We start from the raw sequence: 288358 nt of genomic DNA on the forward strand, positions 1-288358 counted from the left end.
TTTATACAAGAAGTTTGTGTGGTATCCATCTTCCAGTTCTCTTGGTAGTATCAGCCATTTGGTTGCTTATTTTTAAGTTTTGAGAACAAATATCGCAGTAAGTTGAAGCAAATACTGCTAACAGAACTTGTTAAATTCAGCTTGGGGGGTGGTTCCTGAAAAGAGTCAAAGTAACAACCACCTACAGGTACAGTCATGAACCAGGAAAGTGCAATCCAAATGAAAAAGTTCATGCTTTGCAAAAGCCAAAAATGAGGCCACTGGTGTTTTCAGAATAACACCAGTGCTTTGATGCTGACTTGCAGTAAAATCCTCCCTTTGGGTCCCGCAGCTTGGTGGCTCAGGCCGGCCACAGTCTCCACATTAGCACCCACATTGTATATGTACAGGGACATATATATTATATATATTCATATTTATAAAAAAGAAAACAAAAACAAACACCTGTCCTGATTGGTTTTTGTTAAAACATGAAAAAAAATTTTATTGTTTTAGACAAAGAGGCCACTTTTGGAAAATAATACTTTTTTTTTTAGTTGAATTAGGTGAAGACAGAGTTAAAATCACATAGGATTTGCATTTTTAAAAAAGGAAAGCACTAGGATTGTTGGCACTGGAGTAACTATTTACACTGAACAGAGGTTTGGCCTTTTACATAACATCGATACAATGCATTTTCCAAAGTCTGAGAAATAACAAGGTTCTGTCTCGAATGCTTCACAGAGGAGATTCGGATTTGGGGACAAGTGTCATTAATGAGGGCCATGGAAGTTCGTCAGCTTCAGAGTCACATGCAATCTGATCCTGGGCGGTTCCGCTGCTGGGGAGCAGCTGGCTACGGAATTGAAAGCTAACGGGGAGGGGTGGGGCAGCCTCTGGGACAAGGCCTCTCTCCGCAGACCCGGGCCTTACAGGTTTTCACCAGGTTGGTACTGGGGCTCTGTCGCGGTAAAGTAGTCTTCCAGGAAGCTCTGCAAGTACTCAAAAGTGGGGCGCTCTTCAGGGTCCTTTTTCCAGCAGTGGATCATGAGCTCATGCAGAGAGATGGGGCAGTCCTGCGGGCAGGGCATCCTGTAGCCTCGCTCCACCTGCTCCAGCACCTCCCGGTTGTTCATGCCTGCGAAGACAAGTGCAGTGAGAGTGGGCACCCCGGGGCTCCAGGCCCTGACCGCCGCACTTGCAGATCCCCCTTCTTCTTCTTTGCATCTGCATGTGGTTAAAACATGTGGAGTGCCCCCATCCCCCCAGGGGTCAAACCCTGCCATGCTACTCAGAAGTAAAGAAGGAGCGCAGAACTGAGACACGAAAAATTCAGAATGACTCTCAAAAGCATGGTAAGTGAAGGAAGCCAGACACAACAGGCAACATACGGTATGATTTCATTCATGCGAAATGCTAGAAAAGGCGCAACTACATCTATAGAAAGCAGATCAGTGGTTGCCTGGGGGAGGGGAGGAATCCCTGCCAAGGGGCCAGAGGGAACTCCAAGTAGGATGGGAATGTTCTGTGTCAGGGTCAACGGGTCAACAAACTTTTCCTGTAAAAGGCCAGACGGTAAATATTTTTGGCTTCGCGGGTCACATATGATACCTGTCTTCTTTTTAACAACCCTTTAAAAACGTACAAAACAAACACAGGTTGGGAGCCAGATCTGCCAACCCCTGTTCTATATTATGTATGGGGTGGTGTGACTGTTTATGTTTGTCAAAACTCAATAAACTGCATTCTTAAAATTGTTGAATTTTATTGTGTGTAAATTATACTTCAATTAAACTGACAAAAATATATGAATAAAGCAGAAAAAAAAATCCACACAGAATGAAAGCATGCTGCCCCTTGTTTATAGCATTTATAAACTCCATTTATGAACTTCATAAATTCGTTTTCTTCATGCCTGGGCAAACTCTTAGTTCCCCACTTTCGGAGATCTGCCATCATGCCAGCATGGCTGGGCACCGTCTGGTCCTGCGACCCCACAGTGCCCTGAGGTTTGGTGAATTTGATGGGGAGACAGACCATGTCCGGGGCCTATCTTTACTGATGACTTCAGCCAGGCCATCCATCATTTGAGGTTTTCCTGACTCTGGGAAAGCTGTTGAAACACCGGGCTGCATAGTACTAACAGAAGACAGATCGCTAACTCCTTAGAGAGTGCGGCCTCCTGCACACTGGCCGCCTTAACACTACAGGAACTACCATGCTTAGGGGGTGGCCAATGTCCTGACCTTTTCCCAACTGCTGCCAGCCACTATTCTCTAGTTTTGCTTCCCTTTTTCATTGTATCACCTTCTGCCAGCTCCCTGTCAAGCTGGGCTATGCTTTGGTTGCTTCCTGGCCGGTGAGGCTGTCATCTGGAATCCTCCCCAATATCTGACCCGGTTAATTTGCAGGAGCAAGAACCCGATGTCAAGCCATATAGAAACCAAGATTTCTTCCCCTATTTCCCAGGGATACAGCCAGCAGGAGCACACACCATATGCATGGAGCTCCCTTTACTTCTGGGGGAGGTGGTGACCCGTTAGCTAGAAACTTGTCAGCACAGCCAGAGGCGCTGGGCCAGAGCACAGCCTGTCCCCCTGGGCAGGGAACACTCGGACTTCGGGGTCTGTTGCCAGTCCTCTTGGTTGTGTTGCTACTTGTGGAGCTGAGTGTATCCTGGCTCCTCCTGGCTGTCAGCCACAGCCTGTCAGTCACATGTCTCTCCAGACCTTTTCAGGATGCTTTCTTATTCTCTGCCATTATCATTTCTTGAGGTAATAAAAATTCATATATTATTTCTGCTGTACTGAAGCAGGCCTTCAATGCAATTATTGTAAAATAACCTCACTCACGTGTCAGGGCGACTCCTTATTTTAGGGAGAGAGGTTTGGTGAAGGAGTCAGGGTCCCTGCCTCTGTGCCATGCATGCCTTTACCAGTGACTTCCTCAGTTGCATGGGCGGAGGGAGAGGCAGCGCTGTGGCTAATTAGCCTACATCCTCCTCCAATGGCTGAAAATGGGGGATGGGGGCGGGGAGCTGGAAGCAAGGAAGGAACTGGAGCATGCTCAGGAATGAAAGGCAGCCTTCTCCTCGGGCTCTAGACAAACGCGGACAGAGGCCAGCATTTCCTTCTCCACAATTCCACGATCCAACAAGCTCTGAACACCATCAAGTTTTTGTAACTCACTTGACTACAGAACTGATCTGAACTGACCTCATTTGGCCACAAAACCTGAACTGATTACAAGGCTATTTACTGTTTTTATTTCTTCATACATATTGCCCAGAAAGATTAGGAAGAGGTGTAATCACGTAGCAGAACTGGCAATCTCCAAAGCATTTGCCTTGCTGCATCTTTTAGTACAGTCCTTGGTTTCATATTTCAGCAACGACAGACCTGCAGAAATCTCCCGTGTCTCTGTCCCTGACAGGAGTCCACAGGAACTGGAGGGGAAACAGGCAGAAGGGCCTGACAGATCCTTCTGGGGGTGGTTACAGCCCCTGAAACGCCTCCTAATGCTTGACTCTGGCTCTGAGTGCCTCCCTCCAAAATGGCAGCACAGAGTTTAATTAATCACTCTCCTATTGCTCCACAGAGCGCATGTCAGTACATGTTTCATTTCATTAAAAAACAAACTACTCAAATGGAAAGATTTCACTTAAAAAAAAAGGTTTCATCCAATGTCTGCCAATGGAAAGTTTAATTGGCCACTGGGTCATTTTTCCAGTGCTCGGTCCAAGCCTTGGACACAGCAGACTTGGTGATGTGAACCTCAACATGTAGCATCTCCCGAGGCAGTCTGTTTCCTGAGCATTTGGACAGGGCACAGGGTATAAGCTGGCCCATGCAGGGCCCTGGCAGACCCACATGGTCAGGCTCCTTCTCGCTCTCCCCCGTTTCCTGTCTGCACCCCTCCACTCTTCCCCACTCCTCTTCTTCTCATGTTTTCTTCTGCCCAGACCTCTCAAAGCATGGGGAGTATATGAAAATAATTCCACGCACTGGGCCAAGTGGAAACATACCAATGAGAGCTTTGCCAGGAAAGTGGGATATTTCGACAATGCACTTGGCTGACAATGACAACTGGAATGGGACTAGCTCTTTTCCAACCATCCATAAACCAGGACCTGCACGGGCTGACCTGCAGACCTGGCATCTTCACAATGTACCTCTCCAACAATAACTGTGGCAATCAAGATATGCCCACTCAGCAAGGCTTGGGCTAGTTTTTGTTTTATGAACAATAGCTAGCTAAATTGAATGGATTGTGTCAATTCAGGGTGAGTATCCCTTCTCTGAAATGCTTATGATCAGGAGTGTTTTAAATTTCAGATTTTTTAGGATTTTGAAATATTTGCATTATAGGGCTGCTCAACCAGTAAGTTGAACATTCCCTTTGCCTGTTATATCAGTGCTCAAGAAGCTCCAGATTTTGGTGCATTTTGGATTTCATATTTTTGGATTAGGGATACTCAACCTGTATTTAAAATATAGTATTCTCAGCTATATGAATTTTGAAAATCATGTTTTAAAGATTTTTTTTTAAATGGCTTTTACTCTGCACACTACCAAAAAGATGGGTCTATTTCATTTTTTTCTTCTTAGATGATTTCGCATTTTTGTTAGAAAGAAAACTGTCATTTCCTCTTTTTAGCCACTTTTCCCCAAGACATTGGCTTTACCTAATACCTAAGAGGTGAAGGGTAGTGAATAGGAAGGGAATAAACACGAGTTTGGGCACCAGGGCAGTTGGGAGAGTGTCTTGAGAAACATGGGGACACTAGAGAGAAGAATCCTTTTATTTTTTATTTTATTTTAGTTTTTTTGAGACGAAGCGTGGCTCTGTCATCCGGGGTGGAGTGCAGTGGTGTGATCTCGGCTCACTGCAGCCTCCACCTCCCAGGTTCAAGCAATTCTCCTGCCTCAGCCTCCTGAGTAGCTGGGACTACAGGTGCACACCACTACACCTGGCTAATTTTTTATATTTTTAGTAGAGATGGGGTTTCACCATGTTGGCCAGGCTGGTCTTGAATTCTTGGCCTCAAGTGATCCGCCCGCCTCGGCCTCCCAAAGTGCTGGGATTACAGGTGTGAGCCACCATGCCCAGCCAGAAGAATCTTTTTATTGCACTTCCAACTGAGGAGGTGCACAAGAGTGCTGGGAATGTTTTTCCTTTTTCTCCTTTTTCTTTTTTTTTTTTGAGACAGAGTCTCGCTCCATTGCCCAGGCTGGAGTGCAGTGGCACGATCTCGGCTCACTGCAACCTCCACCTCCCTGGTTCAAGCAATTCTCCTGCCTCAGCCTCCTGAGTAGCTGGGATCCTTTTTCTCCTTTCTTAACAGAAAGAAGAAGAGACAGAAACTTTATAAAACATGGTGTCTGAGCACATTTTAGGGAAACAACATCATAAACAGTTTGGCCTTCCAGGTTTCCTAGTGGGAGCTGCAAGGGAGAGCATTTTTCAACAGGAGGGGAGATCCCAGCTGGCCAGTGGTGTCTGACTGTGGGAAGAGTCACGTTCGAGCAGTATGAATGTCCCCTGGTTCCCACAGAGAGGCGGCTTGGGGCTGGAGAGCCAGCAAGCACAGAGGCCACTGCCCAATTTTGTTCCAACCCTCTCCTCCTCTGCCCTTCTGCTCTTCTAGCCCCATGGGAGCCACCAGCTCCTCCTGCTGTCTCTCTAGAATTGCTCAGGAAAACAGGCCATTGTGGTGGGTCACTTTCATAGGGTACAACTGAACAGTACTCAATCCATAAAACACCTCCAGCACTTTGGGAAGCTGAGGCAGGCAGACTGCTTGAGCTTAGGAGTTCGAGACCAGCCTGGGCAACATGTTAAAACCCTGTCTATACAAAAAGTACGAAAATTAGCCGGGCATGGTGGCATGTACCTGTGGTCCCAGCTGTTCAGGAGGCTGAGGTGGAAGGATTGCTTGAGCCCAGGAGGTTGAGGCTGCAGTGAGCTGAGATGGTGCCACTGCACTCCAGCCTGGGTGACAGAGCGAGACCTTCCTAGTTTGCTGTGTGGGGGTCTGCCTTCGAGCCCCTCTTTCCCAGAGCCTCCATGGAAACACCTCCTGTCAACTCAGATTTTAGGCTTTCACATCATTTCCAGTCGGTCTGCCCCAAACACTGCAACTGAGATTCTCCAGCCAAGACGACTATGCTCACTTCCTGCCATTATGATTATATTATCCTTTCTAAATCATTTTGCTGGCTTCCTCCAGCGAGCTCAGAGGTCAAGTTTCCAACTCTCGCTTTCAAACTCTGACTGTGTAGGGTTGCCAACAGTGTCTATTCTTGTGTGTGTGTTTTCTTTCCCTTTTCTTTTAAACTTCCCTATTCCACTTCTTTGAGCTGTACATGAACTCAGTAGTCTCCCCTTTTTCCTTTTAGATTCTTTGAAAAAAATTTTTTTTAAGGGACAAGGTCTTGCTCTGTCACCCAGCCTGGAGTGCAGTGGCATGATCATGGCTCACTGCAGCCTTGAACTCCTGGGCTCAAGCGATACTCCTCACACTTCAGTCTCCCAAGTAGCTAGGACTATAGGTATGCACCACCATGCCTGGCTGACTTTTATTTTTATTTTTTTGTAGAGATAGCATCTTGCTATGTTGCCCAGGCTGATCTTGAACTTCTGGCCTCAAGCGATCCTCCCTGCTTCAGCCTCCCAAAGCACTGGAATTATGGCTGTGAGCCACTATACCTGGTCTTCTTTTAGATTCTATAGGGAAGGAATAAAAATCACTTTCACTGGCAGAGCACCGAAATAGATGTCACTTCTTGACTTCTAACTTTGCATCTTTTAGCAAGTGACTTGACTTCCCTTGAACTTGGCTTCTCCATTCGTTAACAAAATACCTCAACATTCATTGTGCTTTCAGCTATTTGAAAAAATGTCTTTTATGAAAGAAGAGTGTTTGTGTTTTATAGCTTTCCATTTGTGCAGCTTCCCAATATGGATCTCAGATGGGCCATATCTGTACAATCAGGGATTTTAACTGTTACCTGTCCATGTTTGCATCTGGATTTGACTATGGGTTGCAAAACCTGGGTTTTTGTGCCATGTGAATAATTAAGCACTTTAACAATGGGAATGATGTTTAGATTATCAGATATCCAAATTCCTTTTGATAACTGAGCTTTCCGTTCAAAGGGAATCACACAACGTTGTGCATAAGGCCTAGGGTCTGAGGCTTCCCTTGCTTCTGTGCATAAAAGGCCCGGTGTTGACACGTCTGTTGAGCAGTGCTGTGCTGGCACTGGGAAGGAGGAGGGGTGTTAATGGTGCTTGCTCAGCATGAGCCTGCGCCATTGCATGTGCTTGTATTAACAGATTCTCATGTGTCCTTGCTATCGTACTGGTTAATAACCGTGACACTGAGTTAGGTTTTAGTATAGGATCATTGTGAAAATTCTGGGCAGAGAGATGCTGATGGAAGAGTGCGGATGAGAATAAAGAACTTATTTTGAGAAGGTACAATAATGACTTGTTTTGTTTCTCTTTCCCCATCTTGCCAGATAACCTCAGGACAGCTGTTTTTATTCAGCCCATTGTATTAATAAACACAGAAAGACAGCTACTCATGTAACTGAATACACAGGTATTTCTGTATTTGAAGTTGATAATATAGTATCACAGAGAACTCCTTTGTCCCGGAAAAAAAAAAAAAGGAGTGAAAAAGAGAGGCAGGGTGCCCATGAGGAAGGCCCTGGAACTGCGCCCCTGAGAACAAGGAGCACATGGGGCTGGAACACAGGACTGGGGGCCGAAAGTCCCTCTCTGGCCGCCCTCTTCACACGCATTCTCCCCTGGTCTCCCTCCTCCTCTCACTAGACATGCTGGCCAAGAGAAATCTTGTAGGAGGAGGTGACAGCATGACCTCTGGGCATTCCAGGCAGGGTTCCCTCTCTGAGGGGACATCATGAGCTGCAGGAAAAACCCCAGGGACTGTGGACGAGCCAGGGAGAGACACGCACCCTCGGCTAAGATGAGAACTTTCATTCGGCTTCCCAGTCTCCTCCTGGTTGGAGAGTCCTAACCCTTTCTTCTCCCATGAAAAACCTGCTCCTGTTGTTATGTTGAACACAAAGAAAAATGTATCTACGGTTCAGCGCTCTAAGGCAGAGGGAGGACCAGAGTGGCACTTGGAATCCTTTAAGGAAAAAGCCACCAGTTTCATTAACTTCCCTTATTTCTTCAGGTCAGTATCAAGCAACTAGATGTATTCAAGAAAGTCACCTGTTGAATGATTTGAAAGTGCTTCCAATGAATGAGTAAGTGTGGTTTGCTTAAGAAAGTGATCCTGGCTAGGCGTGGCGGCTCACACCTGTAATCCCAGCACTTTGGGAGGCCAAGGAGAGTGGATCACCTGAGGTCAGGAGTTTGAGACCAGCCTGGCCAACATGGCGAAACCCTGGCTCTACTAAAAATGCAAAAATTAGCCGGGCATGGTGGCGGGTGCCTGTAATCCCAGCTTTCTGGGAGGCTGAGGCAGGAGAATCGCTTGAACCCAGGAGGCAGAGGTTGCAGTGAACCGAGATCATGCCACTGCACTCCCATCTGGGTAACAGAGCAAGATTCCATCCATCTCAAAAAGAAAAAAAAAAAAAAGTGTTCCTGTTCTACCAGGTCCTGCCAAATCCACAAAACAGGTGTTCAGTTAAGAGCCAGGGCATAGAACGGCCAGGACACTCTGCCTAGAATAGTGTTGGAACATGATGTTTGAAATGATTACAGGGTCAACTTTCCAGAAGAACTTTGAGGACAGAGGCTACCTTGTGGCTAGGAAAATATATATCTATGTGTGAAGATGATGGAATGCAGTTAAAAGGCTTTGCAGGCTATGGGCTAAATTTAAAAACCTTGTTTCAAAAACCTCATAGGTGAGTTCTTTTTTTTCTGTTTCATTCACTCATTGATTTGCTTATATTTACCGAGAGTCTACTATGGGGTGGACCCTGTGCTGGGCCTTGGGAATCCATCAAAGGGACTCCCTTCTCTGAAGCTGCTGAGAAATACAGACACACAAACAGGGGGCCCAACAGAAATATGCTAGGTGTCATGGATGCAAGCAGAAGGAGCGCCCCATTTGGTCTGGACATGGGGAAGGCTTTCCAAAGCAGATGATGTTCAGTTGGGCTTTGAAGGGTTCTCAGGCAGACAGGGGAGCCACAAAGAGAGACTTGCATGTTCAAGAGAGATCTCTTGATGTGTCTTGGGTAACGTGTGAAGGATGGAAGAGAGCAAGAGAGAAATCATGTCACTCTCCCACTCAAATCCCCTCACTTCCCAACTCACTAAGAGTAAAAGCAAAAGTTCCAACCATGAGCTAGAAAGGCCTTATCTGATTTGCCCCTGGGGCCTCTGGGACCTCCTGCTCCCTCTGCTCCAGCCATGCTGGCCTCCTTTGATTCTGGAGGGTCTCTGCACTCTCCCTTCCCCTGATGGAAGGCTGTGCTCCCAGATACCCACCTGGCTGGATTCTTGCTTCCTTCAGGTCTTTACTCACCAGTGAGGTGCTCCTTTGCCACTCTCCCCTCTCTCCCCTTCCCTGTTTTATTTTTCTCCCTAGCTGTTACTAGCAGCAAACATTCAATATATTTTGCTTATTTATCTTTGTTTATTGTTTGTCTCCTCAAAGAAGAATGGAAGTCTATGAGGGCAGCAGCATTTGTCGGTTGCTTCACTGCTGTATTCTTGGTGCTTGCAACAGTACCTGGCATATAGTAGGTGCACAATAAATATTTGTGGAATGACTGCAGAAAAAGAGTTATGAAGAACTATGTAGAATTATGGTTTCTAGGATTTATCTGGAAGGCAAAGGGAAGCCGTGGATGTTTTTTAACTAGCAGGGTGAGATAACCAGGTCTGTGTTTTCTAGGATACTAACTCTGTTGGCAACAATGATAGAATGGGGGGTGGGTGGGTGGTGGGGAGGCGGGGAGAAACTGGAAGCTGAGGGGAAAAGAAGGGTTTGAGAAAGGTTTTAAAGGTGAAACGACAGGTAAAAATGCATAACTCTGATTTTATGCATCAACCCCAGAAAACTGCTTTTACTTAAGTGTTTTTATTTCTCACATACAACAATCCATCAGTATGAAATCAGTTCTAATCTTGAGGTAAAGAATGCTTCTGAACCCTTGCTTGCAGAAAAAGCAAGCTAGACTGCAATGCAGAGAATGCATTCAGCTCAGGCTGCTAGCAGGGAACTGATGGAGCTCTTCTTTGGAACTGCATCCATACTTGTTACACATCTCGAAAGCGACCTTCCTCATCTGGTAAGGTGATGTAACTTTTCTCTAACACCCCCCTGTTAATCTCAGCATCGTATTTCAGTATTTTTTTCCCTTTGGCTTCCAGATTCTCATTCAGTTTGAGATTGTCATCTTCCCTTCCTTTTTGTCCACTCCTCTTACACAACTTGCCAATGTTCTATCATTTCCGCCTCCCTTTGCCCTTTATTTGGTCACACCTCACATACTCCACTCTAAGTTCCTTCTGGGATTGTCACTTCTGGACCTTCTTTCACACTGGGAAAAGATGCCTGGAAAGCTTTTATAAAACCAATTTATATGTCACCCCCTCCTCCCGCACTTCCATCTTCACCTACCAGCCAAAGGAGCTTTCTTACGTGTCAAGGAAACAGCAGGCTATTCTCAGGTATGGAAGACTCAGAAAAATGTACCACCATGTACTGTTCTCCAAAAAAGAATTACTTCAAAATATACTCTAGCCAACTGAGACATGAGACATGACTACATCAAAATGCAGAATGGAAATCATGACTGACCGGGACTGGGAGACTGTACTGAGGTACCAGCAACAGGCACAAAGACGCAACGTGGGAAGCTGAGAAGGACCCCTTAGCGCACACTGACTGACTTGCCACACCAACAAATAGCAAGAATGCAGAGAGGAAAGTCCTTCTTTGCTTTCACAGTGACGTCTGAAGGAAGCTTCATGAAACCTCTTGTTCCTTAGGAATTATTATCCTTCGTTAGGGTAATAATCCTATAATTGGAATTCCTCTGTAAAAGCTTCCCCCTCAAGAAGAGTTTTCTGTTGGATTCACAAACCCAATTAAATAGGATTATAGCTATGTTAAAAAGCAAAACCCAGAAAGAACCCATGGCTAGGAACAGGCCTGGGAACAATTTTTTGTGGCTTTCTTTGAAAGAGGACCAGCTCACAATACCCCCAATGAGGACACAGTTCCCTGGTTGCCACTGCCAACCAGCGAGGCCCCAACGCAGGCTCTCGGCCACCTTTCCAGTCACATCTCCAGGTGTGCCCCTGCACATGGCATCTTCTCAGATTCATCCTGTGGTCCCTGGAACTATCCTCCCAGGCCTACATGCCTTCCCACGTGCCAGACCTTGGGATGCTCTTCCCACCTTCTGGGCTTGAGGAAACCCTACTTGGCTTCCAAGGTCTGGCTTACTTGCCTTCCAAGGTCTGGCTTACTTGCCTTCCAAGGTCTGGCTTACTTGCCTTCCTTACACAGCCCCCTCTCTCCAGCACTCCTCCACAGCTACAGGCAGTTATCACAGCCCACTGCAGACCAGCACTTGCTCACAGCTCTCTCTGCAGGAGCCGCTGGAGTTAGTTCTCACTTCAAACTCATCTGCCATCCTCACAGGACTCGGCATGAAGAGTCCCTCTCAGGACCTGCTGTGTGTGGATACCTGGATCAAGTGTCCCTGACCCCATTATCAGAATGAAGATCTGGGCCCCACAGTAGGTAAAGCCAAGTAATCCATCCCTTCAGGATGACTCCCTCTAATAATAAACAAGGAATAAAGAAGGCTGGTTTCTGCCTGGATTTGATGCATATTTTATCTATCTGACTGTAATGTCCACGAACATAGGGACTAAATTTATTTACTTGCCCACTGCGCTAACAATGCCTAGCCTGAGGCAGGTACTAATCAAGGCTTGTTGAGAGTATGAGGGTCTTATTTGCACTATCTCCCCGATAGAGGAAAATGCCTGGCACAGTTCACAGTGACTGAAGCTACGCTGAATGAATGAATCCTGGTCTAAGTGGTAAAATAAGGCCATTTTCTTTATGCTAAAACCAAACCTGACAAAAGACTCCCTCAGAAACGCGCACCTGCCTTCCTTCTCCGAGGCCCCCACCTCCACCCCTTTGTCTTGGTTTCTGTGTGAGACCCTGAGAAACAAAAAGCTGCTTTGTATTACTAGAAGGGAAGGCTTCACAGAAGCGCAAAACAACATTAACCTTTTCTCCCCAACTGCATTTAACACACAGGGTGATTATAAACCTGGGGGAATCAGGATGAAATCAGTTCAAAATTCAGACAATAAATAAATAAGAGATGCCTTCACATCTTCGCCCTCCCGAGACCCGCACATTTCCCCCCTTGAGAAGTGATTCAGAAACACCCACGCTGTGCTCCATCCCCCAGGGCGGCCCTTTCTTCTGTGCTGGTTGGCGATTCCCGGAGTGTCTGCCCGTGTGTGCATGCCGGGAGCAGCAGTCACTGCAGCATCAATAAAACTGACTTACACCCGCATCTCTAAACGCCCAGTGCCGGCACTTCAGAGACCGGGAATTTGTCAATTTTGCCTCCATGTCAACCAGGCTCTCCTAGGAGTCTCAAGGCTACACCAACCCAGAACGAGATTATCTTGATGTACCCCTCTCTGTGTTCTCTGAAGATGACCAGAAACAATCATAAAAAGGAACAAAGGGATTACAAATTAATCTGCCTTCACTGGCTCCTCTGACTGCAAAGATATGATTACAAACCCAGGATTTGCAAGAGACCTAAATTCCTCATTAATCTTCACTATCATTTCTATCACTGTTTTTTTTTTTTCTTTAAGCTCCTTTCTTAGGCAGGGAATGAGGGGGAGCTATGTTCTTTCTTCACTCAGCAGTAACTGAAAAATATGTCCTTAACATTTCAAAAAAGCAGATCGTCCCCGTGCTATAACCACTAAAGCGTGGAGGTGAAATGGCATGGGTGTCCTTTATGTCACCATCTGTCGACGTTAATCAATTTAAGCATGGATAACCCAAACTCATGGTTTCTTTGGAGAGCACACATCTGATAATCCAGAAACATTCCAGAATCTAAGAATTTCCACTTTCTTTACATTATACTTGCTTTGGTATAGCATGTTTTGACTGTTCAGCAATAGGCAGTGAGTGGGCTCTAAATTGCATTTTGCATGTGCCTCTGCTCTCTTTGGCCATCTGGAGCTGGGTCCTGCGGACAGAACAGGTCCTGGCACCTTCCTGCCAGGCTCACTCCATGGGTCAGTGCTACAGTGTAATCAAAAAGCAGTGGGGCTTTTCTCCTTCTCTTTCCCAGACATGTCTGCAAACTCCATTTGGGCAGAGGCACTGCCAGTGACATTTCTGCTCTGGGAACCACAGACACATACTCCTACTGAGAGAGGAGAGATTCTATGAACTGGAGGGGGACTGAAGCATTTAGACCAGCTGCTACTTACATTAATCCTGGCACACAGTTCATGGTGGCTGCTTGTCTACATACATGGTGGCTCCCAGTTCTGCTTTTCTCTGGCTGAATACCTGGCGGTGTTCTTCAAACTCAAGCTCAGCAGAAAGCTGAGGATGGGGCTTAGAAAGCAAAGTAGATGAAGTTTCCCCAAATGGTGTCAAAAAAGCCTCCAATCTCAGGCCCATGTCTGCGAGGCCCTGCTCTTACCTGGGTATGGCACTCTTCCTTTGGTGACCAGCTCTGTGAGTAAGATTCCAAAAGACCACACGTCAGACTTGATTGTGAACCTCCCGTACAGGGCTGCCTCGGGGGCCGTCCACTTGATGGGGAACTTTGCACCTGCAGAATGAACACCTGGTTATTCATCAGGCAGAGGGCACTGCAATGGGCATGGGGTGTGGGAGGGAAAGGCACTTGGCAAGCTGCTTTCATGAGAGCAGGTTTAGAGGGGAGGACAGAAAGGAGGTGAAGCAGGAATGGGCTGGGATTGGGAAGATGTAGGGTCTGGTCTTGGCTGTGTGACCGTAAGTAATCCAGCTCAAAGCACCTTAATACCTCAATAAAGGGGGGAAGAAGCCCTGGTTTCTTGTGATTTAGGAAAATTATATATATATTTAACTTTGAAATAATGCTGTGTTTTAATAAACATACAAAGGATTTAGTCATAATGCTGCTCTCATGAGTCCTCGGGTATAGAAGATAATGTGGTCTCACTGCGTACACAAAACCTGATTAAACCACTGAGCTGCTCCCAGGGTGGGGACAACTGGATACAGCCCATGTGTTCTGCTGAAATGGGTTAGATTTCCCAAAGGCCTCCCACACCCACAGCAGGGAAAGGAATCTGCCTCCAGCTCCTTCTCTCTCCACATTTGCTGTCTTTCCTCCATTCTTTCTCCCTGTAGCGGCCATCTTTACTCCTGGGATAGTTTTTTCTTCCATACTGTAAGATCACTTTCTTGCCACTTTTTCTTCTACCATCCAGCAAGAGTACTATTTAATGTTTGTTTTTTAAAGAGCAGTTTTGCCTCCATGACTGTCTTATGAGTCTCTGACTTTTCAAGACCAAGGTGCAAATTCATGTCAAACTCAGTGGAGTCTTTTTTTTGAAAAATTTATTTGATCATTGAAAGAATCCTCTCTCTAAACCAAAAGGAAGGGTGTGGTCCACCTTGCTTTCTACAAGCTTGATGTGTGTGCAGGGAATTAAAAGGGATTCAGGCCGGGTGTGGTGGCTCATGCCTGTAATCCCAGCACCTTAGGAGGCAGAGGTGGGCGGTCATTTGAGGTCAGGAGTTCCAGACCAGCCTGGCCAACATGGTGAAACCTCGTCTCTATTAAAAATACAAAAATTAGCCAGGCATGGTGGTACAAGCCTGTAGACCCAGCTACTCAGGAGGCTGAGGCAGGAGAATCACTTGAACCCAGGAGGCAGAGGTTGCAGTGAGCCGAGATCGTGCCATTACACTCCAGCCTAGGTGACAGAGCAAGAGTCCGTCTCAGAAAAAAATAAAATAAAATAAAATAAAAATAAATAAAATAAAATAAAATAAAAGGGATTCAGCAGCTTGTGCTCTCAAACATTCGGCTCAGCAATTATAGAGCAGTTCCAGAAATTTTACTGAACAAACTAAAAGAAAAACACAAGGAATTTTTATTACTTATGGAAACACAATTACATGCTTAAAGCATGTTCATTCTGCTTAAGGAGCTCCTGAAAATCATACAAAGGCTGACAAAATCAGAACGTTTCATAGAATATTCTATAAAAAGTCACCATGTACAGAAGTGGCAAATGATTAAAATATTTAAATTGGCACAGTTTTAATAGCCAGAGGAATGATAAATTACAGCAATTAGATTTTTGTCTTAAATACAGCATATGATAACATCTTTAGTAAATCTACCCTGGCATTTTCAGGCAATATAATTTTCCTCTCCATCTCTCATGTGTCTGTGTGAAATGAAATGAAAAAAAAAAATCCTACTATTTCATTATGAGGCATCTCACATTAACACTGGAGCAGAAAAGTTACTCTATAGTTTCTCTTTTATGCATGGAGTTATTTTTAATTAGTTACATTTCTCAGGCATAATTATTTATATCTTTCCTTACGTGCTACATGATTCCACATAAGACCTGGTATTCTCTGAATAGTCGGTCGTTTTGTTTTTAAAGTTTCTTTCAAAGCATTCTTCTCACACTTCCTATCCTTTAGCATTCTGTTCACGCAGCTCTGGACTCTGAGCCACTGGGATTAATGTGATAGATTTTCTTCAGTGTTGAGAGCAGACTTTGCCCTGGACCAAACCTCAGCTGGAGTTCTCTTACTTCAGAGAATTAAAGGTATACTACATTCATTCCTATTTAAACCATCTCTTGAGCCAAATGGCTTGGAAATCTCTGACCATCTCTGAAGTAAATGGAACATTTTTCTCTGCTGTGCAGACAAATCCTGTAAATAAAATGACAACCAAAGGAGTTGTTTTTCCCCTTCTTTGAATCACTCAACATTGGTGAAGGTGTGTGTGTTGCTGAAAGTGACTATTTAAAATTTGGATACTGTCATGTTAGATTTTCCAAGGGATTTCATAATTTCACATGAAAAAAAACCAACAGCAATATCAGCCAGTTGCATTAGTCAGCTTTATTATTTTCTCATTTTATAATCTACAATAAGGATTATAATATATAAACCTTCAAAAAATGTTAAAACAAAGGCTGCATTAATGTAAGGAATCTTTGAAAGGAACTCATTTGTAGATATGTGGTCTGACTTACTACTAGTCGGAACTTACTTAAATTTGTTTTGTATTAATTTCCTTTCTAAGGCAAGCAATATATTTATACCAATGTATTTATAATGTATTTGGAGGAATAAAAAATAATGTCTTTGTCCAACTTCTCCTGCTCCTTCTCTGTCTTAAAATAGCAGCTGCTTTCGACAAAAGAAGTTTCTTTATAGATAACTCATTTTCCTTTTCAAGGAAGACAAAAGGTTAAATCAAAGCAGCAATAAGGTATTAATGATTAACTGAGGTTTCTACTGAAAAGAGCTAATCCCTGCTTCCTCTTGGACACATCTCATTACTTCTGTTTCCCCTTATCTTGGCTTCCCACCTCCTGAGGGTACAAAGCTATTGGCCCTAAAATGCAGCTCTAAATGTGGTGGAGTTAACTGGGGATTTTTGGCAGGTGTCTTTACAACTAGCCATGCAGGTTGCACAGTGTAAAACCCCAGTCTATGAAAACAGCATCCCTAAGGTTGTGTAGTACATAACCTATACAATCCCACAGGTGTCCCTGCTGCAGGGCTGCTGCAGTGAGCTCTATAAGTTAGGAGACTTCAGACACCTTGAAGGAAGGATCTCCTGGGTGTAAACGTTGCCTTTCCCTTGAAAGTAAAGTTCTGACGGCAAAAAGTCAGAATCAAAGTGATCTTCTAAGTAGTATGGACTTACAGAACAACGGAGAAAACATCAGGAGAACTGCAATGCAGTTAACTTGGTATTGTTATGTAACTAGCTGATTCACACTTTGAAATTCTTCTGCTTGGGAGCAGGATTTAGATATGAAAACAGTTTTCTCCTCTTCGCATTTTATTTAGAGGAAACAGAGCAAACTATGCAGGTAATGATCATCTATGTCACTGATATCTTGAGCTTCACTTTAACACTTACTGTACTTGTTCCATGTTTACATGAATTCAAAAAAAGAAGTGACCACTCTGTCATTTCTTACTGAATTAGCTTAACAGTTTAGGATTCTTTAGGATAAGTCAATACACAAAGGCCATAATATGTGTGCGTGTGTGTGTGGTGTGTGTACTTGGAAACATCTTTTCCACTGAATGTTTTCCAGGTACTATTTGCAAATTTTACCAAACTCCCAAGGTAAACTCATTGCCGAAACCTCGACTTGACATGGTGAAAACTTGACAACCTGGTGTCATCACTAGATGCCCTATGTCTAGGTGCCCATGTCCTAGAACTTCCAGGTAAGAGGATCTTTGTACCTTAGTCATTTAACTCCCAGGAACATATATAAGACCAGTTAGCCTTAGGCTGAATTATTCCTGTAATGAATAAATGTGTCGATGTTTTAAATAATTTCTGATACACAGCTCAATCCTGTTTCTCTGAATTCTGTTGAGATATGAAATGAGTGGTCACAAACTCTGTGTAACATCAGGGATCTTATTCACTCCTGTGGCTCCAATGACTATCTTGACCCCAATGATGCCTGCATTTATATCAGCAGATGGGACCTCTCTCTTGAGTCCCTGACTTGCATAACCAATTTCCCTCTCAATTGTCTCTCCACGATGGAGAGGTCAATTGAGAGGGAAATTGGTTATGCAAGTCAGCGCCCCTCAAATTCAACATCCAAAATTTATCTTTCCCATAATTTGGCTTCTCAATCCTTGGTGACTTTGTAAACCACCCAGTTGGTGATAACAGAATCCCGAGAATCATCCTCACCTGGACACACTATTTTTCATCACTGTGCACTTGGATCCCAGCACAGGGCCTGCCTATCGAAGGAGGTCAATACATCTTTACTGAATGATCTCTGTGCCCTCCTGCTTTGTCCCTGCCCCTGTCAGTTCCATTACATCCTGACCATTTCATGCTCTTGAATTCACTACCCTTCCTCTAGTCCTCGCTTGCTCAGCATGCCCCCCCTGGGTTTCTACAGTAGCCTTCTAATAGAACCTACATGCATAATCTGGTCCCTACCTACTTCCCCAGCTGCTTCTTACCATCCCAGATTTGTTCTCCTCTGCTCCCCTCCTCTCTCCTCTACAACCTCTCCATTGCCCTTCTTTGACTGCTTTGCAAATGCCAAGCTCCTACCTGCTTCAGGGACAGGCTATTTCCTTTGTCAAAAGCCCTCACCCCATGGCTAATTCTTACTCCTCTTTTGCTCCTGGCCAAAGTGTTACTTGCACAGGGAACCTCTGCCTGATCACTAAAGACCGGGGTAGGTTTCCTACTTCTATGCTGCCAGAGCACCTTCCTCTTTGTAGTCGTCACTACTTTTTTTCAGCAAATATTGCCTAACGAAGCTGTTATTATTAAAGTGCAATGAATGCATGAATTGTCTGAAGGCTGTCTCTGTCCCAGATAAATACTGTCCTTGAGTGCTGCAGCATGACTTCCCGGATGGCCACCACATCTCCAGTACTGAGTACAGTGTCTGGTGCAGAGAAAGCACTTGATAAACAGGTGCTGAATGAATGAATGAGTAGCTGGACAGCCCTCCTAGCCCTTCCCTTTTTGGCTGAATAACCAAAGCTCCTTACAGAGTGTATTATCAGTTCCCTGCCCTCTGGTGAGTCCTCTACTTGTCCTTGGTGACAGCACCAGTGTCACTGTCTGGATGCCCTTTTAAGAGTCTAAGAATTACCAATTGAAATGGAAAAGCAACAGCCACACACTAATGAAACTTAAAACACCTGGAGAACCCTGCATTTTCACTGCCAAAGGAAGTGTGTTCAGATCCCCTTTGGGTCAGAGTGAATGTATCTGAGTGGGGGAGACCCATACTTTGTTCTCTGAGGACAAGGGGGCCCAGTTCACTGGGGCTGCAGCTGGGGATGGGGGTGGTTAGTTACAACAGCAGAAAGACAAGGTGGCAAGGGGCCTTGGGAGAGTTCACAGTGAAACAAAGTGGAAAATCCTTAATAGACTGGATTAAGAATAAATTCTTAATAGACTGGGATGAATGCAAGTGACTAGATATCAACCATTTTGACCTCACCGAGCCCTGGTCTTCCTCGTTTAAAATAAAGTTAATAATCATCCATGCTTCAAGCAAGAGAAGGGAGAGGGCTGTGGATTTATTCAGTTATCAAAGTTTGTCCACAGAAATAACAACACAAACACCCACCACTGCTGGGCTGGCTTGTTCTTTCTTCCTACCACAAGTATTTCTGGAGTATTCCCCAGTGCCCGGCACTGCACTCAGTGCCAGGAGGACAAAAGTGAACACAGTCTCTGGCAGTCATGGAGCTGGAAGCTTAGTTTGAGGGAGATAAAATAAATGAATGGCTATTATGTATGTCAATTACAATAAAGTGCTATGAAGAATAATAAGATGCGGTACAAGGACAGATCTTGTGGGACTCTGTAACCTGCACTAGGATTTTGGATTCCATCCTAAGCGCAACAGAAAGTCACTGGGCTGTGAGCAGAAGTGCGATGACTTCCCACATCGTTCTTTCCCCTTGTCTTTTAAAACATGGAAGATAACACATCATTACCTTGAGAATGATTTATGATGAGACAGAATGGGAAAAGTGTTTTGACTTTTCAAAACTCTTCAAAAGCATCGTGACATTTCAAGGCCCATGGGTGTCTATCAGCAATTAGCAATTGGGTAGATGATGCTTCCATTGTCACTTCTGTTATGTTTACTTAATGAGTGGCTCTGGGTACATTTGTACTATTTTAGCACACTTCTCACATGTGAATAATACCAATAATCTCGGTAACAAGGCAGTAAAACTTAGCATACTCTAACCTGCAAAGCTCAAACATTTCTATGAGAAATGCGTGAATTATTTTTCTGAGTTTATTATTCCCCATGTTCTTCCTTTCTTTCCAAGCATTTTGTGTGTCTCCCCCGTGGGCTCTTCTTGCTTGGGCTTACTCAAGCAAGCTTCTTGCCTCTCCTAAGTAGCTAGGACGCTAGGTGTGAACCACCATGCCTGGCTAATTTTTAATTTAATTTAATTTTTTTTTTTTGAGACAGTCTTGCTCTGTTGCCCAGGCTGGAGTGCAGTGGTGCGATCTTGACTTACTGCAACCTCCACCTCATGGGTGCAAGCAATTCTCCTGTCTCAGCCTCCTGAGTAGCTGGAACTATTGGTGCACACCACCACGCCTGGCTAATTTTTGTATTTTTAGTAGACACGGGGTTTCACCATACTGGTCAGGCTGCTCTTGAACTCCTGACCTCAGGTGATCCACCTGCCTCGGCCTCCCAAAGTGCTGGAATTACAGGCGTGAGCCACTGCGCCTAGTTTAATTTTACGTTTTGTAGAGATGGGATCTTGCTATGTTGCCCAGGCTAGTCTCAAATTCCTGGGCTCAAGTGGTTCTCTTGCCTTGGTCTCCCAAAGTGCTGGGACTACAGATGTGAGCCACCGTGCCTGACCTAACTTGGTTCTTGCTATCCCAAACACAGTTAATCTAGTTCAGTTTGCTTTACTATAACCTGTGTCCTGCACTTAGCATGCTCACACTTGTGTCTTTTACGTTGGCTTTGGAAATGCTCTCTTTCCCTTCACCTGCTTAGCTAAAGCCTACTCAGCTCCAGTCCCACCTCCTTCATGAAGTCATCTGTGATTACTCCAGCCTTCACTAATCTCTCCAATGCACCTAGCGCCAGTGCTAGAAACAACAGTTTAATGCTTGATAATAGCAGCTACTACAATAGCTAAACATACACTGAGCGCTTTGCTAAGAGTCAAGCATGCAAAACACTGTGCACATGAGGTGGATGCCAGGAATAGTCTTGTTCTACAGATGAGAAAATGGAACACAGAGAGGAAAGCAATGTGCCAAACAAAGGACATGTGTAGATGGTAGAACTGGGATTTGAACCGAAGGCGCCAGAGCCTGACTGCATAAACACTACACACTGTTCCACTGTGTCCATGTCTCCTCTGTGTCCTTTTACTAGTTCTTTCGTAAGTTATTTAAAAAATCTCCTTAAATAGAATGCAAATCCTTTGAGGCTGGAGACACATATTTCTTCATAGCAACTTGCCTAAGGCTGGTTAAACAGCAATAAATGCTCTAACTAGCTAAACGGTCCAGCCAGGCAGTAAGTTATCTGACACCCTGACGGTCAAAGTAATTCTCTTCCTTTACACAGACTTAATCAAACTAAACGCAAAGAGCATCAATACAGTGGTGTAATAAACTAATAATTTTCTTCACTCTTAAAAGTTATAGGAATAAAATCTTCCTTTCATACGACAGCACAGCCTGACTGATGCTCTCGGTTTTTCAGTGCCAACAGGATGACTGCCCAAAGTCATTACGTCAGGATGGCCCATCCCAAGCCCCAGGCTACATTCCAGTTAATGAAGTCCCTTTATCCCTAGTGGCCAGGTAATCTGTTTTTCGCTTCTGCCTGAAATAGAAACAGCTTACTTGACTCAGTTACTTCCTGTTCTTTATGTGTTTTCATACATTAAGATGATGGCACAGGCATTTCAAATGCTCCAATGAAGACCGCAGATACTTTTGCTGCCAAATCACCTCCTGCAGTAAGAGTACATAAGCCGGCCAGGAAATGAGGAGTGGATGCTCTTCAGTGACAATGCAAAGCGGTCCGATTGTGGGCTGAGCTGGGATTGAGTGGTCACTTGTGGAAGGACCAGTATGATCATTTAGGAAAGGAGCTTCCGAGTCAGGCAACCCTGTGCTTGCACACTGGATTTGCTGGTTGATCATTTAAAATGTCCCTAAGTCTCAGTTTCCTTGTCTGTAAACTGGGGATGATAACCTCCTAAGGTTATGGTGAGAAGAATAGTTGATGTAAAAGGCTCAGCACAGTGTCTGGCACCTGGTAATAGCTAAATAAATGCCAGCTGTTATTTTATTCAGATAGTAAAGGCCTCAAGTCACTGAGTCGCACTGGCAAATGCCATCAGCAATGCCAAAGCTCTCCAAACATCAGAAGAGGAAAAGAAGATGAAAAAACCCTCCTCATCAAAACACTCATCAACCAATCACTGAGAATCTTCTGAGCATCCATGATGTCCCCAGCACCCTGTGAGGCGCTCCTGGGAAAACCAAGCACAGGTTGCCTCCGCTCTTGGGGTTTCTAGGCAGCCAGGGAGACAGAGCTCACAGGCAAACCCAACAGAGAACTAAATGGTGGCACTGCCTTTAGGAAGAAGAGGGCTCAGCAGAGAGAGGAAAAGAGAACATGAACAGGAGATGAAGGCTTCAGGGAGAGGTAGCCGCATTGGAATGATGCAGCATGACCCATGGCTCTCCCTGCGGCGGGGAGGGTCAGGGCAGGGGCCAGGACAGGCCTGGGTGGGCCCAGCTCACATCACCGGAGAGCTGAACTGCCAAGTCTCTTTTTTATTTTTCCTGGTGACCAGGTCAATTCCATAGTCTCAGAGAATATCCCCTCTGGCTAAAAAACTAGGCCAAGGTGGAGAAGGTGAAGTCAGTATTGAATAAAAGAAGCCAAATCCTTCCTACCTTCCTACTGAGAATCTGAGCTGTGCCCTAATAGCATTTTCAAGGAGGAAACCCACTAGCTTCAACAATAGACACTGTTTTTCTGAACCAAAGAGCCGTCCAGAGCCCTTTTTAATTATAAAGCCACTAACTCTGCAAATTATTATATCCAATATTTAATAGTATGCAATAATTCAACTTGAAAGTTACTCTGGGTAATAAAAGAAAAAAAATCACAAACAATGCCAATAACAGAAATTTGGTTTACAGGAGGGGGAAGTGACAAGGCTGTACCAGGACAGGATATCCTGTGAAAGAAGCAAAATCAAAGCTGACCTGACCTGGAACTTTGTGGTTATTTAAACAAAACAATGATTTCAAACCCAATGAAACTTGGCAAAGCAAAACTCAGAATTTTCACACTAGGCCAAGGGAATGACTTTCAGATTTCCCAAATGCTTCTGAAGTAATACAACTGGGTGTTTTCCAATTATCCCTGGTGACGCATTCTGTTGAAACCTCTACTTCAAGTTCATAAAGTTTTAGCATCATGTTTTCTTAAAAAAATAAATGAAAAGTAAATGTTACAATGGGTTAAGATTATATTCCATCTGAAATTTCATAATGTTGAGCAAGAAGTTTGAGAAGGAGGGAGGTTGGGAGGAAGGAGGAATGCTGTCCCACCGGGGATGCGAGTGGAGAAGGGACAAGTTAGGCCAAGGAGGACACGAACCAAGGAGTGGAATGTGGGCCAGAACATATTGCAAAGATAAGGTTGATTAAGTAGGCACAGATCCAAAGTCTCGTTGACTGGAATCCATGGAAGGAATATTCAGGCTGAGAGGGGTGAGCAAAGTTCCACGAGAGCCCAGAGTTCAAGACTGGACAGAGAAGAGACAGAAGGTCCATCAGAGGGTATTAAAAATCGAACCTAGGACAACTAGAGGACACAGGGGAGTAGACTCAGCTACCAGGGAGAACGCAGGGGCAAGGCTGGACTCTAGGCATTAATCCTGGGGTTTTGCAGTTGGGGAAGGATAGGCAGGATAAATTGTGGAAGGGCATTCGATCCAGACATGGAGGCTACCAGAAGGTAAACTGTGACATTCCTTCCAAATATCCCTAGAGGAGCCAGGAAGTCAAGGGAGGAAACTCTGGGCTGCTTGTCTTTCTCCATCACCCTCCTTGCAACGGTGACCAATGACAAACCCAGGGTAACTAATGGGACAACGCAAAAGTAGAGGATAACATCAATGGGTATCTCCTGAAATCGTGGGTATCTGGTCCTTTTAAGAAGGAAATCTGAGAACCATCAAAGGGCCTTTCCTTGGAGTACAGACTATGTTATGGAGGCTTATTTAAGTGGTTATCTTGGGTGGGATTGAAGAAAAAAGGAGCCCTGCTTGCTGTTCTAGAATACTGAGGCTCTGAATAATTCCAATTATCCTTCCAGTTTTCCAAGAGCCAGAAAGGAAGCAAAATCAGAATAAAAATTCTGTAACCTGATTACCTCTGTAAAGAGAAAACAAAACAAAACAAACAGAATAAAAATTCTGATTCACAGCTTCAACAGCATAAACACTATGTTTGTGGACTTTCAATCCAGAACAAAAGACAAGGGCTTTGTAACCATCTGCACACTGCTGCCCAGGGTGGTAAGACGAACTCACCTGAGTGATCAACGGATGTGTGGGATGTAGCTCAACACAGAAATGATGCCAAGAATCCAGCCACCCCCAGAAAGGGCAGAGGGCCCGTGTCAGTCTAACTTCATGCCACATGGCGAGCTGGGCTGCACGGGCAGCACTGGGTTTGGGGATACTGTGTGGGAACAGTTGGAGGTCACAGGGTTTGATTGGGAGCTCAGAACGTATCAAAGGATAATAGGATATACAGAAGACAAACACCACTTTGGGGTGGCCTTTTCAAACCGCTCCCCTTTTCAATCTGGTACAGTGTCTGTGCCAATGGGGGAACCACCCTGGGGATGGCAGAGCAATGCCACTGAGCCCCCTCCTTTGGCTGTAAGAAATGAGGCTTCAGAACTTGGGGCAGTTTACAAACGTACTGCGTGTCCGTGATTACCCAGATGATGCAAATGCAGGAGTTCCTTTTGCCAGCAAGGCAAGACAAGGAAGCCAAATGACATTTTTGATGTTTGACGGCAGTATGCAGTTCCTATTTACACACTTTAAAATCACAGAGGGTGACCATCTGCCTCCTTCTTGATGATTACCAAGAAACGTGGGCTGCACAGACTGAGGACTTGCTCTTGACCATTCATAAACAACCACCGAAAGGCTCTGCCCAAAACAGCACAAAGGAGAAAGAGATGCTCACACAGAATACAAAATGGGACTGACCAGCACAGATAAAGGGGAAAGGTGTGCAAAGAAGCTGGGCTTGAGGTGACCACTGCTTACCTCCAATCCATTTGTATCCTCTGGGCAGAGTCAGAGCTGCCCGAGGGTGGGGGTGAAAGAAATTGGTCCCATCTCCGACCTGAAACAGTTTTAATCTTTAAAGAGAGACTGTAGTAGGAAAGGGTGATTTAGAGTCCCTTTTCTTTTAATTTTAATCTTTGGCTTTCAACACACCCTTTCCTGGAGGAAAATGGATGCGCTCTACAATTCATCTCCATTTCCCTGCCAATTTGACCTGCTCCCCCTAACTATTAATCTGGGCCCTGAAGCTCCACGGTGGCTCAGCAGATAAACAAAGCAGTCCCTCCCAGAAACGAGGTGGAAGCTCAGAGCTTGAAGCGACAGAATACAAATGAAGGAGCTTTTCTGCTTAGTGACTGAAGTGTACCAAACTCGGATCCGGGAAGCTTGATTACAAGCAGCATGGTTCAGGCATGCGACTCAGCTCAGCGGGAAAGCCGTGTCTGACCTCGGAGGGCAGGGCATTCTGTCAGGCAAGTCCCCTGGGGTCTCTCCCTAGACAGCCCTCAGGATGATAGACTCTCAATGTGGGCTGGGGAGTCGGGGGTTGGCGTGGTCATTTTATGGCGGCACCACTGAGTTGGGAACACACTAGTCGGTGCTTAAGGCAATGGCTTGCATTTTAAAGGGTTTGCTTTTCATCAAAGGATGGTTTGCTTCTCTAGCATGGAAGAATTAGATTAAATTCAGTAATTAAAAAGGTTTTTTTTTTCTTCCCTTTCCCTCTCCTGATATTTGCTGTTCAGGTCACAGCACACTGTGCGGGAATGGCAATGCTGTTGTTGACAGAGAACAAGAAATTCATGTGCTGACGGGGGCAGAGGGAGGGCATCTCACGGCGAGATCAGCCTTGATCTGCCAACGGATTACAGGGGCCTCAGAAGCGGCTCATTAATAATTCTGCAGGAGCCCTTGAGCTGGAAAGCTGGCGCTCTGAGTCTAATAATCCCCAGTCGTTGTAATACAAAAGAAGGACAGGAATTGAATTCACAGTTCTGGATTGTGAAATTCAAAATTTGAAAAAAATAGTGATCCACTTCTTCCTGACTGTGTTTGTCAACCTAGCTGCCTGCTCGTTTGTGTTAAATGGCTACTGTGCTTTTTGAATCTAAAATCTGATTATATTTAATTAGTACAGGCATCTGGAATTTCTAATACACAAAGAGTTATTAAAGTAACAAATCTTTCTAAAATATGTTTTCTATGAAAGAATGTGTTAATTTATGCGGCAACAATTTTTTAACATGAAATAATTAACATGAAAACTGCAACAATTAGTAATTCTTCGTAGTCTAATTTATACTTGAATTTTCCTCCAGACAATAATCTATTCTATTTAAACCCTCAATACTGGGAGCATTTGAACAGACACATTTTTCTTCTTCTATTTAATACATAAGCCTAAATTTACAGCAGTCTTACACAAAGACCCGAATGTTCCTATTTTTATTTACAGTCCAAAGATCGAAAGATTATGTTTCCTTGACATTTGTTTCATTAATTTTGAACTTAAAAAACAAACCAACCAAAACCATAGAGCAACCCAGTTCCTGTCCTTCATGAGGATTCAAATCAGGAGAAAGGATAATAGAGGCAGAGCTCCCTGATGGGAGTGATCAGGAAAACCCGAAGTGGGGTGTGTGTCAGAGAGAGAGAGAGAGAGAGAGAGAGAGAAACACAGCTATTGGCATCCATTGGATCAATAATATTATAGTAATATTACTATTACTACTATTGCCAGCTACCACTATCAGCTCAGTGTTGGCTTTGTGCCAACTGCTTTATGGTTATTCGCAGGGAAGCCATACAACAATTCTATGATATAGATAACTATTATTATCCCTATTTTAAGAGGAAGAAATAAAAGCTCAGAGAGGCTAAGCAACTTGCTCAAGGTCTCACAGTGAATTAGCAGCAATGCTAGGATTTATACCAAGACACTTTGATCTCATGGGTCATGCTCTTTACCAGTCCAGGCCCTGCCATCTTTGGGAGGGGACTGAGGTGTATGTGAGAAGAAGAAAAGAGGTCAAGCTAGCCAAAAACAAAAAACCAAAAACCAAAATAAAACAGAACAAAAAAACACCAAAGTGCTGTGGGGAGGAGCTGGAAGAAGTGAGTAATACCAACAACTTCTACTAATTGTCTTCTTGAATTCTTACAACCACCTTAAAGGTAACCAACACCAACCCTATTTTATGATGAGAAAGGTGAGGCTCAGAGGGGCCAGAACTTATGCTCTAGGAATACGGCACCAGGATGTGAACACAGGCTTATCTAGCTCCAAAGCTCTTGTGCTTCCCATTACTCCAAAGACAATCTTGGAGTGTGCAAGGAATATCAATGCAATAAACAACACTTTCTGGAGGTTCCTGCAGCCACAACAGCATTTGATTCCCGGAGACAGCCATGCACATTGCTGAGAGACAGCAGGAGAGCCTGTCTCACAAGAGTGTGGGGGGGTTGGTAACCTTGGTTATTTCCATTGCTGTAAACAAATATTTGTTAAATACTACTATGTGCTCTGTGTCTACAAGGGCCCGCTGCTAGTCTTTAAACTAAATCACTTCTACAGAGAAGCAGTAAGACCGACTCCACACATACTCAGGAGAACTGCTCCAGCCGTGCTCATGCAGCGTGTGTGTGCTCATGTGTGCTCATGTTGATGTGTGTATGCACATGCCTCAGTGAAAATGCTGAGAAGGCCCATCTGATATTCAGACTTCACAAGATTAAAAACAAGAGAGGCAGCGCACAGGCAGGGATAGTTCTCAACACAGAATGCAAATATGAGAAAACAGGCAAGTTGGCCGGAGACGAGGACAGTGGATGCGTGACTCCCAGCTGTGTCCGGGGTGGAGGGGCCCTTGGAGCATGCAGGTATATCAAAATGGTGACTGCCCAGATCCATTGACTGGCCCAGGCTATAAAATAGGGAGACAGTATTTTTTTTCTTGAAAGATTGAATTTTTTCTCTATTGATTACTAATAGTGATTCTCTTTAAAAACTTTTTAGACTTTTCAAGGAAAATGTATGTCAAATACAAAAAGTTGAGGTTATAAGGATGATTTTTACATTTCACAACTCTCAAAGAACTTTTATAGATAGCCCATGTAAGTTTCACACTAATGATGTGAGGTGATCGTTTTTATTATCACCATTTTACAGATGATAAAAATGAGGCTCAAAGAGCTTAAGTAACTGGCCTGCGGACACCAAGCTTGTAAGTGACAGAGCTGATTCAAAGCCAAGGACCCTAACGTCCAACCCCCGGTTCCTCAGCCTCACTAGGCTGCCTCACTAGCAGCTTAGAGGGAAGTACAATACTGGCAAATGACACACTAAGTGTGTACTCTCCTTTTTAAAAATATGTCCACAAAATCTGTTAGGCAGTAACTGCAATTGCTAACCTAGGTTTCTCCTGTAATTACCAATTCCACTGGAGAACATAGCCCAGAGAGACGAGGGCATGTGTGCATCACCACAGCAGCCTTATTTATAATGGCCCCAATTTGGAAATAACCCCAAATGTTCAGGAACAGTAGAATGGAGGCTCTGTGATATATTTGTACAGCGGAATACTACTCAGCCATGAAAAGAGCTACTGTTCCATGCAGCAATATGGAAGAATCTCACAGACATAAGAATGGGAAAGAAGCCAGACACAAGAGTAATACTATAGGATTCATGTCTGTGATGTTCGTTTACAGGCAAAACTTACCAATCTATGGTGAAAAGGGGAAAAAAGGGCTATTTGTGGGGGTGGTTACTGACTGGGAGTGGGAATAAGGGGTCTTCTGGGGTGCTGGAAGTATTCTGTATCTTTAACTTTGGGGTGGACTCAGGGGCATATATGTACGTAAAAATTCATCAGGCTGCACACTTCAGATCTGTTCATTTTACTGTATGTGTGTTATAGCTCAATGAAGAATAAAAAGGTATCCACAAAAGGAAGTTATGCTTACACACAGCCACGTCTGTCTGAACTTATTAGTCAACATTAGTCGGCACTGAAAGCTCATGAAGAAAAAACTAGAGTCTGCAGAGGATTTTTCCACTGCTTCTCTCCTGCTTGTGCGATCTCTGAAGGAAGTGAGGGCTGGAGGGGCTGTGAATTTCCGGAAGCAAGGCTTGTGACATCCGCCTATGTCGGGGGTCACAGGAGACAGGTGTGGTATGGACAAGAAGATGGACAGCAGATCCTTGTGGTGCCTGTGGTGAGTTCTGGAATGATTCTGGGAAGAAGGTGCAGTGGTGGGGTAGGGAGGCGGCTGTGACCAGACCTCAGGGGAGGGCTGGAGGGCTGAGGGCCCAGCTGTGGCAGTGAGACCCAGTGAGGGCACCCCGACTCATCTCTCTGGGCTTGGAGGACCAAGACAACCATCTCAAGTCTCAACAGATCCAAACCCAAATGCATCCTCTTTCTCTGAAAGTAAGATCTTCCCAAGTACTCATTTCTGTTATTGGTAATGCCATTCTCACAATCACCTGCATTTGACTACTTGGGAATTGTCTTTGATTCTTCTCTCTTTTTCCTGAATAGTGTTTGAGACTTTCCATGTATCTACAATCCATTAACTCATTTGTTTATTCCCCAAGAACTTAGTATTGTACCAGATATACCAATAGTAACAAGCAACATTTATCACTATGTGCTGGGTACCCTGTTAAGCACTTTACATGCATTGTTTCACTTAATCTTTGCAAAAATGCATACAGCAGACAAAATGTCTTTCCATTTTACAGATGGGTAAACTGAGGTATGCAAAAGTTAAATAGCTTGCCTAAGGCCCCAGATCGTCAGGTGGTAGAGCTGGATTTCAAACCCAGTTCCATCTGACTTCAACAATGCCTCACGTGTTCCTCCTCATGCTTGCTGACTGTTGTGCAGTCTTAGGCTTCTTGATATCAGTAGCTCCTAGTAAAGACCTTTCATAGATAAGGCACTCAAATAACTGATGTTGGCATTATTTAGAGACTCTGACTGGGCAGAATTTAGCAAAGTGTTTATAACTAAAGACGAACTATCTGCTGTAATTGAGTGATATGTCCAGGGAATAGAGAATAAGCAATCGCCCCAAATTTCTAGTTGCTTCTAGAGTGCTGTCAGTGGAAGACCATCCTCACAGGCTCAGGGCCTGGCCTTGACCTCCTCCCTGACATGGGCTGCTGCTCAGTCCTGGGTAGCTGGGGTGGTGGGAAGCAAGGAGCACAGGAAGGACTGTGGAACCCAGCTCCACACTCCAATTCTGCTTGTGCCCTATGCAATGCCACCTCATCTGCCCAAGGGGTGACAGATATTTCAGTGCACCCTGAGATGGGAAACTCACAACTGTTTTGAAAACAATTGTCATTCATGGTCCTAAAATATCTGTGTTTGGTGCATGTTTCCAAATGCCGCCTGCATTCCCATAATCAAGATGCAGCATGGCTGTGGCCTGTGGGTAACATAAAACCCGACTTGCAAATATTATTAGGCACGCGGACCAGCTGTCTGGAGGAGCTGATTAATTCCCGGCAGAAACTTCAGCACACAGCACACATGCCATCTGCAGAGTACACCAGCAGACACACACCAGGCCCTTTCTGCCTCATAAAGCGGCCGGGGCAGGGCAGGCCCTCGGGAGGAATTTTATAAACAGTTGGGTTGTCCCAGTGCTGGAAAACGAAGGTCTCCCCAACTCCCTCACATAGGCACACTAGAAGGCGCTCCTTAAAAACAGTCCCATAAAATAAAGGGGAAAAGGGATGTATGACTAATCCTCTCCATCTTTATTTTCTTTTCTTTTCATCACTGACTTGATGAGAAACGGTCAGCATAGTTTAGGATGGTAGATGCAACAGGGTCAGCCATATCTGGATTCAGATCCTGGCTCTGCTATTTTCCTAGCTGTGTGACTTTGTACAAGTTACTTAACCCCTCTGAGTCTATTCCTATTGTTTCCCTGCCTGATCCTCACGTTTCCCCTCAGGCCTGGCAATTGGAAGGTATTTTATAAATGGCTCTGCCACTTCCTACCCCTCTGCTGGACAGCATTTCTTTTATTCTCCTTGGACATCCTGGGACCTGCCTCGCCAAGCTTCGGTTTTTCCCCCAGTTCAGTTCTCCAGTTCACTTACTTCTTACTTCTCTCTTTCTAGTGTTTGGCATGGATTTGAAGGTGTTTGGGAAAGGGAGGAAAGAAGAAAAATGTTTGAAGAAGGAAGGATGGGACCCTTGATTTCAAAATTAAGTAAGGAAATGCAGTACAAAGGCTACAAGTACAAGGTTGGCCTTTTGAAAGGGGCTCTGATGGCAGCTGGGGACGTGATGGTGGAGCTGGGCACCCGGCAGAAGGGCAATCAGGACGGCTAATGCAGAAGAACAGCTGGCAGCCAGGCTGAGGGCAGCAGCCTGATGGGAGGGGAACCAGCGAGGGAGGCCAATCACCTAGGGCCACAGCCTGAGGAGCCTCACTCCAGTGAATAAGGCGTGGACTAAACCCCCAGGCCCTATTAACAGCACCCCTGCCAGCATCCTCTGGCTCCTGGCCTGGCAACCTTTTCATTTACCCATGGTTCATAAGCGTTAACCACAAATCCTGTAGAGTTCAAAGTCCAGGAAAAGGGGAAAAACTCGACTCACACACAGAATGGTGAGCACAGGGCTCTATTCTAGCCCTTTCCTTAATCAAATATTCATGTCTCACAACCTTCGCCCACTCTTCTTCCGAGTCTGAGGAGCTGGGATCTGACAGACTTGCCTCAGGATAAAGTCCCTCATTCAGGGCAAGTCTCAGATCCACTGGCACTCAGGTCCTCTCGGCTCACCTTGCCTCAAAATCACATGCACATTCCTCTCTGGACGGCCAGTGCCAATCAAAGCTGCAGTGCACCTTTGATTAGAGCTACAGCACGCCATCTGGCCCAGCACCGGGGGTGTATGTGTGTGTATAACGCACAGGCATGCTTGCTGTGTGAGCATTTGGCTCCAGGACAAGAACTGCCACGTGTTGGGGAAATTCAAATAGCTGAGCTGTCTGACCGACATGTAATTCAGCATTTGGACAGTATCGGTAGCAGCCAGGGTCTTAGTTTAACATTTTTCCTCAATACTTGAGACTGCTAAGAATGCTTCCATTCTCAGAGTCAAATGAAGGGAGAGGATAATTGGCATGAAATGAAAGAATCAAGAGGAGAAGCAACAGGGGCAAGAGAAGGAGAAGGAAAAAGAGAAAGAAAAGGACTTCAGAGCTGGCCATTATGAAATGCAGTAGAAAGCACCACCCTGTAATACATTCCAGTCACTGCTCGCCTTTGCTTGGGATGACTAGGCTTTGGTTAGAAACACCAACAATGAAAGTTCCCCCTTGCCCCAGTTATAAACATTATATTCTACATGAGGAGCCTATACTCGATTGCAAACCAGATACTTAATCCCACACTTTGACCTGGTGACCACTTTGTCAGTATCTGGGAAGAAAGAAAATATTCCTAAAAACTCCTTTCTAGTATCTGGTGCTCTAATAGCATCTGAAAAGCTGCCCCACTGGGATGGCTGCTGAGTTGGGATATATTTTACTTAAAGGCTAATTTCTAAAAATTTTTGCAGAGGGTGGGATGGCAGGGATGATGAAAGGAGGCAGAGATTTTCGAGTAACTATGCTGTTACCATCTATAGTCTAAGTCCTCTCTCCACTCTCCCTCTCCCTGCTCTGGACCCATAAGGATTCATCGCTGAGTTCCTGTGACATCATCTACTTCTGGTTGGGTCTGGCAGAAGACCTGGAAGTGGGCTAAAGAGTGGGGTTGGGTGTGAATCCCCAGATCCATCCCTGCCATCTCTCTTTACTGAGGAGGCCCTCTCTGTGCAGTGGCCCATTCTGACTTCTTGTGCCCACTTCTCTGCCCCCTTGCCTTTGAGGCCTTGGTTCTGTTGCTGTTACAAGCTCTGAGACACTGCACCATGCCCTGTTGGCTTTCTGAAACCCTGCCTGTACCTTTGTAAAAAACTCATTTCTTAACTTCTTTAATTTGAACGTGCCTTCTGCTTTCTGCTGAGACATACACTGATTGAATGACAAACTAAAACTTGACGATCCCTTGGCTTTCCCCAGCCTTCTTTCCCCAAAAACAGAGTATCCTAGGCCTGGATGCTGTGAGGAGACCAGCATGAGCCAAGAGGACCACAGCAGCAAATACCAATACCCACCCACCCACCAAAAACCAATATCTCATCCCTCCACTGGGCCCACAACAGTCTCCCACCTGCAGAGCTGTCAAATTCCTGCCAGATCAAGGAGTCCAAACCAAGCTGAAGAATGACATTTCAAGTATTTTCTGAAGGAAGGGAAGGGAAGGAGGAAGGAAGGGCCGTGCAGTAAGCGACTGTTCTCACAGCTGTGATCACCAGCCATTGTCATTCAAGTGCCCACCTTGTCTTGCTGTGTATTCATTGTCTTCGATCAATCGGGCCAATCCGAAGTCAGCAATCTTGCATATGAGTCCATTCCCCACTAGAATGTTTGCTGATCGCAGATCTCTATGGATATAATTCATGCGCTCGATGTAAGCCATTCCTGCAGCCACCTGTGGAAATCCAGGGAACAGGACATGTTACACCATGACCCAATGTACTTACACGTCATTAAATCTATGGCACATCAAGTTACCCTGCAGGGCCTACCTGTGCTGCCATGTCCACAAGATTTGGTAATTTCAGAGCTCTTCCTTCCCCATCTTTTAAGAAATCCAGTAAACTTCCTATGAACAAAACATAAAATCATTTCAATTTACTTTGAAAGATAATTCCCAACGGAGAGCTGTATTTGGTTTTCTTATTAAAAGTAATAAGGTAGTCAAATGGAATAATGCCATCCACATGGGGGGACAAAAAGGTTTATATAAAAAAGCAGGGTAGAAAAAAGTAAACGCATGGAGAAGTAACAGTTTTACCTTTTAAAAACAAACAGCATTAATTCCATTTCTAGGAATAACAACATATATTTGATAAGACTAGAAGAAATGGGACTCAATCTCCCTTTATGGCATAAAGAGGAACCTATGAAGAACTGCACCTCTTCAATCCCATTCCCCAATCACCCCTGCACAAAGAATTGATGTGGGGAAAATACAGCCCAGCTGAGTGGTCCAAAACTGTGGTCTTGGGACCAGCAGCTACAACACCACAAGGGAACTTGTTAGATATGCAAATTCTCAGGTCCCATCCCAGATCGAGTAAATCAGAAACTTTGAAGGTTGGGTCCAGAAACTTGGGTTTTAAGGCCTACAGGTGATTCTAATAATACAAGGTAAAGTTTGAGACTCACTAGCTTAGATTATTTACAGATTTTGAATCAAGAAAAGACAATCTGAAGAATACGGGCGGGGCAGATGGTCCCCCTTAATTAGATCATAGCCAGCCAAGCCTTAAATCAGACATCTGAAACAAAACATTGGAAGCTTCAGAGCCACTATTATAACACAGCCTAAGGAGGCTTAGAACTAACACCAAAGCAGGGATAATCATTTGCAGAAGCTGGAGGCTTATGATGGTCATCAGTGATATTTTATGCTTTAATCACAAAGTTATTTACAAAATAACCCTGGACACAAAGGACAAGCAGTTTGCCAGAAAAAAATTCCCATTATATTTTAAAAGAAAGTACATGGAAAAGGAAAATTACACTGGTATCCTCTGATGTACAGTGTATTGCCTTTTAAGGCTGTTTCTTGTTTGGTTCATCTATTTTTCCAAAACAAAATGATCTTTGGCCTTATCCCCAACAATGCTGGTTTGATTAGAAAGAGGGGTTGCGGGGGAGAGAATGTGAGAATAAATGTGGTCTCTGGAAGCATGTAATTTCATCGTCTGACGTTTAAGAAGAGAGCTGGGAAAAAAAAAGATGTTGAAATGATGGAGACTAAACTTAGCTTAGAGACCAGTGTCTGATATTAATTGTTTAGCCCTGCAAAAAGGAAATGTAACAAAGGCTACTACATTCAAAATAACAACAAACTATCATAACCCTCCGTACCACCCCCATATTAAAAATGAATGTTTTAATTATGGAGAGGAGCTTGAATTTCTGACACACATAACATGTAAAAGGTATTTGGCATTTCACAAGGATTTGAGGCAGGGGTAAACTCAAGGTTAGTCTGTTTTAAAAAATGTTTTCATTAATGAGCGCATAACTGGTGGTTCCTAATGGGAATACTTGACCCAGGCAGAAACTAGAAAAGCAGTAAGTAGGAAGCCTCCATTTCTCTCCCCCAAACAACCCCTTAAAGGCACTGTGAGCTGGAGACAGGAGAGGCGTTGCCCAACCTTTATTCATATACTCGGTGACGATGTAGATGGGCTCCTCAGACACCACTGCGTAGAGCTGGACCAGCTTGTCGTGCTTCAGCTTCTTCATGATCTGCGCTTCCTCAAGGAATGATTCGGGGGACATTGTGCCTGGTTTAAGAGTCTTTATGGCTACTTTTGTGTTTCCATTCCAGGTACCTACAAACATCCCAGAATATGAAGTCAAACCAAAGACCTTCTTTTGATGGAAAAAGAAGGTTTTGACCACCAGCTATTTGCATAAGATTAGATTTTAAATTTAAAACACTTAATACAGTTTTTGTTGAACAAAGACATTCAATTGCAAGGACTCTGTCAAGTATTTTAACAGAAAAAATGAGTTTATTTGTGGTTATGGCTAGGATGGCTATATTAAGATTTATAACTCAATAAAAATTTTTTAAATTTTGATATATTACCAATCTCTCTTTTTTTGGCTCAGTCATATGATTACACATTTATACCAAAAGCTCTGCACCAGTGTTTACAGTGATGAAAGTCCAGGGGTTGGAACAGGCCTGGTCATCTAATAGCTGTCCCTTAGGGAATACAGTGAGCATGGAAGAAATTAGATTATTTAAGTTTATGGGGTGTGCCATTTAAAAAATATGGTACCAGATGAGGATGTCTGGAAATTACCTCTAGACTTTCAATGTCTGCAATGGACAAGTTACTTGACTGGGTCCTTGCACAGGTGTGCCAAGCATGCTGATAAGCACTGGCAAGGAGCTCACAGTCTGCTTGCCAATACTTCAACCAGGTAAGGCAAATTCCTCAGCTTTACTGATGGCTAGCCACAAGAACAATGGCTTCTATCAGGTAGGTAGACAGGTGAAATTAAACAGCAGCTGAGAGGGAACAGAAATATTTAAATTTAGCATGTTAAAAAAAAATCTAGCAAATCTGAAGGCAAGGCCTGGATTATGATTGTCCTCAGTTACCTCATCTGTAAAATATAGGAATGGAACTGGATTATCTTTTGGGTCTCTTTCAGCCTCAGCATTAAAAAAACAAAACCACACCTAGGTTCTACGTGTATTCCATTATTAGGCCTATGATGCTGAAGAATAACTTTATAAAGGGGAAAAATCTGCTAATTTATTTTCTATTTGAAAAAGAAGACTGGTTTAAATTAAGATTTTTATATTTAATATAACTGACTTTGGAATTTAAGGATTCTGTAAATTGGAGTTCTTATTATCCTGTTAAAGACATGGTTCATACAATTACAACATGCAACCTACAAAATATAAATTATGAAAAAAACAAGTAGCTTAAAGAAAAGTTCATTTAAACTTCATAAATATCTGCCCACTAAGCATTCATGGGAAATTTGACAATTTATAAGTGATCTTTGCTATTTAAGAGTCAGCACCCCAAATTTTAAATACATTAAGATCTTCCTCTGTAATACAAACTTTGTTAATTACACAGACATCCATCCCAATTCTGATGGGCATGTTGTCTTGTGTTTATTGGAAAATAAAATGTGAACAGTATATGTAATGATTTAAAGTTGATATTTGTAAAATTTGAAAATAAATTTTCTAATAGGGTCCAATTCTCTGTGATTGTGTGAGTAATTTGACTAAAATCCTCTATTATTAGAAGGTGAATGAGGAAGAAGGAGGTCATATATTTTATGATACTTGAGATTAAGTCCAGAGAGAGATGGACACAATAATGTGGATTTATTAAACTAGCTAACTCATACATATATATGTGTATGTCTGTCTATTACCTATTTATCCACCTAACATACCTACATATATCTTTGTAGCACTTATCACTTGCTGGGCTATGTTTTAAGTGCTTTAACTGTATTAACTCTTTTTTTTTTCTTTTCTTGAGATGGAGTTTTGCTTTTGTTGCCCAGGCTGGAGTGCAATGGTGCAATCTCCGCTCACCACAACCTCCACCTGCTGGGTTCAAGCGATTCTCCTGCCTCAGCCTCCCGAATACCTCGGATTACAGGCATGCACTACCATGCTCAGCTAATTTTGTATTTTTAGTAGAGGCAGGGTTTCTCCATGTTGGTCAGGCTGGTCTCAAACTCCTGACCTCAGGTGATCTGCCCACCTTGGCCTCCCAAAGTGCTGGGATTACAGGCGTGAGCCACTGCGCCTGGCCACCTGTATTAACTCTTTTAATGCAGACCACACCTAAAGATCTATACCCACACATAGCAAAGGGTACTGATCGATACTGTTTTTAATGAGTTCTGAGGAAGGAAGATAGAGGATTCCATAAGTATTAATATTGTTTTACTGAAACATGTTTTTGAGTGGGGCCTAAATCCATGAATTGTTTCTAAGCAAAGCTGCAACTGACCCAAAAGGGCTATAAAAGAAATTACAAAGGCCCGGTGCAGCCAGCCTTATCAATGACAATCAAATAAAGAGAAGTATGTATCTCTACTGAAGATCTACTATCTGCAAGGGACTTTAAACATATTAACCCATGTAATCCTAAAAATAATCCTATAAAATAAGTATCATTCTGGCCAGGCGTGGTGGCTCACACCTGTAATCCCAGCACTTTGGGAGGATGAGGCTGGCAGACCACCAGGTCAGGAGATCAAGACCATTCTGACTAACATGGTGAAACTCTGTCTCTTCTAAAAATACAAAAATTAGCTGGGCATGGTGGCAGGCACCTGTAATCCCAGCTACTCGGGAGGCTGAGGCAGGAGAATCGCTCGAACCCGGGAGACGGAGGTTGCAGTGAGCCGGTATCGCACCACTGCACTCCAGCCTAGCGACAGAGCAAGACTCCGTCTCAACAACAACAAAAAAGTATCATTCCAATTTTACAGATGAAAAAACTGAGGCTTAAAGGAGTTAAATATGCCCCTTGTTCGTGGTTAATTAGCTAGTAAGGATTCAAACCCAGGCCCATTGAGCAAAATGCCCATAGTCTTTCTTATGGCTGCCCATATACAGTATCTTACCTTCCCATTTCTTAGGAAGAGGAAACACCAGATTCACAGTGTACTGGTTTCCTGTTCTGCGGGTGCCTTAATTAACCACATGAAGTAGGAAAGATGAGCACAGCAAGGTATCAGCATATTCTGAAAATCTGGATGGCCTGTGCCCGTCTAGTTATCCAGGTTAAGTGTCTTTGTCCCAACGGCTGTGTGTGCATTTTTGTTCAAAACCATCCTTTTAATCGGCTTTGAGATGCAGCCAAAACAAAATGTGCCCTCTGCCTTACCAAGCCACACTTCAGCGAAACACCCCTGACCCAGCTTCTTCTCCAGACACAACGAACGACGTGCAACTTCCCAAGCATCTTTAGCCAATCCAGAAGTTTGTGGGGTACAACTCGATGCAATCACAGTTAAGTTAAAACACAAACCATCAGCTTTCTCTACAGGAAAGGGAATTAATAAAGAAAACACAGTCCTTATAATCCATAATTATGCATGCACTAGGAAAGATGGAAGGTGACTTGCCCGTTAGGACGACATTCAACAAATATTTGCTTTTGGAAATGAAGGGCAAGACATTTTATGGCAGCTTGGACCATTTGCTGGTTTATGAATTGAGTCATGTAATAGTACAACTTGAGCCATTTGCCAATTTTGCCCACTTCCTATCTTTTTTTAGGAATTCCAGAATGTTAAAACCAAAACTAAAATTATTATTCCCCACTATTAGTAATTCAAACTTTCTTCCTGGTCACGCAGTCTTTATTTTCACCTTCCATCTTTCATGTTTGGGATTTCCCAAACGGGGAAGCTAATAAGAGAGTAATTGAGTCTCAGCATACCCATCCATACTTCCCCAAACTGCCCATTTCCCAGTCTCTTGATCAACTGCAGGGATTCTCGAGGGATTTCCCAGACATCTTTGGTTTTGACAGACAGATCGGTAAGCCTTGGCATCCCTTTGTGACAGGGAACTACTAGGCGGCAGCAGAGACCTGCAGCTCTCTCTGATGGAGCAGGGCAGGGGCAGGAGAGGGAGAGAAGAGCAGAACACATGTAATGACAACACTCATAAGTGTAAACCCACACTAGCGGCGCACAGTGCTCCTCAAACAGTGCTACACCAGCAGACGACCACACACATCGTGGAACACTAGCAGCACACAGCGCTCCTTAAACAGCGCTACACCAGCAGACGACCACACACGGTGGAAGATCAGACGCCACACACGGAAACATTTTCATTGGAGGTAGAATAGAGGACATTTTAAATTTAGACTACTCCATGAGCCCAGGTACGATACAGTCTATACATAGATAGACACGCAGACTGCTTTGGTTTCTGTACTCACTGAGTAAGAAAAACGTTTTCAGCTCAATGTGCTAATAACATGTTTTTGGGAAGGCTGAAAATATCCTTACTAATTTCAAACAGTGGTTTTGGATTAAAGAACATCAATATGACTGTTCTTCCCCACCTTTAGTATCTAGATTACCCAGGGGATTAGGGATCTCTCTATATGACTATACTTAAAGTTATAACTTTAGTGGAGGATCCTTCTATAGAACATTAAACTGTTATAAACTAGTAAGGCTGAAGATTATAACTGGTGGGGAAAAAAAAGAAGTCACTTTTTTTAGTGATGTGTTTGGCTTTCTAACTGATTCCATTCCATCAAGTCAGATACTCCTGGGCTGCTTCTTTGATATTTTCCATTAAAAAAAAAAACAACCTTTTAACAGTCTTCGATGTATAATTTAGGTGTCTGGTTTGAAAGGAGAAAGAATGGAAACTAAAATTCACAGAAATTCAAGATGTGAAAGAATGTATTCTTTATAAAAAAAAAAGAAGAAAGGAAAAAGTAGTTATCACTCGGAGGTTTTTTTTCTCTCTTTGTCTTCTTTCCTTCTTTCTTTCTCTTCTTTTTTAAAAAGAATATAACCTTTTAGAATCTGGCAGTGCTAAGGGGGACTTAAATGCCAAGTAAAAATCAGTCAGGCAAAAAAAGGTAACAAAGAATAAGAAATCAGGGAGTGACAAAAGCTGACAGAGCCTGCCTTGTGAGGTGGACAGACCCCCCGCTCCCTCCTGGCAGCCCCTGGACCCGGGGAAAGCAGATGTGCTGCTGGGCTGTAACTTGCTTTTTACTCCTTTCTTTTTGATGGAATCAGGCTCTGAGATGTTTAGGTAGGAAATTATTTATGTGTCAGCATTTCAAAGGCATTTTATTGTGTGAGAGAGAAAGAGGGAAGAGGGAAAGCCAATATAAAAACAAGTCTAATGTGAGATGGATTTTTTTTCCCCGAGATTAAAAAAAGTGTCTATTGTTCATATCCCCTCTTTCCTTCCAGCTTTACGATGTTATTAAGGTGCCCTTTTGAACACAGTATTTTCAAATGATCCAAACCCTGGGGATCCTGCTGATGTTTGGCTGTAATGAAATATATTTCAGCATTTGAAAAATCCTTACAACAAGGAGGCATTTTGAGTATATCACTTAAGCTCAGGGAGATATTTTGTTCCATTTCTCCCAAATGTTTCATTAGGATCCACATAAACCAAGTTAGCCAATGCCATAATCAACTAGCACTGCAAGTGCTGTTAATATTTTCTATTGTTCATTAGTGCCAGGGATCAACGGACATTTCTTATTGTCATTTTCGAAAGATTGCTTTCTCATGCCAAAAATTATACACACATATTTCAATGATTGTGCACAGAGCAATAGTAGAGGTAAATCGTATACTATTTTTGAGTCTTGCCTTTGTCCTGGAGAACAATAGAAAATCGAGAAATGGGTCACACAAAAAAACACCTCTAGGCTTAATAGGACATAGACATGTGTCTATACATGTGCACCTATAGGCACATGTGAATATGTATTATATAGTGGCATATAATACTTGCTAATCCAGGAAAGAAAGCAATCATTTTAACAACTGCACATAAAACCACAGTCTTTGATAAAATGTATAAACTGCATATCTAATAATTATGTTTTCAGAAACAACAAAATAATGGTGATATCTGGGTGTTAGGACAGAGACTGATGAACGTTTTAAAAGTTTAATTTAGCACAACAGACGTAATAGATCTAAGAGCTGTGGGTCGTGTAAGTCTAAGCCTAGTTAGGAAACAGCAGTATTGGTGGGGAACATGATAAATGACTTGCATGAGAATGAAATGTACGTGCAGCTATTCCTGCAACAGTGCTGAGCGTAAAGTGATGGTGGAAACACAATATTCCTTGTAGGAGTCCCCATGTAAGCGCCCTCCGGGAGACTGCTTCCTCACATGCAACGCGGGGGAATGGGAAAAGACAACTTGAAGTATTTTAGGATGAAGATGAAAAAACAAACAACTTTTAAAATTTAACTTCTTGCTTTCTACTTGGGAAACAAAAATATTATAGAATCTTCGGACAAACATGTGGAACTAATAATAACAACAGTAGAACAATAGCAATAGAACCTATTCGGCCAAGCCCCACCATTAAGGGCTGGCAAAGAAAACATACTCTATAAGTGATTTTGTACATATTAGTTTTACCCCTTTCCACTTTCCTGCTCTAGGCCTATCCACTCCCTCCAGCATCCAAATGGTTAGTAGGTAGTTAGAATTAAGGTTACCTGAGTAATGTTGTACAAGCTGCTGAAGTGTTTCAAACTGGGCCCGGGTGGTAATGTAGTATCCACCATTGTCAAGTTTGCGAATTTTATAATGTTTGACATGGTCTCCTTTCATATCATCCCAATCACGGATGGAAAGTGAATAGGCACCTGGTAAACATGGAAAGCATTAGCAGCTCCAATCTTTTAGAGTATCAGCTTGCTTTTTAGGCCTCATTTTCTTGACTCTGATTAATAATTACCAAGGATGCACACACACATGTACACACACACAGCATCTCCACTTAGTAACAGGAAGAAGATGCTTCTTGATGTCCTGCAAATGTCAGAAGATATTAGCAGTAAAATGATTCTGCCCTTGAGACTGAAAGCTTCCTGGATATTTTTCTTAAACACACTGTTCAGTACCCCTTGTTGCGTAATACAGCGTAGACTCAATTCCAACACTCCTTCCCCCCAAGGGTAGAGAAGGACCACGATGCATGGCTGAGCTTGCTTCCCTTGTCTTCTCTACCCAGGGGCATACTGGCAGGTAGCGGCAGCATGTGCAAAAGAAATCTAAGGTTGTTTCTCTAGAAGTGAGCTTCAAGCTTCTGCTTTACAACACTTTCTACAGGAACGGATAATCTGGTGAATTAAGCTAGAGGCCACTACTCTTTTCTTCCTTGACCTGTCTCCTCTTGTGGGCTGTAATGAGTTGTTAAATAATGAAAAGTCCAACAGTTGGAGGAAGAGAAGTGAAGTCCTCAGTTATTTAAAAAACAAAAGGAAAGCAAAAACAACCTGTATGACTGGCACCTGAGGAACTAAGAGTTTCAGAAAATCAAAATTCTAAAGGACTTCTGAAAATTCTATGATCTTGTGTGCCCGGAGCAGTGAAGCTGCCCCCAGCCCGTTTCAGGAGGAAGGTCTTGATTTGGAGCCTCTGTAGTTCTTTTGGTGCTGTCTGCAGTTTTAGAGCCTGGAGGGAAGACTGAAAACAGGACTCCACTCACAAGGCAGGGAGGATATGTGCCATTTTAAAATCCTTGTACATTAGAGATAAGCCTTTCATCCCCTCTGACTAATCCACAGATTTGAATGACAAGCCAACTTCTTCAACTCGTTATCTTACCTTTGGTGGTTTCACTCTCGCGGATAAGAAAGGTACCTCTTGGGTTTCCAAAGGACAATAGCTGTCGCTCAGCATCTTTTCGGCCAAGTTTTCCAAAGTACCACCTTTAAATTAGATCAAGGAAAGAAAATACTTTGTAATAGTCATTTACAAAATGCAACAGCATAGGCTCTTTTTTTTGCCCCTGAATTCCCCTCACCTCCAATTTAGTCCTTAGCCTTTCCCTGTATGTATTTTTTCCTAGCTTAATTCAGTTCCTTTTCAATCTATCCTGGATTCTATCCCTAATTCATCTCTTTCACTCTTTAAAAAAAATCAGATTTGAATTGTGGGTTGTTTTCCTCCCCTCCAGACATGACCAGAACTGGTTTGTGTTAAAACTGCCATCTGTATGCAAAAAACCAGAAATCTAAGACCTTGATTTGAAATGGTAACTGCAGGAGACCCTTTCCACACTTATCTAAAAGACTCTAGTCTGGGCACGGTGGCTTACACCTGTAATCCCAGCACTTTGGGAGGCCGAGGCGGGCGGATCACCTGAGGTCAGGAGTTTGAGATCAGCCTGGCCAACATGGTGAAACCCCAGCTCTACTAAAAATATAAAAATTAGCTTGGTGTGGTGTTGGGCACCTGTAATCCCAGGTACTTGGGAGGCTGAGGCAGGAGAATCGCTTGAACCTGGGAGGCCCAGGCTGCAGTGAGCTGAGATCGTGCCATTGTACTCCAGCCTGGGTGACAGAGCAAAGCCGTGTCTCAAAAAAACAAAACAAAACAAAACAAACAAAAAAAACGCCAGGCATGGTGGCTCATGCCTGTAATCCTAGCACTTTGGGAGGCCAAGGCGGGTGGATCATGAGGTCAGGAGATGGAGACAATCCTGGCTAACACGGTGAAACCCCATCTCCACTAAAAATACAAAAAATTAGCCGGGTGTGGCGGCATGCACCTGTAATCCCAGCTACTCGGGAGGCTGAGGCAGGAGAATTGCTTGAATCTGGAAGGCAGAGGTTGCAGTGAGCCAGAATCGCGCCACTGCACTCCACTATTTTCTTGAGACAGGGTCTCACTCTGTCACCCAGGCTGGAGTGCAGTGGCATAATCATAGCTCACTGCAGCCTCGACCTCCCCAGGCTCAAGCAATCTTCCTACCTCAGCCTCCTGGGACTAAAGGTGCACATCACCACACCTGCTAACAAAAAAAAATTTTTTTGTAGAGGCTAAGAGTGGTGGCTCATGATTGTAATTCCAGCACTTTGGGAGGCTGAGGCAGGCAGATCACCTGAGGTCTGGAGTTCAAGACCACCCTGGCCAACATGGTGAAATCCCAACTCTACTGAAAATACAAAAATTAGCTGGACGTGGTGGCATGTGCCTGTAATTTCAGCTATTCGGGAGGCTGGGGCACGAGAATCGCTTGAACCAGGGATGTGGAGGTTGTAGTGAGCCGAGACAGGGCCACTGCACTCTAGCCTGGGGACAGAGTGAGACTGTCTCCCTATGTTGCCAAGCATGGTCTCAAACTCCTGGGCTCAAGTGATCCTCTCGCCCTGGCCTCCCAAATGCTGGGATTACAGGAGGCAGCCATCACGGCTGACCCTGTACATCTTTTCTTTGGCACAACTGTAAGGACTGGTTACTGTATACCTTTGAGATCCGTGCCCAGTCAATAAGCATGCCCTTATAATGACTTGGTGTTGCAGATATTTCAATGTATTATCCCTGAACAAACTAATGATACTCTGTGCCACTTTAGGAGGCATCACATTAAGTCACCTCAAGACTTTTGTTATTTGCCTTATATTCTCCCCCTGCACTCTCAAGCCTTAACCAAGCCTGGCAATTAGTTACTACTTCAGCACTAGGTGCTGAATGAGCAGCAGGTGCCCCCAAAACCCAAGGGAGAATGCTGGAGCATTCAATTGGAATCTGTGTGTGGGAACCATTTTTAGAATATTTGACTGTGAAAGAATCCAGATTCTAAAATGAAATTTCAATTCATTATGCTTGAATATAGGTATTATGAATTCACTGTCAAATTCTTTTGTGAATTAAGTTTCACTGAAGAAAAGAGGCATGGCGTGTTAGCTCCTCAGTGACTTTTAGAAACACCAAAATGTGCAACAATCCTTAATCTAGCACTAGGTGGTGTAAAGACTATTACGTCAATTACTTGTGAGAAATGGCTTTCTGGGTGTGTACCAATAACCCAATTAGAATGCTGTGTAAAACAGTGGTGAAAAAGGAATTGTTAGAACAATGGATTGCAGCAAAACAATAGTATTTTAAGATAATGATAGTTAATTGCATATGTAAAACTGAAGGCATTATTTTAAAAAATAATATTCTTTAAAAACAAAATATTTAAAAAGTCGACCATTATAAACATAACTTAAATATATAGCTGACAAATTTCCAGTTAAATCAGGGTAATGCTATATTTTGGTACTTTTTATTCTGAAAGAACACAAAGATGTTTGCAAATCTGCCCTAAAATACAAATTAAATACAAATATCTTGATTCACTGATGATGAAACACAGTCACTAGGAGAAAAAAACAACTAAGAACCACTGAGTATTTGAGAGTGGGAAACAAAACAGATCCTCTTAGAGGAAATACAAAGGCATTAAAGAATAGAACAATCCAACTAGGGATTTGGTTAGGGTGTGGAGTCTAATCCCTCTTGCACTACTTAAACAAATCCATGGTGAAATTAAATATCAGAGCCAAAGGTTGGGCTTGGTGACTGACTTTTCTCAACTCCCTTTCTAGAGAGGCAAGACCCAAGGTGTCAGGAGGAGGCCAAGTTCCTGCATTTGGGAAATCATGGCTCCATCTCTCCTTCCCTCAGTTCAGAAGTCAGGGCTGGCAAACAGCCACTGGCAGTTCTTCCCCTTGGGAGTGCCCATTAATCCTCATGGGTCAGAAGAAGGGAGAAAGGTTATCCCTTTTAGATCCCTTCAGCCTACTGAACACCTTCCTAAACTGCTACCAGTTGAATAGTTGGGCCAAATAACTGCTTGTCACTGTTTACTATCAAAGAAGCCAATTGAGGTTCCAAATCGCTGTAGTATTTCCCAAGTTGGGGGGACACACTGTATGTGACTCACTTTTCCCAGGCATAGAAGGTGTCTTTTCAGCACTCTTTTAATATTTCTGATCACACTTAGGAGAAAAATCTCAGTCTTTGGCAATTACTTGCTATTGTCTCCTCTCTCTCCCCAACAGAGGGAGTGGACTGTGGGTTTAGTAACTTGGGTTGGCAATAATATATGCTCTAGCTAGCATTTCATATTTTTATGGCTACTTTTAATCTATGACAAGTTTTACTGGCTTTTCATTTAGGGTATTGATAGAAAGTTTTCTTTCAAAATAAGTGAGCAGGCTTCAAGAGAAACATTAAGTTAATAATAGTGCAAGTATTACACAGGGTAAAAACCAGGGCAGAAAGCCTGAAAAACTCAGCCTTAATCCACTGCTGTGAATGTCTTCTCCCTCCTGCCCAATGCTGATGGCATTTTATTGTGGCAATCAACTTTTAAAATCAAGTAGTTAAGTGAAAACAAAATGAAACATACTCTTCTGCCTGGATAGAGTCAACTGGAGCCACATAATTGCTGGGAATGTAACCTGTCTCTCCAGTTGTCAAGGAGCGGGCTTCCCACCAATCTCCTTCCCTGTAAAGAAAAAAGAAAAGTAAATACGTTGACCATTTCAACAGCTTGCAGTTAGAGACTCACTGTGGTCTGAAGTGTATAACTGTCACCTAATCATCCTGCCACCTGATTTCTCCAACGTATTCCTTTACTCTGAACTCCAGCATAGTCCCCCTGTGAAGGTCAGAAGGTTCCAGTTCGAGTCAGCCATGAGATGAACTCACGGTTGTCTCTTGCCTTATTTGTGAGTTAAGAATGTGGGATCCTGGCCATGAGAGGTCTCTCTTGGTAGGGGGCATTTTGCTTGGTTAGTGTCCTTAACTTGGACAGAGGGAAAAGGAACCCAGCCTCAGCCTAATTAAGTAAAACATGTTGGCTGCAGATCATCTGCGAAGGGAAGCTTTTTAGGAGGTCTGAGGTCAATCCGAGCTGCAAAGTACTGCTTCCCTATTGTAAGCACCCCTCTCTTTCAAGTTCAAATCATGACACTAGAAATGTTAACATCTTAACATTGGGAGGTTAGGAGGTCTGACGAGGGATGAAGGCACGCTCTAAACACATGCCTGGCTTGCTCTCAAAAAGATGGGGAGACACCTCTCTGCAGGTAGAATGATGCTACAGTAGGATCGCCTTCCCCAGGCATTTTCAGTCTCAAGTGATTCCATCAAATGTCCAGAGTACTGGCCTGAGGCTCATGGGCAAGGGGTGAGGGTGGGTATGGCTGCGTGTGCTCGCACAGGGGAAGCACAGAAACTCGGCAAGGGAGTGAGATTTTTAGTCATGCCACTTTGTACTGCCTTAGGCTCCATGCCACAGCATGGCAGTGTGGTATCAACCTGGGGAGCCTCTCAGAGGAGGTGAAAAGGTAGCTTGTAGCTACTCTCATCTTAAAGCCAGTGAGTACATTAAGCAGTTCAAGTTCATCTGCTTAGATTCAGCAGTGTGTACCTCTTCCCATTAACATCGGGGAGGTCATGGATGTGGCGCTGTGGCTCTGACATCCATTGAGTATCTGCAGAACCTTCCACCAGCCTGCAGTCAAAGACATGATTGCCCTCAAGCAAATCAGACCTCCCAGCAAATCTGATCTCCAGGGGCTCAGCACCTTCTCTTCCTCCTTTTTTGGTCCTTGGAGGCAGCAAGCGAAACTCCAGGCATTTTTAAAAAAATCGTTCTTTTGGCTGGGTTCTGTGTCAAAGCTTTCAGCCAGGGAAAAAAAAAATGTGTTGGCTTTTGGCCATGGCAAAGATGCTCCCCAGACAGATTTAATCAGGTAGAGAATAACCAGCCTCCACATTAAACTCAAGCATTACTCCAGAGACTGCTCTCTAAAGCTGGACTCTCTGAGCAAGGTGAGCAGTGAGCAACGCCTCCAGATAGGATTTAATAGAGCAACAGGACAAAGGTGACAAGCCAGCATGTGCTGGGGGCGCTGTTGTGGGAAAGTGTTTGGTGGCGTAAGTAATAGAATAGCCCACAAAAAAACCAAGGTGCCAGCAAAGGTTTTTAAAACCTTATGCTTTAATTAGTTTCCTAATCTCTCCTTTTTACCCTATTACAAATCCATCAAAAGTACAGTACTCATATTCAGAAAGTCCTTTATTCATAAAAGTTAGTTCATGTCTAGATTTATTCATAATCTTAAATTTAGTTCATGTCTAGATCTTTGTTAGGACATATTTACACACACTGAAGAATATAGGTACAGTATATACGAACCCCGTGAACCCACTGCCCAACTTAAGAGCTAGATCGTTACCAACTGGGTGGGATCTGCACTGTGCTGCTCCCCTATTGTAAGCACCCCTCTCTTTGAGGTTCAAATCATGACATTAAAAATGTTAACAGTTTGTACTAGTCTCATTTCTATGCCTTCCAAAAGGAATACATACAGTTGTAAGGATATCATCTAAGAACATATGTGGAAGTTTATTTTTTTCTTTAAACACTGTATGTGTTTAAGGAAATGGCTTTGGAGACATAATCTTCACTTTAATATAGTGACAACGTTTACTGCTCTGAAGTTCCACTAGATGGAGACATTTCATCATTAAAAATAACAATACCCAGCTCTTCCCCCTCCACCCTGTCCCGCCCAGCCTGGGAAATGCTCCAAAATGGCGAGGAAAAAATTAAGTGCTTGTAGCAGAGCCTTATTGTTTTTTAATGCAAGATAACCTTCATCAAGTTAGTTCTAATTGAATTAAATTAAGAAAAAAAATGGCTAGCATCAATTTTAGGGTATCTGAGACTGTCAATGGGGGCGGGAAGCCAATACATTTTGCTGCAGGTTGGGACAAGCCCAGCCTTATTCAGGTGATCTGGCATTAATGAAGTCATTTCCAATTCAAATCTACCATTAACTATCTCATTTTGGTCTAGGCACCTAAATAGTGTAGCACAGATCAGAATGCAATTATCAGCTCATTCTGAAGTCATGAATCAGGAATTCATGATTTTCTTACTTGACCCTATTAATCTCACAAGGGTTTTCAGCTACTCATGAGAAAGATAAAATCCTTGATTTCTCTTTTTCTAGGCTTTCCAGGGTCATCTTATTCATCAAAGGAGACATAAAGTGACAAAGATTCAATGTTTATTATGTAGTAAACCTCACACATTGAGCCCAGAGAGGCTGGTACAGACTCAAAATATTCATCGAAAGCCACTGAGCAAGTTGAATAAGTCATCTTTTTGATACACTAGAAGCACCAATTCACCTATAAATAGATATACTCTATATTCATGTTGATTTAGGAAAATAAGATCTCTACTATGTTATCTTTTATTTCTTGAGTTACTGTGGGTAATTAGCATTGTTAAAGCTGTATTTCTTTAAACTGCTCTTACAGTTCAGATTTCTCTTTAATTTACACTTGGTGAGATATTTTTTGTTATCTTGCTCTAATTCAAATATATGATTTAAAGCCTGGTGCTGGTTTAGAATGGCTTTTAAGGTTTTATAACAGCTCTCTCTGTTCCTCTGATTTAAAGACTTGCTAAAAAGATTCTGTGCCCCCACCACACCCCACACCAAGAAAAGAGTCTACCCCCAAACCCCAAAGTTGCTCATAGGCTTGTGGGCCCGGGAGCTGGGAGCCCTAGAGCCTTGGAGCCAGGGAGTAGTTATTTGCCAACAGAAGTCAGCCTTGATCTGCTCAGTAGTGTAGCATTTTATGTCGGTAACAATTTTATCAAATGCTTGGGTGGGGCTCTAAACCAGGATTTCTTTTTATCACAATAGAAAAAAAAAAACAAAAACAACAAACCTGCCCTCAGCTGTAACCAATACTCCACTCTGTGTAAAACATGTATTACATTTTAAAGAGTCACTGTTCCTAGATGGTAAACGACTAGTCTTGAAATGTGAAAACAGGGAATAAAATGGGTGAACTTAAATACTTTGCAAAAGGGGTTCAAATTTAACAATGTCCTAATACATGACACGGAGCACTTACAACAGGTCAATGAAGCAACTTTGCCCCTTGCTGTGTAGCAGGAACACCGCCTCTGGGTACATATATACATGCACATCCCATGGTGTATGCTGTACTTTAACAAAGCCAGCCCTGTGGCCTCCAGTGCCACCAGGGCTCCCACCAGGGAAGGGAGTGGGAGGACACACACTAGGAGGTGTGGCAGCTGCCCTGGCAGAACAGAGCCCCATTCCTCCCTCTCCTCTGAGGACCAGAGCCAGAGGCGGGAGAGGATGGGGGAGGGGAGGAGCCGCGTGCCATCTGCTTCCGTATATTGCTTTGTTTTTCCTTCATGATTTTCTCTTCCCTGTTATTACCCTTGACTTCAGGATATTGTCTTGTTACACAAACCTTATTATTCTTTTCTATAACCTTGAGAAAGGGAATTTTAAAATTCCACTGATATGGAATTCCATTGGCAGAAAGGAAGAACATTAAGAGGAAGAGAACCTTTGTAATATTTTCCTCTATAAGAACAGGGTTGGAGGCTCAAAGGACTCTGTAAACATCAAAGGCCGTGCATGGAAGTCACAAAATAGAGGTTGAGATGGATTGGATTCTCCTTGAGTGTTTCTCTAAAATTTCAATTTGGTGACACTGCAGATCCTTTCCAGATTAACAAAGGAAGATGCCATGGGATTGGCATTGGCAGGGACTGACTTTCCAACGCCCTCCAGCCTAATGCACAGATGCACGTGCAGTGTGGACAAAGCCTCCCGAGAGCTGGGTCTGCGCTCCTACTATTCCTTGGTTCTTGCAATTGAAAGTTTACAAATAGTCCTGAAATTTCTAATCAACCTTGGCATGTAGGGGAGGCTAAGGGGCAGGGGATTTCAGAATTCAAAGTTAATGGACTCCAACAAGCAGCAAAATAACAGCAAGGAGGTATACCCAGAGAGATCAAAGCCCAATCCCCTCCTCCCTAGCCCCAGCCAACTCTCCAAACCTTCCTGTCACTTGAAGGGTCCTATCTGGGCCTTTCCTAGATCAAACCTGACACTGTTCTCAGGATGCCTCCCTGCATCTCGCCCTGGGCTCTGCCACCTGCCAGTTCTGTGCTCTGGGGCAGTTTCCTAATCTGGGCCTCTGGCTCCTCAGATGTCAAACGATGACGTCGATGCATACCTCAGACAGTTGTGGAAGAATGCATGAGAATGTTTGTAACTTAGCTCATGGCTGGTACATCAGGAGCCTTCAATGAATGGTAGCTGTTTTTTATTTTTTAAAAACTTCCTGTGGCTACAGGAGGAGGACTCCTGGGGGCCGGTAACACTCTTCTTGACCTGCCTGGTGGCTGCACAGGCATGTTCAGCTTGTGAAAATTCAGCAAACTGTATACTTTTTGAAAATTGTGGTAAAATATAGGCAACACAAAATTTATCATTTTAATCATTTTTAAGTGTACAGTTGAGTGGCAGTAAGTGCGTTCACACTGTTGTGCAACATCACTGTGTACACTTTGGATACGTGCACTTTTCTGCATGTGTTCCAACAAAAGGTTAAAAAAACACCACCCCACACCTTTGTTAATGATGACAATCCTAATATATGTTTGAAAACCCTGTGGCTGTGTAGACTGTGCCTTCTGATGTCTCGAAGAGAGTCATCGGCCCTTTATGGCGGTATTCAGTTCTTGCTGTTGAAAGGCGGCATATTCTCATTGCATGGTTTTGCGAGCCGGGGGCATTCCAGGGAAGGGTGGGCTTTCCAAGGAGGCAGTTTTCAGGCCTGAAGGAGGTCCCTGTGGCAATCAGCACTCCTCTTTCCTGGGATGTGCAGTGTGACCAGGGCTGCCTCTTACTCCCTCTGGCATATCCTTCTGGGAAAGCTGAGGAGCCTGGCTCCAAGTCCTTCTGCCAACATGGAATCTGGTTTGCTCAGAGAGCAGAGGAGAAGCAACCAGACTTGGTGGCATAGAAGAACTTCCTGGTGTGCCCCTCAGCCCCTGGGTAGCATTCTTTCCCAACCACTGGGAGCACTCACAGGGATGCTGGAGATGCCTGGCATGCTGATGTGGAACCCCACACCCCACACACTTTCTTCAGAGCCTAGATTTTTTCTGAAGGGCCTCATCCACGCACACTGCCTCAGTCTAATAGAGGCAGGATTTATAAACCACAAGAAAATCTGACCTGTGTTTACTCTTCTTACGGAGGTACTGAATGTAGGATTTGAAAAGTGAGTGATCCTCACTCTTGAAATCTCCCCACTGCCTGTTTAACTGTTGTTCCTCCTGGCCAACGTTAAACAATCATGCAGCATAGTCATTCATGAGTGGGTGAAATCACTTCTCCTTCTAGCTCCAAAAGATTCCAGTCACTCCCAAATTTTCATTACAGGGAAACGCCTCCATAGGCTTCACCAATGAAATGTTTAGCAGTTTATAAAACAAAGAGCTTGTTGCAAGCCTCAAGTGAGGGCTTTAGTTAGTGTAACATCTGAAATGTGAAGAAAATCTCAAGGCAGAGAGCATGAAACGTGGGTAGCCAAGGCTTGTGCCAATCACTTGAAACTGTCGGTTTGTAGAAACACTCAGGACTGTGGAGAGCGATGCTGGTGATTTTACAATCTTTAAACCTAAACCAAAACCAATAAACACGGACTGTGCTAGTATTTTTGGTACTCTCCGAAAATCTCCTTGGACACACAGTGCCATAAAATACTGCAATGTGTCACTGACTCTTCTTTTTCTCAAAGTATATTGTTGTAAACTAGTGAATTTAGCAAATGTTCTTTTAGCATTTCAGACATCTGAAGAGGTGCAGACCAGAAATGCAAGACCCCTTCCCAACCTGAAAGGTATACATGCTTCTCCTCCCTCTCCAAACTTACGAGCTGTTCAATATTTGAAATTTTTCTCCTTTGTGAAAACTCAGGTCATCTTCTGTCCGTGCTTCATAGTCATAAAGGGCCACAAACAGTGTCACTCCTGCCGAAACGAAATTCACAAGAAGGGAGATTATTACACAAGGGGAAATTAATTCCAAGAAATTAAATCTTCACTAAAATCTCATTCTCACAATCTACATCTACCCAGCACTAATAACGTGATGAAGTGTTGTAATTAATGTGTAAAAACCACAGTCACAGGGCTGTGTTTACGCCTTGGTCTTTGTAGGAGAAGCCTTACTGGATCTGATAGAAACCTATAGAAACCTAGAGCTGAAGGGCTTCTTTCTGTAACAACTTTTAATGAGGGCTGAGGAGCAGGGAGATATTAAAATCGCATCCCAAACAAAAGGGCAGCGTCAGCGTCAGGGTTCAGGTTTGCAGGGCTCTGCAGCAGTTACTGACATCCTTTGCTGGTCATATCTTCTCCTCCACTTGGAGCCTATGTTAGGTTCTGGGTAAAATGCACCACCCTTTCTCCTGGTAATACAGTAACACAGAACGTAATAGGAAATGCCTCCTGCAGCTTAGGGAAACTTAGAGAAGACCATTTCTGTAATATTCATCCCAATTAGAGAATGTACTGCCCTTGGCATCTGCAATTGATTTTGCAGTTCTGTGCTGCTCAGCCCCACTGCTGAAAGTGGAACCCTCTCCCTTGTCCTCCTTCTACCACGAACTCACCTCTCCTCACACTGTCTTGTAACACTCACTCTTCCTCACACCCACCCTATGTCCTCTCATCTGGCTGACTCTCTAGAGAGGCCCTTCCTGCTTTGCAAAAGTTTGCTAGCAGCAGCAGAGAATATCCAGTGTCATTTGGCCTAGGATTTCCTCCATATAATTAGGCATAATTCTTCTTTTTTTTTTTTAATAGAGATGGGGGTCTCACTATGTTGCCCAGGCTGGTCTCGAATTCCTGGGTGCAAGTGATCCTCCTGGCTTGGCCTCCTAAAGTGCTGGGATTATAGGTGTGACCTACCGTGCCCAACCCAATAGGCATAATTCTAACATAGTCCTCAGTGATTCCTGCCTCCTAGTATTCATGTCTTGTGCAAGCCCCTCCCCTTGAGTGTGGGCTGGATCTAACGACTTGCTTCTACTCAACAGAATGTGCAGTCCCTTAAGTGACTAGGCTTCAAAAGATGGTGACTTCCGTCTTTCTAACAGACTCTCTCTATTGCCACTTCAGCTTGTGTACTTTGATGAAGCAAGGCGCCATGCTGGTGAGGCCCATGTGACCAAGAACTGAGGGTGGCCTCTGGCCAACAGCCAGCGAGGCACCAAATCCTGCCAGCACTACATGAGTTTGGAAGCAGATCATTCTCAGCTAAACTGTGAGATGACTACAGCCCAGCCAACACACCTTGATTACAGCCTGTGAGAGATTCTGAAGGACCCAACTAAGCATTCACAGATTCCTGACCCACTGAAACTGTAAATTTAGGTTTTATAATTTTAATTGATGTATGGACAGACACAAACAAAAAAGCATGAAGGAAGATTTGGATCCAAGCGGCGCCACACTTTATGTCATCACTACAAGTGTTCAAGTGTAAAGAAAACCAATTTTGAAACTATGAAATTCCTGATTCATAAATACACAGTTATTTCTACTTTAGTACATATAAGATAATTCACTGTTATTAAAGCTCTTTTATTAAGGCAGTTGCATATGTCTTAAAAGCAATGGTAAATTAAGTTGCCTTTCAAAACTGTGTACTTGTCTGGTCAGCTGTGTATGATCAGTTATCTATCTCAGAGTCTATTTTCTTTTGTGCTGGGACAGGTTGCTGGCCCTCCTTGTTTCCACAGACCAAATCTTCCTAGCTCAGAAGCTAGGACTAAGCAGTTATTTCTTTTGAGTATTTTTTAGTTCTTACATTTTATGCTTGTATTTGATGATAAATGTCAGTGACATTTCATAGTTTCCAAAGTCCTTGCTGCTCTGAGAAGTGTAGATTCTGGTGAAAATTACATAGTCATAAGATAAATTTGTTTTTGTTGTATTTTTTAAAAGTTGTGGTATCACTGGTTCTATGCTCCCTGGAATATTACTGCTTTGTAAAAGTCCAGGCTGAACGCAGCACCCTCTGTGTACCTGGTACAGTTATAAACCTGGGTCTCCCACTACTTGATATTTTTGCATTAGTTAAGACAGAAATTTTGATAGTTTGGTTAGAGGGGAGGGGAAATCTGCTGCCAGAAATGTCTAACTAAGTGCCATACTCGTCTGGGTAAGATTTCGGAAACATAACCTCTGTACATTAAAAAAAAATTAGTTAAACATCATATAGTAGATAGCCATTAAATTATAAAAAAAAAATTTATGAAGAAAGATCTTTTGTACCGATTGAAAAAAAGAGATATAGAGAGGTCTATATGATCAAGAGAGTTAATTTTTGTTTGTTTGTTTGTTTGTTTTTTTGAGATGGAGTTTCACTCGTTGCCCAGGCTGGAGTGCAGTAGCATAATCTCAGCTCACCGCAACCTCCGCCTCCCGGGTTCAAGCACTTCTCTTGCCTCAGCCTCCCAGGTAGCTGGGATTACAGGCGCCCGCCACCACACCTGGCTAATTTTTTGTATTTTTAGTAGAGACGGGGTTTCGCCATGTTGGCCAGGATGGTCTCAAACTCCTGCCCTCAAGTGATCCACCCACCTCAGCCTTCCAAAGTGCTGGGATTCCAGGCGTGAGCTACTGCACCTGGCCAGAGTCCACTTTTTTACCAAGCTGCCAGTTTGCTGTGTAGGTAGTTCCAAGGGAAGAAATGTGTCATGGCACTATTCAAGGACCACAGAGAGGAGTGGGGCTTGTCTTTCTGCACCATCTCAAGTGGGACTTTCCTCAGGAGAGTTAGCATTCAGAGGTCTGACCATGCAAAGCAAGGCTCATTTGGCAACTTTCCTTCTTTCCTTAGATTTCTTTGAAAGGTAAGAAAAGAGATTGGCTTAAAACAAAAATGTGGGTGCCTGTGAAGTCATGCCTATTCTTATTTAACACTCCATGACCAGATTCCCTTCTTTAAAAACAATTTAAAAATGAAGCCAAGCCAGCTCCACTGTGTGGAAGGCAAGGCACATGAAGACCAGCACCCCACTCTCTCCTTGCATCAGCTGACAAGTTCTCACTGAGGGCTTTTATGTTCCATGTTCCGGGAACTGAGGGGAGAATCAAAGGAGGTTACAGAGAAACACAGACATTGTTCTTGGCCTTACAGGACTGAAGGCAGTATTGGGAGAAAGGACATGCATATGTATTAAAACCAAATAACTCAAGGCAGAAAAATCTGCCAACATTTGGGGGTACTGTGTTTTAACTTTCAAATTTTATAAGGGATCAGGTAGCCTCTTAGACGAAGACTGCTCCTGACTACAGTGGAGACCCACATGCTCAACACAAACGGCCCTCTCTAGTGACTTTAATGAATGATACCTGTAGACACAGGGGTCCATATCCAGCACTCGTGAATGAATGAACAAGGATAATGGCTGTGTCAGTAGAATTAATAGTCTGGGCTGGCAAAGCCCTCATGCTTCTCACGGTAGGCACAAAGATGGGGGTTGTGTTGGGTGCGTTTTTGCCTATTTTTTTCTCCTGCACCATCAGAAGACAGATGGCCTTAGACTGCCTGTCTGCGTCTCTCCTTTTCAGGCACCTTTGGGAAGGTGGGAGGGATGGGTAAAGGTACTTAGCACGTATTCAACCCACGCAAGGCCTGGGTTAAAAGGAAAGCTAGAGTCACCACAGCATGAGGGTGAACATAAATACTTCTTCTACTGGGCGGAGCATGCTATGCTAGCAGAAGAGAAGTAGATAATGTCCAAAGGCTCAGGGTCAGGCTCCTTGATACAGCTACACTGATGTGTTGGGTGTAGAGGGAAAAAAAACTTGCTAATGCCTTAGTAGTGCCTCCTCCCTAGGTGAAAAGGTACCTGCTGCCAGATGGGCTGAGAGATACTGGATTCTTTCAAACTTTTATATAAGACATCTGCTGCCAGATGAACTGAGAGATGCTGCATTCTTGCAAACTTTTGCAATAAACAAAATAATTTTTGGAACAAATAATGTGAAATATCTAGTTACCATGGTTCACATACTCAGAGAAAATTTGGACAACTAAGGATGCATGAGATAACTTACAAATATTTCGGAAAACATATGTCTGAGAATGTATGCCAGATATTTTACAAAGTATTAGCTAAGTCAGCAAATACACATGGCAGCAAAATATAGCCTTGTGGTATGAAAGACAAGGAAACTTCAAAAAAAAAAAAAAAAAAGAGAAACACAGGCTGAGGATTAGGAAGAAGTGAGTGGGAAGAGGGAGTACATTAATATTTGGAGAACTCAAAATACACACACCCAGATCCAGTCCTGGAGCCTCTAATTGAGAAGACTGGGACATGGCTCAGGCATCCGTGTTTTGAAAAGCCTGCCCTAGTTCTTCTGTGCCAACCAGCCAGGCGAGGCTGAGAGTCATTGACCCACAGTGCCTCAGTAGAATGTTGTAGCTCACTAACCCATACAGAATCCTCAGAAAGCAGCAACTTGGGGCACCTTGCAACCCTGTAGCCAAACATTTTGTTTGTACATCAAACTCTGGCTTTTCTTACAGCCCCTCATCTAGTAGAGGAGACAGATTAGAAACTTACATGTGAAACCCTTAGTCAAAGGGAAGTGATGGGAACCCAGATGTTCAATTGCCAAAAGATTTAAGGGCGGCTGTCCCCTCTCCGCACTCTGTGACTTTGGGGGCTTACCTGTTCCTCCTCTCGTACGCAAGGTCCCCGTGTGAGACGAAGAGTTCACACCTCCAAAGACGGTGAGTCCTTGGCCCCCGGCTGCGTGGAAGTTGTTGTAGTTGGGGATGGAGGTCACGCCGAAGCTGGGGTAGTGCTGAGGGGTGGGGTCTGTGCCATAGCGGTACCCGGAGCTCTGGTTCAGGCTGCCGTCCCTCTCCTCCGTCAGTTTTGTTGCTTCTTTATCCTTACATTGCACACAGCCCATTATCTAAATTCCTGCCAAAGACAAAAATGGGGGCACGTAAACTGGGATGCTCGGTAGTTGCTGGGTTGCTCTACAGTTAACGAGGAGTAATTGACAAGGCTCACTGTTGGCTATTTCAGGCCTATGAGGGGCATGAGGAAAGGCAGTGGCTGGGGGGATGGTTAGAAGGAAGTTCAGTTCCTTGACCCCACAATCACATTTGTTCCCCATATGTTCTGGATGACAGCATCATCACAGACCACAATGTTCACCATGCAGCAACTTTCCTCAAATGAGGCCTGTACCTCATAAAATTCTGTAACAGCATACACCTGCCTACAGACAGTCCCACCACACTTACCAATTCTGCCTTTCTTTAGCCATCTAAAAAAATAATATATGCTCTGTAGAATGTGTCTATGCAACATTAGAATAAAAACTCCCATCAGGGCACAGGAAATTTAAGGAAGAGGGCACAGGAGTGTTGGATAAGCCAGAATACAACCTTCAATCAAGTCACTAGACTGCTTCACTCATGGGTACTTCATCTTCAGGCACAAAACTGGTCAATTTTAAGCACTAAGATGATGCTAAGTATCAAAACTAAGAACTAGTTGCTGGATGAAAACTAAAATCAGCAGAACCTAAGAGGTCAGAGTATATTTGCAGGATGTCATGATAGTCTACAGTAATGAAATCACTTAAAGCTGCTAATTAACTTTTCAAATTTCCATTAGCTTTTGACATCTTTCAAAAACATTAAAAAAAAAAATCATTCCCATGTTAAAGAGTTAGTGGTGGATTAAAAACTTGAGTTGTTGCCACCCCACCCTCCTCAAGCCCACTTCTCCCAGGCTCCTCATCTTAGTAAACGGGACCGCCAGTGACCCAGTTGCTCCAGTCAGCATCCTGAGAAGCATCCTCATTTCCTCCTCCTTGTTTACTTCCCACTCTTCCTGTCTCAGCTCTCCTATTCAAACATGCCCAACTTTTCAGATCCTCAAAGACTCCATTCCCCCACCCGCTTCGGGCCTTGGAACATAGCCTTGAACACTTTTTCCTCTTCCTCTCTGATATGTGATGTATCCATGTCCTAGTTAATAAGGCACCGCTTCCTCTGTAAGGCGTTCTCCGACTGCCCTGCCCTTCCAGGCTGGGTTGTGCTTTCCCAAGTGCTCCCATGGCATCCCCATCTCCCTCCTTCTGGCACCCTTGGCGCCATATTAAAACAGGGCCTACTTGTCTCATTGCCCAATGGACTGCAAGTTCCAGGAAAGTGGGACCCTGTCTGTTTTCATCACAGCTACATTGCCAGTGCCTGGAACAATAAATAGCAACCAGATGAGTGAAGATTCTGTAGTCTATTATGTTTCTCCTTTACCCTTTCTTTCTCTCTGTATCAAAGCTGATCCCTCCTGTGACTTTGAGATGGAGTCTCACTCTGTCGCCCAGGCTGGAGTGCAGTGGTGCGATCTTGGCTCACTACAACCTCTGCCTCAGCCTCACAAGTAGCTGGGATTACAGGTGCCTGCCATCACATCCAGCTAATTTTTTGTATTTTTAGTAGAGATGGGGTTTCACCATGTTGGCCAGGTTGGTCTCAAACTCCTGACCTCAGGTGATCCGCCCACCTCGGCCTCCCAAAGTGCTGGGATTACAGGCATGAACCACTGTGACAGGCCCCTCCTGTGACTTTTATCAGCAGTGTACCTTGCATTTTAAAATCTACTGATATGTATGTGAGAAGTGAAGAAGATTCAGAAATACAAGTTGGTTAAATGGTCCCCCTTTGGACTTGCAATACCCCATCAAGCCAACAGGGGTCAGGTAGAACAGGCCAGTGGAGGTCCCTGCCAAAACCACAAACCAGCCCATTTGGGACCAAAGAATCAAATAAGAAACACATGACATCATGTGTAATAACATTTATTCACTGGGGAGGGCACAGCTGGCACAGGATGGGAAGGGCTTGAGGCAGCGAAGGAGAAGGCATGCTTTTCTATACTATCTTGCAAACTAATGCAGGAGGTGCCACATCAGAAGAGTGCTCCCTGGGCACTCTTCTGAGCACTGCTTTTCTGCTGGACTGGGTGATGGGAGCAGTATCAGACGGTTCTATAGCTCTCTCATATTACACATTTCAATAAATACTTATTGAATTGAATGTCAGTTCTTGAGAATGAAAATGTTTGGAAAAGAGACGCCTACTGCTTGAGCTGAGCTCACCAAATCTGGAACACATTTACTCCTAAATCATTTGAGATTAACTTACAGTATACCGTGTCCAACATGCTTTGTAATTTATGGTAAATGGATATGATTTTAACAAGTTTCCAATAGGAAATGCAAGCTATTTCCAAGGCATGATGTACTAAAGGAATTTCATCATTTGTTGTTGATGTTGCTTCATCAGACTGATAACTTGCTCATATAATATTAACTCTTTCATGGTGGAAAGTTGCTTCATATTTCTGCAAATACCAGACAGAAAATACTTCTTGTCACAGACTTTTTTTTTTTTTCTTCCCAGGAATTTCACTGATCTACTGTAATTAGAGAATGTGAGACCCGAATCACAGACTCACATCACTTACACCAGTGGTTCTCAGCTGGGGGTAACTTTACCACTCCCCTACAAGAGATATATTGGGCAATGTCTAGAGACATTTTGGGTTGTCACACTCAGAGGGGAAGGATACTCCTGACACCTACTGGGAAGAGGCCAAGAATGCTGCTGAAACTTCCTGCAATGCGCAGGACAGCCTCCTACAAACAAGAGTTACGTGGCCCCAAATGTTAATAATGTCAAGGTCAAGAAATCCTGATTTACACAAAGGAAAGAATTTATATCTACATCTTTGAAGCAGTTTAACAGCTGTTTCCCTTACACGGATGTGATTAACATGCAACCCAGCATGCTTTCTTCAGGTGAACAGGCATGTTAGGTAGAAGCAGGCAGTCTTAAAGAGTGACATGCTCTGATTTTTCTCTAGAAGCTTCTGCGCTGTGATAGAGAAACAGAATCTGGAAGTAATGAGAACGCTCATTGCAAACCACTCTTCCAACTCCAGCAAAACAAAATAAGCCCCATATCAGAACCCTGAAGAAAACAGGATCCTACATTTAACCAAACTAAGAAAAAATAATCTTTCAAAATCCACTTTAAAAAAGAAATATACTATAATAAGCAACTAGCAGCTTATCTATAATTTTATGAATAGAGAAGAAAAATCATCAGCTCCTTGAAGGCAGGAATTTTTGTTTTTTTTTTAACTGCTGCATCTTGAGTGGCCAGAACAGTGCCTGGCACAGAGTAGTCACTCAATAAATATTAGTTAAACAAATTAAAAAATAATCAAAATCATTTTGGAGAAAACAATCCTCTTTTATAGAAGAGACACCACTGTCACCACTTCATGCATTTGACATTTTGAGTTAAGTAGTGTTTCTATACAGATCTTGCTTACTCTCTTCTCTTCAATGACACATAGGAAGAAGTGAAAATAAATCAGTAAATGCAGTTTCAAGTCATTAAAAGTTAATCACAATGAAAATACTTATGTAGGAACCTGTGGTCTTCTTCCTCCCCCGTGGGGCAGTCAGACTAACTATCTTCGTGATAGAAGAGTCAGAAGATGCTACATGAGCTGTATTCAGTGTGCCCAGGTTCCTTGCTACAAGGCAAACTTTTGATCATTCATAAAAAAATAAAAGTATCCTTTATTATGCAGAGTTATCCGCTGTGGCTTTTATGTCCAATGCTGTAGGTGCATCGTGACATAGAATGTACTGATTCACTTGCTGTAGATCTCTGGGGCACCGGGAAACACTGAATGATGCCATCGTGAATGTGGAGCCCTGGAGTTACTCTGATCAGGAAAATATCACATGCCATGAACTCATGGCTATAGTCCTCTGCAGGTTATCATGCCTAGAAAAACTGGTGAAAGGCATTTTCACCAATTGGATCCCGTGCCTGTGATCAAGGTGTCTGGATTACAGCTGTGAAGCCTCTATTCTCCAATCCTTTTGCAAAGGGAGGGGCCCTGTTTCTACTATACAAATAAAACTTGATCTACTTAAAATTTCCCTAGTCCTGTGGCTCTTTTCAGATGTGCCAATAGTGTTAAGCAACCTGGGAAGAATTGCCAGACACAGGATTCAAGGAACGCCGCACCCTGCTCCCATAAGCAGGGCAGACATTATCAACAGATCACAGCCCTTTCTGCTGCCACGCTGTGGGAGCTATGCTTCTTCACATAGCCCTGTAGTGACTGACGGAAGCTGACCTAAAGGACAGATTCAATCCTTTACTACCATAGGCACAGGGTGCTTCGATCCAAGATGAGTCTGGTTGAACATACACTCCCTCCTCCTGATGTAGACAGACCAGAGTCCAGTCTACAAGATGCACATTAAACACAGACACATTCATATTTCCTCATGCGCCAATCAATAAAGCAATGCCAGTATGCCCAAGTTATAAGCTTGCAGGACGTGAGATAAGATTTCAGGTGTGTGCAGGAGCTAGGTACCAAAATGGGAAAAAGGCCGCTGGCAGTCTTCTGCACAAGCAAATTACTTTCTCGAGACACATACACTTGCAGGCAGAGGAGGAATGGCAGGAAGAGGAAGTGAAACCGACAACAAATAACTTTAATTTCAGCGGTGTACGCTCTTTTGTCTCAGAAGCCAACCTAGGTGGGTGTGAAGAAGTCACAGCCCGTAGGCATAATCCCTGCTTCTGACAGCCCCCAGCAGACTTTGGAGAGTGACAGGTAAAGCCACATTTGGCCCGTACTTAGAGGTGGCATGTTTCCTGGTATCATAATGGAAGTATAAGAACAAGGAAGGGAACTGAACTAAGAACCTAGAAACCAAATGCAAGCAACTGAGATGGGGGCAGTTGAAAAAATTTAAAGCTGAATTGCAGATCAACTGCATGGTTTCACACTTTTCTAGGAAAAAAGCAAAAACTGGAAGCTTATCAAGCAAACACACTTTTTCAGTCAGCAGGAATAGCGCAGGAACAGCATTAGGAAAAGGATAAGATGTGGCAGAGACACATCTGAAATTATTTGACTTCAGGATAGAAGATTCATGGCAGAGGGCTCTTGATCCTCGTAAAATTAGAAACACCCATAAGAATCTACTTGAGGACTTTTGCTACATTCTCAGTGGAGACAGTTAATCCATTGAAAGCCTAGGAAAGCCTTCTTTAGTTTTCCTCATGTCATTACTGGGAGCAGAAGGACATTCAGAGACAGTTGAGTACCACATCAGTAGCAACGAGGTTGGGCCACAGAACCTGTCACCCAAATTTCCTAATTTCCCAGCACCTTTCAATCCTTTACAATGGGGCTTTTCTCCTTTGTAGCACACTGCATCAGATGATCCTGACACCCCATGAGAGAGTGCAGGCAGTGCTGCCTTCTGGGGACAGCCGGGACAGAAGGGAGAGGGAGGACTGGGGAGGCTGGACAGAAAGCAGGACTATGCTGGCCACTCTTGGGATCACAAGCATTTCCCAAGGTACTGAAGCAGAGAAAAAGTCACTGCTGGGTTGGCCCTCTGGAGATGTTAATACTTGAGGGCTGAACCACTTTCAGCACTGGTGCTGGGTTCAGCCAATGGCCCCAGCCCAGCTATGAAAAAAAGCATGCAGGACTCTGCCAATATGGGAAAGTCCTCTCTTTGCTGCCAACTGGAGGAAGGGAGTGAAAATATGTGCCTTGCTAAATGACATTGTGGTAGGGAGAATTCTGAGCTGTCCCCCAGGACTCCTACTCCCAGTGTACATGCCCTGTAAATCCCTAGGATTTATGAATGATGGGGTAGTCACTCCATCATCGAGTTACGTTATTTGGCACAGCTGACTTTGAGAGATCATCCTGGGTGGACCTGACCTAATCAGGTGAACCTGTGAAAAGGTATGCCAGTTCCTGGAGAAGTAGATTAAAAGTGTGAGAGGCCTTCATTGTGAGGGAGATTCTCTACAGCTGCCTTTAAAGATGAAGGGGCTGTGTGGCCAGACACATGGGTGGTCACAGCTGAGAACAGCTCGGTCAAGAACCTGAATGAACCTGGAAATGGATTCCTCCCTAGTCAAGCCTTCAAACAACATAATCAGCTAACATTTGATTTCGGCTTTGCTGAGCAGAGAACCCCCTCTGTGCCTGGACTTGTGACTGACAGAAATGTGAGCTAACAGATGGATGCTGTTTTAAGCCACTAAGTTTGTAGTACTTTGTTAGGCAGCAGCAGAAAACTAATCCATGTTTTGGTGGGATGGGCACCATGGGGATGATGGCTCCAATTTCAGCAGTCATGACCAATATCCAATCAGTGTTCCCTGTAGCCTAGGTGCAGGCTGGACACTGGAAAATGCTGTCCCATTAAAATCTAGTAACAACTCTAAAACGTAGGTATTACTATTTCCCCACACTTTACAAAGGAGGAAAAGACGGGTTGGGGAATTTGTCCACAGCTGTGTCAGTCATAGAGATGGGATTTGAAACCAGACAGCCTGATTCCACGGCCAAAACACAGAGTCTCTATACTAGAGCTGTTTCCTGACCATGGAATCCTGGCCAGTCCATGCAAGGGTGTGGGTGTGAGGGCTGGAGGTGTTGAGGGAAAAATCCTATAGGGAAGAACTGGTTCCACAGAGCTCAGTATCTCACACATTATGATATGGTTTGGCTCTGTGTCCCCACCCAAATCTCACCTCAAATTGTAATCCCTATAATCCCCATGTGTCAAGGGCAGGACCAGGTGGAGGTAATCGAATTATGGGGGCAGTTCCCCAATGCTGTTCTCGTGATAGTGCGTGAGTTCTCACGGGATCTGATGGTTTTATAAGTATCTGGCATTTCCCCTGCTTGCACTTACTCCGTCCTAACACCCTGTGAAGAAGGTGCCTGCTTCTCCTTTGCCTTCTGCCATAATTGTAAGTTTCCTGAGGCCTTCCCAGCAATGCAGAACTGCGAGTCAATTAAATCTCTTTGCTTTATAAATTATCCGGTCTCGGATATTTCTTCACAGCAGTGTGAGAATGGACTAATACACATTACTAATGGAGGCACTGATTTCAGGGACTAGGCCTCACCTCCATCCCCAGTTCACATTCCATTCCCCCAAGACAGTGGATTCTGTACAGGTGCTGGACCACACTAGGTGCAGTGAGTCACCATCTTCCTTCGTGTGGTTTGGCATCTCAATCACTATTTGGGCCAATGACACTGAAGCAGCCCTTAATTTCCTCATCTTTCCTAGTCATGGCAAGGGTATTCATAAGTACCATGAAGGAGTTGGCACTGGTTTCCTTGGTATAAAAATCAGCTTTCCTATTGCACTTAAAATATGATTTGCTTTACAGGCAAAACTTTCTGGAACATATTTACTGCATAAACTGAGATACACATATAATGCCTCCACCAAGCACAAAATAACAGCTTTCTACTCTTGGTGAAGCCTGTGAGGGAGAGCCCCTCGCCAAATGCAAGTATTAAAATACTACACTATCTGAGGTGAGAAGATAGATGTAAAAGTGGGAATATACACAATGCAGACACTAGCCACATGCAATCATGGGAGAACAGAGCCTACTTAAAAATCAAACCCAAGCTTTGCTTCAGAAATAAGTGGAGTTGGACCCATTCGATCATTTATGCATGACTTTGCAAAGGCTCTCCGGAGGGAGAAGAGGATCAACCTTGTCTCATACCGCACAGCAAGGGAACTGAACTAACATAAATCACTCTTAAAATGTCATGTTACTTCAAGAATAAGCCATACTGCTGGCACCTAGAATATTTTTGTGGGTCCCCATCTCTGGCTTTTCTTGTTCAAATGGCCCCCAGGCTGAGAGGCAGCTGCTCACATCCCTGCAACAAACATGTTCTTTCCTTTCTGCATAGCCCTCCATTTCTCGAGCCCGAAGATTCAAAAGCGCTCAATAAAAGAGAAATGGAAGCATCAGACCCCAGTGGTGAGATTTAAGACTGCAGTCAACTGAATGCTGGAACCAGTCCCAAACCTAAATGGCCAAATGAGGTTTTAACACCAAACCATGGAAAGGCTCCAAGAAAAGAGTAGGAACATTTTCTTCTTAAATTCATTTTGCTTGGGATCTCAGGGTTAAGACAAGAGTGAAATGGTGATGAAAACAAGGATATGTTTTAACCCTATCTATGCTAAAGGTTTCAGAAAGAATTAGAGCACAGGTTGTAAAGTTTTTTCAGGCTCCACCCCCTGCCCGCAAGCCTTTTTTGGACCATAGAAAAGCCCCTTGTAGTTAATATTTTTAAAATTTCATTTAAATTGAGACATAATTCATATACCATACAATTCACCCTCTTGAAGCACACAGTCCAATGGTTTTCAGTACATTTACAAAGGAGACCATTTCCATTATGTAATTCCAGAATATTTTCATTGCTCCAGAAAGAAACCCATGCCCATTAAGCAATCGCTACCCACTCCCTTCTCTCCCCAGCCCCTGGCAACCACGAATCTACTTTCTGTCTCTATGGATTTGCCTATTCTGGACATTTCATATCAACAGAGTCACACCATATGTGGCCTTTTGTGATTGGCTTCCTTTGCTTGGTATAATGTTCTCCAGGTTCATTCATGTAACATGTATTAGTACTTCATTCCTTTTTATGGCTAAAAGATATTCTACTGTATGGATATGCCAGATGTTGTTTATCTATTCATCAATTGATGGACATTTGGGTTTTTATGTTTTGGCTCTTATGAATAATACTGCAACAAACATTCATGCTCAAGTTTTTCTGTGGAGATATGTTTTCAACTCTCTTGGATTAATATTTTAATATATAAGAAATTTATACAGATAAGAGAAACCCTAAGTTTAGGTAACAGAAACATAAATTGGCAACAAAAAAGGGAAAAACAAGTTGTAAAACATATGGGAGAATATTGCCTTTGGTAGTAATCAGAGAAATACAATTTAGATTAGTGAGATACTATGTATCACTTCTAAATTCGCACATTAAAAAAATAAGTATACTCAATAGTGATGAAGTTTCCTTGAAATGAATATGACTCTCTTACATTGCTGATAGAAGACCAGAAATCAGTGTAAAATCATTTGTTAAACCAATTTGGCAATATAAAAAATTCTTAAAAATGGGCACACTCGGCCAGGTGTGGTGGCCTGTAATTCCAGCACTTTGGCCTGGAATTCCAGCACCTGTAATTCCAGCACTTTGGGAGGCTGAAGTGGGTGGATCACTTGAGGCCAGGAGTTCAAGACCAGCCTAGCCAACATGGTGAAACCCCAACTCTACTAAAAATACAAAAATTAGATGGGTGTGGTGGCAGGCACCTTTACAGCTGCCTTTACACCTTTACACGTTTACACCTTTACTCGAGTGGCTGAGGCATGAGAATTGCTTGAACCAGGAAGGCAGAGGTTTGCAGTGAGCTGAGATGGCACCACTGCACTCCAGCCTGGGTGACAGAGTGAGACTGTCTCAAAAAAAAAAAAGGTGTCGGGGGTGGCGGGGGGGCATGTTCTTTAACCTGTAAATGTGTGCTAAAGACATGCCTTTTAAAAAAATGACGTGAAGAGGTTCTATGAAGTATTATTTATCATTTGAAAAATTAGAAAACTTGTTAGTTGTTTAGCATGAGGGCAATGGCTAAATTGTAAGACATAAAGACAAGTTAAGCAGAAATTAAAACTTATATTTACTGAAATTATCAGCAATATGGAAAAATGTTCATGTTACATTAGGAAGGATCACATGATTGCAACTATATAACAAATGCCTAGAAAACTCTTTGGAAGGAAACATGCTGAGATTATGGTGGTGTGCAGATGATAACACTACGGGCAACTGTTCTTTCTTTGCTCTCTGTGTCTTTGTTTCTCAGATTTGTCTATACCAAGAATGTACTTTTTTTATAATGAGAATAAATCACCTTTATTTTTCTATAAGAAAGTTCCCTTTAATATTATCAGTTACTGATTGAATTTGTAAGTAAGTTGAAACAACCACATATTGATGAAGTATACTTTGTCAACTGAAAAATTAAGAGGGACAGAGTGACTGATTCCGAAGCCTGTTGGCAGCTCCTTCTAGAAGGTGTGAAGGATGAAAGGTACCAACGGACAGTGAGCCTGCTGAGCGTGTGCTCTTAACTAATCTGTGCTGGAAAGTAAGCAGTGAGGGGCAGTGCTGGGAGCGGGTGGTGAGTGCACACCAATGAACAGCCATAGAAATCTAATTAAGGGCACGAAAAAGGCAAAGCCACATGCAGAGGACCCTGTAGGGGACAAGTGTGGAATCTGGGATAACCAAACCAAGAGTAGGGTGGCTGGATTAGTGGGGTTTTGAGAACCTCTGGGCCACACGTCCTAGGTACTTGGGGACACCCACTAAACTCAGAATGACGGTACTCATTCAAGTCTACCTTGGCACCTAACCAAGGCAATCTGATTCCTGAGGTGTCTGCAGGAGCTCTCTGTGAGTGAGGTCATGAAGACCACGCATGGGCTTGGCTCTAGGAAGGTGGAGAAGATGAAACAAAGCACTTTTGTTCTTTGGATGCCAATTGGTGGGGGAGGGAAGGGGGCCTGCCCTCACTCTTATTGCCTTCACCCTTTCCTGTTGGGACACTCAGCTGGGCATTTTAATGCTTTGACTTTTGAGCCACGGCCCCTAGAACCTGGGGCAATCCAAGCAGGGCACAGAACAGTAGGCAACACTGGTTCATGTGACCTGAAAATTTTCAGAAACACTAGGCACAGAAGAGATGTTTCTTCCTGATGTTGATATCCAATCAAGTATCTTCCTACCTCCTTACCCTCATTCTATAAAAACAATCAGCCAGAGAAAAAGAGAAAAGAAAAACAAAAACTTGGGCTTCTATTCATGACCAGCAAAGAGAAACAGGAAGGTCCGTGTCACATCTGGGCTACAGTGGCAAAGCCTGGCTTTCTGGGCTGCGCCTGTTTAAGGAACAGTGGTGACAGAACTGGCCGAGGGCCCAAGGGTCAGGGTGTCACCTGGCAGAGCCACAAGAAAACACATTAGCACAAAGCGGCTGTTTGAACAGGCATCATCAATGCCCCCTCCCCAAGTACGAGGACCGCTGAGAATGAAAGCCGAGGAGGTTCTCTCTCCAAGGCCAAACAAAAACCCGCCCTGCCAATCTTCCCAGTCTCTATAGAGGTTCCTCGCCAGATGATTCTGCAAATGTGGCCTCATCCTTTCAAAAAAACAGTGCATTCTTTTTCTCTTTCTTTAATTCACTAGTTCCAGTCAACAAGATCCAATTCCTTTAAAGACACAGAAAGGACTTTGAAGAAGGAGACTTGACTTCTTTTGCCTTTGAGCTGATAGCATGGTGCTTGTGGTCTCCATGTCTCCCGTTTTCGCTGATCATTTATCTGGTTATGAAGTCACAGCCCAATCTAAATCTATCAGCCTGAGAATTTGGCTGTGAGGCCACTTGCGCTGTGTTTTTGGGGCAGAGGCTGGTGTTTGAAGAATAATATGAAGCCCAGTCCCCTGGACCCCGGGTCTTTGTGTTGGCACTTTATTCAGGCTGACAGAAATCAGCAACAACAGCAGGGATAACTTTTGCATCCCCTGCTGTGGTGTAGAATTTCAAAGCTTCTTGCAGCTGTTTTGGTGTGAATGCAGATAAAGTAGGCAGTCAGAAAGCATACGTCTATCTAATTCCACGGCCTCTATTGGGACAGAATGGCGTAGGAGGACGGGAACAAAAGAAGCAGAGAGGCAGACTCCAGCCAGCCTCCTCCTACACTTTATCTTCTGAAGGAAAGGAGGATGGTCTCTGCCTTCCCTGATGTTGGTTTCCTTACCCTGGGTGAGCCCAGGGTGGTTGAATATGTCGTGCATGTCTCAGTAAAGTTTTCACTAGAGGTCTGCATTTATGAATGCAAATTGAGTGCCAAGAGAGACACAGAGGAAATTAAAGGAGGGAGATCAGTAAGAGGAAGAGAACGTGGAACCACCAGAAGGCAGTCAGTGATGCTTTCTCCAGCAGCACATAAAAAACAGTATTTGGGATGACAAGCTGTGGCTACTCTGTGTGGGAAGAACATGTGCTACATGGGCTAGACCACTTGTGGATGACCTACTTAACACCTGATGGAAACCCAGTCAGATTTTTCTTAACAAATCCAAAAAAGGGAACACTGGGTTTATATGCCAGCATATATTCTACAAACACCACTGCTTGTAAAAGTTACGGTAAAGCAATTTAATAGTGACTTTTCACTTGGCCTATGAATGAGGTAGAGAATATAATGTTTTTTAAAGTGTTGTCTTGCAGAGTGATTAAACCTGAGGTTCACTCCTTAAAGATGGCACAGCAGTTAATCTTCCCTTTTTCCTATGAGCTTGCAGGATTCTGGTATCAGGCAGGGTTACCCTGCGTCTAAAGGGACACAGCCTTGCCAATCTTGCAGCCCAAATCCATGTCACTGAAAGTAAGCAAGTGGTGGAGGGTGAAGGCAGGTGAAGGCAGGTGAAGGGCATGCAGGCTGCCTGCTATCCCCTCGCTGTCCCACCAAATCCACCCCACCCTCCTCCATCATAATAGCTTTAGTGAGGCCTCTGGCTTTGTAGCTGAAGACTGCATTCTCAGACTCTCTTGCAGCTAGGTGTGGCCAGGTCACTTAATTCTAGTCAACTCGTTGTGACTGGGTATAATATATTCAACTCCTGAATCCTTCAGAAGGGAGCTGGTTGCCCTCCACTTTCCTTCCTACTTCCTGTGGGCTGGGAAGTGGGTGTGGCACTGGTGAACTGGCTTCAACAGACAAACAATGGCAACCCAACAGGGAACAGCAGGACCACAGGATGGAAGGAACCTGGGCCCCGGACAGCTTCACGGAGCACAGCTGCTCGTCTACCCTAAAGCACTGATCACTGACCCCAACACGAGAGGCATGAATATTGATCTTGTGTGGGCCACTGCTTCTTTGGTAGGAGATGGGCGAGGGCATGCAGTGGGATCTTTGTTGTAACAGGGAGTCTGCAGCAACACACGGAGAAGTGAATCTAATACAGAGGTCAAAGGGTGGCTGTGTGGGCCACGTGTCTCCCCACTCCCGAGAACCAATAAGAACTTCTGATTACCTTTGACACAAACAGTTAAACTTGAATTAAGGCAAGTTAGTAGGATAACAACAACAACAACAAATAATAACAATGCCTACCCCTTTTTGAGAACTTATTTTCTGCTTGACCTTTTACATATGCTATCTCATTTAATCCTCAGAGCAACCTTACAAGCATATTTTACAGTCAAGGAACCTCGGGCCCACAGAATTAGAGTAACTTTCCCAGAGTTACTCAGGCCGTGGGACCTGGACATGAATCTAGATCTAATACACTCGCATCTTCTACCTACTACACCATGCTGTTTTTTGAGAAGCATGCTCTGCTCCTAGCCATTTTCTAAGTCTGGCTCAGCATTGGTTCCCAAGTCTCTGGGACATCTTAGTCCGGAATATCGGGCTTCTGCTTTAGAGAAGGTCTGTAAGCAGTGCATTAGCCCAGAACCAGCCACAGGCTGAGTAGCCCTGTGGCACAGAGCGTATCACTCTGAAGTTCTGGGGCCCAGTTTCCTCATCAGTGCATTAGCCCAGAACCAGGCTGCTGAGTAGCCCTGTGGTACAGAACGTGTCACTCTGAAGTTCTGAAGTCCAGTTTCCTCATCAGTGGAGCAAGGTGAGCTTCCAAGTCAGGCGCGGTGGCTCATGCCTATAATCCCAGCACTTTGGGAGGCTGAGGTGGGCGGAACACTTGAAGCCAGGAATTGGAGACCAGCCTGGGCAACATGGAGAAACCCCATCTCTACGAAAACACAAACATTAGCCAGGCATGGTGGAATGCACCTGTAGTCTCAGTTACTTGGGGGGCTGGGGCGGGAGGATCACTTGAGCCCAGGATACTGAAGTTGCAATGAGCCATGTTCGTGCTACTACACTCCAGCCTGGGTGACAAAGCGAGACCCTGTCTCCAAAAAAAAAAAAAAAAAAAAAAAAAAAGTGAGCTTCAACAGGGAGGCCTCCAGGGTTCACATCAATGCTGAAGGAACCCAAAGACCTTTTGCACACATTGAGCAGAACCACTGAGTCCACAGACAGACAGGCAGCTCTTGGCCCTTAGTTGAACCTCAGGAATTATGAGGACTCATGGAATGACCTGACTAAGTGCTCAGGTTTGGCTCTAAATGCTCAGATGACCCCTGCTGTGCCACAGCCTTGAGCAGGGCACATTATGAGAGTTTTAATGATGTGAGAAGAGCTAGGCGTTGCTGTGTCCTACAGTTTTTATTTAATTTTTTGCCCTATGGTTTAAAGTTCTCTTTCTTACTACAGTTTTCAGAACACCTATGTCCTCCACTTTCATTTGTTGCTAAAATGAAGAACAACTTACGATCTGGCTCAACCAACTCTGGCATTCATGACATGCTGTGGTCTTGACCCTCCTCCCTCATCACAGGGAGACTCCACTTCTCTCTGGCTCTACCCTACAGGGTTGCTACGTACAGCTGTTCTCCTGAGCTGCTGGAGATGAAGTTAGAAGAAAACAGTAACAAGAGTAAAGAAACACCCCCCCAACCCCAAACAAAAGTTACCCCGAAATCACCATAGTAACAAATCACCAGTTTTCAACTGTTTCATTTCCTTTGCATTTTTGTTTCTCTGCACATACCCTTTTATTTATATTCAGCCCCAGCTCTAGCCTTTATTCAACAAACATATTTTGATCCCCTTTATGTGACAGGGCACTGTGCTAAGGGCTGTGGGTATAACGTCAAGTACACATGGCCTCTGTCCTCAGGGAGCTAATATATACTTAAGAGGGAGACAGACAAGTAAATCAAGGGACTCAGGCTGGAGAGGGGACACCGAGGGAGTTCTAATTCATCCAGGTTAGCAATTGTGAAAGTGACTGGACATTAGCCCAGGCAGGGAGGAGATAGGCACTGCAGGCAAGGGAACAGCATATCTGAGGGCACAGAGGTGTGGAACAGCATGATGCCCTCAAAGAACCCTAAGTGTTCTTACGGCTTATTTGATTTATGGCCATATTTATGGAGCACTCAAATATGTGCCAAGCATATTTCAAGGCTCTGGGTGCTAACGCTGAAGAAGACAGGCTCCCTGCTCAAAAGGAGCTTATAGTTTAATGGGATTGAAATGTGTGGCTGGGTAAGTGGCTGAGCTTGAGAAGCAGTCTGAAGCCAGATCTTAAACAACTATGAGTCCATTCTACTGAGCCCTCACTATGGTGCCTAAAGCTTTGCTAGATGCAATATGCAAATGATCTTTGATTCATCAACATCCTGTGCTGCATATTACCATCATCATCAATGAAGGGAGGTAAAGTTATTTGCCTAAGGCCTCACTGCTAGGTTTAACTGCATTTTAACCCAGATCTGGCGAAATCTGAGACCTATAAGCAAAAGCGTTTGCACATTATCCAACTGATACTTATCCAGTATCAAGCAGGAGTGAAACTGGGTCTTGATAGAAACACACTGAAACTGGGCAGAAAAGAGAAGCATGGGGGGTGCCAGATCAAGAGGCCAAGGGTAGAAAAGAGACTGCATGCAGGTGGCTGGACAGGGAGGTATCTAAGTAAGATATGACTTCCTAAGTGGACCAATGACTATATCCATTCTAGCTACCTGTCTATGCATAATTCATACCTCACAAATCATCCCCAACTGTGGCAAAGCTGTAGCTTTTGTTACATGTGAGAATAAAGATCTGAAACATGGCTACAGAGGTGATTTACTGTAGAACTATATAAGTGACATTATCTGAGAGCCCTGGCACACAAACTCTTCATATCTTTTGGGGCTGGTAGGAGTGAGAAACAGGCTCGCACAGTTGTGTAAGTGGCTGCCTAAACATGATGAGGACAGGTAACACCACAGATAGACATCTGCAATGCAGGTCATCAGAAGAAAGACAGGAGTGCCCACTGAAAAGGGCATGTAACAAGTAGAATCCAACAACAGACTGATGTCACAAGAGGATCCTGAAGGAGTGGCTAGGGTTAGAGGTATAGATGAATGTGAGGTCACAGGGGATCACCACTGTTCTCCTCCAGCTGTGGAGGGGTTAGCTCTGTCAAGTCAAATAGGAACGTCTTTATCATGATGCAGAAGTGGCAGTTACACTTCAGTTTTGCATAAAAAATGTAATATTAACACATTCTTTGGGTTAGAAGGCAGCTTATTTTTTCAGCAATGACAGCTCTACTCACATATACAGGCTTAGAACAGTCAGAGGATGGAAATTCTTGCTCATCCACAAGCAAGAGTCATCAATCGGCAGCTCTGGCAGAAGCACTTTGTCCCAGCACTAAGCAGAACTGGCCTGTCCCTGAGAGCTCATGGTGAGTTCCGATGGAGCTGCCTTAGAAGACTCCAGGTAATGATGGCCCAAGGGTGGCTTCATGCTCTGCCCCAGTTCTGGCTCAATACAACCCAAACTGACCCAGCAAGTAGTGATGGTACACACATGGAATAAGCCCAGGCAACAGCTCTGCCATAATTCTTTGTGACAAAGGCTGACCGGACATGCTGATTTCCATCCCAAGTGAAACAAAATGGTCCTGTGTACAACCAGCCTACACACTCTGAGTGTTCATCGTTCCACCAGGTTTCTTCTTTAATCTGGACGCACTAAATGCACTCCCCTCTAAGTCCCTTCATCATTTTCTAGCCGTCTTGCTTCTCTCTTAAGACTTGTATTTTCTATATAGGTTCACTGCTAAAATAAAAATACTGCTAACAATTAGTGGATCTGCATAACGCTTATAGAAGAGACTGATTATTTATACCATTTCTACTTTTCCAAACCCACTAAACTGCTCCCTAACTTTGTTTTTCTTAACTATCTCAACTGTTTGAAATTTGTTTCTGTTCTAACATGGTTGCTGGTTAATCATCCATTCTTTTCACTATTTCTTTTGTGCCTCAAACACTTGATTCTTTATAATAATGGTGTGGATAGAGGAATAAACAAACTTAGTTTCTCCTCTACTCTTACAACATGCTTCTGACACCAGATGTGTGGGTTTTGTTTCCCCACATATCAAGCAAGCAAGCAAGCAATTTTGCAGTGGACACAGCTGGCTGTTCTCCAGTTCAATTCAATTTGGTGCCAATATCTACCTAGAGATAGTGTCAGATCCTACAGGTTGAGGGCTTAGTTCCACAAGACAGCTGCCCACTGCAGACATGAGTCACAAGCCCCAGGTTGTGGTACGTGCTTCTAACCCACCGGCTATAAATCGGGATCTCCACAACTCCCTCCTTGGGTTTGACTCATTTGCTGCAGCAGCTCACAGAACTCAGGGAAACAGTTATGTTTACTACTTCATTATAAAGGATATTTTAAAGGATACAGATGAAGAGATACACAGGGTGAGGTATGAAGGAAGGGGAGTGGAGCATCCCCGCCTTCTGCGCCCTGCCACCCTCCAGGAACCTGCACATGTTCGGCTATCTAGAAGCACTCCAAACTCTGTCCTCTTGGCTTTTTATGGAGGCCTCATTACATAAGCATGATTGATTAAATCACTGGCCACTGGTGATCAACTTAACCTTCAGTCCCCTTTTCTCTCCCTGAAGACTGGGCGATAGATAAGGCTGAAAGTCCCAACCCTCTAATCCTCTCTTTCCCATGACCAGTCCCCATCCTGAAGACGTTTACTACTATGGAGATTCCAAGGATTTTAGGAGCTGTTTGCCAGAAAACAGTGACCAAATATACACTTCACAGTATCACTAACGGCCTCAAATTTTCCTTAATTTTGACTATTTTCCCGTAACAAAACAAATAAACAAATAAAAAAATAATTTTTTCTTTGGTACCAGAGCATTTTTGCTTTCCTGCTAGGCCAGGTGACAAAACTCTCACTCATTTTCAACCCAAACACAACACCCATCATGAACTGTCATCCTTCATTTCTATATTGCAATTCCAACATAAAGTGATGCTACTGGCAGAATTTTCAGTCTGTTAGGAGTAAGTACTGGTGAAAATGTGGAACAAGAGCTCTACACACACCGCTAGCAGGATGTCAACAGTTTTACATTACTAGTGAAGATGAAGATGTACCTATCCCATGAGCAGAACTCCACTCCTAGGCATAGACCCCAAAGAACCATGCCTACCTGAACCAGGAAATACATGCACCCCGAGGGTTTAAGGTGAAGCTCAGGAATCTGAGGTATCTGCACTTTTTATAGGTCCACTGGTGATGTTACCTCCTCCCCTGCAGGGGTCTGGGATTGAAGGCTTACAACCTCAACTCCCATCTGTTTTTGGAGTCAGGTGCCCCCAAGGCTCATGGCTGCAGCCAGGCAAAGCTGCTCACTGGGGAGGAGTAATGGGGAATCGCACATCCATCGGAGATGCTCCTCTCTGGTCAAAGGTAACTATTCTGAGGATCTGGGAAAATCCAGTGCAGTATCAGCATGCTTTTGCTCACCAGCTGCCTGCTCTTCCTTCTTGGTCACCCCTCGCTGTCTGAGCAAGGTGTGGCTCAAAACTCACCTCATCTTGTGATGGGCTTGGGTCAGCATTGGTATCATCCTCATTTTCAACACAAAGTACTAAAGTGCCCACCCAGCCCTGGTGCTGCTATGAATGTGATGCTCCCTGCCTGAAAGAGGAAACATCTAGGTGGGGCTTTAGAAGCTAACAATGAGGGGTGAGCCCTGTGAAAGCTGGCCTTTATTAAGTAATACTTTCAGATGAGGATGAGAAACTAGAATAACGAACTTCTTCTAGGGGAGGGGACGGAAGGGGCTTTCTGCCTTCTGGTGTGAAGCTGCCCTCCCTCCTCCTGCTCTGTTCTGCCTAAGGGAAGTTGTGTAATGGTGGCTCTGTCACCCGCACTTCCATGCATTCCTCCTGCCAAGAATGGCTTCTCTCCCCATCTCTACATGAAGCCGAAGGCCTAATTCTGTCCATTCCCATCACTCTCCTATTTTGAACTGAAGTGACCCCAGGGCAAAGTACCAATGACCATGTCGCTATTGTTCTTCTAGGTTTAAAGATGCCTACAGGGTGTCAAGAGCTCTACAGATTCCACTAGGCACCTGAAACCTGCCCTGCCCTTCGGCACCAGCAGTGCACGGAGGGTGGAGGCAATCTGTTTAAATTGTTCACTGAGGACAGTACAGGGCTCTGGCAAGATGCACATGCATGGGAGACGTGGAGGCTCCGTTGAGAGGAAATGGAGATGATATGAGATAAACACAAATGGAGTTTGGAATGGGGTTCAAGGAGGACATACAGGGAGTCTGTCTCCCCACAACTTGGCCACATGCCCACAGCCCTGGCAGGGTTCTGGCTCCTGCCTGGGGACGCTGTGGTCCCACTGGAGCTGCCTGCTGCCTGCCGCCTGCCCAGCCGCCTGTCTTGTGAGAGGCCCCACCGCTGGGCAGTTCATTATTTGAGTGGCATGTGGGAGAGAAACAGAAGTGATTTTTCTTTTAATGGTTTCAATTCCACTCCATCAGTTTTGAGGGAGGTTTCCTTCCACTTCTCTCCTCCTCCTGTTCTCTTCCTTATTCCCTCAGGGTGTCAGAAGTGTAGAAAGCCATGATTAAGATGAAGAGTTTCTATTTTGAGTAGGTGATTAAAAAGATTCTGGTTTCTTCCCTGTAAAATGTGGATTATGCCAACTGCTATAAATTACTGAGAGAAAGTTACTGATACTTGACCATCTTTTTTTGTTGTTGTTGTTGAGATGGAGTCTCGCCCTGTCGCCTAGGCTGGAACGCAAAGGTACAATCTCAGCTCATGGCAACCTCCGTCTCCTGGGTTCAAATGATTCTTCTGCCTCAGCCTCCCCAGTAGCTGGGATTACAGGCGCCCGCCACCACGCCCAGCTAATTTTGGTATTTTTAGTAGAGATGGGGTTTCACCATGTTGGCCAGGCTAGTCTTGAACTCCTGACCTTGTGATCCACCCACCTTGGCCTCCCAAAGTGCTGGGAGTATCTCACTTTGGCCCCTACCTAGTAAAAGTTTATCAACTAAAGGTTTTAAATAATTGAAAATGCTCAGTTAAATAAATACAGATGAAACCAACTAATAGACTCAAGAAAAAGTCTTCAAATGAATCCTACTCTTGGTCAAGGACTTCTCCTGTTGGGAATTATCCTGAGAACAAAAATATGCAGAAAGATTTAACAACACTCATTTCAGTGCTATTCATGATAATAAAAAAATTGAATACAATCTAGGCACTCAGAGGATTAGCAAAGTACGGTATCATACCAGATTCCTATGCAGCCGTTAAAAATGAGAACACAGCAGGACATTAACAATCCTGAAAGATATTAATGAAATAGTGAAGGGAAATATTCAAGTCACAAAACATGAGGTAGAAACATAACTACTTTCCTTGCTTCCAATCTTGCACTCTATACCCTCTATGACAGTCAGAGTCATCTTTTTTTAAAGTTACTCCCAGGCTTAAAATGGTTTCCTATTGTCTTTGGAATGAATTTAAATGATATGGTCATCCTGCTCTGGCCCTGGCCTATGCGTCTGGCCCCATCTTCTGTGGCTCCCTCTTCACGCCTCCTCCCCAGCAACACTGCACACCTTTCTGTTCTTCTTTGAACACACCCTGCTCTGTTTTACTTCAGCGACTCTGTACAAACTTTCTCCTTTGCCTGAAATGCTCTTCCCCAAAATACTCACATAGCTGGCTCCTTCTCAGGTCTCAGCCCAGATGCCACCTCCCAGAAAGGTTTTTCCTCTTTGGGAGGTGGAGGCAGGTAGATCATTTGAGCCCAGGAGTTTGAGACCAGCCTGAGTTACATGACGAAACCCTACTTTACAAAATACAAAAATTCGCTGGGTGTGGTGGTGCTCACCTGTGGTCCCAGCTACTTGGGAGGCTGAGATGCTCAAGGAAGAACCCTTGAGCCAGGAAGGCAGAGATTGTAGTGAGCCACGATTGTGTCAGCCTGGGTGACAGAGAGTGAGACCCTGTCTCAAAAAAAAAAAAAAAAAAAAAAAAAGAGAGAAAGAAAGGTTTTTCCTGGCATCAGATCTTAATTGCCCATTGCCTGGTCACTCTTTCACATCACTGTTTTATTTGCTTCATGGCATTTAACGCCCTCAGAAATGGTCTTCTTTATTTAGCTGTTTTCTTGTTTATTATCTACCTCCACTCATGAGAAAGAAAGCGCAATAGGAGTAGAGGCTTTGCTGGATGGTATACCCATAATGCCCAAAACTGTGCCTGGCACAGAGCAGACCCTCAGTGGATGCTAATGGCTATGGTGAGATGTTTATGTATGTACACATCGAGTAATGTATACATGTGCGTCTGCATAAAAGAAGGACAATAAGAGCACAGCATAAAAGAATATCTCAGGATGCTGAGTTTTGGATGGTTTTAAGTTTTTTTATTTTGTTTATATTCATTTTTTATAACAACAGTGTGTTACTTTTGAAATAAAATGAAAATAATAAACGAGTTTTTTTTTCCTTTTTAAAGAACATGGTCATTCTAAGAAAATGGTGACACAGCTGGCTTAAAACTAGAACCACAAGATGCCAGAATTAGAAAAGATCTTAGAGGACATTTGGTCCAATCCCACCTCTTGTTTCAGCAGAATGTGCAAGAAACTAGTCCAGTGTATTTTTCACTACACTAGTGGTTTTCGAACTTTATGAGCATGAGAATTTCCTGAAGGACTTGTGAAAACACGGACCACTGGGCCTCACCCTGAGAATTTCTGATGCGGTTGGTCTGAAGCGAGGCCTGAGTCCTGCATTCTGACAAGTCCCAGGGTTATGCTGGCTGTGCTGGTCCTGGGCCACACCCTGAGATCCACTAGGCTATGCCATATTGCCTCTTATGGCTCCCTTAGAAATGTCTTGCTCTTTCTGTAGGAATGAGAGTGATTAAAATAATCCCTCACGCTAAGGAAAACCCTAGCTTTCATGCCCCCTTCCAGAAGTTCCAACTGAAAAAGAAGGGAAGTAAACAGGGATAAGTAATTTTTGAGAGCCTCCTCTCCTCCAGGCATTGTGCAGGATGGTCTACATTTTACTTGTTTGTTTAATCCTTTTTACTATAGAAAATCTAACCTCAGAGAGGTTAAGGAACTTCCCTAAGAGCAAACCACTAGGAAGTGACAGAATCAGATTTCAGATCCAAGTCTATCTGACTATAAAGTCTATGCTCATTCTCCAACTTTCAGAATGAAAAGCTGGTGGCATTCAGAGTGGCAAATCAACGTCTTCCAGTGTAGAAACAAACATCCTTAAGAAATTGTAATACATCATGTCGTTAATGGTACTAAAAGCATATACACTGATATAAACATCCAACCATTTCTCTGGGTCTGAGGGCCAGGTTTATTCATTAACATGATATTCAGCAACTTCTAACCCCAAAATCCCAGAGTAAAGATGATTCAAATTGATGTCTGGCTTATTATTGCAAGTCTTCTGTGAAGTAAGTGGGAGAGGGAGAATTTATCATGGATCTCAGCTTCCAACAGAGGGAAGAATTCACACATGTTCTGTGTGAAAAGGCCCTAATAGGCTTTGCAACTGAACAGAACTGTTCCACTCTTTGAAGAACTAAGTTTAAATTCAAAAGCTAAAAGCTAAACACAAAGATGGGAATATATCATTTACCATCTTATGTCAAAAATAAACTAGAAACTAGTTATTGCTCCATTCCCATTTACTGAAGAGGACATAAACAAGGGACAGAGAAGTCCGGGTGATAAGGTCCCCATACCTACAAATATCCGTGCAACCAGTGAGTTACAATTTGTCCTATGTTTTGGTCACACACAACCACAAGTTTGAGAAAGTGCTATAAATATTGAGATCACAAAGGGGCTTGATAAGAATCTTTTTTTTTTTTTTTTTTTTTTTTTTGAGAGGGAGTCTCATTCTGTTGCCCAGGCTGGAGTGCAGTGGCGCAATCTTGGCTCACTGCAACCTCTGCCTCCCAGTTTCAAGCAATTCTCCCACCTCAGCCTCCCGAGTAGCTGGATATACAGGTGCGCACCACCATGCCTGGCTAATTTTTGCATTTTTAATAGAGATGGGGTTTGGTTATGTTGGCCAAGGTGGTCTCGAACTCCTGACCTCGTGATCCACCCACCTCGGTCTCTCAAAGTGCTGGGATTACAGGCGTGAGCCACTGCGTCTGGCCAAGAATCTTTTACATCGTAGTTTTGATCAGAATTCCAAAGAACAAGGTTAACAAAAATGTGGCTTCCTGTATCTGTATCCCTGTATTTCTTACTTTACATCATGATTTTTCTCCACGTTTTATAACAGATCCCTGAAGCAGCTGCATAAATAGGTTTTACATGAAAATAAAAGGAAATACTTCGAGTAATTCTGGCGACAGCATCAGAGAAATGAGGGATTCAACTGAGACAGCTCACGTGATCAGTCCCTTCCTGTATCCTGTGCCAAGGGCCCTTGGTGCCTCATTTTTTGGAAGCTCATTTTCTAATTGTGACCAAGGAAACTCCTGTACATTTGGTTAGCAAAGACAGCCAGTGGAGACCCTGAAAGGAAGATAAGTGGGAAAGAAGGAACAGAGCAAATGCAAAAAAGGACAAGAGGATCCCAGAGATCGGTACGAGTGCTGTGAAAATCTGATTCCAATGGTAACTTTGCTCCAAACACAATTATGAATATGTTTAAGATCTGGAGTGACTGCGGTTTCCTTGGTGCAGCAAATCAGTAAGGTGGACCACATTCACAGCCCCTCATTTGTTAATGTCTGAAAAGATCTGGCTCTCTTACTCCCAATAAAATGCAAAGGATTTCATTTATTATAGAAAAAAGGTGGCCTGAAAGATCTTGCAGAACGAACCCTGGATCTCCAAGCCGATGAGCTGTCTTTGCAGTCAGCTACTGACTTAGGCATCTCACATGGGACATGAGATTGGACTGCATACTATTAAGTATGAGCAAATTCTCTTTCTGCTCCCAACTCTCGCCCTTCATGAATAGTTGGAGAAGAGCCATCTTGCCTTCCCCAGAGGAATGATGCAGCTGCAGCTGCAAATGCAGCTTCAGCAGCCGTTATCCTACTGTTAAATGTTTGCTTTTAAATATTACATTGGCCCAGCAAAAATAGCTGTCTCATCTTAGCACTGGGGACAAAGCTTCATATCTGCGTTAGGGCCCACACCTGTGTCCTAGCAGAGATTTCAGAAAAGGCATTCTCTAATTTCTCTCTGGATTGACAGTGACTTATTCCTTAAGTTTCACAACATATATTTCTGCAGTGGATGGCTGCTCTTGATTCTCACAGATTTCACAGTGGCCTTCAGCCTGCAGTGGTTTATGCAGAAGACAAAAGAATAGCTACTTGGCAGATAATACTCTTCAGGCCTTAGGGAGGGCACTCAGCTGGAAAGATCTGTTTTCGCCGGAGATCGGAAGTGCTTTTCCAGCAATTATTTGATCTTTCCTGGGAACTTGTTCTTTGGAACAATCTCCCAGTCTGGTGGGAACACATGGACTCCTATTCTGGTCCCAGCATTATCACTAACCAGACGTGTGACTTTGGAAAAATCATCAGGCTTTTACTACACGTCAGTTATCTCACTTGCCTGGTGGGAATGATGATCCATCCCCTGCTTAATTAATGAGATTTTTGTAAAGATAAAACAAAGTGGTATATGCGAAGGTATTTAGAAAATTTTCCTAGTGAGGAAAAAAAACCCCCAAATACAAATATCACCTAACAATAAATATGCTTTTTATATCATTAGTGGTTTTCATTTTCTCTCTTAGAATTAGGTAGGAATACCCTTATGCAGAGGAGAGGTAGAAAGTACAACCCCGGCAAAGAATATGGTCATGTTCTCCTTATTGCTTGGAAAAATAAAGCAAGGAAAGCGGGACTGGAATACTTTAACATCCACCCAGAAAAATCTGCTTTTGCTAGGGCCATACAACATTCTGGTCCTTCTTTGTCTCCTTTTTGGCGGTCCCACAAAGAAGGCTACTGCTGCAGTGTTGAATGAATGAGTGAGTGAATGAATGAATCCATCCATCCATCCATCCATCCATCCATCCACCCACCTACCCACTCATTCACCCATCATTCATGGGCCAATACTATGCATCCAAGCAGTGTGCACAAAATACAGACGCAAACACCGTCTCTTTCACTGAAGGGTGTCCAGCCCATGGGAGAAGGCAGACAAGGAAAGGACCTGTTCTCTCCAATGTAGAAAGCCTGCTTGCCTGGAGAAACACACAGTGTTCTTGAAGCCTGGGCACATGACTCACCCCTCCTGCAAAAGCTGGGATGGGTTCTCAGAGGATGGACATCTGAGTGGGGCCTGTGGGAAGGACTGGTGAAAAAGGGGGTGCGCAAGGGGATGGACAAGGTGCTTTGCAGGCTGCAGAACAGCTCTTACAAAGGAATGGATTCAGGAGAGAGGAACATGCCAGGGAGCAGCCTTGTTTGGTGTGACACAAGCCAAGAATGAGCGAATGCAGGTAACTAGAGAGTTAAGCAGGGCCTAAATGTGAAGGAGGGAGCAGGCTACTGTAGTTTCTGAGCAAGAGTTGCACAATGGATTTGTATTTCAGAAACACTGCTTAACAACAGGAGCATGTTCTGAAGGGAGAAGGTGAGCAGGTAAGTGAAAGATTTAAAATTTAATGTAAACATCTGCACATTGCAACACAGAACACTTTACAAAACATCCTGGCTTAAGAGCATTCTCTTCCAAATTCTGAATTAACACAGCCAACAATACACTGGGGAGTGAATACATTTATACCTTCCAAAAAAATGCCTTTGGTAATGTTTCCCCTGTGCAACTTATACAACATTGATTTCCCATGTAACTCTGGGATAATCTCCTGGGAAAAGGAAGGCACTGTATGTTTCTCAAATGTGGGTGACCACTGTGTATTGCAGCACCAGGAAGAGTCTGAAAGGAACTCACGTGCCTGGTACAAAAAGATGGTGATAGTGATACCTGGTAGCTGTCTTTCAAGAAAATAGTTCATAAATGAAAAGAGAATTTCTAATAATTTGAGGAGGTTTGGCAAGGCATGTGGATTTTTTAATTCCCTCTTCTTTTTTTAAAAAGTTTAGGCATAATTTATCCACAGTGCAGTGTATAAACAGATTTAAGTTTACAGTTCCATGAGTTCTGACAAACGTATATACCTGTATAATCTAAACCCCCATCAAGATCTAGAACATTTTCATCACCCTAGAAAGATGCACTGGGGTCCCTTTGTAGTCAATCCCATCCGAGGCAAACACGGTTGTGATTTCTACCACAACAGATTAGTTTTCTCTGGTCTAGGGTTTCATATAAAGGTAATTATACAGTATGTATTCTTTGTGTCTACTTATTTTATGCGGCAAGTTTTTGACATTTGTCCATGATATTGTATATTCAGTAGTTTATTGCTGCTGAGTGGTATAGTAGTTTTTATTGCTTTATCCATTATAGTAGCTTTTATTGCCTAGTAGTATTCCATGGTATGAATATACCACTACTTAGTAGGTTTTTAACGGTTCTCTCTTTTGCTAAATAATGCAACTGCCTACTCATGGCAAAGCAAAAAAGAAAAGGCATGGATGTGTAAGTTCTGGTGAAGTCACCAACTATTCTCTACGCTATCAGGCATTAAGGTTATGAGTGGCTTCATCTTTAGAATCCTCCAACAGCAACAAGGGCTAAAATGTCAGGTAAATTAGGACAAACAGAGAGAGGGTAGAGGGAGGGAGGGAGGCAGGGAGAGAATCAGAGAGGAAGGGGGGAAGAGAGAGAATGAGAGAGAGAGAGAGAGAGAGTGAGAGAGAGGGAGAGAGAACCCCTTATATTGTCTTAGTGCTATATATTTGGATCACTGGAGCAGATAACACACGGCCCTCAAAAGAGAGATGCTAATTTACTGAGAATTTATGTACTCAACATAAATGGTTAGGTACATAATTTAGATAACTAAAATATTCTTTAAAAAATTAAAATGTGTCCACAGAAGCCTACACATGGCCTAGGATTCCACATTGTTTTTCCCTGTAACTGTCAATACTCTCTTGTCAAGCAGCACTTTAGTAAGTAGATTAAGAGAGTCCAGCAGTGAAAGGAAGTGACTCAAAAGCATTTTCAGAATTCACCAGTTTCCTATGAGATACTTGCACCCATGAGTGTCAGGTAGCTACTTGGTGTGATTTTTGTTGTATTCAACCAAGAGATAATACCTGGAAGCTTCAAGGAAAGCAGATGAGCTCTTGCTGAAAGGGCTTATTAAGCAGAGCCAAGAGGCAAAACTCAAGGAAAGAAGGGAGTTAAAGTCTCATAGTGTAAGAACTCCATTTCCTTACTCTGTGGAACTGTGTAAAGCAGCATCACAAAAGAAACAAAATAACATCTAAAAAGTGTATTCTGTCTTCTCCTGTGCAGCTGTCACAATTTACTATGAAAACCAGATATGAACGTGTTCTGATGACTTGAAACACATTATTTGGGTCAGCTCCTCCCTCTGACATTATACACTGCCTGTCCTCTGAAATGAACTAGTTGCTTTGACTCCAGCATTCCCCTATCATTGGAAGTGATATTGGTTTGCATGGCTATGCTAAAGACACAATGGAAACGAAAAGCTCTCAGCCCTAGGTGGAGCCGGATTTGATTCCAAGAATAATGCAGATAATGTCCTTCAAAAAAGCTAGCAGGCTTCCTTTCCATTTTTCGCACTAGATATACCTACTTGCTGTCTATTTTTCTGAAGCAATTTAATATTTGTTGAGCATCAACGATATGTCAGATCCCATGCTTCATGCTTCATTCTTACGAATGAAGATAGAATGCCTATCTCCAAGATAGGCACTATTATTGTTCCTACTTCAAAGATGAGGAAAATAAAACAGCCTCAGCTTCTATACCCATTCATTACTATTCCATGTGTTTCCTTCCCTCAGCCAGTTGGAAGTGGAGGTTGGGAGCTGTGAAATATGATGCACATAGAAAGCAAGATGAAGACATAGAAAGCAAAATGATTTTCCTCTTTGATCTCCTTCCTTACATATTTTAACATTACATTCTGTAATTAGGTCAAAGCAAGAGATACCAGTGTTATGAGCTACAGCTAAAGTTTAACAATTATTTCTTAGAAGATTGTTAATTAGACTGACTTGTGGTATAGGCTTTGGAATACATATTCATTCTGATAGCAGTTATAGCACAAGACATCTCATAAATAAAAGCCATTTAGAACATTATCCACAGGAAATGGCTGCAGCTGGTAAGCGAACTTTTGACATTAAGGAAATGCAGAACTTCATGGAATTAGATGAAGACAGGAGTATTATATCACAGAATGATGCTATCTTAGCAGGAGCTAGACCATGACCATGTTTTCAACAGACACACTCATTTTATAGCAGTTCATGCTTGCTCACCTCTCTGGGTTTTCAGGAGACAAGCATGGCGTATCAAGGGCAAAAATTCAAAGAAATGGGAACTAGTACTCAGAGACATTTTCGATCTGAAGCGTTAGGGGCCTGTGGTTTGGTGTACAGCTTGGACCTGTTCATCCACATAGACCTGTGCTAATAGGGTAAGCAAGCACTAACCGCATGTGGCTGGTTCAAGATGAGATGTAATGGTAAGTGTAAAAAACCTATAACCAGGTTTCAAAGACTTAGTATGAAAAAAGAATGTAAAATGTTTAACAAATTTTAAAATATGATTACATGTTGAAATGATAATGTTTTACATAGGTTGTCTTAAATTAAAAAAATTAACATTACTTTCATATGTTTCTTTTTGCTTTTTAAATGTGGCTACTCGGTAATTTAAAATTAATTACCTATGTTGCCTGCATTTGTAGTTTGTTCTAAGTCTATGGGAAAGGACTGGTATAGATACTCAGTAATTGAAAAGATTAATCCAAGTTGAAGATTTGGTGCATTTGATCAAAAGTGGCAAACCAACTGCACTGCAATATGTTTCCCAGGAGGTGAATAAAATGACTGAACAGAAACATGCATTCTACCCTGACCTGCTGGTTACCTTAGGTAAACCACTCACTCTTCCTGGGCCTCAGCCACTATAATGGTTCATCCAGATCATCTCGGACACTTCTTCTAGTGCTGACATTTTGAATCTGTGGCAAATTCCTTAGGGCAGGTAAATCATGAGTGAAGGTGAACTTTAAAAAAAACCTTAATATTTGTTCAATATTCATAGCCCCAAATATTGCCTGCTGATCTCTCACATGTGACGTGCCTTTAAGTCTCTCTGGAGCAACAGCTAAAATTGAATGGCAATGATAATTATGTTTATGATACACAGACTGAGCTGCCCTACGGAAAAGAGAATGCTTGCTCTGTGTACCCCAATGAGTGGGTTTTACTTGACAAGATTATATTAGTAATTGGTAATTACTTTTGCACCAGCCGAATACTTCTAAGATGGAAAAACTTAAGTGCACCTTAATAATCCAACAAAAGCTTATTAAAACATGAACACAAAATATTCTAAAATATCCTCCCCTGAGGGAGGGAGAACAGAACCTGGTCCTCTTTTAGTTCAGGTTCTACCCTATTTCTTTTCATGTTCAAAGCATGTAATTATCTGCTAGAAGTTATTCTGCATCTCCCAGGCAAATTATATACTTTTTACATGATTGTAGAGTTTCTCCTTTTTCTTTCCTTAAAAGGTAAAAAACTTAAATGTAGATAACACAATTATAATAGGGTAAAACTTTCAGCACAATGCTAGATAAAAACAAATATTTTAAATAAATATATGTTCAAAATATATGTTCAAAATCTGTGTGTGGAAACAAATACGGAATTAAGAAATGACAGGGATAAATGACCTATATGATGGAAAACTCGCTTATAATGAAGATCTCTAGGAAGACTGCATGATTTCTCCTGGAAAAAAAAAAAAATCCCATAATTTGCATCCCCACATCTGTAGAATTTCCCTATTACATCCAGTTTAAATCTGCCATCTTTAACTTCTGATCCAAGAGTGACAGCATGTACAACTGCTACTAACGTATATGTCCATTTTGAAGTAGCTCCTGCCTTTATGTACTTGGCTCCCGATTCCTTCCATTCTGACTTTCTGCAACATAACCGACACAGTTTGCATGTGTGTCTCCGTCCAAATCTCATGTCGAATTGTAATCCCCAACTTTGGAGGTGAGGCCTGGTGGGAGGTGATTGGGTCATGGGGGTAGTTTCTCATGAATGGTTTAGCACCATCCTCCTTAGTACTGTCGTCATGACAGCGAGTTCTTGTGAGATCTGGTTGTTTAAAAGTGGGTAGCACCTTTCTCCTAGCCCTCTCTCCTGCTCCCACCATGTGAGATGTCTCGCTTCCCCTCTGCCTTCTGCCATGATTGGAAGCTTCCGGAGGCCTCCCTGGAAGCAGAAGCTGCTATGCTTCCTGTACAACCTGCAGAACCATGAGCCAATTATACCTCTTTTCTTTATAAATTACTCAGTCTCAGGTATTTCTTTGTAGCAATGTGAGAATGAATTAATACAATGACCATAAATGCCTGTACTAGAAGTAACCAAGTAAATATTTGTTGAGAAAAGAAATTTCAGGGATGCAGGCTCTTCCTCTCTCTTCCTTTCCTCATTTTCTTCCCTCCTTTCCTTTCTTTGTTGGTCAGACCACCTAGATTCATGCCAGTACAATTCATGTCATTTTTTTTTTTTTTTTACTAACATTGAAGGCAAGTTGGGAAATTTTGATTGAATTGCTGAAACAAAGGGCATGTGTTCCCGCCATTTCATACTTCTAAGGAACTTATTTTAAAAAGCAAGAAAGGGGCAGCAAAATTACAGAACAACGAAAGGACACACTGGCCACCTTCACTTTTGTTGAGATTGGAGAGATGGGAGTCGTAGCCATGAATGAGTGCAAGCCTTGGTGGGTCTATTGTGCAAAACAAGTTTTACTTGAAAATGGAAAAAATGACCCTGCATTTCTCTTTGCCATTATCCACAGTCACACTGGAAAAAAACACTAAGAGAAGCAAAGTAAAAAGAATAGTTTCTATTGGCCTTTCCTTGGCATTGTATACTTTTATTCCTTTATTCTTTTCTTGCTCAACCTCATTCCCAACTATTTTACTATTTTGGGGGCACTGGGGACAGGACTTCTGGGAAACATAACATGCATTAGTCCATTTGTTTTCTCTGTGAATTCTTTTCAGCATCTTTGTGTAGCAACAGGAAGGATGTGGGCTCCCTTTCAGATTCAAATGAGGCAAATCAGCCCTGGCTAAGGTTGACAACATCATGTTTATGTTACACTGTGGCCTGAGAATGCCAGAACTGCTGTCTCTAGGTAGAGTGGCCATTTTGTCCTGGGGCTTAATCTCTATTTTTAACATCAGATCCCTAGCCCATGTCTCACGAAAACAACAAACAACTAACAACAAAAACAACAACAAAAACCCCCCAAAACTGCTGACACAGTATAACTACAGCATACTATTTTATAAGAGAATTCTGAGTTTTAGAGTTGAAAAGGTCAGCATTTTCAAGGTATTCACAGATATTTTAAATCATATAGGACAGATGTGCAGAAGTGGCAGTGTCTCCATTCAAATTCTTTCTTTCTTTTTTCTTGAGACAGCATCTTGCTCTGTCATCTAGGCTGGAGTGCAGTGGCACAATCACAGCTCCCTGCAGCCTCAACCTCCTGGGCTCAAGCTATCCTTCTACCTATGCCTCCCAGTACCTGGGACTACAGTTGTGCACCACCACATGCAAATAATTTTTTTTTTTTTTTGTAGAAACAAGGTCTCACTATGTTGCCCAGGCTGGTGTTGAACTCCTGGGCTCAAGCAATCCTCTTGCCTCAGCCTCTCAAAGTGCTGGGATTACAGGCATGAGCCACCATGCTTAGCTTCAGATATTTCTTAAGCTTGAAGAATGTGGTAGGAAAATCCTACCATGTATTTTTCTCAGATTTATATTCCTAAGCATGTAAATCAAGGAGCAATAAATTTATTATATAAACAAATGTAAGACTTTATTTTATAAAACTGGATGTTTATTACTAAGACTTCTACCAAAAGATCAAAGCAAAACCATGGAAGAGAATGTGGAGTGGTGCTAGACAAATATGTTAATACTGAATTTGGGAACTGAGTCTGTTACTGATTCTACTAGTCCAACTTTGTGATCTTGGCAAGTTATTTATCCCTCTTAAACCTCAACTCCATCCATTCCTCCATCTATCCATCTACCCATGACCCATCCAACAAATACATCCTCTCTACTAGATGCCCAGCCCTTGGTGAATTAAAAAGATGAATAAGCTATCAGCCCACTGGAGCAGCTTTTGATAAAACAAGTGTACAAATAATTCTATGCAAGACAATTGTCAGTTGGAAGTTGTAGGGTGCTAACAGGAGCTTAGTGGAAAAAGAGGTCACTTCCAATGGAGAGATCAGTCAAGGCTCCATTGAGGAGAGACATTTTGTTGTTTGAGAAAGAAGCAAGATTTCTAAATCTAGGGCTGGGTTGAGACATTCCTGGCCACAGGAAAAGCCAGGGCAAAGATGGGCATCAGGGAGGCATGGAAGACATTTAGGGAAGAGTGACAAGTCCACCAGGTGGAACAGGGTCTGAGTGGGGAGGCAGTGGCTCCTCTGATCATGCAGGCAGCCAAGAGAGGACTGGACTGAATTTGGAGCTCAGAGAGGAGGCTCTGAAGAGTTCTAAGCAAGAATGACTTGGTCTGGCGGCTCCACGCAGAATGGCTCTGCCACAAAACCACCTGAAAGATGTTAGGAAGAAGTTTTAGCAGTCCAATTCAGTGTTAATAATCTTGCTTTAGGAGGGTGGTGGTGAGGGGGGATGGAGGGATAGACAGGGCTGTGAACTGGTGGAATGGAACTGGGCACTTACTTATCTCTAATATTCAAGCTTCCACATTCTGATATTTGACAGTTTAGTATAAGTGGGGGAAATTAACTTGAATGCCCCCAAAATAGAGGCAAAAATAGCTTTGGATAAAATTTAGTCCCATTTCTATATATATTGAAATCTCAATATCAATTAGTCATACAGAAAAAAGTGGTCTTGCAGAAGAAGTGTCTAGGCACGATATATGAAAGACAAGCTGTATTTAGGTAAACCTACTAAAGTGTCTCAGCATTTGGTCTGATCCACCATACAGGACGCTTTCATAGGAGGAATAGTCATGCCACTTTCTATTTTGACAGGGGTCAGAGAAGTGTGGTTCTTTACGGACTCAGCAATGCATTATCCAAAAAGGCCTCTCATAATACCTTTGGGAATAAGATACGAAAATGTGGGCTAGATACTAGAACAATGAAGTGAATTATAATATTTAAGTGGGGCTGATTGGTGAGCTCAGGTCCACCTAGAAGGTGGTCTCAGGAGGCCTAAAATGGGGCTCTGAGCTCTTCAACAACTTGTCAGCATCTTAGATGAAGATATTGAAAATTTGTATGGTGAAATATTCAGATGGAACAAACTTTTGAAGGGACAGGAGTGACAATCTCAAGATATAAAAATATCTTGGTAGGCTGGAGTAATAGGCCACAACTGACATGATAAAATTAGTAAGGACAAATGTGAGGGCCTAAACCAAAAAAAAAAAAAAAAATTGCCTAAGTACGGGATGAGGGACATGTGGTTTAGCAGCAGCATGTGTAAAAACAATTTGTGGAGAAGTGTTGGCTGAAAGTAATTTCAATTTAAGTCAATTGTTTGACATGGCTGCTTAAAAGTGTGATCTAATGTGGTATTTACTGAAATACAGCATTAGCTCCGGCCTCACTTAAGTTGGGATTCCAGAAACACTGAGAAACATAGGTGCTTTTGATATAAACATGTTGGGTACAGTTGCTTAACAAACCAAGCTCAGCTTAACCAGAGAGAAGTTTTGCTGGTCATCATGGAGGCCCTCCCCTTAGATAGACTGAGCTAGGGAGGTTAGTAGGAAGAAACAATGAAGGACTCACCAAACTAGAAGCTACACTTACCCATTCTATCCATTCTAGTAAGATTGAACTTTGATTTTTTTAAATGCGATGATAATAAAATTTTAGGCACCAAGAGACAGAGCCCGGTCAGAAGGACAATACTGTTCCTCTATTCCTTATCAAATACAATGCTAGGCAATATGAAGATATTTCTTTTATCGTCTGTCTGAATGTGGAACTCTTCCACCGTCTGAATAGTTCTGGGCCCCAAGTTGGGGTTTGCTTTCTTGATGGTTGGAAAGAATCATTTGGGTGAGGTGTACTGTGCCCATGACCCACAGCCAACTCCTGGCATGCACACTAGGGCACCTCTCCCACAGGGAAGGAGGTCTTCGCAAACCTTTTACTACCTTTCTTCAGTGTATAAACTGGGATCTCTAGAACTTTCAGACATAACACTTACCTCATGTCGGCAAATGAGAAGCAAGTTTCTCCTTATTCTCTATTAGAAACATAGAAAGCAAGCCAGCATAATTTCTAAACCAAGTTGGATCTTTCTTTAAAAAACAGGAAATTTGTTGCTATGCGTTGTTTTCCTTCCTTGAGCAGTATGCTGTTTATCTTCAGGAAAAGGATCACACAAATCCTGGTGTACATGCTTATGAACAACAGGCAAGGGTCACAGTCGCTCATTCTCATTTGCTTTCCTTGAGGGAGAGAAATCGTATGATGGGTTCAGTTGGTTTTGGCCTCAGTATACAGTAGTTTCCTGAGAGGCTTCCTTAATAGGTGCCCACTAAAACATTCCTTAACACAAACACACAAACACACACACAACCTGAGTATGTGTGTATGTGTGTGTATAATCTGACAGTCTCTCAAAGCATGACTACACAGAATTTAGAACTTGTTAACAGTAATACGATATGAAAAGGGACCCGAAATTCTGTTGCGAAAAACTAATACAAACACTGGAAATTGTTGTGCTTAGACAAAAAGATTTAAGCTGTTTTTTTGTTTTTGTTTTTTTTTTTTTAAAAAAAAAACAATGGGTGGGTTGTATATGGCAGAATTTCTTCTTAGGATTTGTGTCTAATAATGAGAATGTCCCAAAGATGGTAAAGAGTATCTTGACAATAGAGATTTCTTGGCAGAATTTGGATGAACAAATACTGGCTGGACTAGATGAGCTTTAAGGCTCCTTCAAGTACAGGAAAATCATAGCTATATGATTTTGATACTTTTTTTGTTTTTCTAAAATAGCCCATAGTGTGGAAGCTAACAAGGTAATCTGGAAACAAATGCCTTGAGACAAGGGCTTCTGAGAAACTGGATTCATAGTTGCTTAGAAGCCAAAATAAAATAAAATAAAAAAAACAGTATTTTGAGGGAAAGTGCATAATGCCAATGGAAAGTTCTTTAATATTCTTCCTGGAAAATGGTTATAACCATTTATAAAGCAAATCATCAGAATTTTAAGGGCAAAGTGACACATACAGTGAGAGATTTTAATAACACCTCTCTTAAAGAGATTGACAGATTAATAAGGATATAGAAGATGTGAGCAACAAAATGAAGAGATTTAATCTAATGGGCATATTTAGAACTCTGTCCCCACAGCCCCCATTAGAGAATACGCACTAAAGAAATTCACAGAATATTTAAAAAGAATTGACCATGTACTAGGCCACAAACCAAGTCTCAATGCATTTTGTGGAAATAGTATCATACAAACAACATTCCCAGACCACAGTAGATTTTTTAAGTTAGAAATCCATAACAAAATGATTACTAAAGACTCTCATTCATTTGGGAATTTAAAATGATGCTGCTAATAAAACTCATGAATCAAAGAAGAAATAATTATGGTAATTACAACATTCTTATAACTGAGTGATGATAAAAATACTCCATATTAGAATGTATCAGATTCCTCTACAGTTTTATTTAGAATAAAATACTTAAATCTTGTCCTAGAAAGAAAAAAGGACTGAGACTTAATGAACAAGTATCCAACTCAGGAAGTCAGAAAGTAAATAAGAGTACATCCAAAAAAAGCAGAAGAAGAAAATAATAAAGGGTAGAAATTAAAATCAGAAAACAAAGATACACTAGAGAAGATGAACAAAGGAAAAGCTATTTATTTGGAAAGACTAATAAGAGACAAATCAAATCTGATCAAGAAAAACATAGAGATGGTACAAATAATAACATTAGGAATGAATGAGAGAACATAACTACAGATTCAGCAAGGATTAAATAACAGCACACTACTATGAAGAAATATGTGCCATTAAGTTTGAAAATGTCAATGAAATGAAGAATATCACAGAAAAATTCAAATTATTATTCTAACAAGACAGAAACCTGAATAGTCTAATAACCATTTAAAAAACTGATTCATTAGTTAAAAAGCTTCTCATCCCTCCACCCAAAAAAATCCAAAAACTAATAAACACTAGGTTCAAATGGTTTTAGAGAAAAAAAATGAAAAAAAAAATCTGCGTTTTAGATCAAAACAAAAAAATGCAGGAGATAGAAAATGGAAAAGCACTAGGACAATCTCAGAACCAAATCCAAGATGGTAGGAAAAAGGAAAATTATGGACCACTCTCAGATATAAATACAAATGTAAAAATCCTAAATAAAATATCAGCAAACAGAACCCAACAATGCGTAAAATATATCACAACTAATGTGGATTTTTGCTAATAACGCAAGGATGATTTAACTTTAAAAAATGGATGACAATCATTCCTATACTATCCGACTGAAAGAGAAAATCCCAATGATCTTATCAATAGATACAGAAAAAGCATTCAGTAATAATTAACACATTTATAATTTTTTAAAATAGAAACTTTTAGCAAACTAGGATCAGAAGGGAACTTTCACAATCTAATAGAAAGTATTTACCAAAACCCAGCAGTAAGCATCATACTCAATGGTGAAATGCTAACAGCCTTCCCTTTAAAATCAGTAACAAGCTAAGAATCTGTGCTATCCCTACTTCCTATCCCCTGTGCTATTTCCTGCAGGTCCTAGCCAGAGTGGTAGGAAAAGAAAAAATAAATACATAAAAGATAAAATATTGAAAAAGAACTAAAACTTGTAATTATTTATAGATGGTATGTTTGTTACACAGAAAAACTAAAAGAAATACAGATACATTATTAGAATTGATAAGAGGTTTCAGCAAACGGCTAAGTATTAATTTAATATGAAAAATTTTATTTCTATCCACGAGCAACAGTAAGACAAAGTAATTTAAAAAAATTGAGCACTGTGCTTATATTTCTTGACCTTCATCTCCTGCTCTTCAACAGGCACCTCATACAGATAAGCACAGGATAATAAAAAAATTTAAGAAAAACAAGTAACCTAATTATATTGTAAAACTCTGAGAGGCAGGGAGTATAATTTCATGGAAGACCTACAGGACTCCTCTCTATTCTCATGGAAAAATTTCACTTAAAAAAAATGAGGCGTTATAGATGGGGTTACTTTGAACTGTGGTGAATCACACTTATTCACTGGAAAGACACATAAGCAGGAAGTCCAGGCCTCTGCAAATCAAACTCTGCCTAAAAGGAAAAATATGGCTGACACCTTCTCTTCTACACAGCTTATAATAAAGTCAGCAGGAAGTGGCCCTCCAAAATGGCATCCCACATAGGAAGGAGATGGATGCTGTGAAGGGAGACATTGGTCAAGAGGTAGGCAAAGCTCTTAAGAAAGCTCTTGAATGCTTGGTTCTTCATTTACATGAAGATAATAGGGAGAGTTACTTCTGTTGAAATTTCACTACAACCAAACACAGGATGTCATTTGAATTCTAAGAACTTCTTGATCCAATTGAGTTCCCTATACTCTTACTGTATATTCAGGTATGTCCATCGGCATGGGGGCCTGGTCAGCTCATGTTTTTAACAGTCTTAGAGAAGGAAACTATGGCACATATGATTTCTTTTTTCCACAGAGGGGTTGACTTATTACCATTTTTAATGAAGTGACAATAAAAACGAGATAAAAGGGTAGAGAATGTTCTATATTCACTTGGATCTTGCTGGACAATTCACTCAATAAAAACATGGTTATCTGAAAATACTAGATTCTGATGTTGTTTTTAAAAATATGTTAAAAGCCTAACTCACTGGAAACACCAAAATAAGCAAAGATAGTAGACTGATTTTCTGTTTGATTGATTAAATATAGTACATACCTATAATGGAATAGTATATAGCACTAAAATCATATTGCAACATAAATTTAGTGACTAAAAAATATTCACGGTGCACTGCTAAGTTAAAACAAAGTAGGATATAAAACATTAAGTCCAATTTGAAACCATTTTTTAAACATTCCTAAATTTGCACCGGGAAATGACATTCAACAAAATACTAATGATGTGCGTGACTATCTCTGTGTGATGGGTTAATAGGTGACTTTTATTTTGTTCTGTGTGTTCTGTATCTTTAAGTACTTTAGGGGTATATATTAATGTGGACATTATTTTAAAAAATCCACCATAATGAAAATGCCTAGAATTCACATCATACACATTTTTGGTGGTCACCAAAACATTCACAAACTAAGTATAGTTTTATGGCAGTGAAAACACCCAATAAAAGCCAAGTGTCCTGCTGATCGTTAGACTGGAGGACGACCTTTTCTCCTGAACTCCTGTTCTCCACTGCGCATTTGCCCTGAGGCATGGCTCAGTGCCCCCAGGAGACACTGAAAAGGCTCAGTGCCATCCCAAGAAGACGTTTCCTTCCTTTGGCTTACTCTCATACCATCAGCGGGGGACAGTGCAGACCGCAGCCCAGCATTTAGGACAGCAGGACAGGAATGAAAATTCTGGGCATGAACAAAGCTCCACTTACCACCTCCAGAACGCCGCTTCTCTGATTAGCAACTTTCTCCGCTCTGAAGCGTGGCTTCCCAGCCTTCCACACCAGTGGCCTATATCTTTTCCACCAATCTCCCACTGCCCTTCACACACTGTCCAGCCAGGATGGAATGCACCTCCACATAACTGTCCATGCAGTTCTCACATCTTGCCAACCGGCTAGGCCCATGCGAGTCTCACCCTTCACGTAAGCCTCCCTTCTCAGCTCCTCAGACCTGCGCTGGTCTCCCCCTCTCTCAGCTCCTTGGCTTATACCCAACACTTGATCATTTGCAGATGAGACAGTCACATTGTTTAACTGTTCCCTGTGCATGGCAGGGTCTGGTAAGGGTTGGGGCCAAGAATCTCTTTGATTCTTCCCATTGCCTTCTTCTGGCTTCTGGCACAGGTCTACAATATAGTAGGTTCTCAAAACCAGGAAAATCATTTAAGGTGGAGTGATTTCACTGGCACTTTTCCTGACAATAATTTTGTCAGCAATCTCTTCCTTCTGGTCTGCCTGTCTGCCTCTCTTTTTATGCTTGTCTCATCCTTAAGAGCAAAGAATGGCATTTTTCCTGCTCACTCTTCTCAGCTCATAAACAAATGGCTTCCTCTCTACTTCAGCCCTCGTGGAGTGGTGCTAACCGAACGGAGGCTGTCGCGGAGAGTGCCGGGTCCTCTCGCCTGCTCACTCCCAGGCACCCAGGCACTTGGAGGGTGCTGCAATCTCGGTGCCCATTCTCATCAAGGACTGTGGATCTTTTGGTTCCCCTCCAGGGGTTCTTGCCCTTCAGACTTTGGTGGGCTATGTTCCACATTCATTTACTCACCCACTCATTCAGCACCTAGTTCCTTAGTGCCTTCTGTGTGCCAGGCACTGTTACGTAAACTCACTGTTGTATGTCTTATCTCCCCACCTACACTGAAAGCTCCCCGACGGCAACGATTATCTGCTACGATTATTTAATTGTCACCAGAGAATCTAACAGTGTGTTCAGAAAGTGTTTGAAAAATATTTACCTGACTGAAAGGAGAATGAGAAAAGGAATAAAGCAGAAGGCTTCAGTTTTCATTCGATTATTCTCTCTGCTGTGGTTTGACTAGAGATGGCGTAAAAAGATAAGGGAAAACTTTGACTCTAGCAGACTGAGTAGAGCCTTCATTTTTTTTTTTTTCTGGGCCTCTGTCCAGACCAAATGAGACAGTGACGTATGTGAAAACATTCTTTAAGTTGCAGAATATTTTACAAATATGAAGTGTCAGCATCATCACGATATGCATCACCCATACCTTACTGTGAAAAGTTTGATTCCAAACAATAAGCAACCAAATCACCCCATTTTGCAAGCTCCTGCAACCGGCAGCATAATACAGCCAGAAAAAAAAGCTGACAGCCTGACAAAACCCAAATGGAAAATTAAAATGAGCAAGAACAGCCACACACCCAAAGAGAGAGCAAACCCGCACTGCTTGGAGGAGGAAATCCTCTAATTGCCTCCACACTCCTGCTCGCTTCCATCTGCTTGCATTTAAGGAAACCCAACTACTGGGCTCCTCGCAGCTGTAGAGAAAAAGATATGCATCCTAAGTGCCTGGATGGCTGCAGCAGGCAGGGACTGACAAGAGGACAGAAGATCCACAGGCAAGGCTCAACAGCACATCTAAAAACAAATTTAATGTGTGTTATGCAAAATGGCAAACCAGCTCTCCTGGCTGTGAGGTCACATGAAATAATAACGGAACTCATTCTCAGGAGAAAGGCGGCAGTGGCGTGTGTGGGCAGGAATGCTGCAGTGTGCTCCTCACACAAAGAAGCCCATGGGCCTCCCCCAGCTGGGAGTTGCATGGAGCCCAGGCTGCAATTAGGTTTCTTGTGGGGAAGTGACTGGAGACATAGGCACCCATGTTCCTCACTGTGGGGTAACTAAATCGCCTTTGGCAAAATTTCTTAAGTGCAATTATAGTTTTTAGAAATGCCAACCTTTTGATTCCAGTCTCACTTTGACCATTTCTCCCCTGCTGTTCCTATCTGAATCTCACCAGTCCCATTCTCCAGTCTGCCCTCGGCCTTCTCCCTTTCTGGACTGCTGACCACCTATGCTCAGGACCTTACTGTGCTTCCATAATCAGAGGGATCCCCTAAGGTGCAACCAAACTGTATAATTTAAAAAACTCCACATCTTGGAGAACAGACAGTTAATTATGAGATGATGAAACTGTGGTGCAGAGATATAAAGACACAAGATGTGTTCACATCACCAGCCGGTGGCAGGGACAGAGCCTGACAGCAGATATCTACAACTCAACATACATAATACAGAAAAAGGACACCAGCACTTGGTGGCACTTGTTACGAGCCAGAGACTAGGCAGGGAGCCTTCACACACTTTATCTGAGTCCAAACCTGACATTAATCCTGTGAGCTGGACTGAAAGCAGTTAAGCCACTTTCCCAAAATCTTGCAGCCAGTAATGATGACGATGGGATTCATTCCCAGGTCTGATTGCAAAGCCTGTTCTTCCTTCTAGCCTGTACTGCCAAAAGATTTCAGCGTGAAGGAAGCTGACGGAGTAGTTAACTCATGAGATGGGTTCCTCTTTGTGGCTGTATACCTGCTCATGGTCTAGTGAAAGGAGAACAGTTAATGAATGGTATGAATGGCAGTGCACTGGAATTCTGGAAGATGAAGCTGAAAATCAGTAGGAAAGGTTGTTATTGAAAATGCCTTGGTTTCCTGGTGTGACCATAGTTTTATAATTTGTGGGGACCTTGGAAGATTCTGGAGAGGTGGGCTTTGTATCTCCAAGTGGCTCCCTCCTCCACAGCAGTCTAAAACCAGAAGGGCAGAGCCTTCTGGGGCGACAACCACTTGGCTTCAAGCACTGAAGGGTGGAGCGGATGCTGCCATGGCAGGCGAGCTTAGGAGGAAGAACGGTGGCTGCTGGGACCTCCAGGACTCTCTGCAGGGTTGCGAAAGGGGGCTGCTAGCTGCTTGCCCAGGGTCTCCTTGTACCTTTAGCAAAAAAAATGCTCTCGAGAATCCTCTGGACAGGCTATCTGCCTCCAATCATCACTCCCAATGCTGAGACTGCTCAGCAATCCCTGGTCAGCTCACTATCAAAGCAGGACCTGCATTACATCATGGAGGAGTGTGGGTGGCTCGATGTTTTTTATGTGAAGAAATTGGTTATGCCCTTCCGTGAGAAAGAACAGCTTCAACACGTAGGCTGTATGTATGCAAAATGTTCCTTTGGGTAAATGGTAAAAAGAAATCATCATGGAATCCTACCTAAGTGGCCTGAACTGGAAAAAATAATTTTTCATTTTATCTGGCTCTGGCTTTCCACGAGCAGCAGTGGTGAGGAAGCTTCCCAAACTGTTGGCCACAGCTTGGGGCCACCCTGGGAGAGGCTTTGCTTCTGCATCTGGTTTTCTCAGTTCTCTAAGACCTCACCAGTTAATGTTCATTACTTACACCTCTAAGTAATCTCTATTTTACTGTAAATGACAATAAAATTCTAAGCCCCCCAAGTGACTAAGTGGACCCTCCTCTCGACCATGGGGATCCAAAGAAACCTGGAAAACTAGTTCAGGCCAGGAAGGGAAGGTAGGGGTCAGATATACCTCATTATACCCTCGTCCCTTTGGAGTTCAGGCACAACTGGCTGGCATGAACATTAAAACAGAGACCCTAAGGCTGACAGAACAGACTCTTATAGCAATATGATACTAACTCCAACCTGACACTAGCATAACATCACATGACAGATAACAGGCCCTAAAAGGAAATCAAAGTATTTTACCCTAAAATATATTTCCTTGATATATTTTGAAATGGCCCTGCAAAGCTGTCTCTTGTAGGGGAAGTTTGCATGCAGGGGTGTCCAACCTTTTGTCTTCCCTGGGTCACACTGGAAGAACTGTCTTGAGCCACACACAAAATATACTAATGATAGGTGATGAGCTTAAAAAAAAAAAGTCCGTGCATAATTTTTGTGATATCTGCCACCTGCCACCACAGATAACTAAAAAATTCCTCGCATTCAAATGGCTGGACACGGGTGAGAATCTCCTTCCCTTACTAGGTCTCTTCTGTGACTCTGACTCCTTTGATAAGAGACATTTACATTTATGCTCTCCAAAGCCTTCTTCTTGGAGGTTTCATCCACATGACAGGAATCTTTATCTTCCAGGCCCCCTGACCCCACTTACCTCAACTGATTTCAACTCTTCAGGCAAAGCTTAATTCTTTGAACCAATTGTCAATCTGGAAATATTTAAATCTACCTATGACCTGGAAGTCACCCCCTCCTTCACCCCCTGGACACACACTGCCTTCAAGATGTCCAGCCTCGCTGGCCAAACCAATGTATACCTTACATATGTGGGTTTCTGTCTTCGTAACTTCTGTCTCCATAAAATGTATAAAATCAAGCGGTAACCCAGCCACCCTGGGTACATGTTCTCAGGACCTCCTGAAGCTATGTCATGGGTCATGTTCCTTAACCTTGGCAAAATAAACTTCTAAATTGATTGAAACCTGTCTCAGATACTTTTTGGCTTACACTTGGTTTACTATTTTTAAGGTCAAAATTCAACCAAGTCTCAAAGCTCTCTCTTTGGAGCGGATATCAACAGGATAGGTATCTGAAAATAGCTTGTTTGTCTTGTCCACTGCTTGATAGTTAAGACAAAGTTTGCTTTTGTTGGAAACCTCCCAACATTTTATTGTGAACAATTTCAAACACAGTTTTCATAATTTTACACTGAATATCCATATACTTACCATCCAGCTTTTAACATTAATATTATAATATGTGTGCTTTATCAAATAGCTATGCATCTATTCATGCTACAAAACTTTTAACTATACATTTTTTTCATGGATTTTATTTTTCTGAAGTGTAGTTTAGGGGAAAAGCATGCTTTTCAAACATGAGTGTGAATTCTTGCTTGAACACTTACTAGCTGGGAGACTTTGGGCAGGTGTGTAATTTCTTAGAGCCTCAGTTTGCATTGTTATAAAATGTGGGTAACAATGCCTACGGGTGCTGTGCAGATTAAATGTGATACGGTGTGGGAAGTGCCTTGCACACAATCAATTCAATATGCAGTAGGAACACATAACCAATTTTCAGCACTGAGGCTATGCTATCTATGAAACAAAATTGAATTCATCAAAAATAATGACAACAATTATCCAGCTATAGGTGAAGCAAGAATGGCAGAATGTTGATGATCACTGTTGGAGCTGGGTGAGGTTGCATGGAGTCCAGTATGCTACACTGTTTACTTTCTATGCATTTGAAATTTTCCATAAAAAATGAATAAAATGTTAAAAAAGCAAATTGGTCACTGGATTTTGTCAAGCAAAAAAAAAAAAAAGAGAAAAAAAAGGGATTTGAAATATTTAATAAGAAACCTCTGAGGAAGTAATAAGAAGTGGTGATACTGGGTTGGGGGTGGTGCAGGATAGTGGTGAAGGGTTGGGGGCCCCACATCTCACTCTCACGGCTGTGGGGCAGCATGGGGAGGAGGAAGGACAAGCCTTGGGTATTTTGTAAAAGCTCCCCAGGTGATCTGGTTCACTCCTGAGTGAGAACTCCTGTGCTGGCAGAAAAGTGTGAAACCACACTTTTCCAGCATATTAATTGTGAGAATAAGTACTTTGCATAATACAAAGCTTGTGCCTCTAGCTCATTTGCAGGCAGATGACACAGCGTGAGAAGCCTCTGATTTAGTAGAATAAGAACTATTTGTAACCAAACAGCCTCCCTCTGTTAAGTCAGGGGTAGGTTGACCAAGGACCTAATTAGAGTGCATTCTCCCACGTCACTTATCAACTGTCTTAACTCGTAGAGCTAAGGGGTTCCTTTAGTGCTTTCAGAATTGGGAATCTGGAGAAAGGTGGAAGAAAAAAACCCCATGGACAATGTTAAACAGAAGTAAAAGGAAAGACTGCTCTTTTAAAAAACAAAATGTCACCCTCCTGTTCTAGTTCCTGAATTCCTTCCCTTCCCTGCTGTGGCTGATTCTCTCTTGTTCCCCTTTGCTGGCAGCTGGAGGCAAGGAGGGGGCTGTGATGGAACCCCTGGGTGAGAGAGTATGTGTCTGGAGTCCTCTTGGTGGAGCCGAAGCAGCGTCTTTGTGGGCTGGGATCATGCGGAGGCAGCTAGAGTAGGCAGGCCAAGCTGGGCCACCGCAGGGGAGCAAGGCTGTTTGCTATCATGTGGGTTTCCTGAATGAGGCCAGGAAGGAATGCTTGTAACAGAGGAGAACTGCACACAGGGTGTGTGCACACATGAGCATACACACTCTCAGAGGATTGGAAGAATTTTTATACCTATGTGTGATGGACTGAATCGTGTCCCCTCAAATGCATGTGTTGAAGCCCTAACCCCCAATGTAACTATATTTGGAGAAGGGGGCCTTAAAGGAGGTTGATGAAAGTTAAATAAGTTCAAAGAGGTAGGGCCCTGATCCAACAGGGCTGGTCTTCTTATAGGAAGGGGAAGAGACAGCAGGGGAACTTGCAGAGAGAAAAAGGCCATGTGGGGACACCAGAGACAGGGGACACCAGAGACAGCCATCTGCAAGACGAGGAGGGAGGCTCACCAGACCCCGACCCTGCCTGCACCATGAACTTGTACTTTCAGTCTCCAGACTATTAGAAAATACGATTCTGTTGTTTAAGTCACCAAGGCCTTTCCCCTGACAGAAACGCCCACCTGAAAGGAACCTTTACCTATTTCTCTGGCATGTGTTATCTATGAATATGTTCTAAGACTTATTAAACACTTCAGTTATTTTTAAGCACCCACGATGAAAAAGACACAGTGTTGGACATAGAGGTGAATTTTCTAGCCTAAGGGACTAGGAAGAAGTGACATTTAAGATGAGCCTTGCTGGATAAGCAGAGACTGACTAGAAATTAAAAAAAAAAAAAAGATCCTTGCAGCAGATTAGACTTAGACTCTAAGCGACAGCAGGAAGGCATCCCAAAAGGTCAGAAAATGAGTGTTCAAAGCCCTCCAAGGGCACAGAGATGGTTTGGTTTTGCTACAGGATCACATTCGAAGTGAAAGAGTTAGACGTGGTAAAGAGGTGGGATGGACAGACAGATCATAAAAGGTCTCAGATGCCAGATTAGGGCTTTTTCTGGGGGAATAACAGGAGCCTTGAGAAGTTTTGAAACAAGAGAATGACAAGATTGATACATGTGTAAAAAGGGAAAAGTGAAGAGACATGACACGGAGTAAGCACTTATGAGTGTCAGGCATCATGTCAGCACCACACTTCTTCTCTTTTAATCCTCAAAACAATACCATTTTGGACATGAGAAAGTTGAGTCACAGCAGGGTGGTGACTTGCCTAAGACCCCACAGCTGGTCAGCAATGGAGCTCAGATGCAAGCACATGCCCAGTAGCAAAGTTAACGACCTGCCCTTCCTGTCATTTAACCTCAAGCTCACCTCCCACACCATCATCTATTTTCCTCCCAGTCAGAATGGCTATTTTAACAGAGCCTGGAATGTACATTGCTTTTAGGGTTGGAAAGCAGGCAGATTAACCACAAAAATTTCCAATGCACAGGGCACCTCTAGAAATATCATTCAGCCTCCTAAACAAAGCCATATGTAAACCGGCTCCTGCTGTCTGTATTAGTCCATTCTCACACTGCTAATAAAGACATACATGAGACCGGATAATTTATGAAAGACAGAGGTTAAATTGACTCACAGTTAAGCATGGCTGGGGAGTCCTCAGGAAACTTACAATCATGGCAGAAGGGGAAGCAATCACATCCTTCTTCACATGATGGCAGAAAGGAGAATTGCCGAGCAAAGAGGGAAAAGGCCCTTATAAAACCATCAAATCTCGTGAGAACTCACTTACTATCATGAAAACAGCAGCATGGGGGTAACTGCCCCTATGATTCAATTACTTCCCACCAGGTCCCTTCCATGACATGTGGGGATTATGGAAACTACAATTCAAGATGAGATTTGGGTGAGGACATAGCCAAATCATATAATGTCTTTTCCTATTACAACACAATCAAAGGGTCAAGTTGGGAATTCTCCTATTGTGTCCTACAATATCAAAGTAACCAATGATCATAATTTACACATAAAGCTGCAAAAATATATAGGGGATATAGTTGTCCTAGGTAAGTAGCCACCCCAACATCGACTATATTTTTAATGCAATATAAACAGCTGCTCTCAAATAACCTCTGCTCCCCAAATCCAACAAGATCACCCAGTATCCAGGAAAATACAATGCTGTTTTCTTTGTCTACCTTTAAATGACAAAGTAGTCATGCTATGATCATTCGATCTTTTGACGTAGCTGCTCTTCTAAAACTTCAGGTATATTGAAAAATGAGAGTAAAAATCAGGTTAGAGTTAATTCCCTAATACATAAAAATCAAAACATACCATGCCAGTAGAACAATTCACATTTTCTTAAGTGCTCTCCTTCAAGGGCAAAGATTTTTGGTATTTTGGAAGCAATACTTACAAAGATAACTTGGGCACTATCTTTTTTTTTTTTTTTTTTTTTTTTTTTGATGAAGTCTTGCTCTGTTGCCCAGGCTGGAGTGCAGTGGCGCAATCTCAGCTCACTGCAACCTCTGCCTCCCGGGTTCAAGCGATTCTCCTGCCTCAGCCTCCTGAGTAGCTGGGACTACAGGCATGCACCACCACACCCAGCTAATTTTTTGTATTTTTAGTACAGATGGGGTTTCACCGTGTTAGCCAGGATGGTCTCAATCTCCTGACCTTGTGATCCGCCCACCTAGGCCTCCCAAAGTGCTGGGATTACAGGCATGGGTCACCCCGTCTGGCCCTTAGGTGCTATCTTGAAAATTATGTGTGTACTCTAAGATACAATTGTGGCTAATGGTTTGTTAGAAGAGAGACAAAACTGCTGAAAGCGTCACTTCTATTCAACACACTTGCAGTGCTGTGCACCTACTGTGTGCCAGCGCTGAGACCTCTGCTGGGACTAGATAGATCAGGATAAGCAAACTGAATCACATCAGGGGTTGTTAAAATCCCCTTAAAACTAATGAGGGTGTAAAAACTTTTTTTTTTTCTCGATGTTAGAATCAAATTCTGAGAGCTATTCCTTTGAAAATCAGGCAGCATACTTTTCACTTCCTTGTCTACTCACACCTCAGGAATCAGGTGCTGTGGCTTTTCTGCAAAATTTTCATAACACAGCCTATCTCTTCTACCTTCAAAAGGCAGTGGGGTAGAAGTGGGAATATGTGCATGTATGTGTGTGTGTGCACATGTGTGTATGTGGTTGTTGGGGATTCCTCCCTTTTTGCTCTATAGATATACTCATACTTTTCACACTGCAGTGTAATTGTTGGATACGGTTCTTATCCATTAAACAAACTCCTTCGAGGTATATGCTGTGTCTCGATGTATCTCTGTTTTCCCAGACTAGGAACAACGCCCAGCACTGCTCCTTACATGTTTACTGAGTGAATGAATGATTGTTTCAACTGTGAGCTTTGTCTTCAGACTCCAGAATGTTTGAAGTTAATATATTCCTCATGGTAGGGAAAGTCAAAACTTTCAAAAATTTATATACACATGTACAAACAGATTTCAGGACAAGCTTATTGAGGTATAATTTATATACAGTAAAATTCTCCCTAAGTATTGATAAGTGGATACAATTGAGTAAGAGCAGGTGGTTCCTACACACTTGCCAGGGCCCTGTTCTCCGGGACTCCGAATAAATGGAGGGACAGTGGGGCCTGGGAACCCGGATTTTTAATATCTTCTCAGGTGATTCTGGTAAAAACCTTAGGTCAAGAGTCCCTGAAGTAGATGATGCTCTGCCACTATATTTTATATTTCCTTTCCTTTTCTCATCCCCAGGCCCATCTGTCACTCTCAGTCAACTATTAATATTGAAGATGAAACCAAAACATTTCTGCTCAGCACCATACTTGGAAACAAAATCTAGGTACTCAGCCACTTGGCTGGAGTCAACTATAATTTCTGGCTATTTAGCAGAAATACAGCTGCTAAATGACATTTTGAAATGAACATGAGCTATCCACTTAAAGAAATAAAAAGGCTTTGAATCAGCATGGGATAAAAGGATTGTGATTTGGGGGCTCTAAGTGTGTATTACTATAGGGAAATGGTGGGGAAAGAGAAGAAACCAAGCCACTCACAACAACACTTTTCTAATTCCAAATGCAACCTCACATCTGAAGCTTTTTAAATGGTGGATTTTAGGGGATCTGTGAATAGTGAGGTTGACATCAAGTCAAAATCCGAAGGATACGGCACTGAAGGGAATGTAAGAAAATTCATTTATATTACAGGAGGGCTGGCTTTGCAGTGCCATCCTTCAGTTACTGAAAGATATCAAAAAACATGATCTTCTCTAGCCGTCACTTAACTGAGAATGTTGGAAGATGTGGGGTTCTGGCCTCTAATTAGGAATATGGGACAATCTTTTCCCTCTCTGAATTTCAATTCTTACAGCTAAGGGTTTGTATTTCAGTAAAGTCTATCACAACAAACTCCAGGAGTCTGTCGCCATTCTTTTGTTATTTTCTCCCCTGAGATTGTGATTATAATCTAATAATTCAAGTAGTGGGGTCAGTGGTCAGAGACTTGACATTTAGTGGAAATGGAATCTAACCTTTACTGATATTTCATTGTGAGTAATACTCAAAATGCGACTGACATATTGGGAGACTATTTGACTAGTTGGAAAAAAGAAACCTAACCACTGTTAATCAAAACAGAGGTATAACTGGTATAAAAAACAAATAACTTATATAAAAAATATATAAGGCCTGCTTGTTCTGCTGAGGTCCTGGGGAGATCACTAGCTAGTAAATATTTTACGAATCCATTGATGAAGATGGGGCTTTAAGAAAGAATGAATTAAAAAAAAAAAACACACCCTGGCTTTGAAAAATGCCAATAAATTACTTCTAAGAGAAAGAAAATTATGGAAACTCTGCTGTGGAGAAATTTAAAAGTATGCTTTACACTATCATTTACAGGCAGTGTATGTTGGTCTCACCAGCTGCCAGGGCTGGTAGAAAACTGCTGAGCTAGCAGTTATGACCAAACCAAGCATCTCTCTGTAATTAGAGTTAGCTGGAGAGGGGGAAAATGGCACAAAGAGGACAGGAATATGTGGTTTCAGACGGGGGGAGGGCAAAAAAGCAGATCAAGTTTCTCTTGAGATTTAAATTAAAGAACCTAGCTGGGTGTGACCTTGGACTATGTCTTCTGTACTGCTGTGCTGCCCAACACCGTAGCCAGTAGCCACACTGGGCACATTTCAAGTGGCTTGTACAAATTGAGATATGCTGTAAATGTAAACTACATATGAAGGTTCGAAGACTTAGTACAAAAATATCTCAATAATTTAACATATTGACTGCATAGTAAATGATAATATTTTGGACATATATTGGGTTAAATAAAATATAAAGTTTAATTTTACTCACTTCATTCTACTATCTTCTAACCTGGCTTCTAGATAGCTGTAAATTGTACATGCTGCTTGACTTCGGTTTCTATTGGACGGTGCTGATTCAGACCTTTACTTCTTCACTTGTTAAATGTGGCTGATGGTGGGAAGCTGGGGTGGTTCGGATGGGAAGAAACATTGTGGGTGACAAGTTGACATGTCAGGGTAAAGCATTATGGTGACTGCTTGTAGAATGAAAACATTAGCTTAGGGAGTATGAGGAACAATCACAAGAGACACAAGCTAATCAGGTCTGTCCTAGTTTATTTTGTGTTCTTATATACCTGTGACTGGGTAGTTCATAAGGACGAGAGGTTTATTTAGCTCATCATTCTGCAGGCTGGCAAGTTCAAGTAGCATAGTGCTGGCATCTGCTCAGCTTCTCAGGAGGGCCATGTGCTGGGTCAAAACATGGCAGATATGTGTGAAGAGGCCAAACATAGGAGGGGTGTCCTCACTTTGGAAGAACCCTAACCATTCCCTCTAGATCTAATCCAGTCTTGGGAGCACGAGAACTCTCTATTATAAGAATGGCATCCAGCTGCCCATGACCCAAATACCTCCCAACACCGCCACACTGGTGATCAAATTTCGGCATGAGATTTGGTGGGAACAAACCATAGCAAGGTTTACCTGGGTCCTTCTCAACCTCTCTGTGCTTCAGGTGGTTAAAGTGTAAAATGAGAGGCAGGACCAAATTCTTGCATGATGAAGTAAGTCTAGAGAAGCTCTCTACCTGCACTATTCCCGGTCATTCCAAACTCAAGAATAATTCTGGTAAAAACAAGTAGAATGACCAACAGAGATCTTTATCCTCCGCCAGGACCCATCTGGAGAGGCACTGCTATTTATCTGTTAGTTCTGCTTCAGTCCCTCTCAGGGACTGAGCTTACAGAGTTCCTGTGACATGTTAACACAGTTAAAGACACAAAGAACAAAGAGTGCAAGATGGGAACAATAGATATCACACCCTTTTAAGGAGTCAGAAAAATTCAAAAAAGCAAAATCCTACAGATGATATGCAGTAGGATATGTACTTGCTTTCTTTTAAACTTACATACGAAATACCTACTACTGTAATGTTAACCTACCAATTAAAAAATCCAAGATTTTATAATAACACCTTGGCCTATTAAGTAATCCAGTTAAATAACACTTCTATGAAACCCAACGTTCCCCCTCTTCAAAAAATCAAACATACCCCAAATCAAAACACTATCACTTCCCAAGCATATTAATTTCTGTGTAAAAGAGGATGTTAAAAACAAACATACAAACAAATGACAATGAAATTCCATTTATAAACAAAGCCTTGGCCTACCCAAGGCTGCCTCAGTCAGCAGTAGTGCTGGTGCTGAAAACTGGCAACTGGGCTGATGAGTTCCATGTATCTGAATTAGTCACCGCCATTGAAAAGTCGGAATGGTTAACATAAAGATCCCAGTTTCCGGTCGGGCACGGCTTGTCTGAGGTCCAGCAGCATCTGCCCTTTAGATGTGCATAGCTTGTGCTTCTCCAGCTGCAGTCTCCTGGCTGACTTTCCTTGTTCAGGGACCTACTCAGTCAGGCAGGCACTTGCGGCCTGAGGCAAGAACTGTAGTAGGGGGGACAGGGGTGGGGGGCACGGCCAGAAGGGATGAGAAGGAACATGGAATTGTTGAAAAATCCTAGCTCTAAACCTGATAGATATGGCTTGATCTTACTCTCCCATAGAGTCTGGGTGACCTTGGGCAAGTCACTTCACTAGTCTAAGCTGTAATGTGGGAAGAAAGTGAAAAATGTTCTACACATGAGGAGCCTGTGTGGTACCCAGCATATAGTAAATGCTTTGCTAAAGTTATTCCTTCTTATCCCAAAGGCAAGAAAAAAAAATGTTTAGCCTAATCATAGCAAAATCCAGGTGACCACCAAGGAAATGGCTAGAAAACCATCACTGCAAAAATATGAAGGCCTACGTCATACACTACAAATAATTCAGGAAGAGAAAGAGGAAAGAGTAAAAAATATCAGACAATATTCCAAAGTAATAACTGAATCAGGTGAGGATTATCCATGGTTACTCAAGCCACTGGATGAAATGAAGGCTGGAGCAGGACGTTCACAAATGACCCATGTATCAGACAACAGATGATTTATTAACTCAAGGTGCACCTTGACATTGGTTAGGTCTGGTTACCATCTTACCCAAGAGATGAAACCTAGCACTGAGGATGGTGGAACAAGGTGACTTCTGCTCCCTGATGTGATGTAACATCAGGTGCATGACATCACTTATAAAGTATTCTTGGCAAAAGATGTTTAACCTCCACTTAATAACAAGCCTCTAGATCTAACCAATTTTAGGAAGAGAAGAGCACGCTAAACAATGCTGTGAAGAAGCAGACAAGCCCAGAGTGTAAGGCACTCTATAACACAATGAACTTGAACTTTTCAAAAAGTCATTGTTTAAAGTTATATGATGAATGAAGGAAAAGTTATCAACCAAATTCATCAAGTGTATTTGATTGGTTACAGATTTTGGGGTGGGGGTGGGGAGGTAAGTTATAAAATATTGTTTGGGACTATATTGTTGAAATTTGAATATGAATTGAATATTAGATAATATAAAATTATTATTAAATTTTTAAGATGGGAAATAGTACTAGAGTATGGTTATATAAAAGAATGTCCTTATTCTTAGCGGATGGGTGGTGAAATATTTAGAGGCGAAGTGTCAAGATGTTTGGTACTTTAAATGGTCCAGCAAAATTTTATGTAATATGTATAATTTATATATATAATTAGAAGAGGGAATAAAGCAAATGTTGCAAATGTAGAACAAATGGTGAATTTAGGTAGAGGACATAAAGTGTTTGTTTTACAATTCTCCCAACCAGCAAGTTTCAAATTTGTTTTATAATTCTCCCAACCAGCAAGTTTGAAATTTTCCAAAATAAAATGTTGGGAAAGAAACTGGGAGAGAAGGAGAGGGAGAGAGGGAAAGAGGGGGGCGATGGGGAGGGAGAGGGAAAGGGAGAGGGAGAGGCACAGGAGGAGGGAGAGGGGGAGGTGGAGGGACAGAGGGAGAGGGGGAGACTGAGCGGGAGAGGGAGAGGAAAAGGGAGAGAGGGAAAGGGAGAGAGGGGGAGAGGGAAAAGGAGAGGGAGAGCAAGAGGCAGAGGGGGAGGGGAAGGGGAGGGGGAAGAAGAGGGGGAAGGGGAAGAGAAGGGGGAGGGGAAGAGGAGGGGGAAGAGGAGGGGGAGGGAAGAGGAGGGGAGGGGAAGAGGAGGGGGAGGGGAAGAGGAGGGGGAGGGGAAGAGGAGGGGGAGGGAAGAGGAGGGGGAGGGAAAGGGAAAGGGAGACGGGGAGGGAGAGAGGGGGAGAGAGAGAGGGAGAGGGAGAGGGAGAGGGAGAGGGAGAGGGAGAGGGAGAGGGGAAGAGGGAAAACGAGAGGGAGAGGGAGAAATACAAAACAGGAAAGGAAAAAAAGATGAGATAATATCACTACTCCTTCTCTCCCTCTTTTAGAATCCCTTCAGAAACTATATTCAGGTCAGTTGCCCTGGGTTCCTTTTCATTCAGTATGGTTTTCTTTTTACCAATTTAATAAATTTCACTGTGTGCTCATCAAACTGATGTAGCCACTGCCTCAGCTCCCTTGCTGGCTGACATCAAAACTAAACTTTAAACAAAACTCCAACAGCTCCTGTAAGGGTTCACCAGATAGGTATGACGTTTAAGATAACAAATCAAAAACTTCTGAAATCAACACCTAATTTGCTATCAGGATGGTTTTTATGTCAGGTGGATGTGAGGCTGTGGGCAGAGCATCCTACTGGGCTCTCATCCTTTCCAAAGACAGTACTCTCTCTCACACCTGCACTGGACACTGATAGACATAGGACAGGTACAATACAACATGCTGGCCAGCCAGGCCACTGGGGTTTTATAGAGTCTATTTCCATATGAAGTGTGCCATGCCTGAGTTCTGATGCCTGGGGCAGCAATCGCATGACCTGCAGAATAGCCACTCTGGATTCAACTTTCAGGGAGTGAGAGCTCCCAATGAAGTGGAAATTAATTCTGTGATGCCTTTAACAGAGAGAGGGCTATAAAGGATCTGGATTCAGATAGTGCAGGTGTGCACCTGGCTCTACTGCATTCTAGTACAACCTCAGAACAGTGTTTCTCCATAGGGGTGCTATGAACACTGTGTTAGGGACAGCTCTTCACTGGGCAGGACTGTTCGAGGCACTGCAGGACATTTACCATCCCTGCCCCACTTTCTCTTGCATCATGTGCCAGTGGCACCTCCCAGTCTTTGTGAGGACAACAACAAACCTCTCCCCATCCCCCCACACACACTCCCAAATGCCTCCTGCCTTACACATCAGCTAAATTCTCTGAGCCTCCAACTGGAGATAACATTGATTGCACTGCCTAGTTAGTGGTTTGGGAAGATCAAATGTGCTGCAGCTTCCTCCCCCACCCCCCCCACTTATTAAGGAGATGGAGTCCCCTTAATTTTTGAGATGTAGTCTCACTCTGTCACCCAGGCTGGACTGCAGTGGCGTGATCTCACCTCACTGCAACCTCCACCTCCCAGGTTCAAGTGACTCTCCTGCCTCAGCCTCCTGAGTAGCTGGAATTATAGGTGTGTGTCACCACATCCGGCTAACTTTTGTATGTTTAGTAGAGATGGGGTTTCACCATGTTGGCCAGGCTGGTCTCGAACTCCTGACCTCAAGTGATCCACCTGCCTCAGCCTCCCAAAGTGCTGGGATTACAAGTATGCGCCACTGCACCCAGCTAGCTGTTTACAAACTTAAATGAACCATGCCTACGATAACCTAATACGCATCTGCATAGGCAGCCTGCCATCAGAGGAAAGGCTGTGGGGTGGCACCAACCACCTGGATCCCAGGTGAGAACTATTACAGTCTTATCTCTCTAGTCATGCACTAGAATATGGGACAGCTACTTGTTCTGAAAATGTTTCCCCTTAATAAGTGGGAAATTTTGGTTTATAAGTGTTGCTACAGATAAAAACTACAGCATAGTGTGAATTTTAGAGTTAAAGCAGATGGCAAATACTTGAGAGATTGTAGCAGAGGAGCAGAATGGCCTCCCGCAAAGCAGCTTCAAGGAATCTGGTTTAGAATGTTGCCAGAACTAACCTGGAACAAAAATGATACTTCTCTTAGTGAGCAAGTGATACAATGATTGTGGAAATTACTTTAGGAACCAAGATTACACAGTAACACAGAAGTTGACACCCTACCCTCCTATGCACAGGGCTGATTTTCAAAATGATGTGCTTTAGGGATCTGTTGTTTAAATACGTAAGTGATGCTTATGGAAGGGAATCAGTCTTAAAGGCGGGGCCAGACTGCTGCATACAACCTCAAATGGAACTGTAAGCCCTGAAGAAAAGCTGAGAATGGAAACTGGAATAGGGATTCTCACAATTTCGTGTGCATAAGCACCGCCTGGAGAGGCTGTTAAGAATAAAGTCACACACCCACCACAGGGATTCTGTCTGATTCTACCAGTCTGGGGTGGGCCAGGATCTGTGTGTTTAATGAGCTCTTAGGCCAGTTCTGAGGCAGGGCCCACAGGCTGCTCAGGGAGACTCAGGGACACCTCTCCAGAGGGCTCTCTGGTGGGGGCCTCCGCCTTTAACTCTCCCCATGGGACATGCTTGCTCTCATGTTATGGCCTTCATGACTCGAATTTAGGTAAAAGCGTTTCTCCAGCCCCTAGGTCTGGTTGGATTTTGGGTTACAAAACTGTCCATTTTCACTCTTCATCTCAGCTTCTCCTCCCCTTGTACACACATTGTGTAAATAAGACGCTAATTTTATTTTGCAGACCGGACAGAAAGTTCTGACTTCTCCTTGAAGGCCAAAAGCCTCAGGTATTAACAGAGAAGTTAAAGACTGGGATGGAGGAGGTAGAGCAGGTGAAAGGCACAGTCTTAAAGAACAAAAGTAAAAGCAGATACCTACCCTGGGTCACAAGCCAACAGCAAAGGCATGGAAATGGCCCCTGAGGATCACCCAGAGGTTGGAGTGGAGCAGGGGCAGTGCTGGCTGGGACACACAGGGTTGCAAATGGATAGTTTTCCCACAGATACTTACATAAAAATATCTTGTGCCAACACGGTGTTTTTATCACCTCCCTCAACTCTGTTTATTAGTCAGAGTTCCCGAATGCCTCCAAATCCCATTCATCTTAAAAACAGTAGACTGATAAAATCTCTGTATCTCTGGACTTGGCCATCTGAAATGAGATCTTTTATCTTCCTCTTCTCTGGCTTTCCAGAATACATTTTCATAGCATTCTTGCAAAAGGAAAGACTATCAGAAAAAGAAAACTGAAGGGTAGTAAAGTTGAAAGAATATTACACCACAGCTTTTGGTAAGAAAATATTTATGTCCACAAGCACACACCACACCCTTTCTGGGAAGATATTACTGGCCTAGAAGCCGGGTGAGCGCATCCCAAAATATACTTCACAAAAAGCACCATTGCCCTCCCAAAATAGGCCCTATAATTAGGTAAAGTCTTTTGCAGTGGGTTGTCCTATATCATAAATTGACATATGTTGCTTTAATCTCCCTGCTTCAGCAAATGTAGCCATATTGGGCTACAAAAGCTCTCAGCGACTCGCATTTAAACCAGATTGTGGTGTCACTAGCAAACTGATGCAAATAAACAGCTCTGTGTACCAAAATACTCAATCTCAATCATCTGTAATGAGATCGCTCTCCTCCCTAAGCACATTTTCATCACACCAGAACCGCCTTAATTCAAAAAGAAGGACTAGCCCAGACTGAAATACCGTTTAATCTTAGAGGTCATCGAATGACTAACACATCTGAAGAAGCTGGGGTTGAAATTTAAAATACGAGACAATCCCTTTTGTGTAAATGCTGGGATCGTGTTGTGTGAGTCTTGTTTTTATCTTTAGTTGACCGTCATTCTGTATAAGCCGTCAGAGGCCCATCTGTCTGTCTGAATTCATTTGGGTCATTTTTTGCTTGGAGTCAGGGGTAACAGAAGGGATAGCCTCTTAGCAGCCTTTCTACTCCAATGACTTTCTGAACGAATTTAAGTTTTTTAGCTGTATATTTACATATAATCAAATGCTAAGATATTTCAATTTTTAAACCTTCAAAATAATAAGTACTTTAAACATTTACACTTTTAAAATTACTTATAATCTCAGAGTTTCTCAGCTTGGCATTACTGAGATTTCGGGCCTGATTGTTCTGCATGTGTGCACAAGTGTGCATTACTGATCTATAAGATATATTTTAAGACATTTGGCAGCATCCCTGGCTTCCACCCACTAGATGCCACTAGCACACACCCTCCTCCCTCCCCTAACTGTGACAACGCAAAATGGCTTCAGATATTACCAAACGTCCTCTGGGAGGGCAAAACTAACCCCAGTTGAAAACCACTGCTCTATGTATTTATGTGTTTATATATCACTCCTTGGCACGGCCAGAAAAAAGAAACCTAGGCTTTTCAAGGCACCCACAAGTTTAGTTTGAAGAATTTCAAACTTCCTATGACTTGTAATGAGGAATCGGAATCTGTGACACAGTACTGCCTCTAAAGATCCATCAACAGCACCATGCTACCTCAGACTGAGGGTGCCAGGACCTGGCTTCATTTCAGACAAGGCCTATAAGAGGATGAGCTGCACCTGGGTTCTTTCTTGCACTGCCACCCTCCCTACTTTTAGGAGCTCCTTTCTTAAGAAGACGGCACTAAATAAATCCTTTATGATCCATGACTAGACACTTCATACTGATTGTGAAGGAAGAGGATTGGGTGTCTATCAACAGCATCCACAGAAGCAATGCACCCTCTGTGCTCCTCCTGGGCCAGACCTGTGGGGCAGCGTGTCTAATGCTGGCCTAGGTGCACAGGAGAGGTGTGGGGAAGCAGAGGCCTCCTCAAAGAGCTCTGCCAGATGGGGAGGGGTATGAAAATAGCATCAGTGGACAAAGAAGCCAGGCCCGGGAGATGGTAAGTTCACCCACAGAAGAGAAGATGAATGAGGAAGGACAGTATCTTCAAATATTTGGTGAGCTGCAGTGTTAGAAAGTGAGTGGACTTACTTCGAAGGTGACTAAGAGCAATAGGTGATTCAATAAATACTTAACACATTTATGCCTTCTATGTGCCAGGCGCACCAAGACTCCAGGGAGGAACAAGACCAAGTCCCTGTCCCATGGAGCACATATACTGTATTAATAGTTCAATATAAGGACTGGATGCTTTTCTTTCCTCCCTCCTCCCTCTCTCCTTTGCATTCCTCACTTTCTTCTTTTCTTTTTTCTTTTTTTTTTAGATGGAGTCTCGCTGTGTCACCCAGGCTGGAGTGAAGTGGCGTAGTCTCGGCTTACTGCAACCTCCGCCTCCTGGATTCCTATTTTTAGTAGAGATGGGGTTTTATCATGTTGGCCAGGATGGTCTCGATCTCCTGACCTTGTGATCTGCCCGCCTCAGCCTCCCAAAGTGCTGGGATTACAGGCGTGAGCCACCGCACCCGGCCTCCTCACTTTCTTTTTAGAAAGTTGGGCTAATTGTTCAATTTTTAAATGCTGGGTTTTTTTTCCATTTTAAAAATTCAGGTCTAATTAACATTCAAGAGAACTCACCCTTTCTAGTATACAGTTCTGTGAGTTTTCATCAAAGCATACAACTGCATAAATACCACCAGAACTAAGATACAGAACAATATCCCCCCTCCCCGCAAGGGACTCCCTGTAGGACGCCCTAACTGTCCTTTTAATTGAACCTGGGTACCCTGTGCAACAGCAAGCTCCTCATCTCTGGAAGAATTTGAATTCCCTTGTCAGGGATCAGTAGAAAACATTTTTTTTTTTTTTTTTTTTTTTGCTAGCAGGGGATTGGGCCAGACAACCCTTGAAGCCATGTCCCTCTCTTTGATTCTATGAAATGGCAGCACAGTCACCTACAGACATCTGACCTTAAACACTGGCCCATCTGCAATGCCATGGCTGAGTCTCCCAACCACAGTTAAAGGCCCCACCCAAAAGCCAAATTCTTTCGGTCAAAGCTCAAAAATTTCAGCCCAGCAATTGGATCCCTGTGAAGGCTATGTAATAAGCATAGACAAAAACGTAAAATCAAAAGAAAGGTTTGGAAATGAAAGCTTAAACATGGCAACGGAGGTCCAACCAATGGTATCATCTACCCCCACCCTTCTTTCCTCATAAATGTGATTCAAAATGACATTAACTCCAAAAATGAACAGAGCTCAAACAAGGTGACCTCACTGGTTGTGAAGACGGCAAGAAGGGAATTAGCCAAGCTTGTATAAGAATGGGTCACCAGGGTTGGAGAAGGTGGTAAATGTTGCAGGGATTCCCACAGGTTCTTATGAAGTGAATGTTGGGGGAGGGGTTGTGGTGAGTAGCTGGGATGCTCTAGCAACATCAAATGGATATAACTAGCCCATCCCCAGCAGCCTTCCTGCTGGAAGATAAATACGCCTCTTGGTAGCTTGACTTCAATGGGAAATGTCCAGTCTCCAAACAAGGCTGCTTTGTTCCTAAGAATGACTGGCTTTACTGAACACTTACTATGCTCCAGCACTACCTACCTCATTTTATTCTCACAACAACCCTATGAGGTAGGTAACATGATAAGCCTCATTTTACAGAAGAAGAAACAGGCTCAGAGAGGTTATCTAAAAACCAGTAGATACAGAACTTACCTTTTAACCCGGGTCTCCTGATCCCAAAGACTGTCCTCTTTCCCTGCTAGCAAGGACTGGGTGGTTGCTGAATTGAATGTTCTTGGTCTCCCAAGACCACTGTTATGCTGGTCTGTGGGCTGGTTCCCAGGCAAGCTGGACTTGCAGCGTCCTTTAATTTTCCATTTCCTAAGTTGCCTGCTTCTCTTTCTTTTAATATATGGGTCACACGGATCTCTCTGCTTTGGAGACCTTATTTTATTCTTTGGGTCTGCAAGTTTATTACTCTTATATTATATGGCTGGCTTAGCACATAAACTGTCAAAGGTATTCTTTAACCGGCATCCAGAAACTTTTCTAAATATAGACTTATTACGTTTTAGAAAACCCCATATTGCTTAATACTATCAGCAATAACAAGAAAACGTATCACACTGTCAGAAAACATCAATTCAATGTCACATTTAATTATAGAACTCCATTCTGCCTGACTTTAGTGCAGAAGTAAAAGATGCACAGAACAAGGCAACAGCTTCCCTTCGTGAGCACCATTTTACAGCAAAAGGCATTAGAAGTAAATGCAGCAACACTTACCAAAATTTCCGCCAACGATCACAAACTTTATATACACCACATGTCTTCTACAACAGCGGCAGGACTGGTCCTGAAAAACAATACCACAACAAAAGAAAAAACACATCATTAAACAGAAATAATTGAATACATATTATGTTTCTCTCTGTAAACTGCAACCTCTTCCTCTGCTTTGAGCACCCATCAATGTACTAAATCCCACCTACCAGTTTCCTCTGTTTTTCCCAGGAAGATGAAACCAATTTACAAATTATCTCAGTATTCACTAATAAAAAATTTTAAAACTGGACAATGAAATATACCCGAAACTACGCTTATAAATATCTGAATGTTTAGCCCTTTGAAATATTTGAAGACAAGAGAACAATGGAAAAATATCTACAGTTGAACTCGTAACATATTCCCCCAAATCAATTCCTCTTTTCTTTTTTTCCAGTAATATCCTCCCTTCTTGCCAGCTAGCTGTGAGACCCTGGACAGTTTTTCCTAACCTTTCTTTTCTAGGCTTTATTATGTGTAAAATAGGGATTACTGTACTGACCTCATAGGGTTGCTATGAGGATTAAATGATATCAACTAAAGAACATATACACATGACATAGAAGGGCTTATAACAGCCTTTGGCACACAGTAAACACTCAGTAAGCCTGAGCTGCTATCACCATTCTCCCAGTCCCTCAGGCCTGTAAACTAACATGGGCTTCTTCACCTCCACTGCAAACCCTGGCCCAGTCCAGCCCCGCAAGAATTCCACAGTGGTGCTGGGAACACATTGCTTCTCTTTATTCTCATCGTTACACTCCATCTGGTCAGCATCATGCCTGGCATACACTGGTCTCTTGGCCCCCAGTTTCTTTCCTTCCCATCCAACTCTCATGGCTGCACAAGGAATCCTTTCTAAACACAACCTACACAGCATGTCCTTCCTCAATGGATGCACCTTCCACCACCTCCTATGACCTGCGAATTTACCTGTGGAGTCATGTTAGCCTGGCACTCAAGCCCACCCCAGCTTTTCGACATTATCCTATCAAATGCTGTAGCGCCCAGAGGCCTGTCCTGCCTCTGAGCCTCTGGGCAGGCCATCCCTTCTCTGGTAGGAGGCCTGGCCATTGTCAAAGGCAGGGGCTCTTTACCTTTTGTGCTATGGCAGTCTAAAAACATCTTTCTCAGAATGATGTTTACAAATGCTTGAAACTAATACATGAAATGCACAGGAGTCAGAGTATACTCTTATACAGTTATCCAAATATTTGACAAAATTGTTATGAACATCTTTCAATACTTAAATAATTTCCAACAAGTCTAATATACTGTAATTTTGAAGTACTATTAGGCATAAATGATACTTCAGAATATCTGTAACTGTAATATAGTATGAAAATATTCATAATTTCTATTAAGGACAAATAGCTAATGCTACTTTCATAATATTAGGAAATGTACGATTTCAGATAAGGGTTAGAGACAATGGATGAGATCATGTTTTTCCCCATCCAACTTCATCGGCCCCCTGAATTACATGCATGGACCCAGCTTTCAGGCCTAGCTTCATTCTCATTGACTTTTCTACCTTGATTTTCCCAAAGCAGTATTATCTTATGCCTCTTTATTTTTCTCTTTTTAAAAGTACTTTATTTGATATAGGTACTTTAAATACATGTACTACTTTTAAAGTCAGCCTTTTAAGTTGTCAGGGAAGGTCCTACCTTTTTCCCTATTTTAAAACTCCTTCCACAGTTAATAATGCCTTGCCTTATCACCGCACAGCAAAGAGGCGCTCATCAGGACTGTTGAGTCCATCCATGGGTAATGGTGCAATCTGCTTGTCCTACATGAGCTCAGGTAATCATTAATATTATCTCATTGCTCCTTCGCAGCCTATGAGGTCCTAAACATGTAGATGGGACACCTAAGCATTCTATATTTAGACTATAAATTACTGAAGTTAGGCAACACAATGTTGTCTTGTTTAATACTTCTGAGAGTGAGCGATTAGTCCATGCTGTTGACTGACAGATCACCTGGGAACAGACTAGCTGTTCAATCATTCTGTCAATATACAGGGCGCCTGGGTGACACAAGCATAATGCCTGCCTTCCTGGGGCTTCAAGTCTAGCAGCTTTCCCCAGCTAGCCCAGAGTAGCAGATACTCTCTCAACCTTTCAGCTCCTTTGAATAGACAAGACAGAACTGGTGATTTCCTAAGTATGGGCACTTTGGTGATTCATGCTGGTGAGGCCGGGTACAGTTGCTCTGGCCTCTACAAGAGACCACACCAGGCTCCAGCTTCCCATCAGTCTCACAGATGTGAACCGGTGGTTTTGAGGCAGGTGGGACAAATAGACTGAGCAGTGAAATTCCAAGTCCCCTCCTGGGTGATGTTGTCTTTGCACATGAGGTCCAGGACAGCAACTACCACAATGACCATCTCGGGAAGGTCTACTCAGTGCCTGTCCACATATTTCATGCTAAGCCCGCTGAGCCTGTGATTGTCCAGCCTCAGCGTGGACACTGGTCCATCTTATCAGCCATTTTCCTAAACAGCTGCAGCTCAGGAATCCTGTGTATCTTTTGTCAAGCACAACAAAATAACAGAACAGTTCTTCCTTTTCAAATGAATAGAGCATAATGACTTTCTCCACTGAAAACCACTTATAAGGGCATTGTGACCATTTGCTTTGGCAGAAATTCACCATTGGCAGCATTTTTCATACCCAATATCATGACAAGTGACTCTTAGGACAAGTGGGGGTGTACTCTCCCTCCCCAATAACCATGACTGATGAGATTTCCACTCACAGAACAAAGGCTGGATTTGGCACACTCTTTTTATACTTAAGGCTATTTCAATCCATTTCGTTTGAATTTGTTCTTTTTGAGACACACCAGATATATGGTATTCATTACCAATAAAAATAGCTGAATGATAACAAAACGGGTGGCATGACTGTTTTATCTTCTGTTTCAAGAGCTGCAACGCCTGCATCACCATAAATGAATGAAATTTTTGTAAGTGCTGCCATGTAACAACTCTGCTTTTAATACATATCACAGACTATTGTGTGACTCCCGGTATAAAGTTAAAATGCTAATTACACACTGAAAACAAGCATCTCTAATATAGTTCTCATCTGCATGTGGTCATTCTCTCTTTCTTCTTCCCAACAGAGCCCCCATATTTCTGCACCCACAGTGCCCATGGGCACATGGCAGCAACCCCAGCTGGGAGTGGGGGCGGGACAGTCCAAGGTTTTGCAGTGTGCTGACCTGCAACATTCGCATCACCCGGGAGCTTGTGAGAGCTGTCAGCTGAGGCCTCACCCAAGCCAACTGAATCAGAATTGATTTTGAAAGTTTGCCCAGGTGATCTGTGTGCACACTGAAGTTTGAGAAGCATTGATCCAAGAGATACCCATTCCTGCTGCCAGTGATTGGTTTAAGAATAAGCATGTGGCCCAATTTAAGCCAATGAGATGTGAAGAATGTTTTTCTGGGAGCTTCTACTCACTCCTTTGGGAGAAGCTCCCTCCTTCTGAATGTAGTGTGGAATGCGACACCTAGAACTTCCACAGCTATTTTGTTTCAGTGTAAGGATAAAGCTGGTCCAGAGACAGAACAAACACAGGGAAGCAGAGTGTAGGTTACTGCATTAGGTTGGCATTGAAGTCTGTGGCATCTCTGGATTTCCAATAAATGTCTTCCTGTTTAGGACTCCTTGACTTGGGTTTTCAATTACCTGCAGCTGGAAAACACCCTGACTAATCAGTCCCCAACAAAGCATTATAAAAAGAACAGAATGCCAAGGCCCTGGGCTCAGTCACATGTGGGACAAGGCAGTAGGTCCAGAGATCAAAGCTATAGTTGAGAAACTCGTTTTGCTCAGGGAACTGACCCCACAGTATTTCCAGTCCTGATAACCATGGTACATTTGCACATTTCCAAAAGCTTTCTAAATCAGCCAGTCTAAATGATCAACTGGAGGAAATGCTGAACACTTTCCAAATTATTTTAACCAGGATGGTCAACAGTTGCCTTCCCCAGAAGCCACACTGATATGTCATTTCCTGCAAAGACAATGGGAGACTAATTGCTCAGCTTCAGACTCTAACAGGGAAGACAACCTGTGACATGTAATTACTGAAGGGTAAAAAAGGAAAAGCTTGAGGCTCTCCAAATCTGTGTCTGGATCTGCTCCAATTACTTGGGGAAAAGGAAAAAAAATAAAAGAGCCAGCTGGTCTGGGAAAAGATTTGAGGGACTGGCAGTTCACTTGGGAAGCCACCCATATGTATTTTATACATATCATTGGTACTTATTAAAGATCTTTCTGAGGAAACCAAATAGACCCGCTATTATAAAAAATCATATGTGGCTTTAGTCTAATTCTGCTTCACACATAGAAGTGATAGAGTCAAGGAGAAATGGATGTCTAAATGGACATTATCTCTTTGGTGTGTCCTAACTTCTAAGCCACAAGAGCATATTTCTGGGGTTAGGTTTGTTGTATTGACTTGATGAAGAAACGTGCTGTCAAGGAGTGGAACACTGATTGGTTCTCCACAGGATGTTCCCAGGTTCTGTCTCCTCAGAACTCGTTCCCTCTCAATACTGTTTTGCTATCTCTTTCCTGGTACATACACTTCCACTGTCCCAACTGTCATCCCATGGGATAAGTTTCACACTATATCTCTAGATCTATCTCCCATGTTCCCAGTTCCTCTGCCATCCCCTACACAGATAGTGCCTTGAGGGCACGGAGTTTGTTTTGGTTACTGTTATTTTCCCAGTGCTTAGCACAGTGGCTGGCACTGAATATGAAATGTTTGTTGAATGAATAAATGAAAGGCTTCACTCAGACTCACAGAAGTTCTTGCCATCACCACCTCTCTCTGACTCTGGCCTCTCTTTTCCCCCATTCCCAACACACACAAAGTCTGGTTACAGCACTTCTCACGTCACTCCCAGACTGTCTCAGCTGGGAAGGATTTAGCAGCCCAGCCCTATGCTTTATAGGGAGAAAACGGGTCCATCGAGGCCAACAGACTTGCCAAAGTTCTTATTAGTGGGTGGCAAAGCCAGGATTTTTCTTTTTTTTATTATTATACTTTAAGTTCTAGGGTACATGTGCACAATGTGCAGGTTTGTTACATATGTATACATGTGCCATGTTGGTGTGCCGCACCCATTAACTCGTCATTTACATTAGGTATATCTCCTAATGCTATCCCTCCCCACTCCCCCCGACCCCATGACAGGCCCCGGTGTGTGATGTTCCCCTTCCTGTGTCCAAGTTTTCTCATTGTTCAATTCCCACCTATGAGTGAGAACATGTGGTGTTTGGTTTTTTTGTCCTTGTGATTAGTTTGCTGAGAATGATGGTTTCCAGCTTCATCCATGTCCCTACAAAGGACATGAACTCATCCTTTTTTATGGCTGCATAGTATTCCATGGTGTGTATGTGCCACATTTTCTTAATCCAGTCTATCATTGATGGACATTTGGGTTGGTTCTAAGTCTTTGCTATTGTGAATAGTGCCACAATATGTGTGCATGTGTCTTTATAGTACCATGATTTATAATCCTTTGGGTATATACCCAGTAATGGGATTGCTGGGTCAAATGGTATTTCTAGTTCTAGATCCTTGAGGAATCGCCACACTGTCTTCTACAATGGTTGAACTAGTTTACAGTCCCATCAACAGTGTAAAAGTGTTCCTATTTCTCCGCATCCTCTCCAGTACCTGTTTTTTCCTGACTTTTTAATGATCACCATTCTAACTGGTGTGAGATGGTATCTCATTGTGGTTTTGATTTGCATTTCTCTGATGGCCAATGATGATGAGCATTTTTTCATGTGTTTTTTGGCTGCATAAATGTCTTCTTTTGAGAAGTGTCTGTTGATATCCTTCGCCCACTTGTTGATGGGGTTGCTTGATTTTTTCTTGTAAATTTGTTTAAGTTCTTTGTAGATCTGGATATTAGCCCTTTGTCAGATGAGTAGATTGCAAACATTTTCTCCCATTCTGTAGGTTGCCTGTTCACTCTGATGGTAGTTTCCTTTGCTGTGCAGAAGCTCTTTAGTTTAATTACATCCCATTTGTCAATTTTGGCTTTTGTTGCCATTGCTTTTGGTGTTTCAGTCATGAAGTCCTTGCCCACGCCTATGTCCTGAATGGTATTGCCTAGGTTTTATTCTAGGGTTTTTATGGTTTTAGGTCTAACATTTAAGTCTTTAATCCATCTTGAATTAATTTTTCTGTAAGGTGTTAGGAAAGGATCCAGTTTCAGCTTTCTACATAGGGCTAACCAGTTTTCCCAGCACCATTTATTAAATAGGGAATCCTTTCCCCATTTCTTGTTTTTGTCAGGTTTGTCAAAGATCAGATGGTTGTAGATGTGTGGTATTATTTCTGAGGGCTCTGTTCTGTTCCATTGGTCTATATCTCTGTTTTGGTACCAGTACCATGCTGTTTTGGTTACTTAGCCTTGTAGTATAATTTGAAGTCAGGTAGCGTGATGCCTCCAGGCAAAGACAGGATTTTAACTCAAGACCCAGTACCCCTGCTACCAGGCAACTGACCAGTTCAAAAATCTTCAATGGTCTTTCAGTACAACCTTGTACAGGGCCTGGTATGTAGTAGGCATTTAATATTTGTTGAGTGACTGAATAAATTAATGGGTCTCATGCATATGCCAATGGGTTTTAGTTTTTCTTAAAGTGGAACCCTCCTCAAAACACAGACAATATCCTTGTATACAAAATGAAGATGAGAGGAGCTGCTCTCTCCTCTAGAACTGGGGGAGCAGCTGGCACACCAGACCTCTTCCCCTGCAGTACCTGAGCCAGCTCCCAGGAAACTCAGGGCTTGGTGACACTGCTAGAAAGACCAATGACTTCCACAAACTTTTCAGCTTTGCACTCAAAGCCATCCACCATCATTCCAAACTCACCACATCGGCAGTATCTTTCATTTTTTCCTCCTCCCTCATGCCTTGCCTTCTCAGAGCACTTGCTGTTTTCACTTGTCCCTCCTCTGAGCCTTCACCTGTCCTATTTCCTCTCTTATTGTGCCCTCACCTCCACCTGCAAGAATGCAGAACCAATCTGTCCCTCAAGCCAACTCTCATATAAATCCCTCCCTGAAGTTCTTGCCCAGTTTCCTCCACTAGAATTAGTCTTACTCTCTATATACCTCTACTGTACAACTTTTCACGCTATCTGCTGCAAGGAAAATGGCCAGGTCCTTGAGGGCAAGAACGCAGGCTAAATGTATTGTCGAATCATTGGCACCTTGTCTGACCCAATGCCTTGCTCAGAGGAGACAGTTCTAGTCATTCTGTTGCATTCAAAGGGCTTCATCCCTTTTTGTTCACCTCTGTGACCAAATTACATACATTTTGTAGCTGAGATTCCAATTCTTCCTCTAGCGTGTGTAGACTGATGATACAGCTAACACACACTTGCAGGGCCCACTTGCTAAGGAACTACTGTGTGAGTCTTTGTTGAATCTCATTTTCAAAAGCAAAGAATGGGGGTGAGGGGAGACAGGGAGCATAAATTCCCCTCCCCTCCAAATCTCTCTGTGCCCATGGCTATCCTGTGCAACATGAGGCACAAGCTGGGAAGCTTGTGCACAAAAATAACCATCAATTTAAAATACAGTATAGTCCTACAACCTGCCATGCTGCAATATTCTCTGCAAGCCCAAACTTGATTGTCTGAAAAATTAAAGAGTTCCAAATGGTGAAATAAACCATTAAACAAGGAAGCACACAAACAAAGCCCAATTGCCAGGGAGGAGGATGGGAACTAGAAAATACAGGGTTTCCTAGGAAACTGAGCTTACTTTTGACTGACTGTGGCCTTCCCTTTCACTGGATATAGTGGGTAGGAGGGAGGTGGGAGGGGTGCTCTGAGAAGGCAACACTGACCCATCTGCTTCCCCTGCCTGCAGGGGCTAGAGTCCTTCTGGCTACACTCCAACAGGAGGGCAGACTCAAGCAAGGTTGTGTTGTTGTTTTATTATTTGCTTGAGTGGGAGTAAACAGCAGAGAGAGAAGAGGAGGAGGAGGAGAGATGAATAGAAAAAGAGATGAGCATGGAAGGTGCTTCGCCAGCAGAAAGGAGTTAATGACCACAGAATGAGGGGGCAGGAAGGTCACAAGCTGGCTGCTCCCTTCTCATCGGCTATTGCCAGATCTAGAGGGAATCAGAGGCTCACTGTTGAGCAAGGCACCAATATAAGCTCATGCTCAGCTGCCCTAGAGGCCAGGTGTAGGGGTCCCAGCATCCATTGCTCTGAAGCTGGACTAGACAGATAAAGATTTGGGGCTCACTGGCACACATGGGTGGGCAGTCATGCAAATGGATGACTGGATGGGGGGGGTAGGGCTTTAGCTCCCCATCTCCAATCCCCACCAATCCCCAGGCAATAGCAGTAGTAACAGCAGTAGTACTGATATCATTTCATATTATTATTACTATATTTCAACCTTAAGGCCATGGGTACCCAGTTTATTGGGGGAATAAATAAAAGAAGCAAATGCCATTGGAATAATCAGTTCGCTATCGGGAGGAAAAAACAACAATTCTGCTTCTATGAGACTCATGAGAATGAAGCATACAGTTATAATAATCACGTCTTTCTTTTCTTACTGGTAATGAGTTCCTGTCAGGTGATCACATCACATGTATCAGGAAAAAAATAAAACAAAAACTCTGTTTTGTAGTGTACTTGAATTACTTCCGACTTGCCCTTTTAAATTAAGCCGTTCCTAAGATCTGCAATCCACAGTCTGAACAGAAACACTGCTTTGCTATGATGCAAGCGCAGCTGCTGGACATGTCTAGCTCTCTTCCAACCAGATTACTACTCCCAAGTCCCTCCAAGTAGACATTCTGGAGTGGCTCTGGGGAGGGCCCATGAAATGCACACAGTATCACAATGCTGCCAAGATCAAAGTTAATAATGATGTGTGCAGAGCCCCTTGAGTTTAGGTTGGCTACAATATCAGAATGCCAGAACCTTGGGGCTGAATGGAATATTAAAGAATATCTAGTCTGATAGTTTTTAAGCTATTCTTTAGTATCAGAACTGTGTGTGTGTGTGTGTGTCCACGCCAAATGTGTAACAATTATGCCAAAAGATATACAGCTAGCACACCACATACCTGGAGAATCCATTATAATGGGAAACATTTTATTCAAAAAAAAAATTCTTTTCTTGTTATTGGTAGTTCTGAACCTTAGATACACACACACACACACACACACACACGTGCACATTTTGAAGGGCTCAACTACAAAATATTAGATAAAAGTGCAACAGAACAGCTCTGGTTCAAGAGGGAAAGGACTCAAACTCCTACCACCATGGCCATCTTCCTGGCCTATCTGGTACTTCTGGGTAACTCTAAGGTCCTAAGAACACTGAAAATCTCAGATCGAGTCTCCCACCCCGATCCAGTATCTGAGTCTTCTCTCAGCATCTCTTCCAGTCTATGTGCACGTTCTCAATGTTGCAACATTGGAGACCAAGGGCATCTACCAGGGGTTCCCTACCAAGGACCTGTTTTATCCACCTGAGCCACCCACATTTTGAATTATCTCACTAACACTGCATTTTGAAGTAATAATTGATTTATTTTTCCAGCTCTGATTTGGAGTCAGGGAGATCTTGATCTGAATCTCAGTTCTGCAAAGCTTGGTAAACTTGGAAAAATTCCTGAATAATGTGAAGTAGCAAGCCTGGTAGAAGCCTTCCTTCTCTCTCTTGGCTATTTTTTTCATCAACACAAATCTCCATCAAAAGAATACCTAATACCTAGGAATAAGTCCAACAAAAGATATGTAAGACTTTATGCTGAAAATGACAAGACGTTATCGAGAGAAATTACAGAAAACCTAAATAGAGGGTTGGGTCATGTACATGGGCTGGAAGCCCAATATTTTTATATGTCGATTCTCCTCGCAATTGCATCTTAACTGCACCGCCAATTTTTTTTTTTTAACTAGGTCTTTTTTTTCTGATGGAAATTGACAAGCAGATTCTAAAGTTTATAAGAAAATGCAAAGGGCCAAAAGCCAAGTTAATCCTGAACAAGAGGAACGGGGCTGGAAGACTTATTCTACCAGATACCAAGATTCATTACAGAGTAATAGTAAAAGTGTGGCATTTGTGCAAGGCCAGACAAACAGATCAAGAGAACAAAATAGAATGTCCAAAAACAGAGCTACACAGTCACCTAACTTCTGCAAAGGTGACAATGAAGTAATAAATGTATGAAAGTATGTATAAATGTATAAAAATAAAAGCAATAAATGCTGGGTTCACTGGGTAGTATAGATTGAACTGTGTCCCCCAAAAAGATATGAAGTTCTAACCCCCAAGTACCTCAGCATCTGACTTATTTGGAAATAGGGTTGTTGCAGATATGATTAGTTAAGATGAGTTACAGTGAATTAGTATGGACTCTGAATCCAATGACTGTCCTTAAAGGAAGAAAAAATCTAGACAGAGACATGTGGGGAAGACGGCCATGTGGTCACAGAGACAGAGGTCAGAGCAATGCAGCTGCCAACAAAGGAATGCCAAGGATTCCTGGCCACCACCAGAAGCTGGGAATAGGCAAGGAAGGACTCTCGCCTAGAGCCTTCATCAGACAGACCACGACCCTGCTCACACCTTGATTTTGGACTCCTAGCCTCTAGAATCATGAGAGAACACATTTCCGCTGTTTTAAGCCACCCATTTTGTGGCACATTGTTATAACAGCCTAGGAAATGAATACAATGGGTATCCGTACAAAAGAAATGAATCTTACTTTCCACTATACACCATGCAAAAATTAATTCTGGATGAAGAATAGAACTAAATGTGAAAGGCAACATAACAAAGCTCTTAGAAGAAAACACAGAGAACACCTTCATACCTTGTAATAGGTAAAGATGTTTCTTAAAAGAGAACACAAAAAAGTGTTAACCATGAAGGAAAATATGATTTGGACTATACTAAAATTAAAAATGTCTTCATCAAATGACATCAACAGAATCAAAGGGAAGCCACAGAGTGGAGAACATAATTGCAATACATATATACAACAAATAACTCTAAAAATCAATAAGGAAAAGGCAGACAGTCCAATAAAGAAATAGACAAATACTTGAGAGGACAAAACAGAAAATCCAAATGGCCAATAAACATATAAAAAGATGCTCTAATTCAGCCATCAAATAAAGGCAAATTAAAACCACAACGCATTACCAATACACCTACAGGACTGGCTAAAATGATAAAGACTAAAACCATGAAGTGCTGGTAAGGACATAGTGCAACTGAAACTCACACATTGCTAGTGGGGAGTGTCCACTGATAACTGGCAGTTTCAGTTGAGCACACACATCCTGTGATCCCAGATCCTGCCATCCACAGCCTATCCTACAGAAATGCTACATATGCTTACCCACTGACACGCACAAGAATGATCCTACCAGTACTATTTGTAACAGCCCCAAACTCGAAATAACTCAAAAGCCCACTTACAAGAGAGGGGCTAAATACATCTTGATATTGTTAAACAGTATTACACAGCAATGAAAATGAACAAACTACTACTCATAACAACATGGATGAATCTCCTAAATATAATGTTATTCTATTATGACACAAGACAGTGCAAATTGGGGGACATCCAGGCTGTCCCCCAGTCTTGCGGCAGCTTGACCTCTGCTGTCTGCTAGGTCCTCTCCTGCTTCTGGTCAATTTTATTTATATAAAGTTCATAATAGATAAAACCAATCTTTCTTGTTAGAAGTCATGCTATTAGTTACCCTTGATGGAAACTGGGGTGTACAGGGACTGGATGGGGACCTGAGGGGACTCCTAGTGTTTAAGTGACATTCTTTTTCCACCTGGCTGCTGGTTACAAAGGAGAATTCACTTTGTGAAAATTCATTATCAGTGCACTTAACAATTTGTGCACTTTTCTGCATGAATGCTACATTTCAATTAAAAAAAAAATCATCTCAGGGCTAACACAATGAAACCAGAAACAAAACAGAGCTCTTATAAGTATTGAAAGCAAAAAAGCACAGCAATTTAATTTAAGCAAGATAATTCGAAAATTTGCTGCACTAAAAGCTTAGAAGTGCCATTTCATTAAATTTTGTTTTTTAATTCACTTTAACATGACTGTCAGGCCAAAGCTATTTTATTACTATATGTTAGGATGGCATGAAGCAAACAGTCTCAAAATAAAATAATACAAATCATTTAAATTTTATCTTACTGATTTTTTAAAGTGAAGTTTTGGATATTCAAGCCCTTTTTTTTTCATGTTAGTTAAAAACCATTTCCTGGGGCCTTGGTTTACAGTCTGCGCATAAAAGATGAGAAAGCCCTTGGGATAAAGGGGTTTTCCTTCTGTGGCACAAAGTAGGCACTCAACATTCCTCTTCCAGAGTCAGTCCATGAGATCGGCTCATTCCTGCCAATGGAGGCAACAGCTCAGCCTGCCTTTGCACTGTCACTCTGGATAAATGCATAATTTCCATCAGTCTGAAATAGTGAAAATAACCATTCCCACCTTTGTGAATTTCTGGGGCTCTTTAGATCCCCCTCTGGAATATGCGTGGTCATGAAGTCCAGAGTCTTGACCCAGGCTGTCCCCCAGTCTTGGGGCAGCTTGACCTCCGCCTTCTGCTAGGTCCTCTCCTGCTTCTGGTCAGTCAATCTATTATCATTAGCCATGTGCTCCACAGAGCTGCTCCACCTGCCATTTAAATAAATCCCTTGGAGCATAGAAACCGTGTGGTCACACTCTGGCTTTCTCAGACACCTTTGTTCTCTTGGACCCTCTGTGAGGGGAGGAGATCTACGCAGGCACCGAGATGGACATCCTGAGACTGCAGACAGCCCCCACAGGAAGTGACAGGCAGCCACACACACCTCGGCTTGCATTCTGGGTTGCGAAAGAAACCATGCAGGGACTGTGGAGACCTCACTCACCCTCCAGCCTGCCCCTACCTGGGAGAAGAACCCAGGGCAGGGCCCCTGCCACTGAGCTGCTCTCCTCCATCCACCATGAGGACACCCGGGCCTTTCTTTGGTCACTCCGTTTCCCTGGATATTAGCTTCCCAAAGGAGAGACCTCCTTAAATTCAAACTCTGTTGTTTTTGCATAGACTTTTCGGTGACAACTCTATTCCTAACTTCACCATCTGACAAAAAATTGTGTGGGTCCTTTAAGAAGAAGGTCCCCCACCCCTAATTAAGAGTTCTCTGGTAAGAAGACAACATATGCTTTTTAAATAACTTTTGATCATGAGTGCCACAGAGATTTTCCTTCTGAAAACACAGAGGAACCGCAAGGGTCAAATAAGATAATCAGTTCAAAATTTACATGGACAGAGGAAAATCACCTAGGTCAATTCCTTGAGAGTCTGCAGCCAGGAGACTGAGGCTCCACCAGCAAGGGCAGCGGTGGGCAGCGGTTAGCAACCCCCAGCCTGCGGATCAGATCTGGCCCGCTGCCTGCTTTTGTACAGTCCGTGAACTCAGAATGGTTTTTACATTTTTAAATGGTCACAAAAAATCAAAAGATTATTTCATCACACATGGAGATTATACGAAATTAAAATCTGTGTCCATAAGTAAAGCTTTATTGGTACACAGCCATGCCTACTCGTTTCCATACTGTCTATGGCTGCTTTCACACTACAACAGCAGAATTGTCTTGACAGAGACTGTATGGCCTGCAAAGATGAAAATATTTACTATCTGGCCCTGTACAGAAAATGTTTGCCAACCCTGGGCTAAGGTGATGTCTGTGTTTGCAGAAGGATGTCCACTCTGACACTTACTGTTTTGTGCCTCTGGGCCTGCCTCCACACTAAGTCACAGGCAAGTCCTAATGCTGGTTTCAACTTCACACTAACCGGGTAAGCCAACACAACCCGCTAAAGCAGTCCCTTTCAACCTGTGGTCCCGAGTCAATTCAGTGGGTCACAAAATTTAACTTAGTTGGTTATGCCCAGCATTTTCTTTAATGAAATAAAGATAAAAATATCAAGGGAACTGTTATAGACTGAATTGTATCCCTCCAAAATTCATGACTGAAACCCTAACCCCTAGCACACATCAGAATGTAATTGTATTTGCAGACAGGCCTTTAAAGAGGTAACAGAGTTAAAATGAGGTCATATGGGCAGACCATAACTCAATATGACTGGTATCCCTATAAGAGGAGGAGATTAGGACACAGATACACGCAAAGGAAAGGCCATGTAAGGACAATGGGAAAAGACAGCCATCTACAAGCCAAAGAGAGAGGCCTCAGGAGAAACCAAACCTGCTGACACTTTGATCTTGGACTTCTAACTTCCAGAGCTGTGAGGAAATGAATTTCTGTTGTTTAAGCCACCCAGTCTATGATACTTTGTTATGGCAGCCATAGCAAATGACTACAGGAATCACACAGAGCATTATTTTGTGGAATTTTTGTTTCACTCACACATGTGGACTTGTGATATAAACATGTATTAAATTATTTGTGTCACACCAAAATAAATGGAAGAACACTCTACCAGAGGGAGAGAAATACATGTTTGGTAGAAAAATCACAAACAGAAGGGTGTTCTAATTGAACCAAGACACAGAAAGAGAAAAGAGTACTGAACATATTAGGCACTCTGCATCATTATCTCGTTTTAGTCCTTACAGTAACCCTATGCAATAGGTCTTCACCTGATAAAGAAACTAAAGCATCGAGAAGTAACCTACTGAGGTGGCAGAGCCAGATCTGACTCCAAAGCTTATGTATTATTTCTCATGATGAATCAATTTCTATTTCTATATTCCTGAGAGTAGGTTGAGATTGTAGTTTGACAATAAATAAGGGAAATGATTTATAAATAATAATAGCAAACGTTTACTAAATACTGTGTGCCAGGTTCTGGGCTAGGCTTTACATAAACCTCACTTTATCCTTATTAATAACCCAATGGCTTAGACTCTTATCACCATTTTTTTCAGTTGAAGAATCTGAATGTGGAAGAAATTATTTAACTTGGCCAAGATGACAAAGCTGGTAAGTTGAAGACCCAGGATTTGAACCTTCATTAGTCTGACGTTTGAGCTAGAGCTCTTGCCCACCACAAACGTTCTCTTTTAATTGTATTTATTGCCAATCTAAGTACAGCCATGTGCCACATAATGACATTTCAGTCAATGACAGACCACATATATGACAATGGTCCCCTACGATTACAATGCTGATATTTTTTACTGTGCTTTTTCTATGTTTAGATACACAAATATTTACCACTGTGTTACAATTACCTACAGTATTTAGTAGAATAACATGTTGTTCAGGTTTGTAACCAGAAGCAGTGGGCTATACCATAGAGACTAGGTGTGTAGTAGGTTATACCATCTAGGTTTGTGTAAGTGTACTCTATGATGTTTACACAATGACAAAATCACCTAATGATGCATTTCTCAGAATGTGTCCCTGTCCTGAAGCAACGTGTGACTGTATATAACTGTCTGCTGGTAGTCTCCAATTGAAGAAAAAAATACATACTTTTTATCATACATCCAATAAACACTAACTGAGCACATATTATTTGCCAGGCCCTGTTCTGAGAGCTGGGGATCTTGCCATCGTGGTGATGCTATGGGTAAGAAACCTTAATGATGTAACCACACCATGCTGATTGAAATCCCCTCATGGGTAAGGGGAGTGGCAGGTAAGATTCAGGTGGGTTGAAGGCACAGGCCAATGAAATTGCAGAAATTGTAGAAAATGAGATGATGAGTCAGGATTACTAAACAGAAATTTTTAGTAATTTTATTTAGTATCTATTGTATCCAGGTTTACCTGTCATGTGGTCATGTCTTATCTGGAGGTTTTTCAATGGCAGGGGCTATATCATACTTTAAAACGCCCACCTCAGTGCTTGGCATAGTGCATAGTAGTTTGAATTTACTATTTTTTTATAATGTTTTTTTCCAAGAAAGATGTACAGAAGTTACTCGGGGATTTTCAGATATAATGACAAGAGTCAGACAATCCTTGGAAAGTCTCAGTATCGGAGGATAGATCATGCTGCATGTTATCAGGGTCATGAGCAAAGAAATAAATGTTTAACTGAAACAGTTTTAGTTAAATCAAATGGGAAACTAGTACAATGGCTAAGCAATCAGAATGAGTGCCTGGTAACAAAAATGTGAGAAAAAAAAATTAGGCTGAGTGAAAGGAAACCAGGATATGGAATATTAAGATTTTTAATGTATTTGTGGCAAATAAATTTTTCCTAAGTTTTTTTTGCTTTTAATTTAGAATTTTTATGTATAGAATTTTTATATTTTCACTAAACCTAGTAATCCTTTCATGAAGAAATAACCAGAGAAGTGAGCAAATATTTTCACTCCAGAATGTTTAGTACAGCATTATTTATAATATCAAATATGAGAATATTTAACTGCATAGTAATAGATAGTGAATGGTTAGATAAATTAGTCTGCTCACACAATGGAAAACTTCAGTTATTATTCAATTACATCAGAAAACGATCACAACTTAATACTAAATGACAGAAGCAACAGCTCAAAATCAAAGTTTCATATATATATATATAAAATATATATATGAATGACACACCCCTCCCAAAAATGACAAAATAAATACATCTTTTTTTTCTTTTTTTTTTTTTTTTTTTTTGAGATGGAGTCTCACTCTGTTGGCGAGGCTGGAGTGCAGTGGCATGATCTTGGCTCACTGCAACCTCCGCCACCTGGGTGCAAGTGATTCTCCTGCCTCAGTCTCCCAAGTAGCTGGGACTACAGGCATGTATCACCATGCCCAGCTAATTTTTGTATTTTTAGTAGAGACGGGGTTTCATCATGTTGGCCAGGCTGGTCTCGAACTCCTGACCTCAGGTGATCCGCCCGCCTCGGCCTCCCAAAGTGCTGGGATTACAGGCTCATCACCATACCTGATCCTAATTTAAATACATCTTAACATTGCTATCTCAATATGGTGTGATTAAGAGATATTTTCACTTTCTTCTTTATAGCTTACCAAATTTTCTACAATGAAAATTTTAAAGTCAGGAAAAAAAAGTTATTTAGGTTTAAATCAAAGAGAAAGTATACACATAGTAAGTACCTCTACTGTGCATCTCTAACTTGCTGAAGACCTTAGCCACCAGAGGCCTCAACCACACTGGCACATGTTGCAAATTCTGGTAATGTTATTTTAAATAAATATATTCATATATTTCTGAACTCACCTGCAAAGAGGTTTCAAAACAGATTCAGCAGTGGCCAATGGCAGTCTCCAGGATGAGATGATACATTTTAGTGAATTCTTTGGCTTTGGCAATACATTCATTTAACAAATATTTACTGAGTGCCTGTCATGCTCCTGGCACTCTGTTGGGTACCAGGGGGTCAAACTGGGTCCCCAGGAACAAATGACCCATCGGGCTGACATTTGTCCTACATACCCTGATCCTTGCAAGATGCAGTGGAAGTCTGGGCTGGGTGGTAACTGGGCAGACCTGCTCTCAATTCTCCCACCTCATCTGGGCTCTGACCCTTCCTGGATGTGTGGCTCTGAGAAAGGCTGGCTTCACCTCTCTGGCTCCGGCTGCCTCATTTGTAAAACAAGGATAATCCTGACCCAGTTCGTGGCACTGTGGTGAAGAATGAGCGAAAAGCGTTCTGGGCTTGTTTTTATCTATACAGTGCCAGATGGATTCTACATGTTAATAGCCACTGTTGTTTCCTTCCTTTGAAAATTGTATATTTACTCTTTAGGAAACATAAACGGTCAGAAATAAAGTTCAGTGATTAAAGGGATATTCCATATTTTTCTTCCTCAGAATATCTAGATTAACAATTACAGAACACCCATGTTTCCAACCACAGGCAAAAGTAAAGTGGAACTGGAAGATCTTGAAAAGTTCAGGAACCATTCCAAGGACAAATCTAGGTGAGATGCTACCAGTCATTAGGGAAGTAGTTCAATTATGATGAGCACTTCAAAAATCTAATAAGATTCACTTACAGTTTTTCCTCTCTCCCTTTTAGGAAGGGTGATTCTAAAAAAGCAATGTTCAAAAATAAACAAGTTTTTAAAAATTTAACGTTTCTAAGAAAAGACTCAAGGGCACAGGAAGGATGCCAACCATATGTCCAAATCAGACGTAAATGTACAGATATATCCTGTCTCTCTCCCAAACTGAACTCATTTCCCAAACATTGGGAACATTTGTAAAAATTAGAAGATGAGGTGGAAATAGAGGTGGGGAGAGGAAAAAACACAGAGACATTAAAATGGGATGTGCCTAGTTGAGATGTTTCCCCATACTGGCTATTGAGGTGAGTTAATAACAAGTGTACCAATACACTGACAGAGAAAGTGCAACTCTAACCCCTGGGTGTTCGCATTTTATGTGAAAGATTAAGGATATTTTCCCAGATACATACTACTAATTTCTGACATCTTCCGTCTCCCTGTGGTCCTTTCATCAGAGTAAGTATTGGCAAATGGTATTAATAGGTTCAGAGAGCTTCACAATATCTGGACTAAAATCCCCCTACCCCTCAGTTCTCCGTTTCATGATGCTGCCTGTCCAGAACCACTGAGGTAGGGCAGGGCACAAGTGGTTCAGGTGAACGAACATCTCTACTGTTGCCTGTCTGTGAGGCTGTCACTTGTACAATTCCCTTCTTACTGCACCCATGCCTTGTCCATCCTTGTTATGTGTGAGTCCCACACATGCCAGCTCCCCTGTGGAAACATGCAGGGATGGCAGCCACGGGTGACATTTCCGGCACTGGTTAAACATGGACAAACCTCGCAACTTCCAACCCAGGTGGGGCAGTCCTGTACAAATGGTAACTGGCAAGGTTTATTCCGAAGGACACAAGTGTGCTATGATATATTCAGTAATTGCTGTACTTTTAAAAAGGGAGTTGTAAAAATTATCTTTAAAATGCTTGTTAATGCCCTGTGGGTATGAGTCACTTTGTGAAGCAGGATCAAAATGGATTCTCTATTATGGGTTTCTGCTGGCTCTTTGATTCTAAACAACTTTATTAATGTTAATAGGAGTTATACACACATCAATGAGAGAATAAATTCCTAGGGTTTAGTGGAGCTTCAATTAATGATCTGTAATAAGCAATGTAAAATGCTTTCAAATTTTCTTTCAAGTAATAACACCCTACCCCAGAAGAGCTGAAAATGAGGCACAGGTCTCAGCACAGGGTAGGAAGGACCCGGGGGATGGGAGAGACAAGGCTCTACAGCTTGTGGGAGGCTCTGTGGGACGAGTCCTCACAGCCACCCACGGGAGTGGAGCAGGAGGGATGGACACAACTTGCCAAAGGGATATTGAATATGAGAAAGGGAGGAAAAGAAAACGTACAAAAAGTGAGCTTGATGCAGAAGGAATTTACTATAATCTAAAATGGGAACGACTGCAACCGTGCTTCCTAAATCTGTCACAGGCTCATCCCGTTTTTCTCAGAGCTTAAGTTAATACTAGTCACTGGCTTACAAAAATACCCACTAAGATGAAAATGGGAATTTAAGTTCCAAGGATGATGCGACAGAATTCCTAATGAACAGGTTATTTTGCAGTGACACAAAGCTCTGCCTCAAATGTCTAGAAGCTCAGCTTTAGATTTAACCCTCTCCTGCCCACATCTCCAGTTCTCTCAGCTCTTCTCATGGGAAATCAATCAAATGCCAGATTATTGATATCCCCGGAGGATAGCAACCCATGGGGGCTGCGGCACAGAGACAAGTATAAATGGCAAATGTCTAACTTCCATGATTTAAGAAAAGAATAGAGCAAAATTTGAATCTAAAAGTCTCATCACTATTTGCTCGTTCATACTTAGTCACCTTACACTTCCTTACATTTTATCCTGATGCTTCACAGAGAGTAGAAGGACCTCTGCCAACAAATTACAAGTCCACAACATTAAGGATTAGATGCACAGTGGGAGAAGAAAGGGGATGTGTACATTTAGCCACTGAGAGTCTAGTTTCATACCTGAGAGATTTGGAAACACTGTGTGCGCCATTGGTGATGCTGCAGATGGCCAAGCAACCCTCAAACCACTGGCAACAACAGGGTAGTATCTTGATCTTCTGGCTCAGTGGTCACTTCCCACACAGCAGATTTTAGAGCACTTCAGGTTCAAGGGGGTACTGAATTTACATATTCCAAGGTAAACCACTGCCATTATCATCAAGGCAGAGCTCCATACACTGTGTACATTCTATTTAGAATTAGGTGGCTTTTCAAAGGAGCTCCCCATTTTTCTTTTATCACCTGCCTAGTTGCCAGGAAGCAGAATAAATGCCAATTCTTACAACATGTAGTTTAATTGAACAAATATATATAGACATTTGTTGGCTAGGGAAATGATTGGTTGGATAATGCTGGAATACCAAAATTCAACAGAACTCCCACACCAGCCACTTAGACACATCAGGGAACATGTCGTTCACTCTGAATTCTAAGTAAACTGGGGTCCAGTGGTCCAGATCCTACTAGAAAAACATAAGCCACTTACAAAAGTAGCAAGTGTATCTGAGACTGTGACAAATGAAAACAGTGCCTGGGTTGTGCACTGTTTTTGTCTTACTCCTTCCTCTCATTTCCATTGGTATTAGACATACATATATATGGGTGTTCTGTGGACAAACCATATGTGAGCATTCTTTGAGAAAATGGCTTTGCCTCCATCTCAGTTCCCCACAACTCCTGGCTTAAATTTGTTAGGCACCAGGGGAAGATCTCTGTGTAATGAGTGACTAAACAAGGTGCAAGACACTGGATAGATGACAATGAAGGGAACAGAGAAGCACTAGACACCATCTCAGCATTCAAAATGTTTGCAGCCTACTTGGCACATAAGCAATATACATATCCCACATTAACTAACAATGCAATATTGATATGGTTTGGATCTGTGTCCCAGCCCAAATCTCATGCTGAATTATAATCCCAGATGTTGGAGGTGGGGCCTGGTGGGAGGTGATTGGATCATGGGGGCAGATGTCCCACTTGGTGCTGCCCTCATGATAGTGAGTTCTCATGAGATCTGGTCATTTCAAAGCATGTGGCACCTCCCCCTCTCCTCTCCCACCTCCCCCTCTCCTCTCCCTCTTGTTCTGGCCATGTGAAGTCCTGGCTCCCCCATGTCTTCTGCCATGATTGTAAATGTCCTGAGGCCTCCACAGAAGTTGAGCAGATGCTGCCGGGCGCGGTGACTCACGCTTGTAATCCCAGCACTTTGGGAGGCCGAGGCAGGCGGATCACAAGGTCAGGAGATCGAGACCACGGTGAAACCCCGTCTCTACTAAAAATACAAAAAATTAGCCGGGCGTGGTGGCGGGCGCCTGTAGTCCCAGCTACTCGGAGAGGCTGAGGCAGGAGAATGGCGTGAACCCAGGAGGCAGAGCTTGCAGTGAGCTGAGATCACGCCACTGCACTCCAGCCTGGGCGACAGAGCGAGACTCCGTCTCAAAAAAAAAAAAAAAAAAAAAAAAAAAAAAAAAATGTTGAGCAGATGCCAACCTCATGGTTCTTGTACAGCCTGTGGAACTCTGAGCCAATTAAACCTCTTTTCTTTATAAATAACCCAATCAGGTAATCCTCTTTTTTTTTTTTTTTTTTTTTTGGGGACACAGTCTCGCTCTATTGCCCAGGCTGGAGTGCAGTGGTGCGACCTTGGCTCACTGCAACCTCCACCTCCTCGGTTCAAGTGATCCTCCTGCCTCAGCCTCCCGAGAGCTGGGACTACAGGTGCCTGCCATCACACCCAGCTGATTTGTATTTTTGGTAGAGACAGGTTTCACCATGTTGGTCAGGCTGGTCTCGAACTCCTGACCTCAAGTGATCCGCCTGCCTCAGCCTCCCAAAGTGCTGGGATTACAGGCATGAGCCACCGTGCCTGGTCCTAACCAGGTAATTTTTCATAGCGTGTGAGAACACTCTTTCTGGCTTAAAAAAACAGAAAATTCATTGGATTTACAATGCAGCATCTTATTCCTGTGTGGGACAGGAACATAGTGGAGCCACAGTCCACTTAACCACTATTTACCAACATGGATGTAGAGTGGGTTTCTTAAATAAACTGGGGAAAAGTCCTAGATTTCTCAATCTTACATGATTTTCTTGGCTAGGAAATCGTATAATCTGGGACCAGAAGATGACCAGAATCCAGTTCTTCTAAGGGAGAAAAACGGAAATCCAGCAGCCTAGCTGTTTACCCACTTTTCTTTATTAAAAAGCCTCCACCTACTTTGAAGACTATTCACAGGATCCTCCAACTGCCTCAAAACATCTGCTTCCCACTAACCCTCAAAGGCCACTTGGAGTTCCAAGGCCAAGCTCCTGCTTCATCCCTTGAGCACTGTTTTTGGCTAAGTGGTAGTATTAATATTCTGGATATTCCAAATCAGGTTGCCTTTCAGGGGCACTCCTCTAAAAGTATTAATTCAATCACTTCAAATATTTGGGCTTCATTATAACCTTTTTTTCTCTCCCAAATCATGCCACTTTTATGTCTTGACTCTGGAAGTAAGGTTTTACCCCACAATCTTTTTTTTTTTTTAAGTCAACCGGTAACATTAATAAATGTCCAAGAGGTTTTCTTATTTCTAAGCTACTCTGAATTGAGGACTGCAAATTATAAAACTGATCAGATCCCAGCCAGTTTCATTCATCATATATCCTCAGCTGTTTAGTTTCACATTCTGTTTCATATTCTCCAATCTGTGAAGAGTCACGTATAAATACTGTTAGCATCATGGAAGGACGTAATCTACTTCAGTGTTTTGAGCCAGTGACTCCTGGGGCATGAGGGTGCAGGGTAGGTGGGGAAAGACCACAGAGATAAAGGGTAACACAGAAACCTGAATAACAGTCTTTGCTTATGGCTTTGACTGGCTAACATTTAACAACATTGCTCCTGAGATTAAAATGAAACAACTTGCCAAGAATAATTTCACTCTTGCAGCCAACAGTGCAAATGTAGAGTTTCCTGAAGAAATAATCTGTGGAAATGCACAGCTTCCCAAAGCAGCCATGGTATGTTAATATGGGATATTTTGCTTTCCAAAGAAACACCAAAAAAATATCCATCGTGTTAGGAATGGAGCAAACCACATGAAAAGAGAACAGGAAAAGCTTCTTCTCTCCCAGAAATGACCTCCTCCCCTCAAAATAGTTTCCCACATGCTAATTGACTGCGGGGATGGACAGTGTGGATACAGCTACTAGTTTCACTTAAGTCTTCTTATGCTCAAACCCACAGTTTACATCAAAAGCTGCTAAAGTAAACCAAATAAACCAAAACAGAACATTTCATTCCTGTGTATTTAAAGGCAGGAAGAGACATCATCGTTCTGAAAATATACGAGGGCCATGCTTAAGGATTCAGAAAAACAGGCCAAAGTCAGGCTTGAAGAACACCCACATCCCCTGTGATCATAAAACCCTCCAATTTTATGGGGGGAACTGGGGAACAGAGACCTCGGCTTTAGAAGCGGCACGCTCCTTTATTTGTTCTGGGCATTCTTTTCTTCCCATGTGGATGCTGTAGAGGTCCCCAGTAGCTCATAAGCAGACTACCAGGACTGCGGCTTTCCAGCATCCCTGTCCCACACAGGAATAGGATGCTACATTGCAAAACCAATGAATTTTTTAAAAAATCCAGAAGGAGGCAAAACTTTAGGTTTCTCTTTCATTCTACTGAGTAGCTAGATTTTGGAAACAAACACACCATGCCCTAAATTACATCCAATGCAATAAATGGCACAACCTGAATTTTTGGTCTCTAGTCTTTGTTCACCGGGGTATAACACATAATCCAGCCTCTTGGTAACAAGGGGAAACTTAGGCAGTACTTATACCAACAGAAAAGAAAACGAGGGCTGTGACTCATAAGCAGTATGTGGTCCTTCCCACCAGTGGGTACTGTGGCGTTGTGTGGAAACTTGGAAGCTTTAATAAGAATCTGCTAGGTCAGCACCATGTAATAGAATAGAAAGAACTCAGTGAGGACTTCAGAAACCCTGATGCTGCTCTAGGCTTCACTGGTCATTTCTCCTGTGATTTGAGTCGTCACATCACTTCCTTAGTCCTCAGCTTCTTTATCAAAGTACACCAGGTGATTCTTATGTTTCTTCCAGGCCTCTCTGCCTTAACCCTAACCCAGGGGTTAACCTCCAGGAGTCCTTTTCAGCCTGCTTCAGCCTTTCTAACGGGCCTCCCCTTAATCTAGTGCTCTTTCTGCTACCCCGAGATAAACACCACATGACTCGAAGTATGTTTGCCGGACAACTGTTTAGTCCTACAAGGCGTTTTACATGTATGGCCAAGGAGCAGGAACACTATCTTTGAAGGCTTCTTTTCTACCAGCGAAGAGGCTGGCAACCACAACCCCTCTTAGCCTTGGCATTCCCATCACTAAAGTGGGACAGACATCTTTCTCACGGAGCTGTCAAATATCAGGTTCTAAGCCATTGTGAACCCTGCCAGATACAATTCATGATGTCTGGATAAGCGTCAATTTCAGATACACAATTTGGGACACACTTACATTAAAAATTATACATTGTTTATCTGAGATACAAATTTAACTGGGTGTCCTATATTTTGCTGTTTGCTAAATCTGGGAACTCTACACGTTAGATGCTGCCATTGTTGGTCTTAGGTACCAGGCTGCCTCACCAAACCAGTCTTTACGCAGAATAAAACAAGGGTCCATGTGGTTCAGGTTCCTTCTGCCCTCCTACACCGGCCCCCTTTCTGGTCCTCCTACTGGCTTCAGAACATTACACATCCCACCTTGCTCCCTTCTTCCTGAGGCACCTGAATTGTCTACTGACCATCCTTCCAAGCACAGCCCCCTCCCCTTTCCCCTGGTTGAACAAGCTGATTGAATTAACTTATACACATGCATCACTGATCATTTAATGAGTCATCAGCCCCCTCTGAAACCACTGCTTTTTCTTTAAAGGTCATTTACAACCTCAAATTAAAATGACTGAATTACAGGCCGTGTACAAGTTGAAGTGGAAAAAAAAGTAGGCAGTGGGGTGGGGGAAGCTGGGACCACTTAGGAGCTGGCTCTCACAGCAGCTCCTCCAGCATGTTTCTGCTTTTCCTTTTCTTCTGAGCCCACAACAGCTCTTGAGGCAGTGGAAGACCCTGTGGATAAGGGAAAAAAGGAAGGGGGAAGTGGGATGGGCGTGGTAGGAAACTGGAGTCTACGTGTAGACTGGTCACTACATTCTTCCCTCAGCCAGCAGCCACTCTCTGGGAGTCCCACACAGTTCCTAGGGTGCCCCAGCACTAGCATCTAATTTAGATTGTAGAAAACACAAAGCCTGACTGAACTTTCTCCCTTTTAACCAGCTTGTGTTCGGAGATGAACTACAATTGCATGAGCTTGTAACTCCTGGAACGTGAATGTTGGTCAAATATAACTCCAGGGACCATAAAGAACCATCTCTCTCTTTCCAGAGCAAATCAGTCTAGATGGCTCTGAAGGCTAACCAGAGGAGGAGGGGGTGGGACACACTTGCATCAGTATTACTCAAGCACCCCTGACTGGGTCAGGAGGACACCGCTTCGGCCCAGCTCTGCCCTCCTGGAAGGATCCCTGTCCCTAGGTTATTCTGTCCAAGATGACCCTTCACCTTCATGTCCACAACCCATCAGCTAACAGCATTTCACCAAACCACCAAAAGGAAAAGGCTTGAAACAAAGTAAATCACAAAATGTGACAAAACAGATAGTGTACTATCCTTCTTAAGCAATTAGCCTCAGCAGAGTAACCCTCATGGGGCCTTTGCAGGAGATGGAGCTGCTGAATGTCCCGACGCACTACTGAAGGTGAGGTAAATTATTACCAACTGGGGACCAAGAAATTCTGTCTTATAATTTTGCAATACCTACTGCAGAGAGCTGCTGGCACCTGGGCACGCTGACTCAGTGGAATGCACCTTCCCATTATCTTCATATCTTCCTAACTATGCCGAGACTAGGGTGGGAAATGTTTTAGATGGTAGGAGTGGGAGTGGGAGGCTGAGAATCCGACATGCCCCAAGAGCTTCACATTCTTATTCAAACCTCCCAACAGCCTAGGAAGGAGAAATGGAACCCTGGGTCGACGCAGGATTTGAATTCATGTCTTCTGGACCCCAGCGCTGATTGTCCTCCACACCCTATTTGTTTCATTCAGAGTGCTGAGCTCTGATTTCACGTTTCCCTTGGAAGAATGGAATGTTGATGCCTTTTCTGGCTGCGCTGTGTGTGACAGGGACAGACTACTCATTTCATGGGCTTATAACAAGGGATCTACTGAGGGATTTATTTTAACAGAGGACTTATTTATAATATTTTTTTGTAGGGAAACAGTGTCTTGTATTTAGATAGCTACATTTCATATCTTGAGTTGTACTTTTGTAGCATACAAGAATTTGTTTCTTAGCAGACGATGGTGAGGAACTCCACGGCAAGATAGACACTGGGCTTTACTCCTGGATAATGGAAAATGGTCTCTTCAGAATCTTGTGCAGTGAGCCAGGGAAGTCTGGTCACTCCTGCTAATGGATTAGTTCACTGTTGTTAACAAGGAGTTAAAAGAGCAATTCTCCCGCTCTCTCTCAAATTTGTTTGATTTCTTGACTTTGCATTATACTGTATTTTTAAAGGATAGTTCTTACAGCCAGCAGGAGTTTCTCTTGATTACTCACTCACTTACCCCCAGGTAAGACTGACACATGGCACAAAAAGCAGGGATTGAGTGCCCTTTATCTGGTCTCCTGTTCAGAGGGCTGCCCAGGCTTGGGTGCTATGTTATCAGGTTCTGTGTCCAGTCAACTACAAAAGGTTAATCATTGCAAGATCCTTAGAGGCATCCTAAGTGTCTCCAAATGAGTAGGTTGGGAGGTGGGGGCCTGGAACCTGCATTTTCACAACTTCCCCACGGGGTTCTGAAGCACCCCCAAGTTTGGGGACCACACTGGTATAGAACACCCTGCTATTAAAGTTGAGGTCAGGGCCGGCTGTGGTGGCTCATGCCTGTAATCCCAGCACTTTGGGAGGCCGAGGCGGGCAAATCACGAGGTCAGGAGTTCAAGACCAGCTTGGCCAACATAGTGAAACCCCATCTCTACTAAAAATACAAAAATTAGCCAGGTGTGGTGGATTGCGCCTGTAGTCCCAGCTACTCGAGAGGCTGAGGCAGGAGAATTGCTTGAACCTGGAAGGCAGAGGTTGCAGTGAGCTGAGGCCGCGCCATTGTACTCCAGCCTGGGTGACAGAGCAACACTCAGCCACAAAAAGAAAAAAAAAAAACAAAACTGAGATCAGAGGTCAGTCCCTCTGGAACCACTCAGCTTTGCTGTGTTACAAAGGCACTGAAGCAGCAAATCTGCAAACACACTCTCTATCAATCAGGGTACCGGCAGGAGACAGGTGGCACCCTCAAATTATCACAAAGGGGTATTTGCCAAGAAGTGAGCAGGGCACAAGGCCTAGTGCAGCCCCCTGGGCTAGTATTGAGGGGGAAACAGGTAGGGTGGTTCTGTTACACCTAAAGGCTGAAGGGGCAAGGTGAGGAAGCAGACGCCAGAACCTGGACAGAAACCTGGAAAGGCTGCCTGACAGGAGCAGTGACCACCATTTCAGGGCTGCAGCGAATCAGGAGGGACCCCACTGTGGGTAGATATTCTGACCTCCCTCTTCTCCCTCCCTCCAATCTCTGGGCATTCTTCTTGCTAAACTCAACTAGAAACCAAAGGGAAAGGAACTCACTGAGCTTGTGCATAGAAGTCAATTTTCTGGGGCACAGAGCAGAGTGGAGAGTGTTTGGATACAGAGGGGCATGACGAAGACGCCAGGTGCAAAACTTCAAAAGCAAGCATACCAGGGAGTGTCAAACCCTCACCACCATCATCACACAGGATAGCAGCTGAAGGCTGTGCTACACCCACTCATGGAAGCACCTGATGCTATAGGTAACTGCAGACTTCTACCAGTAACTTTTGAAATGACACAACTTCGTCCAGAGAAGTCGTTCAACAATAAATTCACAAATGTTCTTATCAAATATTTATGGAGCACCTATTCCATGCAAGAGATGATATCTTACTTTAGCCATGTAGTGAAGGTTTCAATGTGTTTTATGTTAAACTCGGTAAGTGTTCATCTGGTTTTATGAAGCCCCCATTGCTTTTTTCCTAAAAGAAACAAAAATAAATACACTACAGAAAAGGAAAATATCTCAGATTTTTAAAGTGGAAAGATGCAGCAAACCAACACGGCACATGGATACATATGTAACAAACCTGCACATTGTGCACATGTACCCTAAAACCTAAAGTATAATTTAAAAATAAATAAATAAAGTGGGAAGATACTAAGCTTTAACTGCCCATACTCATGGCCTATAGCAAAAGTGGCCTTTTAAAAATAAAATATATGATTTTCCAGTTAGGTTTTACCTCCATCTGGGCAAACAAATATATAATGTGCTTTCAGGTAGTCTGAAATTAATGGGTTGAAGAATAGCTTTATCCCATCTTTCAAAATCCACACAACTAATGTCAGTTCCACTAACATGAAAAAGTTCTCAGGAGGCATCACGATTGATTGCCATTCTCTACTCTACGGTTACCTTCAGTGGGTAACCAATGAGAGACATTTACATTTCCCCGTATCCATGTGCACTTTTCATCAGCATAAGTGAAGAATAAGCACCAGTCTCTTGAGTCCTCTGGATTAGTCATGGTGCTTCGTGGCATGGGGAATGGTGTGAGCTCCTAGGCATACACCAGGTTATTTCACAAATACATGGCAGATGTTAGGTGGCACTAACATCAAACCACAGAACATGAACCTTATTTATTTTCCAATATTTTTCAGGCACCAAAGTCTCAGCCAGATGTTGCCATGTCAGTGACACCCTCCAACACCTACCAATCCCCCTCTTCACTGGGGAGGTGTGGCCTTAGGCTCGGAGCCTTCAGGCACGGGCCTCTCTTATTTTCACTTATTGATTTTAATGGTTATCATTTCTATCAAAGAATATTGGTTTTCTACTTGAGATGGTCATATAAATTTCTTTTAAAAATTTAGTAGAAAAAAATAAATTCAAGGGAAAATATTTATATATTTTCCCTTCAAAACGTGGCACATAGATATGGCAAAAATCATTAAGGCAGTATACAAACGACTAAAGTGTGGAAACACTGACGTAATACTAAGTATACCTCATAAGTCAGAAAAACTTAGGTTTTAGTTCTAACTGCCCTCAAATGGGCAATAACGACTCACTACCTTACTTTATAAAAAGCAGTCCTTTCAGTGAAGGTAGTAGCTCTCTGGTCAGATGGCTATAGCTCAAAGAGAGTAATATAAATTTAGTAAAACTGCTTTGTAATCTGAATCCTGTCTTGTTCATAATATGACAGAGATGCCTATGATAAATGATTAAGGATTAAGGTTTAAAGATTTATATTACTATTAGGATGAAAATATGGGGAATATACATCATGAAGGTAAGGTAAAAGGTGGTCTCCTTGTCTGCTGGCATCAGGTCTAACAAGGGGGCCTTTGGCTGTCACTGGAATGGGAAGAGAAAAACCTCTGATTCACGGAAGGCCTTCACTGAGAGTATCCCAGGGCCATCCAGGCAGAATTAAATTACAAACGCAATCAGTCATGGGATGTGAATCTACTTGATGTCGGTCTGGTAAAAATACTGAATATTCTGCGGTATTGAAAGCGAAAACACTTTCAATAGTTACCTCCTGTGTGAACTGTAAATCTCTTAGACGTTTTAGTTCAGCCCTGTTTCATCCCAAGTCACCCAAACCTGCAAACTCTAACCCCTTGAAAAATTTACATTTATGTTCATGTTCCTTTCAAGTTAAGACCTCAGGATGCACTAAATCAACCAATGTATGCTGTCTTTTTTCTTCTTACAAATACGAGTGTGAAGCCCAGTGCCTGGGTGCACTCATACCCACTTCCACACATGCGTACACACCCCTGCTCCCTGTGCCTCCCCGCAAACCCACCCTGTGGGTGGAGCAAAAATGAATGCTACTGGGGGCCCTTCCAGGAAGAGGTGTTTGAAACAAAGCATTCTGTCCTTCTGAACCCTTCCTTACACTCGCGCTTTGCTAAATCCCATGTCAGCAGTCTTCACTTTGGAGTTAGGGTCCTTTTCCTATCCACTGTTGTTTACTTGTTTTAAAAATATTTCTACAATGCATCCATTGTTCTCCATGCACTGTATAATTGTAGAATACATTGGCAAGCAACTGCTCCTCAACGAATAAAAGTGTATTTTACTAAAGAATAATTGGAGCTGCTTGGCACAGGAGCCAACCTCGCCCGGCACCAGCTGATATATGTGGCAAACATGGCTGTCTTCTGCCTCTGCCTTTGCTGAATATATAAGTAGTCAGGAGCTGTTAACTCTAGGAGCTCAGTTTTAGGTACACAAGATACAGAAATTTTTTAATGCTGTATGATTTCATTTATGAATTTCTTTAGATTTACTAAGTTGCTAGAATTACAGGAAACAAACAGACTTTAATTTTACAGAAGCCATCGAGTTTAGAGGAAACTTTCAAAAGGAAAGGTTTTAAAGATGCCATAATGGGTAGTAGCAGGCTGTAGGGCTTGGGGTATGTGTACAGTATAAGGATTGAAGCTGTAAATGTAAGTACTGCAAACACTGGACAATGTGGGTCAAATGGCTTCTGTGCTCCTTATTCTAACTGAATCCAGTTTCACAAATAGACTTCTTTGAAGACAAAGGGCAGAATGTAGTTTTATATTTCGTGATCTCTCAAAGCACATCTGTACATTTTTGGGTGACTGCCCCACCCTTATCCCTTTTTCTGGGAATCTGTTCTGACCTTATCTGACCTTACATATGATGAGGGTAGGAGTGACCTTACATATGATGGGGCAGGGGTGAACAAACGATGCAAGGGAGGTTCATCCCTATACTGGCTAGGAACCTACAAGTTGTAGTTTGGTTTAAAAAGATAAGTTAAGCTAATTAGATCATTCTGCCAGGAATTTGGAGTTCGAAAATGAAGAAGGTATTGCTAGTCAGCTGTGGGTTGCTAAATTGTCAGATTATATAGATTAGACGTGGGCACTGCAGGGTCTATTGTGGGCCAAGGACAAGCAGAGGGAGCTGGTCTACAGATATGGAAGAATGGGACTCTCCAGGCATCACAGGTGTAGCCTTGAAACTGCAGCACAAAGGAAGAAACAAATGTACTGGCTCCAAGGGACCACGTCCTAGGACCCTCTGCACCCCAGGACCCAGTTTAAAGTGTGGACAGTGCTCAAAACACTTACACGGAACTGTAGGGAACTGAATTTGGCCCAAGAGTAGCCTTTTAAAGAGCCTTGTACATCCTTGGAGGTAGAAGGAAGTCAGACAGACATACAGCTAAACTGGCTTAAGTGAAAAACAGCAGCTGCTATCAGCTCTGCATCTAAGTGAATGAGGGCACTCGGAAGAACAGGGCTGTGACGGGCTGGGCAGGAGTGGGGGTGACAGGGCCTCTGGGAGGAGGTAGGGCAGATGGTGATGCTTCAGGGGAGTGTAGCAGAAATGCCCATGGCAAAACCCTGAGACTCTTTCATCTAAATGGATGTGTTAATGGCTCCCAGGGAGTGGGTATAAGAGGGCTTAGCGCATATGCCTTCGTCTACTGTACTGGCTGTAAATAACTCATGTTCTTGTCTGTACCATCTGCTTGGTGTGCACTTTGTGGAACTGTGTGAAGAAAAAAAGTTTGGGGAGAAATGGCTAGAAATACTTTAGTTGTATACTTAGAAACCAAATATGCTTACACAGCTAAATTGTCACTCTTCCTTTATGGGGGTAATTAAATCAGAAATTTTCCTTTTTTTTTTTTTTTTTTTTTTTTTTTTTAAGGGAGGGAGGTTGGACAGGAGGAGGCCATAAAGCTTCCAGAAGGTCAAAGAGCAGGTCACGGGCACAGAATGAGGCCAGAGACAAGTCTCCTACCACCAGTGTTAATTAATATTGAGTTAGTCACACTTAACCAGTCTCAACTGCGAATTCTTCATCTATAAACGAGGGATGTGTCACTCACCTTCCTCAGAGTAGTGTTTTGAGAATTAACTAATATCTAAAGCATGAAGTTCTTTAGATAAAAGACATCATGAACATACTAAATATTTTTATGGAAAGAGTCACGCCTTCTATGAAGTGCCAAGTAGATATTATACACGATTGTTGCCCTCATGTACACACTGAGATCGCCTCACTCATCTTTCTAGTTCCTCAAAATTATACAAACAATATAATTAATTCATTAAACAACTATTGAATGAACATTTACTGTGCTATTTACTTCTAATTTTAAACCTACAAATGCAATTGTGTTGTAAAATCATGGACTTACTGTCTTGCAAGTAATTTCTAAAATACAAAGTTGGATTTGTTTTCAAAGTTAAATAACTGATATTTTCCCTCTTCTAGATTTGTGATTATCTGTAGTTTGGTGATTTTTGAAAGAGTTCAAAGAGCTTCCCCACCCAACCCAGTTGAACTTCACCAAGGCCTACCACAGCGCAATTTAAGAAAGATATACTCACCACCAGAGAACCCAACAGCTTCAGGAAGACTCTGCAAAACACAGTATGAGCAAATGACTCATGAAATGCAAACTTGAGAGAATAATCATACTGCACTAGCCTCATTTACAAACTATATCTCATCTTGACAATATTCCCAGAAAGAATGTAGGTCAAATCCCGATAAATGAAATTCCAGTGTTTCTCAAATACTTTTTATGGCCTTCAACTTTCACTTTATTGGAATTTGCTTGGAAGAAAGAGGTGAGTGCTGTACTTAAGAGCTAGCATGCAGGACTCTAACAGACTCCAGACCATAATGAGAAGTTGCAGACTTAAATCAGCTTCTTTACCTCTCTAGGCCTCAGTTTTGCTATCTACAAAATGGAGATAATAATTACTCCTATTTCACAGGATTTCCAAAAAGCAGCAGTGAAATACTAAAGGTCTTAGAAGTGCTAGAGGAATGTTAGCTATTAACGGAGATGTTCACTATGTGGTAAGAGGATGTGCATGGATGCCAGAGTGTCCTCAAAGAGGTGTGAGTTGAAACTTGCAAGTGGGTTGAGAACAGGTGGGGAGCCCTTGCTACCTCTAAGTTCCCATGGCTCTGATGCCCTTGCCAGGCAGCAGGCACAGAAGTATCAAGAAACCCGAGGGAGATGGATCTTCCTTCAGATCTGTCCCAGCATGACATGAGCTGAAGTACAAGAGTTCAGGCCACGCTGGAACCAGCACTAGCAAACCTTAATTTCTCACTGTGTCCCAACGCCAGAGTGCCTCACTGCTGTCTTGACTTATGTTCACTCTGTAAAGAGAAAGCACATTTGCTCTGGAGGAGTTGAAAAGCTACAGGGAAAAATCCCACGCCAACAATCGACTTCAAACAGTATTCCTATTCAACATTTTAGAAATAGGTCAAAATGATGGGGAGAAAACAAAACCTAACATTTGGGGAAACTTTCAGAATTGGCTCTGGTTTTATGAGTTGTTGTAACTCTAAAGACAAAAATGGGGAGGAAAACAATAAAGCCAAACGATAAAGCCATTTTCATTGATGAGGTCCCAGATTCTCACCCAAAACAAAACAAAGTAAAACCTGAAGCATAAAAAGATTATTTTTCACTGCAAGCTTCTGGAATTTCCTAGAAGAATAAAGAAATAATTAAAGTTCTAAATTAAATACAGGTAAAATTTGATCTATGCTAATGAAAAGTTGGAAATAGTGAAGAATCTGAAGTAGAAAAAAATTATGCAAAAAATTTTATATACATAGTATAGAATAATATATACTGTGTAGAATTAAATTAAGAAAATATTATATAAACCTAAATTATGAATTTCACCCAGTGGCAAAGATATTTTCAAGGATCAATGCCAAACACAATACATATTTTAAAAATATCTATTTGGTCTGAGCCTTCAAAACAACTCCATACTTGTTCTATAACAAAAAATGGGAGATGGCAATAAAATAAAAATAATTCATTTTCCATTAAAATGAATTCACATGGAAGTTCTACTCTATATGGAGCAGAAATGCAAGCAAGGATTTGACTGTTGAACACATATGCATGAGTGCAGCAAACAGGTAAGTTCTCAACTTTCAAAAAAATTATAAAATGTAATTCCTGGATAATCTCAAACAGGCAAGGCAGGTAAGCTGGTGAATTCACAGTTCTGCATGTGTGTATGTACACAGGTGTGCTTTAAAAAGATTTCCTAATAGGCTTCTTTGAAGAGCTGGCTTCCCTCAAAACAAATTTAATATAGGAAAATTTAATTTTGACAGTATTCAATAACAGAACTATCTCATGAAATCCAGCTCAATCACACTGGATGAGAGCTGGAGAGCTGAGAAAGATTCAGAGCAGACACCTGTTCAGGCAGTTCATATTCGGTCAGCCCAGCAACACCTCCATGTTCTCCAGGAGTAGAAGCAGCAGGAAATGGCTACAGCTGCAGCCTCCTGCAGCCTGTAAACTGTTTAAACATCTTCCCAAATAACAGAGAAAATGGTCATATTATTTCTGATTGCATAACAAGCAGGAGATTTGAACAATGAAATAGGAGGAACTGAAATGTTTGTAGTTTTAATTGTCTAAAATGTCTTTCAATTATACTTAATTTTCATTCCAATAAAAATTTATTACAAATAAACAGCAACACAAACAAAATTCCCCATTAAACCAGCATAAAAAAAATTTAGGTAACTACTCCTTCTCATTGTTAATAACTAAGTATACACATTTGCTGAGATTCAAAATGCTGTACAGTTTTAGTATGGTTCCATTTTTGTAAAATATATAACTAGAGGAAAAAAATACTAGAATAAAATACTCCAAAGGCCAGAGACATTGGTCATCTTTGAGTAGTGGAACTTCAGTAAAGGAGTTATATCGTGTTCTCTGAGTACTTCTTTTTTTTTTTCTTTTTTTTTGAGACAGGGTCTCTCTCTGTTGCCCAGGCTGGACTGCAGTGGTGTGATCATGGCTCATTGCCGCCTCTACCTGGGTTTCAAACAATCCTTCCACCTCAGCCTCACAGCTGAGACTACAGGCATGTGCTAATTTTTGTAGTTTTTGTAGAGATGGGGTTTTGCCATGTTGCCCAGCTTGGTCTTGAACTCCTAAGCTCAGGCAATCCACCTGCCTCAGCCTCCCAAAGTGCTGGGATAACAAGTGTGAGCCACCATGCCCGGCATATCTGTCTTGTTCAGATACTGCTAAATTTCACTTGTGGCCAGAAAATAAACAGTATTTTTAAAAAATGTAAATGCTGCATAGCTAGGTGATAAGCTAAATGGAGACCATATATTTTTAGGCATTTGCCTTTATGATTTTTTTTTAGGTACTCCTTAAATGCCTCTTTGTTCTTTTATGTTTTCAAAAATATGGCATCTATTGAAAACAAAAGGCAATTAATCAAGTCATACAAATTTAAACATATTTAACTCAAAGGGTTATCTTTGAGTTAAATATATCTTTGAGTTAAATAAGTCTTCCTTATGACATACTAACAACTAGAGCAAAAGCTCTGATAATAGTTACACGATGCTAAAACCAACTAGATTTAAGTCAGTAGTAATATTTATACAATATCCTTTCAGTGAGGATTCAGTTCCCTGAAATAGACAACCTCTCACTGATTCTAACCTGACCCCGAAGAAGAAAATAAAAAAGATCTTCCTTTTTAAGAGAAATAAAATTAAGACTCAAAGAAAAGTGTACTCCATAGATCATATGGAGGTCACAATTTCTTAGTAGTTAAAACTCCCATTCCAAGCACACTAAAAAATCAAAGAAATATAAGTTAAAATTACAGAGTATCATTTTTCACCTATCAAGTTTGCAAAGATAATGACCAATAAAAACTATTATCATGAGAATATGGAATAACTGGCATCATCTGACACTTCCAGTAAAGAATGTTTAGGCAATAAATACGGATCAAACTTCAAAATGTGCCAACTCCTTGACCAGCCAATTCTCTTAGGAACTTATTCTAAGGAGAAAATAAAGTATTCAAAGACACATGTTGCGGTACTGGATGTTCAATGCAGTGTTGCTTCTAACAGAAAAATCAGCAATGACCTAAATATCCACTGAGAGAGGAGTTTGCTGCTGCATCACCAGAATTTAGCATAGTGTCTACTACATGGTAAGACTGAAAATAAATATTTGATGAATGAATGTCACCATGAATAAATTAACAGGATATACATGTACAACTGAATTTTATGCAGGCATTAAAATTTTGATATAAAATTATATTCATTAACATAGAAAGGAGTGATCAAAATAGATTATAGATTAGCTTATAGAGTACAATCCCAATTACATGAAATCATATATTTCTACCTGTGTATATAGGTGGGATTTGGATAATTTTCACCTTTTTCTATATATTTTTCTGTATTTTTGTTTTTTTAAAAAAACATAGCAACCACATATTTTCTATTTGGTTGAGGGAAGTCCTATTCTTTAAATTTTTATCCCAACCACTCAAGCTATAGAAGTACTATTAAGTAACAGATAACATTCACAGGGTAAAATTTAAGACACTTTGTTTCCCCTTGATTTCTCAAGTAGTGTTGTACTAAAAGTCCTCTTTTCTGCAAGTTACTCCTATAATATGGCTAAAACTAAATGAATACATGGTGTATCCATTTTAAAGCAGGTGCAATAAATGCCCTGGTAGCTATCTCACTGAAAAAAGAATCTCCATGCATGCTATTTCACTGGTTTGATTTTCTCTGTCCACAGCCCTTCTGAACCCAGGCTTGTTAACTTTCTGGCAAACCCTCATGGCCCAAGGATGCTCTCCTGGACTCTGTGTGCATCCAAGTGCATTCATCATCAATGGACTCCATCTGTCGGCTCCACACACAAAGACCTCAAGTTATTTGGCAAAGACACATTGCTTTTCTTAAATGCTGGATTGAGTTTAAAATTGGACAGCTTGTGTTAATAACTAATGGTTTCTGGTAGTTATTGTTTTCAATCCAGGATAAAATATAAGTATCCCTAATAAACAAATGACAAAGTGTCTCTCTTTGGATTCCAACAAGAGCAGCGTGATTCCCCCACTGGGGCACTGTCTGGTTACAACAGTGCCTGGCTGTGATTCTGGTCAGCCTCTGAAAGCAAGAGTCAGGGCCAACAAATGCTCTATCTATGCACATGTGCCCTGAAGAATCAGCCAACTGTGAGAATGGCAAAGAGCACACAGATGACCTGATGACTGACAGCTTCTTCCTTTGGATGCCATTTATGTGAATTCCAGAAATCTGCTGACAGTTATCTCATGCCATGCCAATGCAGGGGTTCACCACGCCAAGAATAAGCTATATATTTCGGTCTTGCAGTATTTCCCCCCAAATAATCCTGCACAGAAATGGCAAGGTGAAAGGCTGAGAGAAACAAAGATGGACCACTGGGAGAAAACACACACATCTACCACTTCCCTTCGTGCAATTCCTGGGTGCAATATCAATCCAGGTGGGCGTTGAGCACAGCAGCAGCACACATCCAACACACAAAGCATTTATAAGTACCTCAGGCATGAGGGTGGCTGGCTTGATCTGATCAAGCTGATTATGGACTTAATGTAAATACTCTTTTTAAAAAACGCATATATATGAAGACAACCCTATGGGCATGAGCTCTGAGTTATGTTTTCAGTGGTAATGATCACACGTTTGATGTTGGTACCACTAATTTGCAAGATGCTTGGCCAGCCTAGTGGACTGTGCTGTTCAATGCCCACAGCCCAACCCAGGGGCCCAGCTCCCTCCATGGTAACGAGTACCTGGTCTGTTGCCTTGCTGCTGCCACTGCTGACTAGCTTTCTCTGATGCTGCTGTCATGTGCCTCTACCCAAAGCTGTCTGCCTTTAAGCCACAGCTATTTCCTGAGGGATGTAAAATTCAACAAACTGCAAATAAACAACACAGAACATGATCTCATGCTGTCATGCTGCTGCTTCTCTAAATTGTAGCATCGTAGCAGCTCCTTGATTTACAAGCATTTGTAAATCATTTGACCCTCACATTTCTCTTTTGGTTACTTCTCCCCTTGAGTCCATCAGCTTCCTCCATTGCCTAACTATGTGTCTCTTGGACCATCCGGCTCTGCTTCACCCCATTCAGACTTGGTGGCTCTCAAGCTCACCAAGCTGCAAAATATGTTCTTGCAAAGTTCACCAGCAACCTCTAAACTTCACTGTTCTCATCCCCCAGGACCTGACATTTAACACTGTCAGCAGCTCTCCTCACTAGTCTTGGCTAGGTTTGATCATCTTTTCTCACCCAAACTGCCTCTTTCCATTCCCTATTTTGGTTGGATGCACAGAAACTCAGAGTGAGTTGTCTCCCTCTCTTCTCTCCCCTTAATCCGCTACATCCAGGCCCAGCTTGCCATCAGCAATCCTGGAGATTCAGTCTTCAAAAAGGCTTGTGATTTTCATTAAGATTTAGTGCAGATAAAATAAAACAACATTCCCAAAAGGAGTCTGTAAACTATAGTACATCTACAAATACAAGGTATCGGTATGGGCAGAATAATTTTATTCCTTTTCTGTTCCTTGTTGAAGTCATTCAAATTCTTATTCCAACATTTAAATCCTTCCATAATATGAACTCACTTTAAGTCTCCAACTAAATCTTGGATTGTTGTCTTATGACAGTCCCTGAAGTAGAATATTCTTTCCTCTCTGAACCTGTCTTTAAAACATAGTACTTGAACTGCCTTCCCTGAGACCATGACCCATATTAAATTGAGTTTCAGCCACTCCATTAACCCCTTAGGCAGATTTTTAATTAGTTTTACAGACGCATGGACTGTAGAGGTCTTTGTGTAGTTTCCATTTTCCTGTTTCTTTACTACTTACTTTGTGTTTGTTTACATGTTTCTCAAATTTGTGCAAGCAGGGATCATGGCTTGATATGGACTGTTAGTGACCAACTGACTTCAGCTCGTTACTGTTCACAAATTAGTCTCATCTCCCCGACTTTAAAAAAAATACCTAAATAAATTTAAAAAATATTATTCTCAAACACTCACCCTTGGTGTCTCATGCAGAGGGTCTGGCAATAAGAGAGTTATTAAGAATATTTAAAAGTCTCATTTCAACTCAAGAATGAGAAACTCATCCACCCCTGACAAAAACAGCTTAAGAATAAACTCCAAATACCCAAGTGTTATTTTCTTCACTCCACAAACCCGGGAACATTACAGGACCATGACACAAGTTTGGATGACATCCCACGGCTATCAGATGATAGATGTTTTCACTGGTTTCTCCTTAAATCAGGGCTGTGAACAGTGCATGATACTGAATGTGAACCCTTAGCAAGACAGCTCAAATTGTATCTGACAAGGCTCACTTCATAAACCTCAACTATTTTCCTACTGTAGAGATACTGTGTTAAGGCAATTCTCTTTATATAACCATTATGCATTTATATTCCCTTTTAAAGATAAACGATACTTTTATGAAGAATGAATTGCATACAAAATACTGTCTTGGTGAGATGCCAAAATACACACTCATTCAAAATATACAAAACAGAAACAACGAGCCACCAATATTTCTCCTAACTAAAATAAATGGTGTACAGAATTCTCTTTTCAATAGTATGGTGATCTTAATGAGAAAAGCAAAATTAATATATTACTATTAGGAAATGACCTGAGAAATAGATTAACTGTACCTTATAATAATTATACTAATATGTTTACTGCAGTGCTTAGGATATTTACATTTGAATTTAAATTATGATATCATTTAGTATTCTCTGCATAATATAAATTGGGATGATCTAACTGAATGTGCAAAAATGCCAACATTCATTCATTCACTCACTGAATTTACAGGTACGTATAGACAAGGGAACATGAAAAGACACTATTGTTACCAGCTCAGAGTCTTAGGAAAAACAGATGCACAATTATAAAAAAAAAAAGATATAAGCACTGGAATTATTCAAAATGCCATGCTGGGAAATACCAACATTTAAGTAGCTGGCAGATCAAGGTACACATCTACTTATGAGGACCAGGGTCAGTAGCAGTAGCTATAAAACGATCCTGTTTATGTTAAACAACAACAAACAAGCTAGGTTACATGGAAAAGGGTCAGGAAGAGACAACTACCCAGGGGTTAACCATGACTAATTAACTCTGAGAAGGAGAGTGGGAAGGAGGATAATTTTTTTTAAAAAAGACTTTATATACCTCTGTACTGTCTGAATTTTAAAAACATAACCTGAAAGTTCATGTAATACTTGATAAAGGGATCACAGTAATCTTCACAGAATTGGAGAAAACTACTCTAAAGTTCATATGGAACCAAAAAAGAGCCCGCATTGCCAAATAAATCCTAAGCCAAAAGAACAAAGCTGGAGACATCACGCTACCTGACTTCAAACTATACTACAAGGCTACAGTAACCAAAACAGCATGGTACTGGTACCAAAACAGAGATACAGATCAATGGAACAGAACAGAGTCCTCAGAAGTAATACCACACATCTACAACCATCTGATCTTTGACAAACCTGACAAAAACAAGCAATGGGGAAACGATTCCCTATTTAATAAATGGTGCTGGGAAAACTGGCTAGCCATATGTAGAAAGCTGAAACTGGATCCCTTCCTTACACCTTATACAAAAATTAATTCAAGATGGATCAAAGACTTAGGGCTAATATCCAGATCTACAAAGAACTTAAACAAATTTACAAGAAAAAATCAAGCAACCCCATCAACAAGTGGGCGAAGGATATCAACAGACACTTATCAAAAGAAGACATTTCTGCGGCCAACAGACACATGAAAAAATGCTCATCATCACTGGCCATTAGAGAAATGCAAATCAAAACCACAATGAGATACCATCTCACACCAGTTAGAATGGCAATCATTAAAAAGTCAGGAAACAACAGGTACTGGAGAGGATGTGGAGAAATAGGAACACTTTCACACTGTTGATGGGACTGTAAACTAGTTCAACCACTGTGGAAGACAGTGTGGCGATTCCTCAAGGATCTAGACCTAGAAATACCATTTGACCCAGCAATCCCATTACTGGGTATATACTGGGTATATACCCAAAGGATTATCAATCATGCTGCTATAAAGACACATGCACACATATTGCAGTACTATTCACAATAGGAAAGACTTGGAACCAACCCAAATGTCCATCAATGATAGACTGGATTAAGAAAATGTGGCACATATACACCATGGAATACTATGCAGCCATAAAAAAGGATGAGTTCATGTCCTTTGTAGGGACATGGATGAAGCTGGAAACCATCATTCTCAGCAAACTATGGCAAGGACAAAAAACCAAACACCGCATGTTCTCACTCATAGGTGGGAATTGAACAATGAGAACACTTGGACACAGGAAGGGGAACATCACACACTGGGGCCTGTTGTGGGGTGAGGGGAGTGGGGAGGGATAGCATTAGGAGATATACCTAATGTAAATGACGAGTTAATGGGTGCAGCACACCAACATGGCACATGTATACATATGTAACAAACCTGCACGTTGTGCACATGTACCTTAGAACTTAAAGTATAATAAAAAATATATATATATATAAAATAAAAATAAAAAAATAAAGACAGAGACAATAATCTAAAAAATAAATAAATTAAAAAATAAAAAAAAGAAAAAGGCAGTAGAGGTAGAGGCTGCAAAGCAGACTGAGAGAGAGGAGTGGGAAGTAGAAGGAAATGCAAGAGAGAGGAGAGTCACAGAGGCGAGGGGAGGACAATGTTGAGAGGGAATGCATGTCAACCGCACCATCATTGACTGTCAAAGAGGTAGAGGAGCACGAGGACCCAAGAAAGGGCTTGTCACACAAGAGAAAGCTCTAATTTCCACATGGCTGCTACAGTGGAACAGCAGCAGTGGAAATACAACTGCAGCAGGGTCAAAACGGGGTGTAAGGGGATGAGCAGTAGGTGCAGATCACATGCCACAGGGTGGCTAACACACAAATGAGGTGAGCTGGGAGCAAATGAGATTATGTCCCTCTGTCTCTTTCACGTTACCAGATGGGTACAGAAAAATTCTTGTCAATTTTACAAAAATCTACAGTGCATTTGCAGTGATTAACAGTGATTATGAATGGCAACCAACACTTGCGGCCATAGGCTACAGGTGTGGGGACCCACAGGCAACCGAACGGAGGACCCAGAAACCACCTGCAGAGGTGGTCATTACACAGCTCCAGCCCCAGCCATGGCTGCTGAGAGGCCATGTTGGCCTTGTGCTGCTAGATCATTCTATTTTTAAAGAAAAGCCATAAATTCGCATTTTAAAAAATGTGAAATATCCTGACTTCTAAATACAGGCTCAAATTTTTAGAAAACACTGGACTAGACAAAATATGGGGGCCACCTCAAGCATTAAGGCTTTCTGTAAGTTTGGCATTGAGGAGAAAATGTCAGGCAAAAAATTTTATACGTTTTTCCTCCTTTTATAAAGAATGGATGCTTTTCACATGGTGCTGAGGGCCAAGATCTAAGGGATAAAAACTATCCCCTCTTACTTTTAAAATATCCAATATTTGAACTAAAAAGGATGCTCTCTGCTTTCTTTTAAGATTCACTTGCAGGCTCTGCTGGTATACATTTAATCCAAGCTCTTGTATCATGCTAACATAACAGATCTCAGCTATTACAAGTGTTAAAATATGTATCTGGGTGGGAAGCCGAAATTAACTGGTCATTTTGAAAAGGAAGCCATGAGGAAGGACAAAACATTCTCACAGAATATATATAAACACTCAAATTGACTTTCAGTTTATCAAATTTCCTGAGGAAAGAAGTTCCCATTTGTCGCTGACGTATATTGTAACAACACACCCAACCATTTCATTAGAATGCTATTTTTAATCAGTTCGGCATACATTATGCCTCAGGAACTGAGAAAGCAAGGAGTACATAAAGTCATCAGCTGTGGATATAGAATACTCAGAAGTCAAATAACATTTCAAATTGGGCAAATAGCTTAAAAAGCATAGCAACGCTACAAAGGAAAAGTTTCAACTGCTCTTCTGTGAGTGCATGGTCTTTAAAAAATCCCCACAGCAAACTTTGGAAAGTTGAAAAACATCTTTTGCAAGATGTGAAGAATGCATTTGGTAATGACTCACTTGTGATAACATCACGGGGTGGGGCCACTGCCATAGAATCTATTCTAAGCTCATTTCACTCTGCTCTGGTCTCTTCATAGTCTATTAAGGGGCAACTTGGATGATGGTAAATATTAGTGCCTCTACTTTCAAATGATTTTCCTCCCGAGGTAACTAATACATTCTCAGGCATGTGGCAAAAGAACTCATGCAAAAGCTCACTAGACTTAACTTTCTCCTGAAATTTAGGAGAAAGCCTTGACACCATCATGGATGAGAGAAATCTATGCTGCATCTTGTTAACATCAGATGATGTTGTTGCCCATGACCCTGTATCTTTGTCTATCTATAGTACATTTCTCTCTCTTGCATTCTTCGTTTTCAGGTCACACATAGTTCTCCTCTAACTTATCTTTCTGTGCTCACTCTGTCTCATCTATTTTGCTTTACCTTCCCCGAGTCATTACTCTGAATTTCACTTTTTATTTGCTTAGGTTTGGGTTTAGCTATTTTTCTTCTCTGGTCTCTTATGCCTTCTTTCATTTTCAGACCCTTTCCCCTCCACTACTCACTATTCAAATGAACACTAGCTTTCAGCCAAGGTGTTACCAGGTAGCCACAAAATGAGGTCTTGCACACTTTCACTCCTAAGGTTATCTGAATCAAGTTCACAAATTCATAAACTGAACCCATGCATTTGTCAAAAAGAATCTTTATTTTCTTCTGGTGATGAAGGAATTGTTTAAAGTTTTTAGTACTTCTGAAAACTCCTCTGAGCTCCCATCTCTGAGCATTGCAGGCATTGCCTCAGATGGCCAGGCCTAACGTGAGCACTCCGCTGGTTGTAAAACCTGCTAAAAGACTGACAGAGTCAGAAAGCCATTGCCTCTGATGCATAGGAATGGTGGTCCACAGGCCTTGCTGGGATCTTTTTGGACTGCGGGCAGCGAGGCCTGGACAGCCCTCCATGGTCCCGAACAAGACAAACATTCCAGTGCACAAGCCTTTTGGGGGAGGCATCCTCTTTTCCATGTAGCTACTGTACTTTCAAGATCTTAGCTGAAAACCAATTTAATTGCCTTAATATAAACACCAGACAGTGAGTTTTATTAATTTGGCAACTGAAATAACATAGAGCCTCTGGGATTTATACTCTATAGAGGGTAGCAACGTAGGAGACAGAGCAGTTTTGATAACTATACAGACCTGGGCTCAAATCCTAGCATTTTCTCTATCACATGATACCAGGCAAGTTATTAAGCTTCTCTGACTGTGGCTTTTTCATCAGTAAAATGAAGATCTCAATACCTACCACACAGGATTTCTGTGAGGATTAAATTATATAAGGTAAGATAGAAGAATGCCTAGCGCAGCGCAGACACACACGGTCGTGTGAGGGAACGGACGTTAGTAACACATGTTCCCAGGCTTACTCTTCCCAGCTGCTCATGTGCACTCTGGCTTTGCCTTCCTGGTTCTTCCCTTTGCCCTGACCTGTTTGGGGGAGTTTTGTGATGCAGAATCAGGAGGAAAGGTGGGAGAGCAGGTGGGCCACAGTTAGGAAAGGCTTGGGGGCTCATTTATAAGGGCTATAAAGTGTGAGGAAAGCTGGAGGGAGAAAGAGGGACTTAAAGAAGTACTGCTGTAATTCTATATCCCTCTGTGGTATTGAGAAAGACAAGTCAAGATGTGCCATTCTGAAATTATTGTCACTAGACTGTATTTCTTTGTCTCATATCATTCTGACACTGGATTGGGTGGGTCTGGATACATAAGAGTTAGAGCGAGTATTCTATCATTTCATTACTATTTGAGTATACAACCGTGGGAGTATAAGCAGTAGACAAGCAAGAGAAAAGGCGAAGGGAAAACAACTGAGCTGCCAATCTCATCGAAAAAGGAATGCAGGGAGGAGTGAAGAGGCCAGAGGACTGCCAGGTTCCATTACCTATCCCTGATTCACTGGGATTTCTGCTAGCATTTCAGTGTTTCAGTTTTTTCCCTTGTGAAATGGCAGGGTGGGAGAGCTATAGCATTATGGCACACTAGTTGGCCTTTTCAGAGCTGGTGTGGAGGTATGTTAGCATCTGGGCCTCCCAACTCTGGCTTTTACTGTTCCTTAAGAAGTACGTGTGTGTGCATGTGTGTGTGCTTCTACATATGTGTATGTGTGTATATACATGTATTTATGCACACACACGAATTCTGGAGCTACCCCTGCACATACCATTAAATCATTTAAAAAGAAAGCCTTCAAAAGGGTAATCTGTTTATCCCTTCTACATTCAAACAAGAATATGCCTGAATCCAAAAACATGAATAATTTCGCTTCCTAAAAAATCTCCAAAGGAGAGATTTCTAGCCCCCACTCCCTTAAATGACGTACTTGATCTTCTAGTAACTCTTATAATGGAAAAGTTCCTCTTTGTTACATTTTTAAAATTGCACTCCTGCCTGCATTTCCAATTCTCCTTACCACATTATTTTGGTTTTGCATAGGACATATCCCCTTCTAACAATGACAGACTTTACTTATGTATTAATATTTATTGGTTACTGTCTCATCTCTTTTCTCCCAACTAAAATAAGTGACCTTGTTCACCGATTTAGGCCATGTACCGAAAACAGTGCCTAGCTCATACCAGGGACCCAATAAACATTTGTAATTAGAAGTTGACTTTTTGTTCTGTTTCTTTGATAAAATCACAAACCTACAGAGCTGGAAGGGACCTTAGAAAGGGACCTTTAGAAATGAGAAAATTGAGGTGCTGTGAGGGGAAGCTGCTTGTCTGAAATTTTGCACAGAATTTCCTGAGCCCTTATCAGAGCTCTTTCCAGCTCATCTCAGTGCTTCCACGCACAACTGTGGTCCTGGGGACAGGGCAAGAGTCGGCCAATGAGACAGGCTGAATCTGACCTCATTTAGAGCAAGAGAGTCAGAGAGAAGAAGCTGTAACATTTATTTACAGAAAAGTAAAGTCTCATAATAATAATAGTCTACGGATCAGTAGCAGCTTTCATCTAAGGATCTCAGAGAGCTTATGAAATTCTCATCCCACAATGTGAGGTATCATTATCTGTTCTCGGTCAAGTAAGTTAAGAAGCTGAGTGTTCTATGGTCTTATTGCAGGCTGGTTCAAAGCCTCTTCGGGGCTCTATGTCCTCTCCATAGTTTTTCTCATCCTTAACACCAAGCTGCAACAGCTACAGGAACCTCCCAGTTTATTTTCTTCTAGATGTCCCTAAAACCATTCCGGCTCATGCCCATCTTTAAGCCAGTGTGTAGAGGAACGACAGTGGGCATTTGAGGTGTTCAATCATGTAATGCCCCCTTTCGGGTCACCAGCGGCTCAGGCTTCCTGAGCTGGTCCTGGAGAAAAGCTGCACACAGTGACACTGGGGGTATATGACAGCTTTTTGGGGATAAAAAGAATTCTTTTTCTTACCTCAGTTTACTGCCCGTGCCCCCACATACCCTTTCCATCAACTTGGTTGAAGGTTTTACCCACCCACACAACTACAGTGTTCACAATTATTCCTCAGCTATTTAAGAACCACATTAAAGACCAATTAGATTGAGTCAACACAACAAGCCCTGCTGAGGAGCCCATTTAGATTTTGACTAAGGGTACTCTTTCTTCTTGGGGGAGATGAGGGAAATGGTGGATTCTGAAATCTGACACTTCTCATCATAAAGCTTTCCCCAGGCCCCTAACTGCATGCACAGAGGCAGACAGGCTTGCCCTCCTTCCTCTCTTGGCCAGTAAAGATGCTGTCCAACCAGTGCAGTCCTAAACAACCTCAGCACCACGATGGCCGCTTCACTCCGTGTCAAGCTGACAGTGTTGTTCTGGAGTAGCGGAGGAACCCTGGTTACAGTTGACTGTGTACCCTGCGAGCTTCCTCTTCTTCTGCAGCTCCTGGAACTGCACTGCTGATCTTGTCCTTGGGCTGGAAACTTAATGGCCAAATTCCCCAGCCAGTATCCTGAGGTTTCTGGCCCCTTGGAGCAAGCAGAAATTGCTTACTGAGCTCAGGAGTCCCTAAAGTGTTTTCTGAAAAACCCATGCTCTGTGGGATACCCAAAGGTATAATGTGGAAAAAGAACTTTGTGATCAAACAAGTTTATGAACTGAGTATAAAAATATGTTAAACAACAGTAGTTCCTTAAAAAATTAAAAATAAAATTACCATAGGATCCAGCAATTCTACTTCTGGGTATCTAGTTGAAGAATTGAAAACGGGGTCTCCAAAAGATATTTGTACGTCCATGTTCACAGCAACACTATTCACAATAGCCAAAAGGCAGAAGCAACCCATGTGTCCACTGACGGATGAATGCAAACAAAATATGGTCTACACATACAATGGAATATTATTCAGCCTTAAAAAGGAAGGAAATTTTGACACATGCTACAACATAGATTAACCTGGAGGACATTATGCTAAATGAAATCAGCCAGTTGTACGACAAATTCTATATGATCCACTTACGTGAGGTACCTAGAGGAGTCGAATTTATACAGACAAAAAGTAGAATGGTGGTTGCCAGGGGCCAGGGGAATGGCAGAATCCAGAGTTGTTATTTAAGGGGTATGGATTTTAAGTTTTCCAAGATGTAGTCATGACTGGTTGCACAGCAATGTGAATATACTTAACACAACTGAATTGTACACTTTAAAATGGTTAATATGGTAAATTTTAGTGGCATGTGTTTTACCACAATTAAAAAAACAACACATTAAACAGTCTTTGCAGTAGGACTTCTCAGAGCCTTTAAATGTTAATGTGCACAGGGAATCCCCAAGAAGGGGATATAACAAGCAGCTCTTCCCAGCTTATCTGGCCACAGAATCCATTTTCCACACATCTCCTGGGATCAATGTGCTTCAGAACACGCTTTACGAAATGAGCTACTAAATGGAAAACTGTTAGAAAATATACATAGAGGCAGGCAAGATTCCAGAGCCTGAAGTCAGATTTTCAAAACAGACTTAACTCACCATCATCCTCTCATACAGGAGAATCGGATTCTATCCTCAACTGTGTCACTCGTCAGCAGGGTGGTCTTCAACAAGTACTACTCTCCCCGGGCCTCCGATTTCTCACCTCATGTGCGGGAAAAATACCTGCTCAACCTATCTCACCGGTCTGTAGTAAAATCTAATTAGAAACATATGTAAAAGAACCTGAAAAGTACCAAGGGCTATTCAAAATGTAGGATAATTAGTAAGTATGTACTAATGCTTATTAAGGTGCAGCAGACAAGGAAGAGAGCCAAGGTCTCTCACATTAGGAGCTCAGATTGTTAAGCACAGAACAGACACCAATAAGTACAGAAATGAAAGAAAGGAAAAGAACCATAGACTGAGCACTTCCAGTAGAGCAAAAACAGGGAGACTGGGAGAATGGAAGTCAGAAAACAGGTTGAGAAGCTGATTTTACTGCTGTCTGACCTTAGACAAGTTATTTAGCTTCCCTGACTTGAGGCTTGTTCAGCTGTCGGATGATGTAGTTGGAGGAGATAATCTCAAAGGTCACTTCCAGCTCCATTAAGTCTATGAAATACTGCAATAGACATGCCATGGATACATGCATCATTCCTTCATCAGACGCGTAAGGGCCTACCCTGTGCCTGGCTTGGTGCTAGGATGCGGAGAAGAACAGATCACTGTCTCCATGCTCCTTGTTGAATAAAGCAGGAGCCTCCGGCCTCCAGACCAGCTGGCCTCAGAAGACGAGGCTGCTCACATGGGGATGTCAGGGACTCATTTCCTTTGTAGTATTCTCCTGGTCCTCCACCTCCATAATTTTTAAAAAAGTGTTTCTAAAGTATCTTTATTGAACTACTGACTCAATGGAGCCAGACAGATGGTATGGAAAAGTTGCTAGGTGAAGAGAAGTGCAGGCCTCCACAGAAATAAGGCTGCCAAGTCGTGGGGACCCATCTTTCTGCAGAGCCCAGTGACTTAATACACAGAAAATGTGAGATGCACAGCGATGGCTTGTTGACAGACTAATGATCTTAGAGGGGCAGAGTGTCAGCAGTACAGGAAGATGGGATAAGAGTGGTTTGAGACAGATATGCAACGAACCTGGAAAAATAGTTTCTGGCAGAAATGGGAGTAGGAGAGCCAGTCCCCACAGTGAATAAACTGGCAGTTTAAAATTTGCTGTGTCCAGTGACAGAGAACCACTGAAGGTGGCCAAGGAGGTGGGAGCAAGGTAAAGTGTGTGCCTGGGTGTGGCAGACCACATACAAGGGAAGACTGAGTTAGAAAGTGCGGTAGCATAGTGCTGGGAGAGAGAGTCCAGGGGCAAGATGACTGGGAGAGTTTAAAAGACAGATGTTTAAGGCTTGCACTCTGGTGGTGTGGACAAATAACAGAAGGGACAAAAGTGGTAGCTCTGTTGAAAGAACACAGAATAAAAAATTATCAATATACCAGATGCATGGAGCTAAGAAAGCATGCTTGTTCCAAGGGAGCTGTCTATAAATTCCCTGGGAGATAGGGCAGAGGGAGAAGTTTATGACAACCTATAATATTAGTAACTGAGGAAATAAGGGGATGAGCTGGAAATCAATGGTAGTGAAAAGGGGATCTCTGTTTCTGTCACATTTAGACTGAATTGGTAAAATGAAGATATTGAGTAAAAATGTCCTATGGAGAAAAGGTATATATAAAGATGGATTTGTAGACATTGTAGATAGACATGGGCATGGGAGAGACTAGGCAAGGGAGTGGAAGTGCAAAACAGAAGGGGGGCTATTTGTATAGTCCACACATATCTTTGGGTCCTTGAATAGGCATGCAGGGGTCTCAATCAAGACCTCCTAAAATATCATTCTATATCTGTGTGCGTATGCACGTACAGGTTTCTGGGGGGCATTAAAATCCTCAACGCTTGATGGAAACTTTCTCTCCTATCTGCTTGATAAATGTGCCATGTTAGAGCACTTTAAGAATAATGCACTAAATCTGTATTCATTAACAAATTTAAGAACCAAAGAATAACTATTACTATTCTATCATCTTGTTAAAATTAAGGTACAAAATTTGGTATAATAATCCAAAGACTCCGATTGACATTGGCAAACATACTTAACTCAAATATTTTACATGTAAAATGTTAAAAGCATATTTTAAAACCTTGCAAGTATAGGTTCCTTGCAAAACGTTTAATATGTATAGTATTTATTTAGCACAAGGGTACCTGGATCTGCAATATTCACAAATCCTTAATATTCAAGGACCCTGCCAAAAACAGTGGTTGAAGCTACTTTTAACAGCCATGACCTTCCCCTCAAAAGGATGTTATCAAGTAGACTGTGCAGTAATGACTATAAATATGTGCCATGCTTATGTTACTATAAATAAATGTTGCACATTCTCACAACCCGTTTAATTACTGTTCACCTAAAGCTATGCAATTAACAAAACTGTCTGAATTCTGAAAATGAGGAAAGCCCTCCTGTCTCTCTTAGGTAGTTTTACAATCCTAACAATAGACTTAATGAAGCCTTTTAAAAGAAGGATGATTACATTAAAATGATTGGGGCATGTAAAAATTCATTACATAGATCCTCCTGGTGTCTGATAGATTAAATGCCTCATCACACCCTAGAGAGAGGGAGGAAGAAAGAATAAAGAATAATACAACTGTCTGAGTGAATATCTTATGCCTGAGATTTAATCTGGCCCCCATCCCGTCACTCAGGACTACACACTACACCCAAAGTTTGAGGAAAACATGCTTGGTAAATTATCAGGTAAATTACGAAATGGCCCTAGGAGTGCTGCATGTTGAATATCAATTGACATTATAATCCATACATTGATGATGGTAAACAACAATTATGCAAGTTGATGTAACTTTTTCCCTTGGAAAAATGATAAGGGATACGAAACCAAAGTATAGTCCCTAGGGAGTTTTCCGGGACTGTTAGCATCCATTACGCAAGTGCTTCCAGGGATAGCGCCGAAGGACTGGTTTGTGTTAAATTCATTCCTACATCTTTCATATTTTTCTGTTACTACTACAAACAGAATTGTTTCCTTCACTTGATTTTCCAGCTATTAGCTGCTAGTATACAGAAATGCAATTGATTTGTCTATTGACCTTCTATCCTGTGACTTTATTAAATTTACTTTATAGCACCTTCTAGTATTTGCTTTATATATTCCTTAGGATTCCTCTACATAAACTGTCATATTGCCTGTGAATAGAGACAGCTTTACTTCTTCCTATCCAATCTTCACATTCCGCATGTGATTTGGTATACTGCTTTTTTTTTCTATTTAACAACCTTAAACATTTGTCCAACTTATTTAGCAATTTTGATCATCATCATTTTAACTAATATATAATATTCAATTTAATAGACGTATCACAGTTTACATAATTAAATCTCAAATGGGGAACACTGAGGTTTTTTCCATTTTTTTGGCCAGACATAAAATTTCCAAATTATTTCCAGAATATCATGCTGCCTTCTCAAATATGTACTGTCACCATCAAAGTTTCAAATAGACAATACTAGTCAATATATAATGAAAAACTGATAGAAATATTTTGAAAATGCCACCATCACTAATCTTTCTGGCCTGGAATCAAATAAATCTGATGAATGCTATTAATGAAGGCTGACCCGGAAATAACAAGTTAAAAAAAGCTGCACTTCTGAGACTCCGGAGAACATGTGCTTTTAATGGTTTAATGCTCTACTTTCGGTTTCGTAGGAATGCTAACAAAATAAGTTAGCCTTACTAAAATCTAGATTTGAAAGAATGGAAATGTTTAAAAACAAAACAAATCCCACCAGTTTTACATATCAGAGTGGTTAGAACTTACAAACGAAGCCAATATGCTCACCGGGGACTATTCCTATTTCACAGTTAATCTACTATTTAAAATATCATGGACCCATTTTTCTCAGGTCAGGTGAATGAGCAACCACAGGAACTCTGAGTTCTCATCAAAGAAACCTACAAAGTAAAAGAGACGGTAACGTCAAATCTAGTGTAAGTTTACTGAATTTATAAGACACAAAGCATGGCTGTCAGAAAAACCACTTGTGTTTTGGGGAAAGTAATCTCCAAAATATCTGTGTGCCTCTGCGTAGATATCTGTTTTAAAAGCTTTATTAGGATCCATGCCACCATCAGTTTGATGTAGGAACAGCACATTTACATGCTTGGCAGCATTTACTACTCAGAGCCCTGGAGATTATTGCTGATCAGGGAAAACTGAGTGAAAACAGAGAGAAATGGGTATTTCCATACCCGTAGATACCAAGATGAATCTACTCCCTGATGACAATGTGACCCACAGTCCACGTAAGCTAACCTTTCACCCTTTCCATAATGGCCGTTTAAAATCTACACCTTTCTCTTCATTTCCCCAGCTCTCTCTAGCCCTACATATTAATAAAGAGTTGTACTTCATCAGAATCTAATGACATCCTTCCTTTTCCTCTCCAATGTTTAGCTAATCCTACATTTCCTTTCTTTCCTTTGTACTTCCCCTTGCCTTAAAAGTTAATGTCTCTTCGTGGGAATGTCAAGTGGTATAACCACTTTGGAAAACAATTTGCTATTATTCAGCAAAGTGGATGGTGCACACACTCTAAGACCCAGAAATTCTTCCCTTAGGCACCCATCATAGAAAAACTGCAGCAGGATGCACATTCAAGAATGTTCATAGCAGCACTATTTAAAATAGCAAAACTGGAAATGTCCCAACTGTCCTTGAGAGTAGGGATAAAGTGGTCTTCCATTCATACAATGAGTGGACCAGACAGCAGTGAAGATAAACAAATTTGATGCATGATGCTTCATGCATCAGTAGGAACGAATCTTAAAAATGTTGAATGAATCTTCAAATGTTGATGGAAATAGGCAAATGGTAGAAGAAGACCATTTATATATAGTCCCAAGGTAAATAAAAGTTAGCAATAAATTGTTTAGGGAAACAAACTTACAGAGAAAAGCAAGGAAATGATAAACATGAAATTTAGAATAGTGGTTCCATTGAAGGAGAAGAGTGTGGAGAGAATGAACTCACAGGGGCTTCCAAGCTGCAGGATGAGTAAGAGGGTTGTTTATTTCTCTCTCACACACACACAGTGTAGATGTGTGAGTGGGTGTGGATACACATACAGATATCTATTCCTTTGTATGCCTCATGTTAAAAAAAATTCTCATGTTACCCTGAGCCCTGGGCCCACCTTCCTCAGTGCCTCCTTCCCAGTACTCTGACCCTCTGTAGGGCCTTGGGCTTGGACTCGTCTTAGGTGGAGCACTTGCTCCTTCTGCCTCCCAGCTCCAATCAAACAGAAGACTCAACATGACGACCTTTGTTCTCTACAAGGACTCACCTGCGTTTATCCAGGCTACTGCTGATGGGAAGGTAAAACCCAGCAGGGATGTACAGAATGTGGTGCCAACCTTGCTGCAAGGAACCTGCAAGGAGTGCCCATTTCTAATCTGTCTGCCCAGAGTGCAGACACCTTTTGCTGAGCTGTACCCAGGAGCTGCAGGCGGCAATGCAGGCCTAGGTCTCCCACCCACAAGCCAATCCTAGGGTTGTCTCCTGTTCACAAAAGTTTATCAGTTGTATTACTGCAGCCCCAATTACTACTGAGTGGTACCTCACTACTACTGACTTCCCCAAACCACCGCTTCTTCCTTCCTCATTCCTATAGAATAATCCCAGACCTACCCATCTCTCAGACACCCAGACTCTCAACCTTGGCATAATTCTCCACCTTCCCCTATCCCCATTTTAAGAGTAAACTCAGAGTTTATTTTTCTTCTTTACCCACAGGAGTTCCTGGTCTTGGTACCATGGCCTGAATTTAGACAAAATAGGAATTTTTATTGGATTTATTCTATTTCAGGAATGTTTATTCTAAAAGCTTTTCTTATTTCCTACTCAAAAATTAAAATTGGTAAGTTAATTCAAAAGCAAGTGAATTCAGCTGTTTTTTCATTTCAATTTTTCTCCCCTATTTAGTGGATTACTTGCAAAAACCAGAGAAACTGTAACTACTGTCCTAAAGATCTGAGTCTAGGTAATTTGATTTTTCTTAAAAAATGTTTCACACCATCTGCATTGTAACATGAAAACAAAATAGCAAATCTCCATTTTCACTTTAATGATCCTATTTTCATTTGATCACTGAAATACTAAAGTTATACTAAAGTGAAGGATTGTTAGGAATAATGTTCAAAATCCTAAGGAAATTGAACACTCAAACAAAGGATTCTTAGCAAAGCAATTTTACTTCTGCGCAGAGGGGTGCCTCCTTGGCCAGTCGCCATGAGAACACACCTGAACAAAGGGTCATGAGAGCCTTTATTCCTGAAGCAAGTCCTGCCCCTGTACCTTTTCCCCATTGGCCGGGGTCGGGTCGTACAATCTAAACTAATCCCAGGTGGCTAAACATTTGATTTTTTTTAGATAAGATGGGCACGTAAAAGAAAGTGGAGAGGAAGGGGAAGGGGTGTCTGTAATGAGCTAGAAAGTTAGTCCTCTTTCCAAATAAGGAAAGGAATGTGAGCTGGTACTGATAACGCTTGGTACTGTGGCGTGCCTGGGCATCTAACAAAGGAAAAAGGAGAAAAAGGAGAAAAGTGGGGGGGGAGGGGTGGTTCTATGAATTAAAGAATAAAAGATTGATCAGATTATTGGAAGAGAAACCTCATCATATCCCACAGGATGAATGGGAAAAACAAAAACAAGAAAAGTAAGGACAGGTTTCTGCAGGTGGTGGCATACTGTAAAGCAAACTTCGGCTCCACGAGAAGTAAGACACTATGGTATAGTTACAGGGCCAGGCTGAGTGGATACCCTCAATGCAGGATTCTGAGTTCAGCAAGAAACAGAGAAACTGAAAGACAAGTCTGAAATGCCAGGCAAGTGAAGGTGATTCCAAAGTGAAAGGTGACAAGAACTGGTCTCAAAAACCTGGTTGTGAGGAAAGAGAAAACACAGTAGGCCTTTAGAGAAAGACATCTGAGGTTGCCAATTCCTCCAATGTGGGTGAAGAACGCCTCAATGATATGGGATACAAAACCAAAGTATAGTGGTTTAGTTATATGACGGAAAATATGAAAACCTGTCATTCACTATCTCGAATCTCAGCTGAGATATGGAGTGATACTCATGGGTTAAACATCCAGTGAATGATGGTTGCCTAATATTTACATGCAAATAGGCCTCAGATATTAACTGATTTGGGCTTTAGCCCCCAAAAGAAAAATTTTTAAATTACATTTCCAACAACAACAACAACAAAAAAAATGCTAGGCTGTGCACGGTAGTTCATGTCTGTAATCTCAGATCTTTCGAAGGCCGAGGTGGGAGGATGAACTGAGCCCAGGAGTTCAAGACCAGACTGGGCAACATAGGGAGACACTATTTCTACAAAAATAATAAAAAATATTAGCCAGGCGCTGTGGCATGCACCTGTAGTCCCAGCTGCTAGGGAGGCTGAGGTGGGAGGATTGCCCAGGAGGTTGAGGCTGCAGTGAGCCGTGACTGTGTCACTGCACTCCAGCCTGGTTGACAAAGTGAGATCATGTCTCAAAAAACAAAGAAAGAAACAAACAAAAACAACAAATGCTTTTTTCTGAATGAGCACATTTTGCTCTGTTGGTTCTGAAACGAGCCAAGAACATTATATGGTATTTGTTGTTGTTATTAAACAGTATCATCTAGAAAACATAGAAGCCTAATTATATTTTCTTCTTGGCCACTGTAAAAATGGAATACTGTAAAGATATGTGATTGGCTAGTTAGCCAATATTTATTAATACCAAATATAAGAAAACAGAATAAATATTATGGTAACTGTCAAAAGTTTTTTGTCCTACCAGTTCACGGGCCATATATAAAAAAAACACTCTGACATTTTACCATTGAGGCCTTCCCACACCTAGCACCTCACTGCGGTCACCATAACGACTTCTAAACTTCACAAGTGGGTTTTATAAGTTACTTTATTTTCAATACCTAAGGGCTGTTCAAACTTTTTCCCATTATCAAATTTACTTTTTTGCCATAAGCGTCACTTTGATGTACATCAAACTCTCTTGTAAAAGATAAAAATGTTTTTTCCCTCATCTGGTAACAGTAGAATGGGGAAAGTGGCAGGTACTCCAGTTTTGTTTTGTTTTTTAATTACGTTTCCCCCACTCCTACTCTTTAGAATATTCTAAAGATGGACAAAATCCTCCTCCGACACAAAGGTTTTGTCTTCAATTACCGTAGCATTATCTATAGCAACAGAAAAAATAATACGGACAGGTGCCTTCCTTCTTGCCATTCTTCTACCCTGTGTATGAATTCACTCAACGTCAAAGTTGGGAGTTAGTCCATCCATGGCCAGTACTGACCAAAGAAAGGGGGTACAACAAGTAGAAGTTGGTAAATGATGATGATTTTCTCCCCTCACTGGCATCTCTTCATCTAACTCCTGTTGGGGATTTTATGGCACTTTGTGCCTCCACTTCAGACACTCTTCACAGTTGCACCTTACTCTTGATGACTGTCAGCTTCTCCCACGGCCTAGCTCTTTGGTGAGACAGTCAGGACTTCCTCAAGCCCCCGAGGCTCACATACTCTCCACCACAAGACACTGCCTCATGTTCCACCCTGAAATCATCTCACTTTCTCATGGCAGCCTTATTTGAAGGGGCTATGCAAATGCATAAATTGCTGTTTTATCCCTTCTGTTATCATCACTGATCCTCGCAGCATCTCACTTTCTTTCACTTTACATTCTGACTGTATTCAGTAGGGACACATTTCACAACTTAATGAACACCCCTAGATCTTCTGAGAAGCCACCATGCTCACCCAACAGTGGGAGCTGCTCTCCACAGACCACACATACCCACAAAGGAGGATCAGTCTTTAGTAGAGGTGAACGCTTAACCCTCATAACCCTAGTAAGATTAATACTCCTCATCTGAATGCAAGATTCCAGTCCCTCCTTTAAAAAAATCACCCATGGGCTAATATTTGGGTATGTTACAGGAAGTGGGACTTAAGATTTAAACCTACTGACATCCAGGGACCTCTCCACTCAAAGTAGTGACTAAGCACCCTACCAACTTTCCCTTCCCATGGTACTCCATCTCAGGGCAGTTTCACAAGACTATTATGATAGGTCACAAATGCAGAACACCTTGATGTCAGCAAAGCACCTGATAGTCACTCAAAAACATATCTAAGCAAGATGGGAAACCCTGGTCCAAGTGATAATTCACTTTAGTGGCCTCAGTGACCGAATGGCCATACCCAAAGGCACTAACATCACGGAAGAACAACATTGACCTGGAGAGAGGTCCTTGGAACAGGGCTTTGCACATTTGTCCCTGGTCAATGTTTTCATCAAGATGTGCTTATAGCAGTCACAAATAATTCACAGCTGAAGGAGATAGTTAATTAATTGGAAGACAGAGATTTTAAAAGACTTAAATAGGCTAGAATGACAGCCACAACTGACCAAAAGAACACCATCTTCCTCTCCAAATTAACAGATAAAATCTTGCTTTCAATTGTAAATAATCCATTGTATGTGTGGATAGGATGGTGTTATCACTTGCCTCACGTTCAGCTGTTTACTGAATGGAAACAACTCATCTTGTTTACAAGTTCTGCCAGTGATCCTGTCCCCAGACTCTGGGTGGATATGGCTTTCAAGCCACAGACATTCAGAATCATATCAATTTTATGATTCTGACTTCAGACCAGGGCTTCCTTTTACTCTGGGCTCAAGCGTCTGTCTTGGGGCCTACCTCATTTCAGTAGTTGACTCTATAACTCATTCTTTTGGACTCAGCTCTTTGCATTAGCTTCTGAACTGAAGTCCCTGCACATCTGCATGTCTCTCATCTGGCTCTATGACATGCCCAGCCATACACTTCTGCTGCCAAACATCTGTCCATCTAGACAGCCACCTATAGAAGAGTTTCCTCTGTACTATGTCTTACCAGATTATCCAAACTGTCGTCTGTTTACTCTGCTGCTGGTACCATTCCCATGAGCATGCCCCAGCTCATGGATCTGTTTGTTCTCTGGATCCCTATCTGGTCTATACTCTGGATCCCAAGCTATCCCATCCAGCTACTGACAGAAATCCATATCTTCAAGCAATTCATACTTAAGAAGTCCCAAGGATTTTTATCACACATAAGCTCAATGCAAGCTAAAGATATGATAAAGTGACTCGATGAGAGATGTAATATTGGTCTGCATCAGTATAGCCTGTACTGATGCAGAAAATGTGCATCTAAGGAGACCTGATAGTAACCCCTTACTCTACACTGCTCAAACCATCTTGTAAGTACCGTGTTCATGTCCAAGTGCCATGTTTTCAAAAAGACAGTGATATAAAGGGAATGTATCCAGGAGGAAGTGACCAGAATGATGGAATTCCTGACACCAGCTAATGCAAGAAAGTTATATGAACTAGGGCTCTTGGACTAGGAAAAAAGGATTTTTCAGGGGTTGGGTTTTCAGGTACTGAAGGGCTCTCAAATGAAAGATGACCTAGAGGCTTGTATCACAAGAGACAGCTTGGGGGGTCTGCAGGAACAAAGCGGAAGAGGTGAGCTAGTGTAATAAGTGCTTGTCCCATCTCCGCTCCAGACTTGGGTGACCCCACATCTCTAGTCCCAGTTTCCCCCAAAGACTGAGAGGGTATGATTTCCAAGGCCTCTTCCCAGCTTTTGGAGCCCATAATTCCGCTTCTTTACATAAACCTCAATCTGAGAAACAAGACAGGCATGGCCTTGCATGCTCTGGGGACTAGGAGAAGAGACTAGTTCTTAGATCTTCCAAGTGGCCCCTTCTAAGAAAATTAAACTGACTGAAGTAATGAGCGAAACAAGGGGTTGCAAGCTTTATGTTTTAATAAATGAAAATTACAGAAATTCCCAAATTGAGGTATGTTAGGCAGAAAATGCCCCCCCAAAGGTATTCATTTCCTAATCCCTGTAACCTGCAAATATTACCTTATATAGTAAAGATGTGATAAAGTTAAGGATTTGAGAGGAAGAGCTTACTCTGGATTACGCAGCAGGCTCTAAAAGCCATCCCAGGTATCATTACAAGAGGGCTGCAGAGAAAGACACACAAAGGAGAAGGCAAAGTGAGGGCAGAGGCAGAGACTGGAGTGATGTGGCCACAAGTCAAGAACACTTGCAGCCACTAGAAGCTGGAAAGACAGGAAACAGATTCTCTCCATCTCTGAAGGTATCTGGCCCTGCCGACACCTTGCTATTGGACTTCTGACCTCTTAAACTGTGGGGGAATAAATCTCTGTTGTTTTTAGCCATCAAGTTTGTGGTAATTTGTGACAGCAGGCACAGCAAGCTAACAAAGAAGGTTTTCTGCTTAAATAAAATTTTGTTGTGGGCTAAAAGTGGGCAGTAATAACCTTTTAAAGGAAAAGCTTAAATTTTTATGTATTTTTATGGCCTATACAACACTACTCTTAGAAAACTGCAGCTCTGCTCTTAAAAGTATTTAGGGGCACTGACAAAAGCATCTTTTCAGCCATTCTTCACACATATTTTATTAATAATCTTTCCTTCACATGCAATTTCAGCAGATAATAAGTCTATGCAAGGCAGACAACCAAATGATTCCAACTTCTACACAGCAGGCCTGGCTGCAGTGAAACAAATTATGCAGTATCTCATGGCTACAGGAGAAAGCCTCCGTGTAAAAACAAATGGTACAAAGTATGTAGGTGAGAGCTTGTCTTGTCTCTCCATTGTAACGTGGGCGGCATTTCTCCCCACTCTCTCCTGGCAACATCCAGCTTTTGTCATAGGGAATGATGAATGCTACTCAGATGAAGAATATAAGAAAATGATCCCCAAGTCCGGGAACCAGCAGTGGAAAGAAAATGAGCGTCTCATGGGCTTCCCCCACTCCCACTGCCTGCAGATGCCCCCCCTGGAAGTCACTTTCACGCTTTCACAGGGCGACCACCTTGCAGGGCCAGGTCAGGTTAAAGAGGTGATTTTCTTTTCAAGGTTTCCAATTGTTCCTTGATAAAAACCTCATTACTACTTTTAAAACCACAAATAAGGGAGAAAGACCTTTTAAATTCGGTGAAGAGAAAATGAAAGATGTGTAAAGAATTACCAGTTAAATTACATGAGGCTGATAATGATGGCTTCAGGACAAGACAGCGTCCACAGCGGAGGAGAAAGAGAAGGGTGCTTCAAGTCTGAGACATACTTTTGGATCTTGCTGCTTCCTAGATATTAGTCCTTGGGCAATTCATTCCCCTTCTGTTGAGCTTTATTTTCCTCACATACATCATGGGGCAACTGAATAAGATAACATGTGGCCTAAAACAGTGGTTGGCCTACCAGTGTTCGTTAATGTGTAAAGAATGAATGAACTATTCTATATCCAAGACTAAACAAGGAACCCTCAATTTTTCAACTCTTTCCTTGAATTACAATGAAAATATTGTTATCTGCAGTTGTTCTAGATCAGTTATCAATATCCTTCTAAATTTTGAATGTCTAGGAAGAGGGTTTTTTTTTTTTTTGGAAATTCAAATTGGCAGAGGGCATATTTTTTCTTCTTAGACAGCACCACTTAGTTTTACAATCCAGGGATTTACGTAAAAGAAAGCTGGTCAGTTATTACGCATGATACATAACAACTATTTTTGGGCCAAGACTAACAATGATTGCCTTTGAGTCTAAAACAGAATTCTAAGCATGTCCCTTCCTCCTACACACACACACACACACACACACACACACACACACACACACCCATGCATGCATTCTTGCTCTTTCTCTCCCTGCCCACAAGTCAAAGCCATTTCCTTTTCCTGGTCCCCAGTCGCCAGAAAAGTGGGTTGTGTGAAACGTGACCCTTACTCAGTTATACACTGAGGCTGGGTCATTCCATTGCCTGATCACCAGCAGAATGGGTCAATCTGTGTGTGAGGTTGAGAAAGGTAAATGAAGAATGTAGGCCACTTTGGCCTCCTACAGTTTCTGAGGCTGGCAGCCTGCAGTACATGTATCAGGGAGGGCCTGAGGAACAATTCCTGTCTGCACATGGGAGCTGCCCTGTCCAGTGTCCATGGGTTCAGAGGCACCAGAAGCACCTGAGTCCTGCCCCTGCAACCCGCCCATGCCCACTCAGGAAGCAATGGCTCCCACAGATGGCAGGGAGTTGTGCTTATGCTATTCTTCCCTTCCTCTTCTTCACTCTCTCCCTCACCTCCCTAAAGCAACCAGCACACGCATTTGCGTGGTACACCCCAAAGCCAATGTCCCCCTATTCACACTGCAGACACAGCCTCATGTCACCCCAGCAACCAGCACTGTAAAGCCTTTGGATACCCCATGCAAACCCTGCTGGCCTCTGACCCCGGAAATCTTATTCTTCCCACAAAAGAAAAAACTTGTATGAATTAATTTTCCCACCTCTTAACCAGCTGCATAGAAATCATGTGGACATGGCTTTAAAGCTGGATTCCTGATGCGGTCTCAAATTTCTAACCCTCGATTACTTAGAACTAGATTTTCCCCCCACAAGACAATTATCCCCACACTAAGAATCTAGGAGGTTTTTTTTTATCATTTCTCTTGGGACTTATTAAAACCAAAGAAACACGGAAAAATGAAGCAACTTCCATGTATATTCTACATTAACAGACCAACACATTTCAAAGAACTCACTCACTCAGAGGAAAAGTGAACAATTCTAAGGCAGGAGGTAATTTTTCTTTTTACTTTTCTTTTTGAATGACAATTTTTGTTTTGGAAGGCCTCTGTGTCTATCAAATAGGCAGTAGTGTTTGTGGCCATATTTGTGGCCTGAATGCAGCTGTCTAAACCCTGCAAACAGTTGGAATGACACTACAGGAATTCTTGGTCTCACTGAAACTGCAGAAATGGCAGGGGCCTCTCTCATGGCAGGCACTGAAATACCTTTAATCACACCAGACAAAGGCCATCCAGGATGCACGGAAACCAAACCTCTCTCCTCGGCCCTTTGAGAGTAGTTGAAGTGGATATTATTTTAATCAAATCCTTTTAAATCACTAAATAGGATGACTCCATTTAATCAGCTTTTTACACAAACAGCACATTTTTGTTCTGATACAACTTGATTACGTATTTTTCAATTTTTAAATGGGTATGGGTTTCACTTTTTAAAAATACACTTTATACACTTAAAGCAATGATATCTGGAACTGTAACCCTCAAGAATTCTAAAAGATTCTGTGGAAAAGCAAATATTTGCTTTAATGTTGCCCTTGTGCACTACTGCTTCCCCCTCTTTTATCTTTGAACTCTCTTTGCTTGCCCAGATTAGTTCAATTTTAAGAAGTATCTGTTCATTTGTCTGCTTGAAACTTTGTACTTTTGGGGAACAAGTCAAGGAATGATGGTCTTATCGCCACATAATGCTATTAACAAGCATGGTTTCCACTCATTCATGCCTGCTCAATTTTTTAAGAGGGCCTACTATGAGTTAGGCACTAGGCTTGGCACAGATAAGGATTCTGAGCTGATAAAGCCTGCAGTTCCACAGTGAACACTGCTGTCAGACAGTCACTGCACAGATAACTACACAACCACAATGACAGCTTTGAAGCCGCCGTGGCAATAGGGCAACCCCATCCAGCCTGGGCCTTTAGGGGAGTGTCAAGGAAGAGCTCTCTAAAAAGTAACAAATGCTGCTTTCTTAGAACTTACGAAACTTTAAAAAAAATAAGGCACACAAATATATTGTCTCAAATATTATATAAACTCCAAAGTAAGGTGGGGTATGGGAAGGGGAAAGCTCTGAGCCCAGACAGATCTGAGTAGAATCCTTACTATAACTACAGCACCTTGAGCCACTCATAGCTCCCTCACAGGACTGCTGTCACAGTGAAGTGTAACATAGATGATATAAAGCACTCTGCATAGCAGAAGTTCAATAAACCATAGATATTAATTAATACAGAATTTATGCTAACTTGTCTTTGAGCTTTAGCATGTCAAAATAAAGCTAATTTTCCACTTCTGTCTTTACAAAAACATTCAACTAAAAGAGGAAACTTAAAAATCCACATGAAGAACAAACACTGTAACTTCGGCAATTTTTCTCCACTGGAGTTGGCCAACAGGTATCATTTACTTATACAACAGACGCACATCCTATATTAGACTCTTCTGGATAGGTAAACACCGACAAAAAGAAAAGTTGATAGATCCGTGTTCAACAGTGTTCTATCAGCAACAGAAAAAGGTTCTGAAAGTGGAACTTCTGGAATAGAGCTTTTAAAACAGCAAACTCCCCTAAGGCAATGATTGTTTTTCAGGTCATCAACTACTTGACTGAGGAGAGAGTGCAGGCAGAGCCTTTCAGAGGTGCCTCAGACTCAGTCCATCCAAGCAGCATTTCTACCCGTTTAGCTTCTCTTACTCTGGATTCCCTGTGCATTTACAGACACCCACACCACGGGTCAGTCACCCGTGGTGACTGACAAAAGAGTCAGTCACTCTTTTGTTAGATACTCATTGCTCCTTCAGTCCCAATCCATAACTGGTCTTATCTGCCATTCTTTAGACTGGTGGCCAACAGCCCTTTTTCCATTTTAATTCAAGACCCAAGTCAGAAAACAAAAACAAAAACGAAACATATTTGGTTTGTGTTTTTCAATTTAAAAGCGAGTAATTTTACTTGGTCCTGGGAAAGGGACCACTTTACTGATAAGATAAATGAAACTTGGGGAGGAGAAATGATTGGCCTAAGGTCTAATAGGAAGTTAACAGCAGAAGTGAAGCAAAATTGAACACATTCCATTCAGCGCCCCCACACCCCACTAACTGAGCCCTGCTGTTTGCCCAGCATGGGGCCAGGACTGGGAACCCAGATTAATGGACTTCCCCCTCCTGTGGCTGCAGGATTCACTGCCTGAGTTGGACAGGGGAGGGCAAGTCCTGCAGTCTGGGGCAAATGCCAGGCATTTCTTTGGGCTCCCCGGCACAATACTGCCCTGAGGGGGCCACTGGCACCCATAGGCTCTTGCCTGCTGTGGACCTGGCCTAGTCCAGAAGGGTCACAGTATACTGGCCTCCCATAGGGGACAGCCTTTGCCAATCCCTGGCTTCCACAGCCAAAACCTGAGTGCATGCGGATTCTAAAAAGGCTCCTTCTGCCTTGTCCTAACTAGAGCTGTGTTATTTCCCCAAGTTGCCCTGGTTTGTATGAGTTGAAAAGCCCATGACTAGCAGTAGATCACAGGCCATCCTGCAGAAGCTAGGTGCCTGCATGGGGTCAAAGGTCAAGAGTTACTCACAGTTGTTCTGGAACAATGTTTCAGATAGTATACTTCCCTAACTTAGAGACAAACGCGCTGCATTCAGAATGGCTCTAGTTCAAGAAGAAAAGCCTCTCTTGCACTCAAATCCAGATGAGAAATAACCCCAAGTCATTCTCAGATGATGAAGGGGCGGCCCCCAAGTGGCCAGGGAATTGAGGAACATAACTCAGAACAGCTGAAAAGTTACACCCAAGGCAATGTGATTGGGCAGAGTAGTGGGGGCTGAAAAGGACGCCTGGGTGGCTAGCGAGAGCTGCGACGTCCAGTCTTTCAGTGGGGGAACTCAAGGCACCTGGGGAGGCACAGAGACCCACAGGCAGAGAAGGCTCAGCAAATGTTCAGAAAAAGAATGCATTCACAGCTCCTCACACCCCTCCATCATGGAGTTTTTCTGGATAGCTCAGCCCTCAGTCAGAGCTTCCAAGGCCCTTCTGCACAGTTCTCAGATTGTACCATAATTACCTGAGTACTTGTCAGTCACATTCACTTTTGTCTCAACAGAGTCCAGCATGATGTCTAACACCCAGTAGGAACCAAAAAAATGTTACGTTAATGAAAGAATGACCTGCTACACAGTGGCTGCAATTCAAAGATACGGCTCAGGCAGAGGTGAGCAGCAGCCATCTGAGAGTGGAAGAAAAACAACAATGAATGGACTGAAAACGACCTCCTTGACCAGCCTGAGGATAGGCACTCCCCATTCCTCCCTAGCCCTAAGGCTCCTCAGCCATGGGACAGCTGTTCCATTCTATTTCTGGGGTGGGAGCCATAACTTATAGTCAAAACATATGTTCCCATAAATTACCAGAATTGAGTGTTACAACTAAGGGAAGGGAGAAAATAGTGGGTCCACTAAGGGAGGTAAGATTTTCTTTCTATTTCACAAACCAGTTCCATCTCCAACTCGACCTCTCTCTTAGAAATCTATGGACTCAGAATTACAATCCCAAATTAAAAGTGGACTTCGTCCTGGGTTCCGACAGGAAGCCCTTTATAATTCACAAGGCACTTGCTCTCAGTGCAAAACTTGCCAACTTACTTTTTCCACGTTTAGATCAGCATCCTGCTTCTTCAAAAAAACTGTAGAAGAAGAAAAAAAAAAAGTGAGACATCAAAAGAGAACCAAGTACTCTCTGCCTACAAACCACCCACAAAGCACCACCATAGAATTTCCATTTGTTGCAGACAATCAATTTGCCCACAATTTTTTTTATCATTCACACAATTGTTGCTAAGTCACAGTTGTCACAAACACCTGTCTGAAACTGCAAAGACCTGGCCTTGTACCACCAAAGGAAGCCAGCATGAGATTTTAACTTTCTGGAATCAGGAAAGACAAGGATGGAGGCCTTGTGTGTACACACACACACACACACACACACACACACAAACACACTTCCCTTTTTCAGAGTCTCTACAAGTCATCAATGGTTGGGGCACAATTAAAACTGAGTCTTCCAAGGTCTTACTCAATTTACCTCTTGGATTAAAACAGCCCCGGCACCCAGCCCATACCTTCTCCACTTCCTATCTGACTGTGGGTGGGCCCCACTGTCAAAAAAGCCTTTTGGGGATGGCCCCTGCTTCCCAGCAGCTGGGGATCCCCTCTGCAGGAGGTTTGCCAATCCAGCAGCCTGCATCAACTTGTCCATGGAACTCCAGCCCCAGGACTACCTTAGAACCTTGTGCCAAGCCCCTGGCAAGGCTGAGTGCTGGTTCTGATGACACCCATGCATGCTTCACATTAATCTTTAAAGTGCCAGGAGCAGGATGGCAGCTTTCCAGTTTGCTCACATGCTGTGCCTACAACTGGCCAATATTATGGTACTTCATTTATTATCTGCAATTTTAGCTGTTTGAATAAAGCTGCAGTTTTAATAAAGTGTCTAAAGAAAACAATAAAAATAGTTGAATGGAATTATGTTTACAACAATATGTTAGGGCAGAGAGCTTTGAGTTAAGAAATATGAAAAAAAGGCAGAAACAATTTTTCCTATCTTGTAGAGACTCTTAAGCTTTTCACTATGACTCTTAGTATCTTTCTTCCTGATCCACGATTTAAAACACTCCCACCATAAATTACTATTCCCATCAAAACCATCCCCCACAACACACACACAAGAATTTTTGCACTGTTTGGAAAGATGTATAATTAACAGTAACATCTTTGTTTTGTTTAATCAAAGATGACTCAGAATGAAGGAAAGAAAAAATGACCATGAGGAAGAGAATTTGAAACTCATATATTGTTCTCTGCAGATGGGCATTCAAATCATGAACTCACTGGAGATGTGCAAAAGAACCACCATGGAGGTGAGAGAGAATGTGCTAATCAGCATGCCACTGCAGCTCATGCCTTAGCAACCCATATCATCTCGCCTCTTCCTGGGTTCTGAGACATGCTGTCCTGTCCTACGGAGAAACCGCCAGGCAATAGATGCCTTTTCTTTTGGCTAACCCACTAGGGATCTAGACACTGCTAAGCTGTATAAAATGAGAATTATTTTTCCAGAAATTTTAACTTGCTTCCCTATAATCAGAAGAGAATAAATCAATACTATGAGAACTCTTCACAAAAGGGAACATGTACAGAGTGGAACTTTTTGCCTTCTATTCTTGAACACTTCTGCAGAGGCTCAGAAAAGTTGTTGCTCTGATTTACAGGTCACAATAAGGAGATTTCTATTTACAAGGTGAAAGATTCTTTCATCAGCCTTAGAAAGACCACTTGGAGAATCATTACCATTTCCAAAGTAGGGAAGAAACTTTAATACCCTTCTTTCAAGCATACTGTGTAATTCCAACAACATAGGATGCCCAATTCACAAGATTCTGAAAGAATGAGCCTTCACACTACAGCACTTTAGCAACCAGTACCAACAGGAAAACGGAAAACCCATTTGAAGCTGCTGACTCACTACTGCATAAGGAGTGTTATCCATCCATACGTATATACGGCATCATCCAATTTCTTTTTCAGGCTTACGAAACAGATGGAGTTAACTAACAAAAACAATATATACACCCATCATTCTGCAGCCATAAACCAAAAGGAGGACACCACAGCTCTAACTCTGAGGACTCTACGCAAGATACTGAAATATTTTTAGAGAGCGGCTCCACTGTTTCAAAGATGTAAGGATGGACGCAAAATAGAATTGCTATCTAGAATAAAGAGTGGCATTTGCTTTTAAAACCACGTATATCTTTCTTAAGGCTGTCTTTCTGAAAAGTTGAGAAAAAGTAAGTGTTTATTCACAAATGTTTAAGTGAAATAGAGACATTTTTTATTTCAAAGACTCATATTTTCTTAAAAATCATTTTTTAAAAATTGACCAATTATCTTCCTAATTTATATTTATTCTAAATCTGATATTTTGAAGATGCAAGTTTTAGGTTTCCAAGACTAAGGGAAGATAGGCTTCTCCCACCCCCACCCCCTGTATGAGTGTGCATGTGTGTATAGATATTATATCGATATGCATATGTAGTTACACAGACATTTTAAACAGTTGTCTATGCATTCAATTGTGGGCTTTGGGCATTAGGGCATTTTCCATGCTTTTATTCTTCTTGCTGAAGCGGTGCTGATGTTTTGTTTGAAAAACATAGCTGAAGTGACCCAGATAGCCCAGTGGAAAAGGCTGATCCATTAATGTTGCAAATGTGTGGTCAACTGCAGGAATGGAAGCCAAAGGACAAGACCTTGACCAAAAATGAACTACTTCCAACTGTCTAGATCAGACCAACCCTCCAATGTTGGGCGAACACACAGATAATAAATAAAACTGAGCAATCCTCAACTCTGAGCTCTCTCTTGATAGAGCCATCCCTCCAGCTCCCCGTCACCCCCGTGCACTGTTTCCAAATGCCCACAGACATCTCCCTATGAACCCCACGACAGGGCAGTGCAGGCAGAGCAACCAGTACACAGTCAAAGGAGCATGGGCTGCACGCTTAGAGGCCTGACAGTGCTGCAGAACAGAGGAGTGGCTAGGAGGATGGTGGCGGGCTGGAGGGAGAAAGGTGGGAAGAAAGGCAGAGATCAGACTGTGAGAGACGGTGTACAGTAGCTAAGAAGGCAGCCAGAAGCAGCACTGTACCACTGTGTTTTCAACCTGCCTCTATCCCAGGAAAGGGCTGAAAAAGAAAGGCAGCCCCCAATAATTCCTGGCACTGGGCTATGCCTTGTCATTCCAATCTCACCAACCCTCCTGGGTAGCAACTTCTCCTAATCAGTCTGCAGGGTCCAGATCAAAATCACTTTTTCACTCTTGTTTTCCTTTGCCCATACCCCCAACGCAGGACTAGACTTCCTATCTGTGTTCCTACAGCACTTTGCACAGGGTCTGTTTCGTTGTTTCCCTGCTAGACTGTCAGCTTCTTGGTGAATGGGACTACACCGAGCATGGTACCTGCAAGATACAGGGGCGTGTGCCATCTCTGGTGATGGCTGAAGGAAGGGTGAAGAGGGGAGGTGACAGAGAGAATTAAATCAATGGAGATCCAACCTGGAGATTCTGCTATTATGTTTACTACTATCCAGCAATTCTTGCTATTGAAAGAGATTCAATACATCAGGGTCATAACCACGTATCATACAGGATGAAGGACATTTAAGGGCCATGATGAATCCAAGATTTAAATAATGGTTCAGGATTTTGTCTCATTATTTTAAAAATGGAAGAGTGAGAGAAAAATGAGGTGTAATTTTCCCTTGTCATAGTATCTTCTCTATTTCAAATTCAACTCTTTTTACTACTTGCAAAAGATTTAAAATATTCATTGACCTGCCAAAAAACATCTGTAAATTGCTAGACACATCTTCACAGATTCACATCTGAATGGCTTCTTTCTGCACCAGTGATCACAGCTCTATTCAACCGCAACTAAAGTGAGAACCTCAGAACCGTACGTGGAGTGATGTCAGTGGTGACTGAGGATAAAACAGCCATTTGATGCAACTTCCATATCAAGCGTGTCCACAGGGACAAGTGCTCCTTCACTTATTCTTAACTTAGGATCCAAGGCACAAAAATGACCAGGCAGGGCCAGACTCTGCCATAATTCCAAAGAAGGCTGAGACATATACAGAGCACACACAGAAGCTCCTCAATCCTCTCTGGCAACGGGGCAGCCCCTGGCTCTCTGCCTGCAGCCCAGGAACAGGTCCACTCTCACAGGGCTCCCTGAGGCCCGTGCAGCTGCAGACAGACATGCAGTGTGTGGGACCATCCATGCTCAGGGTCTCCACAGTCTCCTGTGTGCCCAACAGCTGGGTTCGGCGCCTGAGACAGGACCCAGCTCAGACAAGGCCCTCTGTTGTAGAGCATTCCTCATTGCCTCGTTTCCCCAGGAAAAATGTATTTTCCTCCAACCATTCATTCTGGCCCCAAACTAGCTCATTCTCCTGTGTCTTGCTCCACGCACAAACCTTCTCCCAAGGTTAGAGATGGCAGCAACTGCAGCTTCTTCTCCTGTCTTACCCAGTCCTAATCAAGGTACAGTGATATTGCACGTTCAAAATGAGGGGCACAGGGCAGTGACGAACATGGTACTAGACAATGGTACTACCCCAGGGGCATCTAGGGGAAAGACTCTAGTCTAGTAGAGGACAGCAGAGGTGGCTGGGGAAGGCCCTGGTGTCCCCCACATTGGGAGGATGGCACAGGTCTCAGCCAGTGCTATGTGTACTTTATATTACTATTTTGTTCTTGTTTATCTTATGTAAATATTTATTTTAACTCATTAAAAAGGTAATACACGCTCATTGAAGATTTGGAAAATATGAAACCCCTTTTACGATACTGAAGCTTTTCCTTTTGGGCCAGTTTTTGTATGCACATATAAATTTCCACATTCTACCCCAGCACCTCCGCCTTGCACATCATGATTGAGAGCACACAACTTCTGACAAAGGCAACCAAAAAGGGAAGGGACCCCATAAAAACAGTGTACCTAGAACCACTAACTGCACGGTCTGTTTCAATTAGTATCATGATGACCACCTGATGATGCCCTTCATCCCTGACCTGTGAATTACTGTCCACAATACAGAATTGTGGCCCACAGGCAGGGAGGAAGAGGCTGGCTTGGAAACCAGGTTCCATCCCTGGCTCTGCTATTTATCTGCTCTGCGACTGGGTGGGAGACGGTGTGGCAAGGGTCACATATTTAAAAACCCCAGGGGCCAGGTAAGCAACATAAATGAATAAAGCAGGTAAGATGAAGCTGGGTGAGCTGAAGAGTCCTGCTCCCTCCAAAGAAGACAGCCACAACACTGCTTGGGCAGGCTGTTATCATTACAGAAGGCAGGTTCAGTTTTGCCAAACCTTCCCTTTTTTTTTTTTCAAGAGAAGCTGGAAATCTCAGCTTTTATGTAATACTGTCCTATTTAAAAGTGTTGGTTTACATTTTAAAACAACAAAACATAAATGAGGGTATGTATGATCTAGCCCATGGAGTGGTTTGCTATCTTTAGAAGTAATAAAAAGGTACATGCCTCCGTTTCTCCTTCTGTTAAATAGGAAATTGACTACCTGCTCACCACTGGGGATTTATTTAAGAGCACAGAGGGAGTTCCATTATCATATAACAAAATAATCCAAATGCATTCAGATATACAAAGCAGGGTAACACGTTCCCTTATATTTCTTAACCATGGTTGACATAAATGGGGCTTGATGTGGTGTGGAATTATTCGAAATGCACACTCATGCAGTTAGCTTCTAAATAAACAAAAGGTGAGAGAGGCAGTAGACTTACAGGATGAGGGTGTGACCAGCTGGTGATACTGGATCAAATGGTGGAATGAAAGCCAGACTGGAATGGCTCTGATTTTTAACAAACACCGTGTGGAGACAGGTAGTATTGATAACCCTCTCAAGAAGAACTGAAATAAAGGGTGGTAGAGAAGTGGGGTGTTGGCCAAAAGAGAATGGGGATTAAGAAGAGTGCATCCTTTAAGATGGATAAACTTACAAATGTTTATATGTTATGGAAATTATCTCATTTTAAGGCAAGCACACAAAAAGCCCAAGTACCAACTGAAGGAACTGTGTCAGAAAAATACGAGACTGTGTTGGGTGCAGTAAAAATTTTATTAGTAAGAGTTAAAAAAAAAAAATCCAAAATCTAGTTATATAGGCTTTCCTAAACAAGAAGCCAGGAAAAAAAAAAAGTCCTTACTACAACACACACTGCCCTACATTTTACACTGTGCCATTTCTGTATTTGTCCTTTTTAGCCTACTTCTATCACAGTCTCTCTCTGCTAAAATACATTAGTTGCCATGGAAACGATGTCATAGTGTGTAAAACCATTTACTGTCCTTGGAAAGGCATTCGTGATAAAATTGAACAGTAGCACGTTCCACAAAGAGAAGCAACAGAACCAGTTGTGCAAGAACACAACAAGATTTCACAACTGTGACTTCAGAGTATTCCTCTACCACCAACATCATAGGTCTCTGAGAATTGCATGAGCTTTTGCGTGTCAGTTTTCCCCAAATCACCCACAGCAGCACCTTTCCAAATGTACTTAAAAAGTCTCTGATCTAATGTTGATGAAGACAATAGCTTCCCTAGAATTCATACTTCCAAGAGGTGGGGAGGGGCTGGAAGACCACAGAATCAGAATGGTTTTATGCATCGTAAGACTTCCACTAATGGAGAGGATCCAGTCCTGTCATACATTCTGCTGACCAATTTTGTTATCAGAGATACAAATCATATTTGGAACATAGAGATTTGGACTTGAATTTGCTTACTGGCATGGATTACCAAGACACTCCTTTTTTTCTTTCATCAATTCAAAGTAAACCAAATCATCACATCAAGAAAATACATTGTGCAACTCACGTCCCCTTCTGACAAAGAAGGCACATAGCCAGGTGTATGTTCCCTGGAAGCTTAAAATCTAGTTGGGGACAATCAGGCAAGAGTACAAACGGCCTCTTGCTTGGGCTGTGGCAAAGAGCTGGATTTTATCCTAACTGCGACAGGATGACATCAGGGGAGCAACATGATCTCATAGAGATTCTTTTAAATATATGAATTTTTAACTTTAGAGACAGGGTCTCACTGTGTCACCCAGGCTGGAGAGCAGTGGTAAGATCATAGTTCACTGCAGCCTTGACCTCTTAGGCTGAAGCGATCCTCCTACCTCAGCCTCCTGGGTAGCTAGGACTATAGAAGTGCTTCATCATGACAGGCTAATTTTTAAATTTTTTGTACAGATGGAGTTTCACTGTGTTGCCCAGGCTAGTCACAAATTCCTGCCTTGAAGTGATCCTCCTGCTTTATCATATAGATTTTTAAAAGCTCATTCAGCCATTGTGGGAAGTGGGGTTGGAAAGATCAAGACTAGAGAAGGGCAGAGTCCAGACAAAGGAGGGTGGAAAGCAGATGGAGAAATGTGATTTTCTACTCAGGTTGACAGTGTCCTTCCCTTTGTCTGCAAAAGTGCTGGTTTATGCCTGTTGTCCCAGCAGACAGTCAGCTTAAGCACTTGTTCAGATGTTTCACTTCGTAAACCAAGTGTTATTATTGGTTATATTAAAATAAACCAGGATGGGTTTTGTAACCTCCAGTTTGCACTTGCAGCTTCTCCCATACCTTGTCTACCGGTGTGTGAGACGACTATATAGTGAAGGGAATGTTCACGTTAACATGTGATTAAAGCTGAAAGATGACCAATGACAATCCATTTCTTTTCCTGTCCCTTTCCAATCGTGGTATAAGCAACACCTCCCTTTTAAGGACAACACGCAGTATGCTCACCATAAAACAAAGAGTACTTGGACATGAGCAGCTAAGGGCAGCTAACTCCTTTCAGTCTTGATTGGTAGTGGGAAAAGTATTCCAGGCCACTGCCTCCACCAGACACTAGATGTGCTGACCATTGCACTGTGACATGTGTTGCAGCCTGAGATGCATGGAACAGCAGTCAGAAGGGTTAATGGAAAACACAGAAAGTTATAGGTTAGGCATACATGAAATATTAACAGGAAACAGATCTGCTACAGATCTTTTAAAGAATTGTCTGAATGCTCTCATTTCAGTGTTTTTGTCATTTACTGAATGGTTATACTATTTTATTTTGCAATATACCTTTTGGCAGCGATGAGCTAAAAAGAAAAAGAAAATGCAAGTTTAACAAAAAATTAAGTACCAAATTTCTGCTTTTCACGAAAGCAGATGATGAACATATATTCATACAAAATGCTTGTTGATACTTACTATCCATCATGGGAGCCTTAGTGATATCACTGACTACATAAACCACAAGTCACAAATCTGCTAAAGAGGTAACAGCAACTACTTCAAATGTTAATAATGATGCAAGACTATGTTAAGGAAGATGATTTAACATACGCAGCTGCAGAAGGTTTACTAACATAGCACTCTAGGAGACATTTCTTTTGGATCAAATGTCTGTTGTTCCAAATTGATTTTGCTTATATTTGAGCTCAGGTTTTTTTGCGCATATATGAAAAGTGAAATGATGACTTTAATGTATTAGCTTCATTAGGAGAAGAAAAAAACTTCACCAACAGTTACATTATTCCAGTTTTATGTTAGTATTACCAGGTGTTTTAAATAGAAAATCAATTAATTCAAATAATTTTTTTTCATTTATCTCATGGGATCAAAATAAAGCTTGTAGAAGTTTATTTTGTCACAGATAAAATGTCTCATATTATTGTAAATGCTACTGTAAATTGTAAAAAGCTCAACATAGGAGATGAAATGATTTGATTTTGCAGGAATAATACAAATTTTGTGATACTAAAAATAAGGTTCTTAACTAAATCAATAAACCTATGGTGCAGAATGTTACTTAGAATGTGTTATGTCACATGCATAATTCATAACTGCATTCAAACAAGTGGCTATATCCTATCGAATGTAAAAACTGTAGAGGCAGAAATTAACTAATAGTTATATATACCCAATTAGAAATATCCCAAACTTTTTGTGACAAAGCCAATACTAAATACAAAAAACACTTCAACATAGCAGTATATTCCTTCTCTTTTGTCCCCATCATCATCAACTGGGTTTTGTTAATGCTTGGGAAATGACTATGTCAACCTGGGCATGCCATAATGGTATCATAGACAAGTCCTTTAAAAAGTTTGGGTGTATTCTGTTCCAAACTAGGTGGAAGTCTTTGATCAAAGCAGTGAATGAAGCACCAAAACACTTCAGCTTTTGAAGCCTGTAGCCAACTGCAGTTATTGAAAATAAGGCTTGTAAAGAGAAGATGCTCAAATTTACCCCAACAAAAGCAAAGGAGGAACTGAACGCACTGTACGATCAGAACTCAGTGTTCAAAATTTAATTCTGAAATTCTGTTCTGATGTTTTGTAATATCTTGACTTGTGGCAATCTTTTGATGGAATGCCTAGTTTTAACTGGATACATTTATATTCCGTACCAGAATGGAGTGAAACTGAGAAGGTCTGCAATTTTGTGCCATCTAAATTTGACAAAACATTTGAAAGGACCACAGAGCAACTTAATTTCATAAGTTTTGTCTTACAAAAATATTTGTTGAAGAATTCTGAATGAGAGAAAAAGATCTGTGAAAATATTTGGGTGAAAACAGTTACACATTTCAACATTTTAAAAACTTGTCTAAGAAGAGCTTCCATTGAGCAGAATTTGTTCAGAGCTCACCAGCGACTTTGCAGCTAAGAGCTATTTTCTGAATGAGAAATATTGTGATGTACACATAGACGCCAATCAAAGATATTAATTTCAAATATTAACTATAAACACAACTTTGAAGAGATTGGAGGCAACTTTATTAAGAAAATTAAAAACAATTCATTCTTCGTATGAAGTATCACTGACATAGGTTAGAGACATTGCTAAAAAGTTGACTAATGGGAGTGAAAAATAATTACTTATGTTATTATTTTATAAAACTCAGATAATATTTTTTAAATTTAATCTATATGGACATATGTTTTTAAGTTTTAAAAATTTTATTTCTGAAAAGATTCTGAAGGGAACTATTTTATAGGTCTAACATATTTTTAAAATGTCAGTTAATAAATCAATACTTTTTAAATTCTATCAATTTAATTATTTACTGACTCTTTTCAATTTAAATTATGTGGTTCTCCATCTCTAACTCTCTTGGCTCCCCCCCGACAGACAAGGTAAAAATATGAGATGTATTTATGTTTTGAGAAAATTTGCTAAGAGTGTCACAATAATTTCCTGGTAAGAAAATACATAAGCAGTATCCAAACAGGCAACTCCCCACCTCACCCCAGAACACCCCCAATAAAGGCACACTTTTAAAGCAAGCCTGATGATTTCCCTTCCAAAATTACTAGGTATTTCAGAAACAGCAGGTTTTAAAATACATCATCTTAAATGCAGCATCATCCTCATATGAATGTCAAAGAGAGATGAAATGTGATTAAAAAGAGCTAACTGTTTTTTTTCTCCCCCTCTCTCATTTGAGTGTTCTGGTAACTACTTATAAATTATACTTGGAAATGAATCCTTTCATAAACTGATACTTTATTTAGCACATGAGAACTGAATAAAAATGAAGAGCATTTCCCCTTGTATTTAGAGACATTTCTACTATTCACCCTGTTACCTTTACAATATGGAACTGAAGGATCACACACAGTAAAAACTCTCCTCTAATCTCCAGCATCACAGTAAATTCTTTAGAGAAAGGCTTGAAATTCTAATACTTTCCACTGATCTGAGGCCCCAAGGCAACTGAGGTCCTTCTCAGGGAAAAACTGCCACTAGCTAAACAATGGGAAGCCAGAAACCCCACACCACCTTGAAACATCAGGTGGAAAACCTGCCCCTTGAGGACAGAATCTCACACTTCTTGCCCCAAATGAACCTAAGACAGGTATACTAAGCCATGATTTATCAAAGGAAAAATGGTACACTATAAGAGTATAGGTAAATTTGTCACAAATAAAAAAGTTTAAGCAGTTAAAATATAGCCCAAATGCAGAGTGGCAGGTTTGAAATATACACTTACTACCTAACAATATAGACAGATGTTACTTTATTTCTGCATGATTGAATTCAACTTGATTATGATCACTGCATTTCTATTTACGGCAGAAAAAAAACAAAAAACAATCTTACTCGTTACAGGTGACCTAGTGGCTTCAGAGTTAAAACTTTAGTTGCTTCGGGGCAATTAGTCAAATTAAACTCACTTCAAGCTGCCAGGCTGTGTTCCTTTTCGTTCTCCTTCTTCTCCCCAGGGAGATTACAGACCATCACAGTGATGGGGAGAGGATCCAGTCTAAGTGCTGGCCTCTGGCCTTCTGTGGGATGTTTTGTTCCTTTGTCATTGGGTGCTGGCCTGGTTTGGCTGATGTAGCTGGTCAGTACCTCACTGGGGCTCAGTAGTATCTGTGGCTACGATCCCAGCCAGCCTCCAGCAGGGAGATTGGCACACTTCCCTTCTGTGGCCTCTCTATTCTGACCCTAGATATCTCAGTACCTTTACATCCACCCAAGGGCATAAGCAGGACTGTTGGGATTTCCCCATGCCATGTACAGGTTTTGGGGAGCTGGGAAGGAACACCATCTCAGAGCCCGTTTCTACCTAAACATGCCCCACTGCAGGGCAAACTACAAGGTGGATCCTTCCAGAGTTCCAGAGAGAAGGCAGGGCACCAGTGCTCTCTGTTTACAGGGGGTCGCTCACCTACCTGGGCCTTCTATCATCTCAATAACCCTGTAAGCAGAAGCCCAGGAAAACTGGGTGCTAGATCTCAGTGGCCCACCCATTTCTTAACCCTGGAATCCTCTGAATCTCTGCAAGCTCCTCCTACCAACCCAGGAAGCAATTTTCTCCTTCTTGGGCTAACAGAAGTGATCCTGTAGCCTCCCTCCTCCGTGGCTTAATGTACAATACATGCCAGGCCTTCTGAGATTTGGCTGCTTGGAAACCACAAACCATTTTTCTTCTAACAAAGCCTGTCTCTTTTAAATGAAGGCTTGGGCTAACTCTGTTCTCTGAAACAGGCTTTAAGGGCCTGTTTTGGAAGTCAAAAGCTGAACAATGTCTTCTTTGTCGTTGACCATGTTCTGTCCTCCCCTTGAAGTGACGGAATCCTTAGCTTCAATGGGGGAGACTCCCAGGGCAACAAGAATTAGGAGGAAGGGAAAGTAAATTGAATACCAGTTCAAAATATTCACACTAAACTAGCTGCTCATAACGCAAGGTCTCAGAGGTCCCAGAACACTTACCTAGGATTTAAAAAAAAAAAAAAAAAAGTGCAACACATTCACAGGTCATTCTCCTAGAAGATACCATTTATACCATTATACATTTATATTTGAACCAAGGGCAAAGGGAGCCTATGGCTTTCCGTTTCTTGAGTTCTTCCTACCCAATATCCTCAATCTCTGTTCTACTGTTGAGTGGAGGTCCAAAACCACCCCTGCATCAGCATCATTTTGGAACTCTCCACTTCCCTGGGTTTCCTCAACTGAGGGCCCCCTCACCTTTGTCACTCCTCTTCCATACCTGCTGTGCCCACTCATCACATCCCTGAGGCCTCAGACCCTTCCTTATCTATCACCTCCAATCCAAGCTCATGCCCCTTCCAGCCTGAATACTAGTTTCAGCTGATTCATATGATGTTTTCTTTAGTCTCTTAGAGCAATCTATTACTCAAACCAATGCCTAACTCTAGGTCACCACAAGGCCAGGTTTTTCATTCCAAAGTGACAAGTATTACCAGGCAAAGTCACAAAATTGGGCTAAAGGGAACCATAAACGTACGTGCAAATTCCAATGGGGCCTTACTCCGTAATATTTTTTATCCATCTATTTACACACTATCCTACAGTTTAGTGGCTGCCTGAATTTTTTCTAGATTCTCCAAGCCCACTCTCCCTTCTCCAAATCTCTCAACACGAGATGACAGTTCAGTCTCCAGTTTCACAGAAAAGTTCCAGGACACTCCACTCCTTTGAACTTCTTTCTTCTCACATGCAAATTTCACTGTATCTTTATTTATCTTGCAGTAATAGTTAAAATCACACAGGTAAAGTACATAGCACCATACCTGCCATTTAGTATGCATGCAATCTTGTAAATATTGTTCTTGTCTGTTCTCTTTCCCTCTGTGTGACTGCTTTCTATTACTTTGAGGGTTATAGTGGGTTCAATGGTGCCAACCCCCCCACAAAAAAAAAAAAAAACAAAACACCATGCCCATCTGGAACCTGTGAATGTGGCCTATTTGGAAAAAGGGGTCTTTGTAGATGTAATTAATAATACAAGATAAGAATACTCCATATTAGGGCTGGCCCTAAATTCAGCGACAAGTGTCCTTGTAAGAGAGGAGAAGGCCATGCAATGACATGCAGAGGAGAATGCCCTGTGAAGACGGAGGCAGAGATTGTAATGACATGCCTACAAAGCCAAGGAAAGCCAAGGTTTGCCAGCAGCCACAGAGAAGCCTGGGACAGAATCTCCTTCAGGGACTCCATAAGAAACCAACCCTGCCGAGAGCCTGGTTTCTGATTTTGGGCCTCCAGGACTATGAGAGAAAATGTTCTCTTGTGTTAAGGCGAGTTTGTGGGAATTTGTTATGGCAGTCCCGGGAAACCAATAGAAGGTCTAACTTAATTAGGATCTCACCTCCACCAACTTTTCACTGATCTCCTTCCATCCATCGTTCCTTCTCGCTCCTGCCTCACCAACACCTCCCTCTTCAGTGGATCATTCCTGCATGTCCTAGCTCAACCATGGGCTAGACTGAAAACCCCACGGGTGTTTTGGTGGCGAGCACACAGCAGGAATCTTCCCGCAGCAGCAGTTCTGGATCTCAAGTATGTGTAAGGAAGCCCTGTTCTGGGGATGGGGGCCAGGGTGATTCATTCCCTGGAAACAGAACCTCTGTCACAGCTAGAGATGTAAGGATCAGGGAAAGCGGTAGGGCTTGCCTTGGGCACCCCAGATCAGAGACTCTTCCCCACATGGCATGTTGGGCTGGGGTACAATCAAATAATGTTTAGGGTTGCAGTTTTTTAAGTGCCAATCCTTCTTGGATCATACTTATAAATAAATTAACCAGAACCTGTCCCTTTCCCAGGCAGGAGCTGCTGGCACCCACAGAGGCATCTGGTTCTGTTCATTCTACCACAGTCCTTCCAGATTCTTCCCAGCCACTCCTCATCCTCACTGGTCTTCATTGAGTAATTCTCAACCTCTAAGAGAACAACCTCTAACACTTGGCAGTCTGAAATCAAGAATCTGTTGAATAATGACTATGGGAATTACATGGTCAACCACACTTACATGAAAAGAAGGGTGAGGTGTGGCACATTATCTATGCTTTGGCCCTAATGGGCAGGCAAGATTAGAAGTAGGGCCATTGCATTTTCACCCAAGGAGGCAGAACATAAGGGGGAATCTAAAACATGCTACCAAAATCTGGATTCTAAACCATGACTCCAAGGATCCATCAGTGCAGAGGACCCAATGTATCACCTGCATGAAGAAAAGTTACTTAAGACGCATCTCATTCTAGAAGTACTGAAAACACATGTAAAACCTCCCAACTTGGAAGCTTAGAATCATAACCAATGAGCATTTAATAAATGCAAAGTGTAGTATCACACAGCACAAGGCAAATTAAACAAGGTTCACTCTCAGCCTTCTAGAAACTTGCTACTGAAAATGGACAATATTGACGCTGACATGTACAAAAGAGGGTAGACATGCACAGAATGAATAAATACATGAAGTGGTAACATTATATGCCAGCAAAGGGGATAGTACATTTTGTCAAAGTGCCATGTGATCTCCCACATTTAAGGTGGTGGTTGTGGTAGTGGGGAGGTGGCAGAAAAAGCACTTAAATAATAGCGCATGGTTAAGCAAGGAAAAAAAATCCACCACTGCTTCTCGAAGATCACAATAGCATTTCAAACAATGGTAATGCACCAGGTACCTCCCCTCCCCCTTTCAGCTGCAGCAGTTGGCCTACATCCACAGAAAGTGTTCTTATTGCTCTCTATCCCAGATACATTAAACCTGGCATCCAGGAGAGGACTAGGCAGGGGAAACCATTAACGAGGAATCACAGCGAGCTCTCACAGGCAGCTGAGAAGGCTCTTCATGAATGCAGACCAACACTGCCTGTTGTGCTGTTTTGAGTTTTGTTATAGAAATGACTCCAGGGGTTCCTCCCCATGACCATGGAAAACATTTTATAAAGCTTGTTTTCAATCATTCTTTTCAAGGATATATAAACAAAGGCTATAGCTGAGCTGTAGAGTTAAATCATTACTTTGTAGGGCCTTAAGTCTGGGACAGAACTGTCTTCCTATGCTAAGGAGATTCTACTACAAAGTGAACAAAATCAGTGCATGGAGAGGAAGGCACTTCCACAGCCAAAATTGGGCTATACATGGCAGAGGCGCTCAGTTAAATGTTGCTTTGTGAGGTCCAGGAGTGGGTAGGTACATAATACTTTCAGGCCCAACAATACTGGCGGTCCATTTGGCTATTGTTCTCTCGCCCACCATTTATTACTGTATTCCTCCAATTTCCTCTAGATTTTGAAGAATTCTGCATTTTCTCCCTGCTCTTGGATGTCATTTCCTTTCTTTTTTAGTGAAAATCTTGTGGATGAAAACCTGATGGCAGAGGGCAAAGGAGTAACTATTTCCCCAATCACCCTAAATTTCTAACAAAAAGCTCAAGATTACAAACAAAAGATCTTCAAACACATCATTCTCCAAATGAAATGGTGGTTTCTAAAACAGTCTAGAACAGTTAATGAACCCAAACTGTGTTGTGGGTCATTAGGGAGTAAATCTTGTGCTACCAGAAAATACAGAAGCTCAATGTCCAAAAAGATGCCAGCCTCATAGCTCAGATGCCCAGAAAGCCAGCTGCACGTTCCAGTGCCTTATCCCAGGCCTGTCTAAATGAACATTGCTGAGTATCCACACTGTGAATGACAGTGTGCTACATGCCTCAGGTGGACAGTCGAAAAGGGGAGCAGGAAAACATTTTTGCACATGCGGGGCCAAGTGTGTCTAGGAGAACTGGATTCTAGTTTAAACTAAATTAGTAACTGGATGTACCAACTTGGGCAAGTTGTAAAAACCTTCCAAACCCTGAATTTCTCATATTGAATTTAATTAACAATGTCAGGCATCACTTATTAGGAGGCGATCGACAGATACAAGTGTTCAATGCAAGAGAATAAAGAGATTGGGGGAAGCTTTCCAGAGTTGGGATTCCAGCTGGGCCTAGACAGGTGAGTAGAATTCTAAGGAAAGGGAAGGACGGGGGATTCCGGGAAAGGAAAACAAAGGCCGGAGCCATATTGCCAATTAATGAGATGGTAATGGGCTTCTGGCTAACCAAGCATTAGCATCTGCTAAATGAGGTGAGCTAGGATGACTAAGGAAGAATGTAGATACTACAGAAGGCACTGAAGGCCAGGCTAAGGAACCTGGTCATTCTGCCTCCATTCACTGGGCTGTTTAGTAAAGGGACAGGGCCCAAGAACCAGTATCAACATTAGCCGGCACATCCATAGTGACATGGATCAACACCTCCTCACTCAATCTAGGAAATATGAGAGTGAAGCCAAACTAGACAATAAAAGGTGATATCCTTCCAACTCGGACAGCAACTAGAGAAACCATTAACAGAAATCAGCGCTTCTTAAAATATCCTTATGCGCATGTATGTGCCTAGGTACATGCAACACATCACACAATCTCTAGAATAACATAAAAATAAAATTAAAACAAAAATCAAATTTCACAAGTGACAACATTTGAAATTGTTATTGCTTCTAAATAGACACGACATTTGTGTGGAAATGAAGGAACTTGTTGGTGTTTATTTGCCTTTTCGGTAGAATTTAAATTGGGCAGGATTTCACAGAAATACAGATTCAGTAACTTTCTGGGGATTAAAAGAAGAAAGGATTGGGAAAAGTGCCCTGGGCTTTGTTGTGGGAAAGGAGATCTGGCTCATTTTTAATTTTCCATTAAAGCCCTACTTTTCAATATAAAGCAGATGGAATCCTTATACAACTCCATGAAAAGCCTACTATTTTTGGATACCTCAAAGATGGAAGCTCTGAAGAAAATGAAAGTGTTTGAATTCATCAGATAAAATCCCACCAGCACAAACCTTTAAATTACAAGTTAAGAGGTCTTTCTGTGCGGATTTATGATCCCGGGCCCCTCTCAAGCTTTGGCACTCTCTGACTCTGGCTGACTGATGGTTTCTACCACTTCTCCGCCTGCTCCCACCACTCTAGTTGGGACTCCCTACGTTTGCTTCCTTCCTTGTCTTCCAGAGCTGCCTGCTGACTCTTCCCTTCTCACTGTTGTTCCCAGATACAGAAAAGATGACAAGCATTCAGCCCTGCCTGGCCCATACCCACTGAATCCAAATGAGGCCTGGGGATATGCATTCTATGAGATCTTCAGCATATTTGTGCTCTTTTCTTACTATGCTATAAGACCTGGTTCAATATACTCTGTCACTCTGCTGGGGTGGACAGGAGAACAAAAGGGCTGATGTTTACTGTGCAGAGTCTGTGAGATACTGGGCTGGGAGCTGCTGGGCACCACCTCCACCCTCACGGTTTACAATCTCATTAAAGAGATGGCGCAAATTTAGTGTGAAGAGCATAGATGTTGGAGCCAGACTGCTGGGTTCAGATCCCAGCTCTGTCACTCTGTGACACTGACTAAATCACTTAGCCTCTGTGACTCAGTTTTTCCATCTTTTAAATGGGATAATAATGGTAGTACCTCCTAGAATTGTGCTGGGTGTTATGTTGACAAATCAGTCATACAATAGAGTACCTGACTTCCAAAGAGCTCACAAGTCAGTGGGAAAAGCCAGTGCCTGCCCCACTGTCCTATCCAGCTGGCTCCCTCAGCCTTACAAAACAGGCTATGATGAGGATGATGATGATGAGGTGGCAATCAGGTGCTCTGGGAGGTAAGAGAGGTAAGAGGTAAGGGAGATGGGAGGGCTTCTCAAGAGGCGGTAGGTTTTGAGGGGAGTCATCAGAAAGGGTGAGACTTCCACGGTGGGTAAAGGTGCCTCTGTATCCTGCAACACAGGACACAGAAGTAAACTGCAAAGCAAAGGCAAGGAGGCAGGGAATGAGGAACCACAGCTCTGGAGCAAAAGTAGGAAGGAGTTTAGCAGTCACACAGACCTGGCTTCACTGGTTATTAGCTGTGTGACCATGAGCCATTTACCTCTCTGTGCCTCAGTCTCCCCATTTGACTAATGGGTATAATAATACATGCCTCCTAGAGTTGCTATGATTAAGTACATGACTGTATGTAAGCACCTAACACATGCCTCCGAGTTCAATAAAATGGCAGGTGCTATTATTTCTATGGTGTATTCAGGGAGGAGTAGGTAGCTGTGGTATGCTCTCTACTTTTTTACAGTATCACAGAAAGGAGAATACAAGGCCAGAAACAAGTAGTCCTCTAAAAAAGCTTTCTGAGTGCAAATAAGCAATGAGCTAGGACTTTCCCATGGTACTTTTTTCTCCCCCAAACTCTTACATTAGGTACTCGATACATACTTGCCCAAACCAACCAAGTGCTGCTCGAGGTCATGGGTTTACAAGGGCAGAGTATGTGATGATCTCTGCTTCCTAAGTATACCCAAGAAGGAGACCCAAGTCAGGCTTCACTTCCAGAGGGAGGTGCACAGCAGGCTGTTCTGGAAGCAGGCTGAGACAAATGGGAAAGCGCTCTCATCCAAATATTACAACAACTCGGAGTCTTACAAACATTGTTAAAGTTTCATGAGTCAGTAAGCATTATCTTTTCCTCCCACGTTTTTATTAGACCATAAATCCAATTCAATTTATATTCTTCCAGGATTACTGCGTTCTAATCAAGTCCACAGTGTCACTTATTCCTAAGTTGTCTATATTGCATGTCACCCAAGTCCATTTGGATAATACCATTCAGGCTTCTCATGTGTTTTAGTAGCTAAGAATTAGATTTGCTCAACTAGAAACACTAAAAAAATTATTATAGTCCTCTAAATAACACAAATCACTCTTTTTTCATAGGAGCCAAATGTGTGAAAGTCATAACCCATAGTTTTTTCTTACTTTATAGTTCATTCTACCTTTAGAAAGTCACGATGAGATTCTGAAGTCAAACTCAAGGGATTTCCATTGTAAATAGGTTAAAATTCTGGTTATCTGACTAAAAGAAACCCTTTTACAGGGCTAACTTCAGAATGCTTTCATGTTTTCCATTCTCAAGAATGAAGGCGCTGCATTTCTTACTAAAAATGCTGTTTTCAATCATACCACATAAGTAAATTTCCCACCTTTTCTAACAATTTTTGATTCAGAACTGACAATCACCCAAATCTCTTTCTAAAATATTCAAAGTTTCCTTACATGCACACAATATATTTTCATCATCCCTTCCCTAAAGCATGTATGTCATATGTGTGTATACACACATACACACATACATATGGATTAACAACAGCAGCAAACACATAGCTTTTCCTGTGTGTAGGACACTGTTCTGAATATTTGACATGTATTAACTCACTGAATCCTCACAGCAACCCTTTGAGGCAGGAACTACTATCTCCACTTAAAGGTGAAGAAAAGGAGTCACAGAGAGACCAGGTAACTTGGCCCAGCCTACACAGCTGGAAGGGGTCAAACCCGGACGCTACCCCAACCTCATGCTTTTGTTTTGTTTTGAGACAGAGCCTCGCTCTCTCGCCCAGGCTGGAGTGCAGTGGCACAATCTCGGCTCACTGCAACCTCTGCCTCCCGGGCTCAAGCTATTCTCCTGCCTCGGGCTCCCAAGTAGCTGGGATTACAGGCCTGTGCCACCACACCCGGCTAATCTTTGTATTTTTAGTAGAGACAAGGTTTCGCCGTGTTGGCCAGGCTGGTCTTGAACTCCTGACAGCCGGTGATCCACCTGCCTCGGCTTCCCAAAGTGCTGGGATTACAGGCGTGAGCCCCCGTGCCCCGCCCCAACCCCATGCTCTTAACCACACCACACACCTGGGCTGAAAGGTGTGAAACCTGGTGACTTTGCCATCTTGGACAAGTTGCTTAACCTCTTCATTTAACTTCATTTTTCCTCACAAGTAAAATGAACATGTTGACTACATGATCTTTAAGATTCCATGGCCTGTGCCCATGAAAAACCGCAAGAGTCCTTCATGGTTGTATGTTCTGCAGGCTTTGATATGTGTTTTTACCCTGGTTGGGGAGCAACAGATTTCTAGACTTCTCTCCCTCTAGTTCTCCTGATGCTGCTTTGGGCAGGTTCAGATATCTTCAGTGCTAAATCCAACTGCATTTTTTGTTCTTTATGTTGCTCAACTCTGAGGCTGGTCTCGTACTCCACAGGCTCCTCTCCCATTCTGGGCCTGACTCTTCCTCTGTTCCTGGGCTTGCTCTCTGCCCCTTCTGCTCTTTCTACTCCACACACTCTCCCTGGGTGACCTCACCCACATCCACGGCTTCAAGTATTTTATAATTTGCTAACGAATTTATATTCAAGACCTAGTCCCGGCTGGGCGCAGTGGCTCATGCCTATTATCTCAGCACTTTGGGAAGATGAGGCAGGTAGATCCCCTGCGGTCAGAAGTTCGAGACCAGCCTGGCCAACGTGGCGAAACCCCAATAATTAGCCAGGTGTGGTGTTGGGGGCCAGTAATCCCAGCTACTCGGGAGGCTGAGGCAGGAGAATCGCTTGAACCTGGGAGGTGGAGGTTGCAGTGAGCTGAGATCACGCCATTGCACTCTAGCCTGGGCAACAAGAGTGAAACTCCGTCTCAGAAAAAAAAAAAAAAAAAAAAAAAAGACCTAGTCCTCTTCCCTCACTCCAGACCTCTCTATTTACCTGCCTATGAGCTACTACAAAGTAGTAGTCTAAAGTGGAAGTCTAAAGTGTTTAAGATAAAGTCATCGCTTAGATACCTGCCCCCTGCTTTCCTTATTGGACTGCTTGTCTCCACCTAATTTCCCAGAGAAATTCTTTTCTACCTACCCCCATACCCTGTCTACTGCTCTCTAATTCTGTCTTTTTTGCTCCATCTGCACCTCCTTTCCTTCCATTTAGACCTTCATCTACTACTCATTTAAGTTTCCATAACTACCCTCCCTGCATTAGTTCTGCCTGCCCTTGGTGAAAGGCCCATACTATGGCCAGATCTTTATAAAAATACAATCACATCAAAGCCACATCTCCACTTACAACTCTTAAATAGCACTCAGGATAAAGTACGTACAAGAATCTTTCTCAGTTTCTCCTTCAGCTCTGTCATTTCCCTTTGTCCATCTCTGTACCACTCCAAACAGCCCTGAACTAACTGCAGTTCCCCAAAAGGTCTGTGCATTTGCCCTTTGAGCTGTTCTTTCTGGGACAGGGAGCTTCCCACAACACTCACCTGGCCATCTCTACTCATCTTGCATTCAGACCCCTCCTCCTCCAGCCTTCTCTGCTTGGCTATCCCACTTACCCACCTCTTTTCCAGGTTCATGCTCCATTCTGTATGCTCTCTGGCATCCTACATGGACCCCTAAAATCACAGCATTTATAACATTGGTCGGAGACTCCTTTATAGCTCTGCAAAACTAGCAGGTAAGTTCCTCGGGGACAGGATCACATCTCTTTCACCTTGAACCATCGAATTCATGAATCCATTGTCTGGCAAATAGAATATGCAATGAATGAATGCTGTCAAATGAGTAAGTATGCAGACAATTCATAAACTTATACAGACCTAATTGTGTACCACAGAAAGACTCAGCTTTAAATAAAGAATCACACAGAGTAAAATTATTTCCAGTATCGACATGCCTTGCTTTACCATTGTTTAATTTAATTTTGTATTTCCCAGGTAAGTAGTAGATGAGGGTCTGAATGGAAGGAGGGTAGGGATGAATACTTTGTTGCTATTTGGCTACAAAATTATATTTCCCATCAACCAAAAGTCTTAATTTCTAAAGCATTTCAGTCACCCTCCCTTATGGCACATAACGTATTTTAATACCATCATTACATGTAGTATTTCGAATACTACCTAGTGGCTAAGGGCAAAGGCTTTGGAACCAAACTAATTGGACTTGAATCCTGACCCTACCACTTAGTAGCTGTATGATCTTGAATTAGTTACTTAACAAGCTACTAAAGCTTGCTTCAATTTCCCATCTGTAAAATGGAGATTCTAAGTGAAACCACTTCGTTTTGTTATTGTTAAGATTGGAGCTTAAACAGCGCTTGGCACATAGTAAATGCTCAATAAATGTTAGCAATTATTAATTATTTTTATCTCTTCTAGGAGACCATGAACTTCTGAAGAGCAAGGACAGCATAAGTATTCATTTCCAGGACCTCATCTCCCCAGTGCCTTGCACAAAGTAACATACTAGGCTAATGTCTGCAGAACAGATGAATATAATGAAGTATTCATAGCAAAAAAAAAGTGCATTAACAATTATCATGGCTGGTATGAATGGAATTGCTCCAACAATTTGGAAGCCTGTGGAGAACAGGGACTACCCAGAACACTAGAACCCTGCTCCTGGAGATTTGGAAGCTCACTTAACCTCCATAGAATATGCAAGACTAACAGACAAAGAGGGCAGCTGAGTGACAGAGAAGACCTATGTGGGCCTGGAGAGCTGGCTGGCTGAGCCTCCTGCCCTTCAGTTAAGAAGCTGTAAGGCCTTGGGGCAAGGAGTTTCACCTCTCAGGCCGATTAATTTCCTCTTCCAATTAAGAGGGAGTGGGACTGTGATTTCTTTTTTTCTTCTTGAGATAGGGTCTCACTCTGGAGCCCAGGCTAGAGTACAGTGGTATGACCTCAGTTCACTGCAGTCTCTACCTCCCAGGCTCAAGTGATCCTCCCACCTCAGCCTCTTGAATAGCTGGGACCACAGATGCATGCCACCATGCCTGGCTAATTTTTAAAAGATTTTTCATGGAGACGAGGTCTCACTATGTTGCCCAGGCTGGTCACAAACTCTTGGGCTAAAGTGATCCACCCACCTCAGCCTCCCAAAGTACTGGGATTACAGGTGGGAGCCACAACATCCAGAAGGAGTGTGATTTCTAAGGACTCTCCTAGCAACTTTGGGAGTCTACAGAATGACCAAATGAAAAATGAAGCCAAGAAAGGTGCTTTTGGAGTAAAAGAACCACATCAAAGTCAACACAGGAAGCATCAGATGATTGTATTACATGGCATTATTGAGTAGGAATTGGTAACATTTGAAACATAAAATTTGAAACATGACAAAAAGTAAGATTTTTGAAACATGCTTAGGATGAAAAGATCTAAACTTATAAAATCAAAAGAAAAGCAATGACAGGTGAAAGTAAGATTTCTGAAACATGCTTAGGATGAAAAGATCTAAACTTATAAAATCAAAAGAAAAGCAATGACGGGTGTCCGCTCTAGGTTTCTATTTAATTCCCATTAGCCTATAAGTTTCTTGAGGGCAGTCAATGTGCCTTGATAAGTGGCAGTGTTTGGCAAAGCAGTTCAATAAAAATACATTTATTCTGTATCTTTTTTTCTAAGCACATGGCTAAACTACATTTCCCAGGCTCCCTTGCAATTAAATGTGGCCATATAACTAGCCCTCAAGTAAAGAATGTGAGAGGAAGTGATGGTGTCACTTCCAGGCTAAGATATTTTAAAAGTAGATGTGCCCCGTCTACTCTCTGTTGCCCCTTCTGTAAGCTGAAACAGGTTACAATGGTAAGCTATGGGATAGTGGAGCTACAAGATAGGGGTGTGGGACCCAGAATCACTGCATGGAAGAAAGCCACCTACCGACCAGAAACATGAATTTTTGACTATTAAATGAGCAAGAATAAACGTCTATTGCTTTTGAGCCATTATATATTTGCAGGCCTATTTGTTACAACTGCTAACATTAGCCTAATTGATACAGGTGTTGAGCACATACCAAAGACCTAACTCACATTTGTTGATTGTTAAATGAAACAGAGGACCCACTAAGATAAAACTTGGTAGGAAACAAGATAAGTAAGACAAGGTTCCTTTTATCAATGTGCTGACCAATTAATGGTGGAAATAGACTCATGCCAAACGTAATGCCTGCTGCCAAAGTTTGAAACCAAAACATGATGATTTGTTTGGAAAGGAGAAGATGGAAACGGCTTCACAGAGGAGATGACATTTGAGCTGGGCCCCAAAGGTTAAAAAGGACTTCAAGCAAGTCAGATGGGGTTGGAGATTCCAGACCCAGAAGAAAGCAGAGTGTGCATTTGCTCACATTCAACTTTATCATTAAGTCTCTTAAACTTGGTCAACAGAGTGCGAGTTTATGTGCTCTGGCTTTCCTTCCTGGGTCTGGCATCAAACAAACGACCCTTTGTTTTTACAGTACACTCATTAACCCTATTGCTTTTATTAAGTAAAAAGTTCCACGATGTATGTTCTTAAAAGGCGCGTAAGTAAATATTTAATGAATCATAACTCTTTTCTAATAAAATTACTAAGACTAAACCTACAGTTCTGTTACTTATAATAGTTGAGGACCATACTTTTAGGAAAGAACGGGTTCAACTTAAGTTTTGACAATATCGATTAAGCATGTAATAGTCACTGGCTTACAAAACGGAACATTAAGCCCCCAGATGTACATTAACATTTCCTCCTTAAAAGGAACATCAAATGGTTTAGACTTCAGTCAAGATTCTCTACAGCCCCAGTTTATAGCCAAGTGGCCCCAAAGCCTCAGATAGTTAAACCACTTCCTCCAAAAGTCTGTGAGTCCCTTTATCTGAACACAGGGTACCCATGGAGCAGGGACTGGGGAAGAAGGCAGTACAAAGGGTGGAAAGTATTGCAGTTGCTTGGGTGGTGAGAAAGGAAGTGGGCGTCCCAAGACTACCTTGAAGCAGGCAAGAGGCAGTCTGCAGTGGTCTTCCAAATGCTAACTCTAGACTGTTTTATCCACTTCCCCAGGTATTTACTTCAATAAAAGGGTAAAACAACATCACTGGGCAGACAGGATTTCATTTCAAGACTTCAGCACAGTGCCCTCTTAGACTTGAGAGAAGAAGCCATTCAGGCTGCCTCCCTCTTATCAAATACCAATTTACTTCTGATTCAGAAACAAAATTCTTGTGACCCCCACACCAATCTACTCTACCCCAGCTCTTAGTACTTGTTCCCAAAAGGAGAGGGGAAAGAACGAGGGGATGGGGAGGGTACCTTGAAAGTAAAGCAACTCTTAAGACTGCTGGAATAACTGTCCCCTTAAATCTAAGAAACACTGCAGCTGCCAGTCAACACTACCGGTCTCTGAACACAGCAAAATGCCGACACCTGCCACCCGGCATCTGGGGGTTCTTTTATTTTTTGGTAAATGTGGCAGGAAAGACTCAGAGATCAACTGCTTCATGGGAAAGAAAGGGAAGCCCCAGGGAAGAGAGACAAGAAGCATCGTGCCTATCCTAGGGTACTTTGTGTGTCTCCTCTCTATGCACTGAAAGGGCTCTTTGTGTCACACTCACACTCACACACACACACCCGGCGAGTCTGTGTGATTTATTGGGGGAAGGAGGGGCAAGAAGGGTGATTTTATTATCCCTCTTCCCAGTGAGTCCCAGCACATCTCTGCCTGGGCCCAAGCTCGGTGGCCTCCTTCTGGCCCAGTCCCCTCCGCCTGTGGCCGCAGAGATAACAGAGGGGAGGAGCCCAAACAAAAACAGCCATGGATCTAGGGAAGTAGAGAGGAAATCCAGCGAGGGAGCCGGAAAGGAAGGAGAAAGGAGCTGGAGGGAGCAGAGGGGTGGGGGACAGAGGAAGAGGAGGGAAGGCTCCGGCACAGGGGAAAGGGGAAGGGTGGGTGGGTGGTGGCACAGGAAGAGTGAAGGGGAGGATGGGGGAAGTGCAAGGGAGGTGCCAGAAATAGGCAGGAGGATGGGTTGGAGAAGACGACCGCCGCCGAGGGAGGAGGCCGAGAGGTGGAGGAGTGGGGCAGGGGTTGGGTGGGGAGGGAAGCAGCACGGGGCATCAATTATTAAGTGATTACATCATCCCTGACATTAAAACAACACACACAGCCCCAGTCCCCGCGGGGGGCGCCTAAAGGAGGGCGGGGGCGGAGTCTAGGCCAGCCTCGCCCCCAAGCCAATTCCAATTTTCACCCGGCGCCCGCTTGCGGGCGAGGAAATGGGGTCCCCATCCCCGCGCTGCCTCGGGGCCGCACCCCGCAGGGGTGTCCTCCGGTGCAGCCACGGGAAGACCCCGAGCACCGACTCCCCGGCAGCCCCGCGGAGCGCCCCGGCGGCCAAGGGACCGCAGCACCCGGCCCCGCGGCGGGGGCGGCGTGCGCGGGGGCGCCGGCGGCCGGGCTTCTCCGCAGCATCCCCGAGGCCTCCCGCGACGCATCCCCGCCGCCTGCTTACCTGCGCGGCGCTCAGGCTCCGAAGCCCACTCACATGGTCCTCTCCCCGCCCTCCTCCGGCGCTGCCGAGGCGGCTCCGGGGGCTTCCCGGCGGGCCCGGGAGCCGGTGGGCCTTCCGAGAGCACCGAGGGGGCGGCGCCGGGGTGTCCCCGGCCCGGCGGCCGGATCCCTCTCTGGCGCGGGCGGCGGCCGCCGGGCGGTGCGGCGCGGGCGGCGGCTTTGTGTGCGCCCGCGCGGTCCTCGGTGCGCTGGGAGAAGCGCGGCGCGCCCGGGCGGGAGAGGACGCGCCGCTCGCAGGGCAACCTCGCCTCTACTCTCGCCGCCGGCCGGCGGGCGGGTCTCGAAGGCCTTCGGCTCGCGGCGACCCCTCCTCCTCGCCCGCGGCAGCCCCCTCCTCGCCGGCTCCGCTCCTGACAGATGGCGCAACTGCAACGACGCGCCGCCGCCACCAGCGCGGCTGCTCGCTGCTACTCTTGCTGATGCTCGGCCCCTCCAGCTCCGGAGGGGAGCGAGGAGGGGGCGGGGCGCGTCCCGAGAGTGACAGGCCGCGCTGCCCTATCAAAGAGCCCCTTGGAGCTGCGGGCCGCAACCATTGGCACCTGGGGCGTGGGCGGGACGGCAGTGGGTGGGGCCGCCGAGTGGGTTGAGCGTTACTGTGGCAGCGGGCATCCCAGGGTGCGTGCGGTGCAGGGTGTGCAAGAGGATGCGAGGTTGGAGGAGGAGGTCTGTGTGTTTTTCAGGATTGTGTGGAGTTGTGAGGTGGCGGAGTAGGGCGGGAGAAAGAGCGGAGAGTGTGAACTGCAGTTTCTGCTTTGCGGAAGGTTGCAGCTGCTGCTGCAGATTGGCACCTGCCATTCCCCCAAAACCGTGGGAAACTGCCTCGAGACCGGGCTATCTTGCCTTTCTGGTGTCTTTTCATTTGAGAGGATGAAATGGAAAATTGGGCGGTGATAGCAGCGTTTTCTTTGATCAAACTGAAAAGAGTACGGAGCAAAGTAGAATCTTGTCCTGAAACGTGGAAACGCACAACAAATAACAATGAGGAGGAGAAGGAGATTAGGATCATTTTATCAGTCCCCTATTTCTGGGGACACTTATTTATATTTTTTTCTAGCAAAAGTCTGGAGGAAGTATTACTGAAATGGGGGGAGGGGCCAAGCGGCGACTAAGGAACCTGAAATCACAGAGATTTGTTCGTACATTCTCCCCCATTCCCAAAAAAAACCTTGTTTAATTGTAGCCATTGGTTGTCTTTGGTTTCTCATGACATTCAAACTTCTCATGTTTTTTTCCCCTTCACTGAATCTGAGCTTTTGCTCATATTTCCCTTGATGAAATAATTGCCGGTTTAGTATACAGTTGGGAGTGCATCGGTCTTTATTTCCTATCCAGCTTTTCTATGGCAGGATGTAACTTCATAAAAAGAAACACTTTGGCTTCCTGATTTTCTTTATAGGTAATTCCTGTTTACTGAAAGTTCTGCTTTAAGGCATACTCAGAATCAGAGGGATTCCTTAATGATTTTGGCAAGAACCCTACTTTTCCCCCTCAGCAAATCTAATGTTCTAAGAAATTATAAGTGAATCAGCTTCTGCTTCTGTGCTCAAAATCTATAATATTGCCTTTCCGGCCCACTACTTGTTTTTACTGTAGTTTACAAAATCAGTCCCTTTTGCTGACTTTTTTCTTTTTGTACACACTACTTTTTAAGAAAAGTTGCTAACATTTATTAAATGATCTGCATCCTATGGAGGAGGAAACTGAGGAAAAGAGAAGTTAAGTAACTAACTCAAGGTGACAGTATACGGTGGTTACTGGATTTTTTTCCTTTTTGTTAAACAAAATGACAAATTAAACCATGTTTAAATTGTGTCTGGAAATTCCATAATCCCAAGAAATGGAACCATAGCTAGGACTAGGATATTTCCATACAAGAGAAAGTCAGCTTCATTTAGCCAAGAATTGCTTATCTCAAGGGCAGAGGCTCTTCGTCCTCAGGGCTAGTCCACAATGGCTGTTCTGGGTTTATTTGGATTGGGATGCAGAGGCAGTTGTGTAGAGCAATGGTTCTCAAACTTTGACATGTATCAGAAATAACTGAAGGGGCTTGCTTAAACATGAATTGCTGTGTTTAACCCCCTGAGGTTCCGATTTAGGGGGTTTGGGATGGTGCCCAAGAATTTGCACGTTTAGCAAGTTCCCAGGTGATGTTGATACAGCCGATGTGGAGACAGCACCTTGAGGACCATCTTTCTAGAACTGGGCTGTCCAAAGAGGTAGCCACTAGCCACACGACTGTTAAGTACTTGAAATGTATTTCAGTATTGGAAATTTGGCTACTGCAAATTAGGATGTGCTGTAAATGTAAAAGATGTATTAGATATTTCAGATCAAGCATGAAAAATGGAATGTAAAATATCCCATTTTAATATTGATTACATGTTAAAATGATAGTCTAAATATACTGTGCTAAATAAAACATATTATTAGAGTTAATTAAATTGTTTCTTTTATTTTTTAAATGCATCTACTAGAAAATTTTAAATAACCTATGTGGCTCAAGTTATATCTCTATCAGGCAGCACTGGTCTGGAGTTGTTTCTGATTCCAGCTCCACGGTTCACTGTTGGGAGCGCCTTGATGAGGCAAGTCACTTATCCTTTTTGAACCTTAGTGTCCTCATACATAAAATGGGAAAAATAGTACAACTGTTCTCAAACTATTCCTGACAGACTAAGTGTCATATGCTCTCAGAAAAAAACACTCTTAGGCTATAGACCTCCTTGAAATTTCATGTTTACTTCAATCTATCTTACGCTAAATCTGGAAATCTAGAGTAGGTGGGATAAGTCCTCTCTCTCTCTCTCTTTCTCCCTCTCTCCCCCTCTCTCTCTGCTTCTTCAAGAAAAGTCACGTCTTAGTGTCTGCAACTCTAATAGCTTCTTGATCTAATTAGTGGACAAAGAGACAATGTGATTAAAATGACAGATTAACCTGCTCCCATCAAGACTTCATCCTGTTTTTTGTAATTCTTTCTTTACCTACTTTTTTATCTGTTGCCCGTCTTAAATGTAGCTTTAAATGGATTTGGACTCCTCAGGAGGATTTGCTAATGGTCTGAACAAGTGTATAGAACACCGCAAAAGATTTGGATACTATTCCCGTTTTGATCTATTCTGCCAATCTCTACCAAGAACTTGATTAAAGATCTGAGATGCTGTCCCTGGCCTACCCAAGGTAAGTAATATTGTCTTCCACAACCACCAGTTTTGTTTTCTTATAAGTAGCTTCTATTATACAAATTTAGAAGGTAGTCATTGTTCTAGAACTTGTCTTTGATTTTATTGATATTGTTTATGTATTTTGTATTTTTCTACTTGTTTTACCTTAATGTTTCCTCTTTCTATTCTGGCTTTCTTGAACTTGTCTCGTCTGAATCTTATCTCTTGCTTTTAAAGTAACTTTTTTTTTCTTATTTTTAATTTTATTAGCTAAAACATTTTCTTGTCTTATTATTTCATTTTAGTTTTAATCTTCTCTTAAATGTCAACTCAACAACAACACATATGGCAAGGGTAAAAACCCTCAATGTAGAGTTTTTACAAATCAACAAGAAAATAAAGATGAACGTTCGAACTGAAAAACATGTGCAACAGAAACAAAACCCAAAATGGCCAGTAAATGTGATAGGAGGTTCAACAGGAAAATGGATATCCATACCCTACTAGTGGAATTTTTAATTGGTACAACATTGCTGGAAGGCAGTTTAATAGCATTTGTGAAAAGCCTTTTTAAAAAAGTATACATTTGACTTAGCAATTCTACTTCTGGGAAAGAATGGAACAAGCTTGCAAATACACAAACACATGCGCACGTATGATGGGAATAATTGGAACATTGTTTATAATAGTGAAACACTGAGAAAAGTTCATTAATAAGGGATTTGGTGTGTAAATTATGTTATATCTATAATAGAATACTATCTAGCCATAAAATTATAACATTGCCATTTATTTATTTATTTATGTGGAAAGATTTTCACAACAAATTAAAATTAAGAAGAGCTAATAAATTAGTATTGTGTTTGTATGTGTACATATGTATGTTTATGTATGTGTGTGTATTAATACACATATATTTCCATTATTTTTAAACTTATCTATATGTGTAAATTTTCATAGAAAGCAATACATACACAAAAATTTTAATGATCATTTCCTCCAAGTAATCATATTTTAGGTCATTGTTATTTTATTTTTTATCTTTTTCTTAATTTCCTCAACTTTTTACATTGGGCATTTATTATGTTATTAGAAAAAAAATAAAAACTTATTTTAAACTTGTTCCTTTTTTTGCTACTTGACTGATTCTCATTCTCTCTCCTGCCTTTTTGTGAAGAAGGACATGTTTGCTTCTCCTTCCACCATGATTGTAGGTTTCCTGAGGCCTCCCCCAGCACTGTGGAACTGAGTCAATTAAACCTCTTTCTTTTATAAATTACCAAGACTTGGGTATGTCTTTATTAGCAGTGTGAGAATGGACTAATACACTAGCTGTAGCCAAATGACCAGGGATAGACACTTATCCCTGAATGAGCCAAGTATTATTTACCAAGAATTTGAAAACTGGATAAGAGAGATACAGAGCTGGGTATATTAGCCAGCTAAACAAATTAGTAAACTAAAACCAGCTTCTGTAACAAACAATCCCCAAATCTCCGTGGCTTTGCATAATAAAGATTTACTTCTCTCTAAAGTCACCGTCCATTTGGGTTTTGATGGACAGTTATTCTTAAAGTGATTCAGGGACCTAGGCTCCCTTTAACCAGGATTTCACTGGATTCTATTTATATGACTGGGAAACAAGGAAGGAGAGGGAATGGCATGGCAGATTTTAGGGGTCAGGTCTAAACATGACATACATCATTTTTGCTCACATTCTGTTGGCCAGAACTAATCACACAGCCACACCTTTAGGCATGGGAGCTGGGAAATGTAATCTAGTGGTGTTCCCAGGAAGAAAAGGAAATGGCTTTGGTGAGTATCTAGCCTGTGTGCCACATTGAGAGATGGTAAAATTGAGCAGTGCTCTGGGGAAACAATACATAGATATGCATTTTACATAGATACAAAATATGTTTTACATAGATATAAAGTACAAAAATTTGAGATAACATTAAAACTTGGAAGTAATATCAGCTATCCTTCTCTAAATTTCCTTTTGGCTGTTGCTTTACTGATTTGGCTAGCATTACGTTTTTGTTTGTATTATAATGTAGCAGTCCTCATCAAGCCAGACACTAGGACGGCAAGAGATATTTTTGCCAGGGTACATGTCAAAAAGCACTAATTTTAAGTTAGCATCTATCTGTTGATAGTATGTGAAGGGCAAAACTTCTTCCTTGAGGAACCTTAGATGCAATTTTTGTTGCTTATAAATGTTAAAGTTTCATCCTCATGGATATACTTTGAAAATCCCTTAGTCCACCATACTCTTCACCCACTCCCTGTTGTCTCCAGATTTGTGGAAACAGATTCTGGGTCAGCTATACTAAAGTGGAAGATGAGAGGAAATAAACACTTTCTATTAAGTCTAAAAAAGAATTGAGTCTATTTTAAGGCCCTATCTATTGCAAGTTTCTCAATTTATTTAACTAGTTGCCTATTGATGGACATATAAGATGTTTCCAATCTTTTGTGATTACAAACATGCTGAAATTCTTGTCCTTACACATACATCATTTTGTACATTTATAAACATATCCGTCTACCTTGAACATAAGAACACATGTATTGGCTAGATATTAGGATATTGTAGTGAGTTCAAAATGAACTCACACAGATATAGTTTATAATATATAATCTATGTTTATGTATGTATTTATCTCTATATAAATATATGTATATTTTTACATAGATACATCTTGTATATATATGTGAAAATACCTGGGACTGGCTGTCTGAACCAAAAAGAGCAGAAATAGTTACTTGGGATATGTGAATTTGGCAAGTACAGGTATAGAAACTCAAATCTCTGTTACATATTAGAGGTTTAATTTTTCTAGCTTGCAAATCAAGGTCAACCACCCAATGGCAGCCAGAAGAGATCTCAAATAGACATAAATTATTCATGAGCTTACAGAAATTAAATTCATTTTACCCCAAGAGAATCAAATTTACTAAGAATGGTCTGTCGAAAAATCAGAAAATATTTCATACAGAAGCAAAACTGAAATTTATTTCATCCTGCATTTCATTTATCGTTTATTTCAATGAATTGGCTTTGGATAAGCCATAGGCATTCCCCAAACTCTTTCTGTCTGTCTTTCAATAAAAAGGGGAACATTCAATTTCTATTCAAAATTGAAATTAGACAAAGACACCCTTTTCACCGCTAATACTTAACATTGTTCTGAAAATTCTAGTAAATGTAGTAAGACAAAAAGAAGAAACCATAAATATAAATGACAAAATGGTGACAAAATTCTATTATTTCCTGTTAATGTAATTGTCTACCTGGAGAGACCAAGAGAATCAATTGAAACACTATTAAAACTAATAAGTGAATTCAATATGGAGCCAGTTGCCAAAGATCTTGAGGATGGGTTCCAAAAACAGTGAGTTAGGTGAAAGTTGTGCATAGTCAAAATCACCTTTGAAAATTATCCAAATTGCCCCTGAAGTGCTGCATACATGAGGGGTTTTGTATACAACTCTAGATGCTATTTCTGTATAGATATATAGAATATATAGTAATTTGCAGCGTGTAAGAGTATATATGTAAAACAACTTAACAATACTAATTTTTGCACACCAAAAACTTGAGTTTGAATATATTATTATTTGTATATATGGGAAATGCCACAGACAAAAAAATCAATAATTTTCCTATATATCTAGTGAGAAATTATAATTTTTAAAAGTCCTTTGGTTACAATGGCAACCAAAAATAACTAGCGGTCACATCTTGGTTTGGGCTCTCCTAGTGGTAGACCCTGAGACAAAGAGGAGTGTTAGAGTTGTTTGTTGAAAAGTGAACCCAGGAAACCCAGTCTGGGAATGAGGGTAGGAAGAGAAGGAAGTCCACAGACGGCGCATTATGAAGCCAGCACTCCTGGGGGCAAATAGAGTGTCACCTCACCGAGTCCCCTCCGGGAGACACTGTGAGTATACATCACAGTCATTCCAGCAGAAGGCAGAGGAAGCCGGATGTTCACTCACTGTATTAGTGAGTGTTCTACACAGAAACAGGACGCACATATGTATATGATTTACTATAAGAAATTGGGTCATGAGATTATGGAGGCTGAGAAATCCCATGATCTACTATGTGCAAGCTGGAGACCCAGGAAAGCTGGTGATATAGTTCTGAAAGCAAGAGCGCTAATGATACAAGTCCCAGTCAAGGGCAGGAGAAGACTGATGTCCCAGCTCAGCAGTCAGGAAGAGACAGTGAATACCCTTTTCCTCTACCATTTTGTTCTATTCAGGCCCTCAAGGGATAGGATAATGCCCTTCTACATTAGAGAGGGCAATCTGCTTTACTCAGTCAACTAATTCAAATGCTAATTTCACTTGCAGACACCCTCACAGACACACCTAGAAATAATGTTTAATCTGGGCACCCCATGTCCACGTCAAGCTGACACATGAAATTAACAATCGTACCCACATAATTCCCCACTGTTATGGGTTAGAGGCTATTTCTAGGGACATAAACTCCAGATTTCCAGCTTACCCTGCTAACATCCCAGTGGCCAGAAAAGATCCCTCATAGAGCGCAGGGATGGACTGGGAGCGGCCCTGGCAAGTGGGAGGGTATTTGGTAAGTCAGTCACTGGCAGAGTCTACCATGTTAACCCAAAAAGAATAGGATCTACATGGAAAAACCATACATTTTTACTGAGAATCATAAAAAAGATTTAAATGGAGAGATGGACCAAGTTCCTGGGAGGAAAGACTTAATAATGTTAAGATTTCAATTTTCCCAAATTAAACTATAAATCAAATTCAATTCCAATTAGAATTCTACTGGGTCTTTTTTTTTTCTTTTAAGTTTATCTGGAAGCAAAAAAATGAATAAGAACAGATAAAAAATTTTTGAAAACTTGGATGTAGTCAGTGTTACCCTTGAGAATTCTTTAAATAATGAGAGGGTATTGCTCTTACCAGATAATAAAATAGAGTAGTACTGGTGCAAGACAAGTAAAGACAAGCACAGAAATCCTAAAAATTGCAAGAACACACCCAAATGTTTATAAGTGTGTAATATATATTACATCTGACATTTCACATAAGCCATAAATGAAAGGAATATTGAATAAATATTGTTGGGATAAGTTAAATCTTACATCATGTCATATAGTAGAACAGATTCCATATGAATTTAAGATTGAAATGTAAATAAAATAAAAATATTAAGTACCAAACAGAATAAAATGAAGGTTAATATTTATGGGCTCTCAGAATGGGAAAGTCCTGCCTAAGCTTGACACCCAAGATAGAATCTGAGAGGAAAGAAATGGTAGAATTGAGTACATAAAAGTGAAAGCATCTAGGCCCGAATAAAACAGAATAAAAGACAAAAGGGAAAGGATTAATATACTTAATATATGCAGTGCTTGAAATTATTGAATATCAACAAGAAAATATTAAAACACCAATAAAAATTTAACTGGGCAAAGTAGCCATTCACCCATTATTTAACTAATATTTCTTGAGAGCCTGTTATATGGGAGGCATTGTGCTAGGCAATGAGTATATGCTGGTGAAAAAAATGACATCATGTCTGGTCTCCCAGATCTTAGAGTCTAATAGGTGAGACATAGCTCATAAGAAACAAATATATCTGTAATTACAAACTGTCATAAGTACTATGAGGGGATCAAATAAGGCAGAGTAACAGAGAATACAGAAGGGAAGTACTTTGATAGAGTGGTCAGGAAAGGCCTAAGCCCTTTAGGATGAGAAGGAGCTTGCTAGGTAAGACAGTGGGAGGAAGTGAAAAGAGCATTCCAGTAAGAGGAATCAGCATGTGCAAAGGCCCTGGGGTGGCAAACGCTTAGTGATACAAGAAACAGAAAGGAGGCCTGGGTGGAAAGGGAGAGGGCAAGCAGAGTGGTAAGGAATGAGCTTGAAAAGATGGGTAAGGGTCAAATTATGCAGAGCTTTCTAAATCATGATAACTAGTTTGAAACTTTATAAATTATGGGAATCCAATAAAGGGCTTTAAGCAGGAAAATAACCTGATCAAACTTTACATTAAAAAAAAAATGTTTTGTGAATGCTCACGGACAACAGATTGGAGGGATGTGAGTATGAACAGGGTGGCCAGATGGGAAACTGTGGTGGGGTTTAGACTAGCCTAGGTAATGTTGACTGTGACTGAGGTTTATAGAGTAGAGGGAGAGGAGTAGATGGGTCAAGATATATTTTGAATGTAAAACCCCAAACCATAAAAACCCTGGAAGACAACCTAGGCATACCATTCTGGACACAGGAATGGGCATTCAAGATGAAGATGCTAAAAACAATTGCAACAAAAGCACAATTTGACAAATGGGATCTGTTTAAAGGAAAGAGCTGCTGACAGCAAGAGAAACTATCAACAGAGTAAACAGACAACCTACAGAATGGGAGAAAATTTTGCAATCTATGTGTCTGACGAGACTCTAATATCTAGCATCTATAAGGAACTTAAACAAATTTACTAGAAAAAAATCAAACAACCCATTAGAAAGTGGGCAAAGGACATGAACAGATACTTTTCAAAAGAAGACATACATGCAGCCAATAAGCATATGGAAAAGAACTCAACATCACTGATCATTAGAGAAACACAAATTTAAATTGCAATGAGATACCATCTCACACCAGTCAGAATGGCTAAAGTCAAAAAATAACAGGTGCTGGTGAGGTTGTGGAGAAAAAGGAATGTTCATATACTGTTGGTGGGAGTGTAAATTAGTTCAACCAGTGTGGATGATGATTCTTCAAAGATCTAAAACAGAACTACCATTTGACCCAGCAATCCCATTACTGGGGATGTATCCAAAGGAATATAAATCATTTTATCATAAAGACATGCATGTGTATGTTCACTTTAGCAGTATTCACAATAGCAAAGACATGGAATCAATCTAAATGCCCATCAGTGGTAGACTGGATAAAGAAAATGTGGTACATATATACCATGGAATACTATACGGCCATAAAAAAAGAACGAGATCATGTTCTTTGCATGAACATGGATGGAACTGGAGGCCATTATCCTTAGCAAACTAATGTGGGAACAGAAAACCAAATACTGCATGTTCCCACTTACAAGGGAGAGGTAAATGATGAGAACACATGGACACATAGAGGGAAGCAACACACAATGGGGCCTACCAGAGGGTTAAGGGTCAGTAGAAGGAGAGGATCAGGAAAAATAACTAATGGGTACGAGGCTTAATACCTGGATGATGAAATAATCTGTACAACAAACCCCCATGACACAAGTTTACCTATGTAACAAACCTGCACATGTACCCCTGAACTTAAAAGTTTAAAAAAAGATATATTTTAGAAAGAGAAACAATAGGACTGGTTTATGAGTGGGAAAGGAAGGTGAGGGAGCAACCAAGAATAACCCTCAGGTTTCTGACCTAAGTAGCTCTGAAAATGCTGATGACATTTTCTGTGACAGGGAAGTCTGGGAGAAAAGCAAGGAGAGCTGATGTTTGTGTTAGAACATGTTAAAGTTGAGATTCCTGAGACACATCCAAGCAGAGATGTTATTATCAGTTGAATGTATGAGTCTGGAGCCTGGTGGGGGGGGAAGTTTGGGTTGGAGTTATAAATGAGGTAATTAATATCTGTGGTAATTAAAGTCATGGGAAACGAATGAGCTCACTTAGAAAGAGGACCTAGGACTGGGCCATGAGAGGTCAGGTAGAGGAGAAGACTAAGAAGGAACAGATAGAGAGGCAGAAAGAAAACCAGTCAGATATGATATCTGAGAAGGCGTGAGGAGAGTGTTTTCAAGTGGAAATTGTAAATGTTGTCAAATATTAGCCAAAGATCTAGGGAAATGAGATCAGAAAAATGCACCCGGGATTTCGTGAAGTAGAAGTCATTGGTGATTGGTGGGGGAGTGGGCTAAGACATCAAGGAACAGTGAGGAAGTGGACACAGAGAGTATGTGAGCTTTTTAGGAGGTTTAGTTCTGAAGGGGGTGCTGCAATACGCATGGCTCAAGACCAAAACACAAAAGTCCGCAAACAAACGAAAAAGCATTTCACCACATGGAAAAGCAAATTCAAGTAGAAAAGGGAAATCTTTTTTAAAACAATTTCTATCAAATTGGCAAAATACTGGATATTTTCAAAGTCAGGGAGGGATGTGCTCTCCTCCAAACTACTATAAAGAGATGGTAAATTTACATGACATTTTTGGACTTAGCTTTGTATTAACCATTTTGACCAGCAATTTCATTCCTAAGAACACATCTGAGGAAACAGTCATGGATCTGTGCAAAAATGGCTGTATTTTTTTGTCTCCGTATCATGTATGATAGTGAAATATTGGAAAAAAACTGTGATAGCCAACAATAACAGACTGGCTAAGTTATAAAACAAACTCAGAGAAAAATTACTGAGGACACTGCTGTGGTCCAATCAATCTATAGATTTCAATGTTTCTGGGAAAGTATTGCCAGAATGTAAGACAAACCAGGCAATACTACTATAGAAAATATTTGATTGAAAAAAACTACTAGAAAGTTCTGACTTTGTGCAGGATTTGGCTACCCGAAAGGCCAAGAGTACATGAAACTACTTCAGAAATAAGGTTTTACAGATTACTTTAACAAGCACTACATCATATTTACTACAACTAGCAGAGTAACCAGGTTCAATCTTGGGATTCTTGGTAGGATTCTCGTTAACAAGAGGCCATACATGAATTTGATTATTAGTTCATTGGGGATTTCTCCTCTCCTTATCTTCTATCTTACAGTGCCCAATATCTTACTTTTTTCCAGCCTCATACTCTTGGAGTTCTGCCTACATTTCTGGTAAATCTTTTAAGACTCAGCATTGCTCCAGGATTTATTCTTTTGAAATCTATTAAGAGGGTTTCCTCTTCGCTAACCCCATGGTGTGTGTTCTTTCTTTCTTTGTGTTACATAGCTATTTTCACTGTGTCTTTCAAGTAGCACAATGCAGTGATGAGGAGAGGGAAACTGGCTGAGAATTTTGAAGATTGGAAAATTGGGTCGATGCCAAAAAGTAGGAGTCTATGTACCCCTTTTGCTCATTTACTTGCTCAGGTCACTGAGGACTGGAAAGGCTGAAGCTGAAACAGTAGGAGGGTTATCTTTTGTCAACAGAAGCAAGCAAATGCACAGATTTGCACATTTAAAGCAGTATTGTAGCTCTGTAATGTGATGAAAGAGAGCTCTCTCAGACAGCGGATCCGTGAAAATTGATACGTGGGGAAACGGCAGATCATTGCCAGAATTTTTAAGAAGATTCTTCTTCTTATTTAAAGTCAAACTGATTCCTCCTCATTTACTTTCTAGTTCATGATGTTTTCTACCTCAAGTCTATCCTCTCTTGTCTTCAGAAAAGAGGATTTCGGCTTTCTATTTAACTGGATACTCATTAACGAACGCTCAGCCAGCAGCAGCAGGATGCCTGCCCCATCCAAGGAGGAGGGGCTCCAGCTGGGAAAAGGACAGAGCTTCTAGAGAGAAGCCTGGAGGCGGTCAGAGATGGACCTCGGCAGGGGCTGCACTTTTCAAAGCTGCTTTTCCTTTTTGGAGGAGAAAGAGGAGGATCAGAGGGTTGAAGTTCCCTCTTAGCACTTCTAACACCTACTTTGGACTTTATCACTACCAAATCAAGACTATAATGTGCAGTTGGTATGCCCATTTTAGTTAATTCAATTGGAAAAGAAAAAAAAAAAAAGACCTACTAAAGACCTACTTACTTGAAAGATTTAGAAACAAAAGCCCAGGACTGTGGCAGCATAGGGACCAAGTGATCATAACTGCCATCGTCTTCCTTTCAAATGAAATGTAATCATATTTTTGCTCATGCATGCTTAGGGAATTTCTGGCAAGATACCCAATTAACTACTGTCAATGATTACCTCTGGGGAGGGGTCCTAGGGCAATGACAGGCTGGAGGGAATTTTATCTTTTGCTTAATACCCTCTGTTCTGTTAGAGCTTTTAATAAAATCTGTATATAATTTTTATTTTTAAAAACTAGCATTCAGCTTTTAAGCTATTGAGTGTTCTAATTTTTAAAATGAACTACTTTGCCACTTAACATAAAGCGAGGTAAACAGAAAGGAGTAAAGGAAATTTTTTTTCTAGAGTTTCCTCTGCCCTATTCCAAGACTCAAATGCCAGCTATGTTCATTCAGATAGAAAGATGGACAATATGATGGTGACTGCTTAGAAGCAGGAGAATTTGAATTTGAGCACAGTGCTACAAACCTGAATGCCTTTTATTGGATTTCTTCTTCTTCTTTCTTTTTCTGCTCCTGGTTTTTCCTAATTTTCTTTTGATTAGCAATATGGCTTTCCTACAACAAAGAGGAGCTTCAGGCCTTGCTTTCCGGAATCCCATTGTTTCACCCAGTTCCTGAGGCAGTCATCTCAAGGACTACCTGAATGGTTTTGCTGAGATTTCTTCTTTCTGTCTCAATTTCTGCATGTAAATTGAAAGCTATAAAGCACATGGGTTAGAATGAACAAAGGCTTGGAATAGATGCATCCCCTTCCATTTGGAGCCCTGAATAAAAGTCATGGCTTAGAAGAAGGAATGGCAGAGAAGAGGGAGAGTAGGAGAGAAGATAAACAGAATTAATGGGCATAGTCTCATTTTACAATTAAATAAAGACACTTTAATAGGTATATAGATATTTCTCATAGATGATAGAGCAACACCACAAGTATTTCTTGATTTCTACAGTTGAAGTGCTGCTTAGAAGGAATCTATTTCTTTTGTAAAATTATATAATAATTTATGGGCCCATGAGGAGTATCCCATTTAAAGGACTCTAATTAGGAATATTTTTGTAAAACTCATTTCATTAATTATCTCCTTTCTTTTATATCCCTTCAGCCCTTTGCATTCCATTAGTTCTTCCTTCTCATCAGACTTATTTATGACATTTTCATCCTAAAACAAAGAAAGAAAGAAAACCCTATCATGTCTCCTCTAGCTACTGCCCTCTCTCCTTCCCTTCACAGCTAAGTCCCTTCAAGAGGATGGTCTCCCTTAGGTCACCAACCTATGTTAGAAGTATTCGGGAATATGGAAAAGAAATAAGAAGACAAATGTAGAGGCAGGAAGGCCCTTATCATTTTTCGCCCAAATGATTTTCCTGCCTCTACACCTGTCCTCTTACTTCTTTTCCATATTCCCAAATATTTCTAAAATGCAAATGTGATTATGTCACTTGTTCATTTACAAATCTCTATTCCCTGTTGCTTGTGGGGCAACATCCAAATTCCTCAGCATGACACACTAAGAAATATACTAGGTACTCATAGCAGATTGTGCTGTGTCCTTCACAAACATCCATACCAGCCATGTTGTTTGTACTGTGTGTTTATAAATATAATGGGTTCCCAGAGCGTGTTGGCTGTTCTCAAGCCTTTGTACCTTTGCATAAGCTCTTCTCTTTTCCTGGAATGATCTTCCTCTTTTCAACTGCCTAATACCTGCATTTTCTTTAAGACCTAGCTCCTCACTGTCATGTTGACCAGAAAGCTTTTGCTGAACTACCAGTGTGGGTGAGGTATTCTCTTGTGACGTATCCTCTCATGTACCACTCACTGCATGAGTTATGCTCCTGTATACTACAGGCACTCCATAAGTGTTTATTGAATGAATTAACTCATGAATGGTGACTATAATCTCTTCATTTATTTTAGGATCTTTTTTAAATTTTAACATTTATTTATTTATGTGTTGTCTTATTTATTTATGTATATATTTTTAGGACAGAGTCTCACTCTGTCACCCAGGCTGGAGCACAGTGGTGCCATCTCGGCTCACTGCAGCCTCTGCCTCCTGGGTTCCAGCGATTCTCCTGCCTCAGCCTCCCAGGTAGCTGGGATTACAGGCACATGCCACTACACCTGGCTAATTTTTGTATTTTCTTTTTTTTTAGTAGAGATGGGGTTTCACTATGTTGGCCAGGCTGGTCTTGAACTCCTAACCTCAGGTGATCCACCCACCTAGGCCTCCCAAAGTGCTAAGATTACAGGCGTGAACCCCTGCGCCCGGCCTTAACTTTTATTTTAGGTTCAAGGGTATACGTGCAGGTTTGTTATATAGGTAAATTGCGTGTCGTAAGGTTTGGTGTACAGATTATTTTTTCACCCAGATAATAAGCGTAGTACCCACTAAGTAGGTTTTCAATCCTCACCCTCCTCCTACCTGAATCATAGATTTAGAATCATAGACCCAAAAAGGGATTTTATTGAATGCTAGTCTTCAAAGGAAGAAAATAAAACTAGTAAGTAGATCTCATGGGTCCTATTTCTTTTCTCCTTTTCATGCTTTCTGAAGTCTGTATTTTTGTATTTCTCATTTGATTAGTAAGGTATCTTTGTTATAAAGTTTTAACTAGAAAGTGACCAAAGTTATACAAAATATTAACCTGCTGACTCTTGGAGAGATGCACAGTATCCTTCCTGCTTGTCTAGGCTCAGTTCATTAGCACTTACCTATAAATGTACAACATACTCTGCCAGTATTTAGCATGCACCTATATTTGGTGATGTTGCCATTTAAAAACTATTGCTATTGGTAATAACTGTTTTTAAAAAAAGAATTTTTGTTCTTTCTTTTTTCTTTTTAGTCTCTTTCTTCTAATTATCACCATCGTCGTCTGGAGAACTGAACCAATGAGTAAAGAGGATGCTGACACATTGGAGACCAGCCAGAAATGGGTTAAAGGTCAGGTGTTCAAGAAGCAACGAAAATAATTTGACATACACAGCCTAGAAGAAAGGCAGAAAAACAAGGATATTTTGATTTATAAATAACTAAGAGATACTAAAAAGAAAGGGAGGAATTATATTGGATATGGTCAAAAAGATGGAGATGTGAGAAGAATGAAATAAGAAAAAAACCACAGTGTGTAGAGACTATTAAGCAATCTTGACAAGAAAAATAAGAAATTAAGTGATAAATATTGAATGTTAGGTGTCAGGCATATTTTAACAGAGTTACATGAGTTACTAACCTATTTAATTCTCTTAACAGCCCAGTGATGAAAGAATTCTATTATCTTGAAGGATAAAACAGCCTTGCTGAATGATCTCACAGCGCACCAAGGCACTCTATGAACTATTTGCGGTAAAATAGTAATTAGCATTTGTTAAATATTTACATTTTTCTTTTCTTTTCTTTTTTTTTTTTTTTTTTTTGAGATGGAATCTTGCCTGGTCGCCCAGGTTGGAGTGCAATGGTGCAATCTCGGCTCACTGCAACCTCCGCCTCCTGGGTTCAAGTGATTCTCCTGCTCAGCCTTCCGAGTAGCTGGGATTACAGGCACCCTCCACCACATCTGGCTAATTTTTGTATTTTTAGTAGAGATGGGGTTTCACCATGTTGGCCAGGCTAGTCCCAAACTCCTGACCTCGTGATCCACATGCCTTGGCCTCCCAAAGTGCTGGGATTACAGGCGTGGGCCACCGTGCCCAGCCCTAAATGTTTACGCTTTTCAAAAGGACTTCTATACATGAATTCATTAATCCTCACAATGGTCCTGTTGTTATTCCTAGTTTTGGATGAGGTTAGGACTTTTCCACAGTCACTTAATTGTTAAATGGTACAACTGGGTTGTAAACCAGGTCAGCTCCTTCCACTATAGCATGCACACCACTAGGAAGATAAATCTTAACTGTAAGTGGATAACCCACAGAAACATAGGCCTGAACTTTTTCAGTTAGTCCTTTTTTTCACAAAGACATGTATTTGTTAACAGCTTTATTGAGATATAATTCACATAACAATTTCCTATTTTAAGTGTATACATCAGTGATTTTTAGTATATTTGGAACTGTATGATCATCATCACAATATAATTTTGGAACAATTTCATCACCCCTCACCCAAAGAAAACCCATATCCATTAGCTGTCATTTCATATTCGTCCCCACTCCAGTCCCTAGCCAGCATTCCATTACTTTATGTTGCTTACTCTGGACAATTCATGTCAAGAGAATCATACAATATGTGGCCTTTCGTGTCTGGCATCTTTCCACTTACCATGTTTTCAAGGTTCATTCATGTTATACCAGTATTTCACTCCTTTTTACGGCTGAAAAATATTTCACTGTAATTGTTATACCACATCTTTAGTATTCATTCATCAGTGGATAAACATTTGGATTTTTTCTACTTTTGGACTTTTATGAAGAAGGTGCTATGAATATTCATGTACAGGTTTTTGTGTGAAAGACATACATTTTAAAATAAATAATCATTTTCAGAAGTGTCCTAATGGCATTTCATAGAGGACTGGTCCCATGGAATGTTCTGTAAAACAATAAACAAGTTCTGTGGTCAAATAAGTTTTGTTAACACTTCAAAACATGCTTCCTTGCTCTGTTAGAGCCACTTTAGACATTACAGGCACCAAGAACACCTGCTCTAAGGAAACTTGTTTAACTTTCCTGCCCAGGATTCCTCCAACTTCTATCATGCTGGAACCTTCTTTCACAGAACACTAATGTTCTGAGGAGCGAGTGTACTATGAAGCACGTTTGGGGAAATGCTGCCCCAAATATTTAGCAAAGAGAGCCTTTCAGGAAGTGAAGCAGATGATTGGAATTCATTCTGAGATCTCCTTTCCTTTAATCTGACCCAGGATCTTTGCATGTGACATGTACATTATAATACTAGGCTAACATTATGGCCCTATTTTTATTTGGGGTTAGGAAAAATAGGTTAACATTTTCTCTTAAAATATGGCTTTTGTGGTTAAAGAAAAATAGTCACCAGGTTGATCTGGCAGCATTGTCACCTGTCTCAGCAGAGCTTAATATCAATCAGCAACCAGTGGATACTAGGAATTAAGGTTCCTTGTTGGTGTGGTTCATGCCTTCATCATCTCTGTGATTTCCCAGCACCTAGCAGAGGATCTGGCACATAGTAGTCACCCAAATAGTTAATGGTCAGGTGGGCGTCCATTATATAATGCATTCAGGACCATCATTTTACAGAGAAAAGCATGAGCATTGGAAGGACTAACTGAATTGCCTAAGGTAACAACTGCTTCTAGCTGAATCACCAGGACCAGACTCAGATCCTCTGACTTATAATTCTGTATCATTTCCGGTGTATACAACTTAAGGTTAGAATTTTATTTTTTTTCATCTAAATTTCAAGTGAAATAAAATAAAGTTTACACTTTTTATAAAGTGAACTGGGCTTGAGCTGTGCTAAAGGGAATTATGCCAAGAAATCAAGGGCTGAGGTTTTCTTTCCTTGGAATGGTGAAATCTGGAAAAGAAAGTAAGCAGCGGTCCCAGTTGGAGTCTGAAACTACCAGGGCAAAGCCATGAAGAGTTAAGAGAAATACTAAGACAAAGTGATGAGAGCTAAACTGCAAACATCCTGTGGAGTTTTGTTGTGCTGCCATGCATTTTCAGCACTGCTTATTTACGTACCCAGTTTTTCGAATGGAAAAACTATCATTAAAAAAATGTATCTAAACACAGTCCATGCTAAAAAGCTTTGAAAAGATGAGCAGCTTGCTTATCCTTTGTGATTTTACCGGGTCACTCAACCTTCACTATGGTACATGAATCTAGTGTGCAAGAGTGGAGAAAAATATTCTTTTACGCATTATGAGAACCTATATTCAAGGTGAATTAGATACTACCCAAAGAGTAAAATGTCTCTTAAATTACTTACTGATATGCATAAGACTACTCTAAAGAGTTACTTAGAGTAGTAACTTCTTGGTTTATAGGAAGATGCTGTCACATTGGGAATGAAATGTAAACTGAAGAATCCCTTTTGTCTCTCAGAAAGATTCATCTTAATCTCCTTTGCCATTTTATTTTATTTATGTTTCGAGACAGGGTCTCACTCTGTCACCCAGGCTGGAGTGCAATGATGTGATCTTGGCTCACTGCAGCCCCAACTTTCCAGGCTCAGGTGATCCTCCCACCTCAGCCTCCTGAGTAGGTGGGACTAGAGGCGTGCACCACCATACCCAGCTAATTTGTTTTTTTTTTTTTTTTTTTTTGTAGACACAGGGTTTCGCCAGGCTAGTCTCGAAGTCCTGGGTTCAAGCAATCTGCCCACTTCAGCCTGCCAAAGTGCTGGGATTATACAGGCTTGAGCCACTGTGGTTGGCCTCCTTTACCATTTTAGATTTAATTCAGATATTCCTAGATATGAAGAATTTCAAGTCACTTGATTTTGTAAAGCATTCATTGAATCATTTTGTTTATTTTCACTAGAGGTGTTAAAGCTGCCAAAGAGTTCATCTGGGTCCTTTCCTGGGACCCCAAATTTGTCCTCTTGGCCTGCTTTCTTGAGTTAGAATATAAACTCTGAATGCCATGCTAGCCCAGTGTACTTTCCCTAATATTGAATTTGATAGTAGCACACTGTACTTTCATAATATTGCATTTGGATAATAATAATAGCAATTCTCTCTAACACTAGCACAGTGGTGACCTCGGTGTTCAATATAAATACTACTTGCTGAATATAACTGAATACCTAAAATAGAAGTTCCTTTTCTGGAAACAGGAATCAAGTGTGAAAAGTGATCTTTCTACCATTTGGAGGGAGATGGAGGCTCTGTAGATTATAAACCAGAGGTCAATGCCTTTCCTGGTATAGAGAACCACTACTCTCCCTATCTCCTACCCATGACCCCCAACCCTGGCCCACCCATCAGCAAGGGAAAAGGACTTGGTCTTCACCAGTAGACTTAGCTGGACTTGGCCTTGGAAATTGGGCTGCTTAAACTCCTTCATCTGACCTCCTGCACTACTTTTCCTGAGCGTTTTCTAAGCAGTGAGGGACCACTTCCTACCCCCTACCTTTTTTTTTTTTTTTTGTTTTTTGTTGCTAGATAACCCTCTTTATTATTTTGATACTCTATGATATAGATTTAGGTGAAAAAGTTGCTTAAACACATGATATTGCCCCCTTTTCGGGACAAATCTTTCATGTGAAAATGAGGCTTGAGGAAATATTTCGCAGTGGAAGACCACTGGGTTTGGAGCAGAGCAGTTTTGCTTTTGGCCTATCAGCTGACTCCCTTGTGCAAGTCATTTAACTTCTGGGGGCCTCAACTTTTCCATAAGGTCAAGGGAGATTAACTCCACCAGCCCCAAACTAACTCATAGACTTGTGACTTAGGAGAATAACAAAAACGAATAGACTTGAAGACCTTTAAAAACATTGAAAAGAATTACACACTGTAGCAGATATTATTGGTTGCCATGTCAAAATCTTTTGGCCATACTCTTAGTTTTAACAAAGATATGTACAGAAAATAATAGTTTTCCTGCAGAAAGGAATAGCACTTCAAAGACTCAATTAAGTACATTGACAATTAAAAGGGAAAAGTTATGACTTGGGAAAGACACAAATCTGTGTTTGAGTCCAATCTGTATAACATTGGGCAGATTATTTAACTTCAGTCTCCTCAAATGTGAAATGGGGAAATGTATCCTGGTTTAAAATCACTCTTGTAAGTATTAGATAAAGTATATATAGCACCTGTGAAGTTAGCTGGAGTTACCCAGGGCCCTTGGACTCCAGAGTAGGACTTGGAACCAAGTAAATATTCATTCCTTTTCCACGTTACAGATGGTTACGAAGAGTCAATGCTTTCTTTTATTTTACTTTTTTGAGGCAGAGTTTCGCTCTTGTTGCCCAGGCTGGAGTGCAATGGTACGACCTCTGCTCACTGCAACCTCTGCCTCCTGGGTTCAAGCGACTCTCCTGCCTCAGCCTCCCGAGTGGCTGGGATTACAGGCGTGCACCACCTCGCCTGGCTAATTGTGTATTTTTAATAGAGATGGGGCTTCTCCATTGTTGGTCAGGCTGGTCTCAAACTCCTGACCTCAGGTGATCCACCCACCTCGGCCTCCCAAAGTGCTGGGATTACAGGCGTAAGCCACTGTGCCCAGCCAATACTCTCTTTTAAATAAAATACTGGCTCTGCCTGCAGGAATCCTTATTGCCCCCTATCTAGTTGAGGCAGGCTAGCCTGGGGCCTGACTAAGAATATAACACAGTTTTTCTTTCCCATGTCTGATATCTAAATTGTTTGGTTCTCACTTTACCAACAAGAATAAATTTTGCCTTATAGGTTTTTGTTAAAGATTCAATGATGAATAAACTCCTCCAGCACATACTAAGAGCTCAGCAGATTAATATTTGAGAGAACTTTACAGATGTATTCACTCTAAATTCTAATGAAGGTATAATTCTATTCTTCTTTTCTAATTTAATCAGAAATGAATGAATCCAAGTATCAGAGATGAAAATGTATCTGTTCAGTCCCGTCTTTTTATGGATGAAGAAACATAAATGACTTGCTTGTACAGAGCCCAGGCTTCTGATTCCCAGTGACATGCTGTGAGCTTTATACCTGCTAAGACTTTAAGTCCTTGGGCCATTTACTTAGCTCCTTCTTAAAACCTCTTCAAGTTTGGTTTCACGAAAAGAGTTGGTCCCTCCTGGAAAAGGGTGTGCTTTTTTTAGAGTCAAACCTAAAAACCCAACAACCCACCCACAGTGTCTTCTGGAAAGCCCAAAGCCTGCATCAGGGCCCAGTTACAGAGAACAGATCTTCTCAGATGCCTGGAAGCAGCTAATTCTTCCAGGCCCTTTGGTGGTCTCTGTTTTGATTTCCTAATCGGGTGCTTTAGCTTAATCTGATAAGCTACCTCAAATCCTTTTGAAAGTAAGCAGGTTGTAAATCCTAAATAAATAAAACTACTGTGGCCATTGCAAGCCCAGGTTTGGGCTCCTGTCAAGGAGAATGACCTGCAACCTCCCCTTCCCTCCACCTCCCACGTGGGCCCACAGTGCCTGCCTCCCTGGAACCCTTTTAAGGCTCTGGCTGCATCCTGGTTACAGCTGTGACTGCACTAGGGAGAAACAATGTTCCAACATTTGGCTTTCCTTAAAGGCAAAACAGGTGGGGGACAGGTAGTGTGTTAATTAGAAATAAACTTTATTATCAGTTTAATTAGCCATCCCAACTTCTGTCCTCCTATGCATAAGAAGTTGGATGAAAAGTTTGCTTGAAGTAGTATAGATTATCTCCTAACCATATCCCTGAAACCGAAGGTCCACCTACCTACCCATTTAAAGCAGAAACTTTGTTAGTCTGCACTTTTCCTCCCTTTTCGTGCCCTCAGACAATCACTTGACCAGTCCTATGACTTCTACCATCTAAACCAGTGGTTTTTAAGCCCAGATGCACATTAAAATCTGCAAGCCTTTAAAAACACTGATGCCTGGGTCTCATCTCCAGGTATTCCGATTCAGTGGTCTCAATGCGGGACCTGGGCATTAGTATTTTTTAAAAACTCCCCAGGGGGCTATAGCTTGCATCTAGGGTTGAGAAGTTTGTCTAAGCCTAGCTTTAGTTCATCCTATCCTTTCTACAAACACTGCCATTTTGGGGGGTGCATAGCTTCATGCCTTTCTTGGACCACTGAAATAGCCTCATAACTGAATTCCCTGCCTCCTGTCTTCTCTGAGCCACCTGTCACTGCTATGGTTTACCTCATTATAACACTGTTGTGCTGGACCCCTTTTGACTTCAGTAGGGATGACATCATGTTCAAGAGGCTGAAGAAGAAACCCAGAGCCAGCAAAGGAGACACGGGGTTCATTGAGGGAACTTACATACAGGGCAGTCTGGTGGCAGCGGGGAGGACAGGAGAACCACAACTGCTTGTAAAAAACATACAGTTTATAGTGTGTTTTCACTTAGCACCATTCCCCTAGCAACCTCCATCTGGCAACCTTCATTTAACCCAAGACAAAAGGCCTCAATCTTCTGTCTGGCCTGCATTCCATGGGATGGGCCAAGGGTTCAGCTATTCCTCATAGATAAGAAATGAATCTCCGGGTTGGCTATTTCTGGATTCTCTAGCTTGGAACTCTGACGCACATTCTTCTTCTTTTTTTTTTTTTTTTTTTTTTGAGAAGGTGTCTTGTTCTGTCACCCAGGTTGGAGTGCTATGACATGACCTCCTGGACTCAATCAATCCTCCTATCTCAGCCTCCTAAGTAGCTGGGACTACAGGTGTGTGCCACCATACCTGGCTAATTTTTGTTATTTTTATTTTTATTTTTTGTAGAGATGGGGTTTTGCCATGTTTCCCAGGCTCTTCTTGAACTCCTGGGCTCAAGTGATGCTCCTACCTATGCCTTCCAAAGTGCTGGGATTACAGACATGAGCCATTGCTCCTGGCCCACAGATTCTTCTTAAGTTATTGCCATGTCAGCCATTCAAACACCAGTTTGACTTTTTTGGGGGCCTCATGTCCCCAAGTTCCCTTTTCAGTCTTGTGCAAATCCTTTCGTATCTGCATGATGGTGATTACTGACATTTATTAAGGAATTGCTGAATGCCAAGTACGTGCCAACCATACATATTTTATTTGATCCTCACAACAACCCAGTGAAGTAGGTTCTCATTTTACAGAAAGGAGGTTAAGGTTTCCAGAGGTTAGCAAATTGCTAAGTCTTAGAAAAAGTATGTGACAGAGGCAGGATTTAAATGCAGGCCTAACTTAACCATGAAAATGTTCTGCCTCTTGTTGAATTTAAAGATAGAAGAATAGACACAGAAGTTTATAGCCTCTCCTTTCAGAGATCCTGCTAAAATATTTGAAAAGATAAAAGAGGCTTAAGCTTGCAAGTACAAAGAGAATAGGAGAGAAGACATTAATTGATGAAATATTTCAATCATATTTCAAAAGACAGGAAAGGGATGTAGGAAAGGTGTCTGATATAACCAGATTGAGGATCATATCTTAAAGGACAAGCAAGAGGTTGGTACCAACAAGGAGAGAATAAGTTAGTCCTGTAGACTCCTGGAGAAGCTCAGAAAGTGGGGAATCCAGTACAGCAGAGAGTGTGGGAATAAATGGAAGAATATGTTAACATGGGAAACAGTCTATGTACCTCACTTATGGCTCAGGCATAGAACCCTAGCAGCTGTGTAATCACTCCCCAGGCAGGAGGCTGATTATTCTTTGGAGAATGGGAAGCAAGAGGCTCAGGGTTTAGAGACAATATGCACAGCCTGGCCCAGAATTAGTCATAGGGCTGCAAGTGAGAGAATTAATTGCAAATCTGCCTATGGCATGGCTGTACTCCTCAGTGCTTTTCCCTCTCTTTGCTCCTAGGATGCAGGTTGCCTTTTAGACAGGACAGGAGGATTCTTTGCTGGAGAAACTGAGCGGTTCCTAGGAAAATCTATATGAAGTGTGTTAGCATTTTGCAGTCCTCCAACAGGATGATGATTTCCTAACCAGTCAAAGTGAAGTCAATGTGGAATGGACTATGTGAAGGAAGCCTGCATTCGTGTTCTATTGCCACTATGACAAATTACCACAAACTAAGTGGCTTAAAACAAGATAAATCTATCACCTCTCAGTTCCGTAGATCAGAAGTCCAACACAGGTATCACTGGGTGAACATCAAGGCCTTAGCAAGGCTGTGAACCTTTCTGGAGACTGTAAGGGGGAATTCATTTCTTTGCCTTTCTCCAGCTCTCCTTGGCTCGTGGTTCCCTTCCTCCATCTTCAAAGCCAGCATGTCAGCAAAGTCCTACTCCTGCGGACCCCTCCCTGGTCCTTTCTACCTCACATTTTGCCTTCTAAGGACCCTTATGATCACCTTGAGTCCACCTGGATAGTCCAGGTTACTCTCCCCATCTTAAAGTCAACTGATTAACAACCTGAATTCCTTCTGGAATCTTAATTCCCCTTTGCCATAAAACAACGTATTGGTAGATTCTGTATATTAAGGGCAAGGATATCTCTGAGGGCCATTATTCTGCTCACCATACTCTCCCCACATGAAAGAGAAAGAGCAAAAACAACAAAGTCTGAGAAACTGCCACAGTTGAGAGGGGCCTAAGGAGACGTGATGATTAAATGTCCTGTAGGATCCTGGATGGAACAGAAAAAAGACATTAGATAAAAAGTTAGGAAATGTGGGTAAAGGATGGGCTTGGATTAAAGTTATATCAATATTGGTTCATTCATTATGGTAAATGTGCTATTAAGATATTAATATTATTAATTTAATTTATAAGGAAAACTGGGTGTGGCATATACAGAAAATCTCTGTACTGTGTTTACATGTTTTTGCAAATCTAAAACTATTCTAAAATAAAAAAATTATTTTTTAAAAAAGGAGAAATAATGGTTGCCCCTTGGAGTAGAGTAGGAATGAAAGTGTGGGATAGACGCGTCTTCTTATAATTTTCTCTTCTTGAAAATTACATTTTAAAACCACGTGCATGCATTATTTTGATGAAAATATTAAAATATAAAAAAAAGCTCCCCTCTTTGCTCACGCTTTTTTCCTCCTTCTGTGATAACCTTCTCCTCATCTTTGTCCAGTAAATCTTGCTCAGATCTTTAAGACTCAAGACAAATGCCAGACTCTGAAGTTTGTACCAATTACCCCAAGGAAAATTAATTATGCCCCCACTTTGTTTTATCCTTGCATTTGCATATGTAATTATACAGCATATCACACTGCATCGTTATTATTGGTTTAGTGTCTGTCTTCTCTACCAGGATGTGAGCTCCTGGAGGGCAAAAACTATCTTATCCATCTTCATGTCCCCAGTGATAATACATTAGCTGGCTCATAAGATACTAAAGAAATAGATACTGAGTTAATGACTGGGAAAAATGAATCAATAAATGAATAAATTAACAGGAGGCGCAATCTACTGAAGAACCATTGGTTTATTCTCAGCATTTTTTAGTTCCAAGAAAGAAGAGGGGATTGTACTACAAAGGTTATCAAGTCCTAGTCTGAACATGAGAATCAGATCAAGAAAATTACCATCTTGGCACACACTGGGAAGATAAGCTGGTGCCAAAACACTGGGCTTGTCAGCAAAAGTAATGTGTGTATGAGTTTAATATGAACTAAATAGAAAATATTCATAAAATACCTTTAAGAAAACAAGATAATGTACTTCTACAACTGTAATGAAAGTATACCATTTTTGTCTATTAAAATAATAGAATAAATTACCTGTAACAAAGTGGGATCAATGATACAAACTATATATTTAAAATACCTGTACAGTTAAATGCAATGTAATATAGAATACAGCAGACACGACAGAAAATAGCATTGTTTAAATAGCGTTTTAAATCCTGCTTTGTCCAATCATATTTCTATAACGTCTGTCTTTTAACTTGTAGAATGAAATTCGAATGCTTCACCATGGTCTCTGAACTCATCCAGGAGGTGGCCCCTGCTTGCACCTCTGCCCTTCTGTCCTCCTGCCTTTCAGTTCCTGAAGGCCCCAGCTCTCCACTGGCTGGAGGGTCTTGGCTAGCTCCCTCTTCCTTGCATACCCCTCTCTGCTCTTTGTGTGTCTACCATCCTTTGCATCTCAGCTCAAATGTCCCCTTCTCCGGGAGGGCCTCCCTGATGATCTTATCTTAAATAGCACCACCTCCAAATTACTCTTTCTGACGTCACCTTGTCTATATCCTTTATTGCATAAGTTGGTAATTATCATGCTTATTTATTTGCTTTTTCAGATTTTAGCTTTTATATGTTTGTTTGTGTTGTGTCTGTCTCCATGTTAGAAAACAGCGCCACCTCTGCTCCAGGTAACTAGAGTGTCCCAGAGTTCAAGTGTAAAGACTGAGGGCATCATGACCTTCTGCAGGGAGCCTGTAAATGGATCAGAGAAGGGGTATTAGGTTGGTGCAAAAGTAATTGTGGTTTTGGCTGTTACTTTTAATGGCAAAAAACTACAGTTATTTTTGCACCAACCTAATACAAAGGAGGAGGAGCTGTTGAGCTCAATAGTCTCTCTTCTGTTCACTGAGTGGCTCAGGCCTGAGACAAGCAGTATCTAAGGACCCAATAATTAGGGATTCACAATGTTTTTTCAGCCTTCCCCCAATCCATAAATACATAACATGTATCCCAATGTGTGATTTTCAGACATTCAAATGAAAATGCTTTTTCAGGAATGCATCCCATGGAAAACTAGTAGTCCACCTATATGGTCTGCAAAATGCCTGCCAGTAGGCCCTTAGCATGGCCTGGGCACAGTATCCTGCTTCCTTTACTTGTCTTTTGTCTTGAGTACACACTGTGCTGCCCCTGCATTCCAAGTCCTGCCATTTCTGTGGGCAGCAGAGAGAACCTAGGAACCCGCTTCTTCTAATAGGAAACATACCTCCCAGACCTTGGCCCCAGCAGACAATGTACTCCCAGTTGAGCAGAAACGTACATCATTATGCCTTCTAACAAATGTTGCTCTTTAAATTTTTCACTGTCATTTAAGCAGCCCTAAGCGGGGAGCAGGGGGAAGAAAAGCAACAGAAAGGAAAATCATTCATAATAAAAGTGATAAGATACACATTTGGGGTTCAGAAGATAAGAGGAACTGGTGTAAATTTACAACAGCAGTTTCTAATTGTAGTCAGATTGCAAAATAGGAATGGATATATGACTCGAAGGGATTAAAAACATAAATAGTAAATAAACATCAATGATGTTCAGCTTAAAAAACATTTAAATATATTCAGACTCGAGTGATTTAGTTCATATCACCATATCCCCAGTAAATTAGAAACCATTAAATGTGGTAGAAATTTATATTTGGCATAGCTGAGGACAAAATAGCATCATTGAATGATGTAGATACCTTGATGATTAGAGAATTTCCTGGAGAGAATATAGTTCACATAGGAGCCACCAGATTGGCCATGGTCCTTGCTCTGATAATCCCATGTTTGACAATTTATTCTAAAGAAGTTCTTAGAAGAAAGAAATGCTTATTTGCACTAAGACGTTTATAGCTATTCTATTTGTGTGACAAAACAACAACAAACACAAAACCAACTGGAAGTCATGAAAATGTCCTATAATTGGTAACATAGGTATAATTGCTACATTGATTCAATATCTTGGCATGAAAAATGGTAGATATATTAACAATATGGACATATGAGAGAGCAGAGAGCATATTTTAAATAACACGAAGTGAAAAAATATAACAGCATTGCACAGTGATTCTAATTCTGTGCATATATCTTGAAGAACATAATCACGTAAAAAGTGATTATCAGAAGAGGTTACAAAAGCTTGTACTGGGTATTTATGGAGATGGGAACCTTCAGTTTTTTTTTAAATAGAATTGTCTTGCTGTTTGCGTCTCTTTCATTGTCACGTTGGATAAATATATTATACTTTAAAACTTTAGCAAATAGAATTTTTAAATAAACTCCACATTGAAGAGCGTGGTGATTTTCCCACTCTCCACAGTCAGAACGGGTAAGAGTTCTGATGTGCCTGTCTCTGCTGGGCGAATGTAGTGTAGGAGAGACGCTATTCCAATCTGTTGCCAATCCTGTAGGTAGTGAGGCAGCTGCAGAGACAGGAAGCTGTACCCTGAGATCTTTTCTGCCTTAGTAACCAAACTCTGATTTTTAGCTGAATACAGAGTCACATGCAGTAAAGACTGTGTTTTCTGACCTCCTTTCCATTCCTGTTCAATTAGGTGACAGAGTTCTGGTTATTAGCGTGTAGCAGATACGTTGTGAGTAGCTTCCAAGAAGTGTCCTTAAAGTGACGGGGTGGGTATTCTCTCTTTCTACTTCCAGTTCTCAGATGTGATGGCTGGAGCTCCAACAGCTGTGCTGGGTCACGAGCTAAATGCTAAATGCTGAGGAGAGTAGAGCAACAAGACAAAAATCTGCTCCCTGAGATACGGTGGGACACTGCTTCAGTTCTAACTGCAGAACTCTAGAAATTTTGCTTAAGTGAATAAAAACCTGTGTGTCCAAACTACTGTTACTCCCAGCCAAACTGAATCTGAAATAATATAGCTGCCTTTTTCAGTGTACTTATAAGTCTGTATACTTTGTTTCTTAATTTTAAAAAGAGGAATAGCATCTTAGAGTTTCTTCTCTAAGTTTTCTCACTGCTTTAACATTTTAAATAATTTAAAGTGGATATCTCGCACTATGGACCAATGAATGATTAGAGGCTTTTGTCCCAAGATTTATCCAGGGTCTTAAAAAATTATTTTTAAAAGTTACTTACTTTTTTTGTTGTTGTTGTTAGAGACAGAGTCTCACTCTGTCACCCAGGCTGGAGTGCAGTGGCTCCATCTTGGCTCACTGCAACCTCTGACTCCCTGGTTCAAGCAATTCTCCTGCCTCAGCCTCCCAAGTAGCTGAGATTACAGGCACCTGCCACCATGTTCAGCTGTTTTTTTTTTGTATTTTTAGTAGAGATGGGGTTTCATCATGTTGGCCAGGCTGGTTTACAACTCCTGACCTCAAGTGATCCGCCTGCCTTGGCCTCCCAAAGTGCTAGGATTACAGGTGTGAGCCATCCCGCCTGGCCGAAAATTTACTTACTTCTTGATCCCAAAGTAATAAAAGCTCCTTACCCAAAAAAGATAGGAAATATAGATAGGCAAAAGGAAGAAAAATAACTTAGAATACACTTCCCTACATACTCAATGTTAATATTTTGGTATTGTTTTTTACATGTATGTTGTACCTACATTTGGTAACCTGCTTTTTCCACCCACTAAATTGTGCATACACTTCCAAATCATTGAATATTCTTCTAAATATCATTTTAAAAGAATGCATTTATTCCATTTCATAGCTGATGTGCCATACTTACCCAATCCCATAGTTTTGGATATTTAAGAAGTTTTTATGTTTTCGTTCTTATAAATAGCACTGTTATGGATTGCTCTTTAGCCTAATCTTTGCACATATCATATTTACACAATAATAAACTTTATAGGTTAAAAGGTAGGCAAAATTATATTGTCACATTATCCTTCAGAAACTTGTACCAATTTATCTCTCTTCCACTCCTCCTTCACTGATAATGTAAGAGTATCACATGCCTTGTAACTTTACCAACACTAGATATATCTATCTATTTATTACAGTCTTCAGCTATGTTCCTTAATTTAAAAAATTGTGGTAAAATGTATATAATAAAAGTTATCATACTGACCATTGTCAAGTGTACAATTAGGTGGCTTTAAGCACCTTCACATTGTTATGCAATCATCACCATTATTCATTTCTAGAACTTTTTCATCATCACAAACTGAAACTCTGTACCCATGAGACAAGAGCTCCCTATTTTCCCCCTATCGACAGCCCCCGGCACCCACCATTCTATTTTCTGGTCTCTGAATTTGACTACTCTAGGTACCTCATAGAAATGGAATCATACAGTATTTTTTTTGTGTGTGTGACTGGTTTATTTCACTTAGCATAGTGTTTTCAAGGTTCATCCATGTTGTAACATGTGTCATAATTTCTTTCCTTTTAAAGGCGCTATATATATATGTATATATATATATACGTACACATTTTATGTATATACCACATTTTTATCCATTCATCTATCAATGGTTACTTGGGTTGGTCCCACCTTTTGGCTATTGTGACTAATGTTCCTATGAACATGGGTGTACAAATATCTCTTCTAGTCCCTGCTTTCAATTTTTGGGGGGTATATACCCATAGGTGAAATGCTGAATCTTATGGTAATTCTATGCTTAACTTCTTGAGGAGTGGTGCCATACTGTTTTCCATATTGGCTGCACCATTTTACACCCTGACAAATAGTTCACAGAGGTTCCAATTTCTTTACATCCTAGCCAATGCTTATTTTCTGTTTTTTTGTCTTTTGTTTCTGATGGTAGCCATCCTCATGGACAATATTTCATTGTGGTTTTGATTTGCATTTGCCTAATGATTAGTGATTTTAGCATTTTAAAAAATGTGCTTATAAGAAATATATATATTATATAATATATAAATATATTATATATTATATATTTCTTATAAGCACATTTTTATATATTATTTTATATATAATAATAAGCACATTATTTTATATATTATATAATATGTTTATATAATATATAAAATATATATTTTTATAAGCACATTTTATTACATATAACATATATTATATGTAATATATATAATATATGTAATTTATTACATATAATTATGTTATTTTTAAAACATAAATATATGTTACATATAATATGTGTTATTTTTAAAAGCACCTTTTTAAAATATATATTATATCTAACATATATGTAATATGTAATATACGTTATATATAATATATATTTTAAAAATGTGCTTTTAAAAATATATATATTTCTCTATATATGTGTATATATACATATGTTTCTATATATACTTCTATATATACTTCTATATATATATATATACACATATATACACTTCTAGTTCTTGCCTAATCAAATCAAAGTGTGGTCCTTAGACCAGCGGCATCAGCATCACCTGGAAGCTTGCTAGAAATGCAAATCCTTGGGCCTCACCCTAGACCTGAATTCTGAATCAGAATTTGCATTTAAGATGCCTGGGTAGGTAATTTGTATGCACACTAAAGTTTGAGAAATACTGCTTTAGAGGTTAATGAAACAGCATTTTTTCTTTCCTTTTAAGCTTTTCCTCTATTTCCCAGCCACAAGTAATTAAATACTGTAAAACACTACAAAAGATCTTTCAGAATAGAAATAAGCAGAATGTGAAGAAATAGCATGCTAGAAGGGAAAGCAGGCTTAGGCAGCAGCTAGTTCAGTTTCCAAACTCCAGTCTTTGTAGCAGCTCCATGGTTTTACATGTAGTTGGGTATCCGTTGTACAATGTTTCACCTAATAATTTTATTTATATGGAATCACTTTTTAAAAAAACTGAAATACTCTTTCTTTCTTTCTTTCTTTCTTTCTTTCTTTCTTTCTTTCTTCCTTTTTCTTTCCTTTCTCTCTTCTTTCTTTCTTGCTCTTTCTCTCTTTCTCTCTCTCTTTTTTTCTCCCGCTGCCCCTCTCTTTCTTTCTTTCTTTGAGACAGGGCCTTGCTCTGTTGCCCAGGATGGAGTACGGTGGCATGACGATAGCTCACCAAAGCCTGGAACTCTTGGGCTCAAGTGGTCCTCCCACCTCAGCTTCCCAGGTAGCTGGGACTATCCGTGTGTGCCACCATGCCCAGCTAATTTGCTAAAAAATGTCTTTATAGAGATAGGGTTTCCCTATGTTGTCCAGGCTGGTCTCAAATTCCTGGCCTAAAGCAATCCTCCCACTTTAGCCTTCCAAAGTATTGAGATTACATGTGTGAGTCCAGCCTTAAAATATTTTTATTTAAATTAAAGTTTATATCACTTCCACAAATGAAAACCTGTATTACTTGCCAAAAATAGAGGATAACTGTAAAAATAAGTTAATGAAAACAAAAGAATATTATTAAGACATAAAAATTAACAATGAATTATAAGATATAATGAATCTAGTTATAAAAATATATTTCTAGGTAGTTTCTCAGTGAAAGCACTGAAACCATTTATGATCCACTGTTAACTTGTTGCTAAATTGGAGAGTAAGAGGTTTCGTTGAGGTTGTACGTCAATGAAAACATTCTTAAAACTTATTTAAAAGCTAACAAGTATAGTGGGCTTACCATGCACCAGGTATAGATCTAAGTAAGAGCTTTAACATATATTTAATCCCCATAAAGACTTCATGAGGTATTTACTGGCATCCCCCATATTTTACAGATGAGGAAACTGAGACTTAAATAGGTTCAGCAACTTGTCACAGAGCTAGTCAGAAGCACAGCAGGGCTTTGAAGTCAGGCATGTCCAGGGTCTAGCACCTGCAGCTGCCTAACCAGCACTGAGAAATCCAAGTCACATATGTATTTAGTTGAATAAGGCAAAGATAAATTGTCTACTTTTTCTAAGCATACTTACGTCCATGGATACAGCCTTTTTGCACTAATTGATTGTCAACTTTTGAAGAGAATAGTTTGACATATTACTGATAGAATACAATGTTGTGCCTAGGAATTCAGGGAATAAGAATCTGAGTTATAGATGAATAGCACCTGCTTTAACCTTACTTCTGAGCAATTATGGTTGAGGATCAGGCTCCTGGATCCTGTACTCATTATGCACAACCCTATAATTCAAGTGCTTTTATGATTTGCATTACCAATGTCTGAGAGAGGAACATCCAGATAATAATATATGGGAAATCACAGGTTTCATGTGGTATATATATATGTATATATGTATGTGATATATATATATATATATATGGTTCTCTAGAGGGACAGAACTAATGGAATAGATGTATAAAGGTATAAATGGGAGTTTATTAAGGAGTATTGACTCACATGATCACAAGGTGAGGTCCCACAATAGGCTGTCTGCAAGCTGAGGAGCAAAGAAAGTCTGAGTCCCAAAGTTGAAGAACTTGGAGTTCAATCTTCAAGGGCAGGAAGCCTCCAGCATGGAAGAAAGATGTAGGCCAGAGGACTAAATGGGTCTAATCTTTCTATGTTCTTCTGCCTGCTTTTATTCTGGCCTCGCTGGCAGCTGATTAGCTTGTACCCACCCAGATTGAGGGTGGGTCTGCCTTTCTCAGTCCACTGACTCAAATGTTAATCTCCTTTGACAACACTCTCACAGACACACTCAAGAACAATACTTTGCATCCTTCAATCCAATCAAGCTGACAATACTAACCATCACAAGTCTACCCTTTGTCAACTTGAACCCATACACATCTCCTGAAATCATACATAATCTTCAAATAAAGACAATAATAAGGTCATAATTATGCCCAATGTAATACAACTATCCTTTGTACAACTAGAAACTCACCAATCCCCAACTCAAATACTATTACATAAAGTTAACAATACTTAAATGCTGATATGAAGTCAATAAATCTTATGTCACATGATAAAGGAAAAAGGACATAAAATAAAGATATTTTCATAGTACAAGTGTATACATTCACAAAGATGTTCTTAACAAAAGAGGGAGGAAATACTCATGACAATTAACATTCCTAATTTCTGCACCTGGTCATGTGGTCTAGCTGGTATTGATGACTATGTTCTACTATCCCTTCTGTATTCCCTTTGCTTTCAGCAAGCACCTCAGCAGGTCATGGTTTTTTTCCTAGCAGAGTGATCCAAACCTTCATTCCTGAAGGGTCTGGGCCATTTGTAGTCCTGTCTGGATTGGGCTATTGTAGTTTCCCATTGACCTTAATCACAAGGCACGGTAATACTAAGAGACGCCCTAAAGGATTTTCTATATTCCATGCATCCTCTTCCTTACCTCCACTGTGGAGTAGTAGACCCACTTCATCTTGATAGTCTAGGTCAGTCACCCCAGGCAACACTGTAACTCCCTTCTTAGCCTGTTGACTTAAAGGTAGGAGGAGCCCAAAGTGTGCAAGTGACAATCTTGATTTCCAGTTTAATGGAATTGTGTTGTGTCTCCTGGTGGCAGTGTTCCTCCCTCTGGGACTAAGATCTCAGAACGTAATGTCGCGGGCACAGGAAGCAAAAATTTTGCTAGTGGGTCACTAAGGGTGATGGTGAGTGGTGCCACTTCCACTTTCCACCCCTTGATTCCTGGACCTGTGAATCCTGGCTATGGGAGAAGCAGTACCATATATTGGATGCTGATTCAGAGCATACATGGCCTTCTGGAGAACTTTGCCCCAGCCCTGCAAAGTATTGTCACCTAGTTGGCGTTGTAATTGTGACTTCAAAAGGCCATTCCACTGTTCTATCAATCCAGCTGCTTTAGGATGATGGGGGACATGGTAAGACCAGTAAATTCCACAAACATGAGTTCACTGCCACACTTCTTTAGCTATAAAATTAGTGTCTTGGTCAGAGGCAATGCTATGTGGAATATCATGACCGTGGATAAAGCATTCCATGAGTCCACAGATGGTAGTCTTGGCAATATATTCTAATCCATACATTTACATACATAATTACTAAAATTTAAAAATGTTTGTCCTTGTACCCCCTAAAATTCATGCTTTTGGAATTATCAATCAAGTTCAATCCCACATTTTAAAGACAAGAAAACCAATATTTATGACCACCCAGAAGCTGTGGAACTGGAACACTGGTCTCCGTTCCTACACCACTGCCCTCTCCTCATATTGAGGAATTCTTGTGTCCTTTAATACTAACCCAGCTGGCCATACCTCATAATGAATCACAGTATGATTTATTGGTAAAGTGGTTGGCACCTTTACTATAGGTAATTTACATGGTGGAGATGAATTGTAATCCTCAAATTTAGGTGTGCAAAACCTATGGAATTTTGTTAATCAAGTGAAATTTCCACCCTTGGTTTTTTGTTGTTGTTGGCCTGCCTTCCTTTCTCTCTCTCTCTCTCTCTCTCTTCTTTCTTTCTTTCTTTCTTTCTTTCTTTCTTTCTTTCTTTCTTCCTTCCTTCCTTCCTTCCTTCCTTCCTTCCTTTTTCTTTCTTTCTTTCTTTCTTTCTTTCTTTCTTTCTTTCTTTCTTTCTTTCTTTCTTTCTTTCTCTTTCCCTCTGTCTCTCTTTCTTTCTTTCTCTCTTTCTCTCTCTCTCTTTCTTTCTTTCTCTCTCTCTCTCTCTCTTTCTTTTTTTTGACAGAGTCTCACTCTGTTGCCCAGGCTGGAGTGCAATGGCACAATCATGGCTCACTGCAACCTCTGCCTCTTGGGTTCAAGCGATTTTTGTGCCTCAGCCACCCGAGTAGCTTGGATTACAGGCATGCACCACCATGTTTGACTAATTTTTGTATTTTTAGTAGAGACAGGCTTTTGTCATATTGTTATCCTGGTGGCAGCGTTCCTCCCTCTGGGACTAAGATCTCTAGGCCAGCAGAACGTAATGTCACCAGAGATGGCCAGGCTGGTCTCGAACCCCTGACTTCAAGTGATCCACCTGCCTTGGCATCCCAAAGTGCTGGGATTACAGGCATGGGCCACCATGCTTAGCCTAAAATTTCCACCCTTAAGCTTGCATCCCACCAGCTTGGCAGGAAATCTAACTGTAATCATACTTAGAGCTTCCCCCCTCCTCAACCCCAGATGTGTGAGTCCAGGAGTCCCAGGCAGAAAAGGCTCTTAGTCACAGCCCACAGTGGTTACAGACTCTGCCAGCCCATTGGTTCTTTCTCTCCAGTGCTCTGCCGTTTCTGGGCTGTCCAGGGGTCGGGGACTCTTGTCGAGTGGGAAGGCCTCTGCCTGAGCTATAATCACACTCCAGCTCCCAGGAGTCATTCCTTTGGAGAGTTGTCCCTATTTGGCACAGGCTGCGTGCATCTGCTTGTACATTTTTCATGGGTGTGGGTGCTACAAAAGACAGAATCTTGGACACCATGGTGCTTCTGCTTTTTGCAAAGCCTTGATTCTCGGGGCAAGAAGTCATAAAACCTGGCTCTTTGCTTAAAATGAGGGAAAGGGAGAATATAGATGCTGTGGTCTAAGTGTCCTTCAATATTCATGTGTTGAAACTTAATCCTCATTGTGGTGGTAGTAAGTGTTGGGGACTTTTGGGAAGTGATTTACTTGTGAGGGCTCTGCCCTTTTTGCACTCTTCTGCTCTTCCACCATGTAAGGACACAGTGTTGGCCCTCTCTGGAGGACATAGCAACGAGGTGCCATCTTTGAAGCAGAGAGCAGACCTTTTCAGACATCGCATCTGCTGAAGCCTTGATCTTGGACTTCCCAGCCACCAGGACCATGGGAAAATATGTTTCTGTTCATTATAAATTACCCTGTCTAAGGTATTTCATCATAACAGCATAAACAGGCTAAGACAATAGGGAAAAGAGATAGTTTAGTAAGTTGCCCTTGCACTCACAAAATAATTTAACTTTAAAAAATACATAATAATTTAAAATGGTAAACTTTGCAGAACTGGTCCTCAGTGATGTCACAAGTAGCTGTGAGCATGTTCTGTGAACTGTTCTTACACAAAACAAACCTGCCTTTGACACCTTTCTTCCCCCAAACCAGCTGGTAACACAACCCTCGGTGAAAAAGTATTGCACTTTTTAAGGGGTAAATTCTTCAGGTATAAGATCAGTGTTTCATGCATAGAACTTGCTTAGCCATGACTGAAATCCTATATTTAGCAATTTCCTTTTTAACTGTTGTGCTCACCTCCTTCCCACTGGGTTTAAGGCTAGTATAGACACTTGGGCACCTTGTGCCTGGCCCCATTGGTGTCCCCTGTGAGGGCTGGTGAGGGCCAATGGGCGCCCTGGCCTGTCTGGGTTCTCTTTGCTGATTGATAGCTGGCTGTGTGGAAGATGACCTGAGTTCACAGAAGCTGGCCTAGCCCCTGCTCAGGTGTGGGCCAAGGATGTTGAGGCTGTTTCCTGCCGTGGGGAAGGTGCAGGGGCTGAGCAAAAGCTGGCCCTTAATGTAGAAGAGGCTGCATCCTTCATTCTGTGCCCTCCACTTGCAGTCATTTTCCTTTCTTTGCCCATGTCCAAGTCCCTCTTGGACAGAAAAGTGCCTGGGGACACTCTGTTGGATTCCAGTAACTGACAGGCCAGCCAGAACTCAGAGCCTCCCTTCCCTCCAGTGCCCTTGAGGGTCAGGCTGCCATCCTGTATGTCCTTTCTCTGGACAATCGGGCCACCCACTCTGCCCCTGACTTCCAGAGTCATTCCTGGGAATCCACCCACCTTGCAGAAGGGAAGCTACTCTTAGGAAGTCCAAGATGACTTTCTGTCATTTTTCTTCCTGCAAAAGTAGAAAAACCATACAGATTTGATCTCTGTGGGCACGCTATTAAATGTTTAAAAAGTCAGCCACACAAACAAATTAAAAGATCAATGTTTATGCAGAGCCCACAGCAGTTCATCATGGTCTAGAGGAGCAGGCCTGGATTCGGGGTCAGGGGAGCTGGATTTGCCAGTCTGCTCTGTTGCCTGCTGCGTGAGAGGCCTTGGTTAGGAAAGTCACTGAGCCTCAGTCTTTTCATCTGTTAAGTGGTGCATGGTGGGGAGGGGAGGAAAGGAGAATACTTACCTCAGAGGTAAGTATTTTATTGAGCTATAAAATTAAATCAACCAAAATCAGTAGCTGTTTGTATATTTTTGACAGTTTAATGTAGCCCCAGAATTTAACCTGTATCACAGAAGGGAGGGGAAAGGGAGCCCCCGGAAAAAATCTGAAAATGTCTAGAATGAACATTTCCTCAGGTTCAAGCAATACATTCTAACCTATTATGAACCTGCTTGGTGGTTTTAAGTTCTGCAGAGGTAACTTACCCTCTCTCCTTCTTTTCAAGTCTTGCCTCTTATTCCCACCCTCCCCTCCCCAGCCATCTGTCCTTTTGTTCATCCTCAGAGTCCAGAGGCACCATCTGGTTCTTTCCTGGATGGCCTGGGGGTGTCAGATGCCAGGAAAAGACAGAAGGGTCCTGAACTACAGTGTCTCCTCAGGGGGCAGAATCCGCAAAATCATCAGCATTTCACCACCTGGGTGAACAATGCTATATGTTTTTCCCTTAGGTTCCTGTGTCAAAACAACTGCATGACCCAGGCGAGAAAGTGAGGAGGAGGAAAGGTGCATCTTGTGGCATGAACATTCAGTCCACAGCTGCAGTCAAGTTGGGGGTGGGGTGGGGGCTGTTACACTTAAGGCAGGAGCATCTCATTAGGCATATGGGGGCTTGGTTTTAGGATCAACTACTGCAATGATTCCATTGCTTTGGAAAGGGTCACTTTGAAATTTAGTCGTTAGTCAGATGTGCAAATAAGTTTAGAAATATCCATCACCAACCAAATAGGAAGACTTCTAAAATCCTTTTACTCTCTCGGTCAATGGTCTCCAAGCCATAGCTGATCATTCATTCATTTGTTTATAAGTGCTTGCCAGTGTAGGCCCCTGCCCAGGACTGCACCCTTTGGATCAGGCCCTGAATATCCATGAGCCCAGCCAGATGTTGGATTCCTTACGGCTGCTGGTCACCAGCTTATTTGGAAGCCTGGTTAAAAGCACCACGTTTTCAAAGCTTTTCCCCGCTCTGAGATAATTGCCTGCCTATCACCTGATGAAAACCCAAACCTGTTTCATTTTGTGTTAGTAAGAACTAGCTACTGGTAAGCATTTATTTAGTTGTATAACTGCTTTTTAATTTTGCATTTAAATTCTGAGAGTCCCTTAGATTCTATCATTCAGAAACCTGACTCTAAAAATACCAAATTATAAAGAAATTATGGCACAATAAGTATTTTAATCCCTTTTTATAGCTTGCAATCAAGTTGACAAATACAAAAATTACTTGAGTATTATTTTTAAAAACATCCTGTAATGAGTGCTCTTGTTTTTCATGTTCTTGGAGTATGATGAGTTTTGCTCTGCATGCTGCTTAACGATAAAAGAATATGAGAAGAATGGTATCTTCTAGCCAAACAACTTTTCATTTCTTTATTTAAAAAGCCCTCTTGATGGGTTTGTACCTTCCCGAAGTAACTTTCAGCAGTGTTCTTTTATGAAGCTTACTTTCTTAATCATAATGTAATTCCATAGGCACCTTACAGGTGTCTCCACAGCCCTCCCCCATCCATCTGTCACAAGAAGAAATGCACTGGGGGAAAGATGGCCATTTACCTGTGGGATTGTAACCCCAACCATCATCCTTTCCCTAACTCTCCAGTATATTTCTTCCTTCCATTAATTTATCTTCTCTACACCTTAATAAAAACAGATTTAGATGTTCAATGAGAATGCTTAAATATTCTGGAGGGCAACTTGTCACCATAATTTCCAAGGTTGTAGAAAAACACTGTATTTTTAGTTTGTTAGTTTGCAGGTCAGTGAAATTATCTGCCATTGATGACATCACACTTTTGGGAGGTCTGTGGCCACAGTCTAATTTGAAAGTTACAGTTAGAATCTGATGAAATCACAGTGGGTGTTGCAAGAGACACCCTTGCAGAAATTTGAAGATTATCCTGAAACTGCTTAGTGTAGTCTTTTAAATAAGTATTCCCATGTACTGTTCATGAATTATAATTAGCATGGGTGTTTGGTCATACTGTAAGCATTGTCAATGGCTTCTGTAAATATGCCTTTGCTTTATAATTACTTCATGTAACTGAATGCCAGCCACGAATATGGTCATCCTTAATCACCTTACAGCTCTTCCAAAGACTTAAGAACAAAAGAATAGATAGGATCTTTTTCAGTCAGCTCTGTAATCCCACATAAGTCATGTTGATTGTGGGATATTGAGAATTCTTAATTGCTTATCTCAATTCCCACTTGCTTCTATGTATGTTGCATTCATTTATTCATTCTATCTTTACTGAGTGATATCTATATGCCAGACACTACTCTATGCTCTGAAGACAGGCAGAAGTGTCAGAAAACAGTTTACCCGATGTTTTCCATCCAAATCCAATTAACCAATATTCTCAATTTGGAGCAACTCAAGACGAGCCATGTATCATTGAGGTGGAGCTGGCAAGCAATCTTCTGAGTTTGTTACTCTAAAAGTTAACTTCATTTAATTATAGGAGATAACTCTTGGAAATTTATTTAAAAAGGAAAAAAATGATGTTTCTTTCAGCTGAGGATAAAATAACATGTTGTGAAATGCTTTGCAAACTCTAAGATGCCGCAGAAGGTATAAAACTTTTTGTTGTTGTTCATCAACATCAAGATGCTCTGATTTTTGCTTTCTTCTGACTTTGATTTTTTTTCAGAGATCAACATAGGGGACACAATTTTGGAAAGTGACATATGGGTGAAAGTGAATCTGCATGAACAGAACCTGATCATGGTAGGACCTTTTACCTTGCCTTCCTTCCTTGGACAACTTTGGTCTCATTCTCACTGACTTTCCTCAAAGAGACTATTTAAAGGGAAACTATAACTACTTGCCTCAAACCATCACTGTGAAATAGACACTGGCAATTCTATAGTGTTTGGTTCCAATAAGACAAAAATAAACACAAATTACATCCATTTAACTTTTATTTTAAATCATCTGCTGGGATTCTGGTCTTCTTCTAGCAACATAATTGTGCATCAGTTAACAATCCAAGTTAGGAAGATTATAGGTATAATTTAAGGCAATAAAATGACTGGGAAAATTTTCTATAATTGTCAATTGAAATGAAATCTTTAGAAACAGCTGAATGACTTTTGGCAAATTTAAGCCTTGGCCAAACCAACTGAAGATGATTGGTGATGTATCTAGCTCTCCAGATCATGTGTCTGTTACATTCTGGGCTCTGACTGTTGATTGATAATATGTCAATTATCTATCTGTTTAACTACTCTAGTTTAGCTTACCTATCTACCTTTCTGGTGTTCCAAGATACTGGTTGGTATTGTCTGTTTCATTTAGGATACAGGTTTGGCTGCAAGTGACAGAGACCCAAAATCGAATGGCCTTAAATAAAGATAGTTTATTTTCCTTTCATATCTAAGTTCAAGATGGTTTAAGAACTCTGTTTTACTAAGTCATCAGGGACTTTTGCTTCCTCCTCATAGTCCGAGATAACTTACCTCCAGCTCTAGATTCCACCAGCACAGAGGAAGAAAGTGAAGTGAAGGGCCTGCCCTATCATTTCAAAAGCACATCCTGAAAGTTTTACACATCACTACTGCTCATATCCCATCAGCTGTAAGTAGATCACATTGTCATACCCAGATACAAGGAGCTAAAAAATATTGTCTCTATTTTGGTTGGCTGTGTGCTCAGAAAAATGAACAGATTTTCTATTACTGCAGAAAGAGGGGAGAATTGATATTAGGAAGTGACTAGCGGTTTTTGGCTAAATATTGTATTAAACACCTGCTCATCTTCAAGATCAATGCTTCAATGCTACATACTAGTGGTTTTCAAAGTGTGGTCTCTGGGCTAGAAGCATCAGAATCACCTGAGAACTTGATAAAAATTCAGGTTCTTCTAACCTCCCCACCGCGCTGAATCAGCTCCTGAATCAAAAACTCAAATGGGCCAGGCATGGTGGCTTATGCCTATAATCTAAAACTTTGAGAGGCCGAGGTAAGAGGATCACTTGAGCCCAGGAGTTCAAGATCAGACTGGGCAACATAGTGAGGCCCCCATTTCTACAAAAAATTTTAAAAATTAGTTGGGCATGGCCGTATTTGCCTATAGTGCCAGCTACTTGGGAAGCTGAGGCAGGAGGATTGCTTGAGCCCAGGAGTTTGATGCTGCAATGAGCTATAATTGCACCACTGCACTCCAGCCTGGCTGACAGAGTGGGACCCTGTCTCTTAAAAACAAACAAACAAAAAAAGAAACTCTGGAAGTGCAACCCAGCAAGGTGAGTTTTCACAAGCCCTCCAGGTGATTCTGATGCCTGCTAAAGTTTGAGAACCACTGGTCTAGTGGAGAATGCTTTTCTAAACAGCTAGATGGGAGGCTGGGCATTAGAGGAGGAAATGAGTCAGGAAGGCCCAGAAGCAGTCATCTGCTCACCCTTGACTGCTGTGGTCCTTGTAAAGTCACTCCCTGTAAATTCCTCTTCCAGAGGCTCTGCTGGGTGGCCCAGCAGCCAAGGCCATGTTGTTTGGTGGGAAGATTGTGGGATTATGAGTGGCCTTCCCCAGCAGCACACTTCATCCTTTTGTGACCTATTTTTTTCTGTTATATAAAATGAATTGGAGGTAGGGAGGGAGTGCAAATGAACTTGATGATCTCCTCCAGCCCTGCCACCTGACAGTTCTGTGCCCTGCTGACTCCCTGGAGTCATGGTTTTGTCCTTCCCCACCAGCAGCAGAGATCGTTTAGTTGGGAGCTTAAAAGAAAAGACCCCAGAGTCAAACAGAGTTTGGGTTTGAACCAAGACTCACTTGCTAGATGCATGACCTTTGGCAAGTTGCCTAATTTCTCTGGGTCTCAATTTCTTCACCTATAAAGTAAGGATAATAAAGTTGGCATCCTCACTGGACTGTTTGGGGAATTAATGAGGTGCATGTATGTGTGTAAAACACATAGCATAGTGTCTGGCATGAAGTAAATGCTAAGTAAATGTAGCTATTGCCATGGTGTGCATTTTGTAGTTCATTGGGACACACATCATTTGGACAACTGTTTCTTTCCACATACCTATCTTTATTGATCCCTCATATAAAGATAGGCCATGTATTTATTTTCTCTTTTGTGAGGTCTTACAAACCTCAGTCAAAAGAGACAAACTTGGTACGTAATTTTTCTGGAAATCTCAAGCCATCCCGACATAGAAAAAGGCACAACTCCATTCGTAATGCTACCTCACTCACACATCTCACTTGATTGAGCCTTCTCTATAAGGGAAAGGCAGCTTTATTCCTATTTTCCAGGTAAGGAAACAAAAGCTCAGGAAGATCAGGTAGCAGAAACAGGATTACCCAACAACTCAATGGGGAACCTAGACTCAGACACTCACGTCTGAGTTAGATGTCTCCACAGAAACCAAGGTTTAGCTATCTTGTAAAAAATCTGTTCTTGGCTGGATGCGGTGGCTCATGCCTGTAATCCCAGCACTTTGGGAGGCTGAAGCGGGCAGATCACCCGAGGTCAGGAGTTCGAGACCACCTTGGCCAACGTGGTGAAACGCTGTCTCTATTAAAAATACAAAAAATTAGCTGGGCGTGGTGGCAGGCACCTGTAATCCCAGCTACTCAGGAGGCCAAGGCAGGAGAATTGCTTGAATCCAGGAGGCAGTGGTTGCAGTGAGCCGAGATTGGGTCACAGCACTCCAGCCTGGGCGACTGAGTGAAACTCCGTCTCAGGAAAAAAAACAAAAAAAACAAAACTGTTCTTTTCTGTTCCTCCCAATAGCCTATAAACTCCTTGCATCTCCCAGTCCTCACATTACCTTTGGATCTCCAGCACCTAGTCTGGCAGCTGGCACAGAGTGATGCTAAACAAATGTTTGCTGAATGACAAATGAAGGAAAGAAATAAAGCCTTTGGATTCTCTGCACTCTATGCATGACTTCTCTTTTGCAAGTGTTTGGAATCATGGCACACATTTTATTGATGGAAAAGCTTCCTCTGCTGCCACTGGGAACAAGGCTCAGCCTGCTCGTCACTGGTCCATTGCTTGCCAGCATGGAATGGTAGATGTGGCAAGGCAGGTATCTAATTTTCCATTGCCTTCCCTCCTCCTCCCTTCCTCTGGGGCTCCCCTGGACCAGCTGTTCCCTTACGGTCCTAGAGTTATTTTTATAGATGCTCTGCAGAGCAGATGACCCTGAATGGGCATCCAGCTTCTCTTACTATAATGCCTTTTACTGAAATAGCTAATTACACTGCTGACATCTCTCAGCCCCAAATATGGGGGAAGGGAAAAGATGAATCAATGTAATGGGAGAATTCTGCCTCTCAGACCTCACACTCTCTCTCTCCCCATTCACCCCCATAGATTACCCACCCCCACCCCTCACTGTCAACATTGGTGTCTGTCAGCTGGTGGTTAGACACTTGAACAGACTTTGCCAATTACAGAAGTCACACCTCTTGGTTGGCAGGCACACGCTATTGTGCCTGGGTTCCCAACAGGGAGCCATATAGCCTTTGGGCAAAGGACGTGCCTGGAAGGAGTAAGAGAGTGCCCCTGAGGGCAACTGGCGTCAGGTGGGAGGCCCCGTCTGAAAGCTACTCTCAGGTAGACACACGATGAGCTGTCGTTTTATGTGGGTTTGATTTGGAGCTATTGTTGCTCCACTCCAAATCATCTTGATTTATTCAGGGGGAGGGTACTCTGAGTGTGTCTTGGCAGCATTAAGACCCTTCTGTTGTTCTTTTGTTCCTTATTACTCCTCCCCTCCTCCTCCCCGCTTTTTGGTGAACTCTGAGTTTTGCTGTTTTATACTGGGAAACCGAACAGGGGAAGTAACAGTAGCAACTTCTTTACAGTTCCGAGGGCCTTAGCAAAACCCTCTCATATCACGATATCATTTGATCTCCATGACAATTATGAATGAAGTCACGAGAATAGGAGTGGTGTTTTCATTTTAGGGATAAAGACACTGAATTCCAGGAGGATTAAGGGATTGATCTTCTACATGGTGGAGAAAAAAAAAAGATGGATTGAGAATTTGACTGTTAATCCTGGCAGTCCACAGGCTGTCTGCATGTCTCGGATTACTCAATTACCTCTTTGTCGCTGACTTTCCTATCTGCAATTCCAGGGATCTTGTAGTCTTGTTGGACTTCAAGAGTTTTTACTTCCAAGTTCATTTAGTTTACAGTGACCCAAATGAGATTAGATCACCATGAGACCAAGTCCTACCACAGAAATTGGTCCTTAAATGACCTTATCTTTTCTTTTTAATTTTAATGACAAATTACAAACACACATAAAAGATAAGGAGAAAAGTAAAAGGAACCCCCAGTGCTGTCAACCAGCTTTGACACTGATCATTTCACCTATCTTGTTTCCTCTAAACTTCTTTTAAAAAATCCGCAGTATTTTCCTTTTTAACATTTTATTTTACAAAGTTTTTAAAATTTGATAAATAAAATTATATACAGTTAATATGTAGAGCATACATGTTTGAAATATGTGAAATAACTATGTGAAGTTAATGCACATGTTAATTAGCTCAAGCTAATCTTTGGAAAGGTTTCCACCATGCGGAAAGGTTAATTTGAGCTAATTAACTTGTGTATTGCCTCACATAGTTATTTTTTGTAGTGACAACACTTAAAATCTACTCTTTTAGTTCGGTGGAGCACATGCAGGTTTGTTACATAGGTATACATGTGCAGAACGTGCAGGTTTGTTACATAGGTATACACGTGCTATGGTAGTTTGCTGCACCCAACAACTCATCACCTACATTAAGTATTTCTCCTAATGCTATCCCTCCCCTAGCCCCCCACCCCCCGACAGGCCCCAGTGCGTGATGTTCCCCTACCTGTGTCCATGTGTTTTCATTGTTCAGCTCCCACTTATGAGTGAGAACATGCAGTGTTTGGTTTTCTGTTCCTGTGTTAGCTTGCTAAGAATGGCGGTTTTCAGCTTCATCCATGTTCCCTCAAGGGACATGAACTTATCCTTTTTTATGGCTGCATAGTATTCCATGGTGTATATGTGCCACGTTTTCTTTATCCAGTATAACATCGATAGGCATTGGGTTGGTTCCAAGTCTTTGCTATTGTGAATAGTGCTGCAATAAACATATGTGTATGTGTCTTTATAGTAGAATGATTTATAATCCTTTGGGTATATACCCAGTAATGGGATTGCTGGGTCAAATAGTATTTCTTGTTCTAGATCTTGAGGAATCACCACACTGTCTTCCACAATGGTTGAACTAATTTACATTCCCATCAACAGTGTAAAAGCATTCCTATTTCTCCACATCCTCTCCAGCATCTGTTTCCTGACTTTTTAATGATGGCCATTCTAACTGGCATGAGATAGTATCTCATTATGGTTTTGATTTGCATTTCTCTAATGACCAGTGATGATGAGCTTTGTTCCATATGTTTGTTGTCCGCATAAATGTCTTCTTTTGAGAAGTGTCTGTTCATACTGTTTGCCCACTTTCTGATGGTTTTTTTTTTCTTGTAAATTTGTTTAAGTTCTTTGTAGATTCTGGATATTAGCCCTTTGTCAGATGGATAGATTGCAAAATTTTTCTCCCATTCTGTAGGTTGCCTATTCACTCTGATGATAGTTACTTTTGCTGTGCAGAAGCTCTTTAGTTTAATTAAATCCCACTTATCAATTTTGGCTTTTGTTGCCATTGCTTTTGGTGCTTTAGTCATGAAGTCTTTGCCCACACCTATGTCCTGAATGGTATTGCCTAGATTTTCTTCTAGGGTTTTTATGCTTTTAGGTCTTACATTTAAGTCTTTAATCCATCTGGAGTTAATTTTTGTGTATGGTGTAAGGAAGGGGCCCAGTTTCAGTTTTCTGCATATGGCTAGCCAGTTTTCCCAACACCATTTATTAAATAGGGAATCCTTTCCCCATTGCTTGTTTTTGCCAGGTTTGTCAAAGATCAGATGGTTGTAGATGTGTAGTGTTATTTCTGAGGCCTCTGTTCTGTTCCATTGGTTTATATATCTGTTTAGTACAACTACCATGCTATTTTGGTCACTGTATCCTTATAGTATAGTTTGAAGTCAGGTAGCATGATGCCTCCAGCTTTGTTCTTTTTGCTTAGGATTGTCTTGGCCATACGAGCTCTTTTTGGTTCCACATGAAATTTGAAGTAATTTTTTCTAATTCTATGGAGAAAGTCAATGGTAGGTTGATGGGATAGCATTGAATCTATAAATTACTTTGGACATTATGGCCATTTTCATGATATTGATTCTTCCTATGCATGAGCATGGAATATTTTTCCATTTGATTGTGTCCCCTCTTATTTCCTTGAGCAGTGGTTTGTGGTTCTTCTTGAAGAGGTCCTTCACATCCCTTGTAAATTGTATTCCTAGGTATTTTGTTCTCTTTATAGCAATTGTGAATGGGAGTTCACTCATGATTTGGCTCTCTGTTTGTCTATTATTGGTGTACAGGAATGCTTGTGATTTTTTGCACATTGATTTTGTATCCTGAGACTTTGCTGAAGTTCCTTATCAGCTTAAGGAGATTTAGGACTGGGATGATGGGGTTTTCTAAATATACAATCATGTTATCCTCAAACAGAGGCAATTTGACTTCCTCTCTTCCTATTTGAATACCTTTTATTTCTTCCTCTTGCCTGATGGCTCTGGCCAGAACTTCCAATACTATGTTGAATAGGAGTGGTGAGAGAGGGCATCCTTGTCTTGTGCTGGTTTTCAAAGGGAATGCTTCCAGCTTTTGCCCATTCAGTATGATATTGGCTGTGGATTTGTCAGAAATAGGTCTTATTGAGATACATTCCATCAATACCTAGTTTATTGAGAGTTTTTAGCATGAAGGGGTGTTGAATTTTATTGAAGGCCTTTTCTGCATCTATTGAGATATTAATGTGGTTTTTGTCATTGGTTCTGTTTATGTCATGGATGATGTTTACTGATTTGCATATGTTGAAGCAGCATTGCATCCCAGCGATGAAGCCGAACTGATCATGGTGGATAAGCTTTTTGATGTGCTGCTGGAATCGGTTTGCCAGTATTTTATTGAGGATTTTCACATTGATGTTCATCAGGGATATTGGCCTGAAATTTTCTTTTTTTGTTGTCTCTGCCAGGTTTTGGTATCAGAACAATGCTGGCCTCATAAAATGAGTTAGAGAGGAGTCCCTCTTTTTCTATTGTTTGGAATGGTTTCAGAAGTAATGGCACCAGCTCCTCTTCATACCTCTGATAGAATTCGGCTGTGAATCCATCTGGTCCTGGGGTTTTTTTTGGTTGGTAGGCTATTAATTACTGCCTCAATTTCAGAACTTGTTATTGGTCTATTCAGGGATTTGACTTCTTCCTGTTTAGTCTTGGAAGCGTGTATATGTCCAGGAATTTATCCATTTCTTCTAGATTTTCTAGCTTATTTGCGTAGAGGTGTGTATAGTATTCTCTGATGGTAGTTTGTATTTCTGTGGGATCAGTGGTGATCTCTCCTTTATCATTTTTTATTGTGTCTATTTGATTTTCTCTCTTTTCTTCTTTATTAGTCCCACTAGTGGTCTATCTATTTTGGTAATCTTTTCAAAAAACCAGCTCCTGAATTCATTGATTTTTTTGAGGGTTTTTTTTTTTGTGTCTCTATCTCCTTCAGTTCTGCTCTGATCTTAGTTAGTTCCTGTTTTCTGCTAGCTTTTGAATTTGTTTGCTTTTGCTTCTCTAGTTATTTTAATTGTGATGTTAGGGTGTCAATTTTAGATCTTTCCTGCTTTCTCCTGTGGGAATTTAGTGCTATAAATATTCCTGTAAACACCGCTTTAGCTGCGTCTGTATGTTGTGTCTTTGTTCTCATTGGTTTCAAAGAACTTATTTATTTCTGCCTTAATTTTGTTATTTACCCAGTAGTCATTCAGGAGCAGGTTGTTCAGTTTCTATGTAGTTGTGTGGTTTTGAGCAAGTTTCTTAATCCTGAGTTCTATTTTGAGTGCACTGTTGTCTGAGAGACAGTTTGTTATGATTTTTGTTCTTTTGCATTTACTTAGGAGTGTTTTACTTCCAATTATGTGGTCAATTTTAGAATAAGAGAAGAATGTATATTCTGTTGATTTGGGGTGGAGAGTTCTGTAGATGTCTATTAGGTCTGTTTGGTCCAGAGCTGAGTTCAAGTCCTGAATATCTTTGTTAATTTTCTGTCTCGTTGATCTGTCTGATATTAACAGTGGGGTGTTAAAGTCTCTCACTATTATTGTGTGGGAGTCTAAGTCTCTTTGTAGGTCTTTAAGAACTTCCTTTATAAATTTGGGTGCTCCTGTATTTGGGACATATATATTTAGGACAGTTAGTTCTTCTTGTTTCATTGATCCCTTTAACATTATGTAATGCCCTTCTTTGTCTTTTTTGATCTTTGTTGATTTAAAGACTGTTTTATCAGAGACTAGGATTGTAACCCCTGCTTTTTTTGCTTTCCATTTGCTTGGTAAATGTTCCTCCATCCCTTTATTTTGAGCCTATGTATATCTTTGCACGTGAGATGGGTCTCCTGAATACAGCACACTGATGGGTCTTGACTTTTTATACAATTTGCCAGTCTTTGTCTTTTAATTGGGGCATTTAACCTGTTTACATTTAAGGTTAATATTGTTATGTGTGAATTTGATCTTGCCATTGTGATGTTAATTGGTTATTTTGCCCATTAGTTGATGCAGTTTCTTCATAGTGTTGATGGTCTTCACAATTTTATATGTTTTTGCAGTAGCTGGTACTGGTTTTTCCTTTCCATATTTAGTGCTTCCTTCAGGAGCTCTTGTAAGGCAGGTGCTGTGGTGACAAAACTTCTCAGCATTTGCTTGTCTGTAAAGGATTTTATTTCTCCTTCGCTTATGAAGCTTAGTTTGGCTCCATATAAAATTCTGGGTTGAAAATTCTTTTCTTTAAGAAAGCTGAATACTGGCCTCCGCTCTCTTCTGGCTTGTGGGGTTTCTGCAGACAGATCCGGTGTTAGTCTGATGGGCTTCCCTTTGTGGGTAACCCGACCTTTCTCTCTGGCTGTCCTTAACATTTTTTCCTTCATTTCAACCTTGGTGAATCTGACAATTATGTGTCTTGGGGTTGCTCTTCTTGAGGAATATCTTTGTGGTGTTCTCTGTATTTCCTGAATTTGAAGATTGACCTGTCTTGCTAGGTTGGGGAATTTCTCCTGGATAATATCCTGAAGAGTGTTTTCCAACTGGGTTCCTTTTTCCTGGTCACTTTCATGTACACCAATCAAATATAGGTTTGGTCTTTGCACACAGTCCCATATTTCTTGGAGGCTTTGTTCGTTCCTTTGTCTTTAATTTTGTTTTCACTCTTTATTTCATTAAGTTGATCTTCAATCTCTTGATATCCTTTCTTCTGCTTGATCAATTCAGGTATTGATACTTGTGTATGCTTTATGAAGTTCTTGTGCTGTGTTTTTCAGCTCCATCAGGTCATTTATGTTCTTCTCTATACTGGTTATTCTAGTTAGCAATTCATCTAACCTTTTTTCAAGGTTCTTAGCTTCCTTGCATTGGGTTAGAACATGCTCCTTTAGATCAGAGGAGTTTGTTATTACCCACCTTCTGAAGCCTACTTCTGTCAATTTGTCAAACTCATTCCCGCTCCAGTTTTGTTCCCTTGCTGATGAGGAGTAGTGATCTTTTGGAGGAGAAGAGGTGTTCTGGTTTTTGGCATTTTCAGCCTTTTTGTGCTGGTTTCTCCCCATCTTCATGGATTTAGCTACCTTTGGACTTTGACATTGTTGACCTTCAGATGGGGTTTCTGCATGGATATCCTTTTTGTTGATGTGATGCTATTGCTTTCTGCTTGTTAGTTTTCCTTCTAACACTCAGGCCCCTCTGCTGCAGGTCTGCTGGAGTTTGCTGGAGGTCCACTCCAGACCCTGTTTGCCTGGGTATCACTAGCAGAGTTTGCAGAACAGCAAAGATTGCTGCTTGTTTCTTCCTCTGGAAGCTTCTTCCCAGAGGGGCACCCACCAGATGCCAACCAAGCCTCTCCTGTATGAGGTTTCTGTTGACCTCTGCTGGGAGGTGTCTCCCAGTCAGGAGGTATGGGGGTCAGGGACCCACTTGAGGAAGCAGTCTGTCCCTTAGCAGAGCTCGAGCGCTGTACTGGGAGATCCACTGCTCTCTTCACAGCTAGCAGACAGGAACATTTAAGTCTGTTAAAGCTGCGTCTGTAGCCCCCCCTTCCCCCAGGTGCCCTCTCCCAGGGGGATGGGAGTTTTATCTATAAGCCCCTGACTGGGGCTGCTGCCTTTCTTTCAGAGATGCCCTGCCCAGAGAGGAGGAATCTAGAGAGGCAGTCTGGCTACATCGGCTTTGCCAACCTGCAGTGGGTTCCACCCAGTTTGAACTCCCTGGCGGCTTTATTTACACTGTGAGGGGAAAACCACCTACTCAAGCCTCAGTAATGTTGGACACCCCTCCCCCTACCAAGCTCCAGCATCCCAGGTCGACTTCAGACTGCTGCGCTGGCCAAGAATTTCAAGCCAGTGGATCTTAGCTTGCTGGGCTTAGTGCGAGTGGAATCCGCTGAGCTAGACCACTTGGCTCTCTGGCTTCAGCCCCCTTTCCAGGGGTTCTGTCTCGCTGGTGTTCCAGGTGCCACTGGGGTATGAAAAAAAACTACGGCAGCTAGCTTGGTGTCTGCCCAAAGGGCCATCCAGTTTTGTGCTTGAAATCCAGGGCCCTGGTGGTGTATGGAACCCGAGGGAATCTCCTGGTCTGTGGATTGCAAAAACCATGGGAAAAGTGTAGTATCTGGGCCGGAGTGCACTGTTCCTTACGGCACAGTCCCTCACACTGGCTTCCCTTGGCTAGGGGAGGGAGTTCCCTGACCCCTTGCTCTTCCTGGGTGAGGCAACGGCCCACACTGCTTCAGCTCACCCTCTGTGGGCTGCACCCACTCTCTAACCAGTCCCAATGAGATGAACCAGGTACCTCAGTTGGAAACGCAGAAATCACCCGTCTTCTGCGTTGATCTCGCTGGGAGCTGCGGACCAGAGCTGTTCCTATTTGGCCATCTTGCCAGCCACCAGGGAATTTTTTTTTTTTTTTTTTTTTTTTTTTTTTTTGATATGGAGTCTCGCTCTGTCGCCAGGCAAGAGTGCAGTGGCATGATCTTGGCTCACTGCAACCTCCGCCTCCTGGGTTCAAGCGATTCTCCTGCCTCAGCCTCCCGGGTAGCTGGGACTACAGGCACACGAAACCACATCTAGCTAATTTTTGTATTTTTAGTAGAGACGGGGTTCCACCATGTTGGCCAGGATGGTCTCAATCTCTTGACCTCATGATCTGCCCGCCTCGGCCTCCCAAAGTGCTGGGATTACAGATGTGAGCCACTGCACCCAGTGGATGTTTTTAAAAATACGCAACCACCATGCCATTATCACAGCCAACAAAATTAACTACCACTCCTTAGTAGTATCTATTACTCACACTATATTCAAGTTTTCTGATTGTCTTAAAGATGTCTTTTTTATAGTTGGTTCACTTGGATTGGGATGTAAACAAGGTCCATACGTCATATTTGGTTATCTCTCTTCTGTCTCTATCATTTCAGTGCTCCTTCTTTTCTTCTTCTCATGCTATTGATTTGTGGGAGAAAACAGGTCATTTGTCCTGGAGAATGTACCATATTCTGAAATTAGCTAATTGCTTCTCTGTTGTGTCGTTTAACTTGTACCTCTGCCCTCTGTATTTCTTATAAATGAGGAGGTAGGTCTAGAGGCTTGATCAGATACTAGTTCAATTTTTTAACTCCTAGGTGGTGCTCTGCATATAAAGTCTGGTTGGCCATTTTTAGTGATTCTGAGACTGAGACTGATTAGAGGATTAAGATATTATCAAAGGGATTTCTCTATTATAAATGAACTCATTTTTTATTTGCAGTTTTCTTTAGCCTACATGTTAATGGATCCATCAAAGTTTTAAAAGTGTATCTGTCTTTAACCTATTCTGTTTCATCTTTTTTAGCCTTTTCCTATTTTCCATGGTAGATACTCATTTTCTTCCTCTATCACTACTAAAGTATTAAAGAAAAGTGAGAAGCGATATGCTTTTAAAAAAACCTCAGACATATATCCAGACATTTGATTTGCCATAAGGACAATCTGCTACTCATTACAACAGTTATTGAGACTAATGAATTTTGTGTTGCTGTTTTGTAAGATTCTTGGTTGAAATTCTTACAAGTAATTGAAAATGTATACTTGGATAAATTATGTAAATCAAGGGCCTCAGAGAAAATGATCAACAGTGTTCTCAGGAATGCAGCTAAGGACTTTTTTTTTTTTTTTTTTTTTCCAGTTAAGGGTTTTTAAAGCATCCTTTTGCTTAGCATGCATGCTTCTGCTTTTATTTTCTTTCCACACCAAGACAAGAACACACCCTAGTGGGTAACAGGCTGGAGGCAGGCAGGGTCAGCTGGGCAGGGGGGCTGTGTCACTGGGAGGCATTGCTGGTCTCACCTGCAGTGGAATTACATACTATGAAGGGCACAAATGAAGTCTGAGTTGTATCCATCACATGTGTCATCATTATATTACTTTAGATCAGGGACAGTGAGACACCTCTCAGGACACATGCTGTTATAAAGAAAGCAGTAGGAACCTGTTAGAATTCTTTCTAGTTCTCTGTAGTTACAGTGGGTCTTACACAAATTCACATACATTTACACCGCTGTAGCAACATGCTTTTTAAGGGAAGTCCTATTGCAGTAATAGTCGAAGATGGCTTTTAAAATATAATACTGTTCTTTGTGCCGGCCTGCCAGATGGGTTCCCTAGCTGCTTGCCTTTCCTTAATTGCTTCTTCCTTCTTTCCTTTTAAGCCCCAGCTCTACCTTTTACAATTAATGTGTGAGGCATTGAAACTCTTCAGCCTCAGTTGCTTGTGCCTTGCATTGGAGTTAAAATAACACATACCTGGGGTTAGCACTAAGGAGACAGCGTATCTTTGAAGGCCTTGTAAACTGGGTGGCACTGTACATTTGAAGGGTGTTGTACTTGGCTCTTATTCTACCAAAACTTGACTTTAAAACCCTTTGGGGCCAAGTGCGGTGGCTCACACCTGTAATCCCAGCACTTTGAGAGGGCAAGATGGGTGGACTGCTTGGGGCTAAGAGTTCCAGACCAACCTGGGATACACAGCCAGACCTTGTCTCTACTAAGACGTGAAAATAAATAAATAAATAACTAGCCGGGCATAGTGGTGTGCACTTGTAGTCCCAGCTACTAGGGAGGCTGAGGCGGGAGGATCACTTGAGCCCAGGAAGTCAAAGCTGCAGTGAACTGTGTGGTGAAAGAGGAAGAAAATGAGTATCTACCATGGAAAATAGGAAAAGTCTAAAACAGATGAAAGAGAATAGGATAAAGCCAGATACATTTTAAAAATTTTAATGGATCTGTTCATGTGATGATGTCACTGCACTCCAGTCTGGGTGACAGAGGGAGATTCTGCCTCAAATCAAACAAACAAACAAACGAACAAAACCAAAAAACAAACGGTTTGGTAGCTCTCCCTTAGTTATGATGTAGTGCAGACTCTTTAAAGGGCTTATAAGGTCTACAGGATCCAGCCTGTCTTTCATCTCCATCCTTGTCTCTCCCCACCCTGGACTCTCAGTCCAAACCTCCAGTCGTGTGCTGTACTTTCTCGTCATCCTGGCTTTGCATGTGCTATTTCCTTGGCTTAGATCATCGTACTTCACCTCCTCCTCTGTGCTTGGCTAATGCAGCCCCAACCTTCTGTTTCTGTTAGATACTCTGTTGTCTGGGAAGCTTTCCCTAATTTCCAAAAACTGTAGGGTACTATCAGAGAGCACTTATCACTCATGTTGTAATTCTATTTACTTGTGTTGTGTGTATTTTTGAGGGCAGAAATCATTGTGGAGATAATTGTCTTTGTGGCTCAATATCTTAGCTCAGTGTGTAGCACATAGTTGCTGCCCTATTTATTTGCTGCATAGTTGAATAAACACTAAGCTCCAACCCTACTTTCTTTTTGGCAAATTGATGTCTTGTTTCTCCAGCTTATTTTTCATACCTTAGAATGATCACCTCATTGCGCTCAGTCTTGTTTCCTGTAGTGTTCAGTTTAGCATCTTATTCTATATAATCTTATTCTCAAATTTGTGGGTTCATCTTGTTATTATTCTGAGTCCCAATGTAGGTAGACCAGGAATTCAACCCCTGTTATGTTAGTTGTCTATTGCTATGTAATAAATTACCCCAAAATTTAGCAGCTTAAAACAACAATGAATGTTATCTCACACTGTTTCTATGGAGCAGGAATCCAGGAGCAGTTTAGCTGTGTGGTTCTGGCTCAGGATCTCTCAGGAGGTTGCAGTCAGTATGTTGGCCAGGATTGTAGTCATCTGAAGGCTCGACTGGAGCTGGAGGAATCTGCTCCTAAGATGGCACACTCACCTGGCTGTTGGCTAGAGGCCTCAGTTCCTTGCTGACAGCTGGCAGGAAGCCTCAGATTTCTGCCACATGGAATTCTCCATAGGGTGTTGCAGGCGGCCTCACAACATGCAGCTGGCTTCCCCCAGAGTGATCCAGAGAAAGAGTATGAGGGAAGCCACAGTGCCTTCTGTCTTCAAAGTCTCACACCATCAATTTAACTTCTTTTTGTTTGTTTAAAAATGAGTCACTGTTCTAAGTGCTTTGCTTGTATTACCTCATTTGATCCCCACAAGAATCTGAGAGATCATCTCATATTCAGATGGTGAAACATATCCCAAAGCTAGATTTATCTAAGGTCTCTCAAAAAAGGCATAGAATCAAAATTCTAATGTGTTTTTGGATTCATTACCCTTTTCACTATGAGTGAATGACATGCCTCAGAGAGTAGGTTATGCACTAGGAGAATTTCAGCACATAGTGTGTGTCTATTTATATACACATAAATATAAATGTATGACAACTGTAATAGATGAAAATCATAGGCCATATACTTCTTAACATCTGTAAAAACACAGAAAAAAAAGGTAATAGGAAATTTCTTTTCAAATTTACTTGGGAACTTGCCAAATCCAGTAGAAATTGCCTTTATCTTTTCCATTTTATTTAGGCAACTGTGCCATCCACCTTATGTTTAAGTTTGAGGGTTTCTGGATTCAATTCTTTGCCCTTCCATTGAAACATTTATTTTATTAAACATATGTAGTACTGTTCTGCTTTCATTAAGTTTATTAGCTTCTTATTAAATACTTTAATCCTCATAACAGTCCTAGGAGAAGGCACCAGTCCTCATTTTATTGATGAGGAGCTAAACTGCAAAAAAGTTAAGTAACCTGCTAAGTTTACATGGCTAGTGAGGTCAGAGTTAGGATTTGAAGTTAGGCAGTCTGGCTTCTGTGCCCACTTCTTCACCTCTTCACCATGTCACCTCTCCCATCTGCGCAGGTCAAGAAGTCAAAGTCTGCAGCTCTGCAAGTGTATTGGATTTCTGGATAAAATGAGCCTGACGTATTATTGACTTTCTTGGTGGAGAAAACCCTTCTCTCCCTTTACACTGGTGAATTCTTGTACTCTGCAATTAACGTGTGTGTCAGTTCTCAGTAAGCACTCAGCATTGCAGAATGAAGTGTGTTGTTCCAGGCAGAAGGCCCATCAGAGTCCTGGGCTTCCCATGGATGCAGGCTCCCTGATGTAGACATTCATCCCTTTGCTCAGCCTCTGTCCCAGGCAGCCAGCCAGTGTCTTACACTTCTTCTCAGTAGTAATTATGAGGTAGCATCCTTAAAGAAAGTGGTGGAAGTCACTTTCAATAGTGGTAATGATCATCTTCCTCTTTCCTTTTCATCTCCTTGCTGCTCCTCATCTATTTGGCATTAAAAATAGCATTTACATTTAAAGGGGAGATATTATGATGTTTGTGTCTATCTCTGCTTATTGGCTGCCTCAGCAAGAGGGGGACTGACCTTCCCGAGGTGCGTACCAAGGTTAACATTCCTAGAGCTTCAGGCGTTTTGGTCATTTAATGGACACTCTTCCCATTCATCAGGTCAACAGGATTCCTGTTAACATTAAACGTACCTCAGGTGGGGGAAAGAATGCTTCTGAGTAGATGACAGAAGGAAGTCTCCCCTAATTCTTGTTAGACTAATAAATATTCCTTTTTCATACAGTGTTGAAAGTGGGAGATCCTTAGAGATGACCAGAAAGAGGCCCTCATATGAAGGGTAAGGAAACTGGTGTTTAAAGAGGTTGAAGGACTTTGTCAAAGAACATAAACAGTGGTCCTCCAGATTCACTGTCTACCCTCCTCTCTTCTCTCAGCCCCGGAAACTGATCCATCGAGGCTGTATCAATAGACACCCTCACTCCCTGGCTTGCCCAAAGGGAGCACTGGCAGGAGATGAGAACAAAGAGCAGGATGAGGTTAGTTTTTTGTTTCCTTGGCTCTCTCCCTGCAATGTTGCCTCGAATTGACTGTAACCCTCCACCAAAGGCACAGTTCCTTCTGAGGGGCCCACTAGACAGACTTTCCTCCTGGGTTCCAGTAACTGCTCCCTCCCCCATCCCTTTGGGTCTAGAGCTGGTGACTGCTTCACTGCTACTCACCCTGGATTGTTGCATGATCCCTTGTGATTCCCCTGTCCTTAGAGAAATCATGTAACTTATTATCCAAGCTGGGGCACCCTTGAGAATAAAGGTAGTGTTATTAATTATTACACCAGGATAATAGGTAGAAACCACCCTCTCCTGTGCAACTGGGACTGATGGTCACCCTAACCACATCCACTCACATCTTTGTCAACAGTCCCCTTGTAAATAAACTCTCCTGGAATTCGTCTAATTTGGGTGTGCCATTGATTCCCTGTTGAACCTTGATGGATGCACAGCTCTAAAATCTACCTCTTACCGTTTTCAAACCCATTCTTTTTCAATCATTTGATTTAGAAACTAGTAGTCATTTGCATAACTACTAGTATAAAATGAAACACTATTGTTATTGACATGTGGTATTTTCCAAAGTGTGACACAAAACATAATTTTAGGTTATATGCTGATCAATATCTATTATGTTAAGTTATATGTTATTAGGGTGTGTTAGAAAAAGATAGAATGGCCCACAACACCCATGATTTCATGTAAGGTACATCTTTGCTTAGGACAAAGGCAAAGTAGAAATTAATTTTAGAAAGTAAGTTGATTTGAAGAAAGATATTGAGTCTACAGTAAAATAGCTTGTATTGAAATGGTTTTAAAGTACTCACAGTGTCTGGGAAGCACACTATTAGAGTTACTTAACCCTGGGATACTATGATTAGAGGTCACAGTGGTTCTTCTTTCTAGAGGGCCAGCCTCCCCTGTGATCTCATTATTAGTCTTTTTTAAAAAAAACATTTTTATTGTAGCAAAATATACATAATATAAAATTTACCTTTTTAACTAGTTTCAGTTGTACAATTCAGTAGCATCAGGCACTTTCACATTGTTGTGCAACCATCACCACCATCCATCTCCAGAACTTGATTTCATCACCCCAAACAGAAATAACTAAACAGTTACTGCCCATCACCTCCTCCCCTACATCTGGGTAATCACCACTCTACTTTGTCTCTCTATCAATTTGACTCCTGTAAGTACCTCATATTGTACCTCATTTAAGTGTAATCATGCTGTATTTGTACTTTTGTAATTGGTTTATTTCACCTAGCGTAATATGTTCAAGGTTCATCCATGTTCTAGCATGTATCACAATTTTACTCCTCTTTAAGGCTGAACAATATTCCATTGTGTGGATATACCACACCTTGTTTATCCATTCATCTGTTGATGGACATTTGGCTTATTTCCACCTTTTGGTTATTGTGAATAATGCTGCTATGAAAGTGGGTGTACAAATATATGTTCAAGTCCCTGCATGCCATCCTTTTGATATATATCCAGAAGTGGAATTGCTGGATCCTATGGTAATTCCATGTGCAATTTTTTTTTTGAGGAACCATCATCCTGTTTTCTACAGCAGCTGCATCATTTTACCTTTTATCACCTTTACAAGTTGAGATTGGTTATGTGGTGGCCTGAAGAGTGTAGCTGGGACTGTGCAACCCATCACTAAGGGATGGTAATTGAAAATGCAGTCACTGACAGTGGGTCAGGAGCGTCTCTCCTAACAAGCGGTAGTATATTCCAGAGTAAAAAAGACACTTGCTTGAGGGCGTATGTGTGTGTGTTTTTATTGTTACCCAGGCTTAGGCAATATTTTGAGGTTATTATATCTGCTTGTGATTTACTTTCTCGTTCCCTTATATACAACATGTTACTTTCATCTTCTCCCAAGAGTTCCTTTGAACTACATGTATTTTCTGTATTTTTGTTCTCATTTCATCATTTTCACACACACCCAAATTTCTCAAACATAATTTTCACTTCTGTTTCTTAAGTCAAATGCCTTGCTTGCGAATACTCTGCTGTTTACCCACCAACTTAAACTCCTGAGGGCAGGCAGGGCTTCTGCCTCTTGAGTACTGGAACTGATCTGCCTTGTTCCAGTGCTCAGCACAGCCTGGGCACATACAGTATGGATGTACACAAAGGAATCAGTCTTTGATTTCTTGCATGAATGCCTGACACAAAGTAGGACCACAAAATAGGTCAGTTAAATAAAAGAACAGCTCACCCAATACCTTCAGCTCAATAAATGGAGAGATGATCAGATGCTACTGATAGCTGTGTAATTTTGAGGAAAGTACCCATCTACAGTGTCCTCAACTCTACGAAAAGGTAATATCCAATCCTGTATTTTACTCCTAGAGATGGTGAGAGAATTTATACAGAATACTTGATATGAATGGAATGCCCTGAGGTTATTGGAAGAGGAAGGATCTATTTTTGGAAAAGACAGAATCTAGTAAGAATGCTATGTTGGAGAAAGGAAATACTGCTTTGGCAAATCATGTATTTTACATTAAAGTGACATCATGTAAGTAAAAGACTCAGTCTAGTCTCTGGCACGAAACAAGCCCTCAGTAAATGCTTGCTATAATTTTTAGTGATTATTTTGCAAAATTCCACTCTCATTAGGCAATAAATTCAAGAATTGATTTGTCATCGCTTTATTGAAATGGAGTATCATGGCCTATTTGGAGCGTTATATACTCATTGTATTATGTTATATTTATATATAACCACATAAAAATAAATAACTCACGTGGATAAATAGGTGTAGGGTTTGTGTGGGGCAAGGGGGATGGGGCTTGCTATGGCAGATGTGGCAGTGGGATGTTAAAGAAGACAACAGGTTGAGAAATAGCCCATTCAGGAAACTTGACTTATTTGCATTCTGAGGTTTTTTAAATTATACAATTAAAATTTCTTGTTATAAAAGCACCATCTGTCTAATACAGAAGATTTAAAAAATACAGATGAATAAAGAAAAAAGGGAAGTACTGTGCCTAAAATCCCATGATAGTGGACAGCTGTTGATTTCACCTTTCCCCTGCCCCCCTCCCTGGGGCACTGTGGCTCTTCTACTGCATGCAGTCTAGGTCTCGCTGCAACACCAATCACAGTGACCTAGTCTGGGCCAATCCAGGTTCTCTCTCTTGGAGATCTGAATCTGAGGGGGTTGAAAGCAGAAGGACAGACACACACACACACACACACACTAGATTGAGTTGACTTTTACCAATGGCATAACTTAACAGAGATTGTCCTCTTATTTCTATTACCTGGATTCCAGATCCATCTGATTTCTATCTGACCAAAGCCTGGTTGTTCAGCTTATCTTTCCTTTCTCTAACTTACTCCAGCTTCTTCCAGTAAAGTCTTCCCTTCCCACCAAGTTTGCCAGAGTTGGTTTCTATTGATTCCTAGCTGGTGTGTTCACCTAGAGATGATTACTGTTAACACCTTGGTTTAGATATTTTCACTCTTGCTTCCTATGGATTAGTTAATGTTATTAGCAAAAGGTATTCACACATGATACTAAATTTCATCTCATGTCAGTAAATAGAATTTCATCTCTATCTTCTTAATGGTTGCATGACATTCCATCATATGGGCCGTGTCAAAATACAACCAATCTCCTGTGGGACACTTAGGTTGCACTCAGTTCTTCAGTATTAGAAATAGCTAAAACCTTGCATACATTTGTGGTCATTTTAGGATAAATTCCAAGACGTGTAATTGTTGAGGTGAAGGGTAGGGGCATTTTAGAGGCTTTAGATAAAAGCTGTCAAATCTTTCTGGAGGTCTGTTTTCTATCACAGTGTACTCCATTGACTAATACTATAAAGGCAATGATTACAGTTATGTATTGCTTAATGACAGGGCTACATTCTGAGAAATGCATCCGAGAAATGCGCCATTAGGCGATTTCGTCATTGTGTGAGCATCATAGGGTGTACTTACACGAACCTACATGGTATAGCCTAATACACACCTAGGCTATTTGGTATAGTCTGTTGTTTCTAGGCTATGAACGTGTGTAGCATATTCCTGTACTGAATACTGTAGGCAATTATAACACAATCGTAAGTATTGGTGTATCTAAACATATCTAAATGTAAAAAGGTACAATAAAAATATGTCATAAAAGATAAAAAATGATGTACTTGTATAGGGCATCTCCATTATAATCTTATGGGGCCACCACTGTATATGTGGTGTGTCATTGACTGAAACGTTGTTATGCAGTCTGTTACTGACTGTATGTCCTTTTTTATCATTGTGCTCTCAGCACAGTGCCTGGTGCACAGTAAGCACTCACGTTTGTTTACTGAATAATCAACATTCATTGTGTACTTTCTATGTGCTGGAAACTGGTATGTGTATTCATCAATGATTGCAATGCTTATTTACAAAGAAGTTAAATAACTCACCTAGAGTCCTTATCTAAGTCCATTTGGGTTGCTGTAACAAATTATCATAGACTGGGTGGCTTTAACAACAAACCTTTATTTCTCACAGTTCTGGAGGCTGGGAAGCCTAAGATGAAGGTGCCAGCAGATCCGGTGTCTGGTGAGGAGCCATTTCCTGGCTTGCAGGTGGCCAACTTCATGTTGTTTCCTCACATGGAGGAGGGAGGAATCATCCCTCTTGTGTTTCTTCTTATAGGACACTAATTCCATTCCACCCTCATGACCTCCCAGCGGTCCCACCTCCTGATGCCATCACATTAGGGGTTAGGATTTCAACATATGAATTTGGGGTGGGACACATTCTGTCCATTACAACCCTGCTAAGAAGTGCCAGAGCAGGGATTGGGTGCTGCCAGTCCAGCTCCAGAGTCCACACTCCTGACCAGGAAGCTTTTCCATAACTGACCAAATGCATTACCCTTTACAGATCAGTTTACATGTAACTTCCTCAGGGATGGTTTTCCTGGCTCCTTAACTAGGTTTGATCTTTCTCTTATGCGCTACTTAACACCTGTACTTCTCTTGTACAGTTATTTATTTAATGTCTCCCCTCTCCACTGTAGGACCCATGAAAGTGGGAACTGTGTATATCTTGTTTACAGCTGCATTTCTAGCACCTAGACCAAAGTCTGGCTGTGCTCAAGTATTTATTGCAGAGTTAGAGGAACATCAATGCCAACTGCAGTCAACTTATTTTTCTGATGTTCAGATGGTGTGTTCAGATGGCCTTTCAAGAGTGGAGTGCTAATATTAATTTCTATTTGAGGTAATGAACAAAAGACAACCAGAGCGGCCACAAACTCCAGGCACTGAGCAACAATGTGAGCACCTATCCTCAGTCTCTGCTGGGATTTAAGAAGCAACTTGCCAGGCAATAAGATACAAAAATATACTATGTCTATGTAATACTAACTTTTTGCACTAATATGTGAATATGTAATACTTTTATGCACAAAAAACATAATATCAAATATAAAAAGCATAATTGTTTACCAGAGTTCAAGAGCAGAACCGCAACTGTAGTGGAAGATTTTGATATACTTCTCAAAAAGTCTTCGACAGATCACAATAAGATATCATCTCATACCAATTAGGATGGCTACTGTGCAAACATTCAGACAGAAAATATCAACTGTTGGCAAGGATATGAAGAAATTAGAGCCCTTGTGCATGGTTGGTAGGAATGTTAAATGGTATAGCCTCAATGGAAAACATTGTGGTGGTTCCTCAAAAAATTGAAAATAAAATTATCATATGATCCAGCAATTCTACCTCTGGGTATATACTCAAAAGAATTGAAAGCAGGGACTTGAGCAGATATTTGTATATTCAACTCATGTTTATAGCAACATTACTCACAGTAGCCAAAAAGTGGAAGCAACTCAAATGTCCACCAAGGATGAATGGATACATTAAAATGTGGTCGATAGATACAATGGAATATTATTCAGCCTTAACAAGGAAGGAAATTCTGACACATGCTATGACATGGACCAACCTTGAGGACATTATGCTAAATGAAGGAAGCCAGTGACAAAAGGATAAAATATTCTATGATTTTACTTATATGAAGTTCAGGCATACCTTGTTTTATTGTGCTTCACTTTATTGCACTTTGCAGATACTGCCTTTTTTTTTTTTTGAAATAAATTGAAGCTGTGTGGCAACTCTGCATTGAGCAAGTCTGTGCTCACTTTGTGTCTCTGTGTCAGCATTTTTTAGCAATAAATTATTTTTTAATTAAAGTATGTACTTTTTTTAGACAGTGCTATTGCACACTTACAGTATAGCGTAAACCTAACTTTTATATGCCCTGGAAAACCAAAAATTTTGTGTGACTCACTTTATTACATATTTGCTTCACTGTGATGGTCTGAAACTGAACCTACAATATCTCTGAGTTATGCTTGTACCTAGAATAGTCAAATTCCTAGAGATAGAGAGCAGAATGAATGGTGGTTGCCAGAGACTGAAGAGAGGGGGGATGGGGAATTGTAATTTAATGATAGAGTTCCAGTTTTGCAAGATGGAAAGAGTTCTGTGATGGATGGGGTCATGGTAGCACAGTTATGTGAATGTACTTGATGCCACTGAACTGTACACTAAAAATGGTTAAGGTGGTAAATTTTATGTTATGTGTATTTTACCATAATTACAATTTCTTAAAAAGGTCTTTGACAGATCAAGTTAGATTTTTTAAAAAGAATTTAGGGGATTTGAATAAAATAATTGATAAACCTGTTAACTAGCCATAATGGAAAACTGCATGAAAAATGGTAGGCCTATACTTTTTTAATGTCTTAAAAAAGTTCAAAAATTTTAAGCATTACAGTGGAGGGAACGGGATGAAAACAAATGACACGTGGAACTGTGTTGTATTTAGAATAAGACAGAGCCTCCCTAGAAGTGACACTAAACACCCTAAAATTACGAAGTCAAAATGCTTTAAAAATTTGATCGTACAATAGACTACAAACTTTTAATAAATTCCCCTAAATGTGAGTTGTTCAGGCTATATTCCTTGACACCATGTAATATCACCAGGAACTAATGACACCCGAGATGATAATTTTTTTGTCCCTTAAATTGTCAAAAATGAAACAAAAAGAATATGCACTTGGTATTGATGAAGATGTTTTCAATACCCCTCTGGTCATCCCCCAGGATGAGACCAAGCCTCTGGGCTGGTGGAGCTCCTCACTGTGTGTCTAACCTTAGTTCAGATGGCACATATATTTTTTTTTTTTGGTGGGTGGCCAATGGTTGATACGCAGATAATAACTGGTGAGGTGAGAATAAAAAAAAATAGACAGGCAGAGGGAGGTGGGGGAAAGGAGTAAATCATTGAAGAAGAACTTTGAAGACAGGAAGGAAAACAATTTAAAGGAGTGAGAGAACACTTCCCAGGCAGGAGGGACAGCTTACATTAAGGAATGGACTAGTGGCGAGAGCTGAAGTGAAGCAGAGAAAGTCATTCTTAAAGGTCGTGGAGCTCTGATTCCATTTGCATTCATCATAACCATCAGGTGTAGTAGGACATGTAAACTTGTAAAGTGAATGAAAATTAATTCCATTTTGACTTTGTAATTTTTAGAGTGTTTTGTGTCACTTCTGCAGAGGCTCCATCTTATTCTAAATAGAACACAGTTCCACACATCTTTTGTTTTGGTCCTGTTCCCTCCACTGTACCACGAGATCTCTTTGCTTCTTTCTTATTTCTCTGATTCTCCTGGTAAACTCTGCACATGGTGGGCACTAGATAATGTAGCCAACTGTACATTTTCTCCCCCAAACAGTCTTAACATGGTATAAAATGCAATGAATGTCTTCTTACTTTGAAAAGTATGAAGTGCTACTATGCAAAAGTGGGATATTCATTTGTCACTATTACCATAAGAGAAAGCATCTATCAAATCATGCCTAAGGGCTTTTGTCCAAGAGCTTTGTATCATGTCAAGGAGGAGCTTCACTTTTCAAGTCTTTAAAATCAAAGGATAATGGCCTCAAATCCTGGTTTTCTTGGGGGTGGCAAAAAAGATATTAAAACTCCCTAATAAATCCAAAGGTTTTCTACTTGGTTCTGGACTGCTTTCAACTGACCCTGCTTGTGTGGGTGCTGTTATAGACCCTCTCCCTTGGGGAGGAGGTAGGGGAGCATATACATCCCCACATCCCCAACTCTCACGGGAAAAACATACGACTCCCAGAAATGGACTTGCTCACTAGCAAAGTCACAGTTCTATTCTGTGATAGTGTCAACACCACACATTTTTAACCTAGATGGAAAATGCAAAGACCAAATATGCGCCCTCAACTGTGCCTATGCTCCCCTCAGATCTCTTGCCTGGCTTGTCTGCTTAGCTATGTAGAATGGGGTTCTCTTCTCTGGTCACTTCTCTACTTATTTCTTCAAGCAGGATTCCTCTTGTGATTGGCGCCCATCTCCCGATGATCTTTCTTTCTCTCTCAGAACAGCTGCTGATGTTCAGGTGCTGATATCAGGTGCTGACCCCTGATTTATACCCAGCCTGTCCTTGGTCATAGCTGATTGATTGGGGGTGGACACCTGACCCAAAACGGACAATCAGATTTTCTCTCCTGAGACTTTGAAATGTGACACATACAGACAGGGACTCAAAGCTATTGGAGCCAAGTCACAGTGTGGTAGGTGGAATGTCTAAACCTATCCCCTACCTGTGATATGATGAGATGATGAGAGATTATTCCCCTGATTGTGTTACATGGCACAGTTGGCCTTAAAATCAGGAGATAATCTGGGTGAGCCTGATCTATCATTTGGGTCCTTGAAAGCATCAGAAGTCAGAGAGATTCGGAGCATGGGCAGAATTTGGCACATCATTGCTGATCAGAAGATGGAGGCGCCATGTGAGAGGAAACTGCAGTTGCCTCTAGGAGCTGATGGAGGCCCCCAGCGGGTAAGCAAGCAAGAACCTCATTCCTATAATTGTAAGACAATGGATTCAGCCAGCAACCTGAATGAGCCTGAAATGAATTCTTCCCCAGAGCTTCCAAATAAGAGCCTGGCATGGCTGACACCTTGATTTTGGCCTTGGGAGACACCTGAACTAACTACTCAGTTGACCCATGCCAGACTTCTGACCTACAGAACTGTGAGCTAATACGCTTCTGCTGCTTTTAGCCACTGCATTTCTTGTAGTTTTTTATGACAGCAGTATAAAACAAAAACACAGGACAATGGCAATGCATTTGGAGAGGGCAGTGACCTTTTCTAGCTGAGGTCGTTAGGACCCCTTCCCCCACCTTCCTCCCTCCCTCCTTCCCTCCCTCCCTCCCTCCCTCCCTCCCTCCTCCCTTCCTCCTCCTCCTTCCTTCCTTCCTTCCTTCCTTCCTTCCTTCCTTCCTTCCTTCTCATTCTTCATTTGGTTCTGTGAGCTGTGCAAGCATCGTACGATAAAATTCCCTCTTCCTGCTTAAGCCAGCAGATTTTCTTTCTGTTGCTTATAACCAAAACAGCCTTAACATAAGGAGCTGTGGACTTGCGTGACCTGTGACATCATGTACCACAGTGTAATTCTGGTACTCGAAAATGTGGCTCTGTGAAGACTTTTGAGAGATTCAGTGAATTTTGGGAGGTCCTGGAACCTTAAATGGAGTAAAGATTATTGAAAAATATCTACTATTTTTGTTGACTACTTAAAATTACATTTGAAGATACTATTTAGACGTGATGGAGGAGAATATCAACTTTGGTTTCCAGATATGCCTACCCATGTAAATCCACACTACATTGTGCATAATTAGAAAACTTTGCAATAGGCCTGTCCATTTGGTTAAGGCACAGCCTCTGAAGCTCCCTGGAAGCCTGAAGTTTACATTGGGTTAAAGCCAGGTCAAGCCAGAGGATGGTTGGCTGCTTTAGGCATTTGTGGGCCAGAGGCCCCATGAGAGTGTTCCTACCCCCACCTAGCTCCAGCTGGCTACCCATACAATGGAGCACAGACCCCAGCAGGGACCCTGCCAACCTGGCTACTTGCCAGGCAGAGCGAGGGAGCAGAATGACAGAGATGTCCAGGTGCAGACAGCTGGCTTGGCAGAGGAGGACCGACTGATTGACACAGAGGAAGAGGGAGGCAAGCCGTGGGCACTGTCCAGATCCTGGGAATCCGCCTATGCCTGGACTCCCAGGCTGCAGTGAAGAGTCACTCTGCATCCTTCAGGGTCAGTCACAGGAGATGATGGCATGGCCCACCAGCTCCCTTTGCACTCTGCTGCCGTAGGGTGGGACTGGGAGTGAAGCAGATGTAGGGAAGGGAGAATGAGCAGAGGGAAGATGCCTACTTTTAACACTTAAATGTAGCAAAGAAAGTCCCTCTGGGTTAGTGTTTGCTTGGAGACGAGAGAAGCCTAAGGTCCATACGCCTTCTCTCCAGATGTTTCTGGGTATGCCACAGAGTATTATAATCTTTTTCTCTAAAATAATCTTCTTGGTGTGGAAAGCGTAACTGAGTGAGTTAGAGACAATGAAATACAATCTTTTCTGGGTGGGGTCAGTGGAAAAAGAAAGAGGAAAAGGCCAAGGAGGGGGAGAAAGGACTGTGTGTAGCTGCGCCTAAGCAGGAACAAAAAGCCACTGGGTCTTGGCCATTCTCCTGAAGGAGCAATTCTAAAAAGCAGAATGTACTTAGGTTTTGGGAGGGCTCTCCTTGGGGCATAGAAACAGAAAACCCAAGCACTTGTAGGAGGTTGATGCGGTGCCCTGTTACCCACCCAATGCAGGTGAGAAGTTGCCGGCCGGGCCCGGAACTTGAGGACCGCCTGCCTGATGTCAAGCTGCCAGCCAAGCCTCCTGCAGTAATTAGGTGGACTTGGATAGAACCCAGCAAACTCATCCTACTTGCCTGTCTTTCTACACTTGGGTTTTGATTTTTTTTTTCTTTTCCTCCAACCAGTTTCTTTGGAGCTTAGTGTGTCCATTTATAGTATTTCTTCACAATGGGAAAGAAGTAATAAATTGGCTGGATTCCTAGCTGAAAGTCAATCTTAGTATTCCATTGATAGGAAAACCTCTTATCTCCCCTCCTGTTTTCCCAAGAGAGTCTATATATTAGGCATTTTGCCATTTTCAGATCTTTCCCCAGGCTTTAAAGCAACTAGATAACCATCTTTTAAGATAAAGGATACGTTCTTTGATGGCTAGACCAGAGAATAAAATATTTGGGATTTTTATTTTTTTGCTTCTGTTCATCTACTTAGAGTCTTTCAACAATTTACTTCCTCTAACATCAGTTCTTTTAAAAAATAGAGACTGGCCATCAGAGAAATGCAAATCAAAACGACAGTGAGATACCATCTCACACCAGTTAGAATGGCCATCATTAAAAAATCAGGAAACAACAGGTGCTGGAGAGGATGTGGAGAAATAGGAACACTTTTACACTGTTGGTGGGACTGTAAACTAGTTCAACCATTGTGGAAGTCAGTGTGGCGATTCCTCAGGGATCTCGAACTAGAAATACCATTTGACCCAGCCATCCCATTACTGGGTATATACCCAAAGGACTATAAATCATGCTGCTATAAAGACACATGCACACGTATGTTTATTGCGGCACTATTCACAATAGCAAAGAGTTGGAACCAACCCAAATGTCCAACAACGATAGACTGGATTAAGAAAATGTGGCACATAGACACCATGGAATACTATGCAGCCATAAAAAATGATAAGTTCGTGTCCTTTGTAGGGACATGGATGAAACTGGAAAACATCATTCTCAGTAAACTATCGCAAGGACAAAAAACCAAACACCGCATGTTCTCACTCATAGGTGGGAATTGAACAATGAGAACTCATGGACACAGGAAGGGGAACATCACACTCTGGGGACTGTTGTGGGGTGGGGGGAGGGGGGAGGGACAGCATTAGGAGATATACCTAATGCTAAATGACGAGTTAATGGGTGCAGGAAATCAACATGGCACATGGATACATATGTAACAAACCTGCACATTGTGCACATGTACCCTAAAACCCTAAAGTATAAAAAAAAAAAAAAAGAAAAAAAAATAGAGACCCTAATTCCAATCATTTTCTTCACAGTTCCAGAGATTAATGTTTATGGACTATATAGACTAATTTTTTCTTCCACCCCACTACCAGCTCCACATACACATAAATATTTCCTGCCATATCTTCTGTAGCCTGAACGTGCTCAGTCTGGCTTTAACCCTAGCATGTTTTGCCCCTTAAGGAAGAAAACAATTTCTTATTCATGGCCGACTTGGGTTGTCTCTTGCTCTCTGGTGCCTTTGATCTTTCAGCAGCCCTTCACTCTGCTGATCATAGCCTCCCCTTAACCATTTAAAAGGCTGAACGAGACTTCTCACACCTGGTTCAGTTCAGTGCTCTTAGATGGTTTCCCTGGGGATGTATCCCTCTGACCCACGGAGTCAAAGCTTTCATCAGCCCCAGGGGCTCTGCCAGGGAGCGGCTCTTCTTTCCTGCTCCAGCTCTGACACATTTGATTGAGAGCAACAACAGCATGTATTTAGGGGGAGGTCTCTCAGGATCTCGGAAGTGGTGATTATGAAATCGTTGTTTTTGGTATAGCATTTTAGAAAGATTTTTAGTTATAAGGGAAATTAGTTGTGAAGTTGCTTTACAGATGGGGAAGGTGAAATGTTAGGAGTGGCTTGTCTCTGCTCTTGCTGAGGGAGGGGGCTAACGCAGAAAACTGTGTGAGGTTCAACATCCACTACTACACATGGGAAGGGCCCTACCTCTCCCTGGCATCCTCCTCTGCCTGAAAAATGAATCACTCAGGGTGTGCTACCCTTGTTCATGTGTGGCGGAGCCCGTGAGGGTGTGGCACCACATTCCCCATGTTCCCAGGGCAGTGGATAAATGATGGGGAAGAATAGTTTCACCCCCCAGCTTCTGCATCATGCCTGGTCCATTGCAGGCACTGAAGACATATTTATTGAATTAATTTGATTTACATCCTGACTCTCTTGTTGACTGAGTCCAAGATTCCTCATCTGTGAAACGAGGCTATTTCTTGCCCTAGCTACTTCACAGGGTGGCTGTTGAGGATAAATGTGAAAGTGCCTGGATCATAAAACATCCCATGTTTAAGGCGGGTTTCTTGGGCACGGCTCTGTAAGGTCTCTGCCCTTGCTGGCCGAACAGTGAACATCATATTTAAAGACAGTTTGTAAACTCTCCCTGAAACTGCTGAATCACACATGTGTAAGTTCACTCCCTCACACTCTTTTTAGGCTGTCCTTTCACAACTGGTTTCTCTGCCAGAGGATGAGCTTAGATGAGAGTCCAAATCACATTCTTCCCGAGAATGTGGGAAGGTCTGCTTTTGTCTTTCTGCGTTGCCTTTCCAAATTTCCTGCCCCTTTCAACATTTTTTTTCTGAACCTAGACATATGTTTGGATGGCTGTAACATTATTATTTTTTATTGAGTTAAACGTGTCATGTGCTCAGTCTGGCTTTAACCCTAGCATGTTTTGGAAATTTAGGAAATTTTCTTATGAAATTTATTTCATGAATTAATAGGTGTAATCTGATAAAAGGAGTGCCTGGCACACAGCAAGGGAGATGCTATAAGGGAGTTAGCATCTAGTTAGCTTCAACTGACTATCGGTTGCTAACCAACTTAAATGTCTTCTTTTCAGAAAGGCCTTCTCTGATTACCCTATCTTCAAAGAGTATCCTTCATCCCTCTCTACTCTGCCCTGTTTTATTTTTTCTTAATAGCACATATCATTATGGTATGTACTTTGTTACCTATTATCTGACTCCCTTATTAGGATCAAGCCTCATGAGTGCAGGACTTTTGGATCTGTTTTGGCCACTTCTGTGTTCCTAATGCCCAGTACATAGTAGGTCCTCAATAAACATTTATTGCCTGGACACCATGCAGAGGTTTCCTTCTCAACGGATCAGCATTGTTTCTGGAGCAAGCTTGTACTGACTTGAGAGAGCATATTGGGTGCATTTCTTCCCAGTTCTGTGTTCAGTGATGTCATGTTGGTAGCCTCAAATCAGCCATGATGAGAGAATGTACTCCATGGCAATTGGCAAATACTATAAATCAATTCCCATTCCCTGCTTCCCTCTAGGCAGTTGTTAAAACAGTACCAGCACCCCACCATTTCTAAAGAATCAAATGGGCTACAGGTTGGTTATGCAGTTCAAAGGGCCAGTGTGGGGGTTAAACACGGCCAAAAATTCTTTTTCGCTCTCCCTGAATGAGAGGAGAAGTCTATTTTGGAATTCTGGCTAGCCCTGGGACTGTTCAACACAATAGAAGTGACAATTCCAGGCCTGTCCTTTGAGATGACTGGCAACTTCTATTCCTCTCTTCTTGGAACTCACCCTTCTGTGAGAAGATCGAAGAAGCTTCAGTGATAAGCCCACATAAAGACAAATGAGGTCACTACGTGGTAATAGCTGAGTAGCCAACATCAACTTGCCAGCCGTATGAATGACGCCACCCTGAAGGTAGATCCTCTAGCTTCGGGCAAGCTCCCCAGCAGCTGCCTTGTGGATCAGAGATGAGCCATCCTCTCTATGAGCTCACTGACTTAAAAATAGTCAGCAAATAAATAAGTGTTGTGTTTTAAGCCACTGAGTTCTGGGGTGTTTTATATAGCACCAGACGACTGAAACATCTAGGTAATAAGCAACTTTGTGAGTGTCTGCAGATGAGCAGGATTGAGTGAGTTCTGACAGGTTGGACTCACTTGTGGTCTGAGCCTCACACATTTACTCTGGTAGTGAAGAGATGCTAAGTGTTTGCGTTTTCCATAGTAAACAACAATTTTGATAAGTAGAGTCAAAAGGATTGCTATTGAATTGAATGTGAGGATGAGAGAAAGAGAGCAGTTTCAGATGATTCCTGTTTTTTTTTTTTTATCTGAGCATCTGGGTGAATGATGGTGCCATGAAAGGCAGTGGGGAAGATTAGTGCAGGAGTGGACTGTGGGGGAGCACCAAACATTTTGCCCTGGTCAGTGTAAGTTTGAGATGCCTGTTAGGTAGCACCAGAGGAGATGTCAGATACGCAGCAGGAGATATGTGTCCAAACTTAGGAGAGTGTTGGTGATAGAGATACAAACCTGGGAGCCATTAGCTTGTAGGTGATACTTAATGCCACAGATCTCAGGACAGATAGGTAAGAAGGGGATTAGGACTAAGCTTAGGGGGCATCAACATTTAGAGGTTGAGCAGAAGAGAAGCAACAAGTTAAAAAGGAATGACCAGTAAGGTAGAAGAAGAAACAGCATAGGGTAGCTTTCTAGAGACAATGAATACATACTTCAAGGGAGGGCCTGGATGGGTGCAGTGGCTCACGCCTGTAATCCCAGCACTTTGGGAGGCCGAGGCAGGTGGATCACGAGGTCAGGAGTTAGAGACCAGCCTGGTCAATATGGTGAAACTCTGTCTCTACTAAAAATACAAAAATTAGCCGGTGTGGTGGTGTGCACCTGTGATCCCAGCTACTAGGGAGGCTGAGGGAGGAGAATCGCTTGAACCCAGGAGGCAGAGGTTGCAGTGAGCCGAGATTGTGCCATTGCACTTCAGCCTGGGTGACAGAGCAAGACTTCGTCTCAAAAAAAAAAAAAAAAAAAAAAAAAAAAGGAAGACCTGATCAACTATGTAGAATGCTCCTGAGAAGTGAAGTAAGATAGCGGACAGAGAAATGACTATTGGGTTTTGCAAGATGGAGGTCATTCATGATCTTAATAAGAGCTTTTTCAGTAGTGTAGTGAGGGCAAAATTTCAATAAAGTACACTCTAGAGAGAATGAGAGAAGTGAGGAAGTAAAGACATGCAGGGACAACTTCCAAGGAGTTTTGCTGTGAGCAGGAGCAGAGAAGTGGAGTGATATGGAGTCATAGCTGGAGAAGGACATAGTAAAGGAGGAAAACATATAACATATTTGTAGGCTGTTGGGAATGAGAAACTGATGATTCATGAGAGAGGGATAATTTTTGAGGCAAAGGCTCTAAGCAGATAAGAAGTGATGGAAGTGATGGGAAGGAATCGGTTCACAAGTGAGGGTTGGTCTTATATGACAGTATGAATATTTCATCCTTTTTACATTGTTAAATGTGTAACATGTAGATACAGATACACGTAGGTTGTTAGATTTAATAGTGGAAAGAGGAGGTGATTCCCATGAAACTGGGTCTATTTTGTCAATGAAATAAAATACTAGATCAGCATCAGAGAGTGGGGAGAGGAGATGGTGCTGGTGATTTGAGAAAAGGAGAAAATGTGAAAGAGTTGTCTTAAAAAGTAAGAAAGTCAATTTCCTATTATCAATCTAAATGAGCCAAGGGCCTACCTGGAATTTTTTGTCATAAATTAAAGATAGACAATTTGCATGGTCATATGCTTTTTTCCTCTGCTTCATTCAGCTGGAAGTGGAGTGTTTAACTGAGATTAGGGTTTTGCCAGACAATGGAGGGAGTAAGTGAAAAAAGAGTGTGTGTGTGTGTCTAGAATTATGTCCTATGGAATCAAAACTGGATCAAGAAACAATAAAAACATAACCTTATGAGTAACAACGTGGATTGAGGCAGGTGTGCAGACAGGGAGGCAGATAGTGGGAAAATGATGAGAACGATAAATTGAAAGTCCCAATGGGGTCTAAGAATTGTTGGAAGGAGGGTAGTAGAGTAAGGGAGCTGGAAGGACAGGAGGTGGTAGTCAGAGGGAGAAGGATTTAACCTGAGATTTTAGAGGTGCCGTTCCTGGTGATGATGAGGACTGCGGGTATAGCCATGGTAGGTTGGCTAAGGTGGGTTGGAAAAGTGGTCTTTGGAAGTGAGGAGATTAAAGAATTGCAAAGCCAGGGTGATGGTAGATTGTCCCTGTAAAGGCTGAAGTTTCCAGGAATGATCACAGAAGTATTGGTAGAAAGGAAGACAGTGAGCCAGGGATGAAAAATCAGTAAATGAAGGGGAGTGATCCCGAAGTCAGTAGTTGAAAGCATTGAGAATGGGATATGGGCGGTATGGTCTGATGGCATTGTTTTTCTTTTCAAAACATGAGAGTTTTGATAGAGGAGAGAGGAGACATGGTCTGGAAGCCACAACAGAGATACACCAGCTTGAAGGCCTGTGCAAGAGGTGTGCAGGAAGGAACTCAGACTTCACTTTCAAGAGCTACAAGGGAAGCTAGGGGCTCATTCCTCTACGTCACAATGCTCCCCTTTTCTAATAAATATTCTGTAACTCTCCAGCTGTGTTCTAATGCAAAGATAAAGAGAAAGTAACTTACAATAAGATGGTTTCATGTAGACATATAAAAATGTTTAGTTATGACTGTGGACCCGTGGAGGGGACATTGCAGTGTGACAGGTGCCCGGGCAGACTGTTAGAGGTGTGCTGCCTTCCAGGGCGAGAGTTTCTGAAATGGTACGCAACTCTTAGGAAGTGCATGAGACAAAGACCAGTTCTATGTACATGGAAGCTTGATGTCTGGAAAATTCAGTGTATTTTGAAAGTGTGTGAAAGATACCTTGGGTGTGTATGTAGACTAGGGTTAAATTATAGGTTCAGATAATGGTAAGCAGTTTCTAAATTGTGGGACTGCCTGGCAGGATACAAGGTGATTCTTCATTGTGAGGGACTGTTAGTGCTCATTGCAGCAAATCCTATCACCCTGGTGGAAGCAGCGCACAATCATTTTGATGACTAGCGTTTCAAATTTCCAAAATGCCTCCTAAGCACTGAGTGAGCACGACAAAGGAAGGCTCAGAGATAAATTTGCAGATACAGGGGGCTTTGCAGATGACACCTTGTGGGTTTCAGAGGGCAGACTGATAGCTTTGGGAGGAAGAAGATGTGGAGGGGCTCACTGAGATGAGGGTATGTTCAGGGCCCTGGGGATGAGGGCCCAGGTGGCAGGAGGCTGGTGTCCCTGTGGTGCTGGTAGGTCACAAACAGAGGTGTGAGGCCTGACAGGAGCTACCTCCAGAGGTCTCTCAGGGGAAGCTGGGGAATCAGGTCAAATTACAGCTTCCTTCTCAGGATGGGCCCCCACAGGCAGTTAGCCGTGGAGAGGCCAGGCTGTGTTGAGCCTGGGGCAGGGCCCCCTCAAGGGAGTGTTTTTTTCCTGCGTTTTCACAGAGCCTTCATAGATGTCAGCTTAATGGCTGCATAGTGTTCATGAATTATTAAACCATTACTCTGATGTTGAAAATTTTGTTTTTTTCCAATTTTTTTTTTTTTGCTACTTAGTTACAGAGATAGTTTCCAAGTGTGTATCTTTTTGCTCCAGTTTAAATACCTCTTGAAGATAAACCTCTAGGAGTCCATAGGTCCAAGCATCTTATAATTTTCTTCATGCTACCATTTGCTATCCAGAAGGATATTTTAAAACCAATTTACAATGCCATCAGAATTTGTGAGCATATTGGTTTCATTGCAAGCTCATCGAAGTTGTCATTTAAGATTTTTCTTCTTACACTGGTGGTTATAAAATGCAATCTCAAGATTGCTTTTAATGTCAGTTCTTTCATTTTCAGCAAAAAGGATTTTTCCACGTTTGTTTATTCTTTGTATTTCATCACCTTTGTGTACTTCCCTTTTTAGGTCTCAATATTTTTGCTGTAAATTTGAATGAGCTCTTAAAAGAGGGAGCGCGTGCACGTGCCCACGCATGCACACACACACACACACACATGCTGTCTGTCATTACTGATGCGAAAGCCTACCTTCTGCACTCTACCCCTGCCCCATCCCCCACCAGTCTATTTTCTTTTTTGACACTCTGCTTTCGATGAAAAGCTAGGCATTTATTATAAATGAGTTATGCTCCTAAAACAGTGGTTCTCAACTTGGGCTGAACACTGGAATCACCAGGAGAGCTTTAAAATCTACTGATGTCTGGGTTTCACTTCTGATTTAATTGGCCTGGGCATTGGGGTTTCTAAAAGCTCCCCGGGTAATTCTAATATGCAGCCAAGGTTGAGAGCCACGATCCTAAAATTTGTAAATTGGTTGTTGGGTTAAAATGAAGTGGGAAGTCATGGCGGCGAGAGGATTAAGGGGTGAGAAGGGGACCGGAGGGGGTGATGGTGGAACAAGGTCCTGTTGAGGGTGGGAGTCCAGGCTTCCTGCTAATGTAAATAAGTTTTGAGCATATTTTTTGGTTCTAATGAATGCCTGTGTTTTGTTGTTGTTGTTGTTGTTTGTTTTTTCTGACTTAACCCAGAACTAGGCTACCTGCGTCTTCTGATTTCCCAACTATCTCTTCTAACCAAATCCTTTCCTCAAAGACTCCGTTGTGGGACAGAGCCCACCGAATCTCATAGCTCATCTCTATGCACTCAACTCTGAAACAGTCACATGGCCTTTTATTTTTTTTATTATTATTATTTTTTCTAATAGTGCCAATTTATTTTTCTATTGTTGAAAACCACTATAGTAATATTAAAGGAACTTATTCAAAAAAAATTCTCCTTTCTATAAGTGTTTCCATTTGTCCAGATTCCCATTCAATCTGTTTATATTCTTATATATTTTTAAAATAGTTCAAATCATGCTGTGCCACACAATTTTGCATTTTTAAAATTTTATTATTATTATACTTTAGGTTTTAGGGTACATGTGCACAACATGCTGCAGGTTAGTTACATATGTATACATGTGCCATGTTGGTGTGCTGCACCCATTAACTCGTCATTTACATTAGGTATATCTCCTAATGCTGTCCCTTTCCCCTCCCCCC

At 41.9% G+C, this 288358-nt stretch overlaps 1 protein-coding gene and 1 long non-coding RNA gene across 3 annotated transcripts; one reads left to right on the top strand and one right to left on the bottom strand.

Moving 5' to 3' along the window:
• Positions 1-450: 450 nt before the first annotated feature.
• On the bottom strand, positions 451-211547 carry FYN (FYN proto-oncogene, Src family tyrosine kinase). 2 transcript variants are annotated; one of them, XM_012506091.2, is made up of 14 exons: positions 211061-211547; positions 184633-184673; positions 118887-118956; positions 57918-58175; positions 53100-53196; positions 46714-46812; positions 43137-43240; positions 42023-42172; positions 38677-38832; positions 35443-35622; positions 33799-33875; positions 33548-33701; positions 13686-13817; positions 451-1117 (listed from the first exon to the last, which is right to left on the bottom strand). In XM_012506091.2, exons 4-14 carry the CDS (start codon positions 58162-58164, stop codon positions 909-911), a joined length of 1605 nt encoding a protein of 534 aa, XP_012361545.1. In that variant the 5' UTR covers positions 58165-58175; positions 118887-118956; positions 184633-184673; positions 211061-211547; the 3' UTR covers positions 451-908. The 2 variants fall into 2 exon arrangements, with proteins under 2 accessions (XP_012361545.1, XP_003255626.1); XM_003255578.4 differs by lacking the exon at positions 38677-38832 and adding an exon at positions 39235-39399.
• A 169-nt stretch (positions 211548-211716) lies between these two features.
• Positions 211717-215105, top strand: LOC115832399. Its single transcript, XR_004027893.1, has 3 exons — positions 211717-211782; positions 214135-214296; positions 214586-215105. It is a non-coding gene; the product is annotated as an uncharacterized LOC115832399 (long non-coding RNA).
• The last annotated feature ends 73253 nt before the right edge of the window (positions 215106-288358 follow it).

The sequence above is a fragment of the Nomascus leucogenys genome, chromosome 3 (assembly GCF_006542625.1).
Source record: "Nomascus leucogenys isolate Asia chromosome 3, Asia_NLE_v1, whole genome shotgun sequence".
In the NCBI taxonomy this organism is placed as follows: domain Eukaryota; kingdom Metazoa; phylum Chordata; class Mammalia; order Primates; family Hylobatidae; genus Nomascus; species Nomascus leucogenys.

Bases quoted from the DNA above. Each gene is read 5' to 3' on its own strand.
- FYN (XM_003255578.4), bottom strand. From the start codon at position 58,164: ATGGGCTGTGTGCAATGTAAGGATAAAGAAGCAACAAAACTGACGGAG. The intron at 39,400-42,022 runs GTAACCTTAATT...CTGCTCCATCAG, and splicing joins GCTTGTACAACATTACTCAG to AGAGAGCTGCAGGTCTCTGC. The intron at 33,876-35,442 runs GTTGGGCAACGC...TTTTGTTCATAG, and splicing joins CACCGAGTATATGAATAAAG to GAAGTTTACTGGATTTCTTA.